General features: G+C 44.2%; 5 protein-coding genes, 2 long non-coding RNA genes and 1 pseudogene across 13 annotated transcripts; 3 read left to right on the top strand and 5 right to left on the bottom strand.

Annotated features, from left to right (window-relative positions):
* The first annotated feature begins 31,175 nt into the window (after nt 1–31,175).
* Nucleotides 31,176–36,631, top strand: LOC133386535 (uncharacterized). Its single transcript, XR_009763187.1, has 3 exons — nt 31,176–31,281; nt 33,156–33,198; nt 35,675–36,631. It is a non-coding gene; the product is annotated as an uncharacterized LOC133386535 (long non-coding RNA).
* Nucleotides 36,632–51,930: 15,299 nt separating this feature from the next.
* On the bottom strand, nt 51,931–89,243 carry LOC133386498 (structural maintenance of chromosomes protein 2-like). The gene is made up of 9 exons (XM_061630155.1): nt 89,229–89,243; nt 86,714–86,825; nt 56,987–57,165; nt 56,730–56,797; nt 54,188–54,245; nt 53,997–54,035; nt 53,784–53,894; nt 53,476–53,520; nt 51,931–52,328 (listed from the first exon to the last, which is right to left on the bottom strand). The coding sequence occupies exons 1-9, from the start codon at nt 89,241–89,243 to the stop codon at nt 52,071–52,073; spliced, it is 885 nt and encodes a 294-aa protein (XP_061486139.1). The 3' UTR covers nt 51,931–52,070.
* On the bottom strand, nt 76,304–78,027 carry LOC133387520 (growth factor receptor-bound protein 2-like; annotated as a pseudogene).
* Nucleotides 89,244–96,576: 7,333 nt separating the features above from the next.
* On the bottom strand, nt 96,577–137,475 carry LOC133386992 (G2/M phase-specific E3 ubiquitin-protein ligase-like). 7 transcript variants are annotated; one of them, XR_009763328.1, is made up of 11 exons: nt 133,080–133,101; nt 130,477–130,574; nt 119,255–119,356; nt 117,995–118,119; nt 116,351–116,513; nt 114,240–114,346; nt 113,109–113,225; nt 111,835–111,962; nt 111,620–111,752; nt 99,191–99,322; nt 96,577–97,628 (listed from the first exon to the last, which is right to left on the bottom strand). XR_009763328.1 is itself a non-coding variant. In XM_061630865.1 (10 exons), exons 1-9 carry the CDS (start codon nt 137,438–137,440, stop codon nt 111,652–111,654), a joined length of 951 nt encoding a protein of 316 aa, XP_061486849.1. In that variant the 5' UTR covers nt 137,441–137,475; the 3' UTR covers nt 102,020–105,590; nt 111,620–111,651. The 7 variants fall into 7 exon arrangements, 6 of the variants coding, with proteins under 6 accessions (XP_061486849.1, XP_061486852.1, XP_061486851.1 ...); XM_061630865.1 differs by lacking the exons at nt 96,577–97,628; nt 99,191–99,322; nt 133,080–133,101 and adding exons at nt 102,020–105,590; nt 137,431–137,475; XM_061630868.1 differs by lacking the exons at nt 96,577–97,628; nt 99,191–99,322; nt 133,080–133,101 and adding exons at nt 102,020–105,590; nt 133,553–133,660.
* A 19,888-nt stretch (nt 137,476–157,363) lies between these two features.
* On the top strand, nt 157,364–176,633 carry LOC133386990 (omwaprin-a-like; the record flags this gene model as incomplete). Its single annotated transcript, XM_061630861.1, has 3 exons — nt 157,364–157,415; nt 160,794–160,928; nt 176,071–176,633. Coding segments are annotated over 3 exons (261 nt in total), but the record flags the coding sequence as incomplete, so codon positions are not given.
* Nucleotides 164,655–171,902, bottom strand: LOC133386989 (omwaprin-a-like). The gene is made up of 3 exons (XM_061630860.1): nt 171,793–171,902; nt 170,009–170,143; nt 164,655–164,788 (listed from the first exon to the last, which is right to left on the bottom strand). The coding sequence occupies exons 1-3, from the start codon at nt 171,869–171,871 to the stop codon at nt 164,775–164,777; spliced, it is 228 nt and encodes a 75-aa protein (XP_061486844.1). The 5' UTR covers nt 171,872–171,902; the 3' UTR covers nt 164,655–164,774.
* On the top strand, nt 169,948–173,150 carry LOC133386991 (uncharacterized). Its single transcript, XR_009763327.1, has 2 exons — nt 169,948–170,257; nt 171,488–173,150. It is a non-coding gene; the product is annotated as an uncharacterized LOC133386991 (long non-coding RNA).
* Nucleotides 176,634–236,492: 59,859 nt separating the features above from the next.
* On the bottom strand, nt 236,493–244,209 carry LOC133386497 (G2/M phase-specific E3 ubiquitin-protein ligase-like). The gene is made up of 5 exons (XM_061630154.1): nt 244,111–244,209; nt 239,112–239,236; nt 238,474–238,477; nt 236,982–237,088; nt 236,493–236,700 (listed from the first exon to the last, which is right to left on the bottom strand). Exons 1-5 carry the CDS (start codon nt 244,207–244,209, stop codon nt 236,493–236,495), a joined length of 543 nt encoding a protein of 180 aa, XP_061486138.1.
* Nucleotides 244,210–258,381: the final 14,172 nt, after the last annotated feature.

Genomic DNA, 258,381 nt, shown 5'->3' with positions numbered 1-258,381 from the left:
CTGGGAGTCGTCTTGCTGCAGGAGAGAGAAGGCACCAGACATCCAGTGGCGTATCTGAGTCGCAAGCTGATGCCGAGGGAGAAAAACTATTCGTCGGTCCAAAAGGAGTGCCTAGCAGTCGTGTGGGGACTGAATAAGTTGCGCCCATACGTGTGGGGATGAAGATTCACGGTAACAACGGATCATCGGGCCTTGTTATGGTTACAGACTATGAAAAACCATAATACTATGCTGCAGAGGTGGTCCTGGGCCCTACAAGACTATCAAGTGGACTTCCAGTTCATCAAAGGCAAGGACAATGTATTGGCCGATGGACTGTCAAGGCAGGTGGCTGGGACTGCAGTGACGTGACCAGACGGAGGAACAAAGAAAGACATTTTCCCCAGAGAGACTTGTTTTATTTGTTAACGCGGCGTATGAATCCTGGAACAGGAATAATACTCTGCCGTTATTTTAAGGGGGGGGGAAATGTGATGTTCATGTATTAGTGTATATATGGTAAGTGCTGTTTGTATAGGAGATACATGGTAAGTGGAATGAAAGAGGAAGGGGGATTGAATGGGCAGTAGAATGCTGGATGATTGGCTGAGTGTTTAGAATCGCTGAGGGTATAAATGGAAGGATGACAGTTAAATCTGGGTGGACGGTGAACGTGAGTGGGTTGTTTTGGTGGGTTTTTGAGAGGAGATTGGGTGGAGAGTTGGTTGATGTGAGGAGAGTGTGGAGTTCGGATTAACCAGTACCTCAGGAATAGATGAAACCATATGCTTAAGTGCCTTTATAAAGTAATCTTGTTATCTCTGTTATTTAATAAAAACTATATTTGGTTTACCGAAGGCCTGATCCTTGGCTGGGGTTATACAGACCAGAAGGGAGGGCAAGGTGCTTACCCAGGCTGAAGGGAAACTGTAACAATTGGTGGCAGCGGTGAAGGGAAGAATATAACACCACAAGTATTCAGAGCAAACCAGGATCGTATGCTTTATATATAAAGATCAAAGGGATTGGGGACAGCTTAAGCACTCAGTCACAGAGGTAACCTGATAGAGAGACTCAGGCAGAGTCTCTGGGAATACTGGTTATAGGATGTGACTGGTGGTGCTGCCTAGCAGGGGGATCTGTTGAGATCTGTGCTAGAGCGGGGAGACAAACCATAAAAAAGGACAGTCCGGACTGGTGGAGTCCCTGCTGGTGCCTAGTGACAGGCAGTAACCACGAGCAGGTAGGAACCTGACAGGGAGAGCCAGGGAAGGGCGTCACAGTCTCCGTCAAAAGGGGGCCATCTCCGGCCTCCGGCCATAGTTTCTTTGAAGACGTTGATCTCCGGTGCACGTTGGCACCAACGACATGGGGAAATGCAGCCGTGAGGTCCTGGAAGCAAAATTTAGTTTGCTAGGTAGGATGCTGAAAGCCAGGACCTCCAAGGTGGCTTTCTCTGAAATGCTACCAGTTCCACGCGCAGGACCAGCCAGACAGGCCCAGCTCGCAGTCTCAATGCGTGGATGAGACGATGGTGTCGAGTGGAAGGGTTCGGATTTGTTAGGCACTGGGGAACATTTTGGGACAAGCCGGGCCTGTACAAAAGGGACGGGCTCCACGTGAACCAGAATGGAACCAGACTGCTGGCACTTAAAATTAAAAAGGTAGCAGAGCAGCTTTTAAACTGACTGAGGGGGGAAACCCGACAGGAGCTGAGAAAGGTCCGGTTCGGAATAAACCTCCCCCCTGGGATAAAAACCAAAGAAATGATGAAATTTTAAAAGGGGTAGGCCTAGAAGTAGGCATTGTGAGAGCAGGGGCACAGGATATAAATTCAGAAGAGCAAAATTACCACAGGCCTAACCACAAGTGCCAAAGACACTTGAAGAGAGACACTGCTTACAAGTGCCTGTACGCTAATGCTAGGAGCCTCCGAACCAAGATGGGAGAACTGGAGTGCTTGGTCTTAGAGAAGAGCATTGATATAGTGAGCATAACGGAGACCTGGTGGAATGGAGAAAACCAGTGGGATACAGTTATCCCTGGATATAAACTATATCGGAAGGACAGGGAAGGACGTATCGGTGGCGGAGTCGCTCTATACGTGAAAGAAGGCATTGAATCCAGCAAGCTCGAAACCCCAAAAGGGGCAGACTCCTCCACAGAATCGTTGTGGGTGGTGATACCGTGCCCCAGGAGGGACTTAATACTGGGAACGATCTATCGTCCCCCTGATCAAAATGCTCAGGGAGACCTTGAGATGAGATATGAAATTGAGGAAGCATCCAAACTAGGAAATGTGGTAGTAATGGGTGACTTCAACTACCCGGACATAGACTGGCTGCATATGTGTTCCAGTCATGACAAAGAAGCAAAGTTTCTAGATATTCTAAATGACTATTCCCTAGATCAGTTGGTCATGGAACCGACCAGAGGGACGGCAACGCTAGACTTAATCCTCAGTGGGGACCGGGACCTGGTGTGAGATGTAAGTGTTGTTGAACCGATTGGGAGCAGTGACCACAGTGCTATTAAATTAAACATACATGTAAATGGCCAATTGCCAAGAAAATCCAACACGGTCACATTTGACTTCAAAAGAGGAAACTTCACAAAAATGAGGGGATTGATAAAAAGAAAGCTGAAAAACAAAGTCCAGAGGGTCACATCACTCGAAAATGCTTGGAAGTTGTTTAAAAACACTATATTAGAAGCTCAACTGGAGTGCATACCACAGATCAGAAAAGGTACCGCCAGGGCCAAGAAGATGCCAGCATGGTTAACGAGCAAAGTCAAGGAAGCTTTTAGAGGCAAAAAGTCTTCCTTCAGAAAATGGAAGTCTTGTCCAAATGAAGAAAATAAAAAAGAACACAAACTCTGGCAAAAGAAATGCAAGAAGACAATAAGGGATGCTAAAAAAGAATTTGAGGAGCACATTGCTAAGAACATAAAAACCAACAACAAAAAATTATATAAATACTTTCTACAGCCCTCCATTGGGAGAACTGTCCGTTGATTCCTACTCTCTGCTTTCTGCTTCTTAACCAATTTCTTATCCTCAAGAGGACCTCTCCTCTTATTCCATGACTGCTAAGCTTCCTCAGAAGCCTTTGGTGAGGTACCTTGTCAAACGCTTTTTGAAAGTCTAAGTACACTATGTCCACTGGATCACCTCTATCTATATGCTTGTTGACACTCTCAAAGAATTCTAATAGGTTACTGAGTCAGGACTTTCCCTTGCAGAAGCCATGCTGGCTCTGCTTCAGCAAGGCTTGTTCTTCTATGTGCTTAGTTAATCTAGCTTTAATAATACTTTCTACCAGTTTTCCAGGGACAGAAGTTAAGCTAACTGGCCTGTAATTTCCTGGATCCCCTTTGGATCCCTTTTTGAAGATTGGCGTTACATTGGCCACTTTCCAGTCCTCAGGCACGGAGGAGGACCCAAGGGACAAGTTACATATTTTAGTTAGCAAATCAGCAATTTCACCTTTGAGTTCTTTGAGAACTCTCGGGTGGATGCCATCCGGGCCCGGTGATTTGCCAGTTTTTATATTGTCCATTAAGCCTAGAACTTCCTCTCTCGTTACCACTATTTGTCTCAGTTCTTCACAATCCGTTCCTGCAAATGTTAGTTCAGGTTCAGGGATCTGCCCTATATCTTCCACTGTGAAGACAGATGCAAAAAAATTCATTTAGCTTCTCTGCAATCTCCTTATCGTTCTTTAGTACACCTTTGACTCCCTTATCATCCAAGGGTCCAATCACCTCCCTAGATGGTCTCCTGCTTTGAATGTATTTATATAATTTTTTGTTGTTGGTTTTTATGTTCTTAGCAATGTGCTCCTCAAATTCTTTTTTAGCATCCCTTATTGTCTTCTTGCATTTCTTTTGCCAGAGTTTGTGTTCTTTTTTATTTTCTTCATTCGGACAAGACTTCCATTTTCTGAAGGAAGACTTTTTGCCTCTAAGAGCTTCCTTGACTTTGCTCGTTAACCTTGCTGGCATCTTCTTGGCCCTGGCGGTACCTTTTCTGATCTGTGGTATGCACTCCAGTTGAGCTTCTAATATAGTGTTTTTAAACAACTTCCAAGCATTTTCAAGTGATGTGACCCTCTGGACTTTGTTTTTCAGCTTTCTTTTTACCAATCCCCTCATTTTTGTGAAGTTTCCTCTTTTGAAGTCAAATGTGACCGTGTTGGATTTTCTTGGCAATTGGCCATTTACATTTGTCATTAATTTTATTCAAATTTTCCAACAAAACAAACAAACAAACAAAAAACAAATTAAACAATAAAATAAAATATTGACTTCCGATTTGTCGCAGATCAGTTATAGGTCTATGATATATAACAAACCTGTCTCTTAATATATTACAAAATCACTTTCCTCCAGTAGTTATCTTAATTAATCATCAAATCTCATTAACATCACTTTATTCTTTCCGCAAAAAGTCAAAGAGAGGTTTCCACTCCTTGAGAAATATATCCATCGATTTTTCTTCAAATAAACATGTCAATTAATCCATCTCATCAAGTCTACTAGGACCAATAATTTCAATAGCCATTTTTCCATTATCAGTGTTAATTCCATCTTCCAACTTCCATCCTTGCACCCATAATAATCTTGCTGTCATAGTCATATAGTAAGAGTCTGATGGGAATTTCCTTCATCACAAATATTTCCTTGCCATCAATTCTGAATGTGTTGCTGAAATATTGTTGTAAAGTCATATCTCTGTTCCTCTTTTTTATGAAATGCACTAGCACATCTCTTGAGAGTTTTTCCATTGTCACATATCTGGAATTAATTCTATAAATTTTCTCTATTTCAAGTTCCATCAAATCATTCCAGTCCAGAAATTCCATCGAAACATTGATAGCTTTATCTCTGATATCTTCATCAATTTCTCCAGGGACAACGCCGAATTCCAAACAGTAATCTTTATCACCAGGATCCACAAACTCCAAATATTTTTCCAGTTCCACACTTGATAAATCTGTTCCAATCTCCAGGACTTGCATCCTCCCTTCAATTTTTGCCATAAAGTCCAAATCTTTTTCCAATTCCACATTTGATATATCTGATCCAATCTCCAGAATTTGCTCCTTCCCTTTAATTTCTTTTTCATATTCTATTGCTTGTCCATCTGCTTCTTTTCTCATATAATCCTTTATTTCTTTCAACTCCTGTTTCACTTTACCAAATTCAGTTGCCATCTCTTGTCTACTCTGTCCCAGTTCTTGTTTCGTTATCTTAATCTCATCCATTATCTTCTGAAACATATCCAGAGGGGAAAACCCTTCCAGGGGTACATCCAGGGCCTCTGCCACTTCTTTTATTGTCATTCTTAAAGCCAAAAAAACCCCCTTCAAATTTCCAATATAGCCACAATTCCCAAGCAAAGAGTAATTTGCTTCTTTTTCCAGCAATAAGGGAGTTAATATTCCAGGCCTGTTGACATCTGGCCAGCACAGTTCTTATCTCCCGCACGTCCAAGAATGCAAAACAAATTTGGTTCACAGCGCCAAACAATTAGTAACATACACGAACAGCAGATTCGTCTAAAGAAAGTAGTCCAAGAAAAAGTAGTCCCAGACATATATCAATCAAATAATCATCTAAATCAGATTTTCTCTTCGGATAAGTTGCCCCTCATCCGTTTTAATCTTTATAGTTTCCAAATTCAGGCCTGCTTTTTGCCATAAAAAATAAGATAAGCTTTTAAAATTTTCGTTCCTCCTCCTTAATTCCTTGTATAAAAGAGAGAAGTATAACTCACCCAGGTATCTTAATTGCTGATTCTTAAACAAATCCCTTTTACTGTAGTAATTTAAGCCAAATGATAAGATTAGACAGAAGAAAGCTCGCCCGTTGTGGATCGTTTAAAAGAAAAAACGTCTCGCTTTTTTTCAGCCGAGCTTGCTGGAAGTCCTAACTCCGTCCTCAGCTACTAGGTATGCCTTCCTTTCCCAGGGAATTCCTGATCAATTCCAGCCACCGACAGCCCAACGAAGTTTCTGTGGATAATCTATTCGGTTCACCCTTGCCTGGGAGAACATTTACACCAGTCAAAGTTCCCTTTTGACTGATTTTAAACTGAAAAAAGCTTCCTCTGAGACAGAGCCCTGCTTGCGGGCTTCCCCCAGGCACCTGGTTGGCCACTGTGAGAACAGGATGCTGGACTAGATGGGCCACTGGCCTGATCCAGCAGGCTCTTCTTATGTTCTTATGTTATGTTCTTAGTGTCTCCCTCAGGCACGCATGTGTGATTGACACACGCATGCGTGACGGCTGTGGCTGGCCACCTTTCCGCCCTTTCTCATTGAGGCAGGGACCACTGGAGAGACAGGAGGTGGACTTGAGGCGCTGCCGTAGTCATTTGAGGAAGGTGTAGCCGCTGCCCCTGCAGCCCCCCGCTGAGTAGCAGCCCCTGCCCGCTCCCGCCGCCTACACAAGTACAGGTGAGGGTGATGAGTGGAGGCGAGCGACGGCAGCCTGCTGGCCCGCGTCTCCTAGCCCGCGTCCGCTATGACGTGGGCCCCTTCGTGGAGTAGTCTCCCCTGGAGGGACTGCCCCCAGCAGCAGCGCCGGGCATCCAGTAGACTGCTCATGCTGTGGGCTGATTGCCCTCCTCTGCAAACGACGACGTGCTTTGGTCGCCACTGGCCAACAGCGGCTGCGATGGGCCCCCCCGAGGCAGAGACGGCTGAGCTGCCGCCGATCGGGGACCAGAGCACGTCATGGCGTAGCTCCAGGCGGGGTGAGAAGGCCTCCGGCTCAGCTCCATCGCAGCGGCCTCTCCTCCCACCCAGAGGCCTTCTCTGACCCCGGAGACAATTCGAAACGACGAGGTGCTGTGGGCACCGATGGGCGGGAGCGGCCGCGATGGGGCTCAGCAGTCTCTGGCTGGGGGGGCCCATCGCGGTCGCTGCTGCCCAGCGGCACCCACAGCATGAGGGGTGAAGCAGCCGGCCGTCCTTTCCGGAGCAGGGGAACTGGCTCCAGAGCTAAGAAGGAGCCGGCCCAGCCTGGCCTCCACTGCCACCGCCTCTTCACGCCTCCTGAAACATCTAAAAGTTTGCCTTATGTTTCCTGTGGCTGTGCGTTACTTTGATGCTGACCTTGGAGTGCAAGAGAAACTGCTGGACTTCTATGAGTTACCATCAGAGACTGCCGTTGCCATCAGCAATAGCCTTCTGAAGACTGTGACTGATCTGGGATTATCTGTTGAAAATATAGTGGCTTACATTGCAGACAATGCTGCTGTCAATTACGGGGTAAGGAACTCTGTATTCCAGTTCCTAAAGCAACAGAACAGTTCCATTGTGAAGGCAAACTGTTTTTGCCATGTTCTACACAATGCTGCCAGAAATGGCTGGTTTAACAGGAAGTACGATGTTGCGTATCTGGTTCATAAGGTATACACGGAGTTCTCCAGGAGCACCCTTAAAAATGAGAAACTGAGGGAATGCTTTGATGAGCTAGGCATGCAGTACCATGCAGTAATTAATCATGGAAACACACGGTGGCTCTCTCTTTTCCCAGCTGTTGAGCGGCTACTCCAATTGTGGCCTGCTATAAAATCCTATTTCCTGGAGCTTGGAGAAGAGCAGACCGATGACATGATATGGAACTTTATTGGAGAACAGGCAGATGAGGCAACTGGTGACACAACTGAAAAGATTTCTGTCCCAGAATGTTACCTCTACTTTGTGCATCACTACATGCAACTGTTTCATGAGACTATTAGTCTTTTGGAAAGAAAGCACTCAGTAAGTCCACACCTCCACACCTTCATGTGCAGCTTGAGGGAGAAGCTGGTAAATCGTGTGGACAACAGATTTTTTGGAGCAAAGGTGCTTTCTGGTCTAAAACACCTCCCTGAATCTCAACGTGCATCTTTCACTACAGATGCTCTCCAGATGTACAATCGGGCAATAGCATACCTAGATAAATGGTATGATTTTGAGAACTCACAATTAAAAGAGTTCACAGCCTTTGATCTGGACAGAGAGTCAGATGAGGGAATGTCTCATTTAGGCAGGTGTTGGCAGGGAGAACAAGTGAGGGATCTCCCTCTCTGAGCATACCGACTTGGTATCTACTGCAGTGGTGGGCATCTGGTATCTGGTGGTGACAGTGGTGGTGAGGACATTGACAATAACGTGGTAACCCACTTCATACAAGAATTCAAGCACAAGCGTGACATTACGGACAACAAACTCGCAGTCCAGAGGCTCCGCACATATTATCATATTATAATGCAGGGTACTAGACAATTAACAGAAGGGGAGAAACTAATATTAAGTATGGAGGGAATGGCAAAGGGGGTGATTTCAAAATTACATAGATTTTTGGTAAATGAGGATATGGGTTCCAACTCAATTTTAAAACCAGTATGGGAATCAGACCTGAAAGGCCAGATTGAAGAAGAGGACTGGAATGATATGTGGACAATATTCCCATATAGATCTCTTTCAACTTCCTATAGAGAAACAGCCCGAAAAGTAATACAAAAATGGTATTTAACCCCCCCCCCCATATTTAGCATGGAGCTCTAAAAATAGCACACAAAATGTCTCATTTCGGCAGGTGCTGGCAGGGGGAACAAGCGAGGGATCTCCCTCTCCGAGCGGAACAGACTCCGTGGCGGGGGCTGCCAGTCTGTGTCGGTGGCCCAGATCAGCCACTTGATTCTGAGTTGCTCTTTCCCTCCAGAGGAGCTGAGTTTTTACATCATGTCGGGGCAAGAGGAGGAAGAGGATCTGGCTGCCAGCAGCATCAAATGGCTGCTGGCATACGCCATGAGGCTGCCCAACCTGACTGTAAGTATGTCATCTTTTTTCATCTATTTTGACTATTTATATCCTCCTTTATGGCCCTGAGAAGCTCTCAGAGCAGTTTAAAAACATGCTGACCAGAAAAAAGACATTCACGGCTTCTGTCAGGAACAGAAATGAATATCCTGGTCTTCCTTTGGGGCCAGGATGACTCAGGCGCCATTTCCTGCCCTCTTCCTTGGGGTTGCCCTTTGCCCTCCGCCTACTAGGCAGCAGAGCCCACAGAGGTCCCTTGAGGCAAGGGAGTGAGCTGAGCAGCCTGACTTTCCTTAGTTCTGAGGCAGCATTCCCTTTCCTCTGCAGGTGGAGTCCATCCAAGATGCCCTCCCTGCTCCTGCTCTGCCCCAAAAAGAGAGAAGGGAAGATCTCTATCCTGGAGCCGCAGAATGAGGTCACTGACCTCAATTCCAAATGAAATCTGTGATCTGTAGCCTGGGGATGGGTCACCTCATCGCTGTACCACACTTGCCTCAGGCCATTCATCGGCCAATTTGGGGTCTGACAGCAACCAAGGGGGTCAGCAGGTAGGGGCAAGGGGGTGTCCCCCCTGGAAGTCTGAATGTAATGGTGGGTTGGATGAGTTGCCAATTAATGACCTGTACTAACAATTCATAGGCCCTACACTCCCTAAAATATTTCTGCGGGCACTTCGGAGCACCCCTTTCCCCCCATTATTTTCACAGCACTGTAATTTTTGGAAACCAAAACATCTTTCCCTGATGAAAATCTTTACTGTTTCTCTTTTAAGCAAGATGCCAGGGATGACTTTTTCAGGTTCTGCCCTGTACGCAGCTGCGATGAAGCCTGGGCCAGGCCAGGACACCCTCCCCTTTTCCAAGGATGCTGCGGCCCGTGCGATTGGGTTGAGTGAGTTTCAGGAGAAGCCCTGTGGGGAAGTGGGAGGGAGGATGGAGCCCTGGGGCTGGGATTTGGGGGAAGTTCTGTGGGTCTGGCAAGGAGGAGGACTCTGCAGGTATCTGGAAAGACCAGTGGCCAGGGAAGTCAAGCCCTGCATCTGTGGCTGGAGCAGCCACCCTGAAGTCTCTGGAGAAATGACTTTGTCCTTTCTGCTCTCTCCTAGGGACATCCTTGACAGATTCCAGAAATTCCTGGACCCCCCCCAATAGTGAAAATGTCCCTGGAGACGATGAACTCAGGTATATTGCAGGGGGGTACATGGGGGCAGATTGTTATTCAACAGTAATTGGGGTTTGCCATTGTGGGGAAGGGGGTGTTTTGGGGGGCCAGGGAAAATCCAAGTCCCCAGCTTCCTCTGGCCAAGTCTCTGAGGGGACCAGGGGCTTTAATGTTTCCAGGCCAGCTGACTCCTCCCAGTCTCCACCCCTTCCTTGTGGAGGGGGAGCCCCTAAAAGGACAGGACTCTGGCTTGGCAGCTACAACTTGATGGGTCCCTGGCTGGCTGGCTGGCATGGGGAGGGGGTCACGTCGTCCTGGGGACATGCGCCAGTCTGGTGGAAATGCCCCACCCCCGGATCTAGGGCTCCCTATACTGGTAGGCAGGCTGGCACTTCACTCACAGGGAAGAAGGGGGCTTGTGCCTCACAAAAAGCCACCCAGCCGGTCACCTCACAGGCCGAGAGCTCACGCGAGAAAACAAAAGGCCTGGGGCCTTGAACTCTCTGGAGAGTTGCTCATAAGCAAGTCCTCTGGCTCAGTTCTGTGGGGATCAATTCCCACCCGCAGAGGGTTGTGGTGGGGGTTGCTTTCCCATCTCTCTCCCCTGCCCATTGGAGGGATTCTCTTCCCGCAATTCTGAGGAAAGGGAAGATTCCCAGGAGACCAGGGGCGCAGGGGCATCACTAGGGCATTGTGGCAGGTGCGGGCCGCACCGGGTGACACCAACCCTAGTGACGCCACTGTACTGGATGTAGGGTTAAGCTCTAACTGCAGGGGTGTTTTGTATGCGATGGCAAAGATAAATTTCAGCATGAACTGTTGCAAATGGGCATACATATTCCAGAAAGTTAAGTAATTCCCAAAATGCTTGTTGCATTTGTAAGACTATATGGTGTACAGATTTACAGTTATGCTGTATACCTCTGTCTTGTCTTCAACGGTTTTGTTTTGAAGTATTTGTATTTGTATTTTATTCCTGGGGAATTTCGTTGGGGTTTTTTTCCCTTGCCCGTCTTTTTTTTTTTTCCCCAGTGCCTCGCCTAACGGCGCCTTAGGGAGACCGCGGCTGCGGTTCCCTTTTCTTCAGGCGGCAGACGCAATTTTAACCAGGAGCTTGCAGCTGCAGCTTCCTGATCTGCTCCGCCGCTTTCCTCCGTGCCGTTTTTCGGCTTGCCGCCTGCCCCAGGAGCCAGCTGCTGCAGCTCCTTTTGGATTCAGTCCCTGTTTTCGTTGGGTTAGCGCCTTCCCGGTATTTGCCACGACATTTTTTCTTCGAGGCGCAGGAGCCTGCAGCTCTCCTTACTTGAGCTGCTCTACCTCCCCTTCTCGACTTGTTCCGCGGTTTCAAAACCTCGCCGCGATGGTCTCTAGGCGGCTGCGGCTTATCCCCATTCCCTGCTATTGACCCAGTGGCTCCGGGGATTTCACTGGCCGTCCTGCCTCCCTGGCAGAGTCTCTCCTACCTGGCTTTTAAAGCCGCGATTGCGTCTCTCAGCCCCGCGGCTGAAGAACGTGTTTGAGTCCGTTCTCTCACAGCCCCATTTCGGCTCACTGCTGCTTCAGTATCCGCCATTGCTCCCTCCTCGTCCCTCCGCCATTTTTGATTAATTTTTTCCCCGCTTTTTTCGTGGGCGCCATTTTGTTTGTCCCGCTTTTCCCACTCTTTCTGTTAACCTATTCAGTATTGACAAGGGGGTTTAGCTTACAAAGGCTGTAGATAGCAGAGCCAACAGCGCGATCTACCCTTTGTGTGTGTGCTGCAAATAGGATCCTATAGTTCCACACAGGTTCCTCTACTAAACCTGCTGCTACTGCTGCCCTTGCAAATGCTGCCTATTGCAACTATTTGAAACTGTAATTCTCATCTGTGACTGAAATGTACATTCTGCCCCATTCGTGGCCGTGTACTAAGGCTGTTGATACTATACAAAGCTGTTTGAACTGTACATTCTGCCCCAACCGTGGCCGTGTACCAAGGCTGTAAATTCTGTACATTCTGCTCCATCTGTGGCCGTGTACCAACCCCGCTGAATTTGTACATTCTGCCCCATCCGTGGCCATGTACTTCGCCATCTGAGCCGGTGCATTCTGCCCCATCCGTGGCCGTGTACTGAGCCTTTAGGGTCTGTACATTCTGCCCCATCCGTGGCCACGTACTGAACCCCTCGGGAATATATGATGGCGGAACAGCCAGTAACAGCTCAGGCAACTAAGCCTAAAGTAACAGCTCAGGCAACTAAGCCTAAACAGTCTAAGGCAACCAAGTACAAGCACGTCAAAGCGGTTGCCAAAACTAAGCATATATCCAGCCACAGCACAACCAAGTGGGCACGCTACATTTCTGTACCAGTTTCTGAGGAGGCTGGCCAGGAACCACTAACAAATCTGTTTAATTCTCCGAATGCATCCTCCGAGGAGGATTTTGCAGGGTTTCCTGACCAGCCAGCAGCCAGCTATCCTCCTCCCATATTACCACCGAGGGCTCATTCCTCCTCAACCTGCTGAACCGTCCACTTCTTTGCCTTTGCAAGCACAACCACCTTCCACACTGGGGCTGCAGCTGTCTCATGAGTTCATATCGCAACTATGAGACATGCTGTCATTCTTCTCTCAAACACAGGCACATGCACAAGTCACTGCTGTGCCTCAACAGGGTGTTTGCAGACAACCCGATGACCTGGGACACTATGTTCATAATGAGGCAGACCAATCATGTTCTCCAAACCCTTTTGACATTGCCAGGGGCAGGTTTGTCGATGACGTTTCTTGTGGGGAGGACCCACCATATGCCATGCAAACCGAAGGTGACGACTGGAGTGACCAGTCGGAGCAGGAGGAAGATACATCCTATCGTTTGTTTGACACCTCCGATTATCAGCCCCTTGCTCGCAGAGTACTGAACACTCTTGGTCTGCAATCTACACAACCTGCAGCTGCCACTCCCGCAATTAAGGGGGCCAGGGTCCTGAAATCCCCCACTCCAGCGGAGCACTACCTTCCAGTGCCAGATCCTATTGCTAAGCTGGCCAAGGACGAATGGTCTCACCCATTACAAACACGCCGTTTCAACGCCCTTGCTGACAAGCTTTACTCTTTGGCTCCGGAGTTCACCAGCAAACTGGCTGTCCCTGGCATAGACGAGCCAATCTCCAGTCTAGTCTCTAGCTTCCTGTTGCCGACGGAAGGAGATTCACATTTAAAGGATGCCACTGAGTGGAGGCTGGACTTTGCATTACGCAAAAACCATGAGGCCACCGCTTTCTCCATGCAAGCTTCTGCATCAGCTTCCATCTTTTCCAGGGCAGCGATGATGTGGTTGGATGACCTTTTAGATGATCCTAATCCCGATCCGGTCTCTATGAGGACGTCACTGGTGAAATTATGCAAAACGGCGGCGTTTGTGGCTGATGCAACCTTGGACGCACATCAGTTGGGAGCAAGAGCTATGGCAGCTCAGGTAGTTGCTAGGCGGACCCTTTGGCTTCGTCACTGGCAAGCGGACTCTAAAGCCAGGGTCAACTTGTCAAGGGCACCTTATTCGGGCTCACTACTCTTTGGCGAGGACGCCCTAAAGGCTGTACTTGTTGACCCCAAGGATGCTCAGAAGCCTGTCTTGGCCACTGTTAGGAACGTTGATCACAGGCCCTTCTGACATTTCACCACATACCGCACGATCCAGCCCTTTCAAGGAACGCGGCCCAGGGGACGAGGCTGCGATTTCAGTAACAATGATTTCCGTCCCCCCAGGGGAGTATGGAACAGACGTTTCTCAGGCAGAGCTCAGTACCAGGGACGCAGAGGTGCCTCAACATCTTCATATCGGGGCAGGTCTCGCCAGCACAGACAGTACTGACGTGATACCGGTCGGGGGCAGACTGCTTCTGTTTGGAGACCATTGGCTGCGTCTGACTCAGGTCACCTGGATCAGAGATCTTTTTTGTTATGGCTATGCACTAGAGTTTTGGACGACCCCTCCCGACAGATTTCACCCCTCTCCTTGGCCCAGGGCACCATCCAGGCACTGCATCATGCAAACAGCCATACAGCACCTCTTGGACACAGCGGCAATAGAGCCAGTCCCTACAACAGAGAGGTCGGAGGGGGTGTACTCCCTCCTATTTGCTGTGCCCAAACGAGATCTGTCATGGAGGGCGGTGCTGGACCTCAAGTTCATCAACCGTTTCGTAAAGTATTGCAGATTCAAAATGGAATCCCTCCACTCCATTACAGAAAGCCTTCACGAAGGAGACTTCCTGGCTTCTATCGACCTAAAGGAAACGTATCTCCATGTGCCTATTTGTATAACCCACAGGAAATTCCTTCGGTTTGCCTTCGGCCCCCAGCATTTCCAATATCGAGCGATGCCGTTCGGCCACTCATCTGCCCCGAGTGTATTTACCAAGGTGCTACTCATACTAGTGGCTTACCTCCGGCTTCAAGGGGTGCACATCTACCCCTACTTGGATGATCTTTTAATACGGGCGAGTTCGCAGGAGCTGGCTCATCGACATCTAAAGCTCACGCTCCATGTCTTGCAGACCTACGGCTGGCTAGTCAATCTCGACAAAAGCCATCTACAGCCAACCCAATGCCTACAACATCTAGGGGCGATGTTAGACACCCGGCAGGCGACGGTGTTTCTGTCCCCAGACCGTATAGCTGCTATCATAGACATCACAAGATCTCTAATGCGCCACGCAACACCAGATGTCATGCTTTTAGCCAGGGCTCTCGGAATGTAGGTATCCACCATCCATATTGTGCCATGGGCTCGTGCTCATTCTCGCCACCTTCAGTGGGCTTTGTTGCCGTTTCAGCAGGACATTGCCAGCTCAAATCATCGAACAATTCCCTTGAGCCCCGTACTGCGTCTCTCATTCCGCTGGTGGACCAGGGTCCAACGCCTCACCCAGGGCACTCCGTTCAGAGAACCCCGCAGGACTGTTATCACCACAGATGCCAGTCTCCTTGGCTGGGGAGCTCACTGCAACTCCCAGTTCGTTCAGGGAGTTTGGACCACAGTAGAAAAGACTCAGACCATCAATTGGCTGGAACTGAAGGCTGTCCACTTAGCTGTGCTCCATTTTCAGTCTCTGTTCCACTTGGACCATGTTCTCATTCGAACGGACAACACGTGTGCCAAATCTCATTTAAACAGACAAGGGGGGACCAGGTACCGTCCTCTGCAGAACCTAGCTTCCCTCATATTCAACTGGGCAGAGCAACATCTGCAATCCTTAAAAGCAGAACATCTCAGAGGAATTTGGAATGTGACAGCAGACTGGCTCAGCAGACAACAGGTCTTTCCTTGTGGAGGGGGAGCCCCTAAAAGGGCAGGACTCTGGCTTGGCAGCTACAACTTGATGGGTCCCTGGCTGGCTGGCTGGCATGGGGAGGGGGTCACATCCTCCAGAATGTTATTCAACAGTAACTGGGTTTTGCCATTGTGGGGAAAGGGGTGTTTTTTGGGGGGGCAGGGAAAATCCAAGTCAGCAGCTTCCTCTGGCCAAGTCTCTGAGGGAACCAGGGGCTTTAATGTTTCCAGGCCAGCTGACTCCTCCCAGTCTTCGCTCCTTCCTTGTGGAGGGGGAGCCCCTAAAAGGGCAGGACTCTGGCTTGGCAGCTACAACTTGATGGGTCCCTGGCTGGCTGGCTGGCATGGGGAGGGGGTCACATCCTCATGTGGACATGGAGGCTTTCAATTGCAGACTCTGGGGGTCCCAACTCAGGGGGTCTTTGCCTCAAGAGGCCATCACATGATGGCCTTACGGTGTGGATCAGGCATGGTCTTCATTATGGGATTGGGCTGGTGTCTCCTAGCTCTGCTTCCAGCACTAGTGGTCTGAGAGCCCAGCTGGCCCCTCTGCATCTCTGCGACTCTGTATGGGGATGTGGGGACTGACCCATCAGGTCTAAGAGGGGCCTGAGAGGAGGTTGGGGCTCCTGCCATCCCTTGCAACTGCCCATGGGAGTTTGGGGAACTCCCTCTCATACTTTCCCCTCCATCCTCACAGCTTCATGAAGCCCCCGTTTGAGGAGAACCAGAGGACCGCCCTGATAAATTTGGCCTTTCCCCAGTCTATCAGCTGACACAACTGTCTGAGGATAACCAGGCACATTCCTTGAGGATTACTTCTTTGGTTGTTATTGTTGGGCTTTGCCTTGCATTCATTCAATACATCTGGTGCAATATCTTTACATTTCTTGCTGTTCTTTCAGGCAGAGAGTAAGCTGAGTTTCCCCCTCAGTAAGCAATCCTTAGTCTCGGCTGAAGCTTCCTCTCTCTCTGCTGCTAGTTTTTCTGCTAGTATCACTTCCTTATATCCATTGATAATAATATGCTACCTTTCCCCCTCTTATTTACAAATCGTATCCTGCCCCGAATCTATGGCTGCACCTGACTGAAAATGGTCTTCACTTTCAGGATCTGGAGGACACCTTTAAATCGATGCTGAGGGGCCTGCTATCAGAGGCCCCAACTACTAGGTGGTGTGGATTTCGATAATCGAATGGTAACCCACATCATACAAGAATTCAAGCATTAATCTACAAAGTGAAACTATAAATGGAAATTGGCTTCTTAAATACAACCCAAACAAACTTGCGCTACTGAACCTTCCTTTTTACAGATTTAAAGAAAAAGCCGCTATTAGGAAACAAAGAGTTTGCTCTGCTCTCCAGTCACTGGGTCTGATGGATTTATGGCCCGACGACATTCTGAAGGTGGAACAACTTTATAACCCCTCATCAAACACGTCCGTTCTCCTTACCTTTAAGACGCCTGTGACAACTGGGTGGTTAATTGACAATAAATCCCTGCTTAGCAGATATGGTATATCGGTCCAGAGACATTTTACAAACCAGGCAAAACCTACTCCCCTGGAAGTAGTGCTGGCTGGTGGTTGTCTCTGAGGGAGCTCTGCCTCAGAGGAAGCCTTTTTCAGGTTAAAAGCCAGCCAAGAGGAATCTTGGACTGGCTTAAATGTTCTCCAAGGTATAGGAGAACCGATCAGATTTTCCACAAGACTTCGTTGAGCTGTCGGCGGCTGGAATTGATCAGGAAATTCCTGAGATAAGAAGGCATGCCGATCGGCTGAAGACGGAGTCAGGATTTCCACGCAAGCTGTACTGGAAAAAAGCGAAGCGTTCTTTTTTCTTCTTAAAAAAAAACGTTCTTAACCAGCGAGCCTACTTCTGTCTAAATCTTATCATTCGGCTTAAATTACTGCAATAAAAGGGATTTGTTTACGAATCAGCAACTGAGAAACCTGGGTGAGTCATACTTTTTCTCTTTTAAATATAATTAAGGAAGAAAGAAAATGTAAACAACTTATATACTTTTTTTACGACAAAAAGCTGGCCTGAATTTGGAGTTTTAAAGTTTAAAAACGGATGAGAGGTAATTATTATATTTTGGACTATTTTTCTCTTTGGACTATTTCTCTTTGGACGAATCTGCTGCTCGTATATGTTACTAATTGTTTGGTGTTGGGAACCAGAATTGTTTTGCATTCTTGGATGTAGATAAGAACTGTGCTGTGCTGGCTGGACTTCAATAACAGGCCTGGAATATTAACTCTTTTGTTGGTGGAGGAAAAAAAAAAGAAATAGACTGCCTCTAGGTTTTGAAACAGTGATTAATATCAGAAATTAAAGGCTTCTCTTGAAAATGACAACTAGAAAAGCAACTAAGGCCCAGGAGCGAAGAGGTTCTACTGATCCACAGGAAGGGGCTATACCCCCAGATATGTTTCAAAAAATAATGGAAGGGATTAATGATATAAAACAGGAAATGAAAACTGAACTGACAGATATAAAAGACTATATTAAAACACAAGTGGATGAGATCAAAGGGACAATTGGGCAAATAAAGGAGGATGCAAAAAACACTAAAGAAAAGGTACAAATCTTGGAGAATAGAACAGATATATTAAATCTGGAATTAGAAAAAAACCTGGATTATATGGCTGTGACTGAAATGAGAAATAAAGAACATTGTTTGAGATTCCGTGCAATTCCTGAGGAAACAGGTGAAGACATCAGAGATAAAATTGTTAATGCTCTAGTAAAATTTCTGGATTTGAATGAAGATCGGATGGAATTTGAAATAGACAAAGTGTATAGAATTAATTCCAGATATGCAACAATGAATAAAATTCCAAGAGATGTGCTTGTTCATTTTATAAAGAAGACGACCAGAGATATGGTATTACAGCAACACTTTAAAAATACCTTTAAAATTGATGGTAAGGAAATACTGGTGATGAAAGAAATTCCTATTAGACTTTTACGTAAGAGAAAAGAATATGCTTTCCTTACAGATAAACTTAAGCAACGCAAAATTCAATTTAGATGGGATGTTCCAGAAGGAGTGATCTTTACATTCAGACAACAGAAATATAGATTGAATACTGTTCAAAAAGCAAGGGACTTCTTGAGAAAAGCTTCAAAAGACATGGATGAAGATAAACTCAAAGATATGGATATAATTCCTGGGAAACAAAGTCAACAAAGATATGCAGAGGAAGGGAAGGAAGATGATGGATTAAAAGGAGCATCAGGCACATTTTAAAATACACGCTTAAAGATGGATTACAAATATCTAACTTGGAATATAAATGGAGCCAATACGGCGCAGAAGAGAAAGAAAGTGTTTCACTATTTGAAAAAATTAAAATTGGATATAATTTGTTTACAAGAAACTCATATTAAGAAGAAAGATTCCAAATATTTGATTTGTAAAAATTTGGGTGAAGAATTTATTTCGGCTGGACCAAAAAAAAAAATGGAGTTGTTCTCTACATTAACCCACAATTGCTTCCTAAATTGGTATTACTGGATGATAGTGGTAGATTTGTGGGGGTTGAAATTACTCTACAGGGTACAAACATTTTGATAGTGGGTATCTATGCCCCCAATGAAGATAAAACAAGGTTTTACACAGGACTTATGGAAAAATTGTCAGAGTTTTCATATGACCATTGGTGTGTTATGGGTGATTGGAATGGGGTAATCTCACCAAAAATTGATAGGCTTTCTGAAAAAAATATCAAAGAGACACAGGGTAAATTACCGAAGATTTGCTTTGAACTGATGGAACATTTAGAATTGGTGGATACCTGGAGATATATAAATGATAATGCAAAGGAATTTACTTATTTCTCAGAAAGACACAAAACATTCTTGAGGATTGATATGATTTGGATGTCTAAAATTTTAGCGAAGGATACTTTTAAAATGGATATATTACCAAAAACTTTTTCGGATCATAACCCTGTGATATTAACTTTAAAAAAGAAAAATCTTGGATTTAGATGGAAACTAAATGAATCTTTATTACAGAATGACAAAGTAGTACAAGAATGTAAGAAGAAATTAAAAGAGTTTTTTGAACATAATTTACATAAAGGAACAAGTGAAAATATCGTTTGGGATACAAGTAAGGCATTTATGAGGGGATATTTTATTAAATGTAACTCTGAATTAAAAAAAAAGAAACAACAGAAAATGCAATTAATTTTGGAAGAAATAAAACAAAAAGAGGAAGAATTGAAAAAGAATCCAACTAAAGTTTCTATTGTAAATCAAATTAAAATGTTACAGAAGCAAGTATCAATGCTGACAGTTAGAGAAATTGAAAGAAAACTAAATTTTGCTAAACAAAGGACTTTTGAATTTGCAAATAAACCTGGGAAATGGTTAGCATATAAATTAAGAAAAGAACATCAAAAAAATATTATTTTAAAGATACAAGAAGGAGATGAGACGTTGACAGATAATGTAAAAATTAAAAAGATTTTTCATCAATATTATTCAACATTGTACAAATGTCAGGAAATTCCATCTGAAAAAATAGAAGAGTATATATCTAAACAGAATTTGCCTAAAATTACAGACTTTCAGAGACAAGCTATTAATGGCCCTATTACGTCAAGAGAGATATCTGAAGCTATAAACAAAATTAAATTAGGAAAGGCACCAGGACCAGATGGGTTATTTGCAATGTATTATAAATGTTTGGAGGAAGAACTCTTACTACCTTTACAGTCTACAATGAATCTTATTCTGCAAGAGGGAAAGATACCGGATAGTTGGAAAAATGCTAATATAACATTAATACCTAAAGAGGAGCAAGATTTAACTAAAACAAAAAATTATCGACCAATATCTCTATTGAATAATGACTATAAAATTTTTACAATGATCTTGGCAGAAAGATTGAAAATAATATTGCAACAATTTATTCAGGAAGATCAATCAGGGTTTTTACCTAAAAGACAATTACGTGACAACGTCAGGAATGTCTTGAATGTTTTGGAATATTTAGAACAACGAAATGATAAACAAGCAGCTTTGATTTTTTTAGATGCTGAAAAAGCATTTGATAATTTGAATTGGAAATTTATGTTTCAGGTTTTGGAGCAAATGGATTTTGGAGACAATTTTATAAAATGGATTAGATCGATTTATACATCTCAGAAGGCTCAGATAATTGTTAACGGAGATTTAACGGATTCATGTGAAATACAAAAGGGTACAAGACAGGGATGTCCTTTATCTCCCCTTTTATTTATTCTGGTCTTAGAAGTGCTGCTTAGAGATATAAGGCAAGATAAAAGAATTTCGGGATTAAAGATAAAAAAAGAAGAATATAAATTGAGAGCATTTGCTGATGATTTGATAATTGTACTAGAAAATCCTTTGGAACGAATTAATGTATTGATGGACAAATTAAAAGAATTTGGACCGTTAGCAGGATTTAAGATTAACAATCAAAAAACAAAGATGTTGGTGAAAAATTTAACTTTAAGGGAACAGAAAGTGTTAATGGACAAGACAGATTTTACAATAGAGAAAAAGTTGAAATATTTAGGTATCATTATGACAAATAAAAATTCAAAGTTGTTTCATAATAATTATGAAAAATTATGGACAGAGATTAAGAAAGACTTGCTAAAATGGGATAAACTACAACTGTCATTAATGGGTAGAATATCTGTGATAAAAATGAATGTATTACCGAGAATGATGTTTTTGTTTCAAACAATACCTGTAATATCCTCTGATTTACCTTTTAAACAATGGCAAAAAGATATCTCTAAATTTGTATGGCAAGGAAAAAAACCAAGAGTTAAATTTAAACTACTACAAGATGCCAAAGAAAGAGGAGGACTGGGATTACCAAATCTGAGACTTTATTTTGCTGCCTGCTGTCTAGTCTGGATAAAGGAATGGATCTTATTGAGGAATAAAAGACTATTGGATTTGGAGGGTCATAATTTGAAGTGGGGATGGCATGGATATCTATGGTATGACAAAGTAAAAGTAAATGTAGACTTTAACAATCATTTTATAAGACGTCCTCTGTTGAAAATATGGAATAGATATAAACCAAGGTTTTATTCGAAAATACCATTATGTGTCTCAAGCCAAGAAGCGTTTTATAGAAGAGAAATGGCTGGAAAAGAGAAATGGTTAACTTATCAAGAACTATTAGAAAATGTACATGGAGAATATATAATGAAAGAGAGAGAACAACTGACAAAGGAAGGATATAGTTTTCAATGGTTCGCCTATTTACAATTGTTAGAAAGATATAAAATGGACAAGAAAATGTATGGGTTTGAAATAAGTAAATCTGATTTTGAAATAGGATTGTGTACAAATGATGAAAATATAATTGCGAAAATGTATAAACTCTTATTGAAAATGGATATGGAGGAAGAACAAGTAAAAGAGTGTATGGTAAAGTGGGCAAAAAATTTTGGTTATAACATACAAATGGATCAATGGGAAAATATGTGGAAAAAAGGTTTGAAATTTACACTATGTTATAATCTTAAAGAAAATTTTTATAAAATGATGTACCGTTGGTACATGACTCCAGAAAAGTTGTCAAAAATGTATAGTAATGTTTCTAATGTTTGTTGGAAATGTAAACAACAAGAAGGATCATTTTATCATATGTGGTGGTTGTGTAAAAAGGCAAAATCATTTTGGGCACAGATAGGTAGGAAGATGCAAAAAATTCTAAAGATAAATATTCAGTCAAAACCAGAATTTTTTTTATTGGGTTTTATGGATAAACAAATAGAAAAGAAATATGGAAGAATAATATTGTATATGATTACGGCAGCAAGATTATTATATGCACAAAAGTGGAAAATGGAATCAACACCAACAATGGAAGAATGGCTATTGAAATTAATGGACTTAGTAGAAATGGATAAATTGACATGTTTACTTAGAGAAAAATCGACAGATACATTTCTTAAGGAATGGAAGCCTCTCTTAGACTTTTTGTTGAAAGATCAAAATGAAATGATGATACTGGGATTTGACGATTAATTAAGACAGCTTATGGAGAAAAGGGATTCTGTATGTATACATTAAGGGACAGGTTTGATGTATATTATATACTTATAGCTGATCTGCAACAAATCGGAAGTCAACTATTTTATTTTTATTTTTTGTTGTTGTATTGTTATGTCTTTTTGACTTTGTTTTGTTTGTTTTTGGGAAAATTTGAATAAAAATTATTAAAAAAAAAAAAAAAGACAATAAATCCCTGCTTAGCAGATATGGTATATCGGTCCAGAGACATTTTACAAACCAGGCAAAACCTACTCCCCTGTTTATCAAGAGATCTCAATCGATGAAACCTAATCCACCTTCTGTGAAAGGGAAGCCGACCCAGAATAGAAGAAATATCACATCAAACACTGGAGGCCTGATGCCACCTCTGGATAGAACTCCCCAAACCAGCCTTCCAAATCTGAATCCTTCTACATCACCAACTGGTCAAATCACTCCGGTAAACAACGTAACCTACCTTTCTTTAGGAAAACAAAACTTGGAAAGTTTAAACACCACCTTTTACGACCTTGTTACTGTAGATGAGTTAAGCCTTTCACCGCCCCTAACCTCTTCTCTAGCCCCGTTGCGGTCACCCCCCCTCTAGGGTTGCCAGGTCTCCGGTTTTCTGCCAGAGTCTCAGGGAAAAGGGGGCCGTCTCTGGCCTCCGGCCACAGTCTCTTTGAAGAGGACTGATCTCCGGCTTTTCAGTGTCTCCCTGAGGACGCATGCGTGATTGACACACGCATGCGTGACGGCTGTGGTTGGCCGCCGCCTTCCCACCCTTTGTGATTGAGGGCGGGACTACTGGAGAGACAGGAGGTGATTGCTGCCGCTCCTGCTGGCCTCCTCGAGCAGCAGGAAGAAGGCCTGTCGGTCGGAGGAGGCGGTGAGAGGCCGGCGCGGCTTGTTGGTAGCTAGGCCTGTGGTTGGTTCCGGGCGAGAGAGAGAGAGAGAGAGAGAGAGAGAGTTCTTAGGGCTTTAGCAAATACCTAGAGGAAAACTATTTTCCATAGGGCTCATTCTTGGCCTTCTCCCTCCACCAATATAAAGAGTAAACCATTCTGCTTTCGCTGTATGTTTTCCCAATCTCAGTAGCTTTCTCTCTTTTCTCTGAAAGACAATGAGAAGCAGGCACCAATACAGGTATTATAAATATATATTGGCTGGAGGGGCAGTGGTCCCCTGCTCACTCCGCTCACTGTTCCTGTTCCACACCCTCCTTGAGTGTTTTGGTCTGGATGGAATGTGTCCTTGAACTGGGATAATGACTTTTACTTGCCTGGATTGACGATGGGGAAGGGTGTGTGTGTGTAGACACTTCTGGATTTTGCATGGCTGGCATATAGCTTACTGGTCAGAGGTACATCTGTTTGCTTTACCCACTTTTGCTTATGGATGTGCCCACAACTGACCCCCTGGAAGATTGCCTTGTGAGGGAATGTGGCCCTTGGGCTAGAAAAGGTGCTCCACCTCTACAAGGAGAGTGTTAAAGCCTTTTTCTCACCAAGAAGTACAAAACTGCAGCCCTTGCTATTTAGCTCTTATGTCCCAACCAAGTCTCAGGATGCCGGGCAATTTTACGAGCGGTCAGGCTTGTTGAACCTCACATCAAGAGAGTGAGAGACTGAGAATCACAGCTGGCCTTTCCTCATAGCGGCACACTGCAGGTGAAGACCTGTTGTAGAGAACAGGTGACCTTTCAGGGAAAGTCCAGTCCATCATGACTATTTTCTCTTGCTCCCTCCTTTGGGAGGAAGGGCAGCATAAATAAACAAACAACTTCCAAAGGAACCCCCAATTTGAGCTTGAGATTTCTGCTTTTGATTCTTGAACTGGAAGGTCTTAATAAAATTATCTCCTTTGCAATTTTATTTCTACAGGACCTACCACAGCAAGCCCACTACCCATTACCTGCATTGGGGCTTATTTATTAAACTCAGAGAGAAAACATGGAGTGAAATAAAAGAGGGCACACCCTGGCTCTGGGGCCTCATTTTCATGTTGCCTTTTGCTATTTTTACTATGCCAGTGGTAAATTTGAATGAATAATATGTTTGATCCCTTGCCATGTCAAAGAAAAACCTTCCAGGTTTCATCATGCAAAGATGCCTGCAAACCAAAACACCACACATTTCTGTGGCAAAGTCGCCTTGTGGAGACTTCATGAACCGAAATATAATGAAATGTAGTATGAGCATTACGCAGTAGGGAGCTCTAGTCTGCTGTAATACTAAACACTTTCACTTTCAAAGATGCTGAGATGCATAAATCTAAAATGACCTTTGAATTAAATATTAAATTCAAACAATAGATTTGGAGCAGTTGACTATTAGCAGACCATAAAGGCCAAAAAAATGTAAAACATTTGGGAAATTGTTGTTGGTATGTGCCTTCAAGTCGATTACGACTTATGGCGACCCTATGAATCAGTGACCTCCAAAAGCATCTGTCATGATCTGTTCAGATCTTGTAAGTTCAGGTCTGTGGATTCCTTTACGGAATCAATCCATCTGTTGTTTGGCCTTCCTCTTTTTCTACTCCCTTCTGTTTTTCCCAGCGTTATTGTCTTCTCTAGTGATTTATTTATTTATTTTTGTCATGTCTTCTCATGATGTGTCTGAAGTATGACAAGTTCAGTTTCATCATTTTAGCTTCTAGTGATAGTTCTGGTTTAATTTGTTCTGACACCCAATTATTTGTCTGTTTTGCCTAGAATGCCCTCCCTTGTCCTTAACATGGCTGCAACCTCAGGGAGAGGGCTGCATAACCTCAGAGAGGGGCTGAAGAACCTCAGGGAGAGGGCTGCATAACCTCAGAAGGGGGGCAGAGAGAGCAATGGGCTGCATAACCTCAGAGAGAGGGGGGGCTGCTGTCGGCTGAACAATTCTCAGCGCTGATGTGCCTGTCCCTCCACCTTTATCTTGCTGTAGATAGCCGGGACGAGGTCCAGAACATCCAAGAAGCACACACAGCAGGATCTTGGTAGGGATGCCTTTATGGAATCATATGGCTTCCTTTATAGAATCAATCCATGTCTTGTTTGGCCTTCCTCTTTTTCAACTCCCTGCTATTTTCCCAAGCATTATTATCTTTTATAAAAGATTATTCTTATTTTGTATAATCTTTTATAAGACGTTTCACCTTGATGCAATTAAAAACCATTCAGTTGCTTCAGCAGGCAAAAAAGTCATTAAGTGGTCTGCCAAGACCCACAGTAATGTTCAAGTAGTGGTGGTGGTGAGTTTGCAAATCCCTGGTCTATCGCCTTGCTGTCTGGTTGTGAGCTTACAGGATGCGTTTGACTGGCCAGGGTTGGATGCTGGGTTTGAAGAACACAAGGACAGCCCTGCTGGATCAGCCAAAGGCCCATTTAGTCCAGCGTCTTGTTTGCACAGTGACCACCTAGATGCCTGTGGGAAGCCCACAAGCAGGACCCGAGTGCAGCAGCGCTGTCCCCACTTGTGATTCCCAGCAAATGGTACACAGAGCCATATAGCTTGTGATATGAAGGGCCTTTACTCTGATCCAACAGGGCTCCTCCAGCAGCATTGTGGCATACCTGTGTGCAGGGCTGGATTACCCACTAGGCCCCTGCATTAGTGCCTATGAAACTCCTACAGGTCTACAAGAAAGTTTGGGATCTACAAAATAAGTTAATTAAATGTTCCCTAAAGGCGTTGAACTGTGACCTGGCAGACCAGGGTTTGAATCCCCACACAGCCATAAAGCTCACTGGGTGACCTTGGGCCAGTCACTGTCTCTCAGAGGAAGGCAATAGTAAACCACCTCTGTCTGAATACTGCTTACCATGAAGACCCTATCTGGGATCAACTTGAAGGCAGTCCATTTCCAGTTTGCATCACCCTAAGCTTGTGAGAAAGAATGACATTGTCACTTCAGATGGACCTAGGAACACCCTGTTTTAGGTAAGATTTCTATTTTAATCTCCAGAGAATTTTTTTTTGAATGGTATGCTCCAAGCAACTGTGGTTGATACAATGTATCATGTTTAATGATGTCACTAGGGCCCGCCCCGTGACATCACTAGGGCCCACCCTGTGATGTCACTAGGGCCTGCCCCCATTTTCTCAGGTTTTTGGATGGTTCCGACCTGGCAACCCTACCCCCCTCCCCGATAAATTCTAAGAAGAAGCAAGAAGCTTCGTTTGATTTTACATGCGAGGGTCTATGACCGTAATAAACAAATTGAATTGAATTGAATTCAAGCACAAGCACAGGCGTGACATCATGGACAACAGCGTAGCAGTCCAGAGGCTCCCCACAGCCATGTCTCATTTCGGCAAGTGCTGGCAGGGAGAACAAGCGAGGGATCTCCCTCTCCGAGCGGGACAGACTCCGTGGCGGGGGCTGAGGTGCTCTTTCCCTCCAGAGGAGCTGAGTTTTTACATCATGTCGGAGAAAGAGGAGGAAGAGGATCTGGCTGCCAGCAGCATCAAATGGCTGCTGGCGTACGCCATGAGGCTGCCCAACCTGACTGTAAGTATGTCACCTTTTTTCATCTATTTTGAGTATTTCTATCCTCTTTTATGGCCCTGAGAAGCTCTCAGAGCAGTTTAAAAACATGCTGACCAGAAAAAAGACATTCACGGCTTCTGTCAGGAACAGAAATGAATATCCTGGTCTTCCTTTGGGGCCAGGAGGACTCAGGCGCCATTTCCTGCCCTCTTCCTTGGGGTTGCCTTTTGCCCTCCGCCTACTAGGCAGCAGAGCCCACAGAGGTCCCTTGAGGCAAAGGAGTGAGCTGAGCAGCCTGACTTTCCTTAGTTCTGAGGCAGCATTCCCTTTCCTCTGCAGGTGGAGTCCATCTGAGATGCCCTCCCTGCTCCTGCTCTGCCCCAAAAAGAGAGAAGGGAAGATCTCTATTCTGGAGCCGCAGAATGAGGCCACTGACCTCACTTTCCAAATGAAATCCATGATCTGTAGCCTGGGGATGGGTCACCTCATTGCTGCACCACACTTGCCTCAGGCCATTCCAATCATGGGGAGCTGGAAGGCAAAAGCAGGAAGAGAGAACTAGGAATTGTGGGGAAATGGGGCTTAGGAGGCAGTGCTTCTGTCTAACAGCTCTGCAAGAGGCAGGCATCCAACCGGTAAAGCCACTCTTATCACTGTTCCAGTCCCAGAGAAAGATTCACCAGGCAGCGGAAAGCACGGGAGGCTTGCTGGGGAATGCCAGCCGTGATGAGGTGGGAGTCCATCTTGAGGTCTGCAGTGAGAGTGGCACGGGACCCCTCCCCAAAAAGGGGCTATAAATGCAGGGATGAAACAAGAGGCAAAGTCCCTCGGGGGAAGGAGGCCAGCCTTGGAGTTGCAGTCCGACCAGAAGGGGATGTGGGTCTGGGTCTGGGACCTGAAGCCCTGTAAAACTGAGGAGCATGGATTGCTGCCCCAAGTTGCAAACGTCTTTTATTTATTTTAAAAAGTATTTAAATGCACCCCTTCCCCAACCCGGCTGCCCTGCCTTACCAGCTGCCATCCTCCTTGAGTGGACAGTTTGGGCTGTACAGAATTTCTTCTGGGGTCTGGTAACCCCCCGCTCCCCATTGGGCATCTGGGTGAAGGGGAGTCTCAGGGCTGCAGGGGAGGGGGCGGAGGAGGGAGCTGGGAGGCTCCTTAAGGGGGGGAGATGCCCCAGATTGCAGTCCCAGACGGTGAAGGGAGTGAAAAGGCTGGAGCAATAGCAAGGGAGACCGTCACTCCTGTGCTGTAATATCTCTTTAAGGTCTTGGAATTGTCAGTTAAGGGCAGTTGGAGTGCAGTTGAGAGGGGTGAAGCCCAGCATAAGCAGATGTAAAGACTGTGCCCTATAGAATGGCGATTAAAGTATACTATTCTTATTGTTAAAGAATCGAGATATGTTTATTGTGAAACATAACACATTATAACCCCGTCAGGAGGTGGCCCGTGTTCAGCTGACCCTGTCAGGATCCTCCATCACAACAGCCACCATCAGGGAGCAGAACTTCCCTTTTCCCTCCTCTTAAAAACCAATCCTACTTTTAGTGAGAAGTGCAAGTAATGGTGGTAGACTGCAGCTGGATGGAGAAGCGGTGTGCTTTCCTCTGGCTGAGGAGTCTGCGTAATAACAGATGGACAAAGCAACTAAAACAGAAGAAAAAAGATAGAGGAGGACTTGGTACAATGAGTGAAATATTGAGGGCAGGGATCATATGGCGTATGGGTGGTGTGAGTGATGGAAGTAGTTTTGGGTGGGAAGTGGAGCTTCCATATACAGAAGCAGTGTACAAGATTCCTGGACAGGAAGGGATTTCTGGGGTCTCAACATCTCATTCTGAAATTTCTCTTTATTATTACATACTGGGCATCTAAAGAAAAACACCCCTGCACTTAGAGCTTGACACTAGATCCAAAATGGGAGAGAAAAAATGAATGGTCAGTAAATCAGTCCATAGGCAATCTTCTGAATGAGGGCATGACAGAATATCCACAGTAGCACACAAATGATTCTTTCTTTAGTGCCTGTTATATCCTGTTGTGAGAAAATAATGTTCATTTCTCGCTCTGGTCAAAACAAGACGCTAACAGCAGTTTAGGATAAAAACTTAAAAAATAGTTTATTAAAAAAGGCAGCACTCACGCTAGCAATTCAGAGTGAGTGCAGTCGACCCAGACTATCTTGTTCCCCCGGCATTTATACCCCTCAGTAAACAACTTACAGGAAGCTTACAGTAGGAACTCCATATTTGGTAACACTACAGTGTGTTACATTGAACTGGTTCCACCAGTGTATTCCCTGAGTCATGCTTCCGGCCATCGTGCATGATCAGCTTATATTACTAAGATGGCGGATACAGGGCATCCATTGTAAGATGGCAGTGCTTAATCAAAACAGTAGATAATTCTCAAGGAGGTGCTTTAGTGTGTCATAGGAATGACAGGAATGTGGACAGAGGCCACAAAATAGGGGGTGGGGTGAGAGGAGTGAATGGCCGGGGCCAAGTGGGAGGGGCCAATGGCCACAGCAGAAGGAGCCAAATGATCTGACAATGGTAGTGATGAAGGGTGATGGACAGCAGGGACTCTTTTTCCATAAAAAACCCAACACAATCCAAAACTCCTTCATTGAGTTCAAGACATGTTTGGTAAAACCTCTTAATTACTCTATTTTAATAATTTTTAATTATTCTATTTTGCACAACCACAGCCATGTCAAGGCCTGTGGTTTATCTTGAGTAACCCCAAAATTGTATTGAGAAAACCAATGTGATCACACCAATGTATGTGGTCAAGGAGCTTATTCTTATGGTTGCCGCTAATACGGCAGCTTTCAGTTAGAGTAAGGCCCCACTCATCCGGCGCTTGTTCTGCTTTTATGGTGTTTTTCAGGCATTGGCTGCCATTTTATTGACGGAGTTCCGCCTTTTGGCGGGTTTCTCTTTTAGGCAAAGGTCTGGAACGTAACCCGCTGTATGAGTGGGGCCCTACTGTATAGAAGGATTAGTGCTAGCACAATGGGATTTTGCTCTCCCTCCTCCACATGCACCCTGCGCCATTCCCAAATCTGCTTCAGATGCTTGGGGGAAACCCAGAACAGATTTGGGGGCACGCAGGGCAGAGGAGGAGAGGGAAAAAACATTCTGATAGAAGAACCACCTTAGTGCTCTGTTGAAGACAACCCAATGACATTCATATAAAGTTGTTCGGAATAGATCAAGCAATACATGATGTAATAATTATTTGGATTTTCTCAGTAGTCTTATCCCGAGCATAATCAAGTATCCTTACTTGATTTTATCTTATTGCATTTCTATGCTTAGACTACAGTTGGACCAACGTAGTGGTTTTCTGAAGATCACCCAGTGAGTTTCATAGTTCAGCATGAACCTGGACCTTTTTGCCTGCAAGCTCTTATATGCCTCATTGATAGTACACATGAGCATAGGAACAGCAAGTATATTGTAGAATTGTAAATCCCATGAAATTAAAAAAGGGGGGTTGTTAAAAGATTTGTGGTTCATGATCTTGCTTAACATAGTGCAAGAGGCCAGAGCACATATTTTTCATGTAGAAGATTCCAGATTCAGTCTTTAGCATCTGTACTTAAAAAGATCTAGGATAGCAGGACTCAGGGCTGACACCAGGCATGACTGGGCCCTTGGGCCCTACACTGCCCCAGGCCACTTCGTCATACTTCCCAACTAGGGTTGCCAGGTCAGAAGCATCCCAAAACCTGAGATTTCAGGGTCGGGCCCTAGTAATGTCACAGGGGTGGGCCCAAGTGATGTCACAGGGGCGGGCCCAAATGATGTCATTAAGCACGATACATTAAGCATCAATCAGTTGCTTGGAGCATACAATTAAAAAATATATCTGATTGGAAATTAAGATAGAAATCTTAGCTAAAAGATGGAGCCTGGGTAGGGAACATTTAATCTAGCCTCCTTGCTTTTGGCAAGAAGGGTTTAAGTGCCTTCAGGCCAGAACTGCCTCTGCCATTGCGCTTTCAATTACAGAACTATTATACCTGCACCAGTGTGGGGTGGACTGAATGAACAGCATACGTTGGCAAACCACGCTGCTGTTCTCAGTACACTATCTCTCAAGACATTGCGATCTGACCAGTGGAAAAACAGGATGTGGTTAACTTTATGGCTGTAAACGATACTGACATCTGTAGTGGTTAAATAACTGCCTGCATATTGCCACGTAGATAATGCTGTTGTACTATGTATGTACGTGATGTTATACAATAGTTAAAGGTCATAGGCTGTTTATGGAGAGAAAATAATCCACGCCTCCAAGCGGAGGTAAAATAAAAGCGGAGACGAGAATTACGAGGGGGGCTCCGAAATTGAACTCTGGTCTCACCGTGTCTCACTGTGTCGTGATATCTACATCTGGTGACCCCGACGTGATTCAGAAAAAACACCCTCGTACCCACTGGCAGGATCAGCCAACGGTGCACCTCAGCGTACAGCTCCCATTCGTGAGTATGGGGGGGGAATTGTCAGCTCAGCAGAAGGTTCATGCACAAGAGCTACAAAAAATTTTAAAACAGGATACCTCAGCTTTTATAAGTCGTTCTCACATTGAATCATTGTTAAAAACAATTCAATGTCAATGTCCATGGTATCCAGAGCAAGGATCACTACGTCAGTCAGATTGGATAAAGATAGGGAGAAAATTACATGAAGAACCAAGAGCACCTATTCACCATCTCTTATTATGGCAAAAGTGTGCTGAGGCCATTAGTCATTTAGGGATAAAAGAGACATCGCTGTTTGCCAATTCTGACCAGAAAACTCCTCTTTATCCCCAACTTTCTTTACCTACACCTGAAAAGGATATTGAGAAATTTGTAAATGCTCCTCCATATAGCCCTCCAGTTCAACAAGAACAGGTTACTGGGAAGGTTAAAGCAGCCATAGCTCAGGCTGCAGCCTCAGGATTATTATCTATGGAAGAAATGGGAGACTGGGAGGGTACAATTTCAGCTTTTCCCGTTACATATCAGCCAGATCCTAATAATGCTAATAATCGCATAGCAACTTGGACAGCTCTTCCGTTTTCTGTTATTAGAGAAATAAATAAGGCAGTAAGAGAATATGGGATTACGGCTAATTATGTACAAGGGATGTTGGAAGGAGTAGCTACTGGATATAACATGATCCCTCAAGATTGGAAGGATCTCTTTAGGATGATTTTGACTCCTTCGCAATATGTAGTTTGGGACCAAGAATTTAGACATGCTGCTATAGCAGCTGGGGATGCTAATATCATTCCCGAGCAAATTTATGGGTCAGGTAATTTTGCTACCATAGCACAACAAGGGGTATTGCCTGAAGCCGCATTTCATCGAACTGCTGAGTGTATACAGAAAGCATTTAAAAAGGTGCCTGCTGGGAAAGAACCCTTACGTTCTTTTACGAATGTACGGCAGCAAGCAACAGAGCCCTATTTTCAGTTTGTTGACCGTTTGAAAGAGGCTCTGACACGGCAGGTTGATAACCCTCAGGCACAAGGGGAATTATTGTTAAAATTAGCTTACGAGAATTCTAACACAGACTGTAAAAAGATTTTGAAAAACATTATTCATAGACCGCAATATGAATTGGGAGACATGATTCAAGCTTGTGCAGAGGTAGGTACACATGTTCATGCCATGACATTGTTAGCTGGGGCATTAAGACAGGGTAACAAACCTACAGGCAATTGTTTTAATTGTCAAAAGCCTGGTCATTTCAGAAGGGAATGTCGGGCTCCTGGCGGAGGAGCATTTAAAGGTGGGGGCACTGTTACAAACCGGCCAAAGAAAATCTGTCCGAAATGTAAAAAGGGTTATCATTGGGCTAATCAGTGTCGTTCAGCTCCCACTACCAATACCAATGTGTCTTCCCGTCCTATTGAGGGAAACTGAACTTGGGGCAGGCTTCCAGCCCCGAATCTCAAGGAAGTGTACCCACCCCTGCTACTCAAGGAAGCGCTGGAATTGATTTAATACATGCAGAGTCAAAAGATGTTCCTTTGCCTGGAGCAGTTCTTTTAATGCCTACCACACTCACTGGCCCTTTACCAGAAGGCACCGTAGGCCTTGTACTACCGCGATCCTCTGCTTCCAAGAATAATATAATGGTGGTACCTGGTGTTATTGATTCTGATTATCAGGGAATTATTTATATTCAGTATTGGAGTCACCTTCCCCTTCAGTTGAAGAAGGGAGATTCTTTTGCGCAACTATTGTTATTGCCATATCGTCTTTTCACATCGAACACTTCCTCCCAAAAACGTACTGGTGGATTCGGATCTACAAGGACGAAATCGCCGAGTGTGAGTATTTCAGGTAATCCTTTCCATCCACAGGTAGCTGCAGTACTGGCAGAAGTGACCAGGGAGAAACCGGTTCGTAAGTATTGTTTAAACAATGTTATTTTTGAAGGTATTATAGATTCTGGGGCAGATGTCACAGTAATTGCTGAACATAACTGGCCATCCTCTTGGCCAGTAGAAGTGGCCCCTTCTGTGTGGGGAGTGGGCGGAGCTCAGGATTCAAAACGGAGTAAGGATTGGATACAAGTTGTTGCTCTTGATGGTGATCGTATAGCCCACATTCGCCCTTGTATTTTGGACATTTCAGTAAATCTGTGGGGAAGGGATTTACTGGAGCAATTCCAGACCACCATTGTTATTAATGATTAGCCAACAAAAGGCAGCTCTTCCTTTACAATGGAAGACAGACATACCCATTTGGGTAGAACAATGGCCCTTACCCAAAGAAAAATTAGAAGCTCTGCACCAACTGGTAAAGGAGCAACTGGAAGCTGATCATATAGCAGAAAGTAATAGCCCTTATAACACCCCAGTGTTTGTGATTAAAAAGAAATCTGGAAAGTGGAGGCTCTTACATGATTTACGAGAAATAAATAAATTAATTGTGCCCATGGGTCCGCTACAATGTGGGACGCCCAATCCAAATTTAATTCCATATGACTATTCCTTAGCTATTATAGACCTGAAAGATTGCTTTTTCACAATACCGTTACAAGCGCAAGACGCACCGAAATTTGCGTTTACTGTTCCCGTATATAATAACTCTGGCCCTGCGCAACGATATCAATGGAAAGTGCTACCTCAGGGCATGTTAAATAGTCCAACCCTATGTCAACAGTTTGTAGACATGGCCCTGCGACCCTTTCGGGCTCAATACCCTACATTATTGGTCTACCATTATATGGATGACATCTTGGTGGCTGGGAGAACCCTCCCATCTATGTGGCAACAACACCTTACTGATCATTTGTCACAGTCAGGGTTGCAGATTGCCCCTGAAAAGGTACAACTCAAAGAACCATTTCTGTATTTAGGACATAAATTAATGCAATCCTACTCCACTCCTGTATTGCCCTGTCTTACTTTGTCAATGAAGCCAACTTATGTAGAACTACAACAATTCTTGGGTTCTATTAATTGGATTCGACCATATTGTAAACTTACCACTCAAGACATGGGGCCTTTATTTGAATGTTTAAAACAAGGACGTCAACCTGCAGATATTATTACTTTAACGAAACAGGCAAGGCAATCCCTAGAATTAGTTTCTACAACGTTAAAAGCTATTTGGGTGGATCGACAAATATTGAATAAACCACTGATTTTATTTGTTTTATTTGATGGAAGCCAACTTTTTGCTGCACTCACTCAGGAGTCAGGCTCCAATGCTACACATATAATAGAGTGGCTTTACTTAGCCCATACACCAAAGTCATCTATCACAACTTTGCCAATGCAAGCAGCAGAAATAATCCAAAAAGCACGATTACGATCAAGGCAATTATTAGGTATCGATCCGGTTGAAATTTCGTTGCCTCTTAAACTTTACACATGGGAAAATGCTGTTGCGCTTTCTGATGACCTTCAATGGGCTTTAGTCTCTTATTTGGGCACAATTTCATGTCGTTCCTCATCAGATCCACGGCTTCAAATTACACAAAAAATTCCTATCCAGTTTCAATCTGTAATCAGTTTACAACCCTTACCTGCGGTCACGGTCTATACTGATGGCAGTCCAACTAGAGGGGTTGTTGCATGGCACGAGCAGGGGGTTTGGAAGACAATTTTCACCTTACCCCAAACTTCCGCTCAGAGATCTGAGTTGGCCGCTGTTAGTATGGCGCTGTTGACTTTTGCAGATCAGGAGGTTAACATTATTACCGATAGTCTTTATGTTAAGAATGTTGTACTTGCATTACCCGGTAGTTATGTCTCTCCCATGCTGGACACTAATCTACTTGCTCTTATGCTTACACTTCAAAAACTCATACATACTCGGTCTTGTCGATTTGCTATATTTCATATTCGCAGTCATCAACCTTTCCCAGGATTGTTAACAGAAGGTAATCAATATGCTGATCAGGCTCTTCGTGCCCTCCTTTGCACACCCATAGAAAGTCATGCCCTTCATCATCAAAATGCTAAAGCACTCCAGAAGCAATTCCATCTTACTGCCCAGGAAGCCTCTGCCATTATTCAACAATGTCCCCAATGCACACAGTTAACTCTATCCCCAGAACCAGGAGTGAACCCACGAGGTCTCATAGTTAACCAGTTGTGGCAAATGGATGTTACACATTTTCCTACTTTCTCCCCATGGAAGTATTTGCATGTTACAGTAGATACATATTCCGGATACATATGGGTAACTCCTCAGAAAGGGGAAAAAACTAAGAATGTTATTAATCATGTCATTCGTTCTATTGCCATCATGGGCCAACCTCAGACGATAAAAACTGATAATGGTCCTGCATATGTTTCACAGCAATTTGCACAGTTTTGCACTAAGTGGTCCATTACACATTTGTTTGGTATTCCTTATAATTCTACAGGTCAAGCTGTCGTCGAACGTACCAATCGTACCCTTAAAGAGCATTTGCTTAAACAAAAACAAAAAGGAGGAGTACCACTGGGATTGGCCACCAAAGAGGAGTGGCTGGCACAAGTGTTGTTTACCATTAATCATTTAAATTTGTCTCAATCTCCCAATACTCATTTTTCCTTTTCTACTCGAGCGCAGCGGCATTTTCAGCAGTCGGAGTCTCTACCTGCCCCGCGGGTGCAGTTTCGGCAACTACCAAATCCAGAGTGGAAAGGCCCAGTTCCGCTTATAACGTGGGGTCGAGGTTACGCGGCTGTGTCTACGCCTGACGGTCCTGTGTGGGTACCTGCTAGGTGTATCCGGCCCTGGAAAGACGATGTCCTGGCACGATAATCTTAAGAATCCCATCCCTAATTTTTCTCTGCAACTTCAGGATACTGGGATGTCTTCCAGGAAGCGTGGTCGGAATGTTCCGCAACCTCCCGTGACTTGGGGCCAAATAAAGAACTTAGCAACACAAGCAGAAAAAGCAATGGAACAAGCCGGGGTGGACAAGACAACTGAGAATACCATTCTTGCTTTAATTGCGTCTTTAAATACAAATTCTATTTTTGTACTTTGCATTTGTTGGATTTTAGGAAGCGCCGGGGCTGACAGGTTGGGGCAGGAGTTGGGGATGCGGTTTCAACACAATATCTGGGTTCAGTTAGCAAGAATGACAAATGTGAGTGACTTTTGCATGACTGAACATGTACAGGAAATGGGTATGTTGGGAACATGTTTAATACCCGTATGCAAAGCACCTGGGGATATTGGGAACATTACAGGACTTGGGCGGTTCATGAATACTTCAGAGATTAAATATCATACTGTTTCGAATTGGGGAACTCCAACCTTCCAGCTGCCTGTTAATGCTTTTCAATTATTTACATCACATGTTGCAAATTCCATTAATAATACGTGTGCTCGGATGGTTAATTGTAGTCGACATAAGGTGCAGAAGGGATGTCTAAAGGTTGGGAGACCCACATGGAATTGTACACAGCACATTAACATATCCAGTATGTACGGACACATTCCTTTACCAGGTGGATGGTTTTGGACATGTGGAGAAACCACTTTTAATTATGTTCCCGCTAATATTTCTGATACCATCTGTTGCCTGAGTCGACTGGTTCCCATTTTCCTTCATAAAAGGGAGTTGCTAGCCCAACGTAGGAAAAGAGAAGCTGTTGCCATGCCGGCTGATTGTAATGACAAGGTGGAATTGCTTAATAAAGCAGAAAGTGTATCACTAGCCATCTCCCTTGTTGGACTTCCTGCATTGGCAGTAAGTAACAGCAATCAATTACATAAATTAGCCTGTAATTATGTTAAGATGATAAATGCCACCTCTCGAGCCATTGCTTTGTTAAATGAAGAGCAGGGTATATTAAGACAAGCTATCTTGGATAATCGTGCAGCTATAGATTACCTGCTATTACAACATCAGTTGGGGTGCGAAACTATAAAGAATATGTGCTGTTTTAATTTAACTGACAACAGTTTTGAAATCAGAACACAGGTAAAAAACTTGAAGGATCTAGCTAATAACATTTTGCAGGACGCCCCTACAACTTGGTGGCAGTGGCTTTGGAGTTGGCTGCCCACTGGATGGCTAAGTCAGATTCTTAGATATGCTATTCTTTTACTCATTTTAAGTATAGGCTTATGCTGTTTTTTACAATACCTTTTCCAGACGTGTACACCTGTTGCTCCGCGACCATTACGTAGTAATTACTTTTTGCTAAAAAATAAAAAAGGGGGAGATGTGGGGTGGACTGAATGAACAGCATACGTTGGCAAACCACGCTGCTGTTCTCAGTACACTATCTCTCAAGACATTGCGATCTGACCAGTGGAAAAACAGGATGTGGTTAACTTTATGGCTGTAAACGATACTGACATCTGTAGTGGTTAAATAACTGCCTGCATATTGCCACGTAGATAATGCTGTTGTACTATGTATGTACGTGATGTTATACAATAGTTAAAGGTCATAGGCTGTTTATGGAGAGAAAATAATCCACGCCTCCAAGCGGAGGTAAAATAAAAGCGGAGACGAGAATTACGAGGGGGGCTCCGAAATTGAACTCTGGTCTCACCGTGTCTCACTGTGTCGTGATATCTACACACCAGCTGTGTGCAACGGTCACACTCGCCCAAGCACAGTCCGAACCTCCAGGAAGCAAGAGGACACCCAATCGCCATCTGAGGTTCCCCGCTTGAAGAGCTCCTCGAGTCTGAATCACAAAACTGCCACAGTTTGGTCCCAAGCACTCTCCCCCCACTGCAGGGCGCGTTACCAGAAGAGTCTGAGCACCCATCCAAACTCTACAGCAGTTACTCTCCAAACAAGGCAATACGGCAGCTGGCACTCATTGTAGGTGGGCAGAGAGTAGATTGTGATCTAGCGGCAGGTATCTGGGTAATCTGCAGTAGATCAGCATAGCTTTCTGGCTCCCAAACAACCGATTTCAGACTTCTTTCTTGCCAATAATTTAACTTGTCCACTATAGATAATTTAATAATGGATGAAAATCTATAGAAGCTAACTATGATCCATGAGGAAAAGGCTGTAATGAATCTTCTCTTATTGGCAATTAAGCCAAACCTCAGGAATCCCACCTACAAAGGCTCACCACCAAAGCAAAAGCCATTGTTGCTGAAGGGAACCAACAGAGAATCAAAAGGGCATTTTAATACAGATGAAAGCAAAGAATTAACTTCAGCTCAGCTGCAGCCTTCTCAGTGAATCTACCAGCCTGCTCTTTACGTAAATGACTGCTAATTAGAATTAGCAAATTATCCTTCTAAAACACTATATCTAAATAATCAGTTTATCAACAGGATCAGTTCTGCTCCCCCCAAAAGTTCCCTTACTTATCAGAACAAGCAGAGCAACGAGTAACAAAAAAATTCACAGGATCAGAGCATATTTTGCCACTAGTATTCTGAATGGGCAAAACACCCTGTATTAAAAGCCTACAGTTTATCTCACGGAGCGCCTTCAACGCCACCAATTATGCCACCCGACAAGATCGGCCACACAGGGCCTTCTCTCAATCCCGCCAACAAAAACAGCCAGATTGGCGGGTACTAGAGAGAGGGCATTCTCAGTGGCAGCCACCACTCTTTGGAACTCCCTCCTACAAGATCTCCGGCACGCCTCTTCCCTAAATGTATTTCGGAAAGCCTTAAAGACCTGGCTCTTTCAACAGGCCTTCGGGGTTTCTGGGGTTAACTGCTATAACTGTAATGCCTCCTGCCCTCTTTTAATACTGTTGTTGCAGATTTATTGATTTTACACTGTTTTATATTGTATCACTGTATTTTATTAATTGTATTTTAATGATTTTGTACGTCGTCTAGAGTGGCCATTGGCCAGATAGGCGACACAGAAATTAAATTTATTTATTATTTATTATTATTTATACAAGGCATAAAGTGAAGGGAGACTCACAGCCATTTCAAAACTGTGATGAGGCATTATTACATTTCATGTACCAGAGACAGTTACTGACATTTTACTGCAGGAAGGAACCCAATTGAACTTGAAGCATTTGTTTTGTTTTTTAAACATTTCACATGATATCACTGTGCCATTTCAAGGTCCCATTTCTTGCCGTGAACCCCATCTTCCTCTTGCAAACACACGGGCATAAATTGAAAATATATCTTGGTTTATTCAGACACCACAACATAACCACTAAATTTAACCTCGAAGGACTAAAATATTTCCATGAGTGCTGCTAATCTCTCCACATTGCATTATGCGCATACACACCAGAAGGAAACGAAGACCTGCAATTGTGCCCTTTGCACGGTTGCAACTCTAAACACACTTATCTAGAGGTAAGATCCGCTGAACACAGTGGGCCTTCCTTCAGACAAACCAGGCATGGAATTGTATTCAGAAATGTTTATATCCCCTTTAAATGCAGGCAAGAGGGAATTGCCCATTCTACACAAAGGGGTGAACAAATGTTCTCCAAAGTTTGCATGAAACAAGATGGTTTTCAAAAGCTACTTTTCAAAATCAAGCCCCATCTTCAGAAGGCAAACAATAGTTGATGGAGACATCATTCAGAAGCAACCTCAGCACAGTGGGGTACAATCAAGCCTAAGATAAGACACCCATTGATCTTAAAGAGGAGTTGGGCCCCACATTGATTAGCACAGGGAGGAGTGCACAGAGAGGGCTGGAGAGTCAATGAACTGACTGACAAGGGTTAAAAAAAGCTTTAAAACTACCAGATTAGACCTCAGGATTAAAAAATGGTACAATCAAATGTCAGAAGTTAAAAGTATTTCAGTTCCACTTATTTCAAAGGAGAGGGATGGGCAGAGCAATTCTACACTCCAGAAACAGCTCACTTCTTTGGCCCAAGGGCTGCATCTATCTTTGACCAACCCTCCAGGAGCATCATGACAATACTGAATGGAGGCACACTCTTGCGTGCACGCACCCCTCAGCTGATCTATACACATCTGCTGAGGAAGAGTAATAATGCATTTGTGTATGTTATTTTCACTAATATTTGCATATGGGTGCACACTTTCCCCCAGTAGATGCATTTTGTAAACCTTGGCTGGTTGGAGAACTGCATCACAAAATGTGGACAAGTGTGAGTTTTGGAGGATGGCTGTGTTTCGGTTCTCATATTGTTTCAAAGTGCAAATTTAATATTTTGGCTTTACATGCAAACTGAATCGGATTTCCATCCCTAAGTAATATTGATGGCACCTCATTTTTAATAAGAAGAACACATCTTGAATTGTTCCCTTTCCTTTCAACAAGGAAGGGAAGATATTGAACATTATTGGTAGGAGATGTTTTCAATTCTCTTAACTTGATTATAAGGAGAGGAGAGAATTTGTTAACCAGGGCATGCAAATACCTCCTGTTTTGATACGGAGGGCTGGTTGTGTTAAAAGTTGTTGGTTTTTTTCTGGCTGAAGACCACCTAGACTTATGGAGCCACCCTCAAGGGGAATCCTGTCCCTGCCTGGGACCATTATGGGCTAGGAACTGTTAATGGTATGGGTGAAAGAGAAAGAAGGGTGTTTGGCAGATTGCCATTAAGTGAGGTCAATTTTGTGTTTGATTTCTCTTGATGGGGTGACTGATGCTTTTGAATTCATGTATATCCAAAAACGTAATAAAGATTTTTTAAAGTGCGATAGGAGACATGGGAAAATGTCATTGTTTTATTTCATGTCTGTTGTTCTGTTGATATGTTGGGCAGATTGGTGCTGGAGAGCTGTTGCCATGTAAAGCCTCCCATGTGTAAATTGTGGTAGTAATAAGATGCTGCACTTGCCCACTTAGGCTGCAATCCAAACCCTACTTACTTGGGAGTAAGCCCTGCTGAATTCAGTATGACTGACGTTGGATGGTTAGGATTGCACTTTTAGTGAACCAGACTCAAACGCTTGGTGGGCAAGCACACCTCCCCTAGGTTTTGCCTTTGCGAAGGCACTCAGTAAATAGTGGTCCTTTTTGTCAAGAATGGCATTCCAAAAGCTAGCCTTGTAATATCTCTTTATCTGTTATTTAAGCTGGGAGGGAAAGCGACTGCAGTAGCACGGAGAGTTAGGACCTTGAGTCTTGCCATTGGAAGTCACTTTGCAGAACCTGAAATGGGAATATCTAACTGGCAACCTTAAAGCAGCAACACTAACAAGCGGCCAAGCTGGATGTTCCTAGGTGATGCCATCTTCATTGGAATGGTATCATAAAAAAGGACAGCCGCAGCAGAATCCTCTGTGTGTTTACTCAGAAGCAAGTAGGGCTGGGCAAATCTAGCCATGCTGGTTCTCCAAGTTTCCCATTTTTCCAGTCTGATATTCTCTTCATTGCATTTCTGCCGTGGTCAGAGGCAGCGTGCTTCTGAATACCACTATGTGGAAACTGCAGAGGGCAGAGGCCTCTTGGTGATGAATGTCCAAAAGATGGAATATTAAATTTAGAAGAAATAAATAGCACCTGCAAGCATTCCTTTCTCTCCACAAGGCTTAAAATTGCAGGAAACATACTGTCCTTTGCATTTGGGCACCTTAGTTTTACAATATATGTTAAAATGGCAAGAACCTTGCTCTCTTTTACATTCCCCCCCCTTATTTTCACAAGCTTTAAAATAGATAAATGTTGATTTACTGCAAGGCACCTTATTAAAATAAAAATGACCTTTACATCCCCCCCATTTTCACACTTAAAAAAAAAATTAAATCAATGTTGATTTAGTATTACAAGTGTTGTGAGAAAATTGAGCTCATGCCTTGCTCTGGTCAGTGAAGAAGCCGGACGACAGCTCAGAAGAAAAAGTAACAAAAGAATTTTATTTAAAAGCTCTCACGCTAGCAGCACCTAGTATGGGTGCGGTCGACCAACAACTGCCTTTGTTCACTTGTATTTATACCCCTAAGTAAACAAGAACTCCATATAAGGCAATACTGTGGTTTTTCACGTTCTGATTGGCTAGAAGCCATCTTACAGCATCTCAGCAGACCCTCAGAGCACATGGCTCGCAAGCTCATCTAAAATGGCTGAACCGGCACTTCCTGTTTCTAATGACACTTCATCGATTAAGGCTATGTATACAAAATACATCTTAACACAAGGCACCCCCTGAAATAAGGCAATTGCAACAGGCCAACGAAATGATAAATAAAAGGGAGGAGGTAATTAAGGCTAACTGGTTTAGGATCTTCTCCCTTTGAGGACCTTAGCAACAAACCTGCCTGGCAACCAGTCATGCCCTTTGACCTGGAAGTACTTGCCCCTAATTCTCCAAGCAGGCATGGCAATTGGCTGATTCAGTCAGGAGTCTGAACTTGGCACTCTGCATGTGCTCAGAGGTACTTCTCCCCCCATCCGTATTATTACTTCAAACTGTTCCCAGGCTGAGCAAAGAGAGAGAGCGCAAAATTAAGACCAGATGAAGCCCAGCAAATCAGGGTGCATTGATTTCAATCACATCTCCCTGTTTTCTCATTGGTGCATTTTGTGAATAAATGGTGTAGTAAGACCTGAAAACCGGGAACTGTATGTGCTTCAAATAGGGATGAGGAAGGTGTGTGTCCCCCCCAGATGTTGCTGCCCAAATCCCACCATCCCTGACCATTGGGCATGCTGGCTGGGGCTGATGGGAGGGGTTTAACAGTCAATCCCTCTTCCTAGAGAACTCTGGGAACTATAGCTCTGTAGGGTGAATAGATGTCTTCTCATAATTCCCTTCACCTTTTACAAACTACAGCTCCCAGGATGCTTTGGGGGAAGCCATGACTTTATAAAGTGGTATCATAATGCTTGAAATGTATAGTGCGGATGTTAAGGCAAGGGCAAGCCTGGCTGGGTGCAACTGTTATTTGGCTCCTGGTCACATCCCACAATTGTCTCAAGTTAGGCTGGTAGGTATGCGGAAGCGGGCCTTCTTTGTGCTGGCCCCTGTTCAGGAACTCCCTCCGTGTGTTTATGATAAAAGCTTAAGAAGAGCCTGGCTGCTGGATCAGGCCAGTGGCCCATCTGGTCCAGCATCCTGTTCTTTAATTGGCCAACCAGATGCCCCAATGGGAAGCCCCCAAGCAGGACCTGAGTGCGAGAGCACTCTCCCCACCAGCAGCTGGTATACAGAGGCATATACTGCCTCTGACTGTGGAGGCAGAGCATAGCCATCATGGCTAGCGGCCATGGAGGGCCTTATCCTCCATGAATTTGTCTGATCCTCTTCCATAGTTTAACTAGGCACTGAATCTGCCAACTTTCAACTTCATTGGATGGTCCTGAGTTCTAGTGTGGGGCAGTGGTTAGAGTGTCAGATGGGACCTGGAAGACCAGAGTTCCTGCTGGTGACCTTGAGCCAGTCACAGTCTCTCAGTCTAACTTACCTCACAGGGTGGTTGTGAGGATAAAATCAGGAGGGTCTGCATCGCACACTGTATTGCTACTGAAACCAGGTAAAAATCCAACTCTTCCAGAATCATACCGTCCAATATCTTCATTAAACACCGATTGCAAAATTTTTGCATCAGTTCTTGCTAATAGATAGAAAGCAGTGATTACCAAATTGGTTCATGCAGATCAATACAGTTTTATACCTGGAAGATACATAGCAGACCCAGTATGCCGTCTATTTAGTATAATAAAAATATGCCGACTCAAGGGGCACTGGATATTTATAAGGCATTTGACAGCGTGAATTAGAAATTCTTATTAAAAGCACTGAAATAATTTCAATTTGGCCCTAAATTCATCTCAGCAATGCAAGCCATCTACACTTTGTCCACCACAAATATACAATATAATGGGATGGAAAAATAAATTTAAGGAGATGGGTGTGTCATGGATTTGCTGGTATCAACTTAGTACTTTTATTAGGAAACATCATATTATAATGCAGGGTACTAGACAATTAACAGAGGGGGAAAAACTAATGTTAAGTAGGGAGGGAATGGCAAAGGGGGTGATTTCAAAATTACATAGATTTTTGGTAAATAAGGATATGGGTTCCAACTCAATTTTAAAACAAGTATGGGAATCAGACCTGAAATAAAGGTGAACCAGAGGAATATATATCCAGTAGCATGCAATGAGTCTGTGGCAGAGAGAATGGATGTTAAATTAGGCCTCCAGATATTCTGGAGGATTGGGTTAAAAAAAAGGACAATGTTTTTGCTAATTGGTTTACTGAGTAGGAAAATGTGCAGGGATTATAGCCTCAGAAATAAATAGGAAGAGCATGTACAAAGTGCACCTGCCTCACCAATGAGGAATCTCTACTTGCATTTAATAAGATAATTCTACAACATCCATGTTCTTCTGCCTGGAGATGGATGGGAGATGGATAGTTTTGGACTGGGATTGGCTGAGCAGTGAACATAAGAACATCAGGGCCTGTGAGATCAGGCTAATGGCTCACCTAGTCCAGCTGACAGCCTGAACCCCACAAATTGGTTCTAATAGTGAGGAGACTGGGGCCAGAGCCAGAAAGAGAAAGGCACAACAAGTCATGAGACAGCTGCCAGGTAGCCTAATATTTTCTGCAGGTTGCGCCTCATGCTGTGCATGACACAGGGGTTTTGTAAAACAGATTTTTCCAGTTGCCCATTGGTCACCCCACAGTGTAAGAAAACAATGGCAAACGAACACACAGCATGCCTTGGACCTTGCTTGCACCCTGTATCAGTGGAGTCAGTAGTTCTTTACTGTACAGAAATGATACACTTGTGAATCTTTCTTAGGTCACTAATGAACAGGACAATCCAATGGCTCTTGCACCAATGTGCAGGGTTTCAGGGCCTGACTGCTGTTTGTTTATAGAATAAACAGGACAACTGACACCATAAAGTTTGGGTATTTGTGGGTTCAGGGATGAGGGGCATGGAAACGGGCAAAAAAGCACAAGAAATCAGAATAGCCGCTCCCACCATTTTGTTCTTGACTGAAAATATCCCTTAGACTAAAAATAATCCAAAATGGGTTGCGGTCACTTATTTAAATATTTAATGGTCATGAAGTAAACTAAACATAACTACTAACAAGAAAACACTCTGATGCCCTTACAAGGCACGTATCTGTTTAAGATCAGTGCTCCTGGAGTAGATAGGCCAGATGTGTTTCCACCTTTTAGTTTTCTTCAGGGGACAAAGAAGGAACATAATCAAGAAACAACATATGAATCACAGTGGATAATACCTCAGATAGCCTCTTAAAATCACAATATATGTGGTTTTAATGGCACTCACAGGGGGTATTCACACGTTACTCTGTACCCAGGTAGAAGCCCCCTGTACCTGGGTACAGCTGCTTTTGAGAAAGAGTCTACACGTGGTGATTTCAAAAATCACCACGTGTACAGGCATCCTGAAAAAAGACATCTTTGGTTCATGTGGTGATTCTCCCTGCATGCTGCCCACGTGCAGCTGATCGTGAGGAATTACTTTTTTTCCCCGGGGATAGCCTGAGCCTTCCTTCTAGCAGCAGCAGCAGCAGCAGCAGCAGCAGCCAATCAGAAATGGGCTCAAGGAAACGTCAGTTGCTGGAGCGGGAAAGAGGAATGAAGCCAAAATGGAGGCAAGGGCAAGAAAGAGGAGACCAGCCTGAAGCAACAAATGAGCTTGAGGGAAGGAAAGAGGCAGAAAACGGGGAGGGGGGGGAGACCTTGGAAGGACTCACTGCAATTTTTAAAAGGTCTACTCAGCAGTAGGTCCCATTGAGTGCAGTGCTTCTGTGTGCTGGCAATGAGTGAGTTTGAGGAAAGGACATTGGGAAAAAATGGAAAGGAGAGAGCTTTGCAGGATGCACATTTGAATTTTAAAAAGGTCTACTCAGTTTGCCTCAGTGTTTGCTCATAAAACAGTCCTAACCAATGTTTGCTCAGAAGTGAGTCCCACTAGCTCAGTGGAACTTACTCCCAGGTAAATGGGGTGGGAATAGGATCGCAGCATCACTTTGAGGAGAATGTAGGAAGAGGTGAAAGAACAACAGGTAATGTAGAGAGAAAAGGTGGGGGGGACCCTAAGACTCTGAAGCAGAACTTGTGTGGCCCCTGTGGGCTCAGGCAAGTGAAAATTGCTATCTTGAGAGAAGGTGGAATGATGTACCAGTAATCTAGTAATGGCGATGGGGAGAAAGACAGGAATCTGAAATTACAGTGCAGTCCTAAACCATGTTGATTCAGAAGTAAGTTCCACTGAGTTTATTGAGGCTTAGTCCTGAAGTGAAAGTGAACATAGAATTACAGCCTTTAACGTCTAAATTCAATCCTTTCCTTGAAATACTAGGCGATTTATCAATACATATAAATATGTCATCATGTGACTCTTATTGTTTCTTGTTATGAGTAGTACACCTACTCTTCAGGATAGTGGCACAAAGATTCCAAAAAGTCTGCTTTAAACTTGCTCCAAACCCTCTGTGGCATGTAATGAATAATAGCTGCAGTCACAACTGCAATAATAAAATAATTTAATGGTTAGGTAACACATGGCTCCGAAATGATAGTTATCAATAAATAAAAGAAACTTTGGGTAATAGCTATCCCTTGTATTTTAACAACATGATCCCAAGCATGTTTATCAAAAGCAACTTTCACAGTTCAATGGAGCTTACTCTCAAGTAATTGTGCACAGGATTGCAGCCTTAATCTTATTTAATGCCTTATTTCCTTTACGTCTCAACTTTCCTGCAAAGAGCTCACTGTGGCATACGTAGTCCTGCACCTCCCCAATATATCCTCAGAATAGCCCTATGAGGTAGTTTAGGCTGACAAGGTGACTAGCCCAGAAGACACCCAGTGAGTTTCATGGCTGAATGAGGGTTTGAATCCAGGTCTCCCAGGTCCTAGCCCAGTCCTCTTATCACTACACCACAGTGGTTTTTGCAGAACCTGTACACTACAATTCCTCTATAAATCCAATATACATTACCCACCACTATACTTCTCTTCCTTGGTCTTTTAAAACCTAGTGAAATCAATGGTAAGGTAAATTCTGTTGTGTGCTTTCTATTTCCGCCTAAAGGTCAAGAAAGAGAAATATAGCCAAGACTGTTCCAATAATTTGATGACACAGGCCAGCAGTGATACATTGGGGGGGGGGAGAGAGAATGGCAGTGGCACAGAGATGGCAAGGTTGGGGGTACTTTGGTGGAATGCAGCACAAGCTGGCAGGTGTGCGCCCATCTGCTGCAGGATGGTGGTGCCACCAGCCCTGACCTTGCAGGCACCTTGTCCCATTCAGTGAGTGGCCATGTTGCCATTACTGAGAGAGCACTGCTATTGCAGAGTCTGGCATCCACCCTGTGTTTTGCTAAAACCTCAAGAACCACCAACTGCAGCCAGCTGCAAAAGACATACGTCTAGTATGAAAGAACATGGCGTCTGAGAAGCTGCTGAGCACAGGGTTATCAGAATTGAGATGAGCTCACAGTCTTTCCACAGATAAATTATTCCTACTTTCCACAAGTATTCTTAATTTCAGTTGTCAAATTTCCAAACTGATGTGTCCTTTTGTTGCTATTGTTAAACAACTGGAAGCCAGACGCGCTTGCCAATTGACTACAAATCTTTCAGGGATCTACCAATAGATTACAGTCTATCTTCTGGCCATTCCTGCACTAAATTTATTTATTTATTAAATTTCTATACCGCCCCATAGCCGAAGCTCTCTGGGCGGTTCACAACAGGCAAGACAGCAAAATACAATTAAAACCATTTATAGAACAATTTAAACATACTAAAATACAAATATACTAGCATACTAAGATGCTAAAAATAAGTTGAGACGTTAAAATGTTAAAATGACAATTATTAAATATTAAATTTATTAAAATGCCTGGGAGAAAAGGAATGTTTTAACCTGGCGTTGAAAAGATAATAGTGTTGGCGCCAGGCGTACCTCCACAGGGAGATCATTCCATAATTTGGGGGCCACCACTAAGAAAGCCCCTTTTCTGGTTACCATCCTCCGCGCTTCCCTCTGAGTAGGCACCCGGAGGAGGGCCTTCAATGTTGAACAAAGTGTACGGGTAGGTTCGTATCGGGAGAGACGTTCCATCAGGTATTGTGGTCCCAGGCCGTGTAAGGCTTTATAGGTTAAAACCAGCACCTTGAATCGGGCCCGGAAACATATAGGCAGCCAGTGCAAGCGGGCCAGAATTGGTGTTATATGTTCGTGTGAGAAATGCATATAATGTGTTGCTTTTTCAGAATATTCTAAATAAAATATGTGATTTTATTGTTAAGAATAAGTGGTTAATAAATTGATAGACTGTTTGTAATAGATATTCTATAGAGGCTGAAGTTAACGTAGATAGAGAAAAGGGGCTTTTTCTTTAAACAGGACATGACCGACCACAAGTTATCAGGCTGTAGCTGCTTTGTTTGCCTTTTAGACAATGTTAATTTTAAAATAGATAAAGGATCCACGCTTGGCTGATTTAGATGAGGTTCTTATTCTTTAATTGCTTTGCTTGATGTAAGGGGAATTAGTTGAATAATAGATTATTTTAAATGACTGTTTTATAGATTGACTTTAGGCAGACGGGGGTTAACGTTGCTAGGCAAAAGGGGTTTTTTCTCCTGTAAAGATAGAATGAGGTAAGTTGACCATCTGGAACACAGACAGTCTAGGCCTGTTTGTGGTCAAAGTCTGTTTTAATATAGAAAGGGGATTTTCGCTTGGCAGAATCATAGGGAAATTTTACTTTGCTTGACGTAATGGGAGTGTTCTGAGAATATTCTGCTTAATTAATATGTACATAACAAATATTGGTGTAGGGCAGCTTAGGTCTAAGTAATAAGAAAAATAAATAGGGGTGGGACTTCATTAAGGCGTTTTTTGGATAAGATTGTAAACCCTGTACTCTGTCCAATGAGGAGGCAGGGGAGGGAACCATAGCGTCGGGCTAGGGGATAAAAGTCTGTACCAATGTCATGTTGCGTGTGTCCGCCTTCTGGTAGACACCCGCTCTTGCAAGAACGAAAATAAAGCTTTGAAACTGCTTCACAATTGTCTCTGTCATGGGTCTTCCACAGGGGACCATTTTGGGGTCTCATAGGGGTTTTTTTCCTTAAGAAAAACCACATTTCTTACATTCGGACTGCCTGGCCCCTGTTAACAATCTGGCCGCTGCATTTTGCACGAGCTGCAGTTTCCGAACCGTCTTCAAAGGCAGCCCCATGTAGAGCGCATTACAGTAATCTAATTTAGAGGTTACCAGAGCATGAACAACTGAGGCGAGATTGTCTCTATCCAGATAGGGACGTAGCTGGGCCACCAACCGAAGTTGGACACAGACCTACCTTGCAGGGTTGTTGTAGCATGGTTCAAAGGAGTGTTTGCAAGAATGCAACTAGAATAGCAGAGGTAAGACTCTTCCAAACATTGCCAAAGGCATTCTCAAAAAAGCAATGCCACCTTTCTACTGTGTATCCAGGTTAAGAAAAAAATGTGGATTTGCTCATCTCTGTGCAGCAGTGTCGTGCATCAAAATTAGACACACCTGATGGTCAAACACATGATAATGGCTGCCTCCATTAGAAACTGCTGTCAGAAGTAGCTGCATCACATGGTTTTATACTAACACAAACCTACCTTGTAGGGTTATAATATTTTATGTATGTATTTATTATTTGATTTGTATCCTGCCCTTCCTCCCAGCAGGAGCCCAGGGTGGCAAATACTCTAGATCAGGATCTAATACTCTAAATCAGGATGGTTAGACTTCAGGTTTTTGGTATTGATTTTTATTATTATTATTACAAAAACCCAAGATCCGTCAACCAGAGCAAGCCACAAAATATATGCACTTAGAGTTAAATAATTCTTAGCCCAGGAATTTGTTTGGAGTTCCAAAATTGAACTGAGCTCACAGTATTTCCACACAAAAATCCACTCCTGATTACCCCCCACTTTCTTCATTTCAGCAGTATAATGGTGGGGTGGTCATTTTCTTGTTTTCATTGTGAAACAGGAGTCTGAAATCCTCACTGATCTTATGCGAGTCATCCTGAGATACACCGATACATTTTGATCTACTTTCTGCCCACCCTGCATTTAAAGTGCTATCCAAAAGCTAAATATTATGACATAGATCAGTGGTTCCCAACCTGGGGTGTGTGAAGTAATCCGGAAGGGGCTGCAAACACTAAAGAAATTAATTATTAATTTTTTGAAAAAAGTCTTCACTCTCTGGACACTGTCTGCTCCCCATTGCCGCTGCAGATGACACCTCCTCCTTGCTCCAAATGAGAGGGGAGGACTTTTGCTGAAGTGCTAGAGCATCTTTCAGGCACACCAAAGGCAGGCATCTGCCTCTAAAATACATGGCAGACACCAAAGGAGGCTGAGGGTGGAGCTACCAGAAAGAAGGGGGAATTACTACCACTGACTGCCGTCTCCTCACACTGCCATTGCTGATGATGCCCTTACTCGGAATGAGAGGGCTTTTTGTGAAGTAAAAAGAAGCAAGGCTGCAAGGAAAGGCTGCTTTCCCCCTTCCTTCCTGGCAGCCAAGCTGCCTTCCTCGAGGGAGGGGGTCACAAAAAGTTTTGAGCTTATAAAGGGGGTCCTGTACTCATAAAGGTTGGGAACCACTGACATAGATCATTAAAAAAAGATACTGATGATCACTTTTTGATACTGAGCTACAAACATTTCTACTGAAAAACCATAAAAACCATATCCCAGAGCTTTCCTGTTTCCCAAATACCAGGAAAGGCTCTCCGGGGGACAGAGTATGTTACAGTGGGAGCAGCAGGCTGGAAAGCCCAACTGATAAATAATTTCCCCAACATTTATATTTTGAGTGTAGTTTTGTGTATTAAAACGCATGATGTCCTCAAGAAAGAATCAGGCGTACCATGTTGGAAGAATTGTTACAGTTCATACTCTTTTAAGCAGCTTGTTTTTGTTGCAGCCCCCTCCTCAAAATATTTTCATATATAAATATTCAATATATTTAGGTCTGAACTTTCACAGATTTATTTATAAGTCCTATTGATCTCTATAGGACTTGGATTGTTCCATGAAAGCCTACATCAAAAACCATTACATATTGTAATAACAGGCAATGAAAAATGCAATATTTTAATAACTATAATTATGATAGTTGCAAGTTGGTATTTTCTTTTAAAAAGTTGGTGTTTTGATTTTAAAAACTTAAGAATATGCATGAAAAATGAAGAGTAAAACTACCCCCTTTCTACCAAAACTTCTTCTATTGAATGTAAGCCTTAACAGGAAACAGTTTCAGGAAGTCTAACAGACCCAGCATGCCTTGCCTTGTTGCCAATAAAAGGGAATTGCTTCAATGACACATTTAATAAGTGTCATTGAAGCCATTTTCTTTCCCTGGCAACAAATGTGTATATAATGGAGACTACACTCGTTGAATGTTGCATGTGAATAACTGTACGAGTGTACAGCCAAGCTACTTGTGTACCCAGGTACACAGACTGTACACTCGTTGACTGTAACGTGTGAACAGGGCCACAGAAAGGCTTTAATGCAGCCATTCTCAACTAGAACATAAATCAGGCTTGTCCAAATACAAGTTTCTATCAATCCTCCACAAAACATACAGAACAATCTTCATTTTGGACGTTCCAGAAAAATCTGTGGGCCTATCAAGAAAACAGAAGTTTACAGCTGGAGGAAGCATAACCAGGAGCATATATTGAAAATCTGTCATCTTCTTCAGAGATTCAGAGGGTAGAAGGGACAGTCCAGGGCAAGGAACAAGCTGGCGCTTTGTCTATTTTGTTGGTGGGTTTTATTTAGTTGGTCACTGAAGAAGCCCAAAAGGCAGAAACGTGTCTGGCCTACCTGCTCCAGGAGCATCAGGGTAGAGCAGGGCTTTGTGATTAGTTTTTGTGTTTATATTTAAAATGAAATGGCCTGCCTTCAAGTTGATCCCAACTTATGCCAAGTTCCTTCACTTTCTTCTCATTCTCAGTCATCTCCTCCTGAAGTTTGGCAATATTGCCTTCCATTTCCTTTAGCACATCAGCAGCGTGTGTCTTGGTTTCTTCAGCTAGCACAAATTGATACGCAACATACAGGCGACTCAGATGTTCTGTCTCTCGCATGACCTTTTGGTATTCCAAATATGAAGATCGCTCCTGCATAGGATAACCGGTAAGATAAGCTATCATTCAGAGCTATGATAAAACAGTGTGCTAAGACTATAATGCATGGGCAACAATGCTTAAACAAAATTAATGAATTTGTACAGCAGTTCAATGAAAATCACTAGACTCCAAGAATATATTCCTCCAGTCTAAGTTGGGTATATCAGAATTCCAGAGGAAAGCGAGAGTAATGAAGCACATAGACAGAAACCATTTCGAACAGGAAGAAACAGAAATGATTCAATGTCTGGGTTAAAAAGATATTTGCAAGCTATTTTTTAAAAATTAATATATATGAATGCCATTATTCATCAAAATTGGTTCTTGTGAGGTTCACACAATTAAAATATCAAAACAATAAAATCACATATTTGCAACTTTCTCTGCATTTTCTTATCACAGCTAGTGTTCACTTCAGAAAGAGGTTTTCCACATCATCTCCTCCTTTCTACACGCCCACGTTCAGTTTTACTCCAATGAATCTGCTGCACTGCCCTGCTCTCTGTACAAAGGCACTCAACACATCCATGCCTATGGCAATTAAAACACATGAACATTTTTTTAACATAACCTGGCTCTTCAAGCAGGCTTTTGGGCTGGGTTAGGTTTTATTATCTTTGTTTGAGATTTTAATATTTCAATGTATTTGTATGTTTTTATTTTGTACGTTGCCCAGAGTGGCTGGATAACCAGCCAGATGGGCAACTAATAAATTTAATAAATAAATAAATAAATAAATAAGGTATTCTTATGCATTCACCTGAACACAGGAACTCTTAAACTGTGGATGGGGACACCAAATGCTCTTAGGTACCATTTGCAGACCTCCATGCTAATTGTGTGAAGATCTAAAGAGAAGCCCACACCCCTGCTCCCATCTATGGTTTAAGACCGTGCATGTTCTGACAAACACCTTAACACACCTAGAGTGAAATTCTCATCCAAATTAACTCGTTAGTTTTCTCAGCAAAGTACTTCAGCTTAACTTCACTTCAAGTTCTGAAATGAAGCAAAAAAGCTTCAGGCTGCAGTCCTAAACACACGTACCTGAGAGTAACTGAACAAAGTGGATCTTACTTTTGAGTAAACATGCCAAGGACTGCAATGTAAAACTTTTTTTCGTGTCAATAGGAAGTACCTCTTTCAGTTTCTGCAACGTGGGTGTGATTTCTTCCTCTACAATCTGTAAACAAAATAAAGAATAAACTTAATTTTGAATTTCCCATATGTGTCTCCATTCTACTTTCAGCAGACGATGTAACTGTGATGAACATTGAGGAAAATTTCAATTAAAAATGGAAGGGTAAATAAAACAAGGAACAAGTCAGTCATGAAGATAAGGGGCGAGGTGGGAAGCACCAGCGCTAAAGTACATTTCATTCCTCTTAATCAACAGCAAAAGTATGCAGAACCAAAGAAAATTGCTTGATTATAACAATCATGTACCCTGCAAATTTCTTTAAGTTTTGCCTCTTTTTTCTCAATGGTTTTCTGGGCAACTATTTTCTTGCATTCATACATCCTAGTGCCATCAGCTTTCTCAATCACAGCCAAAATCTAGAACAAAAAAAATTGCAATCTCAGCCAATATAAAGAAGCAATTCCAAAAAGTATAAAGGATATAACAAACAGGGGGAAAAACACCTCTAGCATATTTACCTCTGGAGGCTTCATATTGAAAATTTTGGAAATTTGTCCCTAAAGAAGAAGCAAAACAAATCATTAATATCTGATGTACTTTTAAATATTTTTATTACTTCTGTAGTACCATCTAAATATACAGCAGACTTTTATAAATTGCACCCAAGTGGTGTCACAGAGCCACTGACTTGAAACTAGCAAACGCTAACGCAGATCTCTAGGGTGTGGGGCGAGAGGATGTGCAAAGATATAGGCAAAAACAGGATTCTGAACCAAGTAGTGTTGTCACCTGTCCTCACTACAGTCAAGATCTCGGTGGGCCGAATATCCCTGGTGGAGGACCTCCATTGATTCATTAATGCACGGGTCACCTATGTAGTTTCTCTGGGTGCATGAAGTCCTTCCTTGGCATCCACAGGTTCACATGCCCTGCTGAAATTAGGCTTAAAAGAAGCTTTCCTTACCTAAGGCTTTCCCCAAGCTTAATTTGCCATGTAGGAATGATTGGGGGGGGATCCAAGTGGTCCCACAAGAGTTTCTTCAGGTTGCAAATACCTGTATGCCCCAAAAGGTTGGGTATTTCTACTAACAGATTAGTGGAGGTGACCTAACTCTCACTGCCTCATGATCTCAAAGAGACCCACTCTTTGTTCTTCTATTTCTTCAGCGGCTTTAAAAGAGGGTCAGAGTGATCTGTTCTGTTTCTTCTAATGCAGAGTTGGGATTAGATCCCCATTCACATATCTTTGAACAAGCATGAATCAACCATGAACAAGAATTACTGCACTACTCATGAAACAGTTGACTGACTGGATCCTGGATGGAATGGGGGCAAAAGCTAGAATGAGTTTAGAATAAGAGGACAAACAGCAAAGAAGCATTTGTATTAAATAAAAGTTAGTCTCAAATCAAATATTAAGGGTTTGAGTTTAGTATCTTTGTTGTCAAAACTTTGCATTCATTTCTGAAATAAACTTGATCTCAAAATTGTCAACCAAACTACATTTGATAGTTTTTCTTATGTTTATCTGGCAATAGACAGAATACCAGCCATCTACAAACAACATGCTTTTCAAATATGTTCTAGTCAATAATGCTCAATTCTCAGCATAAAGCCTAGTTTCAAGAAAACAAGTAGTTTTATGTGCAGTTACACCCACTTTAGTGTCGTAGTAGGTGCACATTCAGAACTACTTATTCAAATAGCTCAGCTTCATGCATATTTATTTGCGAGTCCAGCTAATTCCGATAGCGTTTAATTATCTTAAGATGTGAAGGCCGTGGCTTAAAGAGCAAAGTATTCTTACGGAACAAAGGCTGCTCTTCGACAGCATTCAAAGCTTAGATTCAAATCACTACATTTTTAATAGTAAACCAAAAGGAGAATAGGTACAGTACACAGTTTTAAAAAAGAAAAAGTCCCTGCCTGCAAACATATTGTCTAAAATAACCAATACAATAAGTGGGGGGGGGAAGAGAACATAATGATATATACCTACCTGAATGCAAGTCAAGTAATGCTCAAGATTCTACAACAAAGGCTCCTACCATATATGGAGCGAGAAATGCCAGATGTCCAAGCTGGATTTAGAAAGGGAAGAGGCACCAGAGATCATATCGCAAACATACGTTGGATAATGGAACGGACCAAGGAATTTCAGAAGAAAATCACCCTGTGCTTTATAGATTACAGCAAAGCCTTTGTCTGTGTCAATCATGAAAAACTATGGGATGCTTTAAGAGAAATGGGGGTGCCACAGCATCTGATTGTCCTGATGAGCAACTTATACTCTGGACAAGAGGCTACTGTAAGGACAGAATATGGAGAAACCGATTGGTTCCCAATTGGAAAGGGTGTAAGACAGAGGTGTATTTTATCACCCTATTTGTTTAATCTGTATGCAGAAGATATCATATGGAAGCGGGATTGGACCAAGATGAATGAGGTGTGAAAATTGGAGGGAGAAACATCAATAATTTAAGATATGCAGACAATACCATACTACTAGCAGAAACCAGTAATGATTTGAAACGAATGCTGATGAAAGTTAAAGAGGAAAGCACAAAAGCAGGACTACAGCTGAACATCAAAAAAACTAAAGTAATGACAACAGAAGATTTATGTAACTTTAAAGTTGACAATGAGGACATTGAACTTGTCAAGGATTAATACCTCGGCACAGTCATGAGCCAAAATGGAGACAATAGTCAAGAAATCAGAAGAAGGCTAGGACTGGGGAGGGCAGCTATGAGAGAACTAGAAAAGGTCTTCAAATGCAAAGATGTGTCACTGAACACCAAAGTCAGAATCATTCAGACCATGGTATTCCCGATTTTTATGTATGGATGTGAAAGTTGGACAGTGAAAAAAGCAGATAAGAGAAAAATCAACTCATTTGAAATGTGGTGTTGGAGGAGAGCTTTGTGCATACCATGGACTGCAAGAAAGACCAATAGTTGGGTGTTAGAACAAATTAAACCAGAACTGTCACTAGAAGCTAAAATAACGAAACTGAGACCATCATACTTTGGACACATAATGAGAAGACCTGATTCACTCGGAAAGACCATAATGCTGGGAAAAACAGCAGGGAGTAGAAAAAGAGGAAGGCCAAACAAGAGATGGATTGATTCCATAAAGGAAGCCACAGACCTGAACTTACAAGATCTGAACAGGGTGATGCTTGACAGATGCTCTTGGAGATCACTGATTCATAAGGTCGCCATAAATCGTAGTCGACTTGAAGGCACATAACGACAACAAAATTGTTTGCATTCACACCATTGATTAGATACTTATTCCTGCCTCCAATCACCACCTTGAGAAGGAAGAAACAAGGGCCCATTATATATCATAGCTTTTTTTGTAGTCTGATGTGACAGTACTTAGGCAAGTAAAGTACTTGGCATGTGCCAAAATAAAGGATTTCAGAATATACTGGTCTATTTACAGTTCTGTTAAAAGATATAAAATACTTAGAAACTCATGGAATCCATCAGTAGCTCACCTGCCTTGTGACTGTTACCTCGTCATGCTTCTCAAATCCTAGGGGACTCCGCTTCTTGTCAAAATTATCAAAGGTGATTGATACAGTAGCCTCAGTAATCCCAGCCTGGCCATTTTTATAAACAAGACCTTGCAAGTTGGAAGCTCGCACCTGAAACATATTAAAAGACCAATAAATTCCTGTATTTATGGCAGTGGAAAACGAATGGTCATGCTTGAGCTATAGGGCTGTGTCTAATGGTAACTTTATTAACATGCTATGATTCTACGTACATGTAGGCTTCAATGCAGTACACACTTACCTGGAAGTTAGTCCCATTGAACCCAGTGGAGCTTACTTCTGAGTAGACATGAACTGGATTGCAGCTTTAGTTGGGAGCTGAATGTTTTGCCCATCAGTCACCATGTTTTACAAGCATGATGAGAAAAATACATTTTTAAGAGGTATGTGAGACGGATGACAATAAAAGTTAAATTTTTAAAGGGTCAATCTCAAAATGCAATTTGTGGGAAGCTTTATGTATAACTCAAAAGGACTTTGCTAAAATTGCTTAGCATTGCAAAGTCAATGCAATCACATAATTTCAATAAAAATATTTGTCCTCACTACAATGAGTCAGAATTCCAAAAATTAGATGCAGCAGGAAATTACTTCTTCCTGTGCTGCGACTGTAGTTTTACTAAAGAAAAGAATTCAGCCTATATTTGTACAGTTTTAAGGAAGAGGTCTACAAACAATCTGAAGTGCTACACGTGCAAATTAGAACGGAGTTTTAAGTTCTGTCTCAGCCAGCTCATAGGCAAGCATTCAGGACAAGGTTCAATAGGTGGCGCTGCAGCAGCATATGACCTGCCAGAACAGACTTGTAGCCGTAATTACTATAATTATAACCAGTAAAAAAATCTATTTTTAGTTGTGTTCTGAATGGGATAAAGACAGATTAAGGACCCAACACCCTTATCATTTTGCTCGTCTTTTAACAGACTGCACTGTCAGGGGCCAGGACTGTAGCTTCACGGCAGAGCATCTGCTTTGCATGCAGCAAGTCTCAGGTTCAATCTCCAGCATATCTAGCTAGGGTTGGGAGAGACTCCGTGGTGGAAACCCTAGCAAGGGTTTGTGTTAGTATAAAACCATGTGATGCAGCTACTTCTGACAGCAGTTTCTAATGGAGGCAGCCATTATCATGTGTTTGACCATCAGGTGTGTCTAATTTTGATGCACGACACTACTGCACAGAGATAAGCAAATCCACATTTTTTTTTTAACTTCTGGATACACAGTAGAAAGGTGACATTGCTTTTTTGAGAATGCCTTCTTTGGCAATGTTTGGAAGAGTCTTACCTCTGCTATTGTAGTTGCATTCTTGCAAACACTCCTTTGAACCATGCTACAACAACCCTGCAAGGTAGGTCTGTGTCCAACTTCGGTTGGTGGCCCAGCTACGTCCCTATCTGGATAGAGACAATCTCGCCTCAGTTGTTCATGCTCTGGTAACCTCTAAATTAGATTACTGTAATGTGCTCTACGTGGGGCTGCCTTTGAAGACGGTTCAGAAACTGCAGCTCGTGCAAAATGCAGCGGCCAGATTGTTAACAGAGGCCAGGCGGTACGAACATATAACACCGATTCTGGCCCGCTTGCACTGGCTGCCTATATGTTTCCGGGCCCGATTCAAGGTGCTGGTTTTAACCTATAAAGCCTTACATGGCCTGGGACCACAATACCTGATGGAACGTCTCTCCCAATACGAACCTACCCGTACACTTCGTTCAACATTGAAGGCCCTCCTCCGGGTGCCTACTCAGAGGGAAGCGCGGAGGATGGTAACCAGAAAAAGGGCTTTCTCAGTGGTGGCCCCCAAATTATGGAACGATCTCCCTGTGGAGGTACGCCTGGCGCCAACACTATTATCTTTTCAACGCCAGGTTAAAACATTCCTTTTCTCCCAGGCATTTTAATAAATTTAATATTTAATAATTGTCATTTTAACATTTTAACATCTCAACTTATTTTGAGCATCTTAGTATGCTAGTATATTTGTATTTTAGTATGTTTAAATTGTTCTATAAATGGTTTTAACTGTATTTTGCTGTCTTGCCTGTTGTGAACCGCCCAGAGAGCTTCGGCTATGGGGTGGTATAGAAATTTAATAAATAAATAAATTTAGTGCAGGAATGGCCAGAAGATAGACTGTAATCTATTGGTAGATCCCTGAAAGATTTGTAGTCAATTGGCAAGCGCGTCTGGCTTCCAGTTGTTTAACAATAGCAACAAAAGGACACATCAGTTTGGAAATTTGACAACTGAAATTAAGAATATTTGTGGAAAGTAGGAATAATTTATCTGTGGAAAGACTGTGAGCTCATCTCAGTTCTGATAACCCTGTGCTCAGCAGCTTCTCAGACGCCATGTTCTTTCATACTAGACGTATGTCTTTTGCAGCTGGCTGCAGTTGGTGGTTCTTGAGGTTTTAGCAAAACACAGGGTGGATGCCAGACTCTGCAATAGCAGTGCTCTCTCAGTAATGGCAACATGGCCACTCACTGAATGGGACAAGGTGCCTGCAAGGTCAGGGCTGGTGGCACCACCATCCTGCAGCAGATGGGCGCACACCTGCCAGCTTGTGCTGCATTCCACCAAAGTACCCCCAACCTTGCCATCTCTGTGCCACTGCCATTCTCTCTCCCCCCCCCCAATGTATCACTGCTGGCCTGTGTCATCAAATTATTGGAACAGTCTTGGCTATATTTCTCTTTCTTGACCTTTAGGCGGAAATAGAAAGCACACAACAGAATTTACCTTACCATTGATTTCACTAGGTTTTAAAAGACCAAGGAAGAGAAGTATAGTGGTGGGTAATGTATATTGGATTTATAGAGGAATTGTAGTGTACAGGTTCTGCAAAAACCACTGTGGTGTAGTGATAAGAGGACTGGGCTAGGGCCTGGGAGACCTGGATTCAAACCCTCATTCAGCCATGAAACTCACTGGGTGACTTCTGGGCTAGTCACCTTGTCAGCCTAAACTACCTCATAGGGCTATTCTGAGGATATATTGGGGAGGTGCAGGACTACGTATGCCACAGTGAGCTCTTTGCAGGAAAGTTGAGACGTAAAGGAAATAAGGCATTAAATAAGATTAAGGCTGCAATCCTGTGCACAATTACTTGAGAGTAAACTCCATTGAACTGTGAAAGTTGCTTTTGATAAACATGCTTGGGATCATGTTGTTAAAATACAAGGGATAGCTATTACCCAAAGTTTCTTTTATTTATTGATAACTATCATTTCGGAGCCATGTGTTACCTAACCATTAAATTATTTTATTATTGCAGTTGTGACTGCAGCTATTATTCATTACATGCCACAGAGGGTTTGGAGCAAGTTTAAAGCAGACTTTTTGGAATCTTTGTGCCACTATCCTGAAGAGTAGGTGTACTACTCATAACAAGAAACAATAAGAGTCACATGATGACATATTTATATGTATTGATAAATCGCCTAGTATTTCAAGGAAAGGATTGAATTTAGACGTTAAAGGCTGTAATTCTATTAGAAATTGAACAATCACAATTATACAATTACCTCTAGTATTAAGGTAAAGGCAGAGCTTGGAAGTAACTCGTTATTTTAAATAACGAGTGGGTAATTCCATTACATTTGGCAAGTAAAGGAACGACTAGTAATTTCCCTACTTTTCAGCTGCAACTTTAACGTTTCCACGTTAGGTTGGACGTTACTTGGGGGCGGGAACAAGGGGAAGTCAGCTCCTGGCTGTGATTGGTTAACACAAGACATGTGCCTCACACTGATTGGACCTCTGCGCAGACTGTCTCTTCCCTCGTGATCTGTGTTAGGAGGCACGAGGGAAGAGGTGAATAGGCAGGGCCTGCTGAGAGGAAAAAATGGACGCTGGAGGAAAAAGCCAGGGCAAGGAGGAGAAGGCAGCAGCAGAATGGCGAAGAGCTGTGGAGGTGAGTGATGATGATTTGTGTGTGTGTGTGTGTGTGTGTGTGCCACGGTGTGTGTGTTTTCGGCTGGAGTCTCTGGTTTTGGGGGGGCTCCGGCTCTCTGGCTACCACCCCTTACTCTCCGGACTCTCAGCTTCAATTAAAAAAAAAAGTAAGTTTCTAGGTGGTCTAATTCCCGAGATATACACCAAAACGTCAACCGCCCCCCCGCACAACTTTTTTTTAAACAGATCCATGCTCTAGCTACAACTCCCATCAGCCCAATCCAGTGGCCGTGCTGGCTGGGGCTGATGGGAGTTGTAGTTTAAAAAAGTAACTTTTCAAAGCTCTGGCTGTAACCCGCCCTTTCATGATTGTAGCCAGTGACGCCAGAGTTGTGACTTGTTGATCCAGGCATGCCTAGGCTGAACGTCAGAATATGGTGGCTTTGAGTTTTTTGCAGTTTGCGTAAGTAATATGGCTTAATGTTTTTTTTCCTCTTCTGTCCAAGAGTCAGACCCTGGGCTATGAAATATGAAAGTATTTAATCCAATATCTGCTTTTCTGGGAGTAAAGCCATTTCTGGGAGTAAAGCATGTACCTGGAGTAAACCCCATTGAACTCCATTAGGACTTGCTTTTGAGTAGACATGGTTAGGATTGTGCTGTAAATTAATGGGACTTGTGAGTAAACATAGTGCAGACTTGTGTTTGTGTTGTAAATCTCTCTCCCTCCAACCCTATTTTTAAAGAAATTAGGCAGGGTTTATCACAGTTTTTATTATGTAGGAAACTAATACTCATTTTTTTAAAAAATGAATGAAGTTTATTTATTTATTTATTTTTATTATTTGATTTATATCCCACCCTTCCTCCCAGTAGGAGCCCAGGGCAGCAAACAAAAGCACTAAAAACACTTTAAAAATCATAAAAACAGACTTTAAAATATATTAAAACAAAACATCTTTAAAAACATTTTTAAAAGCTTTAAAAACATTTTTTTTAAGAAAAAGTTTAAAAACATATTAAAAAGCAATTTCAGCACAGACACAGACTGGGATAAGGTCTCAACTTAAAGGACTTGTTAAAAGAACAAGTTCCTTATCACTTGAGGCTGCAGTTTTCCCTGGTTGAGTAAGCCCCATTGAATACATTGGGACTTGCTTCTGAGTAAACAAACATAGGATTGCACTATAAATATCTTTACAGGTTATATAAATAAACATATTTGATAGTCATGCTTATATAAATATTTCATAGAATCATAGAATAGTAGAGTTGGAAGGGGCCTATAAGGCCATCAAGTCCAACCCCCTGCTCAATGCAGGAATCCAAATCAAAGCATTCCCGACAGATGGCTGTCCAGCTGCCTCTTGAATGCCTCCAGTGTCGGAGATCCCACTACCTCTCTAGTAATTAGTTCCATTGTTGTATGGCTCTAACAGTTAGGAAGCTTTTCCTGATGTCCAGTCGAAATCTGGCTTCTTGCAACTTGAGCCCATTATTCTGTGTCCTGCACTCTGGGATCATCGAGAAGAGATCCCGGCCCTCCTCTGTGTGGCAACCTTTCAAGTACTTGAAGAGCGCTATCATATCTCCCCTCAGTCTTCTCTTCTCCAGGTTAAATATGCCCAGTTCCTTCAGTCTCTCCTCATAGGGCGTTGTTTCCAGTCCCCTGATCATCCTTGTTGCCCTCTTTTGAACCTGTTCCAGTTTGTCTGTGTCCTTCTTGAAGTGCAGAGACCAGAACTGGACACAGCACTCAAGATGAGACCTAACCAGTGCTGAATAGAGGGGAACTAATACTTCACATGATTTGGAAACTATACTTCTGTTAATGCAGCCTGATATAGCATTTGCCTTTTTTGCAGCCACATCACACTGTTGGCTCATATTCAACTTGTGATCAGCAACAATTCTAAGATCCTTCTTGCATGTCGTACTGCTGAGCCAAATATCCCCCATCTTATAACTGTGCATTTGGTTTCTTTTTCCTAAGTGTAGAACTTTGCATTTATCCCTGTTGAATTTCATTCTGTTGTTTTCAGCCCAATGCTCCAGCCTATCAAGGTCCCTTTGAATTTTCTTTCTGTCTTCCACGGTATTAGCTATGCTCCCCAATTTTGTATCATCTGCAAATTTGATAAGCATGCTCTGTACCTCCTCATCCAAGTAGTTAATAAAAATGTTGAAGAGCACTGGGCCCAGGACCGAGCCCTGTGGTACCCCACTCATTACTTCCACCCAGTTTTGTCATGCTGTGTCCCTATAAGTATCCAATTGCATACTATGGTTGTACAATACTTCCTTTACATTTTAAGTATGCCTTGGGGTAGTCATGGTTCTCCATTGTTTTCATCCTGAGGGACAGATAGGCTGAGAAATGGTGAGTAGCCCATGGTCACCCACTACACTTTATAGCTTATTTCCATTTTGAAAAATTAATTAAAACAATGTACATGCAGGCAAAATTTATTAAGCGGATTCACATAGTATGTGTAAAGCACATCCAACTCGCATTTAAAGCGCATGACTTCCCCTAAAGAATTCTGGGAAGTGTCATTTCCCCCTCACAGTTATAGTTCTCACCACTCTTAACAAACTGCATTTCCCATGATTCTGTGGTGGGATTCATGTGCTTCAAATGGGTGTTGAATGTGCTTTAAAGGAATGGTGTGGATCTGCCCTAGGTATGATGTTCATTCAAGAGTGAATTGAAAAGAACAATTTTAAAAGATACTTCTTACTCTTACTCATTTCTCAGACCTCTTTCTGAAGTAAAGGCTCAAATCTGTAAAAACATTTGGAGCAGCCACATTAAAAGATAAGGGCAGGGTATTCCAGGCAGGGGGTTGCCAACCCTGCTTGGATATGGATGTCTTTGCAGAAGAACCCTAGTCAAGGTTTACCAACAGCACAGTCCAAACTATATCTACTTAGAAGTCAGTCCTGTTGAGTTCTATGGGGCTTAATCCCTTAGTAAGTGTGTTTAGAATTGCAGCCTTCAGGAGCCTCCATCTTTACTCCCCAAAGCTCCCATCTAACATCTCCACAACACTAGGCTCCTTTGTCTCTGCTGTGGCCTTCTGGTGACTGCCCTAGCCTTAAGGCACTTAACCCTTCTTGCTGAAAGCAAGTAGGCTAGATTAAATGTTCCCTACCCAGGCTCATATATATAAAAGATAAACGGCATTTTGTCAAAAGTATTTTTGTCTACATTTTATACCTCATCCTTGGTTTTCCAAGCTTGGCATGGAATGCTTCTCATACAGAATTAATTTGAAATGCTGCATATTTATTATCATAATCATCATATTCAAAATAAAAAATATATGTACCACCTTCAAGTTGATTCCAACTTATGGTGACCCTATGAATAGGGTTTTCATGAGGCTGAGAGGCAGTGACTGGCCCAAGGTCACTCAGTGAGCTTCATGGCTATGTGGGGATTTGAACCCTAGTCTCATTTTGTTCTCACAACAACCCTGTGAGATAGTAGGTTAGACTGGCCCAGGCAGGGTTATTTAGTGAGCAAAAATGATGCAAATAGGATCTCTTTTAATTGTGCTATCGACCTGCTTACTTCCACTCTGACTGGGGCATCTTGCAGCATGGGGAAGAGATGGGGGCACTGTGGCGCCCTTCCCTGGCTCTCCCTGTCACGTTCCTACCTGCTTGTGACTACTGCCTGTCACTAGGCACCACCAGGGACTCCACCAGTCCGGACTGTCCTTTTTTATGGTTTCTCTCTCCGCTCTAGCATAGACCTCACCAGATCCCCCTGCTAGGCAGCACCACCAGTCACGTCCTATAACCAGTATCCCCAGAGACTCTGCCTGAGTCTCTCTCAATCAGGTTACCTCTGTGACTGCGTGCTTAAGCTGTCCCACTCCCTTTGTATCAATGCAGATAATTCTGGTTTGCTCTGAATACTTGTGGTGTTATATTATCCCCTTCACCGCTGCCACCATTTGTTACCCTTCAGCCTTGGTATTTACCTTACCCTCCCTTCTGGTCTGTGAAACCCCAGCCAAGGATCAGGCCTTTGGTAAACCAAAAGTATTTATTAAATAACAGAGATAACAAGATTACTTTATAAAGGCACATAAGCATATGGTTTCATCTATTACTATGATACTTGTCTTAGTATTAATCCGAACTCCACACTCTCCTCACATCCACCAACTCTCCACACAATCTCCTCTCAAAAACCCACCAAAACAACCCACTAACATCCACCCAGATTTAACTGTCCTCCTTCCATTTATACTCTCCGCCATTCTCAACACTCAGCCAATCATCCAGCATTCTACTGCCCATTCACTCCCCCCTCCTCTTTCATTCCACTTACCATGTATCTCCTATACAAACAGCACTTACCATATATACACTAACACAGGAACATCACAGGCACATCACAGCTGAAGTTCACCCATATAGGAGCATTATCTCTTGTTTATTACAGAGACGCCTGTTGCAGGTTTTGCTGCTGAGAGCAGCAGTCAGTTAGTGCGGCCACTTGAGTCACAGCTTGTTGATCCTGAGGAGGCAAAACTAGAAAGTGAGGTTCAGAAAGGAGGCCCTGTGCACGAGGAGGAGGAGGGCATGAAGCAGTGCCAGTTGCCCACAGCCACATCTGCAGAACAGCAAGTACCATGGTTTGGCTTTGAGAAAGCTTGTACATTTGTGAGCCAGAGTGGGAAAAATGTTGTTGTACGATGCAATTACTGCCTTCCAAGGATCAAAAATCTGAGATCAGCTGTTTCCTCCTCATCCAATGTGAAGAAACATTTTGAGGTAAGCCTTTGTCATGCTGGTCCTCAAAGAGTGTCCATTGTCTATTTATGTTTAAATTGTGAAGTTCCTCTTCCATTTTTTCTTGGATTCATGCTTTGTTCTTCTTCCTCAGAAGGCACACCCTGAGAAGCTGAGAGCAATTGAAGAAGCAATAAAGGCAAGGAGACGTGGCCTTCCTGAACCAATGCATGACACCCCTCCTCCCAAAATGCTGAAGCAGCAGCAGACAACCCTTGAGAGGTGGGGATCTGGCAGGGAGCCTGTCACCCAGAGCAATCTCGACAGGAGAATCATTGATTTCATTGTAGAGGAGACATTACCACTTCAGACTGTGGACAAACCATCATTCATTAATCTGGTTCGCATTGGACTCCCCAAAGATCTCACCATCATATGTGCCAAGACTCTGAGAGACAGAATTGAGAAGAGAGCATGCCACATGAGAGAAACTCTTGCAAACCGAATGGGTGCTGTGGCATATATAGCAACCACTGCACATTGTTGGACCAATGGCAAGAAGAGTTACTTTGGGGTAACAGCCCACTGGATCAACCCAACTACCCTGAAACGTGAGGTCGGGGCCTTGGCTTGTAAGCGTCTGAAGGGGCGCCATACATACAATGTCCTTTCAAAAGCACTGCATGATGTACATGTGCAGTACAGGATCCACAACAAAGTTATGTGCACTACTACAGACAATGGCTCCAACTTTGTGAAAGCGTTCAGGGTTTTCATGGCCAAAGAACCAGTGGAAGCTGCAGGCACCAGTGACGATGATGGTGATAACCAGGAGGAGGAGGAGGCTGAGGTGGAGTTTGTGCCTATCTGTGAGATCCTGGACACAGGACCTGAGGCAGAGGAAGAAGCTGCCGACTCAGGAGAGGATTTTGTTTTACCACCACACCAGAGATGTGCTAGCCACACCCTCAACCTTGTGGCAACACAAGACATAGAGGCCATGCTTTCTGACTCCTCCAAAAGTAGTCTTCTTGGTCCTTTCAAGAAACAGTTTCGTTCCTTGATGGGAAAGTTCAGCAAGTTGTGGTGCAAGCAGAACCAGTCAGCCCAGATTGCTGAGTATATCCGTGCGCAATGTGGTGTGTATCTGAAGGTACCGAATAAGACCAGGTGGAATTCCACCTTTGATGCGTTGAAGCAACTACATGAGCTCCTGTCAACTGTGCCACTAAAAATGCATGCCATAATGGACCGCTGCTTCTTGTCCAGGATCACAGCTGCTGAGATTGAAGTGGTACAGGAATACACAGAGATTATGGAGCCACTAGCCCAGTCCCTAGATATCCTGCAACGAGAGAACGGCATGTTCATGGGGTATTTGCTACCAACGCTCTGCAATCTGGACCGCAAGTTAGAAGGACTGGAAAACAAACCTGAGAGGTACACATACTGTTTTCAGCTGCTGAGAGGTGTGAGCGAAGCCCTAAGAAAGCGGTTTGCAGCTATCTGGGAGGACAAGAGGCTTCTTCTGGCAGCCTGCCTACACCCTCGCTTCAAACTAGATTGGCTGGAATCGTGTCAGGCCACCACCCATACCAACAAGTAAGGACATTAGGGAAGCCCTTTGGGTGGATTACTCCAAGGGAAATGTTGTCTCAAGGGAGGCATCAGAGGGCTTAAGGTGGTAGGCAGGGGCTGGTCCTTTTCTTCCTGGGGCTCCTCATCACAACCTTGGGTTGCTGCAGGTAATCCTTAAGGGTCTACTGTGCTGCCCCATGAGTGTGGTGACTTGGTCACCTTCCTACCTTCCATGTCATCATCCACAGGCTCAGGCTGGACCCTGAACCAGGGGACATGACAAGCATCAGGAAATGAAGAGCAGATGATGGTTTCCTAACATATATGTGTTAACATATCCTCTCTCTTTCTTAGATACACAATGGAAGCCTTGCTGAAAGCTGAAATAAAGATGGGTGTACTTAATGAGGACAGTGATCAGTCTTCAGATCAAGACCAGGAAGGAGATGACTTAGAAGATGACTTCTTTAACTTTCTGCCCCAGGGCAAGAAGTCAGCAGTGGACACTGCTGAGGAGGAACTGGTGAGGTACCTGAGGTCTCCCAGCAGGGAAGTGTCATCACTCCATGGCTTTCCACGTGTGCTGCGGTGTTTTTTGCAGCACAACACAGGCATGCCTTCAAGCGTCGCAGTAGAACGCCTGTTCAGTACTGGTGGCAACGTAATGACTGTAAAAAGACATTCCTTGTCTGACATGCTCTTTGAGCATCTTGTTCTTTTGAGACATAACAGAAACATATTATAAAAGCATTTCAAGTGTAAAATTTGATTTCAAGAGTTGGGGTATCTTCATTGCTTGGGGGGATGTGAGATTCTGTTATGCCATTATGTTAATCTTATGGATGTTTTTTATTCTACTACCCCCTGTGTGTGTGTGTTTATTTTTAATATTGTTTTAGGCTTCTTAGATGTGCAGCAGCCAAGGCCAGCACCTTGTAGGAGTTTTTTAAAAAAAGTAACTGAAATGTAATGGTAGTGATTACTTTTGAGAAAAAGTAAAGTAATCAGTTACTTTCAGAGCAATTGTAATTGTAACGGTAATTACTACTTTTTTGGGCCAAGCAATTGTAACTGTAATTTATTACTTTTTAAAAGTAATCTTCCAAGCTCTGGTCTCCTCTCTGACAGTCTAAGAAGAGGGGAAAGGGCGGAAGGAGGAGGGGCAGATAAGCTTCCCTAAGCGTATCAGTCTAAGACAGAAGGAAGTCAGTCAGAGCATCACAGGTAGTCAAGTCTAGCCATCAGGAGGACCCTAACTCTATTTCCCTTCTGGAACACAAAGGAACAAAACAGGAGTAGCTCTTGCCCCACTTCCAACAATTATCTCCTTCTGGAGCAGCTGTCTCAGTTGAGGGGCAAGAGGCAGCCGACTGCTTGGCTGGTCAGCTTTAGAAGGTGGTGCATGGGATGTATTAGCCTGGCCCTGCGGAGCCTCCAGGGTGGATTGCCATAGAGTTCAGTCTTACCTCCCATGCTGCAAGTATATAAAATCACTAAGTGTGGTCATTCAGAGTTTTGGGGTACATTGCCACATCAGTATGCTGATGACATAAGTTCTGTTTCTCCTTTAGATCGCAAGCAGGTCTGGCGGTAGATGTACTGAACTGGTTCCTGACTTTGTTAATAGACTAGATCAGTTGCTGTTAGGGAAATATGCATGCAGAATGATTCAGTAGTCTGAGCTGCATGTGTGCCAATGTGTGTATTTACCTAAGTGGCAGGCTTTTACCCTGCGTTCAGATCACTGAGACTTTAAGACTTAGTAAAATAAGAAAAGCTACTTGATTTGTAGAGATACATAGCAGATAGGAAAGACATACCTAGTTCTAACTAACTAGCTAAGTTGGAGGCACAACACTCAGGTTTGGGAGTTGCCCTCATGGCTCAGGAGAGAGAACAAAGACAGAGATGTCTCTTCTCTCCTCGGACAGTCGAAGACGAAGGAGGGGCAGGTCAGCTTCCCTGAGCAGCATTTCAGTTTGCAAGGGAAGGAAGTTAGGCAGAGAAGAGCACAGGTAAAGGTAGGCCAGCCTAGCCAGCTGGAGGACCCTCACTCCATCTTCCTTCTGGAATGCAAATGAAAGAACCCAAACAGGAGTTGCTCTTGCCCCACTTCCAACACTCGCTAGGGCTGATGGGAGCTGTAGTCCAAAACAGGGGTTCCCAATTTTTTTTGTATGGTGACCCGCAAGTCCAAATTTACTTGGCACGGTGACCCATTGATTTATTGTCACATGAATTCTGGATCTTAAGACAAGTCTTCTCTGCCAATGGGGAGTGAGACTTGAGCCTTTCCAATGCTTGGTTACAAGTGTCAACCCAGCATTATAATTTGCCACCAAAACAAAATGTTTTATTCATCATGCCAGTTAAGGATTACAAGCAATAATTATTTTGCACAGGTTTCATGACCCACTTCCTGGTCATGACCCACAGGTTGGGAAAAGCTGGCCTAGTCCAGACAAGATAGTGACGCTGTTAGCAGGCAATTCCCCAAATTGGATGGGCGAGTTCTAGATGGCAGTCACACTCCCAGCAAAGGCGCATTTGCACAGTTTGGGAGGTTATTGCTGGATCCATCATTATCATCAGAGGCACAAGTGGTCTCCAGAGCAGAATGTCTTCTACTAACTGTGGCTAGTGACCCAGCGGTGATCTTATCTGGATGTGCCTAGCAACCTGGCTTTGGTGGTCTACACTCTGGTAACTTCTCGGTTAGATCATGGCAATTCGTGAAATGTGAAGCCAGTTCAGAAACTGTAGCTGGTGCAGAACGAGATGGTCTGAACATAACGGCTCCAGTTCTGCTCTGCCAGCATTGGCTGCCAATTTGTTTCTGAGTCCAATTCAAAGTGCTGGTTTGGATCTATGAAGTCTTTCATGGCTCAGGACCCCAATGCCTCAAGGATAGCTGTTCCCCATATGAGGCCTCCTTGACCCTGAGAGGTACATCTGAAACCCTTCTCTTCGTGCCCCTCCAAGAGATGTTCAGAAGGCGGCCATGACAGAACAGGCCTTTTCTGTGATCCCCCCCCCAGTTGTGGAGGCTTGCTCCCTTTCCCCCCCTCTCTCCACATCATCAAAGAGCATTGTGGCACCTTAGAGACAACCAAATTTATTATGGCATAAGCTTTCATGGTCTGCAGTGGCCTTCATCAGATGCATGAAGTGTAATCCTGAAACAGGCAAGTATCAGACTTTCAGGATTACACGCGTCTGATGAGACAGACTGCGGCCCACGAAAGCTTATGCCGGAACAAATTTGTTAGTTTTAATATACCACAAGGCGTTTTGTTGCTTTTGCCACAGCAAACTGACATGGCTACCCTTCTGGAAATTGTTTCCAAATCATGACCCTCCCCACCCCAACTGCTTATCCTGCTCTCTTTTACTATATACTATCTCACCCTCTGCCCGCTTATAACCCCCCCAACTTTAAAATAATTCCTTGCCACTTTTCAAGAAAGGCTGGATCCCCCCCCCAGCCCCTCTAATCTTAGGCTGGACTCCCCACTCTCCAATCAAAACTATCTAATCTTCACTCCTATGTATTACCTTGGAGTAAGTTGCAACAGGATGTACTGCTGCTGAGTAAACATGCCTGACTAGTCAGATAGGCCTTGGTTCACTGAGCTGAATTTATTTATTTATTGGCTGTATCAGTTCTTGATTTTGTTTCCTGCTCTTTTTAATCTGATGTTTAGATTTTATTTATTTTCTCATGTTTATATCTATCCTGCCTTTCTTTCATCAAGGAACTCAAGTGGCTCACAGGAGGTCTCCCATCCAGGCACTGACCAGACCCAGACCTTCAGCAAGGTGGAGAGGGCTTCATGTGCCTTCAGATCAGGCCTTGGGTCCTGATTTGTTTTTTGTTTTTTAGAAGTAATGCAAACTGATAATGATAACAATAATCCGATGCACAAGAGGTGAAATCTTAAATTCAGGCTGCAATCCTGTAATAATAAAGCTGAAACCTTAAACTGGGCCTGCAACCCTGCACCCATTACCCTCAGTGGAGCTTACTTCTGAGTACAGGATTGCCCTGATACCCAACTGGGACGTAAGGCCCGTGGCAGTCCCTGGGGCCTACCAACCGCGGGGGTTCCTCCACGTGGCCCAACGGCTTTATGGCGGAGGAAGGCGGAGGCACCGACCTCCAGCATCCAGAACGCCAGCATCTTCTGCATGTAAGGCTGGATCTCCGTCTGTAGGGTCTGGAAATAGGTGGCCGGGGGGCTGGAGCGCCTTTCCCGGGCCAGCAGATTTTGGAGCACCCGCGGGTCCTGCAGCAGGCTCGGATTGCGCCAGGCCCGCACCGCACGCACCAGATTTGCATGCTTTCTGATAAATATTTGTTTTTTGAGCAGCTGTTTTAAATGCTTCTTTTCACTGAAATGTGTCATTGTATTTTACTTCATATTTACCATATATAATCGGGGGAGTAGCTGGGCTTTGTGTTTTCAAATGGGGATCAGTCCTTACCTCTTCATCCCAAAATCCTAGTATAACCTGACACCTCTAGCACTTAGCATAGATTTATTTAGTCTGCACGCAATCTCCATTTTAAGTCTAAATGCAAATGCACGGCTTCAACATCCAAACTTATTTTGTGTATTTTGTGGGTTTTGCCTTCATCCGCTCCCCTTCTTTCTGTAACCTCTTGCCGGATTTTTGGAGAACTCAAAAGCTTGCTCACTAATTTGTGATATTTTCGTTGGTCTTAATATAGGTATTGCCCAGCTGTGGATTTTGGAGGGTTTTTTTCTCCCTTTATGGACAAACATGGCTGACTTTGTTATTTATGTATTTTAGGTTTATATTTTAAGAGGCTTTGCCCTAAAAGGTGGCCTTGAAAAGCATGATTATCCTTGGAGGATGCATGCATGCATATGTGTGTGTCTGTGTAGAACAAGTATTTACTTATTATATCACATTATCCATTTTCCATTATCAGGAGACATCATGGAGTGCTCCAAGCAACCAAGTCGAATATTTGCATACAAAAAAATGGCAATTGCTTATCTGAAAGCCATGCAATAATCTTAGCACACTGGGTTTGAAAACTGAGCGGTGTGTTTCCAGAGAATTAGAACACACATACACGCTCCAGGAATAAGATTAGGTAAACACTATTGTTGAACAAATGACTCAAGGAGTATAACAGAATTATAGTGTTGGAAGAGGTCTTGTTGCTCATGTAGTCCAGAGACATCCACAGACTAATTACTCAAATGCGTGGTATCTGTAAGTGTGCTTAAATATCAGTCCTTGACAGGATACCTGTCTGCCTTTTCCTCACTGCGTTTTTGCAGAGCAATGCTATGCATGTTTACTCAGAGGTCAGCCACACTCCCACTCTGTTTCATGGGGCTCACTCTTAGGTGAGCGTATATAGGATGGGAGCCTTAATCTGCATTTTTGTTCCGAAGAATGCAGAAGTCTCAGCTGTTACGGGGGTGGTTCTCCTTCACCCTATGGGTTTTGGCTTTGCTTTTGGAGTTTCATGTGTCCCCACTCCCTGGCCCTAGAGAGGAGCACTTGCTTTGCCTCATAAGGCCCCTTAAGTCACCTTTCAAAATGGCACTATCACCGGTGCCATCTTTACTCCTATCGCTCCTACTCTCTTTATGTATCAAATATACAGCACTTCTTCTTGGACTAACTCTCTGTCAGTTGACGTTGAGCACTACAAGCCAAGCTGAACAACACCACACTTCTGGCACATGAGGCCAGCACCCTGCTGAAGCTAAGCAGGGTCAGGTCTGGTCAGTGCCTGGATGGGAGACCACCTGGGAACCATACGTAAGCCGCCTTGGGTTTCTATCATGAAAAGGCGGGGTATAAATGTAATAAATAAATAAATTGGTCCATCTACCGCAGTATTATCTACACTGACAGGCACAGGCTCTTCAGTGTTCGAGACCAGAAACCTTTCCCAGCCCTAACTGGAGACGCTGGGGATTGAATTTGGGACTTTCTGCACGCAAAGCAGGTGCTCTACCACTGAGCTATGGCCCTTCCCCTGCAGTTTCACCTTTCATTACACTGGGCAGTGGGTTGGACTAGATGGCCTTCCAACTCTATCATATTATCTGCCCTAGAGGGCAGCACCAACACCTTAAATTGTGCCTTGAAATAAATAGGCAACTAGTTTAACTGTTGCAGGATAGGTGTTATATGACTCGGCCGCGTAGCTCCTACTCAGTGGTGGCCGCCAGCACCCATTAAGACTGGTAGGGCGGAAGGCAGGAAGTTCAACAGTGGACGGAGCCAGAGCCAATGACTGAAAGAGCCAAGTAATCCTAATTTTGTCCTTCTCTACTGAGAGAGGGCAACATGGAGACTGAGGAGGCAGCAGACAGGCGGTGCTACCCCCTGGACTGGTTGTAAACTGGGGGCAGGGGGCTGGCTGAATGCAGACCTCCCTTGCTTCCTACTGACATCTACATTTTGAGTTATTCCTTATTCCTTATCCTTTGTACCTTCTTTTGCAAAAACATGACAGCCAATGGCGCCCTCTCACTGCTGCCATCTGATGTCACCTAAAGTCACGCAGGGCTCCAGCCTTTTCTCACATTTATTTCTCTCTTTCTGGGTCAGCCGCCTGATGGAGGAAACATGCAATTGCGCTGGCCCCATCTCCAGGTCCTTGCTTGCCCTCTGCTGGATTTACACACTGATTTCCCCCCATATCCCACCTGAAAGCCACCAAGGAAATACAGACATGTATGAAAATGGAACAGACAGACATATATGAAAGTGGACCCCAACTTATGGCGACCCTATGAATAGGGTGTTCATGGTAAGCGGTATTCAGAGGGGGTTGACCATTGCCTCCCTCTGAGGTTAGTCCTCCCCAACTGGCTAGGGCCTGCTCAGCTTGCCACAGCTGCACAAACCAGCCCCTTCCTTGTCCTCAACTGCCAGCTGGGGGGTAACTGGGCTCCTTGGGACTCTGCTGCTTGCCCACGGCTGCACAGGTGGCAGCAGGGGCATCACTACTGGGGTGCAGACCGCACCCGAGTGACACCCTGAGGGGGGGTGACACCCAGAGCCACCCCGTGCCGTTGCCCCACGCCAACTCCTCGGCAGTGGGCGGGCGAGACCAAAAGTAGGCACCCGCTCACTGGCGAAGCCCGGACAGGCCTCCCACTGCCAGCCTGGAGCGCGTGGTGTGTGCTCGTACATGTGTGCAAGACCAGCCACCCCCGTCCATGCACCTGGGAGAGCGCGTGCCGGAGGTCCGCACCCCCCCCCCGCACTCCCGCTAGTGATGCCGCTGGGTGGCAGGGCACATAACCCCTGAGCCACTTACTGGGGGGGTGATCTTTAGCTGGCCCTTGACCCCCAGGAGACATGAGCGGGGATTTGAACTCACAGACTCTGGACTCCCAGCCAGGCTCTCCTTCCCACTGTGCAATACCAGCTGTACAGACATATATACCATACATGTAAAGTACATCCAGAGCACATTTAAAACACCGTGACTTCCCCCAAAGAATCACAGGAACTGTAGTTTGTTAAGGGCATTGGAAATTCGTTGCTATGTGAAGTGAAAGCCATGGTTCCCAGAATTCTTTGGGGGAAGTCACATGCTTTAAATTTGTGTTAGATGTGCTTTAGATGAATGGTATGAATCTGCAGAAAACCCACACTTTCCTGCCTGCCTTAGTATTATGGGCCACTGGTCTTCGTTTGGTTTTCACTACCTAAAGATACCCCAAAATGCTTGTTCAATGTTTTACTTAAGAGGAGAGAGCGGGGAGCAGCCAAATGCAAAGAAAAAGAGATAAATTGTGCCTGCCCAAATCACAGGAATCCAGAGCCATAACTGTTGGAAGTGGGGCAAGAGCAACTCCTGTTTTGTTCTTTTGTTTGTGTTCCAGAAGGGAGATAGGGTGAGGGTCCTCCAGATGGATAGGCTTGACCACCTTTACCTGTGATGCTCTGACTGACTTCTGTCATTAGACTGGTATGCTTAGGGAAGCTCATCTGCCCCCCTTTCCTGATCCATGAGGGCAACTTCCAAACCTGGGTGTTGCGCCTCCAACTTAGCTAGTAAGTTAGAACTAGGTATGCCTTTTTATCTACTATGTATTTCAATAAATAAAGTAGCTTTTCTTATTTTACTAAGTCTTAAGTCTCAGTGATCTCAATGCAGGGTAAAAGCCTGCCACTTAGGTAAACGCACACACTGGCACACACACAGCTCAGACCGTTGACGATCTCTGCTCATTTATACAAATTTACATAACATAACCACCCTGTATATTTAAAACACATTTATACCACTAACAATCATGCGATTTGGGAAGCTGCCTTACCCTGTGTCAGACCGCTGGCCCATCCATCTACACTGACCGGCAGCAACTCTGCATGGTTTCAGGCAGGGAGTCCCTTCCAGCCCTCCCCGGGGATGGCAGATGACGGTCCCAGGCCATGGTCTGAAAGCACATGAGGCCAGCTCCCTGCTGAAGCTAAGCAGGGTCAGGTCTGGTCGGTGCCTGGATGGGAGACTGCCTGGGAACCATATGTAAGTCGCCTTGGGTTGCTATCATGAAAAGAAAGGCGGGGTATAAATGTTAATAAATAATAATAATGGCAGGGACAGGAACTTGGGACCTCCTGCAAGAGAAAGCAGATCTTCCACCATGGAGCTACAGCCCTTCCCTCCTTCCTTCTATATTGATGGTACTAGAGCATGTGGTCACCTTAGAGTTGGGATAGGGAACCTGTGGACCTCCACACATTGCTAGACTACAACTCCCATAGTCTTTGATCACTGGCTAGGTCGCCTGGGGCTGATGGGAGGTGAAGCCCACCAGCACCTAGAGAACGAACCACAGGTTTCCCATCCCAAGTCTGTTGTCAACGTGGCACATTTTCATACGGAGGGGGCATCCTTTCCTCTCAAGCCCCCTGGCTGCCCTCCTCCCCAAGTCTTCACCCTGCCTCTTTTAGAACATTTGATGCCTTTCTGCCCTTGGTAATAAATATCTGACACTTATAAAACGTTTTGTAAAGTGCCATCTGGTCGATGGAGGCCTTTTTATTTAATAATAAAACCTACATCTCTCCCAATCCTCCTCACATGAGATAGTAACATCTGAAAAGAGCTGGACTGCCCTTTTAACTTTTGTTGTTATTAAAAAAAAAAGCTCAATAAAAAAGTAAATACCAGAATATGCACAACCACACACTTAAACGGGGAGGGGGATGAACAGCTGTCCTTGTGGCTATAGTGCAGAACTCCACAAAACAGCCCTGCAACCTGGGAGAGGGGGTGGTGGTAAAAGTCCTTCTCCACCACCACCCCAATCCTTTCAGAACATCTCATTATGGACTTCCATAATGAGGCTGCCATGAAAACTCTTGAGTGCATTTGATGCTTTCTTTAAGCGGCGGAGACACACACACCTCGCCAGATATTGCCAGACTCCAACTCTCATCAACCCTAGGCAGCCTGGCCAATGGTCAGGGATGATGGGAATTGAAGTCCCACATCGTCTGGAAGGCCACAGCCGAGCCCCATCCCGCCTCTAGCCGTTCCACTTCACTGGGGCCACATAATTGTGTGGAAACCTGCCCATCCGCCTGGGGCAGGCTCCTTTCCACCAGTTGGGGTCAGACTCGTCCAGGACCTCGATAATATCTCCACGCAGGAAGCCCAGCTCGTCCGCTTCTCGAGGCTGGAAGTCAAAAAGCACCCAGACGTAGGTGTGCTGCAGAGCCACTGGGGCCACATAATTCTGTGGAAACATGCCCATCCGCCCGCGGCAGGCTCCTTTCCACCAGTTGGGGTCGGACTTGTCCAGGACCTCGATAATATCTCCACGCAGGAAGCCCAGGTCGTCCGCTTCTAGAGGCTGGAAGTCAAAAAGCGCCCGGACGTAGGTGGGCTGCAGAGCCACTGGGGCCACATAATTGTGTGGAAACATGCCCATCCGCCCGCGGCAGGCTCCTTTCCACCAGTTGGGGTCGGACTTGTCCAGGACCTCGATAATATCTCCATGCAGGAAGCCCAGCTCGTCCGCTTCTCAAGGCTGGAAGTCAAAAAGCGCCCGGACGTAGGTGGGCTGCAGAGCCACCTCTTCCATGTCCCAGAGAAGAACCTCTTGGTACCTGGAGACGGAGGCCGACCTGTGGTGCTGCACCAGCTCGTTGAGAGAGTTGAAGGCGACCGTCCAGAGGAAGTATTGCCCGGCCAGGTCTCGGAAGACCCTCAAGTGCTTCACGCGGGGCCCGAACTTGACTGAGGGCGAGAAGCTGCCCGGAGCGCTTTCACTGTGGCGGACCAGGAAGGCGCCGTCGAGGCCCTGCACGCTCAGCACCTGCTCGGCGATCGCTCGCGGGACCTTGCCCCAAAACCAGGGATGGGGCTTCAGGACGATGTAGTTCTGCGGGACGAAGCCCTCGTGGCCCCTGGGCTCCGCCTTGGCCCAGCTGGGCTCGCACTCTTTCTCCAAGACCTTCAGGATGTCACCCCGTCGGAAGCTGAGCTCGTCGGCGTTGCTGGCTTGGAAGTCGTACTGGGCCACGGCTTCCTTGCTGGGGCCGTGCTGTCGCCCCCTCCAAGCGGCTTCCCTTTTCTAATGCAGCCTTGGGGCGGCCCACCGACGCCTTGTTGCAGTCGCAGCGCGCTGCAAAGCCCAGAGGGAACGGATGGAAAAGAATCGCGCGCTAACCTGTGTCCGCTTCACACGTACGGGACGGTGGAAAAGCCGGAGCTGGGTAGTCCGGAATGGCCCCGCCATTATAAAGACAAGTAGTTGCAAAAGGAGGCAAGCCCACTGCGTTCCATGGGGCTTACTCTCAGGTAAGTGTATCCAAGATTGCAGCCTCGGAGGCTGCTGGCCGAGCTCAATTTTTAGGCTGTAATCCTGTGACCCACCTATATGGGAGAAGGCCCTTTTAGACTCAAATAGAGTTTACTCCTGAGTAGACCTGCACAGGATAGTCCTCCAGGACTATCTACTTCTAATTTGTTCCTTTTTTAAGTAACGAGGGCGTAACGTCACTACATTTTGCTAGTAATAGAACGACTAGCAATTTCCCTACTTTTTAGCAGTAACTGTAACGTTTCTGACGTTATATTTGGACGTTACTAGGGGCGAGAGGAAGAGGAAGTCTTCTGCTCATGTGATTGGTGGACAGAAGACATGTGCCTCACACTGGACTCCAGGGGCCATCTCTTCATAGGTTTGAAGACATCGGCTTTTGAGCCTCTCCCTCAGCCACACATGCGTGATTGACACACGCATGCGTGAAGGCTGTGGCTGGCCGCCTTCCCGCCATTTCTGATTGAGGCAGGGACTGGACTGGAGAGACGTGAGGTGCCGCCGTAGTTGCTGCCGCTGCTGTAGGCCCCCCCGAGCAGCAGCCCCTGCCCGCTCCGTCGCTGCCCCTGCAGGCCCCCCCCCCCGCAGTAGCGCCAGGCGTTCGCTTGACAACGAGAGCACCTCGTTGTTTGCAGAGGAGGCGAATCGGCTCCGGGGTAAGAAGGCCTCTTGGTCGCAGGAGGCGGTTAGCGGCCGGGTTGCTGGTAGGCCGTGGCTGGGGCAGCGTCGCACAGACAGAGAGAGAGAGAGAGAGAGAGACCCCTTACCTGCAGTGGGACAGGAAACCAGAGAGAGAGAGAGAGAGAGAGAGAGAGAGACCCCTTACCTGCAGTGGGACAGGAAACCAGAGAGAGAGAGAGACCCCTTACCTGCAGTGGGACAGGAAACCAGAGAGAGAGAGAGAGAGAGACCCCTTACCTGCAGTGGGACAGGAAACCAGAGAGAGAGAGAGAGAGAGACCCCTTACCTGCAGTGGGACAGGAAACCAGAGAGAGAGAGAGAGAGAGACCCCTTACCTGCAGTGGGACAGGAAACCAGAGAGAGAGAGAGAGAGAGACCCCTTACCTGCAGTGGGACAGGAAACCAGAGAGAGAGAGAGAGAGAGAGAGAGACCCCTTACCTGCAGTGGGACAGGAAACCAGAGAGAGAGAGAGAGAGAGAGAGAGACCCCTTACCTGCAGTGGGACAGGAAACCAGAGAGAGAGAGAGAGAGAGACCCCTTACCTGCAGTGGGACAGGAAACCAGAGAGAGAGAGAGACAGACCCCTTACCTGCAGTGGGACAGGAAACCAGAGAGAGAGAGAGAGAGAGACCCCTTACCTGCAGTGGGACAGGAAACCAGAGAGAGAGAGAGAGAGACCCCTTACCTGCAGTGGGACAGGAAACCAGAGAGAGAGAGAGAGAGAGAGAGAGAGACCCCTTACCTGCAGTGGGACAGGAAACCAGAGAGAGAGAGAGAGAGAGAGACCCCTTACCTGCAGTGGGACAGGAAACCAGAGAGAGAGAGAGAGAGAGACCCCTTACCTGCAGTGGGACAGGAAACCAGAGAGAGAGAGAGAGAGAGACCCCTTACCTGCAGTGGGACAGGAAACCAGAGAGAGAGAGAGAGAGAGAGAGACCCCTTACCTGCAGTGGGACAGGAAACCAGAGAGAGAGAGAGAGAGAGACCCCTTACCTGCAGTGGGACAGGAAACCAGAGAGAGAGAGAGACAGACCCCTTACCTGCAGTGGGACAGGAAACCAGAGAGAGAGAGAGACCCCTTACCTGCAGTGGGACAGGAAACCAGAGAGAGAGAGAGAGAGAGAGAGAGACCCCTTACCTGCAGTGGGACAGGAAACCAGAGAGTGAGTGAGTGAGAGAGAGAGAGAGACCCCTTACCTGCAGTGGGACAGGAAACCAGAGAGAGTGAGTGAGAGAGAGAGACCCCTTACCTGCAGTGGGACAGGAAACCAGAGAGAGTGAGTGAGAGAGAGAGACCCCTTACCTGCAGTGGGACAGGAAACCAGAGAGTGAGTGAGTGAGAGAGAGAGACCCCTTACCTGCAGTGGGACAGGAAACCAGAGAGAGAGAGTGAGAGAGAGAGACCCCTTACCTGCAGTGGGACAGGAAACCAGAGAGAGAGAGAGAGAGAGACCCCTTACCTGCAGTGGGACAGGAAACCAGAGAGAGTGAGTGAGAGAGAGAGACCCCTTACCTGCAGTGGGACAGGAAACCAGAGAGAGTGAGTGAGAGAGAGAGACCCCTTACCTGCAGTGGGACAGGAAACCAGAGAGAGAGAGAGAGAGACCCCTTACCTGCAGTGGGACAGGAAACCAGAGAGAGAGAGAGAGAGAGAGAGAGAGACCCCTTACCTGCAGTGGGACAGGAAACCAGAGAGAGAGAGAGAGACCCCTTACCTGCAGTGGGACAGGAAACCAGAGAGAGAGAGAGAGAGAGACCCCTTACCTGCAGTGGGACAGGAAACCAGAGAGAGAGAGACAGACCCCTTACCTGCAGTGGGACAGGAAACCAGAGAGAGAGAGAGAGAGAGACCCCTTACCTGCAGTGGGACAGGAAACCAGAGAGAGAGAGAGAGAGACCCCTTATGTGCAGTGGGACAGGAAACCATTGTCCTTATTTGTACACAGCTCTTAACCAACCCCTGGTGCAGGGGAGGGCTGGGGAACATGAGATCCCTGCATTCTCATAATGAGAAATTCTCCAGTTGCACTTATTGAAGTGTCTTCCACCCCATTAGGGCTAGCTGAGCCTTTAGTGTTTAGTGGCAAATTCAAAAGTGCAGGGTCTCTTCATAATAGTGACGCCATGCCCTCTCACAGCTATGCCCACTTTCCATCTTCTCTCATCTTCCTTGTTCTCCTTGTCATCTCCAAGTCCGCACTTCACTACAATAGATGTCACTTGGAGCTAATAAGGGGGGCTGCATGTTAGCCATTGAGAAGAGTCTTCTCAGGGCCTGGCTCACTTTCTTTCACTCTGTTGGCTCCAATCATCATAAAAGGACAATGACTCGATTCAGTGGCTAATGTGCCCCCCTTTCATGCTGATTGACACATATATAGGAATCTGGCTGGGACCCTGGTCCCAAAAAAGTTAGGTGTCTATGACCCCCCCCCCCCCACAACCCTGGATGACTACATCTCTGGTTAGAAGTAGAAAGAAAATAAAGTGTCTTTTTTTACAACATGCAATCAAGTTAAGGAATTCAGGGCTGGATGGCCACTAATTTGGATGGCTTAAAAAAAAAGATGCATCTATGAAGGATTATGTGTATCAAGCACATGATAGCTAAATGGAATCTACATTCAGAGGCTGTATACTTCTGGTTGGCACATCCTGATTTGCTTATGGGCATTTGAAGTAATTTGTTTGGCTGCTGTTGAAGACAGAGTAGTTATGTTCAGATGTAATGCTAAACCATGGTGGCATATTGTGTGAATGAACAGCTATAGCTCACATACTCTCTTGTCCCATGCAATCAGAAGCAAGGGACACATCTGGGAGCTATTTGGGAGCTATTTGTTGTTGTTATGTGTCTCCAAGTTGACTACGACTTATAGCGACCCTATGAATCAGCGACCTCCAACAGCATCTGTCATGAACTGCCCTGTTCAAATCTTGTAAGTTCAGGTCTGTGGCTTCCTTTATGGAATCAATCCATCTCTTGTTTGGCCTTCCTCTTTTTCTACTCCCTTCTGTTTTTCCCAGCATTATTGTCTTTTCTAGTGAATCATGTCTTCTCATGATGTGTCCAAAGTATGATAACCCCAGTTTCATCATTTTAGCTTCTAGTGATAGTTCTGGTTTAATTTGTTCTGACACCCAATTATTTGTCTGTTTTGCCTAGAATGCCCTCCGTTGTCCTTAACATGGCTGCAACCATATCTACTCAGAGGTAACTCCTATTGAGTTCTATGGGGCTTAGTTCCTTAATAAGCATGTTTACAGTTGCTGCCTTCAGGGGCATCCATCTGTGCTCCCATCTAACATCTCTGCAACACTAAGCTCCTTTCTTCCAATAATGGCCTGGCCTGAGGGCACGTAAACGCTTCTTGCCAGAAGCAAGTAAGCTAGATTAAATGTTCTCTAAAGGTGTTGAACTGTGACCTGGGAGACCAGGGTTCGAATCCCCACACAGCCATGAAGCTGACTGGGTGACCTTGGGCCAGTCACTGCCTCTCAGACTCAGAGGAAGGCAATAGTAAACCACCTCTGTCTGAATACTGCTTACCATGAAGACCCTATCTGGGATCAACTTGAAGGCAGTCCATTTCCATTTTGCATCACCCTAAGCTTGTGAGAAAGAATGACCTTGTCACTTCAGATGGACATAGGAACACCCTATTTTAGGTAAGATTTCTATTTTAATCTCCAGAGAATTTTTTTTGGAATGGTATGCTCCAAGCAACTGTGGTTGATACAATGTATCATGTTTAATGACATGACTAGGGCCCACCCCGTGATGTCACTAGGGCCCGCCCCGTGATGTCACTAGTGACTGGAGGTCTCTGCAGCATCACTCTTCCCTCGTGCTCTGTGTTGGGAGGCACGAGGGAGGAGGTTGTGGAGTGCCGGAGAGAGAAAAAATGGACGGAGAAGGCAGCAGCAGAATGGAGGGGAAGAGAGCTGTGGTGAGTGAGGATGGTGTGTGCGTGTGTGCCCCGTGTGTCCTGCCGCTCCCCCCTGCTCATACCCCCCGCAGCTCCTGCCGTCCCCACCGCGTGTCCTGCTCCCGCCCCTGCCACCGCGCGCCCCTCCGCCGCGCTGCACTTCCTCTTGGAGCCGCCGCCGCCATTCCCCTTCTTTCTCAGGAAGGCTGAGGAGGGCGCCCTGGGGCACCAGCCTTCATGCCGTATCCCCTCGTGGCGCGTGGCAACTACTTTCTGCTGCCGCCGAAACACGCACCTCGAACAACCCAAGCCGGCTGTGCCTTGTCCCGCTGCGGCTCCCAGGCATGTAGAGCTGCGTAATGCTCCTCTGCAGAGTCTCTTTTGCCAGCCGAGCAAACAGCGGCCGACGGCAATGCTTTCCCTCCACTCCCCAGCTCGCCCAGTCAGAGCTCCCCACGGCGGCTTGCCTCACGGCAGCTGTTCCAGAGTGCGCCTTTCTCTCTTCTCGGGCGAGGGAACACACGCAGACAGCCACCACCCCGCGCAGTCTCCGCCACAAGGCAGGTGGTCGGTCTGTGGGTGTGCCAAGGAGTCCACTTCATCCTAGTTCTTGTACACCCCTGTTCACAGATGGATATCTTTTTTTACTGGTGTGGGTGGGTGGCTCTGTGTGTGTGGAAGCGGAATCATATTCTTTTAGTGATACAACTTGACCCAAGTTGACCTTTGTTGATAAGGAAGGCAGACTTTTAATCAGGGTATGTGTGTTTGTATGTTGGATGTTACAAACACGTGTCTGTCTGTGTGTGTCTGTGTGTGAATAGATGTAAGTTCCTTAAGTCCACTGATTTCAATAGGTCTACCTGAGTGTCATCAGCATTGGGTATCATCCATACACACACCCATGAACTGGGCAAATACCTTCTAAAGACACTCAAGTGGCTTCCATTCTTGTTGGCAAATTCCATGACTTGACAAATTGGGGAACATGTAATAAGAGGATTTTCTGCATTTACCTTTTCATGTGTCTGCTTTGAAAGCTAAGATCAAGAGTGTTCCCCCACATTTTCTGGTTCCAACACAACACCCGCATTCATCAGTAAGATCAGCTTGATGATGTTGCGAAGAATTTTGTGCATTTGGCCAGTTAGCTGTTTGAATAGTTACGCTCAGGCTGCAATCCTAAACACACTTACTAGGAAGTAAGACCCACTGGAGAAAACAAGACTGATTTCCAAGGTTTGTGTAGTTAGGCTGAATCTTATATACAGGATTGGACTCAGTGGGATTTATATCTGAGTAGCATGCACAGGATTGTGCTGTCAAAACTCTTGTCACTCCCAAAAGCTAAAAAGACGTTTGTAATGCATGACAAAGCAAGTCTGTGTATGAAGCCAGAATCTCTGTCTGAAGACTCAAGCTATCAACAAACTCCCACCCACTCAACAAAGTCATCTTCAATATGCCCAATAGGTTGTTTCAGTCCCAAACTAGAATTTTGTTCATGGGCATAGCTCCTGGCTCCATCTCCAGAGAGTTTTGGCTGGAACAAAATGGGAAAAGCAAGGGTGCCACTTTAGATAACAGTTCCAGAGGTCTTTAAAATATACAGCAAGCTTATCCTGTAATAACTTTAAAAATATTTTCAGTGATCTCACAAACGATTCCCATTCAGGCAGTGACCAGACCCCAGGCTTACTTTCAGTTCAGGTTGTTGCATCATGTGATCTCAGACCATGCCCTGAGACTGGTCAGAAATACATTTTTAAAGATGTAAGTCATAAGGAAAGAATATAGGGAAAGATCAGTGTGTACATGATGTGTCAATGTTTCCAAAGCAAGTTGTAACTATTTCAAACCTCCCTGAGTTTCTAGTGATTGTCTGTTTTCCCTCTATAAGCTAATGATTAGGTTTCTTAAAACAGTTTTTCAAACTACTTTCCAAATGAGTTATATGCATTGATTTGTAAATCACCAAATCTTGTTCTTGAAAAAATATATTGTTCATTCTTTCACAGTCATCGGAGATTTATACTGTCTTCCACAGATGTTCAAATATAGTTGCTAACAGTTTAGATATTTCCACTGCCTGTGCCTTCAGCACCCTGAGGTGTAAGTCATTAGCACCTGCTGTCTTAAAATCATTAAGATTAGTTCTGCTTTGTTTCTACCCTTACCTGCACCTCTTTCCCTCCAACTACCATGACTAGCATTTTTGCGAAGCTAGAGACAAACCCCCACACTGCTGCCTGGATCTAAGATGCTATTCAGCAAGAGAACTTTGAGCTTAAGTCTATTCTCCGCTAAATAAAATTAGTATTTCATAGGAGAAACTCATTCCACACCCTCCTCATATAGAGGTTTTATTATGGGAAACTGCAGCTGAAGACCTTGTGACAATGTTAATTTGACAATAAGATGTATTGATTTCTCACTTCTGTTCAGACTTGTAGGAATCTATTGACTAAAAAAAATCACTTCAAGTGAATGAGCATCTGTCAAAAGAAAGAAAGCAAGCTTCAGAAAATTCTTTGTGGAACTGTTACTGAAAGATTGGTACAACACACACATTTTGCATACCACGGACTGCAAAAAAGACAAATAATTGGGTGTTTGAATAAATTAAACCAGAACTGTCACTAGAAGCTAAAATGGTGAAACCGAGGTTATCATACTTTGGACACATAATGAGAAGACATGTTTCGCAAAAAAAGACAATAATGCTGGGGAAAACAGAAGGGAGTAGAAAAAGAGGAAGGCCAAACAAGAGATGGATTGATTCCCTAAAGGAAGCCACAGCCCTGAACTTACAAGATCTGAACAGGGTGGTTCATGACAGATGCTCTTAGAGGTCACTGATTCATAGGGTCGCCATAAGTCATAATTGACCTGAAGGCACATAATAACAACAACAAAGCTTGCTTCCAAGAGATAACTTTTCTTGCTCTCCCAACAACCAGCTCTTAGAAGCCATAATTCTTAGATAAAACTCCTGGCTAGGCTTGCCTGCCTTTACCTGTGATGCTCTGCCTGACTTCCTTCCCTTGCAGACTGATATGCTTAGGGAAGCTTATCTGTCCTTCCTCCTTCCACCCTTTCCCCCTCTTCTCTTCTTCGACTGTCTGAGAGAGAGGAGACACCTTTGTCTCTGCTCTCTCCCTCTTTGGGGTAACAGCCCACTGGATCAACCCAACTACCCTGAAATGTGAGGTCAGGGTGGGGGGATGTAAGATTCTGTTATGCCATTCTGTTAATCTTATGGATAATTTTTTTTATTCTACTATCCCCTGTGTGTGTGTGTGTGTGTGTTTATTTTTAATATTGTTTTAGACTACTTAGATGTGCAGCAGCCAAGGCCAGCACTTTATAGTTTTTTTTAAAAAAAGTAACTGAAATGTAACTGTAGTGATTACTTTTGAGAAAAAGTAAAGTAATCAGTTACTTTCAGAGCAATTGTAACTGTAACGGTAATTACTACTTTTTTGGGCCAAGTAATTGTAACTGTAATTTATTACTTTTTAAAAGTAATCTTCCAAGCTCTGAGCAAGCCACTGCCAGTTAGTGTAGACAATACTGAACTAGATGGACCAATGGTCTGACATGGTGTGAATTATCTCCTATGTGGTATGTCAACATATAACATCCTTATTTCAGTCGTTCCCAGACAGCCACAGTAAAATCGGACAATTATCTGTTTAGTTTTGCTGAAAGAAATCTGAAATTAAGTTGCCAAAGGAATCTACAGCAATCCTAGTTTTTTAGCTTTCCTTCTTGGTCCAAACCTCAATACTATCAACGGGACGAATCGCTTTATGCTAATCACATATTAGCGCTGAGAATTCTGTATCTAATCAGAAGAATGACTAAGATATTATAGCATTTGTTTTCGATTTCACTATAGAATGCGTTAGGCTCACCATAAAACAAGACCTGACTACTAACAGAGGGAAGGGCTGCTTATACTACATGTCTGAAGCATATACTCACCTGCCCAATAAGAAACAGATGGAGTCCAGGATGTTTGATTTGCCACTGCCATTTAAGCCAGTAATGGCATTGAATAGTGGATCAAAGTCATTAACTTCTGTCCTTTGAGCATAAGACTTAATTCACTAACAGGCAAAAAAACCTTGCGGTTTAAGAATGTACCTATAGCCCACAGCTATTTCTATCAAACTTTAAAAAGCAGGGAAATTGGGCAGCTATAGTGAATGCACCAGGGGAGCAGGAGACCTGAAATCCTCTCTGAGATATTGTACTGCCCTACAAATTGGTCAAAATGCAAACTCCATTTCGGTTGGTCTTTCACAGTCCAATCCACTTCCTGTGTAGCTTGGAAGAATTTGGTAACATGTGCCTCTGAGCATATGATGAGCCCCTGATAGCCTTATTGTTATATGCCTTCAAGTCGGTAACCCTAAGTCACGACTTATGGTGACCCTATGAATCAGAGACCTCCAAGAGCATCTGTCATGAACCACCCTGTTCAGATCCTGTAAGTTCAGGTCTGTGGCTTCCTTGATGGAATCAATCTATCTTTTGTTTGGCCTTCCTCTTTTTCTACTCCCTCCTGTTTTTCCAAGCATTATTTATTTTCTAGTGACTCCTGTCTTCTCATGATGTGTCCAAAGTATGATAACCTCAGTTGCATCATTTTAGCTTCTAGTGACAGTTCTGGTTTAATTTATTCTATCACCCAATTACTTGTCTTTTTCGCAGTCCATGGTATGCGCAAAGCTCTCCTCCAACACCACATTTCAAAAGAGTTGATTTTTCTCTTATCAGCTTTTTTCACTGTCCAACTTTCACATCCATACATAGAGATCAGGAATACCATGGTCTGAATGATCCTGACTTTAGTGTTCAGTGATACATCTTTGCATTTGAGGACCTTTTCTAGTACTCTCATAGCTGCCCTCCCCAGTCCTAGCCTTCTTCTGATTTCTTGACTATTGTCTCCATTTTGGTTAATGACTGTGCCGAGGTATTGATAATCATCATCCCTGGCCATTGGCCATGCTGGCAAAGCTTATGAGAGCTGGAGTCAGGTATCTTTAGGGCCACCTTTTCCTCACTGCTGCTTTACAGAGAAAAGACATAGCCACAAGCCAATTACATCAGGGTAGCCATTGTTGGGCCCTCCAGATGTTGCTGGGCTACAACTATCATCCCTCATCATTGGCCATACTGGATTGGGCTGATAAGAGTCAAACTAAATTACAATAACAACTGGAAGGCACCACGTTGGCTACCTTTGGCTTAGGCCATCATTAATCTGTTTGTCTTTAAGGTGCCACAAGAGTTCTGCTGCTACAAACTGACACTGACACCCTTCTGGAAATGCCCTACTTATGTATGTTGATATATGCGTCCTTTCTCCCCCCAGAGAGCCGGTTGTTAAACATCTGCAGGCACACCACTGATGACATCTATGTATTTATGATCGAGCAGACTAAAAACCTGTTTCATTTTTTCTCTGAAGCAATTTGCATAGAGTTGGAAGGGGCAAGGAGGAGGAGTTGGAGCAGTGGGCACTCAGGCGGTTCCTAGACAGAAGAAGAGATCTGAGAACCACAGAGGGATTGTTCTTATCAATTCGAGGCCTCCGGTTGTGCCTAACACCACATGTGGGAGAGAACCATGTCCCTAGACACATTGAATGGCATAGCCGCTGAGTGAAGCACCCCCTTACTCCAGCCACTTACGTGCACCCCACACTTTTCAAGGAGTGCAAGATGTCTTCCAAAGCAACAACCGTATCAGCCCAAGTTTTTTTCCCCCTCCATGCTAGACCGCGGGAGAAATTATGTTGCATGGCTTGCAATGTTGCAACATGTCAATAGTTGCACATAAAAAAAAAATGTATGGCAAGAAGGGATGCCTGCATGTGCTGACAAAGTGTTGTTGTGTTGTTTGCGGTTATATTTATTTGGAAATGAACCGTGTTTAAAGTATAACTGTTGCCTTCCTTTCCAAAATGATTATTGGGTACATTGTCTACCGTCACTTTAGAGTTGGATAATTGTTTCCTCATTTTTACTTAATTTTTTTTTTTTTTACAAGTCTTTTTTTCTTTGAGTTACTACTAGCCATCCAGCCATGTTCTCTGTGGAGGGGGGGGGAGGGAGGGAAGAACACATCTACAAGGAAAGACTCTCCTGCCTGACGTGAACTGCAGACAAGAGGAGTAAAGAGACAGGAAAAGAGGGGGACAGAGAAACATTGAAAGCCATTTCAAGAAACAGAGGATGTTCTGTGCTGTGAAAGCAATGGACAAATTAGGTGAACATGCCGTGCTCAGGTGCAATGCTTGATGTTCCCCCTTATAGGCACATCATGTGGTTTGTTTTTGTTTCTGCACTGTCTGAAGCTCAGATAGAGTTTGTGGAATGTTAATTTGGCTCCCCTTGACTGAAACATTTCCTTTCCATCAGTTGGATTCAGCAGAGGAGATTCTTCATAACTGTGGCATGTGTGGACTCTGACACCTTCTCAGTTTGTGTTACGGTTGCCAGGTCCATGGCCTACTACTGACCATGTATCTTTAGCAGAAGAGAAAGTCAGCCAAGCTGTGCAGGGTTTGGTGAGAATTCAGCATTGCAGTTTTTCTCAGTGCAATGCTGCAAGAAGACATGTACTTGCCAGACTTTCTCTTCTCCTAAAGATACAGGATCAGTCTCAGGCCATTTATTTATTTATTCAATTTATATACCGCCCCATAGCCAAAGATCTCTGGGGAGTTTACAAAAGGTAAAAAACATCTGACATACAATTAAAACCTCATATTAAGCAGTTTAAAATAAGTTAAAAATATCAGGAATTAAAACATAATTAAACACATACTAAAATACTAAAATGCATATTAAATACTACTACTAAAATGCTGAAAATGCTGTGAGAAGAGGAAGGTTTTTACCTGATGCCGAAAAGATAATAATGTTGGCGCCAGGCGTATCTCATCAGGAAGAATATTCCATAGTTCGGGGGCCACCACTGAGAAGGCCCTTTTTCTTGTTGTCACCTTCCAGGCTTCTCTCTGAGTAGGCACCTGGAGAAGGGCCTTTGATGTTGAGCGCAGTGTACGGGTAGGTTCATATCGGGAGAGGCGTTCCATCAGGTATTGTGGTCCCATGCCGTACAAGGCTTTATAGGTTAAAACCAGCACCTTGAATCAAGCCCGGAAACATATAGGCAACCAGTGCAAGCGGGCCAGAATCGGTGTTACATGTTTGGACCGCCTGGTACCAGTTATCAGTCTGGCCGCCGCATTTTGCATGAGCTGCAGTTTCCGAACCGTCTTCAAGGGGAGCCCCACGTACAGTGCATTGCAGTAGTCTAATTTAGAGGTTACCAGAGCATGGACAACTGAAGCAAGGTTTTCCCTGTCCAGATAGTGGCATAGCTGGGCCACCAATCAAAGCTGGTAGAAAGCGCTCTGTGCCACCGAGGCTACCTGAGCCTCAAGTGACAGGGATGGATCTAAAAGAACTCCCAGACTACGAACCTGCTCCTTCAGGGGGAGTGCAACCCCATCCAGAACAGGTTGTACATCCACCATCTGGTCAGGGGAACCACCTACTAACAGCATCTCAGTCTTGTCTGGATTGAGCTTCAATTTATTCGCTCTCATCCAGTCCATTATCGCAGCCAGGCATCGGTTCAGCACCTTGACAGCCTCACCTGATGAAGATGAAAAGGAGAAATAGAGCTGCGTGTCATCAGCATACTGGTGACAACGCACTCCAAAACTCCTGATGACAGCACCCAGCGGCTTCATGTAGATGTTAAAGAGCATGGGGGACAGAACTGACCCCTGCGGAACTCCATATTGGAGAGCCCAGGGTGCCAAGCAATGCTCCCCAAGCACTACCTTCTGGAGACGACCTGCCAAGTAGGAGCAGAACCACCGCCAAGCAGTACCTCCAACTCCCAAATTCGCAAGTCTCCCCAGAAGAATACCATGGTCGATGGTATCAAAAGCTGCTGAGAGATCAAGGAGAATCAACAGAGTTACACTCCCCCTGTCTTTCTCCCGGCAAAGGTCATCATACAGGGCGACCAAGGTCGTCTCCATGCCAAAACTGGGCCTGAAACCCGTTTGAAATGGATCCAGATAATCGGTCTCATCCAAGAGTGTCTGGAGCTGGTCCGCAACCACTCTTTCTAGAACCTTGCCCAGGAATGGGACATTTGCTACCATGGACTTTGCAACCCTAGTTTGTGTACACCTGTTGATATAACATGTTCTATGCTTCAGTGAATGCGTCTCTTTCTCTTGTGCTCATTCTACAGCTATGTAAGCAATACCCAAGGATGCATTTCATGTTAGACCAAATGAGAAGACATAAAATACTATACCCTGCATTTTGTATGGTTGGTGAGATATATCCTCAAAGATAATTGCAACCTTGTTTTTGTGTTTGTGCGTGTATTGAAACGTTTTTTTCCTGTGGAGGTTGGTGTTATTAATGAAGGGTTCTTGTACTGTTTCGCTGTGTTTAAAGTTTACATGATGCATTACTTAGCAAAACAACGAATTCTGGTTATGACTGTATTGGCACAAGTCACTTTCTGGAATGATGTTTTTGAATTGCATTTATTTGCAATAGGTGCAGCAAAACATGGGATTGATTTCTGCACATGTTTATTGGTTGTTTGAAGACAATGTCTTAATCTGAATGTAAGAAATAAAGCGGGCTTTCTTTCCAACATTGTTTTAGTCTTAATGCTTAACAAAAATGTGCTACCTCAAATTATTGCAGTAAAGACAGTAGCAGAAACACCGAAAAAAAAGAGATGGACATAGTTAAATTACTCCTTTGGTAGTTAACAGATATACCACCAGACAAAAAAGGAAATGGCCTTCATAGCCCCCACCCCCAATAAAGATATAACAGCGACTTTGGGGCATTATAAGAAAAGTAAGAGTGCTAGTGTCTGTATTTCAGGCATGCAAAAGTTTGGCTGTACATTGAGAGTACATTGGAAAATACTGGTTATCTGCAATGACAACATGTAAACATCAATGCAACAAAACATTATTTTGTGTGAAAAACCATCGAGGAAGCTTTCTGGAAAACCAGGTGCCAGGGGTCGGGGGAGATGGGCTGTGGCCACCCAGTTCCCTGTTGCCAGACATGCTGGCACCAGCAGCCGCACGTAGCAGGCTCTGCTTCGGAACCTTCAGCGGGGTTATGTCACTGTTGCCATTTTGGGGAAATGTGCCCTTTCCCTGGCTGCCAGCTTTGCTCAGCCACGGGCCAAGAGGCTTCTTTTCTGGAAAGGGGGTGATCTTGCTTGACTGCCCAGGTGCCTTGCCCCTCTCCCACTGAGAGAGTGCTCCTGGGCGGCCAAGGGTGCAGGCCCCAGAGGACCCAGTGTTGACCATTGAACCACACTGTCACTGAGTGTTTTTCCATCAAGTCTGAAAGTGTGGAAAGCTGTAGCTAAGAGAAGTTATGTCTTTGCCCAGTCTGGGAACGGATAGTCAAGGCTGTTGTCATGGCAGCATCAAGATAGACTGGGAGAGTTCTAGCAGTTATCTGTGTTGAGCTGAGTCTTCTGTGTGATGTCTTTGAACTGAGAACTTCTCTCCTAGAGGGGGGGATCTTAAAGCCTTAAGCCATAATGTCTTAATAAAAGACTCTTAACCTGATCTAATGCATCTGAGAAGTTTCTTGAGCAACTTAACTCCAACGTAACGTATGCTGTTTCACGCAACAATGCACACACTTCAACAGGGTTATGGGCCCAGATCCACAGCGCATTACACGGGAGTAAGTTGCTGGTCTGAACGGCAGACGGAGTTCCAGAGGGCAGCTTGATTGATTGTACCAGACAGAGGTGAGCAACATGGCTGTAAACCTGTCTGGGGGAGGCTTGCCAATGGAAAGATTGACGGAAAAGAATTTTGCCAGCTGGAAGCCGAGGATGAGGGCTTTGCTGATAAAAGAGGATTTATGGGACATTATAGATGGACCCCCTCCGGCGGTACTGACCGCGGCCTGGACGCGTAGAGATCAGAAGGCGCAAGCTTTTATACTTCTGGCTCTATCTGACTCTCATCTTCTACACGTGAGAGATGTTACAAACGCCAAACAGATGTGGGACGTGTTGGAGGCCCTACATGTGCAACAGATTGCGGGATCTAGATTGTGTTTGGCACGGAAGCTTTACCAGATGCGCTTCACGGGTGAGTGCGAAATGAGTGAGCATCTCACGGAATTCAGATGTTTGTTTGCTGAGCTGACGGACCGAGGCGTCGAACACTCTGAACTTCAGAAGACCTATTTGATCCTGGCTTCACTCGATGGGACTTGGAATAATATGGTCATGGCTTTCGAAGCCATGCCTGACGGAGGTCTGAACGTTGCGTTTATTGAGGAAAAGCTGACCCAGGAATGGCAGCGGAGACAAGAGGCGAAAAGTGCTGAGGAAAAGCAAAGAGCCAAGCTGAAAGAAGAAAGCAGCAGCAGACAGGAAAACAAGCAAGAACAGCAACGGCTGAAGGCTTGTTATGCCTGTGGGGCTCGTGGGCATCTCCAGAAAGACTGTGCAGTCAAGCGAAACTCCAGGGACGGAGGCTTGAAGCAGGGAAATGTGAACTTTGTTTGTAAACAGAAGTCTCAAGATTTAGCACCTGTTAACTGGATTGTTGACAGCGGGGCAAGCCATATATTAATTAAAGACAGGAGTTTGTTTTACACGTCTACAAATGAGCAGGACTTTGTTTTACTTGCGGATGGATTGCAAAAGAGCGTGGAAGCCCGAGGACTGGTGAGATTTGATAAACTGGGAATACTTTCAGAATGTTTGTTTGTTCCAGAATTAGCTCATAACATTTTGTCAGTCAGAAAACTGGTGAGTTGTGATTTTTCTGTATTGTTCCACAAAGACAAATGTTATGTAATGAGGGGAGATCAAGTGTGTTTGCAGGGAAGCCTTAATGATTCACAGTTTGTAATAAAGAGCAGTCAAGCAGGGTGTGCTGTGTTAAATGCTGAGGCACAGGTACATCAGGGCTGCGTCCATGAATGGCATCAAAGGCTGGGGCATGCAAACCTTGACACGATTAAGAAAACCCCAATGCATAGTGAAGACATGCGTTTAAGAGATTGTGGACAGTTAATGGATTGTGATTCTTGTCATAAAGCTAAAATGACTATTGCACCAATTAACCGGGAGGCTGAAAGAACCACAACAGCTCCCTACCAGCTAGTTCATGTTGATTTATCAGGGCCAATAAATGCTTCACGCGGGGGTGCGAAATTCTTTACGGTACTGGTAGATGATTTCTCTAGATACACGAATCTTTATTTGTTCAAGCATAAAAGTGAAGCTGAGCAAAAGCTGAAACTGTTCATTAAGAGAATCGAAACTCAACATGGCATCACGGTGGGGGCTATACACTCAGGCCAGGGAGAAGAATTCATGGGTAAAGCATTGCATGAAGTGCTGGCAAGTAAGAAAATAGCACTTAAACCTTCCACCGGGGTTGCAGAGAACAAAAACAGGGTGCTTCAGGAAGCAATGAGAGCCATGCTGATGGATTGCAGTTTAGGGAATTCCTTCTGGGCAGAAGCAATTTTTTATGCGAATTACATTCACAATAGGGTATTACACAGTGCTCTTGGAATATCTCCTTATGAGAAAATCACTGGCAGAAAACCAAAAATACAACACATTCAAAAATTCGGGGCAAGATGCTGGATCTACATTCCACAGGGGAAAAGGAGGGGCAAGCTTGCGCCCAGAGCACTGCAAGGTTTTGTTTTGGGATTTCAGAATGCATATTTCAGAGTTTGGTGTCCAGAAACACAGCAATTAATTCTGAGCAGAAGCATTAAAGTCTCAGAAAAACCTTGGGATCAAAGGGAAACAGTCATTCTTACAAGGTCAGATGACACACAATCACAAACATTTAAGCCAAATCCAGACATAAAGGTGGAGGGCACACATATTCCTCTCAGAGATGCATTAAATGAGCTCATTTGTGGGAAACGAAGATCAAAGAAACGTAAGGCTGAGGAAATGGAATCTTCTGCGCAGGCTGTGCCAAGCACAAGCACAGATGGGGGGGCAGAGAGAGCAGAAGCCCTAGTGCCATTAAGACGTTCTACAAGAGTAAACATAGGGAAACCTCCAGAAAGATATACTGTGGGGGTAATTACCAGTCCTGGAATGCATAAACTGGTGGACATGGATCCTGACACTTTGTATTTGACATGTGTACAGCCAAAGTTTGATTGAATAAAGTTTTAGCTAAATGTGCAGAGATGTTCTGAACTGTACTGAAATGTAAGCTGTATTGCAAGATGTATTGTAGGAATGTATTATTGTAATTGTTGTAATGAATTACAGACATGATGGGGAAAAGGGGTGATTGTTGACCATTGAACCACACTGTCACTGAGTGTTTTTCCATCAAGTCTGAAAGTGTGGAAATCTGTAGCTAAGAGAAGTTATGTCTTTGCCCAGTCTGGGAACAGATAGCCAAGGCTGTTGTCATGGCAGCATCAAGATAGACTGGGAGAGTTCTAGCAGTTATCTGTGTTGAGCTGAGTCTTCTGTGTAATGTCTTTGAACTGAGAACTTCTCTCCTAGAGGGGGGGATCTTAAAGCCTTAAGCCATAATGTCTTAATAAAAGACTCTTAACCTGATCTAATGCATCTGAGAAGTTTCTTGAGCAACTTAACTCCAACGTAACGTATGCTGTTTCACGCAACAACGCACACACTTCAACACCCAGCCAGGGGTGTAGTTGCCCAGGGTGTCAGGGGGTATTAGACTGCTTACTTTTTTTAGAGCAGGGTCCGTGTGTCTCCATAGTTCTACAAGGCAATCTGCATGAGGCATTGAGATGAACCTCTGACATGGTTTCTTGTCCTTTCCTGCTGATTGAAGCCAATCAAGAGTGAAAGGTGGTAAGATAGCCACTGAGAAGACTCTTCTCAGTAGCTAACACATTCTCCTTTCATGTGGATTGTTCTTGCCAGCATCCCTGTACGTGCCCAAAAAAGGAATTATACCATCTGTGTACTTTCTTCACATGCAGCTTGCAGCCTTCCGGAGCGGTCTGGCATTCAGAGATGCATTCGTATGAAGCGGAGGCACCAGGTGTTGCCTTTTTATGCAGCCTGCTGATATGGGGTGGATGGAATAACAAGGGGCAACAGCCAAGGCAGCTTCCTCTTTCAACAAGCCTTTTAAGTTGAGACCTTATCCCACTCTACTTCTGTGTTGGAATTGCTTTTTAATATATTGTTAAACCTTTCCGTTTTGTAAATCGTCCTTAAACCTTTTTTTAAAAGATGTTTTTAAAGCTTTTTTTAGAGGAAGGCAATGGTAAACTACCTCTGAGTAATGCTTACCATGAAAACCCTATTCACAGGGTTGCCATAAATCGGAATCGACTTCAAGGCAGTCCATATCCATTTTAAAACTTTTTAAAAATGTTTTTAAAGATGTTTTGTTTTAATGTATTTGAAAGTCTGTTTTTATAATGCTTTAAAGTGTTGTTGGTGCTATTTTTGGCCACCCTGGGCTCCTGCTGGGGGGAAGGGCAGGATATAAATCAAATAGTAAATAAATAGATAAAATATGACAATAAAGAAATAAACAAACAAACCTCTCCACTTGGGCACCCTTAGGAGCAAATTGAGGGGGGGAAGTTATATATGACTATAAGCAAAGACACTTGTAGGCTCCCTGGACTGTGAAACTTATTCTGGGCAATGCAGAGCTTGGAAAAGTTACTTTTTTGAACTACAACTCCCATCAGCCCCAGCCAGCATGGCCACTGGATTGGGCTGATGGGAGTTGTAGTTCAAAAAAGTAACTTTTCCAAGCTCTGATATGAAGCTACTTTCGAAAAACATCTCTGCTAAGAGCTGTATATGGTGGCTCTTTTGCCTGCGCACTGCCCTGTTGGACACTTTGGGCCTTTTGTGAGAGTGAGATGAGGTCCCATCCTGGCACCCTCAGAAAAGGGTCTGGGGCAGAAGGAGCTGTGAGAGTTAGCAGCTAGGCCAAGCAGAGGTTGCAGGCACTTTTCATCCCGCCAGGCAGGCGAGCTCCCCCTTCTTGCTGCTAGGAATTTGTTGGCCTTTTTTTCTCAACGTGAGCATCTGGCCCAGGCCGGATGCTGTTGTCCCATGCTGGGATAGCTTGATAAAGGCTGAGGGCCACTGACACGGTGCCGCAGAGCCGCCGCCGAGGGAGTTGTGATCCCGGACTTCATCCTCTCCCCAACAGACTCCAGAGGCTGGGCCTTTTGTCTTCGTGGTTGCACAGGGCTGGCAGTACGCTGGAGCTTCAAATGGGCAGTTGAGTGTAGCAAGAGGATGCACAGAATAAAAATGTTAAAATGCAGAACTGTTTACCATGACATCACATGACAATGCATCACCTCCAATGCCAGGCCCCCTCATTATGCCAAAAAAAGTTGAAAGACCGGCTGTGTGTAATTGAGCAAAATAGCTGGAATTCAAGCAAACATAAGTAGAGGAATTATTGGCATAGAAGTGCTTTGCATTTTCCTTGTATCAGAGGGAGAGATGTAAACCGTGGCGGGTATACAGGAAAGGGGAATGTGTTTACTACTGAGAAGAGTCTTCTCAGAGGCTGCCTGGCCTCCTTGCACTACACCGAGATGCAATCAGCAAGAAAGGGGAAGCATGCTAGAAGACTCTTCCCAGTGGCTAAGACGTTTTCCTATCATTCTTACACCCTTTTTTTGACTATAGCATCTTCACGCATGTTCCTTCAGCTGCTGCCCTCCACTTTTCTTGTCACCTAGCAGTAATAGGAGACTGTTTTCATGCATGGTTTTTGTGGTAGGGTGCAAAGGAGTATATGTCATATGTTCCGGACAATTTGCTGATAGTGGGTGTGGTCTCTGGCAGATCTGGGAAAACCAAAAGAAATCACATTATTACTGTTGTCTTTCGGCATTATTGCAACAATACAATACTTTAATATACTGTAGGGATAGCCCACGACAACTAAGGCTGGGAAGGGGGCTTATCCCTCTACACTTTCAGGTTATCTTCATTGTTCTCTCACATGGTGATCAGAACAGACATCCCTGGGAGGCAATCGTCATGAAAGTGGAGTGTGTTTTCCACTGACAAGAGTCTTCTCAGTGGCTGACTGGCCACCTTGCACTACAATGAGATCCAATCAGCAAGAAAGGGGAAGCATGGTTGAAGACTCTTCACAGTGGCTAAGACATTTTCCTATCATTCTTTCATCCTTAGCCTCTTAAAACATGTCTCTGAACCCCAAAATCTGTTCTGGCCCAGGACAAATCATACACCCCAGGAAAGGGGAGGGTGTCCTCTTGGAGATGCCAGTGCGTCCAACCTGGCCCAGAGCTTCTGCTGGGCACCGGGCACGGAGGAGTGCATCTATGGAAAACCAAAGCAGAGAAAAATGTGCAGGAAAACATAAGGAACTGGGGGTGCCCACCCCCAAATCTGCTCTGGGCCAGGCCAAATCATACACCCCAGGAAAGGGCAGGGTGTCCTCTACGAGATGCCACTGCATCCCACCTGGGCCAGAGCTTCTGCTCGACGCAGGGCACGGAGGAGGGCATCTACGCAAAACCAAAGCAGAGAAAAGCTTACAGGAAAAAATAAGTATCTTGGGGTACCCACCCCAGAATCTGCTCTGTACCCGGACAAATCATACAGCCAAGGAAAGGGCAGGGTGTCCTCTTTGACATGCCACTGCGTCCCGCCTGGCCAGAGCTCCTGTTGGGTGCAGGGCATGGATGAGGGCATCTATGCAAAACCAAAGCAGAGAAAAACATGCAGGGGAAAATAAGTAACTGCGGATCCCAAACCCCAACATCTTCTCTGGGCCAGGACAAATCATATACCCCAGAAAAGGGGAGGGTGTCCGCTATGAGAAGCCTGTGCAGTCCTGGCCCAGAGCAGATTTTGGGCTGTGCACCCAAACTTATTATTTTCTGGTTGTTTTTGTCTATGTTGCATAGATGCTCCCTTGGGTGCCCTGTGCCCAGCAGAAGCTCTGGGCCAGCTGGAACACAATGGCATCTCGTAGAGCAAACCTTCCCCTATCCTGGAGTATATGATCTGTCCTGGCCCAGAGAAGATTTTGGGATGGGCACCCCCAGTTAGTTATTTTTTATGATTTTATGACATCATTATGTATTTATGATAATATCAGAAGCCTGATGATTTTGATTGCATAAATGTATTGTTATTCTTGACAGGAGAGTCCTCCGATCACAGTGATATACAGGGAAGCCCAACATATATTTGGGGGTCCAGACACATGTTCAGTTTTGCTTGAAGTTGCTGTAGCTGTCAACTTTTCTTCTTTTTTAGTGTTTTGAACTTTACAGCAAATAAGGAACTGGGAACTAGGAACCAACTTCAGTGTCGTAACTCAAAGGTGGTGCTGAGGCTAAATTTCAACCCGCCAAAGCAGTGGATTGCTCACCTCAGTTCCCCGGGTGGGAGTGCGAGCTGAGGGGGTTCCAATTGACTGTTTGGATTTCGGCCAGACACCAAGTAAAGACACATACAACTTCTTGATCAAAAAGTGGCCTCAATCTCACACGGGCACGACAGCCTGGCAAGAATGAGAGCCCCGTTTATTTTCTGCCGTGTCAATATATAGGTTTTGTAAGCAAAACATCAACAAACAGAATGTAACATAACATCAGAGACAAGTAACAGACATAAGCTACATATCACTTGCTACATATCAAAGTCAGGATGTTCTTCCTTTGAAAATCAGAACCATGAGCAATTCATCTTACGATAAGGGTAGGGAAGGGGGGATGGATTGACACTTTTGGGGATCATAAACATGGGAACATATACACAAGAAAATACATATGGCCCTGAGAAGGTCACTTATCAGTAAAACTACGAAATTCTATTACTAAGCTTCTAAGGGAGTATTCAGAGAGAATTCAGAGAGCCTTACAAGCCTTCATTTATTTACAGGAAAGATACATGGGTGTGAAGAAAACACAAAGTACTGGAAGAATAAAACAGTCAAGGACGGCTGAGTGATTATCTTCTCAAAACATTGTTGCCGCCTCACAGGCACCTCTGAGGCTGCGTTCCCGTGAGAGAGGAAACGAAACTTAAGAGCGTTTGTGTTCCCCAGCCCACCTGAGTCCCGTCGTGCTTTGCAAGATTGGTTCATTGACACCCTCTATGCTTTCTGGGACTTTTCCTAGGCCCAGAGTTCAGTTTTTCCCAACAATTCCCCCCTTTCAGCGCTATTAGACGTCCAGCGGCTAATAGATAGCTGCCTCATCCTCTACTGGCCATTGCGCCTCATATATTAGACGCAAAGTCATGTCCATGTAAAGCCAATTCTGTTACCGTGAGGGGCTTTTTAAGTCAGGCTGAGGCACATTGTGCACAACAAGCGGAGAATGTGGGTAAAAGGTTGGGTAAACATTGGATGCAACAACAGCAGACAACCAGGGCACATAACCCAAACATGACGTAAGTCACTATCTTGTGCCAGCTGGGCCAGCTGTCAAACCACTCAGCAATGTTGGGGAACAAGGAGGACTGCTTGATTTTCTCAACATCATTATACACTTTTCCCAGGTGGTTTAAGTGCTGCAAGACATCTGCTTTTGAGTCGGTAATAGAGGTGCAGCATTCGCTTCCAATTAACACGCATATGCCACCTGAACTTGCTAAGAGGTAATCTATGGCTAGCCTGTTCTGTAAGGCAACCGTCCTATCTGCCCCTGCTCGTTGGTTAAAGCTCGCAAGGAAACTGTGGTGTCATTCAGAAAATCCTCAAAGGAATTAGATAACTTTACCAAATCCATGTAATTTTGCCCTGCTCCATATTGTGGGAAGAGGCCCCTGAGTATTGCTTCCCCTGTCTTTGTTCGGTTCCTGTGTCGTGCTACAGTCTATTACGCGGAGCCCAGGGATCACCCTCCCCAAGGTGCACGTCCAGCTGTTTCCTATCGGCAGGTGTCGCTGTGCCTGGTGGCCACACAGCCACCAGAGGCCTTTCGGAGTGGGCTTGGACCGTAAATGGAAAAGGAAGGGAAACAGGTCTGGGTCAGGAGAATCTTGTGGCAGGAAATAATACCAAGCCTGTAACCAAGTGGAGTTTCTATTGAGCAAGTGGGTGTCATTGAAAGTACCCCATACATTAGTCTGAAGCTGACTTATGATGAAGCGACAATGCATGGCAGAATATGCCCTAGGTTTGCTACTCACACAGATTTCCCCTTCTAGTGGGCCACTGGTTTCCAAGGGGCCATCCAGTTCTTTTGCGGGCTGCCGTTTTAGAAAACTAGGGATCTCCTCGAGAGAGAGGGGTGCCTATCAAAGGGACCCCGGCCACTCCATGTGGGTGTGTGTGTGCGCAAACATAACAGGTGCCAATCTTAGGGGCTATGGCTTCCAAGAGGGAGAGGAATACATTAGCTTTCCAGCTGTCCCCTTGATAGACCAGGGGTGGTGGCGAGAGTCTGTTTACTGGGATGGGTGTACCGGAGGGCGGTCGGTATCTTGCTGTCAGACCCTTCTCTCTTAATTCCCTCAGTGTGGTGTGTTCGAGCCCGATGCAATACTTTGGGCTCGGGGCTCCCTTTTCCCTATAGATAAACATGGAATATTCTTGTGTGAGAGAGAACGTATCCATGTTATGTTTATGTTACAGGCATCTCTCAGCCATGGAGTTGTGTTCTTTTGCAGAGAAGCCTGGGAGATGCCCCCCAGAACGTCCAGGTCATATCGGAGCCTGCGTAGTGAGGTGTTCCGGTGACTGGTCATGCCCTGGAAATTCAAAGTGCTGTGGTAGTTGCCCCAAAATCTGTAAATCTCCTGTCTAAGGTGAGAGCATTTATTCAGTGGTTGGGGGTGGGGTGGGGCAGGGTAGACCTCTCCTCCACTGCAAGAGCAAAAATGATTGTGGCTTCTGTTTTGGAATCTCCGACCTCAAGAAATCCAGTAGCTTCCCTTCTGTTCCTAATTAAGAATATAAGAAGAACCTGCTGGATCACGCCATCTAGTCCAGCATCCTGTTCTCACAGTGGCCAGCCGGTTGCCTCTTATGAAAAGCCTACAAGTGGGACCTATGTGCAAAGAGCTCTCTCCCCTCCTGCGGTTTCCAGTGTTGCTGTGTGTAGTTGTGTTGCTTAATTTCGTTTAAAAGCAGCACCACAGCAGCAGAGAGTAACAGCGGATGTTGAAATGTGAGTGTGCCAACGTGTGCGTGTGTTTGCCTAAGAAAGCAGGCTTTTACCCTGCATCAGCATCACTGAGACTGGAGACTTAGTAAAATAAGGAGAGCTACTTTATTTATAGAAATACATAGTAGATAGAAAAGGCATACCTAGTTCTAACTAACTAGCTAAGTTGGAGGCATAACGCCCAGGTGTAGGAGATAGCCCCATGCTAGAGAGACAGCAGATACAAAGGGATGTCTCCTCTCTCCTTAACAGTCGGAGAAGGAAAGGAGTGGAAAGGGCGGAAGGAGGAGGGGCAGGTAAGCTTCCCTAAAGGCGTCACAGTCTAGCGACAGAAGGAAGTCAGTCAGAGCATCACAGGTAAAAGGTAAACAAGCCTATCCATCTGGAGGACCCTAGCTCTCTCTCCCTTCTGGAGCACAAACAAAAGAACAAAACAGGAGTTGCTCTTGCCCCACTTCCATCATCCAGCAACTGGTATTCAGAGACACTTACTGCCTCCAACTATGGAGGCAGAGTGTAGCCATCATGGCTAGTAGGCATTGATAGCCTTCTCCTCCATGAATCTGTCTCATCCTCTCTTAAAGCCATCCACGTTGGTGGTCGTCACTGCCTCTTGTGGGAATGAATTCCATAGTTCCACTACGTGCTGCCTGAAGAAGTCCTTCCTTTTGTCTGTCCTGAATCTTCCAACATTCAGCTTCACGAGTTCTAATGTTATGAGGGAGGGAGAAAAACTTTTCTCTATCCACTTTTTCCATGCCATGCATAATTTCTTAAACTTCCCTCATGTTGCTTCTGACTCGCCTTTCCTCCAAACTAACCCCCCCCCAAATGCTGCAACCTTTCCTCATAGGGGAGTTGCTCCACTCCCCTGATCATTCTGGTTGCCCTTTTCTGAACCTTTTCCAACTCGACAATAACCTCTTTGAGATGAGGCGACCAGAACTGTACACAGTATTCCATGTGGCCACGCCATAGATTTGTGTAACAGCATTATGGTATCAACAGTTTTATTTTTAATACCTTTCCTAATGATCCTAGCATGGAATTTGCCTTTTACACAGCTACCACACACTGAGTCGACATCTTCATGGAGCTACTCACTACATCCCCCAGGCCTCGTTTCTGGTCAGTCACCGCCAGTTCAGACCCCATGAGCGCATATGTGAATGCTTGTTGACACTCTCAAAGAACTCTAATAGTGAAACAGGAGTTACCCTTGAGGAAGCCATGCCGGTTCTGCTTCACTCAGGATCACTCTTCTATATAATTGGTTATTTTATCTTTAACAATGTTTTTTACCAGATGTCAAGATAATTGGCCTGTTGTTTCTGGGATTCCCCCTGGATCCCTTTCTAAAGACGGGTGTTACATTGGCCACTTTCCAGGCCCCAGTGTTGGAAGCGAATCTGAGGGACAAGTCATGTATTTTTGTTAGAAGATCAGCAGTCTCACATTTGAGTTCTTTGAGAACTCTTGGGTGGGTGCCATCCAGACCTGGCGATTTGTTAGTTTTTATTTTGTCTATTAAGCCCAGAACTTCATGTCTCACTATTTGCCTCAGTTCCTCAGACTCTGATTCTGCATAAGTTAGTTCAGGTACAGGGATCTGCCCTATATCCTCCGCTGTGAAGACTGATGCAAAGTCATTCAGCTTCTCTGCATTCTCCTTATCCTGCTTTAGCTCACCTTTGACTCTCTTGTCATCCAGGGGCCCAATTGCCCCCCTAGATGGTCTCCTGCTTTGAATGTACTTAAAGAATGTTTTGTTCTCGGTTTTTATGTTTTTAGCAATATGCTCCTTTTAAGCATCTCTTAGCCTTCTTGCATTTCTTTTGCCAGAGTTTGTGTTCCTTTTTATTCTCCTAATACGGACAAGACTTCCATTTTTTTGAAGGAAGCCTTCTCTAATAGCTTCTTTGACTCTGGCATCCTCTTGGCCCTGGTGGTACCTTTCCTTATCTGCAATATACACCCCAGTTGAGCTTCTAATATTGTGCTTTTAAACAACTCTCAAACATTTTGGAGTGACTTGGGTCTCTGAACTTTGCCTTCAAACTTTCTTTTTACTAATCCACTCAGTTGGGGGAAGTTTCCTCTGTTGAAGTGAAAAGTGACTGTATTAAATTTTCCTGGCAATTGGCTATTTACATGTATGTTTATATGTTGAACATTAGTTCACCCATGCTCACAAGTTTCCAACAGCAGGTATTTGCAGTAGGCAGATTATAGTTGGAGAACCCTCCTGTTGAGCCCAGGCCCTTTCAGGAGGAGCGGGGAGGGGAAAGGCATGCGTTTCAGGTGCCACAGCAGTTAGAAAGCATGGACGCTCCAGTTGTTGTTGAGTCTAGTCCCGACCTTGAGCAGGAGAGCGAGCTTGCCGCCCCGTCAGGTCCCACGGATAGCCCTGCCCTTCGAGGGGATAGCCCTCAGCCTCCAAGCACACCCTCGGGACCATTAAGGGATGCCCCTGAGAAAGCAGGAACTCTTCCTTCAACAAGCAGGGTCCTAGAGACGCCCGACGCTTTCCCGCCTGCTGCTCCCCAGCCTGCCGATAAGGAACCTGTTCTGTCTGATGAGGCTTTGGATGTTTGCCCCCCTTCACCGCGTGCACGCCTGGAGAAGCAGACGGGGCAGAGGCCGTGTGTGTGCAGGAGTGCAAGGTTACGCTCGAAGACCTTCCCTATTTAAGTCTGCCACGTTCAGAATTGGGTGCTGAATCACCTCCTTCCATATGTTGCAGAGCATGTCTAAAGTGTAGTTAGGGAATTGTAGTGAGTTAGCATAGGGTTTCCTATGAGGTGCACTGCCTTTGATGTATCGATTACTCTAATAAAACAAGAATTGATTGCACCCTCATCTCAGCCTCGTGAATCCCGCTCTGAACTGGACAACTTATCCTTCTCCTCCTCCTCCCTAGACACCCACAAAATAGGGTCTAGAGGTCCCCCACCCCCCTGGCACAGATTTTTGAGGGAGAATGGGAGCTGCAAGGGGAGGAGAGGAAGGTGAAGCCCTGTTGCAAACAGCTACCAATCTCTAGCCTTAAAGCATTTGGCAGGATACAAAGAATCATAAAAATAGTTCCACAAGCCTAATAGACGATGGCCAGTTGTGATGTTCTGCTGGTGGAATGGAATTATCTTCGTGCAAGTGCAACTTTCCTGTTCTTTCCTCCTCCCTTCAGCACAAAAAATCTCCTCTGGAGACCATCCGCACCTGATTTTGGCACTGCACAGGAGGCTGCTATGGGGGGGTGGAGAGAGGAAGGGAAAGTCCCATTGTGTCTGCTGATGTGATGTTGGCTCTCACCCAGAGTTGTTTCATACTTTGTGTCCTGCCCACAGCAGTCCCCAGCATTGCTAACCAAACTGCTTTGGGAGTGGGTGAGTGTTCAAATGCAGTGTGAAATGGAATATAGGGGGAAAGGCAAGATTTCCACTGGCTACTAGCACAAGGCCACCCCCCAAACTCAATAATCCATTATAAAATGCAAACATTGGCCAAGTACTACTTAACATTTTCTTATTTTTTCTTATTGACAGATTCCTCACTGAAGGACTGATCAAGGGGGAAGGAGATATCAGTCTATTATTAGGAGAGGGAAGATCCAGTTGTGAACACTGAGTAAAGCCATTGGGGCATATCTTTGGAGACCTAGAGAAAAAACAACATTAGTTTCAAAAAGCGGGACAGGAGAAAAATCAATTCATTTGAAATGTGGTGTTGGAGAAGAGCTTTGCAGATACCACGGACTGTCAAAAAGACAAATAAGTGGGTGTTAGAACAAATTAAACCAGAACTATCACTAGAAGCTAAAATGATGAAGCTGAGGTTATCATACTTTGGACACATAATGAGAAGACCTGATTCACTAGAAAAGACAATAATGCTGGGGAAAACAGAAGGGAGTAGAAAAAGAGGAAGGCCAAACAAGAGATGGATTGATTCCATAAAGGAAGCCACAGACCTGAACTTACAAGATCTGAACAGGGTGGTTCACGACAGATGCTGTTGGAGGTCGCTGATTCATAGGGTCGCCATAAGTCGTAGTCGACTTGAAGGCACACAAGAACAACAACAACGAAGTGTCCAAAAGGGACTACTTCTGTGAGTCAACAACTGCAAACATAAGCACACATACCTGCATGCAAATATGTATGTACAATTTCATATATCCACACACAAAATTTCTTTCCTAAAAATCTACTTTTAATTAGCCCCATCCTGACTGAAATGTTTCTATCTGCAGCCTACAATGCTGCACAGATCAAGTGTATAGTTAGTAACTGACTTTTTTTGTAAATGAGTAGTAGAACTTGCTGTGTTAAGAACTGGGAACAAGAATGTAATTAAAGTTCATTGAAATCAATAGGATTTGCACCACGACCATAAACAAATTAAGTGCAAGTGTACTTTTTGCTAGTGGCTTGTATTTTATTAGGCCACATTTTAAAGGTATAGTGCAAGGGCTTGCTTTGGTTCCTTCCCATCAAATACACTGTTGGCTGCTTCTGAAGTTCCTGAGTTTTGGAGTAGCCTGTGGGATGGAACTAGGGTTGCCAGGTCCATGGCCTGATCCTGAATGTTTAGAAGAAGAGGTCAGCCAAGTGCAGGTGTTCTTGCAACTCTGTAATGGGAAAAACCACAAGGTCCTCCACGTCTTGGAGGATGGGCCTGGCAACCAAGAGGTCTTCCGTATCGTTAAAGTTGGGGAGGGGGGAGGGAGAATTCCACCTTGTGGTTTTTCCCATTACAGACTTGCAAGAACACCTGCACTTGACTGACATTCTCTTCTCCTAAAGATACAGGATCAGTCTCAGGCCAAGAACCTGGCAACCCTAGATAGAACAAAGAGATGCTTCAAGATGATTGTGAAATGTGATGGATTCACTATTTAGCCCTTAGATCAAAGTTACTATTTTCAGGATTCAGCTATGTTCACGCGCTAAATCATGGTTTTCCATGACATGTATAGGACCAAACTCCAGCACGCCTTCTCTTATGCAGGTAAGAAGCCAGCAGGGGTGTGGGGGCTTTCCAGTGTTTTGCACCGCCTGCAGCATGTACAACTATCTGCCTGTTGGACAGAAGTCGTGGGTGTGCTCTTGGTGCAATGAGCTCCTGGCTCTCCGGGAACGACTTCATTTCCTTGAGGCCAAGGTGGCTGACCTGGAAAAGCTGAGAGAGGCAGAGAGGTGTGTGGCCTCCAGGGATGTTATAGCTGTGTCCCACTCCAAGGATGATAGCTCTTCTGCTATCATGGAGAACGATGGTCTCAGGGAAGGAGAGCATCCAGCTGAGGAAGAGGGAAACGATCCCTTAGAAGGGACCCATTCCTTGGGGGATGAGCAGCTATCCTCTCGTGCCGAGGATATATCTCCAGGGGGTGGAAGGATCCTTGTAGTGGGTGATTCGATCATTAGGAACATAGACAGTGGGGTGTGTGATGGGCGTGTAGACCGCAAGGTGTTTTGCCTGCCTGGTGCGAAGGTTGCGGATATCGCCCGTCGTATAGATAGTTTGGTAGACAGTGCTGGGAAGGAGTCAGTGGTCGTGGTGCACGTTGGCACCAACGACATGGGGAAATGCAGCCGTGAGGTCCTGGAAGCAAAATTTAGGTTGCTAGGCAGGATGCTGAAAGCCAGGACCTCCAAGGTGACTTTCTCTGAAATGCTACCGGTTCCACGCGCAGGACCAGCCAGACAGGCACAGCTTAGCAGTCTCAATGCGTGGATGAGACGATGGTGTCGGGTGGAAGGGTTTGGATTTGTTAGGCACTGGGGAACATTTTGGGACAAGCCAGGCCTGTACAAAAGGGACGGGCTCCACTTGAACCAGAATGGAACCAGACTGCTGGCACTTAAAATTAAAAAGGTGGCAGAGCAGCTTTTAAACTGACTGAGGGGGGAAACCCGACAGGAGCTGAGAAAGGTCCGGTTCGGAATAAACCTCCCCCCAGGATAAAGACCAAAGAAATGATGACATTGTAAAAGGGGTAGGCCTAGAAGTAGGCATTGTGAGAGCAGGGGCACAGGATATAAATTCAGAAGGGCAAAATTACCACAGGCCAAACCACAAGTGCCAAAGACACTTGAAGAGAGACACTGCTTACAAGTGCCTCTACGCCAATGCTAGGAGCCTCCGAACCAAGATGGGAGAACTGGAGTGCTTGGGCTTAGAGGAGAGCATATCAGAGCTTGGAAAAGTTACTTTTTTGAACTACAAATCCCATCAGCCCAATCCAGTGGCCATGCTGGCTGGGGCTGATGGGAGTTGTAGTTCAAAAAAGTAACTTCTCCAAGCTCTGAGAGCATTGATATAATGAGCATAACGGAGACCTGGTGGAATGGAGAAAACCAGTGGGATCCGGTTATCCCTGGATATAAACTATATCGGAAGGACAGGGAAGGACGTATTGGTGGCGGAGTCGCTCTATACGTGAAAGAAGGCATTGAATCCAGCAAGCTGGAAACCCCAAAAGAGGCGGACTCCTCCACAGAATCGTTGTGGGTGGTGATACCATGCCCCAGGAGGGACTTAATACTGGGAACGATCTATCGTCCCTCTGATCAAAATGCTCAGGGAGACCTTGAGATGAGATATGAAATTGAGGAAGCATCCAAACTAGGAAATGTGGTAGTAATGGGTGCCTTCAACTACCCAGACATAGACTGGCCGCATATGTGTTCCAGTCATGACAAAGAAGCAAAGTTTCTAGATATTCTAAATGACTATTCCCTAGACCAGTTGGTCATGGAACCGACCAGAGGGACGGCAACCCTGGACTTAATCCTCAGTGGGGACCGGGACCTGGTGCGAGATGTAAGTGTTGTTGAACTGATTGGGAGCAGTGACCATTGTGCTATTAAATTAAACATACATGTAAATGGACAATTGCCAAGAAAATCCAACACGGTCACATTTGACTTCAAAAGAGGAAACTTCACAAAATGAGGGGATTGGTAAAAAGAAAGCTGAAAAACAAACTCCAGAGGGTCACATCACTCGAAAATGCTTGGAAGTTGTTTAAAAACACTATATTAGAAGCTCAACTGGAGTGCATACCGCAGATCAGAAAAGGTACCGCCAGGGCCAAGAAGATGCCAGCATGGTTAACGAGCAAAGTCAAGGAAGCTCTTAGAGGCAAAAAGTCATCCTTCAGAAAATGGAAGTCTTGTCCGAATGAAGAAAATAAAAAAGAACACAAACTCTGGCAAAAGAAATGCAAGAAGACAATAAGGGATGCTAAAAAAGAATTTGAGGAGCACATTGCTAAGAACATAAAAACCAACAACAAAAATTTCTATAAATACATTCAAAGCAGGAGACTCTAGGGAGGCGATTGGACCCTTGGATGATAAGGGAGTCAAAGGTGTACTAAAGAACGATAAAGAGATTGCAGAGAAGCTAAATGAATTCTTTGCATCTGTCTTCACAATGGAAGATATAGGGCAGATCCCTGAACTTGAACTAACATTTGCAGGAAGGGATTCTGAAGAACTGAGACAAATAGTGGTAACGAGAGAGGAAGTTCTAAGCTTAATGGACAATATAAAAACTGACAAATCACCAGGCCCGGATGGCATCCACCCAAGAGTTCTCAAAGAACTCAAATGTGAAATTGCTGATCTGCTAACTAAAATATGTAACTTGTCCCTCGGGTCCTCCTCTGTGCCTGAGGACTGGAAAGTGGCAAATGTAACGCCAATCTTCAAAAAGGGATCCAGAGGGGATCCCGGAAATTACAGGCCAGTTAGCTTAACTTCTGTCCCTGGAAAACTGGTAGAAAGTATTATTAAAGCTAGATTAACTAAGCACATAGAAGAACAAGCCTTGCTGAAGCAGAGCCAGCATGGCTTCTGCAAGGGAAAGTCCTGTCTCAGTAACCTACTAGAATTCTTTGAGAGTGTCAACAAGCATATAGATAGAGGTGATCCAGTGGACATAGTGTACTTAGACTTTCAAAAAGCGTTTGACAAGGTACCTCACCAAAGACTTCTGAGGAAGCTTAGCAGTCATGGAATAAGAGGAGAGGTCCTCTTGTGGATAAGGAATTGGTTAAGAAGCAGAAAGCAGAGAGTAGGAATAAATGGACAGTTCTCCCAATGGAGGGCTGTAGAAAGTGGAGTCCCTCAAGGATCGGTATTGGGACCTGTACTTTTCAACTTGTTCATTAATGATCTAGAATTAGGAGTGAGCAGTGAAGTGGCCAAGTTTGCTGACGACACTAAATTGTTCAGGGTTGTTAAAACAAAAAGGGATTGCGAAGAGCTCCAAAAAGCCCTCTCCAAACTGAGTGAATGGGCGGAAAAATGGCAAATGCAATTCAATATAAACAAGTGTAAAATTATGCATATTGGAGCAAAAAATCTGAATTTCACATATACGCTCATGGGGTCTGAACTGGCGGTGACCGACCAGGAGAGAGACCTCGGGGTTGTAGTGGACAGCACGATGAAAATGTCGACCCAGTGTGCGGCAGCTGTGAAAAAGGCAAATTCCATGCTAGCGATAATTAGGAAAGGTATTGAAAATAAAACAGCCGATATCATAATGCCGTTGTATAAATGTATGGTGCGGCCGCATTTGGAATACTGTGTACAGTTCTGGTCGCCTCATCTCAAAAAGGATATTATAGAGTTGGAAAAGGTTCAGAAGAGGGCAACCAGAATGATCAAGGGGATGGAGCGACTCCGTTACGAGGAAAGGTTGCAGCATTTGGGGCTTTTTAGTTTAGAGAAAAGGCGGGTCAGAGGAGACATGATAGAAGTGTATAAAATTATGCATGGCATTGAGAAAGTGGATAGAGAAAAGTTCTTCTCCCTCTCTCATAATACAAGAACTCGGGGACATTCAAAGAAGCTGAATGTTGGAAGATTCAGGACAGACAAAAGAAAGTACTTCTTTACTCAGCGCATAGTTAAACTATGGAATTTGCTCCCACAAGATGCAGTAATGGCCGCCAGCTTGGATGGCTTTAAAAGAAGATTAGACAAATTCATGGAGGATGGGGCTATCAATGGCTACTAGCCATGATGGCTGTGCTCTGCCACCCTAGTCAGAGGCAGCATGCTTCTGAAAACCAGTTGCCGGAAGCCTCAGGAGGGGAGAGTGTTCTTGCACTCGGGTCCTGCTTGCGGGCTTCCCCGAGGCACCTGGTTGGCCACTGTGAGAACAGGATGCTGGACTAGATGGGCCACTGGCCTGATCCAGCAGGCTCTTCTTTTGTTCTTATGTTCTCCTCTCTCCCCTCCTCCCTCCCCTCTCTCCTCCCTTCCCCTCTCCACCCATCCTCCCTCACACACACACACACACACTGGTGAAGCCAGTAAGAGGAATTCAGGAGCAAAAGCTTTTGCTTTCCTGCAGTTTGCTGTGTCCTCTGGAGCTGTGGTTAGTTTTGACAGCATCAGTAACCATGGTATGAAATTGGGTTCACACTAACTATTAGTCTCAAGGAAGCCAGTTTGTCACTCTGGATTACACAACAAATTAAAAGAAAAGAAAAAGTGAAAGTTCTCAAACTCACTCCTACATGCATATGGAAAGAAGAGAGTGCACAGACCTGAGTTTCCCTGCAGCTCATTTCTGGTCTACACATTGTGCTAAACTGTGGTTTAGCATGATGTGTAAACACTACCTGTATGTTTCCAAGCAGTTGCAAGCAAAAGAAAATTACATACCTGGCAAGAAAGCCAAGATGGGATCCAGGAGGCTACCTGGGACATTTGGGTGATGGCTCTCCCAGCAAGCTGTCTCCAATATCTTTTTTTTCTGGCATGCTCCAAGAACGCTTTTGCCATTTCTGACCATACCCTGAATAATGAAATTCACATCATTTCTCTTGCAAATCTTTAACAAGTTTAAATTAGTTCCATAATAAGCAGGAGTTGCATACCAGTTGCTTTGGCCAGGATAGTTTTACATTCTACACATTCCCAAGTTTGCTCCGAACTTGTAAGTGAGGAACATGCCAAATGAGTCCCACTTGATCCACAATATTGACAGCGTTTTATTTCCCATTTGCTAAAAGAAAACAAAAATGTATTTTAAAAATTAAGGCAGTTGCAACTTAAATCTTTTAAACTCAATATAATTAAAGGTAAAGGTAAAGGTGTCCCCGCACTTGTAGTGCAAGTCGTTTCCGACTCTTAGGGTGACGTCTTGCGACGTTTACTAGGCCGTATGGGGTGGGATTGCCAGTTCCTCCCCCAGTCTTTCTTTACCCCCCAGCGTATGCCGGGTACTCATTTTACCGACCACGGATGGATAGAAGGCTGAGTGGACCTCAACCCCTTTTACCGGAGATTCGACTTCCTCCTTCTGTTGGAATCGAACTCCGGCCGTGAGCAGAGCTTTCGGCTGTGTTACCGCCGCTTACCACTCTGCGCCACAGAGGGTCTTCAATATAATTAGTTATACCATTATATTTGGCATCAGTGTATTTCCCAAGGAGAAACAAAACTATTCAGTTGCAACGCATTAAGATAAAGTGGGCAGAAGGAGTGGAAGATTATCAATATTTTATATTATATTTAATATATTTCCCCTTGCTTTCTGTTAGAAAGGATATCCAAAGTGGCTATTAATAATAAAAAACATAATAGAATACATACACTTTATAAAAGAATCAAATAAAAGCCAGAAAAACGCACATCAGCAAAAATGTATTGGGTTGGACCCAAAGATTCTGTTCTGCTTGCAGAAGGGGCCCTTTCAGCCCAACCTATTGATAACCCACCTCGATGGATGATAAATCTATAAAGCCTTCTAGATATGCCATCTTTTCACCATTTGATGGAAGGCAAGTAATGATGAACCCTTACCATGCAAGGCTGAGGTACCATCACTATGCAAGGCAGGGTGAATTTTGGAACCCAAGAGGACATGGAACAGGGCCTCTAACGTCAATACATGTTTCGGATTTCTAAAGACAAAGTACTCATGACTGGCACCATAAAAGTCAATATGCCACCATCTTATTACAAATAAAAACCCCACCAAGACTATTTAAGTTAAGGGCTACTAATTTCTTTGGTTTAGTATAATTCCATATGTGGCCATCACCAACTGACTTAAACAAATTGTGGATGGAAGCAGTACTAGGTAACATTCCTAAAAACTACAAGCATATTAGACATTTTTATGTCCAAGGACTACGTATATTAATACCTATCAGGCTCATTGTAGCTTCTTCCATTTTTGCAGAGGCATATTTTGATGTCACATTGTTGGTAACACTGAAGAAGGTCCTGGTATGCATCCAATTCCAGTTCCCAGGAGGCATCTCTGGAAACATTCAAACTTATTAGAACAGCTTAGTTGTACACTGCAGCTTTTCTTAGAAAAATAATAATTTGACCAACTAACAAAGTGAGAAAAAGGAATCTAAAGGAAGTCAGTAGCTCTTTAAAGGCCAGTCAGTTCTTTTGCAATTCAGATCTCCCATCTATCTGAGCAGGCTGATTAACCCAGGCTTGTCTACAAACCAGCATTTGCAAGAACTGGAAAACCTTTTTTGAAACGTCCAATTCTGGTGTTAACCATGGCTTTGCATTATGCATACACTGACCAAAAAGGACAGTACTGTTTCATTTTCCTACCTACCTGCTCTTAGCTTTTCATCAGCAACCTGTAAAAAGGAAATTCTTGTCCTAATTTTGAAGGGATTTCATTGGCCTTCATTTGTCCCCTAGATTTAGCAATCCTATGAATCATGCTTTTGTTTTGTGGGCTAGGATCAGTCATGGATTCATGCTTGTCTTCATACTTGAAAAACCAAGCGGTTAAAATATTTCCTCTACAGTAGTTAGCATATTCAATTCTTTCCATTTTGCATCTTATTTTCAACTTTTGATATTAAAACCAATGGGAACCCAGTAGTGCAGATGATCCTGGCAGGCTTGCTCACTGCCAATTAGCCGATTAGTGGTGACATTAAGCATCCCTTGACAATGAACAACTGGAAGCACATTTTGAGGCTCCCAATTGTGCATTGGCAACCTTATCTCTACCTGCCCCACACCTGACATCACATATGTTTTGTAGTTTGGGGAAGAAGGCCTTGCTGGCCTTAATTAGTCCCACAGGCTGGAGATTCCCAATACCCTATATAAACCAATAAAGAAATCATAGCTTAACAGTAAAACGATACCAGGCAACACTCGAAATTTCAGAACATAAAAATTAACAATTTATATCCTGCTTTTCTAGTAAATGTACCTGCAGTGGTATACAGCATAACTGTAAATCTGTACACCATACAGTCTTACAAATGCAAGAAACATTTTGGGAATTACTTACCTTTCTGGAATATGTATGCCCAGTCTCAACATTTCATTCTGAAATGTCTCTTTATTGTTGCATACTGGGCATCTGAAGAAAAACACCCCTGCACTTAGAGCTTGACGCTAGATCCAAAATGGGAGAGAGAGAAATGAATGGTCAGTAAATCAATCCATAGGCAATCTTCTGAATGCCTCCCAAGATGAGGGCACGACAGAATATCCACAGAATATCCGACAGAATATCCACAGTAGCACACAAATGATTATTTCTTTAGTGCCTGTTATATCCCAACACTTTTGCAAATTCTTACTAGTTCTGAGCTTGTAAGGCTTTTAATGCAAACACCACAGTTCCTCACGTTTATCAACAGTCACGGCTAAAGAGAGAATACTAAAGTGGTACTGCAATAATTAATGAATAAAATGAAATTGAAAGCAATGCTCATATCCAGAATGCAGGTCTAGATGTGGCCTACAAATACAGCTAACTTTGAACATTCAAAGATGTTGACTTTGACTATTCAGTAGAATAATCTGATAAGATCACAGAAATGTGCAAGAACTACTTTGTGATTTGATTTTTAATAGATATCTGGTGCAAGATGGCAGTTCTATTCTGGTTTCTAACAGAAAACTGAATTTTCCAAGCACATGTTACCGTATTTACTCATATTAATCACTTTTATCCTCATCTCTTCCATCTTAATGATGAAATTTAGATTGTAAACTTTTTGAAGGAGGGATCTGGGAATATGTTTGTGCATGTGTGGTTATGGTACTGTAGAGATCACCACGGATGCAGTATAAAAATAGTGTGCTCCTTTGCCAATTATTGTAGACTGTGTGCCGAGTTAATATTCTAATAAGCTTTTAATGTATGCTATTTTTAAATGCTGAATATTTTTTGGTAGTTTTTAGTTTTATACAGCTGTCTACAAACTGATTTGTTGCTTTTAATCCTTTTATTCAGGTCTCTTTTCTTATTGTATTGCAAGCTGCTTCAAATTACCTTAACAGAAAAGTAGTGAATAAATTATCCGAATGTGTGCTCCTTTGCCAATTATTGTAGACTGTGTGCCAAGTTAATATTCTAATAAGCTTTTAATGTATGATCCTCTATCTTTAAATTTGAATGTTATTTGGTAGTTTTTAGTTTTATATCACTGAACACTAAAGTCAGGATCATTCAGACCATGGTATTTCCGATCTCTATGTATGGATGTGAAAGTTGGACAGTGAAAAAAGGGGGTAAGAGAAAAATCAACGCATTTGAAATGTGATGTTGGAGAAGAGCTTTGCGGATACCATGGACTGCAAAAAAGACAAATAATTGGGTGTTAGAACAAATTAAACCAGAACTATCACTGGAAGCTAAAATGATGAAACTGAGGTTATCATGCTTTGGACACATCATGAGAAGACATGATTCACTAGAAAAGATAATAATGCTTGGAAAAAGAGAAGGAAGTAGAAAAAGAGGAAGGCCAAACAAGAGATGGATTGATTCCATAAAGGAAGCCACAGACATGAATTTACAAGATCTGAACAGGGTGGTTCATGACAGATGCTGTTGGAGGTCACTGATTCATAGGGTCGCCATAAGTCATAGTCAACTTGGAGGCACATAACAACAACAGCTATCTAAATTGATTTGTTGCTTTTAATCGTTTTATTCAGGTCTCTTTTCTTATTGTATTGTAAGCTGCTTCAAATTACCTTAACAGAAAAGTAGGGTACAAATCCCTGTACTAATAGTGAATAAATTATCCGAATGTGGATTCTTACATAACCAAAAGGGCACCACCAGTACAAAAGAGAGGTATCAACAGGCTCAGGAACCCCAAGGTTTGCAGAAGTAAAAAAAAAAGTTGGAAAAATCAGGGGGAATGCCAAGAATAGCCCAGTAATAACTGAGCATTCTCATTATCTCACTGTCTGAAGAGGGGTGGGGAGAGAATGTAATGACGTATCCTGGAAGAAGGAAAGGTAGGCTGGCTGGCTCCCTGAACATTAAATTCAGTAGCATCTTCTTGTAGTGTATTCAGCTACACTAGTCCATTTCATCATTTTGCAGGATGTTTGTTTTTACTGTTAGGAAGTACTAATCTTTTGGCATTCCAGACATACCTGCAAACAGTCTCTATGAAACCAAGCATTTTTACAGCATGGACTTGCCAAAATGTTGTATGATGGTGCATGTTCAACCAACTCCAGACATATGGTACACTGTGACGACCCTTTAGAGTCAGAGGAATGTTTTTGCGTTGGTCGGTGTTTCCAACAGTATGACCTGAAAAATATAGAATCAAAATCTAAACAATCACACCTCTTTAAAATCACACTACTCAGCTAAAAGCTAATACTTTAATAAAAAGCAGCACTTCCAATTATTGGATTAATATTTGGTTTAGAACAGAATCATTTAGGACAATTTCAAAATCTACTGATAACGACACTGTAAGGTTATTTATCTGCTTTAGAAGCTTATAGACTTTCAAGGTACCAAAGAAACTGAGAACATCTTAAGCTTAAATTTCTATTGGCATAAGCTTTAGTTGGCCAGAATCCACTTCATCAGATGTATGAAGTGGTCACCTAAGTGAGTAGGTATATACATTATAAACCGTGCATACAGAAAAGAAGGGTGTTGTGGTTTAAAAACAAACAAGCCAGAAGAGCAAGCAATGAATGAGATAGCAGAAGATGGGTTGCATTAATACGCAAAACACAAATGATCAAACCAAGTATTTCTGTACGATGAGAACTATCCTCTAGAATGTATAGCTTCCAAAGCTTTAGTAGATAAAGCATGAGAAAACGCAAATATTTTATTTTTATTTATTCAGTCAATTTGCATCCTGCCACTCATTCACAAATCTCAGGGCAAGTAACAAAAGTTCATAAAACTAAACTCTTAAAATACAACAACACAACAGTACAATAGAAACATCAGAGGTATTATTGCCCACAGGTGAGAACTGATGCACCAGTTGGAGCTGAGCAAAGCACTCTGCGCTATTGGTTATATCTGTGTCTTCAGTGAAAGATTCATACCCAGGAATACCCCAAGATTTATATACCTGCTCTTTCAAGGGAAGCATAATCCCCACAAGAACAGGCTGGTCTCCTGATTTCTAGGAGCCACCAAGCCATAGCATCTCTGTCTTATTATTAAACTTCACGTTTTTGGTCTTCAGACAGTCCATTACAGAGGCCAGTCAGCAGTCTAGAACCTGCATGACCTCACCTGACTCTGAGAACAATAAGAAATAGATGGGCAAGGGGTCAAGACTACAGGTAATAGATTGGGTGAGATTGAATTCACTCCATAGAACATCTACCTGTCCAAGGTAAGGTAGAACTAAAATGTTTATGCGCTTATTCAGCAAGAGAACAAGCATATCTTCCAGCAAATAAAGCAAAAACGAATTCATCTTCATGTTGGCCAAAGTTAATGGGCGAAATACAACACTGCACAGGCAGACACAACATGGCTTCCCCTTCTGCAGCTCCACCTTCCAATCTGCTTCAGAGGGTCCCTCTGGATGGGGGGGGAATGCTGAGGGGGTTGCAGGGAAGAGGAGAGGAAGTACAATTCCTATTTGTATGTGTAGAAGTCCGCTGAGCAAGAGGGAAGCCACAACTAGGTATCATTCTATTTAAGTATTGTAATTAAATGACTCCACATTAAAAGGAACTTTGGGACTTTTAATTTTTTGAATTAAAGAACTCCACTTAACTTTATTGAAAGAGTTAATGGAAACAACTTACGGAAAGTTTTCCCTGAACTGGAAAATGCATCCTCTCTCTACCCCACAAGGAAAGTGGTAGCTTTGTTTGCATCTGGAAGCCACACAACGAACTGAAGCACCTTTTTTCTTGCAGATGGTACATTTCTGAAAAGAAGCAATGAAATACACTAAAGCAACCCAACTTAATTCAAGAGACTTCAAAAACAAATACCATCATTTGATCTATTTTTTTGTTTTAATGGTCTGTTCCAACATTCTAACAGTCTTTTACTTTAAGCTCTGCGCTCTTAAGATTGAGAAACAAGGTAAGATGCAATCCGTTATTTTACATTAAAATTTGTATTAAGTATTATTTGTATTAATACAAATTTGTATTTTAATACAAAATTTGTGTTAATAATTTACCACCAGTCAAGACTCAACTGGGCCTTTTCTCAAATATCCATGATTTAGGCTGCAATCCAATATACTCTTACGTGGGAGGAAGTCCCACTAAACCCAGTGGAGCTTACTTCTGACTAGATATGTATTGGATTGCAGCCTTACTGTAGCTTGTTTTGTCTAAATTGTAAATGAAAATGTAATTAGCTTTTCCCCCCTTTTCTTACTTGGTTAATTGCAAAATCAAACAATAATCCCATAGTTTGCATAACCATTAATTCAGAATTGTCTGTTGTCTCCAATATTTTGTATACAGAACTCTAACTACTGTGATCAAATAAAATACTTGTTATCAATCTTTAAAATGTACAAATCATTTTGTATAACAACATAGCAATATTAAAGATTCAGTCTTAAAAAGGTACCCAGGTATCTTACTCATGATTCCTACTCTACATCTTCAGTGCTTCTGTTATCTGTGGTTGCAGTTTCCACTTGCTTGGAGGTTTCCAACATGCTTTGGACATTTCAAGCATTTTTAGTTTACAGCTTTGATTAATTTATCTTTTTTTACAGTTAATTCAATAGACAACTAAGAAGTGGTTTTGCTTTCCCTTCTTCAAGAAAAAAAACATGATTTAGTACAACTATTATATTTAATCCTCTGGGGTTCGCTACTACCCAAAATGTTAAATAGAAATGACTGCTAAATGATACATGGATTTCTTAATCCAAACAATTGCATCAATACCTGCCTATTATGCCGGAGCAATATTGTAGCCTTCCTGAATCTCAGCTATAACATATTTTAACATATTGTAATGGCATACGTGGTGCTATATCCTTCTCACCAGACAAGCCCTTTGAAACAGGTTCAAGATTCAAGATATATCCTTACCAGTCTTGCAGCTCTATTAATTTCTCTTTGGATATCCTCAGGTAAAAACCCATAAAAGCCTTCTTCATCTTCACCTCTCTGACAAATCCCACTTGACATTAACTGCAATGAATGAGTGGCTTACTGACAAGCAATACAGACATACATTTGCATCACTTTTCATTTGAGAAAAAAAGATTACAGTAGGACCCCGCTTCTTGGCACCCCGCTTTTCAGCATTCAATTAATACGGCGCCAGCGGGGCAATCAGCTGGAGGGGGGCTGGAGCTCCCCGCACTCCAGCTGATCGCACCAGAAGAGGGGAAGATCAGCTGCAGCTCGCTACAGCCTATCTCCTCCTCTTCTGGCGCGATCAGACTCCCGCTCGAGCTGATCGAGCCTGAGGAGGGGAAGATCTGATCTTCTCCTCCTCTGGTGCAATCAGTGGGTTAGGTTCCAGTCCCCCATGCTACAGCTGATCCACTTTCCGGCAGTTTTCGCTTTCCGGCAGCGGTCTGGAACCTAACCTGCCGTATGAGTGGGGCACTGCTGTACTCAATTATTACAAAGGCCTGTGTGCACTGTAATCAATTACATTTTTGTGAACTATTTGTTAACATATAATGTTCTTGTATCTGTTCTGTTGAACTTTTGCATTGGAACCACATCCTGTGCCCACCTAGAAATGCAAAGACCCACAAACAAAAACAAAGGAATGGCTTTCCTCCTCCCCAATAAATAATACACTTGACTTATGCTAGTATTTTCAAGGATATATTAGTTAATAGCTACTGGGGATGGAATGGAATATAAGCAAACAGGAGTTTAGGTTATTAGTACTCTCTACAGTTACGGCGACACTTGCAGCCTGTTCCTCTGCATATATCCTCAGAAGAAGCAAATTCCACTATGTTCAATGGGACTCGCTCCCAATTAAGCGAGCATAGGACTACAGCCTTATATATATGACAACATAACAACATCAATTGCCACTCTATTTACATTATGAGATTTCTTTTAGTTTTCTCCCCTAAAACCTAAAAGTTTTTTCAACATTTGTATTGTATTATACAGCCACAAGAGTGGCTGTATACTACAGCCAGCATGGATTTTTCACATTCTGCAATGTTAAATTGAAAATACCCCGCATGCCATTCTGATGCTTCCCATAAGCTCATTTCAAACCTTACAAAACTTATAGTCCTGAACTCAGAAATGCTTGCTAAACAACCCTCTCAATTTTCATGGCAATAAACAAAACAAGTCAGAAAGAATCAAGAGTTCAAAGAGAGGGAGGAAATCCCAGGCCCCTTTTGGACTTTTTTCTCTCAGACTTCTCATAATCTTTTGAAATTCATTAAAAATCAGCCATGTTCACAGAGCACCTGTAATCCTGTTACTGACCTTGCCTCTGCCCTTCATCTTATGCAGTTTAAAAGTTCAAAAAATGCCTGGCTAATTCTTAATTAATTTAATAAATTTTGCATTGAACTGAATGATGTCAGATATGCTCAGTAAGAACCAACTGTCAGTGTTCTAAAAGCCAGACTCACAGCTGCTGGGCTTGCCTAATCAGGGGGCCACACCCATACCAGACTTTGATTTCAGGTGAGACAGTCATGGCTTCCCTCAGAGAATCCTGGGAAGTGTAGTTTGTGAAGGGTGCTGAGAGGAGACTCCTATTCCCCTGAGAGAGCTCCAGTGGCCAGGGTGGTTTAACAGCTGTTCTGATTGAAGCTCTGTGAGGGAAACAGGGTGTCGCCTAGCAACTCTCAGCACCCTGCACTAACTACACTTCCCAGGATTCTTTGAGAGAAGCCCTGACTGTCCAAAATAAAGGTCTGGTGTGGAAGTGGCCAGTGACAGCTTTGGTTTAAATTTGAGCGGGAGGCTACATGTGCCTGCTTAGAGTAAAAAGGTGGGGGAAACCCTGAAAAGCAATGATACTGTTCACAGTGTTTTCCTTTTGGAAAGAAAAGGGGCTTGCTCTCTGCCCAAAGCCCACCCACACAATCCCCTTCCTCCTACCCTCCCTGCCCCTCCCCCAGATCAATGTTGGACTGTGACCTGGGAGACCAGGATTCGAATCTCCACATAGCCATGAAGCTCACTGGGTGACCTTGGGCCAGTCACTGCCTCTCAGCCTCTGAGGAAGTCAATGGTAAATCCCTTCTGAATACCACTTACCATGAAAACCCTATTCATAGGGTCACCATAAGTCAGGATTGACTTGAAGGCAGTCCATTTCCATTTTCATACATGATTGCACAGAAATAAATCCCATTGAACTCAAATAGTATGCAATTGATCAAACCCACCCTCCCTTCTCCTCTTCCTCCTCCCCTCCCCATGGTCAGTTTTACCTATCTTGAGCATGATTGCACGGGAGTAAATACCATTGAACTCAATAAGAACACAAATAATCAAACCTGCCCTCCCCTGCCCCTTCCTTTGCCCCTCCTCCAATCCCCTCCTTCTCCTTCTCCTTCCCTCTCCCCTCCCTTTCTCCTTCCCTCTCCTCTCCCCTCCCCCATTGTCAGTTTTACCTATCCTAACCATGATTACATAGGAGTAAATCCCATTGAACTCAATAAGCATGCAAATGATCAGACCTGGCTTTTCTCTCCTTCCCCTCTCCTCTCCCTTCCTCCTCCCCTCCCTTCTTCCTCTTTCGCTGCCCATCCCTCCAGCCATCCCTCCCTTCCCCTGCAGTCAGTTTTACCAATCCTAAGCATGATTGCAAGGGAGTAAATCCCACTGAACTCAAACATGCAAATGATCAAACCTGTCCTTCTCTTTCCCTCTTTACTGCTCCCATCCCCCTCCTCCCCTCCTCATCCCCTGTGGTCAGTTTTACCTATCCTAAGCATGATTGCAGGGGAGTAAATCCCAGTGACCTCAATAAGCATGCAAATGATCAAACTTTCTAGCAAACTTGCACAGGATCCCATTTCTTACCTCCCAGATTAAAAAGCAGAGAAATTCACTAACAGGCAAAAAAACTTGTGGTTTAACAATGTACTTATAGCCCACAGATATTTCTAACAAACTTTAAAAAGCAGGGAAATTGGGCAGCTATAGTGAATGCATCAGGGGAGCAGGAGACCTGAACTCCTCTCTGAGATATTGGACTGCCCTACAAAGTTGTCAAAAGGCAAATACAATTTGGATTGGTCTTTCACACTCCCATCCGCTTCCTGTGTAGCTTGGAAGAATTTGGTAACATGTGCCTCTAAGCATATGGTGAATGGTGAGTGGTGGCAACACCTGCCCAAATAACAGAAACAAGACATGTACTGTGCTGATGTTGTTTTTTTAGCAGGGAGAAAGCAACATGATTAAGACAGTTGACATCGTTCAGATAGTCTCTTTAAATATGTCTGGTTTACTTTGCAATTTTAGTGAAGTTTCCTATAGGAAATCATTTTCTTTTGCTTCTATTTCCATGAATATGTGAAGTACAGCAACACTTTGCAAAATTTATACTAAAAAAACTCCAAAAATAATTGTGGAATAATGGCACTGACTATTCTGCAGAACAGTCTCCAGTGGACATGAGGAGTGTCTCAGTTTGCACAAGATAAAACAGTGGGAGGGGAAATATATTCTAGCAAAATTCTAGGTATGCTCTCTGTTTTTAATTGACCATGCCCACCTTGCCTTAAATGAAGTGGTTTAAACATAGCAGGCTGAAAACATGCATCTTGGGCAGACTACGTGTGTGTTTTCAAGCAGCTAGAGTCATTCCTGAAGTAGCAACATATAATCAGTCTGATTTTACATCAAACTGCAGTTTCAGATTCAACTGTTAGGGCATCCAAAATAGAAATAGAACATAACCTCCAATTTGAAACACAAAAGGCTGTCTTCACCATCATATGACATTGACCAGTAAAAAAACCTTGAAATTAATAAAAATAAAATTGACACAGGTTTCTAGGATGAATAATGAGAGAAATAAAATTTTCTAGATTAGATTCTCTGTAGAAAGAATAGTAACATAGGAATGAAGCAAAGTAAGAATACCGACAAACCTACAAAAATGTGATTCTCCATTTTTGCAGATGGCAGGTGTTGTCACCACTCACCATATGCTTAGAGGCACGTTACCAAATTCTTCCAAGCTACACAGCAAGTGGATTGGACTGTGAAAGACCAACCCAAATTGTGTCTGTAGTTTGACAAATTTGTAGGGCAGTACATTATCTCAGAGAGGAGGTCAGGTCTCCTGCACCCCTGGTGCATTCACTATAGCTGTCCAATTTCCCAGCTTTTTAAAGTTTGATAGAAATATCTGTAGGCTATAGGTACGTTCTTAAACCGCAATGTTTTTTGCCTATTAGTGAATTTCATACAAATTCGATCCATTTCAGTCGGGGTTTAGGCTTGGTTTTGCCTCAGAAACTGCCTTGATCACCCTGCATGATGACTTTTGTCAGGAGAGAGATATGGGGAATATGTCCTTATTAATCCTCCTTGACGTCTCAGCAACTTTGGATACGATCCACCATGGTATTCTTCTGGAATGACTGTCCAAGTTGGGGGTGAGTGGCACTGCGTTGCTGTAGTTTCTGTCCTACTTGTATGGTCTTTTTCAGAGGGTGGTCCTTGGGAATTTTTACCTGGGCCTGTGGAGCCTTCAGTGTGGGGTCCCACATGGTTCAGTTCTATCCCCTATGCTATTTAGCCTCTACATGAAACCGCTGAGTGGAGTCATCCAGAGTTTTGGAGCGCGTTGTCAGCAATATGCTGATACACAGATCTATTTCTCCTTTACGTCTGCAGGTCAGTGGATATGTTATATCGGTGTCTCGCGTTGGTAATGGACCGGCTGAGACTTAACAAACTGAAATTTAACCCAGATGAGACTGAGACACTAGGGGTATTCACACGTTACTCTGTACCCAGGTAGAAGCCCCCTGTACCTGGGTACAGCTGCTCTTGAGAAAGAGTCTACACGTGATGATTTCAAAAATGTACAGGCATCCTGAAAAAAGACATCTTTGGTTCATGTGGTGATTCTCCCTGCATGCTGCCCACGTGCAGCTGATCGTGAGGAATTACTTTTTTTCCCCGGGGACAGCCTGAGCCTTCCTTCTAGCAGCAGCAGCAGCAGCAGCAGCAGCCAATCAGAAATGGGCTCAAGGAAACGTCAGTTGCTGGAGCGGGAAAGAGGAATGAAGCCAAAATGGAGGCAAGGGCAAGAAAGAGGAGACCAGCCTGAAGCAACAAATGAGCTTGAGGGAAGGAAAGAGGCAGAAAACGGGGAGGGGGGGGAGACCTTGGAAGGACTCACTGCAACTTTTAAAAGGTCTACTCAGCAGTAAGTCCCATTGAGTGCAGTGCTTCTGTGTGCTGGCAATGAGTGAGTTTGAGGAAAGGACAGAGGGACAAAATGGAGAGGAGAGAGCTTTGCAGGATTCACATTTGAATTTTAAAAAGGTCTACTCAGAAGTAAATCCCACTGAGTTCAGTGGGGCTTCCTTTAAATGGAGTGACTAAAAATGTGAGAGAGACTTGTCAGGAAGCTAGAGCTAGGTTTACAAAGTAAGTTTGTTTTACAAACTTAAATGGAGTTTAAGCCTCTTGTGGGCTCAGACAAGTGGAAACTGCTATTTTGAGAGGAGGGCAGAAGGAGGGGGCAATCAGAAAGCGGGAGAAGAGAGAGAAGGGCAGAGATTCTGAGGGCTCGCACTGTAATTCTAAAAATGTCTACTCAGAAGTAAGTCTCACTTAGTTCAATGGGGCTTACTCACAGGTAAGTGGAGTTAGGATTGCCTAAAAAAAAGCAAGTTCTGTCAGAGAGGCTAGGACTGTCTGCATTGTTAAAGTACAATCCTAACCCCATGCCTACTCTAAAGTAAATCCCATTCAGTTTGGTGGGACTTACTCCCAGGTAAGAAGCATTAGGATTCCAGCCCCTTAAGAGAAACAGTGGGGGGGCAGAGAAAGGGAGGGGAGTTTGCCTCTGTGTCTGCTCACAGTCCAGTCCAGGCCTAGCCATGTTTACCCAGAAGTGAGTCCCACTGAGTTTAATGGGACTTACTCCTGAAGTGAATGTGAATACAGAATTACAGCCTTTAACTTCTAAATTCAACCCTTTCCTTTAAATACTAGGTGATTTATCAATAAATATTATAAAATTTATAATGTCTGTTAAATGTTCAATGTGTCATCATGTGACTCTTATTGTTGCTTGTTACAAGTAGCACACCTACTTTTCAGGATAGTGCCACAAATAGATTCCAAAACTTGCTCCAACTCCCCTGTTCAGTTAATGAATAATAGCTGCTATCACAACTGCAATAATAAAATAACTTAATGGCTAGGTAACACATTGCTCAGAAATTATATATATAATTTCTCAAGTAATTGTGCAAAGGATTGTAGCCTTAATCTTATTTAATGCTTTATTTCCTTTACGTCTCAACTTTCCTGCAAAGAGCTCACTGTGGCATACGTAGTCCTGCACCTCCCCAATATATCCTCAGAATAGCCCTATGAGGTAGTTTAGGCTGACAAGGTGACTAGCCCAGAAGTCCCACAGTGAGTTTCATGGCTGAATGAGGGTTTGAATCCAGGTCTCCCAGGCCCTAGCCCAGTACTCTTAGCCCAGTACACCACACTGGCTTTTGCAGAACTTGTACACTACAGTACCTCTATAAATCCAATATAAATTACCCACTATACTTCTCTTCCTTGGTCTTTTAAAACCTATTGAAATCAATGGTAAGGTAAATTATGTTGTGTGCTTTCTATTTCCTCCTAAAGGTCAAGAAAGAGAAATGTAGCCAAGACTCTTCCAATAATTTGATGACACAGGCCAGCAGTGATACATGGGGGGGGGAGAATGGCAGTGGCACAGAGATGGCAAGGTTGGGGGTACTTTGGTGGAATGCAGCACAAGCTGGCAGGTGTGCGCCCATCTGCTGCAGAATGGTGGTGCCACCAGCCCTGAACTTGCAGGCACCTTGCCCCATTCAGTGAGTGGCAATGCTGCCATTACTGAGAGAGCACTGCTATTGCAGAGTCTGGCATCCACCCTGTGTTTTGCTAAAACCTCAAGAACCACCAACTGCAGCCAGCTGCAAAAGACATACGTCTAGTATGAAAGAACATGATGTCTGAGAAGCTGCTGAGCACAGGGTTATCAGAACAGATGAGCTCACAGTCTTTCCACACACAGATCTATTCCTACTTTCCACAAGTATTCTTAATTTCAGTTGTCAAATTTCCAAATGGATGTGTGTCCTTTTGTTGCTATTGTTAAAAAACTGGAAGCCAGAAGCGCTTGCCAATTAACTACAAATCTCCCAGGGATCTACCAATAGATTACAGTCTATCTTGTGGCCATCCCTGCACTAAATCATTTGTATGGGCACAGACCTACCTTGCAGGGTTGTTGTAGCATGGTTCAAAGGAGTGCTTGCAAGAATGAAACTACAATAGCAGAGGTAAGACTCTTCAAAACATTGCCAAAGAAGGCATTCTCAAAAAAGGAATGTCACCTTTCTACTGTGTATCCAGAAATTGAGAAGAAAAAAAATGTGGATTTGCTCATCTCTCTGCAGCTCTTTTTTATGTCAAGTGTCGTGCATCAAAATTAGACACACCTGATGGTCAAACACATGATAATGGCTGCCTCCATTAGAAACTGCTGTCAGGCGTAGCTGCATCACATGGTTTTATGGTAACACAAACCTGCCTTGTAGGGTTGTGATGTTTTGTTTATTTATTTATTTGATTTATATCCTGCCCTTCCAAGTAGGAGCCCAGGGTGGCAAATACTCTCTGGTTTGGATGGTTAGACTTCATGGTTAGACTAGATCAGGATCTAATACTCTAGATCAGGATGGTTAGACTTCCGGTTTTTGGTATTGATTTTTATTATTATTATTACAAAAACCCAAGATCCACCAACCAGAGCAAGCCACAAAATATATGCACTTAAGAGTTAAATAATTCTTAGCCCAGGAATTTGTTTGGAGTTCCAAAATTGAACTGAGCTCACAGTATTTCCACACAAAAATCCACTCCTGATTACCCCCCACTTTCTTCATTTCAGCAGTATAATGGTGGGGTGGTCATTTTCTTGTTTTCATTGTGAAACAGGAGTCTGAAATCCTCACTGATCTTCTGCGAGTCATCCTGAGATACACCGATACATTTTGATCTACTTTCTGCCCACCCTGCATTTAAAGTGCTATCCAAAAGCTAAATATTATGACATAGATCAGTGGTTCCCAACCTGGGTGTATGAAGTAATCCGGAAGGGGCTGCAAACACTAAAGAAATTAATTATTAATTTTTTGAAAAAAGTCTTCACTCTCTGGACACTGTCTGCTCCCCATTGCCGCTGCAGATGACACCTCCTCCTTGCTCCAAATGAGAGGGGAGGACTTTTGCTGAAGTGCTAGAGCATCTTTCAGGCGCACCAAAGGCAGGCATCTGCCTCTAAAATACATGGCAGACACCAAAGGAGGCTGAGGGTGGAGCTACCAGAAAGAAGGGGGAATTACTACCACTGACTGCCGTCTCCTCACACTGCCATTGCTGATGATGCCCTTACTCGGAATGAGAGGGCTTTTTGTGAAGCAAAAAGAAGCAAGGCTGCAAGGAAAGGCTGCTTTCCCCCTTCCTTCCTGGCAGCCAAGCTGCCTTTCTGGAGGGAGGGGGGTCACAAAAAGTTTTGAGCTTATAAAGGGGGTCCTGTACTCATAAAGGTTGGGAACCACTGACATAGATCATTAAAAAAAGATATTGATGATCGCTTTTTGATACTGAGCTACAAACATTTCTACTGAAAAACCACAGCCCAGAGCTTTCCTGTTTCCCAAATACCAGGAAAGGCTTTCCAGGGGACAGAGTATGTTGCAGTGGGAGCAGTAGGCTGGAAAGCCCAACTGATAAATAATTTCCCCAACATTTATATTTTGAGTGTAGTTTTGTGTATTAAAACACATGATATCCTCAAGAAAGAATCAGGTGTACCATGTTGGAAGAATAGTTTCAGTTCATAATCTTTTAAGCAGCTTGTTTTTGTTGCAGCCCCCTCAAAATATTTTCATATATAAATATTCAATATATTTAGGTATGCACTTTCACACATTTATCTATGAGTAAGTCCTGTTGATCTCTATAGGACGGTATAGACATGTATAGGATTGTTCCATGAAAGCCTACATCAAAAACCATACATACTCTAATAACAGGCAATGAAAAATGCAATATTTTAATAACTATAATTATGATAGTTACAGGTTAGTATTTTCTTTTTAAAAGTTGGTGTTTTGATTTTAAAAACTTAAGGATCTGCAGGAAAAATGAAAAGAGTAAAACTACATTCCTGTTTCTGCCAACACTCTTTCTATTGAATGCACCCCTTGACAGGAAACAGTTTCAGGAAGTATAACAAACCCAGCATGCCTTGCCTTGTTGCCAGTAAAAGGGAATTGCTTCAATGGTGCATTTAATAAGTGTCATTGAAGCCATTTTCTTTCCCTGGCAGCAAATGTGTATATAATAGACTGTACACTCGTTGACAATTACATGTGAATAACTGTACGAGTGTACAGCCCGACTACTTCTGTACCCAGGTACACAGACTGTACACTCATTGACTGTAACGTGTGAACAGGGCCACTGTTAGTGGATGATTCCATAGACCGCATAGGTGGGGCATGGCTTGGTCTGTATAAGGTTACACTCCCTCTGAAGGAATGGGTGTGTCCCTTGGGGGTACTTCTGGATCCACTACTATCACCTGAGGCCCAGACGGCTTTGGTGGCGTAAAGTGCTTTCCATCAGCTTCAGCTAGTGTCCCAAATATGTCGCTGTTCTGTTGTCTATGCTCTGGTAACCTCTAGGTTAGATTACTAAACTGTGTTATATGTGGGGCTGCCTTTGAACATAGTTTAGGAACTGCAGCTGGTGCAGAATACTGCGGCTAGACTGCTGGCCGGGGCAAGACAGTTAGAACACATAGCATTAATTCTGGCACGGCTGCACTGGCTATCAATTAGTTTCCGAGCCAAGTTCAAAGTGCTGGTTTTGACCTATAAGGCCTTATGCAGCTCAGGACCCCAATACCTCAAGGACTGCCTCTCCCCACATGAACCAACCCTGTGTTTGTCATCTGAGGCATTTTTCTGTGTGCCGCCTCCAAGGGAGGTGTGGAGGGTGGCAATTTGAGCCACTTCCCAGCAGTGGCTCCCCATTTGTGGAATGCTCTACTCAGGGGCGTACACCTGGTACCATCACTGTCTGTCTTTAGATGCCAGTTAGAAACATTTTCATTCACTCAGACCTTGGGAGTTAAATTTTCTGTTTGTTTTTAGTCAGGTGGGGAGAAGTTGGATTTTGTTTTTATGTAGTTTATTGTAGGATGTTTTATTCTTGTTTTTATATCTGTTTTTAATGTTGTAAGTTGCTTTTGAGTTTTCAATTTGAAAAATGTGACTGATATAGATATATAATAAATATTATTATTATTAGTGGATTGAGAGCATATGTTCATCTCCATTTTGTCCCTACACTCCCATTTTGTTTCTCAGTCTTCATCTTGTCTAGCAAGAGCTAGCTATCACCTGTGGGTGCTTGCAGGAGCAGTTGCCGCCCTCGCTGACATGGAAAAGAAACTATGCTAACCGATGCCTCAAGTTGTGAAATTCATGGGCACCAAGAGAGAAGGAGCATAAGCTAGTATAGGGTGGTATTCAACTAATATGCCCCATGAGCTCAAGGATTTCCATTTGTGCAATAGGACTTACCACCTGTATCCTCCAAAAATTTGCTCTGGGGGTTGGGGTAACCCCTAGAACAGATTTAGTGGGCGTGCAAGGGGGGGAGTCCCATTACACAAATGGAAATCCTTGCGGTGATGGACTGTGACTTATGGGATCTTTGATTACAACCCAGAGTTCATTAATAAGTCATGAACATAGATCAGTTTCATCCTGACTCATTTCAACAAACCATAGGCTACCACATTTCCCCCCAGACATAATAATAAATGGTTAGTGTCATAAAAGAAATAGATGCTTCCAATCTCCTTGCAACTTGCAGGCCAGAAGCTTGTTTCTGCTTTTTTACAAAGCTCTGTTTTTTGTTCCAAAGTATCTGTAGGTGTAGAAAAGGCACATATACTATTCTACAAGAATATAATGGGAACTATTTCCAAGTTTCTTATAATTAAGTTTCTGAAAGGCATCTAAAATTTTGCCGTTTTGAAAGTAAGTACTTACTACACAGTAATAATGAACAGTGAGATTGTAGTCCTCGTAAGTCCTCTTTTCCCCATATTTTTCAGGACAGTCATCAGCCAGTTGACAGAATTCACAGGCTGAAATATTAAGCAACAACTTTAGACAATGTATTAGCACAATAAATACAGCTTTTTAAAGATGTTTAGCAGCTTGCAAGTTGTAAAATATATCCTCTGATACCAGGCAACAATATCTGGACACACTGGGTTGGATTCAGTATCCCTTCCGTGAGCACAAGAGCTCCTTCTGTTCATGGAGGGGATAAAGATCTAGCAGATGCTCCTGCTGGAGGAAAGCAGGGAGGAACTGTTCAGCATAAATTGCATGAGCAGGAACTAACTGCGCTGAATGCCCCTCCCCTCACACAGCCGGGAGGAGGAGTTTGGAACCATGGCTTGAGGGGAGAGCGTGACCCTATAGCTCCTTGTGGCATATTCTTGCTCATTATGCTAAACTGTTTTGGCACAGGTCATCAACCTTCTGGGGGCAGTGGCACATCACAACCAAAGACTTATGCACTCTCCCATTCCACCCTGCCAGCAATTAGGCTTGAAAAAAGTTTTAGCTTTTTCCAGCCTCTCTGTGTGTGTCTGATTTACCTGGGGAGAGCAGAGTTGATCTGTTCTGCCCACCTTCAGTCTCTGTGAAAATCATCCCTCACCCCACCCCAAGCAACAATTAGGCTTGAAACAAAGCATTCTTTTGGAGCTAATTCCCAAACCAAATGGCAGCAAGTGAAGGGAAATGCAGCTAAAAGAAGGCTTGTCCAAGCCTAAGTGTGGTGTTTTCCCTCCAGAAGTGGCGTGTCACAATTGTGAAAGGGAGTTAACCCTTCCCTCCCCAGATGCAACCCTCTTACCAATGCCACCTGTCCTGCAAGCCTAATTACAATGGAGTGGAGGAGTCACTGCTGTGGGTGTCAGGGAAGGCTCTGGCTGGCACATGTGAACCCATGGGCAGCACACTGGCAGCCACTAGTTTAATATGATGTACAAACCAGGGGTTGTATTCAACAAGGCTCTATGGCGACCATTTTGTCAGTGCAAGGATTTCTCATACAATGGAACATTCTCCTCCTTTCCTCAACCCCGTGTGTCCCCCACATCTGTTCTAGGTTTCCCCCCAACCCTATGGAGCAGATCTGGGGACAATGCAGGGCGTACAAGAAAGGAGGGAGGGGAAAGTCCTGTTGTGCAAGCAGAAATCCTTGTGCTCACAGAATTATTTAGTTGGATACTGCCCAGGCCACTCTAAACATAAGGTTAACTACTTAGATAAAACTATAGCTATTTCCACCATCATAGGAGCAGCACCTGCCAGCTGCAATCTCAGAATTGTTGCTAGGCTGTATCTATACACAGCCCATTTCTCTATATGGCCATCGACACATCTTTGCTTCAGAACAATATATGATTATTTGCTCAGAGAACACACCTGTGTACACTTGGCTTTTATTAAAACCTTTTGTTAAACAGTATGACAAGACATGGCTTCCCTTTGTAGCCCATAAACATAATTTGGATGCACCAGTATGGAAATTTAACATGATTAAGCACTGCATCCAGTTAATGAATTCAATCAGAAGAATCTAAACTAAAACAAAAATATTACTAAAATGTGGAAGCACATCCAACATGGTGATCAGTTATTGTTCCAGCACTCATAACAAAGCAAACTGTACTTAATGGAAGATGTAAAGATGCCAAAGAACTGACACAGAGGATCAAGCATTCCCTACCTGAAATATCACATTTTGCAACCACTGCCACAAATTCTGATTAGATCTTAAAATGTAACAACATGCTTCAATCCCATTTTCCAGTTATTTTAATAGGGTTCAGTTCAACAAAATATTCAGAAGCTACTAATAAGGAATTTTTTTAACTACTTTAGAATGATGAGTGACACATTATTTTTTTTTCAATTTTAGCCCTTCAGTGCCGCCCTGGGCTCCTGCTGGGAGGAAGAGTGGGATATAAATCAAATCATAAATAAATAAATTTCCTCAGCGCCAATAGAAAACTGTTTTTATTCATCTATGATAGCACTCAACATTCATGAGCAGTTAAATTTATTTTTCTTTGTACATCTACCTTGTATCCACATGAAAAAAAACCCAGGAAGTTAGTTTAACTGAAACCAATTCTGATTGCTAATAATATCTACTGCAGTGCTTGCTTGCAGAGAGTCAGTATGGTGTAGTGGTTAGACCAGAGCCTGGAAGACTTTAACCCTAATCTCCACTCAGCCACAAAGCTCACTGACTGACCTCAGTCATCATTTCTCAGCCTAATTACGACAAAGGCCTTTTGTGAGGATAAAATGGTGAGGAGAATGAATAGTGATGTCTGCCACCTTGAACTCCTCGGTACAACCAGGGTTTTTAAGTTTTGGCCAAAATGATGAGACTAGAGGATAGTTAATGATATATTCTTTGAAGATACTGTAACATGAATTTGAAGTGGCACACTGCTGAAGCTTTTTTTTTTTTTTTAAGGGAGTTCTGTGCGCAGATCCATGATTGGCATTTAGCTTAACTGCTGCATTTTGAACTGAAGCAAACTTAAACCAAAACTTCTTACGCAGGTTCTGAAGGCAGCCAATAACGTTATCACTCATCCTAGCGTTCTCCTTCCAACTGTTAAATACAGGGGAAAAAATCAATTGCAGCATACCTGTATTTGTCTTGTTAGCCTGGTACTGTACTTAATCTTCTCTGTTTCAGATTAAACACAAAGTACAGAAAACAGAATTACAGAGCGACCCAACTTGCCAGAAGCCAGTGGCAGTGGAAGTGGCGGAGACGGAGCTGGTGGAAGAGGCCATCGCATCCAGCTGCCGCTTGGAGGCACACTGGAGGGGACGACCCTGGCTGCGCTGGCAGAATGCGGCAGAAGGCAACAAAATACATGTTTCCTTCCGCTACCCCTTTTTCCGGCGTACCGGCTCCTGCAACAGAGAGCCATGGGAGGAAGCCGAACAAGACCTGGATATCACACAAGTCCCCCCCCCAGCCGCTCCTCCAACACACCCATGGGAAGCCCCTTTTGCAGACCTTCTTCTGCCGGCTTCCGTCATCCAGTTGAGCCACCTGGGTCACAGTTCGATGAGGTACTTATGCCGGCATAGCCTGGCTGAGCCAGGACCCCAGCTGGAGGTCCACCATATCTAACTTACTCCCGCCGGGTGTAAATACGAATTGGACTGCACCCTTGCTGTATTTACTATTCACAATACAGTTTCTGCTGCCATGTCAAATCTGGCCTCAGATTTTGTTTTGCTTTAATCAGTAGTTTATTGAAACTTCTCATTTTTTTAGCATCAACTACAAAACAAATATTTTTAGAACAAACTTGAAATTCAGAAAAGTAAATACATTATCTCTTTTGGTGGTACAAAATTATCGGAAGAAAATAAGTTCCGAGCGTTCTTGTTGTTAAGCTATTTTGTCTCTGCAAATTAGCTGAGAGTCCTGCCTTCAGTCTTCATCCAGATAAATAAGATGATAAGAAAAAAAATAAAGGGAAGGGGGTGTAGGGAAGGGGATGAGAGGGGAGTTGAGTTTTTGTGTCAACTGAAGAGGTAAGCAGTCAGATGAGATAAATAGGTCATAGAGGCTATTACGCTGGGGCAATTAGGTCATAAAGACTGTTGCTCATGTGCTAGTAAGCTTATATAAAATATACTTCTTTGATATAAGTGTTGCTTGCTCCCATGGTAAGCCAATTCCAGAAGATGACTACCCAACAATAAATGTCAGGTGGGGTGTTGGGATTTCTAAGCCGGTAAAATCAGATATTTAACAGCTGGTATAGCACAGTGGGGAGGAGAGCCTAGCTGGGCGTCCAGAGTCTGTGAGTTCAAATCCCCGCTCATGCCTCCTGGGTGTCAAGGGCCAGCTAAGGATCACCCCACAGTGAGTGGCTCAGGGGTGGCATGCCCTGCCACCTGTGCAGCTGTGAGCAAGTGGCATAGTCCCAAGGAGCCCAGTTGCCCCCAGATGGGGGGTCTAGGAAGGTGCATAATATATTCCAAGTTTATTAATTAATTTATTAAATTTATATCCCCCCCTTACTCCCAGAAGGTGCCCAGGGTGGCAAACAACAACACTAAAAGCACTCAAACCTATTAAAACAAAACATCTTTAAAAGCAATTCCAACACAGACGCAGACTGGGGTAAGGTCTCTACTTGTTGAAAGAGGAAGATCTTAGGCACGCACCGAAAAGATAACAGAGATGGTGCCTGTCTAATATTTAAGGGGAGGGAATTCCAAAGGGAAGGTGCCACAACACGGGTCCCCTTCCTATGTTGTGTGGAACGGACCTCCTGATAAGATGATATCTACAGGAGGCCCTCACCTGCAGAGCGCAGTGACCGACTGGGTATATAAGGGGTGAGACAATCTTCCCATAATAGCTCTATAGAATCCTGGTTATGAGCCCCATGTAGGATTGTCCATTTTGGAGACAATGAGCTGGGATCCAGGGTATCCCTTCCATTAATGAAAGGACTGCAAACTGTTCAGGTTCCTAGTGGAAGGAGGTGTTCTTACGTACATTCTCCCTGCAGCCTTCCATACTGCTCAGGACCATTCTCCCAACTCTCTAGAGCAGCTTTTCAGGGGTAGAGGGGGAGGCAGAAGGATTTGGTGAAAATCCACTGGAGGAGTGGGAGTGAGTAGTATTTCTGGTCACTAAAACTCTGGATTTTGCACTGCCTTCAGCATGTACAACTATCTGCCTGTTGGACAGAAGTCGTGGGTGTGCTCTTGGTGCAATGAGCTCCTGGCTCTCCAGGAATGACTTCATTTCCTTGAAGCCAAGGTGGCTGACCTGGAAAAGCTGAGGTGTGTGGACAAGGCCTACAGGGACATTATAGCTGTGTCCCACTCCAAGGATGATAGCTGTCCTGCTATCATACAGAACGATGGTTTCGGGAAAGGAGAGCATCCAGCCGAGGAAGAGGGAAACGATCCCTTAGAAGGGACCCATTCCTTGGGAGATGAGCAGCTATCCTCTCGTGCCTGGTGCCCTCAACCCCGTAATGGCAAGGGGAAATAATCAAGAGAAGAGAATTGCTGCTGTTTTGCTCTAAGGCCCTGGATCCTGAGTCAATCAAGAGAAAGGCTGGCGGATGCGATGCCAGCTAATAATTCCTCCGGGGCCGCAGCTGCCCTGACTGTAAAGACCCCTAACAGGCCAGGCTTAAAAGCAAATCCATGTACCCCCATAATTTTGACACAAAGGTTTATATCATGTCACACTCGCTTTTCCTCTCCAAATCAGCAGCAGCCAGACAGAGCTTTTTGCAGGTATTCCGGCCATATGTGTAGGGCAGTTTAAGAAGGGATAATAATTATGTGTCCGGTCACCTCCAGCTATCAATCCTTTTTAGGATGTCAATTAGCAAGAGCAGCATGCAACCTGGGTTTTTCTGCAGCGGCCACCTCGTTGCTCTGCCTTGGACTGAATTAAACAGCAATGAAAAACTTGCCAAAGGAGCTTATCTGTGTGGCTGGCATCACATTAAAATCAGGTGCTGATTCCAACATGGGGTGCACTAGTGACATGGATTTCTGTTGTGCTAATGCTGTGTATGTACACACACACACACAGAGAGAGAGAGAGAGAGAGAGAGAGATGAATAAAACCCAGCTGGGTGGCTTTCTGCTCCAGCGTCTTGATCCCATCACAAGGCAAAACAGCTACCATTCAAAGATACACAGTGTCTGAACATGGAGGTTCTTTTGGGCTAGATCATTTTTAAACAAAACATCCATGTAAAACTCCTCACAGGCATACATCTCTTGCATGGCCTGGATCACATAAGAAGCAGGCAATCAAAATCAACTAAGAGTATTTATCTATTTAGTTCATTCATTTAGATACCACTTCATATTTCTTTTTTAATTGGTTTTTTAAAAAATTACAGTTACGGGGGGGAGGGAAAGGAAAAAGAAAAGGGAAAGAAAGAATCCTGTCAGCTCACATTGACAGGACATTTAAACATCTGTACATCCATTTTAATTTAATAGATCAATATATGCCGTCCAAATAGGTATCCGGATGAAGTTGGCGTTTATAGAATTTTTGTTTGCCATCCTAGGCTCCTTCCTGGGAGGAAGGGTGAGATATAAATTGAATAAATAAATAAATGGTGTGGATGTGACCCTGGTCAGATTGCACTGCAAGAACCACAAAAGTGTCTCTGGGCTGGTGTTATGCTCTAGGAGACCTGCTGTCATGGCTTGTGTCATGATCCTTAGGCATTGCTGTGGGCCCCCACCTCAGCAGGTGGTCCCCTGACAAGAGCATCCTTGACCTGTTGCAGTGAGGAGGTAGACTCAATGTGTTGGGGGGGAAGGAGGGTGTCTTCCCCAAGGGCCCTCTAAAACATGGAGCCAACACTTTCTGCTGTGGCCCAGAGAGTCACAGATGGGACATCAGAGGACTGGCTAAATCATTGTAGCACCATCACACCACTTGTGCCAACAGGCCTGTGTGACAATTTTTTGGTTTTTTTGAGTAGCCAGTCATTTAACAATGGTTTTCTTATGTATTGCTTTTACATTATTATTATTATTATTATTATAGAGCCACGAGAGTATACTATAGCCAGTGGGGATTTTTCACATTCCGCAATGTTAAATTGAAAATACCCCCATGCTATTCTGATGCTTCCCATAAGCTCATTGCAAAACAAAACCTTACAAAACATATAGTCCTGAACTCAGGAACGCTTGCTTAACAACCCTGTCAATATTCATGGCGATACACAAAACAGTCAGAGAGAATAGAGAGTTCAAAGTCTAAAAAGAGAGGGGGGAAACCCAGAGCCCTTTTGGACTTTTTTATCTGAGAGTTCTGATAATCTGTTAAAATTCATTAAAAATCAGCCATGTACATAGAGTACCTGTAATCCTAATACTGACCTTGTCCCATACTCTGACCTTCATCTTCTGCAGTTTAAAAGTTTTTAAAATGCCTGATCAAACCCCTCCTCCCCTGCTCTTCTCCTCCCTCCTATCCCCTCCCTCTTACCCATTCCCTCCCCCTTCCTTTGCCCCTCCCTCCCCTCCCCTTCCAATCCCCTCCTTCCCTTTCCCCCTCCCCCTGCTACCCCTCCCCTTCCTCCTCCCCATGGTCAGTTTTACCTCTCTTAAGCATGGTTGCATGGAAGTAAATACCATTGAACTCTATAAACATGCAAATGATCAAACCTGCCCTCCCCTCCCCCTTCCTTTGCCCCCCTCCAATATGCTTCTTCTCTTTCCCACTCCCCCCCATGGGCAGTTTTTCCTATCCTCACCAAGATTGCATAGGAGTAGATCCCATTGAACTCAATCAGCATGCAAATGATCAGACCTGCTTTTCCCCTCTCCTCTCCCTTTGTCTTCCCCTCCCCTCTTCCTTCTCCCCTGCCCACTTCAGCACTCCTTCCCTCCACCCCGGTCAGTTTTACCTATCCTAAGCATGATTGCACAGGAGTAAAAGGCACTGAATACAATAAACATGCAAATGATCAAACCTGTCCTTCTCCACCCCTCCCCCTCCTGCCTGCTCCCCTCCCAGTCCTCCCCTCTGCGTTTCCTCCCCTCCTTCCTCCTCCTCCTCCCCCTCCCCTCCCCTCCCCATCCTCTGTGGTCAGTTTCACCTATCCTAAGCGTGATTGCAGGGGAGTAAATCCCATTGAACTCAATAAGCATGGAAATGATCAATCCATTCTCAGCAACCTTGGACAGGATCCCATTTCTTCCCTCTCGGATTAAAAAGCAGGGAAATTCACCAATAGGCCAAAAACCTTGCAGTTTAAGAGCGTACCTATAGCCAGTGGTGTGCTGGAGCCGGCTCGAGAATTTTGAAAGCCGTTTGTTAACAGAGGGAGCAGGGGAAGTCTTCTGCTCCTCTGATTGGTGGATGAAAGACATGTGCCAGAAGCCTGGGCTTCTGGGCAGAGCTTGGAAAAGTTACTTCTTTGAAGTGCAACTCCCATCAGCGCAATCCAGTGGCTGCGCTGGCTGGGGCTGATGGGAGTTGTAGTTAGGGTAGCCATATTGCCTGGTTAGCCGGATTTTACCCAGATTCTTTACATGCCACCCAGTCCCCATTTAGCCCCTTAGGTGGCCCGGATCCTCAGCTTTAATTTAGAAAACAAATTAAGTTTCTAGGTGGTCTGGTTCTCGAGATATACATAAAAACGTCAGGCCTCCCCCGACTGTTAAATCTTTTTTTAAAAACAAATCTTTAATTTATAGCACTTTGTAGCTCAGTCTAACCCCGCCCATTCAGGATTGCAGCCAATCAGTGTGAAGCCAGTTTGGTTGACCTGGGCAATTTCTAGAAAACCTCACTGCAATGCCAGAAAATGGTGGTCCCCCCCCCCGCCTGTTTATCTGAAAATCTCATAAATTGGGTAAGTATATACATTTCAGGTTTTTTTTCTCTTGTGTGCAGGAGTCAGATCCTGGGCAGTGTTTTCAAAACCTTCCCAATACTTGCTTTTGTAGGGATAAAAGCATGCTAATCCCATATGCCCAGAGTAAATCCCATTGAATTCAATACGACTTACTTTTGAGTAGACATGGTTATGAATGTGCTGTAAATCAATGGGACTTTTGAGTGAATGTAAAAAAGAATTGTGTTTGTGTTCTAACTTTTTCTGGCTCTCTCCAGTCCTATTTTAAAGCAAGTAGGCAGGTATTACAGTTTTTATTCTGTAGGAAACTAATACTGATTTTTTTAAAACTAATACTGATTTTTCTGCAATGACCGACTGATTTAAGTTGTATTTATACATCTGCAGTGTGTGTGTGTGTGTGTGTGTGTGTGTGTGTGTGTGTGTGTGTATGTGTGTGTGTGTGTGTGTGTGTGTGTGTGTGTGTGTGTGTGTGTGTGTGGAGTCTTTCCAACAACCCTGTGAGGTAGGGTTGGGAAACCAAGGCAACTCACAATAAGAAATAAATCCCTTTAAAACCCAATAACCATAAAGCAAGAATAAACAGTTGGAAAACAGCCTAAAGAGGCATGATTCTGAATTTTGGGTTGGGTGAATTAAGTTTATTTATTTATTATTTGATTTATATCTCACCCTTCCTCCCAGTAGGAGCCCAGGGCAGCGAACAAAAGCACTAAAAGCACTTTAAAACATCATAAGAAACAGATTTTAAGATATATTAAAACATCTTTGACAATATTTTTAAAAAGCTTTAAAAAAATCTTTAAAAAAGAAAAGGCTTAAAAACATATAAAAAACAAATCCAACACAGACTCAGACTAGGATAAGGTCTCAACTTAAAAGAACAAGTTGAAAGAACAAGTTCCTTATCACTTGAGGCTGTAGTTCTCTGCACACTTCCCAGTTTGAGTAAGCCCCATTGAATACATTGGGGCTTGCTTCTGAGTAAACAAACATCGGATTGCACTATAAATATATTTACAGATTGTGTAATTCATAAACATATTTGATAGTCATGTTTATATAAATATTTCTTCATACTGTGTCCCAATAAGTATTTGATCTCACGCTATGGTTGTAGATGCTTTTTTCCTCTACATTTTAAGTGTGCCCTTCTTCCTGGGGGTGGTCATGGTTCTCTGTTGTTTTCATCCTGAGAGGAGGATAGGCTGAGAGATGGTGAGTAGCACATTTAAGGTCTCTTCACCTCCCCCCTTTTTTATTTGTATTTATTTTATATTTCTCCAATATCTTCCCCTGGCTGTTTTTATGTATTTTAAATATTTTTAGATTAAATAAATAGGAAATCATAATTGTGAACCTCCCTAAAAGCAATTTAACTATCCTTATGTTTTGGCAAAGTGATGGTGAGAAATTTGATTCAGATTGCATTTCAAGCCAAATCTATCAAATCTGCAGTTTCTGAAACAATATGAGACCCGAAACCTGGCTGTCCTTCAAAGTTCGCAATTACTCGCATTTGGCAATGCAGTTCGCTAACCAATGTTTACAAAAATGCATATTGAAGAGCAAAGTGTGCATATAAATGAATATATGAGTGAAAATAACATACAAAATGCATTATATGATGAGAAATGGCTTGGGAAAAATGTATGCATTAGTCAAAACTGTCTACAGAAATGTGTTTATGAGGCAAAATCTGCACTAAAATGTTACAAAATTTTCATAAGGACTTTTTTAAAAAATTGCAAATTGCTGCAGAAATGTGGAGGACTGAATTTAAGATTTAAGATAGATATATATACACACGACCAGGATGTCATATCCAATACGTAGGAAAGACCACAACTGACCAAGGCACGTGCTTCAGGAACCACAAGTCGGCAATCTTGACAAAAAAAGTGGAGCAACCAGTTGCAAAGCATTTTAACACTGAGGGTCACAGCCTGTTGGACTTTTCCATTACAGCGATAGAGATGCCAGCAGATCCAGCAGCATTGACCCAAAGGGAGAACTTTTGGATATACTCTCTGGACACATTGGCACCACGTGGCCTGAACCTGGAGGACAGTACCACCACTACTTAGCTTCTGCAAATGAAGCCCCTCTGAGCATTTCATCCTCAACGCTCTATACCTGCCACCTTGGTAACATATATACACACACATTGCTTTTCCAAGGGAACTGGGTAAAAGCTGAATCCAGTAGAATTAACCTGAGCCTTGAAAAGCACATACTACTGAAAGAATCGAAGAGAGAAAGAGTGTCACTCTTCCATCTTCTCGTTCAGCTCTATGCACTTTTCAAGGAAGAAAAAAGTAACCAGCCTCAGCACCTCATGATCAAGGCTCCACAGGCACAAGGGGAAGACCTCGAAGATACAATGGCTCCCACACCGACGAGCCCTGCACTACAGAGTGGCAGTTCAAGCTTCGAAAATCTAGCAGGAAACAGATTTGTCCTATCATAGTCACTCTTGTGTTCTTGTTATTATGCTTTAAATATATTGCAAGCTGCCTCAAGAACTTTAGTTAGTAGGTGACATATAAATATTCCAAATAAATAAAAATCATACAATCCCATCTGTGGTCTGATGTGGTTTAGGTCAGACACAGCTTGATTGCCCTCCAAGGAAATAGGCCTTTATGGCTGCATTCAGACATGAGGTTTATTGTGTTAGTTTTACAGATTATAATGATCGCACTTCTGTCCTGGTTTCTAACATTCCTTTCCCACTGCAGTATCTGTTCCCTTATGGAACGGTGGCTTTTTGACTGAGATACCACCATGCCGTGCTAAACTTCATTCACACGCTTCATTGTTGTGTAACACAACAATGAACAGGACTGGACATGTTGCTACTCCCCCCACCCTTTCTAAACATGCACACGTCTGTTACCTCCATGATTCCCCATGAAAATGGCAGGAAAGGACTGTATGTTGGTATGCCACCCCAAATTTCATCACTTTCCTACAGCAATTTTCTGGGTTAACTGATTGCAAACTGGGTGTTGTGTTTTTTTCTGGAAGCAATTCACACAGAAATGAACTAGGATTGCCAGGTCAGAAGCATTCCAAAACCTGAGATTTGAGGGGCAGTCCCGAATGATGTCACGGGGCAGGCCCCAGCGATGTCATTAAGCATGATACATTAAGCATCAATCAGAGTTGCTTGGAGCATACAATTAAAAAAAAATCTGATTGGAAATTAAGATAGAAATCTTAGCTAAAAGATGGAGCCTGGGTAGGGAACATTTAATCTAGCCTACTTGCTTTCAGCAAGAAGGGTTAAGTGCCTTCAGGCCAGGGCAGTCACCAGAAGGCCACTGCAGAGACAAAGGAGCCTAGTGTTGTGGAGATGTTAGATGGGCTACTCACCATCTCTCAGCCTATCTGCCCCTCAGGATGAAAACAATGGAGAACCATGACTACCCCAAGGCATACTTAAAATGTAAAGGAAGTATTGTACAACCATAGTATGAAATCGGATAGTTATAGGGACACAGCATGACAAAACTGGGTGGAAGTAATGAGTGGGGTACCACAGGGCTCGGTCCTGGGCCCAGCGCTCTTCAACATTTTTATTAACTACTTGGATGAGGAGGTACAGAGCATGCTTATCAAATGTGCAGATGGTACAAAATTGGGGGGCATAGCTAATACTGTGGAAGACAGAAAGAAAATTCATAGGGACCTTGATAGGCTGGAGCATTGGGCTGAAAACAACAGAATGAAATTCAACCGGGATAAATGCAAAGTTCTGCACTTAGGAAAAAGAAACCAAATGCACAGTTATAAGATGGGAGATACTTGGCTCAGCAGTAGGACATGTGAGAAGGATCTTGGAATTGTCATTGATCACAAGCTGAATATGAGCCAACAGTGTGATGTGGCAGCAAAAAAGGCAAATGCTATATTAGGCTGCATTAACAGAAGTATAGTTTCCAAATCGTGTGAAGTATTAGTTCCCCTCTATTCAGCACTGGTTAGGCCTCATCTTGAGTGCTACGTCCAGTTATTTTTATTATTATTTTTATTTATTAAATTTATACCTGGCCTTATGGCCAAAAGGCCCTCAAGGCGGCTTACAAAAAAAAATGAATATAACAGTACATCAATAGAACATAATACATCAATAAAATAATATAATTCTCAATTAAACCACCTCCAAACATTGAGAAACTTGATATCAATGGCGAACCGCTTGGCATTCTCCAGGTTGCCAAAGATCTTGTCTGGTGGGAGGGTAATCCAGGCTGCTGCTAACAACACCAACGCCGCCACTGCCGCCACCGCTGTTCCGACCACCGCCTCGCCTGCCCCACTCCGCCATTTTTTCCACCTCTGATATAGGATGCACTTCTGGTCTCTGCACTTCAAGAAGGATGCAGACAAACTGGAACAGGTTCAGAGGAGGGCAACAAGGATGACCAGGGGACTGGAAACAAAGCCAAATGAGGAGAGACTGAAAGAACTGGGCATGTTTAGCCTGGAGAAGAGAAAACCAAGGGGAGATATGATAGCACTCTTCAAGTACTTGAAAGGTTGTCACATAGAGGAGGGCGGAGATCTCTTCTCGATCGTCCCAGAGTGCAGGACACGGAATAATGGGCTCAAGTTGCAGGAAGCCAGATTTCAACAGGACATCAGGAAAAACTTCCTAACTGTTAGAGCCATACGACAATGGAACCAATTAGGTAGCGAGGTAGTGGGCTCTCCAACACTGGAGGCATTCAAGAGGCAGCTAGGCAGCCATCTGTCGGGAATGCTTTGATTTGGATTCCTGCATTGAGCAGGGGGTTGGACTTGATGGCCTTATAGGCCCCTTCCAACTCTACTATCCTATGATTCTATGAAAATATATAAGCATGACTATCAAATATGTTTATTATTTATAAAACCTGTAAAGATATTTATAGTGCAATCCAGTTTGTTTACTCAGAAGCAAGTCCCAATGTATTCAATTGGGCTTATTCAACCAGGGGAAACTGTACCCTGAAGTGATAAGGAACTTGTTCTTTTAACAAGTCTTTTAAGTTGAGACCTTATCCCAGTCTGCGTCTGTGTTGGAATTGCTTTTTAATATGTTTTAAACCTTTCCTTAAAAAAATTTTTTCAAGCTTTTAAAAATGTTTTTAAAGATGTTTTGTTTTAATGTATTTTAAAGTCTGTTTTTATGATTTTTAAAGTGTTTTTAGTGCTTTTGTTTGCCGCGCTGGGCTCCTACTGGTAGGAAGGGTGGGATATAAATCAAATAATAAATAAACAAATAAAAATAAATAAATAAACTTCATTCTTTTTTAAAAAAATCAGTATTAGTTTCCTACATAATAAAAACTGTGATAAACCCTGCCTAATTTCTTTAAAAATAGGGTTGGAGGGGGAGAGAAAGATTTACAACACAAACACAAGTCTGGATTAAATACTTTCATATTTCATAGCCCAGGGTCTGACTCTTGGACAGAAGAGGGGAAAAAACGTTAAGCCATATTACTTACGCAAACTGTAAAAATCTTAAAGCCACCATTTTCTGATGCTGAAATTAAACCTAGGCATGCCTGGATCAAAAAGTCACAATCCTGGCTTCATTGGCTACAATCCTGAAAGGGCGGGGTTACAGCCAGAGCTTTGAGAAGTTACTTTTTTAAACTACAACTCCCATAGGCCCCAGCCAGCATGGCCACTGGATTGGGCTGATGGGAGTTGTCGCTAGAGCAAGGAATTGTTCTAAAGATCCGTAAAAAACAGTCGTGGGGGCAGTTGACATTTTGGTGTATATCTCGGGAACCAGACCACCTAGAATCTTACTTTTTTAAAAAATTGAAGCTGAGAGTCTGGAGATTAAGGGGTGCTAGCCGGAAAGCCAGATGGGCCCCCCAAAAACAGGAGACTCCAGCCGAAAACTGGAGATTAAACAACATGGGGGCAATTCTGGCCAGTGGTGAGAAAAGCAAGGGTGGGGCCAGAGTCTCCGGCCATTTGCCGGAGATCTGGCATCGCTAAAATGAACGCTAAACTTCCACTATTTTCTGCTAGATTTCTGGAAGTGGCTTTTATGTATTATGAAAGATCAAATAAAATGCAGGAATTTTCAGGTAAGGAAATGCTAGGAAATGGTATCCAAATGCAGCCTAAATTTGCACGTGGAAGAGAGACTATCCACTACAAGGATATTGTTTTCAGCAGGGAAGCGACAGAACAAGCCTGAGAGTTGCCATCATTTTTCACTCCAACAGGGCCAACTGTAGCTGGGTGGGGGTGCAATGTTCACCCAGGATGATGGTACAAGGGGAATCTGTTTGACGGTCTGTTACTCAAGCCTTGCCGTTTGTGCCTGAGTTGGACTTCACCAGAGCTGCATTTACCCTTTTTTTTAAAAAAAAAAATGGAAATCTAATCTAATCGCTGATCAGATATTTTATTTATTTATTTAATTTAATTTATATACCGCCCTAAGCCCGAAGGCTCTCTGGGCGGTGTACAAAAAGATAAAAAACAAGCAATATATAAATACAATAAATACAATAAATCAAGAAAACAAAACAAACAAACAATAAAAGAACCAAACAACATCCAAAAATACAAATAATGATGAAAATACCATTAAAACACACTTTAAAATGCCTGGGAGTATAAAAAGGTTTTCACCTGGCGCCGAAAAGATAGTAGCGTCGGCGCCAGGCGCACCTCATCGGGGAGGCTGTTCCACAGTTCGGGGGCCACCACGGAAAAGGCCCTGGTTCTAGTCACCACCCTCCGAGCTTCTCGATGGGATGGCACTCGGAGGAGGGCCTTAGATGTTGAGCGCAGTGTCCGGGTAGGTTCATATTGGGAGAGGCGGTCCACCAGGTATTGCGGTCCCATGCCGTGTAGGGCTTTATAGGTCAAAACCAGCACTTTGAATCTACCCCGGAAACAAACAGGAAGCCAGTGCAGACGGGCCAGAACAGGTGTTATATGAGCGGACCTTCTGGTCCGCGTCAGCAATCTGGCCGCTGCATTCTGGACTAGTTGTAGTTTCCGAACAGTCTTCAAGGGCAGCCCAACGTAGAGCACATTGCAGTAGTCCAGTCTAGAAGTTACCAGAGCATGAACAACTGAGGCGAGGTCGTCACTGTCCAGATAGGGACGTAGCTGGGCTACCAGGCGAAGATGGTAGAAAGCATTCCGTGCCACCGAGACCACCTGGGCCTCAAGTGACAAGGAAGGATCAAAAAGAACCCCCAAGCTACGCACCTGTTCCTTCAAGGGGAGTGTAACCCCATCAAGAACAGGATGAACATCCTCCATCTGGGCAGAGAAGGCACTCACCAACAGCGTCTCGGTCTTGTCTGGATTGAGCTTCAGTCTGTTAGCTCCCATCCAGTCCATTATCGCGGCCAGGCAGCGGTTTAGCACGTTAACAGCCTCACCTGAAGAGGATGAAAAGGAGAAATAGAGCTGCGTGTCATCAGCGTACTGATGGCAACGGACCCCAAAACTCCTGATGACCGCACCCAGCGGCTTCATGTAGATGTTGAAAAGCATGGGGGACAGTACCAATCCCTGCGGGACTCCACAATGGAGAGTCCAGGGCATCGAGCAATGTTCCCCAAGCACTACCTTCTGGTGGCGACCCACCAAGTAGGAGCGGAGCCACTGCCAAGCAGTACCCCCAACTCCCAACTCCGTGAGTCTTCCCAGAAGGATACCATGGTCGATGGTATCAAAAGCAGCTGAGAGATCAAGGAGAATCAACAGAGTCACACTCCCCCTGTCCCTCTCCCGACAAAGGTCATCATACAGGGCGACCAAGGCTGTTTCGGTGCCAAAACCGGGCCTGAAACCGGATTGAAATGGATCAAGATAATCAGTGTCATCCAAGAGCCCCTGGAGCTGGCCGGCAACCACCCGTTCTAGCACCTTGCCCAGGAACGGAACATTCGCCACGGGTCTACAATTGTTCAGGTTATCTGGGTCCAAAGAGGGTTTCTTCAGGAGCGGTCTCACAACCGCCTCTTTTAGGCAGTCAGGGACCACTCCCTCTCTCAGAGAGGTGTTTATTATCTCCTTGGCCCAGCCAGCGGTTCCGGTCCTGCCAGCTTTCACCAGCCAAGAGGGGCAAGGGTCCAGCACAAATGTGGTCGCCCGCACCAGTCCAAGGATCTTGTCAACATCCTCAAGCTGTACAGACTGAAACTCATCCAATAAACAAGGACAAGACCGTGTTCTGGATGCTTCATTAGATCCCACTGCCATAATATTGGAGTCTAAGTCCCGGCGAATGCATGCGATCTTATCCTGGAAGTGCCTCGCGAACTCATCACAGCGGGCTACAGATGAATCTATGATGTCCCGAGGGCTAGTTTGTCCATTAAAAATTGAGCAGTGACGCTTTCCCTGGCTTGGAGACTTCCAGGACCGATAGTACTGCCCCTAGGCATCTAGAAGCGGGGCAGTTGCCCCCAGTCCCACGCTTTGGGGGGGCCCGTGCTAGGCGATCTGCCGGCCCCCTCCAGTCTGCCACCCCAACACCTCTCTCTCGGAGGCGGGAGGGTCTGCTCGGGAGGGAGCAGCACTTCTCCTCTTCTTCCCCTGGCCACGTGAGAAGGCAGCATGTTCAAAGCAGGAGCCAGGAGGGGTTCCTCCGCTGGTGCCCTGTTGCACCTCAGCCTGCGGTGCGCTGGTGCCCTGCGGCGTCTGGGGCCAGTCAGGAGCGGCTATGCAGCAGCAGGGAGACTCACCGGAGACGACCGTGATGGCAGCAGCAGCGACCTGCCTTTCGCAGCTTCATTGCTGCCTCCGGCCTGTGGAGTAGGTAGAAATAGTTGCAAACAGCAAAAACACGCTCCGGTTTCCTCCCAGCGCCCAGGAGCTGCCTTGTAAAGGCTGAGAAGAAACAGCGCTCCTTTCCTGCCCCAACGAAGGGATGCTCTGTCGTGTGGGTGGATCTTCTCTTTGCCCGCCTGGAGAGGGACAGATATCCCAGGCACTTTGGGCTGCAATCCGGTACATGTCTAGTCAGAAGTAAGGGCCATTGGGTTCAGTGGAACTTTTTCCTAGGTAAGAGTGTACTGGATTGCAGCCTTGGTCTCTGTGCGTGCAGCCTGTCTGCGTATCTGTTTGGGCAAAGCCGCCTAGCCTCGCCAGGTCCTAAAACCCCTCGGGTTCTGCCTCCACTCTCCCTTTTACCCATTTATCTCGGGTTTTCTAGATAAAGCCCGGGCTGTAGCTGCTTTGAGCAGCTGCCAAAAGGTTCAAAGGAAGGGGGCCGTTTCACTCCGCTCCGACATGCCCATTTCCCATGGGTATCTGATTAGCCACTGTCAAAATGGGATTCTGGACAAGATGGAACTGGGCATGTTTAGCCTGGAGAAGAGGAGACTGAGGGGAGATGTGATAGCACTCTTCAAGGACATGAAAGGTTGTCACACATAGGAGGGCAGGGATCTCTTCTCAATCATCCCAGAGTGCAGGACACGGGATAATGGGCTCAAGTTGCAGGAAGCCAGATTTCGGCTGAACGTCAGGAAAAACTTCCTAACTGTTAGACCCATATGACAATGGAACCAATTAGCTAGAGAGGTAGTGGGCTCTCCAACACTGGAGGCATTCAAGAAGGCAGCTGGACAGGGACCTGTCAGGGATGCATTAATCTGGATTCCTGCATTGAGCAGGGGGTTGGACTCGATGGCCTTATAAGGCCCTCCCAACTGTCTACCATCCTATGATTCTATGAAAGTTACACCTTGGAAAGGGGACAGTTCCAAAAACATCCATTTCGTAAACCAAAGTCACAGCTCATGTGCTAGAAGTAAGTGATTTCTGACATACACTTTCATCCATTTTGGAAATACAGGCTGTTTCCTGCAACAGAACAGGGGAGGTCTGTGGTTCTCCAGAAGTTGCCAGCAGCGGCGTCACTACGGGGGTGCGAGGTGTGTGCACCGCACCCAGGTGACACCATGAGGGGGGTGACACCCAGAGCCGCCCCGTCGCGGGGCAGGGCGCTGTTGTCCAGCAAAGGAGCCGAGAAGCGCTCTGGGTCAGCATCGGAGAGCAGCCAACTCCTCCTCCTCCTCAGAGGCAGGCAGGCAGGTGGGCGGGCGAGACCGGGAGCAGCGTCGGTGGGGCAAGGGAGGTGCGCCGGCATTCCTTGGCCTGCTTCTCCGGCTGTGTGCCCCTCCAGTACGCGCCCTCCCCGGAGCATGGACCCCCAACTCCCATCAGCCCCAGCCAGCATGGCCAATGGTCAGAGAGGGCCCGAATCCATCCCGAATATCCATATTGAGATATTTCCATTGTTTCTCAACAGTTGCAAATAAGAGCAGGCCAGGTAGCTTTTTTAGTTAGTTATCAATCCTGGCTAAGGTTGAGGATTAGTTCTGCATTCTAGTGTTTCTCAAACTACTGCTCGTCTCTGGAAAGCCATACCTGAAATGCTCTTCTGATTTACAATATATGTCAGTCAAGAGATTTAGCAAGCTAGTCTTAATCATCATTTTTTGAAACGTTTTTACAGAGAGGAATAAAACAACAACAGGCAATTGGCAACTTATTTGCCACTGGATGATAGAATCTGGAACAATGTCCAAGTAATTAATTACATGTGGGAAAATGAAATAAATGGGGAGGGGAGGTGAATCTAAAACCTGTGGAATTGTTGCAACAAGAGCTGTTAAACAGAATGTAAATAGTCCTTCATCAAATTAAAATCATAAAGTGGCAATCATAGGGCTGTTAAAAAAATTAGATGTTACAGAAAAAGATTTACTTCATCTGTCTTTTCAAATTTCAAGTTTATTATAAATTGCAGGGCCGTAGGCCAACACAATGTTAAAAGGGTACAGCAATTTTTACTATAGTTACTATACAGTTTAAAACATAATATCAGTTATAAAACACCTATTTCATTTAGCACTCTAGAACATAATTAACTTGTAATTTCCTAGCTGCTATCACAAACAAAGATACCTTGTGGGTCACCTCTGGATTTAAATCAGACATTAGGAAGAGTATTTTGTCATCTTCCGTAAACAACCCATGATCATCAAACCACTTCTTAAAAAATCTAGTTCTCGGGGTCTGGTATATTGGGCAATGTAGTAATATATGAGGAAGATCCTCTGTTTGGGCTCCACAGACGCATTTTCTTAGATCCTTCGGGATGCCAGCAATCCGTCCCTCTCTATCAGCGTTAGGCAAAGATAGAAAGCGTATTGCTGTAAATGCATGTCTGAAGTTAATTGGAAAAGGCTGCATAAGGTATGGGGCGCAGTGATGGTCAGTTTTAAACCTCCCATACCATGGGGCTACTCTAGAATTATTTAAAGTTAAATTGTCTAGATATTCGCAGTGTTGAAAAATGGCTTCACATAGTTTTTTGTTTGTTGATAGGGAGATATAATCCTGTGTAGTAAGATGGTAACTATGCAATATTTTGTCTAATTTACTATCCCATAAATTAGAAGCAAATGGATGTTCAAGGCAGAGTTTTAATATTTCCTTGCCCTGGAGTGTATTGACTGATCTCCTGAACTTCAAAAGAGTCAGGTGGATATGCGCACTCAGTGGGGGGAGGCCAGTTTCAGCTCATATCATAGCTGCTGAGGTTCCTGGGGGAAGGGACAATAGACGTCTAAGAAAATTATTTTGTATTGTCTCTAAGGACGAAGAAATTTCCTTATCCCAGCCCCAGACAGAAGCACCGTACAGAACCTGAGGTATTACTTTAGTTTGAAATTTTTTTAAAGCTGGTGAAATCAGATTGCCACCAGCCGTATGGTAAAACTTCAGGATTGCTCCCACCATTTTTGCCACTGTTAATTTTGTAATTTGCAAGTGCTTTTTCCAAGAAAGAGTGTCCGAGAAACATATTCCCAAGTATTTATACTCACAGCATTGTTCCAACTGGTGGCCAGCTAGTGACCATCGATGCTCTTCATACCTTTTCCCGAAGACTAAGACTTTCATTTTCCCATAATTTATCTTTAACCCTTCATTTATGCAGAGGACCTGAAGTCTCCTCAGCAACCTTTTTAGACCAATGGGCACCAATGAAAGAAGGGCCATATTGTCAGCATAACAGAGGATAGACACCTTCTTATGTCCTATAGAAGGTGGAAAGTATTGAGGACCAGATAGGTCAGAGATGATGTTGTTTAGAAACAAATTGAAAAGTAAGGGAGCTAAAAGGCAGCCTTGTTTGACACCCCTCTCTACCGCTATCGGATTTGTTAATTCCCCATTTTGGCTTACTCTTACCAGGGCATTTGTATTAGTGTATAAAGCCCTCATAAGATGTAACAAACGGCGGTCTATATTCAGATTGTATAATTTAGACCAGAGAGCATTCCTATCCACTGAGTCAAAGGCTGCGGCCAGATCGACAAATGTGACATACAGGTGTCTTGTAGGACCGATCATATTTTGTTTTACCAAAAAAGAAAGAGTTAGGCAGTGGTCAATCAGAGAGCAGCCTTTTCTAAAACCTACCTGTTCAGGGTGGATAAGCTGATATGTATCTACCCATTGTTCTAACTTTTGGAGGAGATATTTGCTATAAAGTTTAGAAGCTATATTTAGTAAGCTTATTGGGCGGTAGTTAGAGGGGTCAGAGGGGTCACTTTTTTTGTATATTGGGACAATGATATTACGTTTCCACCCTTCAGGTACAATACCTGAGTCATTAATTCTGGAAAATAGGCAGGCCAAAAGGGGGGCCCACCAATCTGGGAATTGCTTAAAAATTTCAGGGGAAGAAAATCTTCGCCTGGAGATTTATCATTTTTCAGGGATTGAATGAGTGATCTCACTTCATCAACAGTGACTGGAGGCCAAACTGGCACATTTAAGATATCATAGTCCGGTAAATTACCTTGTGAGACTATTACTGAGGAATAGAGCCTATGAAAATGGGTATACCAAGTTGCAGACGAAATTCATTTCACGTTTAGAGATTTAAACAAATTCATCCCAGAGTTAACTATATTCCAAAATTGGCACTCTTGTCTTTCGGAAACCGCACTGGCTAGCCGCTGCCAACGGAGTTCTGCAAAATCAGCTTTTTTTGTCTTAAAAGATTTCTATAGGAAGCCTTCATTAATTTCAGAAGGCTGTGAGATTGTTCAGATGGATGCTTAAGGATCGAACAAAGGAAGGACTTAATATTTCTTTTTGCTATTCTGCATTCTTGGTCAAACCAAGAATGTGGAGGGTGTATCCTAGAACTGCCGTAGCTCTTTTGGGTCAGGCATGGTCTGAGCAGGGAAATAATTGTTTCGAAGGCCAGAATAGGGTCCAGGTTATCATCTAAAATACCTTGACGAAGTGATTGACATGTATTACTCCCCAGCTGGAAAGCCAGGGAAGCTCTCAGCTTCCCCGACCAGTGGACTTTTCCCTCTATGCCTGCTTGTCTCATTGGTGAGGTATTAAGAGTGTTATTCTTGGAGAGTTTAAATCTTAATTGGAGAGGGAAATGATCGCTCTCTATCCTGGGTTTAACCTGAAAATCAATAATATCCGAAAGTAGTGCTTGGGAAACTAGTATATAATCAATTAAACTTAATTCAGAGGATGACCAATACGTAAAGGAGCCCTGAGAGGAGTCCAATATGGTCCCGTTTAAAATTTCGAGTGAATGCACTAGGGCTAATTCCAACAAAAGAGGGCCCCTTTTGTTTGTCTTTTTGTCTTGCAAAATCCTGTACTGCTTACCATCCTGATGTAAAGGTTCCCAATTAGAAGATTCAGTATTATCTGACCAGAGATGGCCTATTCTGGCGTTAAAATCTCCACTTAATAGAAATCTATCGTTTGGAAATTGTGTCTCAAATTGAGTGAGAGTTTCTTCTAACTTATCGCAGACGTTAGTATTAGCAGAAGTAGTATTACAGGTGGGAGGAAGGTAAACATTTATACAAATAAGGGCCTCAGCCCATAAACCTCTAATTCTGAGCACCAGGATAGATTGAGGAAGGGATGTTGGGAGGTAATCGACTGACAGGAAGCAAGTATTCGAAATAAAAGTGGCAAGGCCCCCACTAGGTCGACCCTTCATTGAATACTTTACCGCAGGGCTAAAAAAGGAGTGATATCCTGACAGAGTTAAACTGTCCAAAGAGGTAGCCCAGGTTTCCTGAAGACATATGATCTTAAAAGTGCTTAAGTAATCTAGAAAATCAGCATCCTGTCGTTTGTTACCCCATCCATTTATATTCCAAGATAGTATTGTTAACTGTCATATGTCGCTAATTTCATTGATAGATTCTGAAAAGACAATACATCCATTTAGAGGTTGTAATGACAGTGCAAACTGTACAGGCTTAGCTGCTGAGGTTGATGATTTAATAATCTTAGAGGGAATTTTCTGAGTAAGGAATGAGCATTGAGTCACTCTAAGTACAGGAAGGGGTGTCGGAGACCCCATCTCAGCAGCATCCAAGTATCGCATTCTTCCCCAGAACTCAGGTGAATCGATTTTCGCACATTTGGCGAGCTCATAACAAGGTGAGATTTCCGATGAATTTCGTTCTTGGGGAGAAAGGGGTGGATCCTTCACCGAGGTCCTATTGTCTGTCTCCCGATGGCAGGCACTTTAAGATGTTGGGCCCAATTGTGGTCCTATAAATCCGCAGTTCTTGGGAGATTGAGTTGTGTTTAAGATTTTTATAATTGGCTCCATAATAGGGGTAGATTTTATCGTTCCCGTGTGATATTGTATTGCACTTCGATTCATAAGGACACTTAAGTGAGCTTTTAAACAATCCAGTCTGAGTAAGATCTCATTTTGATTAGCCACCGGTAGAGAACTGAATGTATCAATAAGTAAAAGTTCCTCAGAGGTAAAACAGTTGCTTTTGTCCTGTGTCTGTACATCTGGGTCGTATCTCAGGGTTACCTTAGGGCGCAATTCCTGGCTAGGCAATTCATTAGTGAAATCAATAAGCGAATCACGTGGCAATAAAGGGCTAGCCTGAGGCTTATATAAATGTCTGGGGAGCAAAGGTTCTGCCACCGCTCTATTTTCAAAGAATCTGAGTGTAGCTATTCCCAAACTCGCTAGAAAAGCTCTGGCAGATAGCATCCTTTGGACAACAGATCTAGAGGAAAATGTAACCAGAGCACGGGCTTTAAGTCCATTAAAATATAGATATAGTATCTGAAAGATATCTGAGGTAGCCAGTGTCACCCTTGGTTTTAGGAGATTGCAGAAATAAAAAATTCGATCGCGTTGGGGTTGTGAACCTGGCGGTTTCGGAAAGTTTTCAAAAACTAACTGCAACGGATCCAAAACTAAACTCCATTGATTCCTCCTAGGCATAGATGGTGAAGAGTGCCTTAAAAGCACGTCAGTCCAAGGATCTTGGGGTTGATCAGAGTATGCTTGAGCACAGTTCTGGAAAGTAGAGGAGATATTAAAGGTATCTGGGGTTGGTAGTTGGTCCTTATTCTGGGAGTGGAGCTGTTTATCTTGTGAAGCGTTCAATCCTTCAGTTGTCTTGGTAAGGAAGTTCTGTTCTTCACTTATTTTACAAATAGGTGAAGTAATGGGTTTGGTTGATTTAGAATGTTTGTTTGGTGTTAAGGTTTGGTCCAGAATTACAAATAGCTTCTTGAAATTCATTTTTTTCCCATATGAATGTTTGTGATTTTTCATGTTGCTAGATTTTTTTACTTTATATCTCTGTGCTGTATTGTACTTATGTTTGCGTTTTTTCCCACGTGCATTTGTTATCCCTGATTTATTGATTGCTCTACCCGCTTCTATATGGAGAGGTGGTAAAGCAGAAGTCGAAAGCTGACTAACTGCGGGGTTGTCCTCTGTGTTTTTAAGTATATTTACAATCGCTGATAGTAGCTGGTTATTTTCGAGCAAAGATGTCTTCATAGTATCAAGATCAAGGGCGAGCATAAGTAGCCATCCCGTTACTGTGGGGCTGATTTCTTCCGCTATCTGAATTAGATTTGCCTGTTTACCGGAACTGTCTTTTATCGAATCCGAGATAGGCACCCCATCAGTCATACTACCAGAACAGTTTAGTTTCTCAGAAATATGCGGAACCACTGGCAACCTGTGTGATTTAAACCCGTTGGGTGAAACACCCAACGCCTCTGGAAGAAATTGTAACTTGTGCTCAGCAACATTGTTACATATTTCAACTGCTGTTTTAGTTGGCTGAGTTGTTTGAAGCGCTTGAACTGAGGTTTTCATAGTAGAATCCTCACAATAAAGAAGGTGTTCATTTGTAGCCAAGTCCGCGTTAGCTATTTCCTCAGCCAAGTTTAGGGCATGATTGGGGTTATCCACACTAAGGTCTTTAAAGAAAGCATGTGAAATAGACCAATCTTGAATCATAGAGGAGTTATAGAGAGGATTCTCCAGAGAATTTTCTTTCTTAGATGAAACTAAAAACTGAGTTATTTGTTGTTGGCCCTTTAAATCTGTGGTCTGTTGGCTGGCTCGCTGTAGAGTTGGAGTCGGTTGTTCTTGTTGCAGCTGGTTCTTATATTTAACTTTTCTTTTCTTTTTCTTTTTGTTTTGTCTTCGGAGGCCAATATTGGAGAGAAATCCCCATAGCCTTCCTTACGCTTCTCGTTAGGGCCATTTGATAGTCAGCAAATTAAATTAAAAGAAAATACCCTGCTGCTCCAGAAATTCAGCCTTGAAAGATAAAAAGTCAGGCTCTCCCAGCTGCCGCTTTTCCGAGGGAATAGAGCTCAGTTCAACTCAAGTCAACACGGTCCGAATCAAATTCATTATTAGACTTCGTCAATTAAAAATCCCTGGGTAAGTTACAGACAAACAGTAACTAATAATTAGTGTTTAGTATTAAACATTCCAGGGAGAGAGTGTAATGCTTACTCATCAGGACGCCATCTTCATTCATCATCTGTCTTTTCCTGAACCCCTTTCCAAATTCTTCTGCCACCAACTTACATTGTTGTTGCTCAGTCATCGCACATGGAAATGCACTTCAGCAGAGTGAGATGTTGTTTTATTAAGCAGTCTGAGCTCATGTGTATTAAAATCAATGTTGCTTCCAGCGTAGACAGAAGGACTCTAGTTTTATTCCGCAAGTGGAGAAGAATGTAGGGATGGCCAAATATGTCATTGTTGGTTTCACTCAGTTTTTCATTTTTCCAATCTTAAATTCAGTTCTCCCCATTTTCACATCAGCATTAAAAACAAAAAAGCCCTCGTGAAAATTGATTCCCATTTTAGTGCAAATTTCTTCTAATACACACATTTTTGCAAACCTATTTCCCTTAATATAATGTGTTTTTGTATGTTATTTTCATTAAATCATGCACTTTATGCACCCTTTACCATATGCATTATACTGTCAGTTCAGCAGGTGGGGAGAGCACTGTTGCGTGTCTGTGCTTTATTTCGGTGGTAGGCTGCAATCCCGTTCGACGCCCAGGACTTACCGGGTGAAGGGGGGAGTTTGCGGCCAACTTCTGTGGGTTTGATGCCACTGGCGAGCTCCCAAATCTCCTGCTGAGCACGCGTGCGCTACTACCTTGAGTAGTCATCTATAAGCCCAGCACAGCTCTTCAGAATTGTCCGGGGACTATTACACTCTGACCCCAGGGACATGGTAGAACCGTCTGAGGCCCACTGTAATGAATTTGCTAGGCACTTCCAGGATAAAATCTTTAGCATCTGCCAGGACTTAGACTCCAGTGTTATAGCAGATGAATCAAGCGAGGTATCCAGAGCACAGCCTTGTCCCGATTTCGTGGATGAGTTTCAGTTGGTGCAGCTTGAGGACGTTGACAAGGTGCTTGGACAGGTCCGTGCAACCACTTCTGTGCTGGATCCTTGCCCTTCTTGGCTAATAAAAGCTAGCAAGGATGGAACAGCCGGCTGGGCCAGGGAAGTGATTAATGCCTCTCTGCGAAAGGGGGTGGTCCCTTGCTGCCTGAAAGAGGCGGTAATGAGACCACTCCTGAAGAGGCCCTCCCTGGACCCAGAAAATCTTAATAACTATAGGCCGGTAGCAATTGTTCCATTCCTGGGCAAGGTCCTTGAATGTGTAGTTGCTGGCCAGCTCCAGACACTCTTAGATGAGACCGATTATCTGGATCCATTTCAGTCGGGTTTCAGGCCTGGTTCTGGCACAGAAACAGCCTTGGTCGCCCCGTATTATGACCTTTGTTGGGAGAGAGACAGGGGGAGTGTGTCTCTGTTGATTCTCCTTGATCTGTCAGTGGCTTTCGATACCATCAACCATGGTATCCTTCTGGGGAGACTGGCTGAGTTGGGAGTGGGAGGTACTGTATTGCAGTGGTTCCGATCCTACTTGGCAGGTCGCCTCCAGAAAGTGGTGCTTGGGGACCATTGCTCGACGCCCTGGACTCTCCAGTATGGGGTTCCACAGGGGTCAGTTCTGTCCCCCATGCTGTTCAACATCTACATGAAACCGTTGGGTGCGGTCATCCAGAGCTTTGGAGTGCATTGCCATCAGTATGCTGATGACACGCAGCTCTATTTCTCCTTTTCATCTTCTTCAGGTGAGGCTGTCAATGTGCTGAACCGGTGCTTGGCTGCAACAATGGACTGGATGAGGGCTAATAAACTGAGGCTCAATCCAGACAAGACTGAGATGCTGCTAGTGGGTGGTTCTTCTGACCGGATGGTGGATGTCCAGCCTGTCCTGTATGGGGTTGCACTCCCCCTGAAGGTGTTGGCGTGTGCGTATAGAGATCATACAAGGAAGAAATCCAAGTGTCGCATAGAACAGGAATAAGCCAGGCCAGGCAAGTTTCTTGTAAGAGTCTTTACTTAGCAAAGGACATTAGACACAGTTATTTCCACAAACGACTTTTCCCCCACACTGAGCTTTTGCCAGAGTCCCTCCTTATCTGCTTGCCAGCCAGCTGCTGACCTTGGCAACCTGGCGCTCTGTTCTTCCAGCTTAACCCTTCTGCTTCAGGTTTCACTCTCTCTGCTAAAAACCCTGTCTGTGAGTCTCACAGCATGCCTCACTGACCAACAGCCCCCACCTGAGACTCACAGATTACAAAACTTCATTGTTCATCATTACATTTCTACAATATTAACTTTTTCATTACAATACACATCAGTACATGGTTTGTTTCCTTACAGTTTCTATTTACATTTTCAGTTCAGGTTTTGTTTCTTTATTTCTTTATTCACACAAGTTTCTCTTCTGCTTCACTTTTCTTTTTCAATAAGAATACATGTGTAAATCTGGAGAAATCATCCACAATCACTAAATAAAACCTTGCTCCACCTTTTGAGCACTGGAAAGGTCCAGCCAAATCCACATGTATGAGCTGATAGGGTTTAGTGGTCGTGCTTTCACAGCTCTTATTTACAGGAGTCACAGTCATTTTTGTTTTATAGCATACCTCACATTCATCCACATGCTCACAATGTGTTAATTCCAAATCTTGACTATGCTTTGGGGTGTTTTTCACCTTTTCATAATGTGCGTGTGCCAATCTTCTGTGCCATTCATGTAAACAATTTTCATGTTTATTTTTATTAACTCCTATCCAGGCACACGTGGGTTTATCAAGCTTGCACTCAACCATAAACATTTGGTTCTGTAATTTCCCTTGCATACAGATTTCACCATCCTTTCTCACAAAACATCTATCCCCTTCAAATGTAATTTTACAACCTATTTGAGCCAATTTTCTTACTGATAGAATGTTATATTTTAAACCAGAAACTAATAACACATCTGTTAATATAGTTCCCAAAGTACTCAACCTGAGCGTGCCTTTTGCAATTGCGTCCTGAGTCGATCCGTCAGCCAGATAAATCTTCTCCTGCACCGGCTTTGAAGTGTAAAATAAACTAGAGTCTGTGATTAGGCAATTAGACGCTCCGCTGTCGAGAAGCCACTTAGAGTTAATTAGTTTATTGTCCTCCTTAGTAACAAAGTTCACGCTTGTTCTCTGACTTCCAAAGTCCCTGTTATTTCTCTTCTTACTTAAACAATGTCTCTGTATATGTCCACGGGACCCACAAAAATAACATATTTTATTCTCTTGCCTGTTTCTTTGATATTGTTGTTGTTGTACAGCCACAGTCTCTTTTAACTCTGTTTTCTTATTCTCTTGTCTCCTATTCCATTCTTGTTGAAGTTTCTGTTCTACAAAGTCCAAATTTAGATTTCCGTCTGGTAAACTTTCCAGACTCGAGACCATGACGTCCCATTTTTGATCAAATGAAGATAACAATATATAGACCATCTGAATGTCACTATGATGCACTCCTCTATCTTGCAGCTCAGCATTTAATCTACGAAATTCAGCCAGATGCTCTGTCATAGTCACTTCATCTGTAAAACGCATCTGATAAAGTTTCCGTGCTAAACACAGCCTGCTCCCTGCAGTTTGCTGCACATGAGCGGCTCTTAGCTTCTCCCACATCTGATTAGCTGTCGGCTCATTACTCACCAGCAACAGTTGAGAATCAGACAGCCCCAGAGTAATAAAAGCCTTCGCTTTCTCATCTTTCTTCAACCACGCTGCTGAAGGAGCTGCCGGAGGGGGGTTTTCTACGACATCATTCAAATCTTCTTTAATCAGAACTGCTCTCATTCTCCATTTCCAGCTGGAGTAGTTTACAGCATTCAGTCTCTCCATCGGCATCCCGGATGACAGGTTTACAGCCATGTTGTCCACTCTTACTTGCCTCTTTCTTGCACTTTCATTTCTCTCTGCAACAACGTCACGTCAACGACTCTCGAACCCGTTACCTTGTATGATAAGCTGGGCCCATAACCCCTGTTGGCGTGTGCGTATAGAGATCATACAAGGAAGAAATCCAAGTGTCGCATAGAACAGGAATAAGCCAGGCCAGGCAAGTTTCTTGTAAGAGTCTTTACTTAGCAAAAGACATTAGACACAGTTCTTTCCACAAACGACTTTTCCCCCACACTGAGCTTTTGCCAGAGTCCTTATCTGCTTGCCAGCCAGCTGCTGACCTTGGCAACCTGGCGCTCTGTTCTTCCAGCTTAACCCTTCTGCTTCAGGTTTCACTCTCTCTGCTAAAAACCCTGTCTGTGAGTCTCACAGCATGCCTCACTGACCAACAGAAGGAGCAGGTTCGTAGCTTGGGGGTTCTCTTAGAACCATCTCTGTCACTTGGCTCAGGTAGCCTTGGTGGCACGGAGTGCCTTCTACCAGCTTCGGTTGGCGGCCCAACTACGTCCCTATCTGGACAGGGATAACCTGGCTTCAGTTGTCCATGCTCTGGTAACCTCTAAATTAGATTACTGCAACGCACTCTACGTGGGGCTGCCTTTGAAGACGGTTCGGAAACTGCAGCTTGTGCAAAATGCAGCAGCCAGATTGGTAACAGGGACCAGACGGTCCGAACATATAAAACCAATTCTGGCCCACTTGCATTGGCTGCCTGTATGTTTCCGAGCTCAATTCAAGGTGTTGGTTTTGACCTATAAAGCCTTACACGGCTTGGGACCGCAATACCTGATGGAACGTCTCTCTCGATACGAACCCACTCGTACACTACGTTCAAGATCAAAGGCCCTCCTCTGGGTGCCTACTCCAAGGGAAGCTCAGAGGGTGGCAACAAGGGAGAGGGCCTTCTCAGTGGTGGCCCCCAAATTATGGAGCGATCTCCCTGATGAGGTGGTGTTATTTTTTTGGCACCAGGTCAAGACTTTCCTCTTCTCCCAGGCATTTTAGCATGTGTTTTATATTGTTTTAGATTTTTAAATTGTGTTTTAAATGGTTTTTTAAAAAGATGTATTTTAAATTGTATTTGTTTTTACTTACTGTAGACCGCCCAGAGAGCTTCGGCTATGGGGCGGTATACAAGTATAATAAATAATAATAATAAATAATATAGTGCAAATGAGGCCTAAGCTATAACATTGCTCTGTGTTGCAGATAAGCCTGGAAGGTGCCCTCCCTCTCCTGCAGTGATTAAACCGCCTTGCCAAAAACGCTGTAAAGGTGATAATACTTGCCCTGGTGCCAAGAAGTGCTGTAACATGATGTGCTCACTGGTCTGCGTGGATCCAGGTAAGAGGCAGAGACTCCTGTGGAAGAGTTCAGCAGAATCGTGATGATGACTGATGCAGAGGATGCCTTGTCTGAGAGGACCCCAAATCCTGTTCCTGGGTTTATATTTTAAACCAGGCACTTGAGCTGTCATTGCTCTAGTCATCATAGCCAGAGCTTGGAAGTAACTATCTACAAATAACTAGTTACTTGTAATTTATTACTTTTTTGAGTAACGAGTGGGTAACTTCATTACATTTTGCTGGTAATAGAACGAATAGTAACTTCATTACTTTTGAGCTGTAGCTGTAACGTTTCCAGAGTTATTTTTGGGCATTACTTGGGGGGGGGGAGCAGGGGAAGTCTTCTGCTCCTCTGATTTGTGGATAAAAATACTGTGCTTCAAATTTGGCTTCTGTGCAGCGTTGCTCTTCCCTCGTGCTGTATGGGCACTTAAGAGGCGACGAGGGAGGAGGTGGAGAGCGAGATGGGGTGGAGTGGAGAAAACAATTGTTTTAAAAAATGGATGGTGGTGGTGAAGAATGGAGTGGAGGGAGAAAGGAGCCAGTGGGCAAGAACATGAATAAAGGAAGGCTTAAGAAGAGCCTTCTAGATCCAACCAGTGGCCCATGTAGCATAGCATCCTGTTCTCACAGTGGCCAATCAGATGCGCTAAAGGGAAGCCCATAAGCAGGACCTGAGTGCACGAGCAGCACTCTCCTCACTTGTATTCCCAGCAACTGGTATTCAGAAGCGTACTGTCTCTGACAGTGGAAGTAGAACATAGCCATCATTGCTAGGTGCCGCTGATAGCTTTATCCTCCATGAATTTGTCTAATCCTCTTTTAAAGCCATCCAAGTTGGTGCCCATCACTGCTTCTTGTGGTAACAAATTCCATAGTTTCACTATATGCTGGGCAAGACCACATTTTTAATTGCAGAAGAAGGGATAACGTTTGTGCTGGTGGATTACTTTTGATATGTGCATTTTCTGTTTACCTACGTTATGTCTCTTAAGTTCTGCTTCTGACAGTTCAATTGTGCATACATGTCTACCCAGTGAGTTCAATGGGACTTACTTCCTGGTAAGTATGTACAGGATTAAGTTACCTCTAAGCTATACTGTTGACAAAAAAAAATTACAAAGGCAACTAGTAAAGTACAGGTACTAAAGTTTGCATTTTTCTTTGATGATAGGGGATTGCCATATTGATCAAAATGTGTTTTAGTTGAAAGGGGTGCTGCGTTGTTTTTTACAGCACAACACAGGCATGCCTTCAAGCGCCACTGTAGAACGCCTGTTCAGTACTGATGGCAACATAAAGACATCCCTTGTCTGACGTGCTCTTTGAGCATCCTGTTCTTTTGAGACATAACAGAAATGTATTGTAAAAGCAGCATTTCAAATGTAAAATTTGATTTCAAGTGAATTATATGTGTGTTGGGGTATCATCATTGCTGGGGGTGGGATGGAGGGATGTGAGATTCTATTATGCCATTCTGTTAGTCTTCCAGATAATTTTTTTTATTCTACTACCCTCTATGTGTGTGTTCTTATGTTTAATGTTATTTTAGGCTACCTATATGTGCAGCAGCCAAGGCCAGCACTTTGTAGGCAATTTTTTTTAAAAGTAACTAAAATGTAATTGTAGTGATTATTTTTGAGTAAAAGTAAAGTAATCAGTTACTTTCAGAGCAATTGTAATTGTAACGGTAATTATTGCTTTTTTGGACCATGTAACTGTAACTTATTACTTTTTAAAAGTAATCTTCCAAGCTCTGAAAACAACAGAATGAAATTCAGCAGGGATAAATGCAAAGTTCTGCACCTAGGAAAAAGAAACCAAATGCACAGTTATAAGATGGGGGATACTTGGCTCAGCACAGATCTTGGAAAAGTTACTTTTTTGAACTACAACTCCCATCAGCCCAATCCAGTGGCCATGCTGGCTGGGGCTGATGGGAGTTGTAGTTTTAAAAAGTAACTTTTCCAAGCTCTGGCTCAGCAATATGACATGTGAGAAGGATCTTGGAATTGTCGTTGATCACAAGCTGAATATGAGCCAACAGTGTGATGTGGCCGCAAAAAAGGCAAATGCTATTTTAGGCAGCATTAACAGAAGTATAGTTTCCAAATCACGTGAAGTACTAGTTCCCCTCTATTCAGCACTGGTTAGGTCTCATCTTGAATATTGCATCCATTTCTGGTCTCCGCATTTCATGCAGACAAACTGGAATAGGTTCAGAGGAGGGCAACAAGGATGATCAGGGGACTGGAAACAAAGTCCTATGAGGAGAGACTGAAAGAACTGGGCACGTTTAGCCTGGAGACGAGAAGACTGAGGGGAGATATGATAGCACTCTTCAAGTACTTGAAAGGTTGTCACATAGAGGAGGGTGGGGATCTCTTCTCGATCGTGCCAGAGTGCAGGACACGGAATAGGCTCAAGTTGCAGGAAGCCAGATTTCGACTGGACATCAGGAAAAACTTCCTAACTGTTAGAGCCGTACGACAATGGAACCAATGACCTAGAGAAGTGGTGGGCTCTCCGACACTGGAGGCATTCAAGAGGCAGCTGGACAGCCATCTGTCAGGAATGCTTTGATTTGGATTCCTGCATTGAGCAGGGGGTTGGACTTGACAGCCTTATAGGACCCTTCCAACTCTACTATTCTATGATTCTCAGAGTTCGACATGCCTCACTGTTCCACAGCTTGACAAGGGCTTCAATGGGGTAACCTGGGAACTCCCCCAGGGCATTCAGGAATCCTGTGGATTCCATTAGTCTCTGGGGGTGGACCATCTTAATATGTCCATCACTCCATTGCATCACTTTTTCTTACCCAGAAAGAGGCCTTTTGATGGCACCTGGCTAATCTTTCGGAATCTATTGGGTTTTGAAAGCAGCATCCAAGCAAATAGAATCCAGGCATGAGGGGCCAGGCGCAGAGTGTTTAGGATTCCCCTTTTTCACACTGCTTCAAATTGCTCCTCAAGGGACACACGATGCCACTTCGGAGTCTGTATGGAACTGGGATCAGCTCTTGACACCCCACTAAGCAGAGCCCGAGTCCCTCACCAGGCTCTGAGGTGGGGCTCTGAGAGGAGGGGGCAGCTCAACATCACCTGCCATCACCCAAACACCTGGGAAAGCCAGAAACCCCAGGAGTTCTGGACACCCTCTCTGTCCGTCACTCCAGGGTGGCCTTGCAGCCCCAGCTGGTGCCGTCTCCTGCCGTGTTCCTTTCAGCAAGGAAAGGTGGTTAAGAGATCAGGCAGGGCATCCACTGAAGGAGCGAGACCACAGAGCACCTGGTTCCCAGGGGCAGCTCATGCAATACCAACCACAGCACTTTGCTAGACTAGAGAGACAACAAAACCCTTGTTCAGTGAGAAGCCCTGATATTTGGGAACTAGGATCATGATGGAACTCAAGAAGGGGGTTGGAGTAGATGATCTCTGAGATCCCTTCCAAGGTCTCAGACACCCTCCTGCCTGCCACAAATCCATGGCTTAATTCTCCTCCTTCTGCCCGCCTCTGACATCAATCCTGTTTCCTGCTTCCACTGCATTTTTTCTACTATTTCTGTCCCAACCTCAAGGCCAGTCTCCCCTTCCTGTATGTGTTCTCCGCGGGATTTCCACAGCCTGCAACCAGAAACTCTTTCTCCCGTCCATCTCACAACACCATTTTGGGGAAATAAAGGTGCATAAGGCTCAAGACTCAATAAAAAGCCACTCTAGTGTGCAGATTCACAGATCATTTTATTGCAGAGAGGGAAGGAGCTGGGCCCATCACAGCCTTTCCACGCTGGATCCTGGGTCTCATCTCAGAAACCACGACTGTGGGGATTTCAGACTCTGCATCACACTGAAAAGTCTGTTGGGAGAGGAGAAGACGGTTAGGGCATGCATGGAAAACAGAACCAGAGAAGCCCAGGAGACTGGCACTCCCTGCCCTGGTGCTTATCAACGTTGCTTGGAGAGGCTCCATCTCTGTTGGAGATTTTTCAGCTGTGCCCTTTTCTGTCAGGGGCCGGGAGCTGTACCAAGCAATGGATTTGGGGACTTTTGTTATTCTTCTAGTGGAGCTGGCTGGCCTGAGATGACCAGGAGGGAGATACTGACGCAAAAACAAGACAAAATAGGCAAGAAGGAGAAACCAGTTCTGAAAAGTGCCAACTGTTATTATTGTTTATTAAAGCACAAGGATTTCAGAACGGAAGTTATTCTTATCATTATTTATTCCATTTATACCCCGCCCCATAGCCAAAGCTCTCTGGGCGGTTTACAACAATATGAAGTTCCTTCTGCCGGAGCGATAAAGAGGTAATTAAAAATACAAACGCCAGCTACTGGCCTATAAACAAAATAGTATACACGGTATTGACAACTGGCACTTTTGGAAACCAGTTTCTTCCTCTTGCATGTTTCTCAAATGAAACTCTGCACAAATACAGGAATTTGAGAAAAGCTGGATTTTGAATATGACCATGAAGGATCCTTTTCAAAAACAAATTTAATATGTGAACAATGGAATTTTCAGGCAATTATAAGAAGTACCAATTTGCAGAAAGAGGAAGGAAGGAAGGAAGGAAGGAAGGAAGGAAGGAAGGAAGGAAGGAAGGAAGGTTCCACCTGAACCTCTAGTGGTTGGGAGTTCCACAGGGCAAGGCCTGCCACAATGAAGGCTTGGTCCTTGGTGAAGGCCAACCAAACCTCAGGGGCCATGTGGGGAACCATGAAAATGCCCCATCAGATCTCAGTGAGTGAGATGGGAGTAGGCAGTCCTTAAGGTAACTTTGGGCCCAAGTTGTTTAGGGCTTTGCAAATGAACACAAATACCTTGAACCTCGCCCAGTAGCAAATTGGCAACCAGTGTAGCTCTCTTAGCAGTGGAGTGACATGTTGCCAGTAATCTGCACCTGTGAGCAGTCTGACCGCTGCATTCTGTACTAGATGCAGCTTCCAGACCACACATAAGGGCAGCCCCACTAAAAGGACATTACAGTAATCAAGTCTTAAGGTTACTGATGCATGGACCACTGTGGTCAGGCTACCACGATCCAGGAATGGTCGCGGTTGGCATACTAGTTCAAATTGGCAGAAAGCTCACTGGAGCCTCTGGTGACAGAGATGGATTGAGCAGAACTCCCAAACTGCGTGCCTGATCCTTCAGATGGATTGCAGCCCCATGCAAAACAGGTAATGAACCTATCTCTGAGACATGGGAACCATCCACCCACAAGGCCTCCATCTTTCCAGGGTTCCAGCTCAGTTCATAAACCCTATTCCAGTCCAGCACTGCATCCAGGTGCCAGTCCAAGACTTGCACAGCCCCTCTTGACTCAGATGTAATGGAGAAACAGAGCTGGGTATCATCAGCATACTAACGGAACCTTGCTCCAAAACTCCTGATGACCACTCCCAAAGGTTTCGTAGATGTTTAAAAGTACTGCAGACAAGATAGTACCCTGTGGCACTCCATAGTGTGAACACCAGGGGGCCAAGGCACACACTCCCATACAGGGATCCACCCTATTCCTTCGAGTGTAATTTATTTTAATTGATTTTAATTATACAGCCACAGGAGTGGCTGCATACTATAGCCAGCATGGATTTTTTGCATTCCGCAATGTTAAATTGAAAATACTGCCCATGCCATTCTGCTGCTTCCCATAAAGTCATTTCAAAACAAAACCTTACAAAACATATAATCCTGAACTCAGAAACGCTTGCTTAACAACCCTCTAAATTTTCATGGCGATCCACAAAACAGTCAGACAGAATGGAGAGTTCAAAGTGTAAAACAAGAGCAGTGGTCTCATAGCTTGTAAAAATTAATGGAAAATCAGCCATGTTCACAGAACGCCTGTAATCCTATTACTGACCTTGCCCCATACTCTGACTTTCATCTTCTGCAGTTTAAAAGTTTTAAAAAATTGTCTGGGTGATTTTTAATTAATTGAAGAAATTTAACACTGAAATCTATTATAGAGTTGGGCATGCTCAGTAAGAACCAACTGTCAGTGTTCAAAAAATCAGATTCACAGCTGTTTGGTATAGCTAAACAGGGGGACACACCCATGCCAGAACTTTATTTCAATGTAGATAGTCATGACTTCCCCCAAAGAATTGTGAAGGGTGCTGAGAGTTGTGAGCAGAAGCCAGAGTGATTTAATGGTCAGCCCCACTTCTGGGGATTGCAGCTCTGTGATGGGAACAGGGCATCTCCTAGCAACTCTCTGCACCCTTTGCAAACTACACTTCCCATGATTCTTTGAGGGAATCCATGACTGTCTAATGTAAAATAAAGGTCTGGTGTGGATGTGGCCAGGGACAGCTTTGGTTTAAATTGGGGTGGGAGGCTACATGTGTCTGCTGTAGAGTAAAAAGGTGTGGGAAACCCTGAAAAAGAATGATACTGTTCACAATGTTTTCCTTTTTGAAAGAAAAGGGGCTTGCTCTCTGCCCAGTGCCCACCCACTCAATCTCCTCCCCACCCTTCCCTTCACCTCTCCCTTCCCCCCTCCTGCCCCCTCCCTGCCCCTGCCCCAGGTCAGTTTCACCTGTTCTAAGCATGATTGCATGGGAGTAAATCTCATTGAACTCAGTAAGCATACAGATGACCAAACCTGCCTTTTCCCTCCCAACCCCCTCTCCCCTCCCCTCCTGCTCCCCTTCCCTCCACACTCCAGCCCTCCCTCCACCTTTTCCTCCTCCCCCATGGTCAGTTTCACCTATCCTAAGCAAAACTGCAGAGGAGTAACTCCCATTGAACTCAGTAAGCATGCAAATGATCGATCCATTCTCAGCAAAGTTACATGGGATCCCATTTCTTACCTCCTGGATTAAAAAGCAGAGAAATTCACTAATATGCAACAGAAACTTTGTGGTTTCAGAATGTACCTGTAGCCAACAGATATTTCTATCAAACTTCAAGAAACAGGGAAATTGGGTAGCTATTGTGAATGCACCAGGGGAGCAGGAGCCCTGACCTCCTCTCTGAGATATTGTACTGCCCCACAAATTTGTAAAAATGCAAACACAATTTAGGTTGGTCTTTCATAGTCCAATCTACTTCCTGTGTAGCTTGGAAGTATTTGCTGATATGTGCCTCTGAATATATGGGGAATGGTGGCAACACCTGCAATCAGGAGTGCATCTCTAAAGATGGAGAATTATATTTTTGTATGTTTGTTGGTGTTCTTCTTACTTGGCTTCTTTCCTGTGTTACTAATGTTTCTACAAAGAATCTAACCTAGAAAATTATATTTCACTCATTATTCATCCTAGAAATCTGTGTCAAATTATTTTTATTAATTTCAAACTTTTTATTAGTCAGTGTCATCTGATGGTGAAGGCAGCCTTTTGTGTTTCAAACTGGAGGTTATTTTCTATTTCCATTTTGGGTGCATTAACAGTTGAATCTGAAACTGCAGCTTTGATGGAAAATTTGACTATTCTAATATGTTGCTACTTAAGCAATGACTCTAAAGATAAAGGTGTCCCCGCACTTATAGTGAGAGTCGTTTCCGACTCTTAGGGTGACAACTTGCGACATTTACTAGGCACACCGTATATATGGGGTGGAATTGCCAGTTCCTTCCCCAGCCTTTCTTTACCCCCCAGCATATGCCGGGTACTCATTTTACCCACCACGGATGGATGGAAGGCTGAGTAGACCTCGACCCCTTTTACTGGAGATTCGACTTCCTCCTTCCGTTGGAATCGAACTCTGGCTGTGAGCAGAGCTTCAGCTGCGTTACCGCCGCTTACCACTCTGCGCCACGAAGTCATAGCAATGACTCTAGGTGTTGGAAAAAACAAACTTGGCCTGCCCAAGATGCATGTTTTCAGCCTGCTATGCTTAAACCACTCTACGTAAGGAAGGGTGGGCATGGTCAATTAAAAACATAGAGCACACCTAGAATTTTGCTAGAATATATTTCACCTCCCAGTGTTTTGTTTAGTGCACAGTGAGACACTCCTCATGTCCAGAATAGTCTGCAGAATAGTCAGTGCCATTATTCCACAATTGTTTTTGGCAAAAGAAAGCAACAGAAAATAGTTTACCATAGAAAACTTCACTAAAATTGCAAAGTATGTCAAACATCTTTAAAGTGACTATCTGAACTATATCAACTATCTTAATATTATTGTTCCTCCATGATAAAACAAGATCAGCACAGCACATGTCTTGTCTCTGTTATTTAGGTTGATTGCAGGTATTGCCACCAGTCACCATATGCTCAGAGGCACATGTCACAAAATACTTCCAAGCTACACAGGAAGTGGATCGGACTGTGAAAGACCAACCCAAATTGTGTTTGCATTTTGACAAATTTGTAGAGCAGTACAATACCACAGCGATGAAGTCAGGTCCTCACCAGCTGCATTCACTATAGCTGCCCAATATTCCTGCATTTTAAAGTTCGATACAAATATCTGTTAACTGTAGGTATGTTTTTATACTTTTTTTTTTTTTGCATATTAGTGAACACTGCATTTTTACATTGTTATCACCTGCCCTGGGACTTCAGGGGAAGGGAAGAAATCCAATAAATAAATCCTCCTCCTCAATATTGATATACCACTTAATATGCAAAATCCCTAAGAGGTTTATATAAAACACACACACACACACATTGTAGGCGCCTTGGGCCCCTAACTGGGAGAAAGGGTGGGATATAAATCTAACAAATAAATAAAATATATAAATAAAATAGCCAAAAATACAAAGAAATGCATTAGTAAAAATAGAGAATCCATCAATAAAACGTTTAAAATATCAATAAACAATAAAACAGCACTGTGATTAATTTTTGGAGCCAGGCAAAGCTTGCCTAAATAGATGGGCTTTCGGATGTTTAAAACTTGCCATTGTTTCTGCCTCACAAAGAGTGCATGGTAGAGTAATCGAGAGAGTGAGTGGAACTCTGACCATTGGCTATGATGACTAGAGCAATGACAGCTCAAGTGCCTGGTTTAAAATATAAACCCAGGAACAGGATTTGGGGTCCTCTCAGACAAGGCATCCTCTGCATCAGTCATCATCACGATTCTGCTGAACTCTTCCACAGGAGTCTCTGCCTCTTACCTGGATCCACGCAGACCATTGAGCACATCATGTTACAGCACTTCTTGGCACCAGGGCAAGTATTATCACCTTTACAGAGTTTTTGGCAAGGCGGTTTAATCACTGCAGGAGAGGGAGGGCACCTTCCAGGCTTATCTGCAACACAGAGCAATGTTATAGCTTAGGCCTCATTTGCACTATATTATTTATTATTATTATTTATTATACTTGTATACCGCCCCATAGCCGAAGCTCTCTGGGCGGTCTACAGTAAGTAAAAACAAATACAATTTAAAATACATCTTTTTAAAAAACCATTTAAAACACAATTTAAAAATTTAAAACAATATAAAACACATGCTAAAATGCCTGGGAGAAGAGGAAAGTCTTGACCTGGTGCCAAAAAAATAACGCCACCTCATCAGGGAGATCGCTCCATAATTTGGGGGCCACCACTGAGAAGGCCCTCTCCGTTGTTGCCATCCTCTGAGCTTCCCTTGGAGTAGGCACCCAGAGAAGGGCCTTTGATGTTGAGCGTAGTGTACGGGTGGGTTCGTATCGGGAGAGGCGTTCCATCAGGTATTGTGGTCCCAAGCCGTGTAAGGCTTTATAGGTCAAAACCAGCACCTTGAATTGAGCTCGGAAACATACAGGCAGCCAGTGCAAGCGGGCCAGAATCGGTTTTATATGTTCGGACCCTCTGGTCCCTGTTACCAATCTGGCTGCTGCATTATAGCTTAGACCTCATTTGCACTATACATTTAGAGACTATTGCACCATTTTAAACAGTTGTGTCTCTCCCCCTGAAAAAAAAAAATCCTGGGAACTGTAGTTTGTAAAGGGTGCTGAGAGTTGTTAGGAGACACCCCCATCCCTCTCATGGTTATAATTTCCAGAGTTCTCTGGGAACAGGGATTGACCGTTAAAGCACTCTGAGAATTGTAGCTCTGTGAGGGGAACAGGAGCCTCTTAACGTCTCATTGCACGCTTAACAAACTACAGTTCCCAGGATTGTTTGGGCGAAGCCATGACTGTTTACAGCGGTATAAATCTGCTGTAAATGTGTTGTGCAGATGGGAGCATAGAGACATATTTTCAAAAGAAGGTGACTGTTGAGCAGAATGGACTGCGGCTCTTGTGCATCTCAGCAGCCAAAGAATCCTGCCAGCATCGCTGGATGACCCAGCTGGTCTGAACAGGAAGCTGGCTTTCTCCTCCCTCCCTCCCTCCCTCCCTGCCAGCAGAACTTTCAGGCAAGGGATGCAGATTGGCAGGGGGAGCTGGGTGTGTACTAGCTGGGCCTGGCCAACTCCTCCCACAATGGCCCCACCCTTCTCTTCATGCCGGCTCTCTTCCAGTCCTTTTCGTGTCTGCATCGACAGAGGCTTCCTTCCTGAGGCTGCTCTCCTCTTGGGCTGCAGCCGTGAGGGGCTGGGGAGGCATCTCTATCTTCCCACACCCCCAACTACCATCTCTCTTCTCCTCTTTTCTCCCATCCAGTTAGAGCTCCCTGGTTTGCTGGGGAAGATGGCAACACCAAGAAGAGCCAGGAAGCAGGGGGTCCAGTCTGGAGCCCCGAAAACATTCCCAGGCAGGCCAACCCTCCACCACACAGAGACGTCTGTGTTCCTCTGAAGAGGCTGAACGCCACATCCAGAAGGATTTGGGGTGTGGGATGAAAGGCAGCCCAGTTGGAGCTGCACACAAAGCAGCAGCAGCAGAACAGACACACCCAGAGAGTCCTGCCTATGCAGGGAGGGAGGAAGGATCCATCTTTGAGGCAGGGTGCAAGAGGGATGACGTACCTTTGGCAGAGACAGAGGGCACTATGGCAGAGAGAGCGAGGAGCCCCACGAGGAGGAAGACCAGACCAGCAGACTTCATGGTTAGGCAGGATGGAAGTGCTCTCCAGACTCTAGCCGGGTGCTTTATAGTACTCCATCCGGGCAGGAGCCCCACCCAGACTAAAGATGAAAACAATAGGAAAAGGAGGGGTTGGCAAGATGTCCCTGCAGTGCGTAAGAAACTATGAGGAACATGTGAAGGTGTAGGCTCCTTTGCAAGGCATAATCAAAGTGGCCATTTCACAATACGTTCCCAGTTTCCAAATCAACACAAGGAAGCATCTCAGCGGTCAGTGCTCCTTTGGAAAAACAAGAGGCACCACCCCTGCAGGGGAAGACACTGAGGGAATGGGAAAGTGCTGTTGTGTCCTGCATGTGAGCTTCCCTGAGGCAATGTGGACGAGAAGGGCCTTTGGCCTGACCCAGCAGGGAGCTCTTGTTATGCTCTCTTCTTGGTGGAATTAGGTAGACAGGGGGGAGAAAGGTTGCATAAAAATGAATATGTCAGTGGAAATAACAGACAAAATGCATTATATTAGGGGAAATTGCTTGCAAAAATGTGTACATTAGTCAGAACTGTATAAAGATTGTGTTTTATTAGGAGAAATTCGCGTTAAAATGCTGAAGAATTTTCATGAGGATTTTTTTTTTTAAAGTCGCAAATTGCTGCAGAAATAGGGAGAATCAGATTTAAGATTGGAACAATGAGAAATTGAGAGAACTGAAATGGACAGATCCTTCCATCCCAACAGCAGGCCACTTCACGGTGCAGTCTCCCACCACCTGCCATGCTCAACGCCTTCTGCATGCTGGCACGAGGTGTTCCCCAAAGGACTCTTAACTAGGTGAACTGGGGGATTAACAAAGTCCTTCGGAGACCATCCTTCAGAAGCACCAGAGCACTGCCACTTCAAGACTTCTTCACCAGGTGGGATTGTGATGCTGTGACCACCACCCCAATTTCTTCTCAACCCCATTGAGGGTCTCTGTTTTGGTTAATGACTGTGCAAGGTATTGATAATCAGGGCCGGCCCCAGACATGCCGGGGCCCTTGGGCACCAGCTTGCCCTGGACCCTGGCATGCATGTGCGCATGCACACATACATGTGTGCGCGTGCCCAGGGCCAGCCCCAGACATGCTGGAGCCCTTGGGCAAAAGTCTGCCCCAGACCCCAGTGCTCCCCTTCCGCGACTCATGCACAGAGAGAGCTTTCTGCAAAAGTGGCTGCCTTTTCCTAGGGAAGGAGAAAAAGAAAAATACCATAAAGTTCTCTGTTATAAATAAATAAATGCCATGTGGCACCCCCATTTCTTTTAAAGCATTCCATAGTTTTTCATGATCTACACAATTAAAGGCTTTGCTGTAATCTATAAAGCACAGGGTGATTTCCTTCTGAAATTCCTTGGTCCATTCCTATTCCAACATATGTTTGCAATATGATCTCTGGTATCTCTTCCCTTTCTAAATTCAGCTTGGACATCTGGCATTTCTCGCTCCATATATGGTAAGAGCCTTTGTTTTACAGTCATGGCTTCCCTCAAAGAATCCCGGTAACTGTAGTTTGTTCAGGGTGCTGAAAGTTGTTAGGAGGCCTCCTATCCTCCCCCCCCCCATAGCTACAGTTTCCAGAGTGGTTTAACAATTGAGCCCTCTTCCTAGGGAACTCTGGGAACTGTCACTTTGTGAGGGGAATAGAGGGTCTCCTAACAAACCTGTGAAAGTAAGATTTTTTTTGCCCTGACTTGAATCACCTTACACTTGTTTACACTCACTCCAATTTCGTTTGTAACACCAGCTACAAGATGCTGTCCTTATACTGAAATATAGGGCACCCAATACTTTGACAGAAACTAGAAAAATCCAATGCAGTCTTTACAGACACATTCATGTATTCCAGGAAAATCCAACATTTTTGCTTCATTGCATAAATGAATCACATCTGGGATTTGTCTCCCATAATGCCAGAGTCTCTAACCTATCTGGCCTCCAGTTTAACTGCTGCTGTTCCCAAGCATGATTACAATAACACTATGGTTAAGTATTAAGTACAAGTGATTCACATATCTAGTAAAATGTGTGTGGAGCCTGATTGCCATACATGAGAGCTGGAGTGAGGAATTCCCCTTCCCCTGATGCATGGCGTGTGTGTGTGTTGGACTGCCTTCAAGTCGATCCCGACTTATGGCAACCCTATGAATAGGGTTTTCATGCTAAGCGGTATTCAGAGGTGGTTTACCACTGCCTTCCTCTGAGGCTGAGAGGCAGTGACTGGCCCAAGGTCACCCGGTGAGCTTCATGGCTGTGTGGGGATTCGAATCCTGGTCTCCCAGGTCGTAGTCCAACACCTTAACCATGACACCACACTGGCACCAGATCTTTAATATCAGCTCTAACATACAGTCAGCAGCGCCAACAGAAACTGAAGCCTGGAATCACTCCCAAGAGTTGTTGCACTTACTGACAAGGGCTTCTGGAGGGACAATCATCTTCCAGTTCAGTTCCCACAGGAAACGTGGTTCTTCCACAAATCTAGTGTACCGGCTGACACACTAATTTAGACAGCAGAGGTTATCTGTATTTTTTGATCCTGGAAAGAGTTACAACAGTGCATGGAACACTAAGGCTGCCCACTCTTTCCATGAGCAACTGGTTGGCCACTGAGAGAACAGGATGCTGGACTAGATGGGCCACTGACCTGATCCAGCAGGCTCTCCTTCATCTTCTTATGTTCTTAACCTTTCAAGTACTTGAACAATGCTATCATATCTCCCCTTAGTCTTTTCTCCAGGCTGAACATGCCCAGTACTTTCAGTCTCTCCTCATAGGGCTTTGTTTCAGGTTCCCTGGTCATCCTCGTAGCTCTCCTCTGAACCTGTTCCAGTTTGTCTGCATCCTTCTTGAAGTGTGGTGTCCAGAACTGGACGTAGCACTCAAGATGAGGCCTAACCAGTGCTGAATAGATGGCAATGAGCACTTCAGATAATTTGGAAACTATAAATGATCAGAATTTAGGAGTAAGCAATGCAGTGGCTAAGTTTGCAAATGACACCAAATTATTGAGAATAGCAATGACCCAAGTGAACTGCAAAGCACTCCGAAAGGATCTCTCAGAATTGAGTGACTAGACAACAAAATGAAGGATGCAGTTCAATGTAAGCATCAAGTTATGCACAAAGAGGCAATGTACGTGCATCACATTGCCAAACTGATGATAACTAGCCACAGCCTTGATTGTGAGAGATTACACAGTTAAGCATCAAGTCAGTATGAGCCAAACTAATTATGGTAATGACTGGGAAGCAATTAATGTGAAGCAATATGTAAATAATGTTCTTTGCCCTGAAATAGTTGCTGCAGCACAACCTGTTCAGGGTAGGACATTGGCATGAAGGAAGGAAAGGTGAACCCTTTGCCCTGCTGAAGTTCTAATGCCAACAACACCATCACCCACCTCCAAAGCTGCTATTTACCAGAAAGTTTCTGTTGAACATGGCCTCGGCATAAGTGCTTCTCTGGCCTGTGGAGGTTCCGTTATCATCTTCTGACTCTAGGGACTCCCAACTCACAGGCCACAGCAGAACCACAGTGTTGTCTGCACCACTGGAGTCCAAGACTCCCTAAATCTGCCAGTCCCGTTTAAGAGTAGAGCCTCTACTCATGAGGGGTTCTCAAAAGCACTAGAACTGGTGGACAGCCAATGAAGCTGAATATTGGAAGATTCAGAACAGACCAAACAAGGACTTCTTCACACACCACAGATTATGGAATTTGCTCCCGCAAGGGGCAGTTTTGGCCACCAACTTGGGTTGCTTCAAAAGAGGATTAGATGCATTCATGGAAGATAAGGCTATCAATGGCTACTAGCCAGGCTAAAGTCAGTCTCCACAGTTGGAGGCAGTCTACCTCTGAATACCAGTTGCTGGGAACCACAGGAGGGGAGAGTGCTCTTGCACTCAAGTCCTGCTTGCAGGCTTCCCATAATGGGCATCTGGTTGGTCCCTGTGAGAACAGGAGGCTGGGCCAGATGGGCCCCCTTTGGCCTGACCCAGCAGGCTCTTCTTATCTTCTTATGGACAGGGCAGGCTGCTCACAGGAATCTGCTGTCCTACTGAAAGCTCACTCTGAGCTAACTGGGGCAGCATTCAAGCCTGCCTCACCGGACTTCCAGCCTAGACACCACTTAACAGCTACCCAACTTTGCTTTTCTGACCTTGTTTAACTGGATTTGCCCTCTGCAGTGTTTGACCTTGCCCTGCTGGAATGTGACCTGACTCCGCTTCTTGGATTTCGAACTGGTGCCAGTGGTATATGACCTGAGGTCCCTGGACTTTTTGCCTAACACAAACCGCCACGTGGCTAGAACTGTGTGTTCTAGCTGGGACAACAACACCACCCCAGGAAGAAATCAGTGAAGATGGTCCCTCCCCCCCCCAGTTCCTGTGCCCACAAATAAAGCAGAGAATCCCAAGAGGCCAGTTGTGCACAGCTCTACCTGATACAGAAATTGCTGTGCCACCCTTCCAGTACACCAAGGCCAAGGGCTGCTTAAAACACCTAAAATCACAATACACTATAACACAATCTTTTCAAGGAAAGTGCAAGCGAGGCAGGTACGCAAATAAACCACCGTCATAGAGACTGCTCTTCGGGGAGCCTGGACCCAAGCTGTTGAGGGCTTTAAGAGTAATCACCAATACTTTCAATTGTGCCCAGAAGCAGCTGGCAACCTGAGCAGACATTGCAGGGGTGTTCTGACACGCTCTCGTTGGCAAACCGCCACTGGCATCCTTGCTGTCACATCTTGCCACAACTGCAGCTTCCAGAGACTCTTCACGAGGTTGATCCACGTAGAGTGAGTTGGTTATTGCAAGGGGCTGGGTGCCTCTTTTCAGCCGGGGACCACATTCCCTTCTGGGCAACCTTCCAGAGGCCGCATGCCATTGGTGGGTGGGACCAAAGGCAATCATGGGCACAGCTATGAATGCAGATTTTTACCTTTGGAAAGGAGGGCAGTTTCTACACACACTCACACTCCCCTCTCTAATCTCCACCCAGACAAGCAAGAAGCCCCACAGGAGTCCAAGGACACATTTCCAGCCAGGCAAAGTACTCAAGGAAGGTGCAAATGCGAGGTGGGTCCAGAGAGGGGTGTGACTGAGGGGTGTGTGGTGTCGGAAGGCTCCGAAGGACCAGCTAGAGAGGCTTTGAGGGCTGCACTTGGGACCCCTCCCTGAGGCTCCCCAGAGCTACAATATAGGCAACCTGGATGCAGCGAAGGCGTGTCCTGTGTGACATGGGGGCCTGTTCTGAGGCACTGCCCTGGGAAACTGGGAAGAGCAGTGAGGCATGCTGGGAGCCACACACAACCTTACACATTGACATGAGTCTTGAGGGCAGACTGCCTGGCTCTCCTCACTGGTGTTAACAATAACGCCTCAATATTTGAATATTGAAAGGCTAAGGCTCGCCCCCAGATCACAAGGTCCCAATAAACCTGGAGACGACGAAACAAGTAAGTAAAAACTATGCCAAAGTTTATTAGTACACTTGCAAGTGGAGAAGCAGCCAAACTGATTCTACCTTAGCTGGACGCAGCCAGCCTTTTTATTTACAGGAAGGTTACGTATAGAAAGTATAGCATAAGCACATGCCCATTTCCCCGAAATCAGCCCATTTACAGGAAATCCCTTACGTGTGGTTTCGTTCTCCCCTCATGGTAGACCCCTGTTCAGTTTCTATTTTCCTTATATGGTGTTGTTTTTCTCCTTCAGGTTAGGGCGTTGCTGGGAGTATATGGGCCATTCCTTTACATAGATACACTACTCAAGTAAATTAAACATTGACCTTTACTACATGAACTTTGTCACACATCTTCCCTGATGCTACTTCAAGGAATTTCTCCCAGGGTGATGTGGGTGTCTATTTCTTTCCATATCCTAACAAACAACTTATAGCAAAATTAAAATCATTTTCCACACTGGCATGTCACAACAATGCAGGAATGCACAGGGTTGGCAAAATGAAGGTGGACCTCATCAAAGCCCCTCAGCAGATACTCCAGTCACCTCCGGAAGCAGACTCACACTTGCCAAAGGCAGAATTCAGCTGTGATGCAAGGCAAGGCTTGGATTAGGACATACCTGGGCAAACAGGACCATACGTTCTACACCATACTTCCTGAGAAACCAGGAACCAGCATAGAAGACCCCGCCTGAGGCACGATCGCCAACTCAAGCCCACCCTAAAAAGGAATTTTTAGTGGGGAGAAAACCCCACCCCACTTCCACACACAACCACAGCTGCCAATTTATAGGTGCAAAAACCTCTGGGCCCACCGGAGAGGTAACCCTTAAATCTCTGCTCTGTCTTCTGAGTCTCATGCCAAATTGATGTGCTCCTACCATTCCTCCCCCACTTCTTTAGCATGGCACTCTCATCCCATCTGAGCATTTATTCTCCTCTTTAGGGTTGTGCATGTAGTTGGATGTTAGGTGAACGTATGTTTATTTACTCTACCCAGTTGTCTCATGTGTACCTGAACTTCCCTTCCCATTTCACTGTAACAAACAGATGCTCCGGCATTCAACCTGCCTTCTTGGTGTGGCTGTAAATTTCTGGATTCTGAACATATTCCCAGGATGGGATGCAATCAACCCACATAAAGCATTCCCCTCTTTTGCAAGTGTTTCTAAGTTATGTGTGAAGTACAGATATACACGGGTCCCCAGAGATACATGCAGCCATTTTTGTAGATTTTGTTGAACGTCACCCTGGTATTTGGTATGAAGGGTGGTCAACAAATCTTTTAAATAAATAAATTGTGTTACTGTGATGAGGCCTGTCTTTCTCAGGAAGGGGCGCAACTGGCGCACCAGCTTAGCTGGTCAAAGGCCTTCCGGGCCTCCACTGCTACCTGGTCATCCAGATGCAAGGCCACAGCCAGAGACACCCCCAAACGGTAAGCCTGCTTCTTCAAGGACAATGCTACCTCATCCAAAATAGGCTACCTATTAAAAAGTCCCTCTTGATCAAGAGCACCTCTGCCTTTTCTGGACTAAGCCACAGTCCATTAGCCCTGATCCAGCCCATTAATGTGGCCAAACAAGATGCCCAGACAATATCTGAGCGGTTGCATTTTGCACCAATCTAACTTTACGGACATACTTCAGCCCCAAAATAACGCATTTCCAGAATCTAATCTGCGTTTGACTGAGGCATGCACAAGAGAGGCCAATTTGCCTATTCCAGGAACAGGTTGTGTAATGTGAGTAGGAACTCAAGTTAATTAGAAGTAATTGTATGGGGAAATCAGTTGCGGGTGGGACCAGTAGGAAAACGAAAGTAGAGTTTTTGGTTATGCAGCAACACACTGTGAAGTAAAGTTTGTTCCTTCTAACCAGCATTTGTGGTTCATTTCAAATCTTGCAAATATTACATGGTGTCAGAAGACTACCTAAACACATAAGGCAGTGAAAAATGGACCAGCTAAAGCCTCCAGGAACGTTGGTGTTTGAAGGAAATGCAGAAGAGAACTGGAGAAGATGGAAGCAAGGGTTTGAATTGTACTGCATTGCAAGTGGAGCAGATAAGAAAGACGAGAGACTCCAGTCAGCATTATTTCTGCATGTGGCAGGTGAAGAAGCAAGAGAGGTATTTAATACTTTCCAGTTTGATGATGATGCAGATAAAAATAAAATTCAAGTTTTGATGAATAAATTTGAAGCAAATTGTGTGCCCAGAAGAAATGTTACTTATGAAAGGCACAGGTTCTTCACTAGAATACAGAGTGAAGGAGAACGTATAGACCAATATGTGACTGATTTGAAGCTTTTGGCTCAGACCTGTGAATTTGGGGAGCTGTGTGATTCTCTCATTAAGGATTGCATAGTGTGTGGCATTCAGACACACATATTGAGAGCCAAGTTACTGAGAGAGTGTGATTTAATCCTCGAGTGTGCAGTGAATATATGCAGGGCAGAAGAAGTGGCTGCAAAATAGATGAAAGATTTTGGGGCAACAGAAAAACAAATGGATGCCTTACAGGGCAAAAGTACCTTTGAAAAGCCAAAAGTAAGCCAGCCTCAGAGCAAATGGAGCCCTGGCACTACTACCAGCCCCCAAGAAAAGGAAATGCCACAGAGGCCTATAGAAGCAGCAAAGGCCTGCTACAAGTGTGGTATCAGTCATCATGACATAAATCCTTGTCCTGGATATGGGAAGGAATCAGAGCTTGGAAAAGTTACTTTTTTGAACTACAACTCCCATCAGCCCCAGCCAGCATGGCCACCGGATTGGGCTGATGGGAGTTGTAGTTCAAAAAAGTAACTTTTCCAAGCTCTGGAAGGAATGCAGAAGATGTGGCAAACTTAATCATTTTGCTAAAATGTGTAAAACTAGAGATAGAAAACTTTAACGCAGACAAATGTTCTCAGTAGCAGATACAACCAAAAATGCTCATGATTTCTTCATTGGCACATTGAATTCTACAGCTCTGGAAGATGAATGGTGTGTGGATCTTCTCATAAATGATCACAAGTATGTGACCTTTAAGATTGACACAGGAGCACAGGCTAATGCAATATCTTTAAGAACATACAAAGCCTTGCAAGCTGAACCACTTCAGCATTCAAATACCAGATTAATAACCTACTCTGGAGAAAGACTACATGTGTCTAGTAAATGTAACCTGGATTGCAAATATAAAGATCAAAGAGCTGTTGGAATTTCACATAGTAGACTTTGATGCACAAGCTGTACTTGGTCTCCGGGCTGTGACTAATTTAAATTTGGTGCAAAGAGTTAATTTAATGAAAAGAGCTCCAGTAGATCAATGGGATGTTGCGGTTGAATACAAAGATGTATTTGAAGGCTTAGGTTGCTTACCAGAGAAATACGCCATCAAAATCAACCCACAGGTTCCACCTGTAATTCATGCATCTCGGAAGGTTCCAGTGGCACTAAGGGATAAAGTCCAAAAGGAACTGACTCATATGGAGTAATTAAAAGTCATAGTTAAGGTAAAAGAACCTACAGAGTGGGTGAATTCAATTGTGGTTGTAGACAAGCCTGGCCAGGACCAGATAAGAATATGTTTAGATCCAAGAGATATGAACAGAGCAATTTTAAGAGAACATTTTCAATTGCCTACTGTAGAAGAAATTACCAGTAAGCTAGCAGAAGCAGAATTGTTTACGGTTCTTGATGCCAGTAGTGGATTCTGGCAAATTCAGCTAGATGACAACAGTTCCAGGCTATGCACATTTAGTACACCTTTTGGCAGGTACCGATTTACAAGAATGCCATTTGGTATCTCTTCAGCTCCTGAGGTCTATCAGAGGATGATCCAACAGACATTTGAGGGTATTGATGGGGTCACATGCTACATAGATGATATCCTGGTTTGGGGGAAGACCAAACAGGAACATGATGAGAGACTGAAGAGTGTTCTGGACAGGTGCCGAGAGAGGAATCTGAAACTGAAGAAAGTGAAATACAAATTTGCCATGACTGTAATAAAATATCTAGGACACATCTTAACCAAAGAAGAACTAAAACCTGATTCATCTAAAATAGAGGCCATCACTGATATGCCCAGTCCAAGCAACAAAGCTGATCTTCAAAGATTTCTAGGAATGGTGACTTACCTAGCAAAGTTTATCTCAAATTTGTCAACAGTAACAACCCCTTTAAGACAGCTGTTGGCCCAAGATGTTGAATTTTGCTGGATGTCAGTTCATGAAACAGCATTCACACAGTTGAAAGAACTATTAACAAAAACTCCTGTTTTGAAATATTATCATGTGAAAGAACCTGTAACTCTGTCAGTGGACGCTAGTTCTACAGGCTTAGGTGCTGTACTGTTGCAAAGAGGTGCACCTGTTGCATATGCTTCTAAAGCAATGACTGTGGCCCAACAGAACTATGCTCAAATAGAAAAGGAAATGTTGGCAATAGTGTTTGGATGCACAACATTCCATCAATTTCTCTATGGCAAAAAAGTGACTGTGGAAACGGACCACAAACCATTGGAGGCAATTTTCAGAAAACCTTTGCATAATGCACCTCCAAGAATCCAAAGATGACAGTTAACAATGCAGAAATATCAATTACAAGTGCACTATAGACCAAGCAAAGAATTAATCCTTGCTGATACCTTGTCCAGGGCATATCTTGAACAGGGTGAAGGAATAAGTTCTGAAGAAGCTGAGGTTGCTGTTAACCTCATGTTATCTTATTTACCAATCTCTGGATCAAAACTGAAAGAATTTCAGGTGGCTACTGAAAATGATAGCATTTTGCAAATCCTGCAGGGGTGGCCCGATAGAAGAGTAGAAGTTCCAGAGTGTATACGTGTTTATTGGAATTACAGACAGGAATTAAGTGTACATGATGGACTCATTTTTAAAAGTGACAGAATCGTAGTACCACAAGATTTGAGGAAAGATATATCGAATATTATACATGAGAGTCATCTGGGTGTTGAATTATGTAAAAAGCGGGCACGAGAAGCTGTATATTGGCCAGGTATGTGTGCCCAAATTGAAGAATTGGTACTGTCATGTACCACATGTCACACTTTCAGAAATAAATACCAAAAAGAACCAATGTTACCTCATGAAATTCCAAGAAGACCTTGGCAGAAGCTAGGAATGGACTTGTTTGAATTTGAAAGAAAGGACTATCTACTTTTGGTTGATTATTCAAAATATGTGGAAATATGTTTGCTTGAAGACACTACAGGTAGATCAGTAATGTTACACTGCAAATCTATATTTGCAAGACATGGTATACCTGAAGAGGTTGTCAGTGATAATAGCCCTCAGTTTTGCTCTAGAGACTTTAAAATGTTTGCCAAAGATTGGGACTTTGTTCACACAACATCCAGTCCACTATTTCCTCAATCAAATGGAATAGCAGAAAGAGCGATCCAAACAGTAAAGAGGATTCTTAAGAAATCTAGTCTGAATAACACAGATCCTTATCTTAGTTTATTGGATTACAGAAATACGCCTACAGTAGATACAGCCTAACCAGCACAACTTTTAATGGGGAGACGTTTAAGAACCAGGTTGCCTACCTCAGCACCGTTGCTACTACCTCAGCAGGTAAAAGGTGACATACAGACACATCTGAAGAGAAGACAAGAAAAACAGAAGCTTTACTTTGACAAAGGTTCAAAGCCTTTACCACCTTTGCAGATTGGTGATTCTGTTAATGTTCAGCAAGATGGAGTGTGGAAACCAGCGACAGTGACTGGACAAAACATGACTCCAAGATCATATTTGGTTCAGACTGATGATTTAGCTGTCTACAGACGGAACAGAAGAGATCTTCAAAGCACTCCAAGCTGTGAACCAAAAATGGATGAGACTACTGAGACTGTAACCGCACCTCCATCAGAGGTAGACCTATCAGAGTCTCAAGACAACAAAAGTGGAACAGCTGTAGCACGTAGTGCCAGTGATATACCGGAAAAGATTTTGGACTCTGAGTTGCCTGTTACCAATTCGATATAGAAAGTACTTTCTATCTTTTTCTTTTTTTAAAAAAAGGGAGATGTAATGTGAGTAGGAACTCAAGTGAATTAGAAGTAATTGTATGGGGGAATCAGTTGCAGGTGGGACCAGTAGGAAAATGAAAGTAGAGTTTTTGGTTATGCAGCAACACACTGTGAAGAAAAGTTTGTTCCTTCTAACCAGCATTTGTGGTTCATTTCAAATCTTGCAAATATTACAGGTTGTAGCTGGCACAGCAACTGATTATAGTGCTAATCTCTGCAGGACATCTTGATGTACAACCAAGGAGGTTTAATAGAGCATGCCCATTTCCCCTGTCCCATAATTCTTGCCCCAAACCGATTTATTGGGGTGCTTATTGCTTGCATACTGTCATTATTACATAGTATTGAAGTCTGGAAAGCTCAAACCATAGGCTTTCTGACATGGTTTATAAGAAGCTGAGAAAGACGTTTTTCACTCTGTCTATGTTCAAAAGCAGGACTTGGGAAAAGTTGTTCAAGTAACCAAAACAATGAGCTTGTCTCACACTCCTGCTTGCCCCTGTGGGCTTGTTTATGGCTTTCCCAAGCTGAGAAGGGACAGTGAGCCTAACTGGTTTGTAAATGTTCTCATGGAATCATAGAATAGTAGAGTTGGAAGGAGCCTACATCGAGTCCAACCCCCTGCTCAATGCAGGAATCCAAATCAAAGCATTCCCAACTAGGTTTGCCAGGTCAGAAGTATCCCAAAACCCGAGATTTGAGGGGCGGGCCCTACTGATATCATGGGGCAGGCCCTAGTGATGTCACGGGGCGGGCCCCAGCAATGTCATTAAGCATGATACATCAAGCATCAATCAGAGTTGCTTGGAGCATACAATTAAAAAAAATCTGATTGGAAATTAAGATAGAAATCTTAGCTAAAAGATGGAGCCTGGGTAGGGAACATTTAATCTAGCCTACTTGCTTTCAGCAAGAAGGGTTAAGTGCCTTCAGGCCAGGGCAGTCACCAGAAGGCCACTGCAGAGACAAAGGAGCCTAGTGTTGTGGAGATGTTAGATGGGAGCATTGGGGAGTAAAGATGGAGGCTCCTGAAGGCTGCAATTCTAAACACACTTACTAAGGGATTAAGCCCCATAGAACTCAACAGGACTGACTTCTAAGTAGATATAGTTTGGATTGTGCTGTTGGTAAACCTTGACTAGGGTTCTTCTGCAAAGACATCCATATCCAAGCAAGGTTGGCAACCCCCTGCCTGGAATACCCTGCCCTTTTAACGTGGCTGCTCCAAACTTTTTTACAGATTTGACTCTTTACTTCAGAAAGAGGTCTGAGAAATGAGTAAGAGTAAGAAGTATCTTTTAAAATTGTTCTTTTCAATTCACTCTTGAATGCACATCATACCTAGGGCAGATCCACACCATTCCTTTAAAGCACATTCAACACCCATTTGAAGCACATGAATCCCACCACAGAATCATGGGAAATGCAGTTTGTTAAGAGTGGTGAGAACTATAACTGTGAGGGGGAAATGGCACTTCCCAGAATTCTTTAGGGGAAGTCATGCGCTTTAAATGCGAGTTGGATGTGCTTTACATGTATTGTGTGAATCCACTTAATAAATCTTGCCTGCATGTAAATTGTTTTAATTAATTTTTCAAAATGGAAATGAGGTATAAACTGTAGTGGGTGACCATGGGCTACTCACCATGTCTCAGCCTATCTGCCCCTCAGGATGAAAACAATGGAGAACCATGACTACCCCAAGGCATACTTAAAATGTAAAGGAAGTATTGTACAACCATAGTATGAAATCGGATAGTTATAGGGACACAGCATGACAAAACTGGGTGGAAGTAACGAGTGGGGTACCACAGGGCTCGGTCCTGGGCCCAGTGCTCTTCAACATTTTTATTAACTACTTGGATGAGGAGGTACAGAGCATGCTTATCAAATTTGCAGATGATACAAAATTGGGGGGCATAGCTAATACCGTGGAAGACAGAAAGAAAATTCAAAGGGACCTTGATAGGCTGGAGCATTGGGCTGAAAACAACAGAATGAAATTCAACAGGGATAGATGCAAAGTTCTACACTTAGGAAAAAGAAACCAAATGCACAGTTATAAGATGGGGGATACTTGGCTCAGCAGTACGACATGTGAGAAGGATCTTGGAATTGTCGTTGATCACAAGCTGAATATGAGCCAACAGTGTGATGTGGCTGCAAAAAAGGCAAACGCTATATCAGGCTGCATTAACAGAAGTATAGTTTCCAAATCATGTGAAGTATTAGTTCCCCTCTATTCAGCACTGGTTAGGTCTCATCTTGAGTGCTGCGTCAAGTTCTGGTCTCTGCACTTCAAGAAGGACGCAGACAAACTGGGACAGGTTCAGAGGAGGGCAACAAGGATGATCAGGGAACTGGATATGAGGAGAGACTGAAAGAACTAGGCATGTTTAGCCTGGAGAAGAGAAGACTGAGGGGAGATATGATAGCACTCTTCAAGTACTTGAAAGGTTGCCACACACAGGAGGGCTGGGATCTCTTCTCGATTGTCCCAGAGTGCAGGACACAGAATAATGGGCTCAAGTTGCAAGCCAGATTTCGACTGGACATCAGGAAAAACTTCCTAACTGTTAGCATACGACAATGGAACCAATTACTAGAGAGGTAGTGGGCTCTCCAAAGCAAAATCAGCTTTTAAAGAGGGGAGGAAAGCCGCTGCATTAGCGGAACGCTAGGAAGCGGAGCGCCGGGAAGCGGGGCCCTACTGTATACTTTATAGACAAAGATACAAGGGGTGTTGTGGACAGCAAGGGCACCCAGACACATAGTAACAAGAAGCCAGAAGGAGACTAAAGGCGAAGTCACAGGCAGTATTGTTTACAGGAAGTGGCTGGTGGTTCTGCCTAGCAGTGGGATCTTGTGAGATCTGAGCTAGGGCGAGCTAGAGAAAAATAAAAAAATGCGATTCTGACTGCTAGTAGCCACGGGTAGTGAGATCGTCACAGGTGGTGCCAGGGGTGGGATCTCCACAGTCTCCACCCCCCTTCTGCAGTACACCTGTTGCACCTCCACAAGAGCAGATGGTTGAGCTTTGAGGCTGGGGCCAAAGCACTCGGCTGCTTGTAAGGTCATGATGAGAGGGCTGCAAACGCAAGGCATAGCTTTTTGCCATTTAACAAGTGACTCAGCAGCCAACTTTTTTGCCAACAAGTTCCAAATACTGTGGAAAATTTAGGGGGCCCATGCCCCAGATTCTCCAGATTTTCCTGAGGGTGTCCACCCCACACTATCAGCAAGAGAGCCATGCTCCGCCTGCCACCCCTGGGCTGTATGGGGTAATGCCCAGCCCTCCCTCTCACACTCCCTCATCTTTCTTATTGACCCTCAGAATTCTGCAAGTTCCCTCTTTGTCTCCAAGCCTCTAGCTCTTGGAAAGGAAAGTGCCCATGCACACAACCACCACAAAATATCCTGAGCGGCACAGTCCCCTGTTCTGCCCTGGGCTTCGGCATGTGCCGGGGGTCACCCAAGGAGAGACCCAAGAATGCGTATCGGCACCAGAGCCAAGAAGGTGAAGGGATGTGCCTCTGGGCGCATGGAGAGTGCCAGCAAGCGCATGTCCTCCTCCACAGCTGCACATGCATGCAATGCGAAGGCACAGGCTTACAGGGCATGTGGCATGGGGGGCAGGGAGGACCCTCTCGCCTCTGTTGGAAGGCAGGGCTGGGGTCCCAATCCCGGGGAGCTGGATCCCGGAGAGTTGGGAGAAGAGTATTCGGATGGATGGCAGAGGGAAGGGGGAGGAACTTCCCCCCTTTGGAGCGAAGACGAAACAGAGGGACTGCCAGTGATAAGGTCGCTTAGCAACGGGGAGCCTGAGCCCTCCCTGGACATTCTCACGCCTCCCCCTCTTTCAGGCTCAGAGCAAGAGGGGAAAGAGGGAGGGCTGCTCACAGCTGAAAAGCAGGGAGGCAGTTTACCATCAGCCCCTCCCCTATCCCCCATCCTGGAATCGGAAACTTCAGAAGAGGAGGGGTGATGCTTCCCCCCTCACCGCGCACACGCAGACAGCTGAAAAGACAGGAGAGAAGGGGGGGAAGGCGGGCAGTACCTGAGGGGCAGTTAAGGAGGAGCGAAAGATTGCGCGCCCGTTTGGCCCCTTCTTAAAGAACAGGCGGGAAGAAGTCCCTTGCTCTGTCAACTTTCTCCCAATGCCGCAGGACCTGTATCCCTGTATTGCTTCATGAGAAAACGCAGTCTTTGTTTGGACATTACCCTAATAAAACACGAATTAACTACAGCCGTTGGTCTGGTTCCTGAGTCACATCCTGGGCCTGACAGCTTGACAGAGCCACCTAAATCACCCTCAACGCTCTCTTCACTTGACTGGGACAAGATGTCAAAGGGAGCAGCGGGGGGGACGAACCCCACTTCTGAGACGGAAGAAGTGGAACTCTTGAGGACTAAGGTAGCTGATTTGCAGACGGATGTTCAAGCCCTGCTAGCAGCAGTCAAGGCGCTGAAGACGGATAATCAAACCTTGAAGGCCACGATAGACCAGATGCGAACAGCCCCTCCAGCTGCCGTAGTAAAGGTTCCCATTGGATTGCCCCCAAAATACGCGGGACAAAGTGATCAGTTGGCAACCTTCGTGGCTCAATGTGAGTTATATCTGGATGTCAGGCACACGGAATTTCCAGACGATGGGGCTAAAGTAGCTTTTGTGATTAGCCTCCTGGAGTGAGAAGCTGCAAAATGGGTGACTCCGTATCTCGTGAGAAAGGATACTGTCTTAGGAAGGTACAGAGGATTTATTCAGGAGATGACCGAGATGTTTCAAGACCCGCAAAGGGCTGAAACAGTAGCGCGGCAACTAGGTGCTCTGAAGCAAGCTAAAGGGACTGTTTCCGAGTACACTAACGCTTTTAAAATTCTGTCCCAGGAAACTGGTTACAATGACACCGCCCTGATGTTTATGTACCGGAGTGGATTAAATGCTGAAATCCTGGATGAGTTGGCCAGGACCTCCCCCCCCCGCTGACCTACCAGGGCTCATCCGGCTATGCCTACAGATAGATCACCGGATGGAAGGAAGGCGCCTGGAAAGGAAGCAGGAGGTCCCAAGATACTCAGCCTCGGCATCCCGCAACAAGACCCTTCCCACTGCAGGGATGGCAGGTAATGCAACTGAGGGACAGGGAGGGGCTAGGCCAAGACTGTCGGAAGAAGAAAAGGAAAGACGACGCCGGGAACGTTTATGCTTTTATTGTTCAAAGCCGGGCCATGTGGCCAGAGACTGTGGACTGAAAGGGGGGAAAGCCGAGCCGTCGGGAAACTAGAACACCCAGTCCACGTGCAGGCCGGTGGACTGGGGGCAGCGTTGTATAAAGGCCCCCCAACGATCCAACCTCCCTCAAAGGGGGTGTTGGTCTTGCCTATTCGGATTACAACTTCCAGAGGAGTGGTGTTTAATTCCACTGCCTTAATTGACAGTGGAGCCTCCACAAATTTTATTGATGCAAAGTTAGTCAAGCGTCATGGAATTTCCCGGTGGAAACTGGACGCTCCCCTAGCTGTGGAGACTATCGATGGGAGACCCCTGAAGTCAGGAGGGATGACACAAGCCACGGAGGAAGTGAAACTTCAAATCCCTGGGCACGAAGAGTTCATTTCGCTATACGTGTCAGATCTCTCGAACTTTGAGGTGATTCTGGGAATGCCCTGGCTAGCAAAGCATGAACCCAAAATAAGTTGGAAGGAGGCGGTGGTGTGGTTCACCTCACAGTATTGCCAGGAGAACTGTCAACCTGAAGGAATCAAGAACACCCTAGCGGGGGCAGTGCAAGAGATCGAGCAAGTGACCCTGCCGCCAAAGTATGAAGAATTCAAAGATGTGTTTGATGAAAAAGAGGCAGAGACTTTATCCCCCCACCGCCCTTACGACTGTGCGATTGACCTAGTGCCAGGAGCCAGCATCCCATCAGGGAGAATCTACTCTCTCACAGAGAATGAGAGGGAGGCGCTGAAGGAATTCCTGGATAAAAACCTGAGGCGAGGATTCATATGCCCCTCACAATCTCCTGCTGGAGCGCCACTATTGTTTGTGAAAAAGAAGGGGGGGAACTCAGACCCTGTAACGACTATCGCGCATTGAACCAGATCACCATCCCCAACAGCTACCCGCTGCCCCTGATCTCAGAGTTGCTGGACCGACTGCGCTCTGCAAAAATCTTCACGAAGTTGGATTTGAGAGGAGCGTACAATCTGATCAGAATGAAGGAGGGAGATGAATGGAAAACAGGATTCTTGACCGCTTACGGACAGTATGAATACCTGGTCATGCCGTTCGGGCTTTGTGGAAGTCTAGGAATTTTTCAAAAATTCATGAACGACGTGTTTAGAGACTTGTTGGACACGTATGTAATCTGTTACTTAGATGATATCCTGGTGTTCTCAAAGAACCAGGAAGACCACGGCCAGCATGTGAAGACGGTGTTGAAGAGACTGAGAGAAAATCACGTGTATGCTAAATTAGAGAAATGTGGATTTGACCTCAAGTCTCTAGACTTCCTTGGATATCGAATCTCAGCGGGAGGCGTGGAGATGGACCCAGGGAAAGTAAGCTGCATATTGGACTGGGGCCAACCTGTCACCAAAAAGGATGTACAACGGTTTTTGGGGTTTGCCAATTATTACAGAAAGTTCATTCCAGGGTTTTCCAAATTAACAGCTCCTCTGACTGACTGTTTAAGGGGGAAGAAGAAGTTTCAATGGACAGAGAACGCCACCGAGGCCTTTGAGGAGCTGAAGAGAAGGTTTGCTACTGAGCCCATTCTGCGCTTTGCTGATCCGAACCGCCCTTTCGTAGTGGAAGCAGATGCTTCAGATTTTGCCATCGGGGGGGTCCTGCTACAATTAGACCAAGAAGGGAAGGAGCTGCACCCCTGTGCGTACTTCTCTCGGAAGTTAAAGCCTGCAGAGAAGAACTACACAGTTTGGGAGAAGGAGCTGCTGGCCATCAAGGACTCTTTTGAAAACTGGAGACAATACCTAGAGGGGACCTCTCATCGAATTGAAGTGCGGTCCGACCACAAGAATCTTGAAAGCCTCCAAACCGCCAGAAAGCTGAACCAGAGACAGATAAGATGGTCCCAGTTCTTCACTAGGTTTAACTTCCAGATTACTTACCATGCCCAAGCCAAAAACCAGAGAGCGGATGCCTTATCCAGACAGCCACAATACAAAGAAAGTGAATCCGAGGACCAGCCTCAGTACGTAATCCCGCCAGAGAAATTAACGTTGGGAGTATGCCAGCCTTCATGGGAAGAGGAACTCAAAAAGGCACAACAAGAAGATGCAGACATGCTAAAATATCAGCAGGAGACGGGACAAGGTCAAGACTCAGAAGTAACCTTTCACTGGAGAAATGGACTGTTATGGTTCAAAACCACCAGATATGTGCCAGAAGGGGAATTAAGGCTCAGAATCCTACGCCAGTGTCATGATTCCATCACAGCGGGACACTTTGGGATTTACAAGACCATTCAGAACGTGGCCAAGGACTTCTGGTGGCCTAAAATGCGTCGGGATATTGAGAGTTATGTAAAGTCCTGCTCTGTCTGTCTGTGGACAAAAACACAAACAGGGACACCAGCAGGACTGTTACAACCGTTGCCTGTCCCACACGAACCCTGGAAGGACCTCTCCATGGATTTTATAACTGATCTACCCAAGTTCCAAGGAATGACAGCCATCTTAGTAGTGGTGGATCTACTTACCAAAATGGCACACTTTCTTCCTTGTGCAGGGGCCTTAGAGGCTAAAGAAACGGCCAAGTTATTCATAAAAGAAGTCTACCGGCTGCATGGATTGCCAAACAGCGTAGTCTCAGACCGAGGAACTCAGTTCACAGCCAAATTTTGGAGAGCAATGTGGAAACAGTTGCAGACGGAATTAAAACTCTCCTCCGCCCATCACCCCCAGACAGATGGGCAGACGGAACGCTTGAACGCCGTTTTGGAAAGATATTTACGAAGTTATGTGTCCTATCAACAGACTGACTGGGTATCATATTTGCATTTTGCAGAGTTCCCCTACAACAATTCTCTGCACTCCAGCACTCAACAAACCCCGTTCTTCGCTAATTATGGATTCCATCCTAAAGTCTTTCCAAGTAGCTCAGAAGGAATGCTGGTACCGGCAGCTGAGAACTTCCTTAAGGAATTGCAAGCGGCGCAACAGACACTGAAACAGCAGTTAAACGAAGCCAAAACGGAGTACAAGCGAGTTGCTGACCTGCACAGGAAGGAGGGCCCCCCCCTTCAACCGGGAGACCAGGTATGGCTGTCCACCCGCTTCCTCCAGATGCCGGGCAAATGTAGAAAATTACAAGACAAGAGGGTGGGTCCTTTCGAAATAGAAACTCAAATCAATCCCGTGGCGTACCGACTGAAGCTGCCTGACACGTTTAAAATACATCCTGTGTTCCATCGATCCCTCTTAACGAAAGCCGCCCCTCCCAGTGAGTTACGGCCGGAGGAACCTCCCGGAGCTCCACTCCTAGTAAATGAGCAGCTTGAGTTTGAAGTTGAGGAGATCTTAGATTCCAGGATCAGACGCCACAAGCTGCAGTACTTGATTCACTGGAAAGGCTATGGGGTGGCTGACAGATCATGGGAAGATGCAGCTGATGTGCATGCTCCAGAATTGGTAAAACTTTTCCATCAACGTTTTCCCCACCGTCCCAAGCCAGACAAGGGGAGGGGGGCACAGCCTGCGAGGGGGGATGGTGTTGGAAGGCAGAGCTGGGGTCCCAATCCCGGGGAGCTGGATCCCGGAGAGTTGGGAGAAGAGTATTCGGATGGATGGCAGAGGGAAGGGGGAGGAACTTCCCCCCTTTGGAGCGAAGACGAAACAGAGGAACTGCCAGTGATAAGGTCGCTTAGCAACGGGGAGCCTGAGCCCTCCCTGGACATTCTCATGCCTCCCCCTCTTTCAGGCTCAGAGCAAGAGGGGAAAGAGGGAGGGCTGCTCACAGCCGAAAAGCAGGCAGGCAGTTTACCATCAGCCCCTCCCCTATCCCCCATCCTGGAATCGGAAACTTCAGAAGAGGAGGGGGTGATGCTTCCCCCCTCACCGCGCACACGCAGACAGCTGAAAAGACAGGAGAGAAGGGGGGAAGGCGGGCAGTACCTGAGGGGCAGTTAAGGAGGAGCGAAAGATTGCGCGCCCGTTTGGCCCCTTCTTAAAGAACAGGCGGGAAGAAGTCCCTTGCTCTGTCAACTTTCTCCCAATGCTGCAGGACCTGTATCCCTGTATTGCTTCATGAGAAAACGCAGTCTTTGTTTGGACATTACCCTAATAAAACACGAATTAACTACAGCCGTTGGTCTGGTTCCTGAGTCACATCCTGGGCCTGACAGCCTCCCACTTCCTAGCAGCACTTCCTAGCAGCTCCTCACAAGAGTGCTTCCTGCCTCCCGATTCTCTCCTTTGCCTCCCACAACTGCAGTTGCACTGAGAGAGCCTCTCCATCCCCCTCGGAGACGCAGTTAAATCCAGCTTCTGAGCTGCTGCTGCAGAATTAAGAGGGGGGAGCAGACAGAGAGGAAAGCCAAGGGCACAAAGGGAGAGCCATGGGGCTGCTGTGGGGCTCACAGGCGAGACGCTGAGCGGAGCAGAGACACAACACATGGCCCTGAGGAGGGGGGAGGGCAGGCCCTGCTTTCCTGCCCCAGGTCAGGGGGGCAGAGTGGAAGTGGGGGTGAGGGGAGAGCATCCCGCAGGACAACACGCCAAAGCAATACCACAGAAAGCAGTCAGGGAGCAGACCGGGCAGCGGAGTAGCTCCAGGGTGCCACAGGGGACAGCCAGGACTGGGTGGGCCTCACTCTGCATCTCCTGCACTCACAGCCTCTTCTGCTGCTGTTTTTCCCCAGTAAAGCCTGGCGAATGCCCCAAGTTCAAAATCCCTCCTGGGCTGCCTTGTAAACTGCACTGCTTCCAGGACAGTGACTGCCAAGGGACCGATAAATGCTGCCCGATGGGCTACAGCAAGATTTGCGCCCCTGCAGGTAAGACCAGGTGGAGGCAGGTCATCGTGACCTTTGCACGGCCTCTCTCCCGAGTGCCTCTTCTTTCAGGGTACAATTGCACCTAATGCCTGCTGGAGCCCATTGTGGCTGTGGCCAAATTAAACCAGCCAGCTTCTTCTTTCTGAATAGTGCCTGGTTCATTAGGAAACAAGCCTCATTCCCAAATATCTTTCCTGCATGCACTGGGTGGAGGGGGCAGGTTTGCTCAAATTGGCCCGACTAGATGCAACTCCTTTGACCTTCCAAGGATATCCCTCATCTTGCCCAATGGCAGTGGTGTCACTAGCGGGAGTGCGGGGGGGGGGTGCGGAGCCCCGGCACGTGCCCTCCCAGGTGCATGGATGGGGGTGGCTGACCTTGCGTCCAGGCTGACAGTGGAAGGCCCATCCCGGCTTCACTGCCAGTGAGCGGGCGCCTGCTTTCGGTCTCGCCCGTCTGCCTCCAAGGAGGAGTTGGCTGCTCCAATGCCGACCCGGATCACTTCTCGGCTCCTTTGCCAGGCAACGGCGCGGGGTGGGGCAGCTCTGGGTGTCACCCCCCTCATGGTATCACCCGGGTGCGGTCCACACCCTCCGCACCCCAGTAGTGACGCCCCTGCCCAATGGTCCAGAGCTTTGCATAATTCGTCGCTCCATTTCACTGGATCACTATGGCCTTGTCTGAGTCCATTTCCCAGGTCTTTCATTTACATGTTTGTCTTTATAAAAACTGAATTGAGGAGTTGCATGTCCTCGGCTTGATCTGATCCCTTAATTCAAAGGCCAGGGGTTGAACAGGCGTTGCTCAACAGTGGTAAGGCCCTGCCTTGCATGGAGGTTTCATGTTCAGTCCCCGACTAAAAGGATCTGAGATAAAAGACTGGTATTAGAATCCTAGAATCGTAGTGTTGGAAGGGGCCTGAAACGCCATCGACTCCAACCCCCTGCTCAGTGCAGGAATCCAGCTCAGAGCATCCCTAGGTCACTGGCTCCATTGTCATACCACTCTTAACAGTTATGAAGTTTTTTCCTGATGTCCAGTTGAAATTTGGTTTCCTGCAATTTGAGCCCATTATTCCATGTCCTGCTCTCTGGGATGATCGAGAAGAGATCCTGGCCCTCCTGAGTACGACAGGCTTTTAAGTACTTGAAGATTCCCTCCCTACCTGAGTCTAGAGAGGCAGTGGTGTCACTAGGGTTGGTGTCACCTGGTCCGGTAACTCATGGTGTCACCCCCATGGACCTCCTCCCGTACAAGGTATGATAGCATTCTTCAAGTACTTGAAAGGTGGGCTGGGATCTCTTATCGATCGTCCCAGAGTGCAGGACACAGAATAATGGGCCCAAGTTGCAGGAAGCCAGATTCCGACTGGAGATCAGGAAAAACTTCCTAACTGTTAGAGCCATATGACAATGGAACCAATTAGCTAGAGATGTAGTGGGGTCTCCAACACTGGAGGCATTCAAGAGGGCAGCTGGACAGGGACCTGTCAGGGATGCTTTAATCCAGATCCCTGCATTGAGCAGGGGGTTGGACTCGATGGCCTTATAAGGCCCTGCCAACTGTCTACCATCCTATGATTCTATGAAATGTACACCTTGGAAAGGGGACAGTTCCAAAAACATCCATTTCGTAAACCAAAGTCACAACTCGTGCTATAAGTAAACGATTTCTGACATACACTTTCATCCATTTTGGAAATACAGGCTGTTCCCTGCAACAGGAGAGGGGAGGTCTGTGGTTCTCCGGATGTTGTCAGACCCCCAACTCCCATCAGCCCCAGCCAGCATGGCCAATGGTCAGAGAGGGCCCGAATCCATCCCTGCCCAACAGCAAAGCGCCTCGGGCCCCCTTGGAAATTTATGCTGAAAGGCGCTCCTTTGTCCCTGCAGATATTCCTGGACTCCAACCCCTATTAGCCTCAGCAAGCACAACCCATGGCCAGGGATGATGGGAGGTTCCCCATAGCAGTCCCAATGTTTAGATGCAGTCAGTTTCCTTGCAATTTCCACCCATTGCCTCTGCTACTGTCCTCTTTTTTTTTTTCAATTAATTTTTATTCCAATTTTCAAAACCAAAACAATACAAAAGAAAACAACACAAATCAATAACTAGTACAATACAAAAAGAAAGAAATATATATATATATATAAAAAAGAAAGAATATTGACTTCCGATTTGTCATAGTTCAGCTATAAATCTATAATATATAACAAACCTATCTCTTAATAGATTATAAAATCACCTTCCTCCAACGGTTATCTTAGTTGGTTTCAAATCTCATTAACATCATATCATTTTAATCTTCCACAAAAAGTCAAAGAGAAGTTTCCAATCCTTGAGATATATGTCAATCAATTTTTTTTCTAAATAAACATGCCAATTAATCCAACTCATCAAATCTACTAAGTCCAGTAATTTTAAATCGCTCTTCTGTCATTATCCATATTAGGTCCATCTTCCATCTTCCATCTTTACACACCCAAAAATCTTGCTGTCATAGTCATATAATAAAAGTCTGATAGGAATTTCCTCCATCACAGATGTTTTCTTACCATCAAATCCAAACGTATCACTGAAGTGTTGTTGCAAAGCCGCATCTCTGTTCCTCTTTTCCACATGATACACTAGTACATCTCTTGAAGGTTTTTCCATTGACACAAAACAGGGATTAATTCTGTTAACTTTCTCCATTTCAAGTTCCATCAAATCCTTCCAGTCCAAGAATTTTCTTGAACCGATAATATCTTTATCTCCAATCTCTTCAATTCCTTCAAGGACAGCGCTGAATTCCAAACTATAATATTTGTCTCCAGGATCCATCACAGCCAGAAAATCCAAATCTTTTTTCATGTCCATAATTAAGCCAATCTCCATAGTTTGAACCTTGCCTTTAATTTCTCTTCCATCCTTTTTTTGTTTTCCAGATCTATCTTTATTCTCCTTTCTCATAGAATCCTGAGTTTCTTTCAGCTCCTGTCTCATTTCGTGAAATTCAATTCTCCACGCTTGTCTATTATTTCTCAGTTCTTGTTTTATTGAGTTAATCCCATTCATTATTTTCTGAAACATGTCTAGAGATAAAGTCCCTTCTTGTACATCCATGATCTTCTTAATTGTCATTCTTAAAACCAAAGGAACAAAACTCCTTCAATTTTCAATGTCCCAAACAGAGAGCAGCTTATTTCTTTAACCAGTTACAAAGGAGTTAATCTTTCCAGCAAACTAACGTCACACGCTAGACAGCCCTTATCTCTTATCTGCCCAGAAGTGTAAGAACGGCTTTAGTTCACAGCGTCGAAATAGCTAGTAGCAGAGAGAATGAGCAGATTCGTCAAAAAGGAAAAAAAAAAGTAGATCAAGAAAAATAGTCCCAGTCTTATCTCTTTCAATCAGAAATCTCTCATCCGTTTAATCTTTAGAATGCTATTTTCCATGTCAGCTTTTTGCAATAAAAAAAAAGATACGCTATTTATATTTTCTTCCCCCTTAGTTCCGTGAATAAAAAAAGGAAAGTCTTACCTCACCTAGGTTATCTCAATTGCTGTTACTTTGACAAATCTCTTTAGCTGTATAGATAAGAAAATGATGAATGTAGACAGGAGGATGTTTGCCTGTTAATCCGTATAAAAAAACGGGTCACTTATCCAGCTGAGCTAGCATAAAAATCCTTGCTCTGTCTGAGCTGCTGGAAGACAGACAATTCTGACGAATTCCAGACTCCAACAATCAAAACAAAGCTATGTAGGAAATCTCACGTTTCTTCTTTAACCGGAAGAAATTATTCCCAGTCAGAAAAGAGCCTTCTGACTGAATTTAAACTGGAAAAGTTTCATCCAAGACGAGAGCTCGTCTCAGAGGCTGCACAGGCGTAGGGATCCTCCTGGGAAGTCGCCTCTGCTACTGTCCTCTTGAGTGACAGAGAACAAACATGCTCTATCTTCTACATCACAGCCCTTGAAGACAACTGTTACATCTCCCTTTAACAGTTTCTTCTCCAGGCTAAACATATTGAGATATTTCCATTGTTTCTCAACAGTTGCAAATAAGAGCAGGCCAGGTAGCTTTTTTAGTTAGTTATCAATCCTGGCTAAGGTTGAGGATTAGTTCTGCATTCTAGTGTTTCTCAAACTACTGCTCGTCTCTGGAAAGCCATACCTGAAATGCTCTTCTGATTTACAATATATGTCAGTCAAGAGATTTAGCAAGCTAGTCTTCATCATCATTTTCTGAAACGTTTTTACAGAGAGGAATAAAACAACAACAGGCAATTGGCAACTTCTTTGCCACTGGATGATAGAATCTGGAACAATGTCCAAGTAATTAATTACATGTGGGAAAATGAAATAAATGGGGAGGGGAGATGAATCTAAAACCTGTGGAACTGTTGCAACAAGAGCTGTTAAACAGAATGTAAATAGTCCTTCATCAAATTAAAGTCATAAACTGGCAATCATAGTCCTTTATTAAATTAAAATCATAAACTGGCAATCATAGGGCTGTTAAAAATTAGATGTTACAGAAAAAGGTTTACTTCATCTGTCTTTTCTTGAACCCCTTTCCAAATTCTTCTGCCACCAACTTACATTGTTGTTGCTCAGTCATCGCACATGGAAATGCACTTCAGAAGAGTGAGATGTTGTTTTATTAAGCAGTCTGAGCTCATGTGTATTAAAATCAATGTTGCTTCCAGCATAGACAGAAGGACTCTAGTTTTATTCCGCAAGTGGAGAAGAATGTAGGGATGGCCAAATATGTCATTGTTGGATTCACTCAGTTTTTCATTTTTCCAATCTTAAATTCAGTTCTCCCCATTTTCACATCAGCATTAAAAACAAAAAAGCCCTCATGAAAATTGATTCCCATTTTAGTGCAAATTTCTTCTAATACACACATTTTTGCAAACCTATTTCCCTTAATATAATGTGTTTTTGTATGTTATTTTCATTAAATTATGCACTTTATGCACCCTTTACCATATGCATTATACTGTCAGTTCAGCAGGTGGGGAGAGCACTGTTGCGTGTCTGTGCTTTATTTCGGTGGTAGGCCGCAACCCAATTCGATGCCCGGGACTTACCGGGCGAAGGGGGGAGTTTGCGGCCACAGCCGAAGCTGGGCCGCCATCTTCTGGGGGTTTGATGCCACTGGCGAGCCCCCACATCTCCTGCTGAGCGTGCGTGTGCGCGTGAGGCCAGCCAGCTCCATCTGTGCCCTGGGGAGGGCGTGCGCCGGAGGGGCACCCAGCTGGAGAAGCAGGCCTGGGAACACCAGCGTGCCTCCCTCGCCCCACAGATGCTGCTCCCGGTCTCGCCCGCCAGCCAGCCCACCCGCCTGCCTCCGAGGAGTAGGAGTTGGCTGCTCTCCGATGCTGACCCGGAGCGCTTCTCGGCTCCTTTGCCGGACAATGGCGCCCTGCCCCGCAACAGGGCAGCTCTGGGTGTCACCCTCCTCATGGTGTCACCCGGGTGCAGTGTGCCCCCCCCGTGCCCCCATAGTGATGCCGCTGTAGAGCGGGCTGCTGCCAGTCAGAGTAGACCATACTGAGTTGGATGGACAAACACTCCAATTTGGAATACGTCAGATTTCCCAGGTGGCTATTCAGGCTAGTTGTGATGCTGTCTGCTGACGGGGACCGCCAAAATTAGCAACAGACACTAAGGCACAAAAGGGCCAATGCAGGTGGCAGGTCTCTCTCACAGCCAAATACCTCTCTAATCCTTCCCAGGGTACCTTGTCTTTATAACAAAGCCTGAATTGGACAGAAGGTGATGCCTCCAGCAAGGATAAGCACCACGACAGTAGTGGGGAACTGTGTCCCGTGGGCCGTGTTCTGTCGTGGGTGACCTTCTGGCAGCCTCATCCAAGGCCAAAAAAGGCCAAAAAAAAGAAGCAGGTGCACAAGGAGACATTTCAGCCAATCTCTCCATCCTCCATCAAGGCAAGCAAACAGCTTTATCCCAATTCAAGGCCAACATCCATTCAGACAAAACCACTTGAGGAATGTCGGCTGTGTGTAATTGTGTTGCTAAACTTCGTTTAAAAGCAGCACCACAGCAAGCAGAGAGTAACAGCGGATGTTGAAATGCGAGTGTGCCAGCGTGTGCGTGTGTTTGCCTAAGAAAGCAGGCTTTTACCCTGCATCAGCATCACTGAGACTGGAGACTTAGTATTATTTATTTATTTATTATACTTGTATACCGCCCCATAGCCGAAGCTCTCTGGGCGGTTTACAGCAACTAAAAACAAATACAATTTAAAATACATCTTTTTAAAACACAATTTAAAAATTTAAAGCAATAGAAAATAAGTAAAATAGTAAAATAAGAAAAGCTACTTTGTAGAAATACATGGTAGATAGAAATGGAAACCTAGTCAGTCAGAGCATCCCAGGTAAAGGTAAACAAGCCTGTCCACCTGGAGGACCCTAGCTCTCTCTCCCTTCTGGAACATAAAAAAAAGAACAAAACAGGAGTTGCTCTTGCCCCACTTCCAACAAGGAAGGCCTGGAGAAGGGCCAGCGAGAGGCATGACCTGGGAGAGTCTGGAGGGCCAGGTGGAGAGGTCTGGAGGGCCACATTCAGCCCCTGGCGCGAGACTCCCAACCCCTGCATTTCACGCCTCCATCTTCTCTCACTCCTTTCTCTTCTGCCCTCCACCAGGTTTGCCGCCTCCTCCCAACTCTCAGGCCTAGACTCCCAGAGGGTGCAGCCACCTGGAGGAGTCCTACTGAAGGACACAACTTCACCACTAGCCAAAGGTGGTTCGCCATCGCTGATGGAGCACTTCTTAGGCACAACTCTTAGGCACCAGTACCTCTCCCTTTGTCTTCCAGGCACCCTTGCTTCTTCAACGCTTGGAAAGAACTCCTTTAGCCTTCTGTAAGTCTCTTGAGCGAGAGGACAGTTGCTTTTTTCAGTAAACGCACACTGAACAAACATTCAGAAGTCTGGCCGAGACATGTTTCTTCCCCTTTACAATTGTACGCTGCTTCTCGTGTTTGGAGTTCAGGGAAAAACTCGCCCAGGTCTACTCATGAGAGAGTGATGTGGCTACTGGGGGATTTGCCCATATCCAAGCCCATTGTGATGTTCCTCTATTAGTGTATATATGGTAAGTGCTGTTTGTATAGGAGATACATGGTAAGTGGAATGAAAGTGGAAGGGGGAGTGAATGGGCAGTAGAATGCTGGATGATTGGCTGAGTGTTTAGAATGGCTGAGAGTATAAATGGAAGGATGACAGTTAAATCTGGGTGGACGTGAGGTGGACATTGGTGGACTTGAGAGGGTTGTTTTGGTGGGTTTTGAGAGGAGATTGGGTGGAGAGTTGGTGGATGTGAGGAGAGGGTGGAGTTTGGATTAATACTAAGACCAGTACCTCAGGAATAGATGAAACCATATGCTTAAGTGCCTTTATAAAGAAATCTTGTTATCTCTGTTATTTAATAAATACTTTTGGTTTACCAAAGGCCTGATCCTTGGCTGGGGTTTCACAGACCAGAAGGGAGGGTGAGGTAAATACCAAGGCTGAAGAGTGACAAATGGTGGCAGCGGGGAAGGGAAATATAACACCACAAGTATTCAGAGCAAACCAGGATTATCTGCATTGATACAAAGGGATTGGGACAGCTTAAGCACGCAGTCACAGAGGTAACCTGATAGAGAGACTCAGGCAGAGTCTCTGGGAATACGGGTTATAGGACGTGACTGGTGGTGCTGCCTAGCAGGGAGATCTGGTGAGGTCTATGCTAGAGCGGGGAGAGAAACCATAAAAAAGGACAGTCCGGACTGGTGGAGCCCCTGGTGGTGCCTAGTGACAGGCAGTAACCATGAGCAGGTAGGAACCTGACAGGGAGAGCCAGGGAAGGACCGTCACATGTGGTAGCACAGCGGTGGGATACGAACAACAGAGAATCCAGATACGAATACTAGAGAATCCCTAACAGTGGTGTGGCAAACAGAAATAACAAAACAAGATTACTTGTGAGAGTGACTGGCAAAGAGTGTGTGGCAAAGAGGGAGTGAACTCAAACACCATGGCTGAATATATAAAAATGAAAAGACAGGAGCTGGTGGAGAAGTGCATAACATTCAATTTACCTCATGAGGGTAAAGGGGTAGATGAATTGAGGGTAGCACTTATAGGATTTGCAACTGCCCAGCAAAAACAACCTGTCAGCGAAGAGACCCCAGAAGGATACTCAAGCAATCCCGCTTATATAGAGTACTTGAGAGAGAAGTTAAGATGGGAGCATGAGTTGGAAACTGAGAGATTGAGGATGGAAGGTGCAGAGAAGGAAAAACAGAGGGAGTTGGAAACTGAGAGATTGAGGAGGGAGGCTGAGGAAAAAGACAAGCAGAGGGTCTTTGAAATGGAAGAGAAGGAAAAACAGAGGGAGTTGGAAACTGAGAGATTGAGGATGGAAGGTGCAGAGAAGGAAAAACAGAGGGAGTTGGAATTTGAAAGAATGAGAGTGGATGCTGAATTACAGGTGGAAAAGTTAATGTTTGAAAGGGAGAGGTTTCATTCTGATGAAACAAGAAAGGACAGAAATGAAACAAAAATAAAAGTTACACCAAAAGACTTTGCAGTGTTTGAGCCTGGACAAGATCCACAGATTTACCTCAGCACTTTTGAAAAAGCAGCTCAATTGTGGGGGCTACCAGAGGATAAATATATGCAATATTTATCAAACCTGATCAAAGGGGAATTGGCTGAGGTATACCAATATTTCCCCTCAGACAAGCCCGTCACCTATGCTGAGTTTAAAGAGGCAGTATACAAAAGGTTCAGACTGGGACCTGACTGTTTTAGAAAGTTATTCCGAAACTGTCAGATCCAAGCAGGGAGGTCTTTTGTTGAACTGGGAGCAAAGTTGATGGATATATTTGGAAAGTGGATGAGTAGTGCCAAAGCTCAGTCAGTGGAAGAGGTGAAAAGCCTCATGATACTGGATCAATTATTCCATCAGTTACCACCAGAAATAAGGCTCCTTGTCAAAGACTGTTCCCCTACATCGGTACAGGAGGCCGCAGAGATGGCGGGTCACTTTGCCTCCAACAGAACTGGCTGGGTGGGGAAAACATCAAGAGAGTTTAAACCCAGACCATATAATGGTGGCAGAAAGGATGTGGTGCCACAGCGAGTGAGTCCTCCAGTAAAATCTGAAGGGCACAGGACACCCCAGAGTGGATCTGTGTATCCTAAAACAGAGGAGAAATTATGCTATAAATGTGGTAGACCGGGGCACCTACGTTTTCAATGTGAGGTTGCCAACCCCATTAGTAATCCTGCTCAGGCAAGGGCAGTAAAAATAGAATCAAAAGATTTAACCACAAAAAAGGTTCAGTTCTGCCAGATAAACTGGACAGAAGTAACAGACCTTGATTCAAGTCTGAGAGAGGAAGTGAGTGTACAAGGGGCAAATTATTGGGCATTGCTTGACACTGGTGCCGCTCAGACGTTACTGAGGCCAGATTTAATAAAAGCTGAAGAAATATTACCTCAGGAAACGGTGAATATCCAAGGAGTGAGGGGTCAACCAGAAAGCTTGCCTGTGGCCCTAGTGAAAATGGCGTGGAGAGGCCGAGAGGGCAAATATAAAGTAGGCATTAATGCCCAACAACAAGAACCAGTGATACTGGGAAGAGATGTTATGGGGGCACAAGGGAAAATATATGTGGTGACCAGACAGCAACTTGGCAGAGAAACAGAAGCCATGTTAAGGGGGGCTGAAGGAAACAGGGTGGAATCTGTTTACGAGCCTCAGGTCCCCATAGCAACCCTTGGCAGGCCTGCTGAAGGAGACAAACTGTATCAACTGGTCTCTGGGGAAGAGACAGAGCATTTCAGAGAAGAACTGAATAAGGATGCAAGCTTGAATCAAATAAAGGAGCAAGCCCTGACCCAACAGATTCTTTTCACTGACAAACTGAGGAATCAAGTTGTGTGTGAGAATGGGATTTTATATAGACTGTGGATGCCTGCTGAGAGAAAGGATGAATGTGAACCAGTGAAGCAATTGATAGTACCTAGCAAATACAGAACCAGATTGCTAGAGGTAGCCCACGATGTCCCATGTGCAGGACATCTGGGAATAAAAAAGACCAAGAGGAGATTGGCAGCACACTATTATTGGCCAAACATCTCCAAAGATGTAAAACAACATTGTCTATCTTGTGGTATATGCCAAAAGGTGGGGAAAAGTGGAGTAAAGACTAAGGCACCCTTAAAGCCCCTTCCTATAATTGGACAACCCTTTTATAGAGTGGGAATAGATTTGGTGGGCCCTTTTTCCAAACCCACAAGGCATGGCAAGAAATATCTAGTGGTGGTGGTGGATTTTGCCACCAGGTACCCAGACGCAGAAGCACTAAGATCTGTAGAAGCCCCTGTAGTGGCAGAGGCTTTATTAAAAATCTTTATGAGGCTGGGTTTCCCTCATGAAGTGCTGACGGATCAAGGCAGTGTATTCATGGGAGAAGTGATGCAATGTATGTGGAAATGTTGTGGTCTAAAACATCTAAAGACCACTACTTACCATCCCGCCACTAATGGGCTGAGAGATTTAATGGAGTTTTGAAGGGCATGATAAGAAGCTATGTACAAGATCACCCACAAGACTGGGATGAACGTTTGGGATGCTTCTTATTTGCATACAGAGAAGTCCCTCAGGAGTCAACAGGCTTCTCACCCTTTGAACTCATGTTCACTAGAAAAGTGAGGGGACCTTTGGAACTGTTAAAAAATTCATGGGAAGGAACCCTGGGAGAGTACAAATCATCTGTAGTAGATTTTGTATTGGAATTCCGCAATAAATTAACATCAATGATGGAAGTAGTGAAAAAGAATTTGAGTCAAGCACAGCAGAAGCAAAGTTACTGGTATGACAGAACAGCCAGGGAACGTGTGTATGATGTGGGAGATATGGTTATGGCGTTCATACCCAGGAAACATGACAAATTACAGGCTAACTGGGAAGGACCATATACCATCAGAGAAAGGCTTGACACAGTGACGTATGTAATCACCACAGACCAATTAAACAAAAGCAAAGTGGTTCATGTAAATATGTTAAAGCCTTACCATACCAGGGATGCAAAGGTGTTGCAAGTTACCTTATTCCCTGAGGGAAGTGGGCCTGAACTTCCAGATTTGGTACAGGAAAGCAAAGACAAAGGAGGGGTAGATCAATTGGAATGGTCAGAAGAGATTCTGAGAGTTTTGAAAAACTATGGGAATCTCTTTGGCAATAAACCTGGCCGAACCAGTATAGCCAGACATTCCATTGATACTGGAGAGCATGCCCCAGTCAGATCTGTACCGTGCTGTGTGAATGGGAAAGTTGTGAGTGAAGTAATATGTGTAGGACATGGGGTGGGGAGTGGGAAAGTCACCCCCTTATGGAGCAGGGTAGAGGCAGTGCAATCGTGGCCTATCCCCTTGCATGAATTGACAAAGAAAAAGTGTTCTGAGCGTGTGGTATGGACGGATGAATGTCAGAAGGTTTTTGATCTGCTGAAGCAAGCCTTGTGCCAAGGACCCATATTAATAGCACCAGACTATGAGCAACCATTCATCGTGGCTACAGATGCGTCAGACCTCACGCTGGGAGTCGTCTTGCTGCAGGAGAGAGAAGGCACCAGACATCCAGTGGCATATCTGAGTCGCAAGCTGACGCCGAGGGAGAAAAACTATTCGTCGGTCCAAAAGGAGTGCCTAGCGGTCGTGTGGGGACTGAACAAGTTGCACCCATACGTGTGGGGACGAAGATTCACGGTAACAACGGATCATCGGGCCTTGTTATGGTTACAGACTATGAAAAACCATAACACTATGCTGCAGAGGTGGTCCTGGGCCCTACAAGACTATCAAGTGGACTTCCAGTTCATAAAAGGCAAGAACAATGTACTGGCCGATGGACTGTCAAGGCAGGTGGCTGGGACTGCCGTGACATGACCAGACGGAGGAACAAAGAAATACATATTCCCCAGAGAGACTTATTTTATTTGTTAACGCGACGTATAAATCCTGGAACAGGAATAATACTCTGCCGTTGTTTTAAGGGGGGGGAAATGTGATGTTCCTCTATTAGTGTATATATGGTAAGTGCTGTTTGTATAGGAGATACATGGTAAGTGGAATGAAAGAGAAGGGGGAGTGAATGGGCAGTAGAATGCTGGATGATTGGCTGAATGTTTAAAATGGCTGACAGTATAAATGGAAGGATGTCAGGTAAATCTGGGTGGACGTGAGGTGGACATTGGTGGACTTGAGAGGGTTGTTTTGGTGGGTTTTGAGAGGAGATTGGGTGGAGAGTTGGTGGATGTGAGGAGAGGGTGGAGTTTGGATTAATACTAAGACCAGTACCTCAGGAATAGATGAAACCATATGCTTAAGTGCCTTTATAAAGAAATCTTGTTATCTCTGTTATTTAATAAATACTTTTGGTTTACCAAAGGCCTGATCCTTGGCTGGGGTTTCACAGACCAGAAGGGAGGGTGAGGTAAATACCAAGGCTGAAGAGTGACAAATGGTGGCAGCGGGGAAGGGAAATATAACACCACAAGTATCCAGAGCAAACCAGGATTATCTGCATTGATACAAAGGGAGTGGGACAGCTTAAGCACGCAGTCACAGAGGTAACCTGATAGAGAGACTCAGGCAGAGTCTCTGGGAATACGGGTTATAGGACGTGACTGGTGGTGCTGCCTAGCAGGGGGATCTGGTGAGGTCTATGCTAGAGCGGGGAGAGAAACCATAAAAAAGGACAGTCCGGACTGGTGGAGTCCCTGGTGGTGCCTAGTGACAGGCAGTAACCATGAGCAGGTAGGAACCTGACAGGGAGAGCCAGGGAAGGACCGTCACACCCATCCCTTCAGTGCAGCCACTGTGTGCTGCGCATCTCACACCAGTCGCCTCGAGTGGGAAGGGTTGTGCACGCGGTTGGAGGTCATTTTTAGAAACAAAAAGCAGAGCAGCCGAGAAGTAAACAAGGCTTGTCATGGCAAGAAGTCAGGTCAGGCATTTCTGGTGTGCAGCAGGCCCCTCCATCGCGGCTCAGGGCAGCCTCTGCCAACCTGGTGCCCTCCTAGATGTTTCGGACTACAACTCCCATGGGCCCCAGCCAGCATGGGAGTTGTACTCCAAAACATCTGGAGTGCACCAGATTGGTGAAGGCTGCTCAGTGGCAAGGCACAGGCTTTGCATGCAGCCAAACCTGGGGTTAATCCCTGGCATCTCCAGATTAAACATTTAAAAAGAACCAACAAGCAGGTGCTAGGAAAGATATATATATATATATATATCGCTGCCGGAGACCCTGGAAAGCCTCTTCCAATCAGAGCCATAATGCTGAGTTAGGCAAATAGTCTGAGCTGGTATCAGGCAGCTTTCTGTATGCAACATCGCTGCCCCTTGCCATTTATGTTGGCGTGTGTGTGTGCATGTGCATAATCTTGGCATTAGGCCAGACTCCTCCTCCCTGTGCAAGATTGCAAGAATGTGCTTTAGCCTCCATGCAACGCATTTGTTTCTTTTTCGCCTTCTCTCAAAGGGCCGAGGGAGGGTACATGCAACATCCCTTGCCCTCATTTGATTTCTCACAAGTAGTAAGGAGCGAGTCTTGAGGAGGCTTGGTTATTTATAAAGTTTCTTACCCACCCTTCACCACAGGGTCCCGCGGCGGGTGGCAACTGAACAAATGCAATCATAAAAACAATGACACTTACAGACTGTTCCAAACAGTAGGGATTTGAATCCGAGACCTGTGCGAGCGCAAGGCTCTTTTCATCTGCTGCATTCCAGAGCTGAAAATTGATGCATTCAGCGGTGCCCGCTAAGAGACTGGGACGCAAGCAAGCAAAGGCCTGGCTTCCCAGTGTTCTGCCAAGTGCTACCAGCTCCTGGAGGGCACCCAAAGAATGTCCTCAGCGCTTTGCTGGTGCTGGAGCCATGCTTCCAGACAGGGAGCCCTTACTGGGGCTGGGCAGCTGCAAGGGGGCGAACTAATGTATATTGTTATGAGCATGGGGGGGGGCTGGAATGGATGATTTCTGTGGGTCACCTTTCCAGCCTCTGATTTGGAATCCTATGCCTGGGAGGCTGACTCTGCTAGCCAGATGAATCTCCTTTGTTAATCAAATAGAGTGGCCAGGTAGTTAATGGTCCTATTTAGTTGCCCCGGCAACTGGTGAAAGGGGCTAGGAAGATCCTTTTTGTCATTTTAAACTCTACTGGAGGAGAGTCTCCCCCCCACTCCTGGGCGGGGAGAAGTGTGTTTGGAACTGGAAGTGGGTGTACTGGAGAACTAGGGCGGCAGGCATGCGGAGAGGCTGGCTCCCTGCATCGTGGCGATAGGATGCCCCTGCACCTAGATGGAAAAGCTGGATATTAGACTGCTGATGCCTTGAACCCCTCCATCCTAAGCTCGGGTTGGAATGTGTGTACATGAATAAACCATATTTCATAAAGACACCGCAGTCTCCGCTGACCTTCTTCCCAAAGGAAACCAAACCCTGGATGGGCGCAGGGACCCCCCTGAAATCTCACCGCTCGGAGATTGGGGGAGGCGCGCAACACTATTATTCTCCGCACCATCATCTCCAGCAAAGGACGGCATTGGCTACTGCTTTAATGGCTGAAATACACAGAAGAAATAGACCAGCTGAGCAAGCTAGTTAAAATGTTTATAGAATGCCCTTCAGCAACACTGATTCCAGGTCACTTTGCAACACTCTTTTATTTATTTATTTATTTTAAAAGTTTATATCCCGCTTCAGTTCCAAGGAATTCTAAGCGGCAAACAATAGCATAATAAAACAACATAGTACAGTATAACATACCAAACAAGTTATAAAACATTATAAGAAATATACCGTATATCACACATTACAATTCAAAAGCTAACCGAAATAAAAAGGTCTTAACATGGCGACGGAAGCTAAACAGAGAAGGGGAAGAACGAATTTCCTGGGGAAGAGCATTCCAAAGAGTTGGTGCCCCCACTGAGAACAGTTTATTCCTAATGCCCGTCTGGTGAATTTGGGAAAAGGAGGGACTATTAAGACCAGGGCCTAAAGAAGATCTTAAAGGACGGGCCGGTTCATAAAATGACAAACGATTTGATAGATAACTAGGACCTGAGCCCGATAAAGCTTTAAAGATTAAAACCAGGATTTTAAACTGAACTCGATAGGAGATTGGAAGCCAGTGTAGTTGTTTTAAAAGCGGAGTAGTGTGAGCTCGGACGTCCGCCCCAGTTAGCATCCTAACAGCTGCTCTCTGAACCAATTTCAATTGGCGGAGTATTCTAAGGGGAAGACCTAAATAAAGTGAGTTACAATAATCTAGTTTAGACGTGACCAAGGCATGGGTAACCATGGTCAAGTCAGAAAGCTCCAAAAAAGGACGCAATTGGCGAACTAGCTTCAGGCGGGTGAAAGCGCTTCTAGAGATTGCAAGAACATGAGCCTCTAGAGTCAAGGCCGAGTCTAGGAGAACATCGAGACTACGGACTTGAGTCTTTAAAGGGAGTACAACTCCGTCTAATATCGGAACATTCCCTGTTTCCAACTTAGTTCGATGTCCAACCACCAGCACCTCTGTTTTATCTGGGTTTAGTTTAAGTTTATTCTGCGTCATCCAGGTCATTACTGCTGTTAGACAATTGTTTAATGGGAGGATGGCATCTTTCGTATCCGGAGGAAAGGAAAAATAAAGCTGGGTATCATCAGCATATTGGTGAAATCGAATTCCATACCTCCGGATGATCTCTCCTAGCGGTTTCATGTAAATGTTGAATAGCATAGGTGAAAGCACCGAGCCTTGTGGAACTCCACATGATAACGGCCAGGTAAGGGCAACTCAAATGACAAGAGAAACCCAAAGAACTTGCAGAGTGGGGCGCAAGCGCTCCTCCTCCTCCTCTCTGCAATCACCCCCCCCAAAAAACCTTAAATGGTATTGCATGGTAGATTTTAATTATAAGTCACCTTTGCTGCAGGGAATAAATATAGCCAGCAACCAGTAAAAAGCTTTCCTTGGCCTGGTGCCCTCGCAAGTGCGTCAACTGAGAGAAAGCGGCGAGGAATGCTGTTGCTGGAGCGCAAGGAAAGCTTTTGACGCGGTTTGGCCGGTTTCGCTGCTTCTCTGCCTGGCCTTCGTTTTAAAACTCTGCGTCAAGCAGCAAGGCAACTGTCACCCTTGCCAAGGTAAAACACAATTACTTCACGCGCCCGCCCGGCCAGGGGGCAGCATCAGTGACACGCTGTTGAGCAGGAAAGGCGCGTTCTAAGGAGTCCCCTGAGCTGCTCTGTATGAGTGGGCGGGCAGGGTGTGTGTGTGGGGGGGTGCAAGCCTGGACAAATGAGCACCATCTTGGGGCACCTTGGAGGCGAACACATACATCCCACATAAGCTGCTAGTCCTCTAGGAACCTTCAGAAAGGAGGGGCCTTCACAACCAAGGCCAGGGGAAAGGGCTGCGAGTGGTTCCGAAGAGCCAAACGGCCCCCGCTCGCTGGGCATCCCTCGCTCACCCGCCTGGGGACTGTGCTCAGAGAAACTGCCGGATCTCTTTGGGGTGCAGAGGGAGGAACAGAAGGGCGGGTGGGCGAAGGTGTTGCCCCACCTGCTGCTGCTGCTGCGCCGTCCTAGCGCCCAGTCCCCGCCAGGCGCCAAGAGGATTCCGGAGCCCCTTCTCGAGGGCTGCACGGCACTGCATCCCTTCCCTCCCACCCCGTTCACTAGAAAGAAGCGAATCTACGCCAGGAAGGAGCAACTGTGCGAGTGCCGCGCCCGTGCCTTGTGCAGCCCAGTCCTCTGCACCAGCCCAGCGGCCCTCACGGGAAATTCTCGGCTGGCCGGCGCCCAGCATCGCCGGGCCTGAAAGGGCCACGGAGTCCTGCAAAACTGATGGCACGTCGCCCTCTAGCGGCCCACCGGGGGAATTACAGCTCACGCGAAGGCGGGGGTGGAGGAGAGAGAGAAGAGGCCTCCACATGGCAGCCGCGCTCTTGAGTTTGTTGCGGTTGTGCAATGCCGGGTTCGTGTGTGTGTGCGTGTGCGTGTGCGTGGAGGGGGTGCTCCTGAGGCGCCTCCTTCTCCCTCCACACGCACACCCCAAGGACGCAGCCGCGTAATATTTATACCACAAAAATAATGTGTTTATACCATCAACAGATAACTTTGCTGCAGCTGGGTAAATTCTCCTGCAGAGTCAGCTTTCTTCACATTTAGCAGAAAAATCTGATGTTGGTTGCAGATTGTCTGGAATACTGAAATGGGTATTAGCATGCTAAAAGTGTTTCTACATATCATGTGGACAATCATAAACATCAAGTGGCTCCTTTTGAGACACACTCCCACTTTCTCCACCAAACACTGTCCTTTGCCCTGTCCCTGTGCTTAGATTGCCTGCCCCCTGAATTGGAACCATGGCAGGGGTCTGTGCTCGATGGAGCCTCTGATGCTGCTAAGCAGATTTTTTTTTTAACAATATTCTGTTTTTAGGTTACAAAAATGTTTGTTCTTGCCTCTTTTCTGCCTTCCCCTTTTATTGGGATATTAGTAAAATGTCTGTCACTATGGTGGATGAGGGTGGGAGGAAGACCCCTTGCATGGGCCACTAGGGACTGTACACATCCTGCACTTCCTCCTCAGGTTTACATCTGTAGAGGCTCGATCACCCAATGGATTGAGGCTGGGTGGGCAGGTTTTGCCTGCCCTGTAATGACTTCCTCAGATTTTTCCCCATTGGAGCAAATATAGCAGCTGTTCACTATTATGAGAGAAAGTAGAAAGGGAGCAGTTGGGAACATTACCAGGTCCGGGCTAATCCTGCCCCTTATAAGCCCAATATCTGCTGTAGCCGGCAGATTCCTTGCCATTCAGCTTTGCCTCACATTATCTCCTGTTTCCTTTGTCCTATTCTCAGTTGGATTCATCAAGAGCAGAGTCTGCATAGCAGCGCCCTGCATTCAGTATCTTGGTCACGCTAACATGTGACAGGCAGAACCGAGGAACAGGCTTTTATTTATTATTTATTCAAACAGCATGTTCCGTGTAAGTATAGTCCAGATGAGGAGCGTTCTCTGTTTATATTACAATCAGTGTTTCCGTGACTGCATTGTGATATCCACGCAGAACTGAGCTGGATGAAGGGGTCTGGCACGGCTTTAGCTGCTAGGCTGTTTCCCAGTCACTTTTGATGCACAACTTGTCTGCTAAGCTGGGATCTGTTGCTTGCCCCATCCTTTTAGGCACCAGTTTGTGATGGACTGTCAGGGGCTCCAGTTTCCTTAAGAGCTTCTCCCAACTGCTATATGCCTTCCCTGAGTTGAGGAGAATGGCTTGAGCCTTCCTGATTTGTAGCTAAAAGTGGTGAGTGACAAGTCCTAACGCTGTCAGTCAACTCCAGTCAGGAAACAAGCACTTTCGAATGCAGTGGTTTTGGTCCCAGTGGTTGATTTGGTTTTTGCCACCCTAGCCCAGCAAATATACCAGCAAAATCTAGTTTGGTGGTAATGAAAATGGGAGAAGAGTGTGTGTTTCTTCTCTCCTAGGGACTTGCTGCACTTGTCTAGGGAGATCTGTGCAACACTTCAAGGAACCCTGGATATATAGTTCTCTATTCTTTTCACACCTTTAAGGAACTGCATTCAACAATTCTTTGTTCCCCTCTGCGCATTTATTCTAGGGAAGGAACCTTATTCCTGCAAACAGTTTCCTGCCTGGCTTTGATTGGAAGTTACTGCAAAAACAAAATCGTCTTAGGGTAACAGAAGTCTAAAATATGTGGACATGGGTGTCTCTTTTTAGCTTGTTAAAACATGTTAAACATTCAAGCCTGCACCAGTGACCCAACAAGAACAGGAGACGGAGACTCAGCTGGGTGTAAAACAGGCCACAGTTTTATTGAACTGAGGCTTCTGAACGTTGGTGTAAAGTAGATAAGGATAATGCCGACAGGATGAACTGCCCAGGCCAGTTCCTGTGTAGCCTCAGGAGGAATGACTGGATTGTGACTGCAGGTTATGTGGGCTGGTCCTGTAATTCTGTTCTTTCCCATCCCCCTCAAAAAAATAAAGGGGGGGCCGAGCTAACCATTTCTGCAGTGGAATTGGTTGTTACCCAACCCCCCAAGTCCCTTGATTGGGAGAATTGCGAGGAACCCACCCCTGGGCCACCATGGCACTGTCAGCCCTTTGCCAAAGCACCACAGAAGGTGATCAGCCCCTTCAACTTGCCTGGTACAGTTTTCGGCAGCTGTACAAGGATGAAGTGGGTGGCGCCACCTTCCAGGGTGCACACAATGCTGCATATTGCCATGATCACGGGAGCCTTCCGCACACCGCAAAGCACTTGCTCCACACCATTTCGAGTGATTCCAGCCAGCTGAACTTAACACCTGGGAATTACTGCATGAACTCCAAGGCCTCACATGCTGCACAGATTGGGTCAGGGCTCTTCTATGTGAGCTGGTCACCCTTGCAGAGCTGGCCAATGCTGACTTCCTGAGGGCTTCTCAGGCATGTCTCAAGTAGCAGATTCCCTTCATGTTCCTTGCCACTGTCATAGCTCATGTCTAGGCTCCATTACCAATGTCAACAAAATCTAATGGGGTTTTTGTATGCTTGCTTTGAATGGTATTGGTAAAAAAAACTAAAAAACATATGCCATGTTAACATGGCATGCTGTATAAAGCACATAAAAGCAGTTTTTCCAAAAGTGATTTGAAGGGATGGGTGGTGAATTCAGGGAAATAAAAGTTATATAATAAAAGTTATATAATAAAAGTTATATAATAACTATATATATATATATATATATATATATATATATGAATTTCTCCTTGTTGGGCCATTCAAGTGGGCTAAATATTCCTTATCTTGCTATGTGCTAAAATCACCAAAAATGGTATGTGCATTTCAAAGTGATGAAACACATGACCCTATTTCAGTGTAACTGGCTTGTTTTCAGTAGTGCTGAACTTATGAAAGAGTTTGTGGCAGTATCAATAGCACTGGCTCCTTTTTTTAATTAGGAAAACGTTCATCTGTTCTCAGTGGAAATACGATATTCTGCCACCTATTGAAATGATTATGATTATAAACAAGTTGTCACTTGTTTTCCATTTAGCAACCCTTGTCTTTATCCAGAGTCTCCAACATACTCTGTTGAATACTTTTTTATAGCGTGCCCTGACAACCAAGCTGGACAGTAATAAATAAATACTTTAACTTCTCAGAACAGGCGTGTGTGTGTGTGTGTGTGTTTAAGAACATAAGAAGAGCCTGCTGGATCAGGCCAGTGGCCCATCTAGTCCAGCATCCTGTTCTCACAGTGGCCAACCAGGTGCCTGGGGGAAGCCCGTAAGCAGGACCCGAGTGCAGGAACACTCTCCCCTCCTGAGGCTTCCGGCAACTGGTTTTCAGAAGCATGCTGCCTCTGACTAGGGTGGCAGAGCACAGCCATCATGGCTAGTAGCCATTGATAGCCCTGTCCTCCATGAATTTGTCTAATCTTCTTTTAAAGCCGTCCAAGCTGGTGGCCATTACTGCATCTTGTGGGAGCAAATTCCATAGTTTAACTATGCGCTGAGTAAAGAAGTACTTCCTTTTGTCTGTCCTGAATCTTCCAACATTCAGCTTCTTTGAATGTCCACGAGTTCTAGTATTATGAGAGAGGGAGAAGAACTTTTCTCTATCCACTTTCTCAATGCCATGCATAATTTTATACACTTCTATCATGTCTCCTCTGACCCTCCTTTTCTCTAAACTAAAAAGCCCCAAATGCTGCAACCTTTCCTCGTAAGGGAGTCGCTCCATCCCCTTGATCATTCTAGTTGCCCTCTTCTGAACCTTTTCCAACTCTATAATATCCTTTTTGAGATGAGGCGACCAGAACTGTACACAGTATTCCAAATGCGGCCGCACCATAGATTTATACAATGGCATTATGATATCGTCTGTTTTATTTTCAATACCTTTCCTAATTATCTTGGATTAGGGAGTGGAGAAAAAGCCTTCTGGAACATGTCTAAAACTTCTGCAATCACTTCTCTGGAAAACATTAAATGTTCTAATCTCTTTCCAGAAGACATGGCTTTTGCAAAGCTGTGTGCTCATATACATGTGTGCACCACAAGGAAAATTGATCAAAACTTTATTTCTAAAATGTTTCTCAAACATGTGACAACCCCCCTGTGATGATCCTGTATTAGTGTAAGTAGGGTAAGTGCTGTTTGAATAGAAGATACATGGTAAGTGGAGTGAAAGAGGAGGGGGAGTGAATGGGCAGTAGAATGCTGGATGATTGGCTGAGTGTTTAAAATGGCTGAGCGTATAAAAGGAAGTGTGACAGTGGAATCTGGGTGGATGTGATGTGATGAAAGTGAGTGGGTTGTTTTGGTGGGTTTTAGAGAGTTGTTTGCCAGGAGAGCGTGGAGAAGGAGGGGTGTGGAGTTCGTATTAGTATTAGATAAAACCATATGCTTATGTGCCTTATGAAGAAATCTTGTTATCTTTGTTATATTTAATAAATACTTAATTTGGTTTACCAAAGGCCTGATCCTTGGCTGGGGTTTCACAGACCAGAAGGGAGGGTAAGGTAATGACCAAGGCTGAAGGGAAACTGTAACAAATGGTGGCAGCGGTGAAGAGAATAACAATACAAGTATTCAGAGTCTCTGGGAATACTGGTATTAGGACGTGACTGGTGGTGCTGCCTAGCAGGGGGATCTGTTGAGATCTGTGCTAGAGCGGGGAGACAAACCATAAAAAAGGACAGTCCGGACTGGTGGAGTCCCTGGTGGTGCCTAGTGACAGGCAGTAACCACGAGCAGGTAGGAACCTGACAGGGAGAGCCAGGGAAGGGCGTCACACACACCCCTTCTCTTTCCCAACTAAAGGTGTATTAAATCATTGGTGAAGGCACTTCTGAAGGTTCATTTCAGCTTAATCTCATTAGGTCCATTCTGTGCCTTGAAGGTGAAGTAATTCTGCCTTTTTATTCTCCAAGATGGGTACTTCTTGCATCTCATCCTTATTTTGTAGTTATGTTTTCAGAGTCTGTCTCCTGATTCTTTTAACAGTAAGGGGTCTGTGTTCCCTTTGTATATCTTGCTCTCCATTATTATGGAGAACCGTTTGCTTGTGTCCTCTAGATAATTATAGTCATGCAGAGCTTTCCTGAAGTGCATGTTCTAGGTAGGGTAAAAAAGACTTTTAATAAAGAACTTTTGTAAGGCTGACTGCACTGCTTTCTCATGAAGGATGTATTTCTCTTGAAAGCTTAAATTGAACCTTTTTTTTAGGGTGAATGGTGGTCAAAGACAGAAAACTGGATTAGCAATTCAGTATTCCAGGGTATGGTTTTATGATTTCAGGTTGACACATTTTTAACCTCGGGTAACACAGTCATGTTTATCTCCATATTGTCCCTGTTTGGTAGGTTGCCATTAACTCCAGGGAGTGGCTTGCCTACTTAGCGCAAGTCCACTGCCCATTCTGAACCTAAATTCTTAATGGGAAGTATCTCAGAGTTCTATACAATTTACTTTTTGGTAAATATGTTTAGGTAGGATTGAGCTCTTAATCCAACACGTGTCTCAGATCATTATGAATTTTGCTGTTTTTCTCAAGCAACTCTTCTTTGGGGCTACTCGGATGCTAGTTCCACTTTATCCCTCCATGCACTTAAGAAGCCTGCATTTCAAACTTCCCGGCCAGGTATAAGAAGTGAATATGCAAGTTAGAGGAGAGTTCACCTTTATTTATTTATTTATGTATTTATATCTCATCCTTCCTCCCAACAGGAGCCCAGGGCAGCAAACAAAAGCACTAAAAACACATCAAAGCATCATAAAAACAAACCTTAAAATGCATCAAAACAACTTTAAAAACATCTTTTGAAAAGGGTTAAAAAAATACTGGGTTTTTAAAAAAAAAAAATATTAAAAAGCAATTCCAACACAGATGCAGACTGGGTTAGGTCTTAACTTAAAAGGCTTGTTGAAAGAGGAAAGTCTTCAAAAGGCGCCGAAAAGATAACAGAGATGGTGCCTGCCTAGTATTTAAGGGGAGGGAATTCCACAGGGTAGGTGCCACCACACTAAAGGTCCATTTCCTATGTTGTGCGGAATGGACCTCCTGATAAGATGGTATCTGCAGGAGGCCTCACCTGCAGAGCGCAGTGATCGACTGGGTATATAAGGGGTAAGACGGTCTTTCAGGTATCCTGGTCCCGAGCCATATAGAGCTTTGTACACCAAAACCAGAACCTTGAACTTGGCCCGGTAGCAAATGGGCAGCCAGTGCAATTCTTTCAGCAGCAGGTGACATGTTGGCGATACCCTGCCCCAGTGAGCAGTGTCGCCACTGTGTTTTGCACCAGCTGCAACTTCCGGACCAACCTCAAGGGAAGCCCCACATAGAGCGCATTACAGTAATCCAGCCTGGAGGTTACCAGTGCATGCACAACAGTGGTCAGGCTACTTGAATGCAGGATCTCCCTCGATCATGAGTCTTGCCTTGGCCTGGAAACCAGCCATTATTTGTCATCTCCACTGACTTTTCCCTAAGTCTTCTGTGCATCCCAGTTGACTTGGGAGAGACTCTGTGTGTGTGTGTCATGTCATGTCGCACTTTGGAGCAGGCAGAAGCAGTATAGGTCTCTTCTGCTTCAGCCTGTTCCAAAGCTCAGTATCACGGAGTGGCTGCCTCTGCTCCTCTGTGTAGGAAAGGAGAGGGGGAGGTCTCATGAACTTTGGAGCACGCAGAAACGGTGCCTTCCCCAAAGCTCAGTGTGACATGAGAATTTCCTTTTGTTTTCTGCTATTCCTGGAGGAGGGGGATCTGTGTCCTATTCAGCGTGAGGAGCGTTTGTCCTCACATGTGGTGCTATGGAGAATCCGCACAAGGACCCTTGACCCCGAGTGCTCAACAGTCAAACTCCCCCCGTGGTGTCCTTTGGTTGCGTTTGTCTTACAGGCCTGTTGTGATAACTTGGGGCATTGTTGTGTGTCATAGAATCCATTGCAGCTGGCTTTGAAGACAGCAGATATGTCTGCATTATGTGTTCCTGTTGCCATAAAACAGGTGTCTTAAGTGACAGCAGCGAACAAACTTTTAGGACAGGAGGAACTTCTCCAGGGAGCCTACCTATATTGTACATCCCTTTCATCACTGGAAAGCAGAGAATGTATTATAATTGTGATTTGTGATACCTGTTCTTTTGTTGTTGCTGACTTCTGGTTTTTATGGTACTGCCCTGTCGTAAAACTTAACCAAATGGAAATGTTTATTTTTAGTAGTGGTGTGAAAAGAGCAGATTTTATTCTGACTTAATTTGCTTCCAGAGTTGTGCAGAAGTGGGTTTCAAGCTGCCTTCTTTTGGGGAAGATCTTCCCCTTCAGGTTTTTTTTTGGGGGGGGGTGAGGGAATTTCAATGCATTGTAACTGATTATGGGAAAGTTCTAGGATGGTAGTTTCCAAACTATTGAAAATTGCTGAGGGTGTTGGTGGGCAGCTTGATAATTTTTGTGTAGTGGCAATTGTAATGTGCTGTGCTAGATGCTGTGTGATTTTTAATTGCACTCTTATTGCTTCTTCAATGTATTTTACTGTATTACCATTTGAATTCTATAGAATAAATAAAGAAATATGAAGTAAAAGAAACAATAAGAATACAATTAAAAATCAATATGAACATTTAATGTGATGGATATGTCATCTCCCATCTTCATCTACAAATTCACAGATATGTTGGGGACCACCTGAATGAAGCTCACAGACCACAGTTTGGGAGCCCTTGTTGTGGAACACATTCACATGGAGCAGAGGCTAGTCCTCATGAGCCTCACTGTCACCCAGTATGAATGAGGTGAATCCTATAATGCACCCTGAACTTGGTGCTGCATTTCAAAGAATGTGCACAGTGCAGCCTTTGTCAACCTAGTGCCATCCAGAAGCTTTGGACTACAACTTTCATCAGCTCCAGCCAACATGGCTGCTGGCTGGGGCTGATGGGAGCAGTAGTCCAAAACTTATGGAAAGATCAGGTTAGCAAATGCTGTCACCGTGTAGGGAAGCTTGTCTGTCACTTCTGATCTTCTCACTGAAGAACCATCATGCTCCCTGGAACACAGTTTGAAAAACACAGAAAATAGATGGTCTTCACCTTTGAAACAGTGTAGACTGTTGCGTAGCTGAAGTCCAGTGTGGTTAGCAATTATGTTGTCTCTTTGCATGTACAGATATTCAATGGCGCTCTTCAATTTTTCATATTTTTGGTTAAGACAGGCCAATCTGCTTGGCTCAAATGGTGAGTGCTGTCAGTTTTATAAAAGTCAAATTGCTTCAGTGCTGTTGTGCCTAGCTGCTCTTTTTGAAATGGGTTTCTTCCTTGAAATGATTTCTTTCTTGGCTCACTGCATTTTTCCAGTTCTTGAAAGGGTAAAGCTCACTGACCCTTGACATTTTCACATTTGCCTTGTTAACTTTAATGTGTGAGTTAAGAGCTGCTTCTAATGCTACGTTTTATGACTTGGGTTTTGGAAAAAACAAGCAAGTTGATTGGGACTTGAAATGGCTGATGGCATGTCCGAATCATGATCATGAGAATATGTGACCGTTGCAGCAGCAAAGGTGCTGGGGCATAGTCTGTTGGCTTGCATGCCTTGTATACCCATTTGAGCATTAGTGATGTTGCACTGACACACCCCTCTAGCTATTTTAATGGTCACTTCCTACAAGTACTTAAAATATGGGTACGGACACAGACATGTCAGGAGTAGCCCTGTTTATAAAAGCGGACTATAGGGGCAAGTGGCTAGGCTGTACAACCTGCTCTGAAAGTTCTGTGCCAGGAAAAGTGGGATCTTACATAAGAGGAGCCGTGCTGGTCAGACCAATAATCTCTTGGGTGGGGAACCTTTTTCAGCCCAAGGGCTGCAGGGCCAGAGGCAAAAGTAAGTGGAGCAATGGACTCTTACCTTTTGTGCAATAGGCTACATTCCAGCCACAGATAAATAAATGGTTTCTACACACGCACACACACCTGGAAGGAGAATGGATGTGCAAGGAACAGGCCTTATAAGTCAAGAACACATTCCAACCAAGCAAAAGTACAAGGGCTAGTAACTTGTTTTTAAACAAGCAAACAAAAAAGTAGTGGGATTCTCAAAAAGGCTATTATTATTAATCAGATATTACTTGCTTGTTACCTAAAGGTCTCTAGGCAACTTCCAACACATTTAAAAACATAAAGATAGATTATACCTTTAAAATATATTTTAAAAACACCTACAATTCATTAAAATGTATACTCTGTGCATGTGCATGGACACACAAACAAAACAGTTTCCCCATAACAGCACCATGAAGCTGCCCAAATACTACATTCTCTGCACCTTCAGAATTGCGGTACTGTATCTACGCAGACCTGGATATGACACATTAGGGTTTGATAGTGAACAACCCATTAGAAAATTGATGGACATAAGTGTGAGCTTGTGTTTTAGATATTCATATGATGATCCGTGCTCCCTTAATGACTTCACATGAAATCACGTCTCGCAGAGCTTGGAAAAGTTACTTTTTTGAACTACAACTCCCATCAGCCCAATCCAACGGCCATGCTGGCTGGGGCTGATGGAGGTTGTAGTTCAAAAAAGTAACTTTTCCAAGCTCTGCGTCTATGTGTATCTGATAGGCTTCGTTCTTGAGTTGTGGTAGTACTTGCCAGTGTGGCCAAGTTCAGTCTGCTCCTAAGATGTCTTGGTAGATATAACAGTTGACCACCATGGGCTAGAAAAATTCAAAGCTTTGGTATATTTTCTAAAGAAACACAAGAACTTTGAGGTGAGGGTTTGGAGACTGATTAATTGTCTTTATTATCTATCTAATATTGAGGCAATGAAATGAGTTTTGTGCTCAGAAAAAAGATTTAACCGAGCATATGCATTTTAAAGCTGCTGTTTATAAGTTTGTGTAATAGATAGTGTACTCAAAATTCTTCAGATGCAAGCCAGCCACCTTCCTAAAGTGGTTACGACTATTAATGTGGTACATATTCTTGCCTGGGAAAAGGAACAAGACATTTAACTTCTCTATCACTGCAATTGACTGAAAGAAGTGTCTATCTGATGTGCACAATAAACACACAATATGGAAATTTCTGTCAGGTTAAACATTTTTTTTTTTGCCTGGGAAATACATCAGATTGGTTCAAAATGGATATTATGGGTTCTTTGAAAATGCAGGGGTTTACTGATGCTTATAGCTCTCTAGAATATCTATAAAGTCTGTGTCATTTGCTCCTAAATGTAGACCTTGACACCTGTCACTTGTGCTCATGGAGTCCTTAGGATAAACTCTTCTTCCCTGTTTCCGGAGGGGACAAATCTAAACATTACAGAGATTTCAGCTAATGTCATTGCCTGTTCTTGGCAAAACTTGAGCTTTTGTGGGGGTGTATTGGGACGAATTGATTATATAATTGGTAGCAGAAGATGGAGAAGTTCCATACTTTGTGCAAAAACAAGACCAGGAGCAGACTGCGGTACAGATCATGAACTGGTCGTATCGAACATCAGAGTAAAGCTAAAGAAGAACAACAAAGCAATCATAATGCCAAAATACAACTTAAATAACATCCCAGAAGCATATAAAGATCAAATAAGGAACAGGTTTGAGGCTTTAAACTTAGTTGACAGAGAACCAGAAGAACTATGGAATGAAGTCAGAGGCGTTATCAGAGAAGGATGCAAAAAGACAATACCTCTAGTTAAAAAGAGAGAAAGACCCCAAGGGATGACTGAAGAAACTCTTCAAATGGTTAAAGAGAGAAGGAAAGCAAAAGCAAAAGGAGATAGAAACACCGTCAGAACCCTAAATGCAACAATACAGCGACTAGTACGTAGGGACAAAGAGAACTATTACAATATTTACTGTATAGAAATAGAAGACAACAAAAAGGGTAGAACAAGAGCCCTATTCCAAAAGATTAGAGAAATGAAAGGGAAATTTAAACCAAGAGTAGGGATGTTGAATAATCAACAGGGGAACACACTGACAGACCGAGATGAAATAAAAGGAAGATGGAAGCAATACACTGAAGAACTCTATAAAAAAGATACCAGGATGACACATTCATTCACGGAGGAACCATATGATGAAGAACCAGAAATTTTAGAATGCGAGGTGAAAGCTGCTCTTAAAATACTTGGAAGAAACAAATCACCAGGCATAGATGGCATACCAATAGAGTTGCTACAAGCTACTGAGACTGAATCAGTCCAAATTTTGACTAAAATCTGTCAAGAAATATGGGAATCTAAACAATGGCCCACGGACTGGAAGCGTTCCATATACATCCCAATTCCAAAGAAAGGGGATCCCAGGGAATGCAGTAATTATCGAACTATTGCCTTAATATCCCATGCAAGTAAAGTAATGCTCAAGATTCTACAACAAAGGCTCTTGCCATATATGGAGCGAGAAATGCCAGACGTCCAAGCTGGATGTAGAAAGGGAAGAGGCACCAGAGATCATATCGCCAACATACGTTGGATAATGGAACAGACCAAGGAATTTCAGAAGAAAATCACCCTGTGCTTTATAGATTACAGCAAAGCCTTTGACTGTGTAGATCATGAAAAACGATGGAATGCTTTAAAAGAAATGGGGGTGTCACAGCATCTGATTGTCCTGGTGCACAACCTATACTCTGCACAAGAGGCTACTGTAAGAACAGAATATGGAGAAACCGATTGGTTCCCCATCAGAAAGGGTGTGAGACAGGGGTGTATTTTATCACCCTATTTATTTAATCTATATGCAGAACATATCATACGGAAAGCGGGATTGGACCAAGATGAAGGAGGTGTGAAAACTGGAGGGAGAAACATCAATAATTTAAGATATGTAGATGATACCATACTACTAGCAGAAACCAGTAATGATTTGAAACAAATGCTGATGAAAGTTAAAGAGGAAAGCACAAAAGCAGGACTACAGCTGAACGTCAAAAAGGCTAAAGTAATGACAACAGAAGATTTATGCAACTTTACAGTTGACAATGAGAACATTGAACTTGTCAAGGATTATGAATACCTTGGCACAATCATTAACCAAAATGGAGACAATAGTCAAGAAATGAGAAGAAGGCTAGGACTGGGGAGGGCAGCTGTGAGAGAACTAGAAAAGGTCTTCAAATGCAAAGATGTATCACTGAACACTAAAGTCAGGATCATTCAGACCATGGTATTTCTGATCTCTATGTATGGATGTGAAAGTTGGACAGTGAAAAAAGCTGATAAGAGAAAAAATCAACGCATTAGAAATGTGGTGTTGGAGGAGAGCTTTGCGGATACCATGGACTGCAAAAAAGACAAATAATTGGGTGTTAGAACAAATTAAACCAGAACTGTCACTAGAAGCTAAAATGATGAAACTGAGGTTATCATACTTTGGACACATAATGAGAAGACATGATTCACTAGAAAAGATAATAATGCTTGGAAAAACAGAAGGGAGTAGAAAAAGAGGAAGGCCAAACAAGAGATGGATTGATTCCATAAAGGAAGCCACAGATCTGAACTTACAAGATCTGAACAGGGTGGTTCATGACAGATGCTCTTGGAGGTCACTGATTCATAGGGTCGCCAGAAGTCGTAGTTGACTTGGAGGCACATAACAACAACAACAATTGGGATTAGTCAAACAAGATTAAACAAACCAACTCAAAACCTCTAGTATTTTGATGACCATCTTGTGTGTGTTCTTGAGTGAAGCAAAGATTCATGATGCTTCTATGTCATTCCCTCTATAATCCCTATAATTCCCTCTATTGATCCCAGTCAATGGGGATTGAGTCTCTCGTTGTTGACTTACCTCAATGCTATTCCCAACTACTGTACGTTTATTCACACAAGTGTATTGCAACCATTCACTCCTGTGGGGGAAAGGGAAAGGGATGGTGCAGGAGCGCTACTCCACACTGAACTGGTATGGCAGGCACGTTTTGTCCCCATCAGGCTATATCCCTGATTGTTTGTCTTGGTGATTCTGGTGGAATAGGGTGATTGACAGTAGGAGAGTCCAATAGAATATGAGAGTGAGTGACAAGTGTAGAACTTCTATTGGAAATGACAGCTGAAGAGAAAATGGTTGAAGGGATGGAGAGAAAGAGGGAATGAGATGGGAAGGATAAAGAAAGCATATATTAAAAAGTTAGCATAGTTATAGAGTTAGTTATGTTGGGATATTTAGAGCTCTTGAGTATTCTGTATAAAATAGTTGTTCTTGATACATATTTTAATTGAATGTTTATGTTTTTAACTGTATTCCACTCTGGGTGGATTCTAAGGCTAATATATGTTCCCCCCCCCAAAAAAAAAACAAAAGTCTTACGTGGATATTTTTAACTAAGAAAATAAAGATAATGTCTTGCCACTCTCTCCTAAGTCAGTAGACAGTGGCAGCAGAGACTGTAAGGGAACAGACTACTTGGCAGAGTAGCTGAGAGACTGACCCAGTGACAACTCCAGGGACAGTCCCTGGACCTTGTGAACATCCGCAGGGACCTTGTGAACATCACAGTTTGGCAAAGTGTGTTGGGATTTGAAGTCACAGAAAGTTAATTTACATTTTACGGGATTTGAACTACAGGAGGTAGGAATTTGGGCAATTCCAATATACAGGATACACATTTGTAGGAATTGGAAATAGTGGGTTAAAGTTATTAAAATTATTGAAACCTTGAATCGCCCAGAATTTTGGTGACCAGAACATTAAAGGAAAAGGACTCAGAGCAAATGCAGTCAGATGTTTTGTTCATTTGTTTATTTTGGTATTAAGAGAGACGAGGCAGAGTAGAGAATGTCTTATAAGAAAGCACACAACTCGGAGGGAGCTGACAAAGACACAAGTATGAATCCTAAGAGAGTTGTGGGAAGAGAAAGGAAAGGTTGGAGATGGCCCATCTGGAAGAAGAAAGTAGTGCAACAGAAGCGTGAATTAAAGATGCTCTGAAAGGAAATAAGGAAGAAATGAATAAGCCCGGGTGGGAGTTGTAGCTAGAAGTCAGAGTTCAGTTGAGGTCTGCACTTTGCCCACTAGCAGGAAGGATGAATACGTCTTGGAATGGGCTGAGGTGGCCAAGTTGTCCAAAGCTGTGTGGGGGAAGCCAGAGGTCTTCAAGGCCCGTCAGCAGAGTATAGTGCAACTGATAGGTTTGAGCACTACAGGGTGTACCGTGAGCAATGATACTTTGAAATAGCCAGTAGTTTTGCTCAAAATCAGGAGAGGCTTGTGAATGAGATGCAGGAATGTCAGTGTCTCTGACAGGAGCTCAACAGACTTAGTGAACGGTTCAGGTTGCTAACTGAGAAAAACAAAGCTGGAAGCTGAGAAGAGAGTTTTCATCCAAACTTTAATAATAATAAAAGAGCTCAAGAGTTGGAGTGCTTAATATGAGGGTATTAAACATCTGCAGAACTTAACAGGAGTGAACAGTGCAAAGGTAGACCTACAGTTAAAGCTTCTTGAGCTTCAGACATCAATGAAGTGAACAAAGCGGGGAGCAAGAACAGGAATTGTTATAGAATTGGAACACTTGGTTGAGCACAGAACTGAAGGCAAAACAGATGAACTCTTGGTTCTTGCTCAGGAAAAAAGGAAGTGAAATCTTGGAGCTTAAGTATGACCTGGAGAACAAGAAAGCGGCTTCCAGAATGGAAGAACAAGTCAGTGGACTAAAAGAATCAATTAAGTTTATAGAAGCAGGTAGCACATTTTTAAGTAGGACTGAAGAGCAGAAAACTAGTTTAGACAAGAGATTCCACTGTGAACGAAATGCCCATCTCAAGTTCCTAATTTATACAAGTGCAGTTGCTTATAAATTGAAGGCACAAAGAAAGGAGTTGTCTCAAGCTGTCAAGGGGCTGCACAAACCTCTGGAAGAGGCAGGTGAAGCTAATAAAGGAGCACCTGATCATTCGGTTGAGATGGAGCAGTCAAAGGTTCCAATGAGAAAAGAGCTGAAGGAAAAGATTTGCAAGCTGGTAAAAGAGTTGGACAATGTGTATCTTGAGTTTTGGCCACCAAGGGTAAATTGACCAAAGGGGGAGGCTGTGTTTTTTTTTCATTCCTTCAGGAGTCTGCAGACATCTTTTATTCAGAGACTCTGGGTAGCGACCTTGTTATAAAGCTGAGAAAGGCCTTTGCCACCAAGAACTCTGCACCTATCATAGTTGAGAGGAACTTAAGCCCTGGGGAAACAGCTGTAAACTCAGATTGTGTTACATAGCAACATAGGAAGCTGCCTTATTCTGAGTCAGACCATTGACCCATCTAGTTCAGTATTGTCTGCACTGATGGGCAGCAGCTCTCCAGGGTTGCGGGTAAGAGACTCTTAGCCCTACCTGGAGGTCCCAGGGATTGAACTTGGGACCTTCTGCATGCAAGTGGTGGTGATTTTATCCTCATTGTTTTTAGACTTTTAATATCTATGTATTGTATGCCTATTTTGTACGTTGCCCAGGGTGGCTGGACAGCCAGCTAGATGGGCGACTAATAAATTCAATAAATAAAAATAAAATAAAATAAAAGTCTGAATAATTTCAAAACCAGCAAAAGGGACTGTGAAATTCTGGTTTCTAGTTGTGACAAAGAACTTTGTATTACTTGTAAAGTTTGCAACTTGCTAAGGTGTAGGGAACAGAGAATCCAGCGAACGAATGGACATGCAAACAGACTATTGGGATTGTACATAATACAGGCATACCCCGCTTAAAGTCGCTTCACTTAAAGTCGCCTCGCTATAAAGTACATGCTCCATACTCCACCATACCCCATTTTAACATATGCACTTTGCAATAACAGACACTTAATGGCATGACGCCACTGCCATCTAGTGGCGATTGCAGTGCAGTACACTTTAAGTACATTGCTTCACTTTAAGTACATTTTCACTTAACATACACGCTTCGGTCCCATTGCATACGTTAAAGTGGGGTATGCCTGTACCTACTATCCAGGTGAATGTGTAATCAACATTTCAGCAGGGCAGGAGACTGCAAATCGTGCTTAAAACTTTGAACTTTGGATTAAATGAGCGCCTCAGTCCTGTTTCTGAAGAAACAGCTACTTGGAAGGAGAGTTGCGACTTGGAAGGCCTTGTGGAGAAATTGCCAGCTGTGTTCATGCAACTGATTGACAAGGGGACACAAAGAAGATTGCCCCTGGATGTCTTTAAAAGGAACTTGTGCTGAGGCTGTGATTCAGATTGTGTATACTGACTTTATTAAGTCTGAAGATCCCATTTGATCTAGATGGGGTTGTTCAAAATGTGCCCTGTAAATCGAATAAGGGGTTGTATTTGTCTAACTTATACTCAGAGTAGGCCTATTGAAATTAATGGACTTAAGGAAGTAATGTCCATCAATTTCAGTGGGCTACTCGTGAGTATGATTAATGTTTGGTACAACCTATGGATTGTGGAATTCTCTACTATTGTTCCAATGATTGAATGTATTTAATTTTTTTGGTCTTATTATGTTCTGTTAATGAAACACGTATGTTTCCTGGTGTCATAATCACAATTTTCTGTTTGCTGTCAACCAAAATTGGGGTGATAATTTGAAAAGGGGGGTATGATTGGCAGTAGAGTGAGTAGAAAAACAATTGACAGTGGAGTGGAATAGAATGTTGGGTGGGATGAGAGTGAGTGACAGGTAGAGAGGGTCAGTTGGAAATGACAGTTGAAGGAGAGTGGCTGAAGAGACGGAGAGAAGACTTTCCTCTTCTCCCAGGCATTTTAGCATGTGTTTTTAAATCGTTCTTAAATTGTTAAAATTTTGTTTTTAAATTGTTTTTTGTATTTTAAAAATTTGTATATTTGTTTTTAATGTTTTTAATTGCTGTAAACCTCCCAGAGAGCTTCGGCTATCAGGCGGTATATAAATGTAATAAATAAATAAAGGGGGAATGAGGTGAGAGGGGTAATGAAAGCCTATGAGAAAGGTAGCATAGTTAAGGAGAACAGTGAGTTATGTGAGGATAGCATACTGGAACTCCTAAGTATTCTGTGTAAAATGACTATTTGTTTTGCATGCAATATATATTCCTTAATTATATATGGTTATGTTTTAATTGTTTGTGTTCTGATCTGGGTAGATTCTAAGATTTAATATACTTCTGCATACCTGCTGTCTGTATGTACTCTAGTAAGAATATATGGAGAGCGTCGTACTGCTGTGTGTAAGCAGGTGGCAACAGCAGCAGCAAGTATTTTAAGGGATGTTTGGACTCGGCGGGAGTAGCTGAGGGACTCAGTGGCTCTGGCATGACAGGGCCCAATTGTTTTTTACAGCAGTATTCAATTAACACATCTAGCCTGAGCAAGGCCATCTCCTTCCACCGTGTGCTTTCCCCAAATCTACTCCAGAGGGTTGGGGGAACCCCTAGAAGAAATTTGGGGGGCATGTGGGTAGAGGAGAGGACAGAACAGTCCGTTGCACAAGCAAAAATCCTTGTGCTGGTGGAATGTTCACATAGCACTGCGCTGGACACTTCTAAGGTTCCCAACTGATGTTGATGGGAGAGTTGAGTGCATTCTGTTAAAACCAGAGTGCTCATCTTCAGCTATATAGTGCCTATAATAAAAAAAGGCTGATCCCTGTTTCAAGGGTCTTGCATACTAAAATTTGGCAACTAGGGAGACCATGGAGTGTCTTGGTAGTTCAGTGGCAGAGCAAATGACTGGCATGCAGAAGAGCTCAGGTCAGTCCCTGGCATCTTTGTTTAAATGGAAGACCTTTAAAGGGCAGAAGAAACCTCTGTCTGAGCCCTTGGGGAGCTGTTCCTAATTGGGTGGTCTGTACTGGGATTGATGGGCCATTTTCTATATTACTGTAAGACTGCTCTGATATATTTCTGTTCAAGAAGCCTTCTAATGTATGGCTCTTCAGTGAGCACTAATGTTTGTTGCTGTTATTATTGATGGCATTCTTTTTCCTTACACTTCCAATGAAAGCTTTGGGGTTTTTTCCTCTTCATCTTTGCAGATGAGGAAGATGGTTTATGGGAGAATGGGCTTTCCTATGAATGTCGTACTCTGCTTTTCAAAGCCATTCACAACCTGGTGGAAAGATGTCTAATGCACCGGAACTGTGTGCGCATTGGGAAATGGTTCGCACAGCCTTACGAGAAAGATGAGAAGCCTATAAATAAAAGGTAGGATACCTTCTGCATTCTCCTTTCCCCTATGTTCCTGGTTTGTAGCTTTGGGATAATGGTTATTTGTTTTGTACTACAAACAGAATGGTGAACTGGTTCTTCATGCAAGTGCAGATCTCATGTGGTGATGGAATTGACTTCCATATGTTTGTAATTTCCTAAAAGAGAATCTGCCTCTGCAGCTGTTCTTGTCCTTGTATAGTTTCATTTTTTATTTGCTTGTTTAGATACTAGTGGAGACAGGATTTTACTTCTGCAGCCAGCAGTAGAAGTGTACAAGGTATAATCCCATGGTGTTGCACTGTGTGTAGTTGTGTTGCTTAATTTTGTTTAAAAGCAGCACCACAGCAACAGAGAGTAACAGATGTTGAAATGCGAGTGTGCCAGCGTGTGCGTGCGTTTGCCTAAGAAAGCAGGCTTTTACCCTGCATCAGCATCACTGAGACTGGAGACTTAGTAAAATAAGAAAACCTACTTTATTTAGAAAAATACATAGTAGATAGAAAAAGGCATCCCTAGTTCTAACTAACTAGCTAAGTTGGAGGCATAACTCCCAGGTGTAGGAGTCAGCCCCATGCTTGGAGAGAGAGAGACAAAGGGAGTCTTCTCTCTCTGGGACAGCTGGAGGATAAAGGAAAGGAAAGGGCAGAAGGAGGAGGGGCAGGTTGTTGTTGTTGTTATGTGCCTCCAAGTCGACTACGACTTATGGCGACCCTATGAATCAGTGACCTCCAAGAGCATCTGTCATGAACCACCCTGTTCAGATCTTGTAAGTTCAGGTCTGTGGCTTCCTTTATGGAATCAATCCATCTCTGGTTTGGCCTTCCTCTTTTTCTACTCCCTTGTTTTTCCCAGCATTATTGTCTTTTCTAGTGAATCATGTCTTCTCATGATGTGTCCAAAGTATGATAACCTTAGTTTCATAATCTTGGCTTCTAGTGACAGTTCTGGTTTAATTTGTTCTAACATTCAATTTGTCTTTTTCACTGTCCGTAGTATGTGCAAAGATCCTCAATTGGGGCGGGGGGGGGGAAGGATAATTGAATAACCAGTGATTTTGTATGCTAGAGAGCCAGTATCTTTAAAAGTTGTGCAAGGGGAAGGGAGAATTCTACCTTGTGGTTTTTCTTTTTACAGGCTTGCCAGAACACCTGCACTTGGCTGCCTTTCTCTTCTCCTAAAAATACAGGATCAGTCTAAGGGAATGAACCTGGCAACCTCATAGGGAGACTAAGGCTGCAAGCCAATGCATGCCTACTCAGAAGTAAGCTCCACTGGGTTCAATGGGACTGACTCCCAGGTAAGTGTGTATTGGATTATTATTTATTTATTTATTTAATTTAATTTATATACCGCCCTAAGCCCGAAGGCTCTCTGGGCGGTGTACATAAAAGGTAAAAGCAAGCACAATATATAAATACAATAAATACAATAACTCAAGAAACAAAAACACACAAACAATACGAAAACCAAACAACATCCAGAATATAACATAGTAATAAAATATTGTAAAAATACACTTTAAAATGCCTGGGAGTATAAAAAGGTTTTTACCTGGCGCCGAAAAGATAGCGTCGGCACCAGGCGCACCTCATCGGGGAGACCATTCCACAGTTCGGGAGCCACAACCGAAAAGGCCCTATTTCTAGTCACCATCCTCCAAGCTTCTTGATGGGATGGTACTCGGAGGATTGCAGCCTTACCTGGGAGTAAGTCCAATTTGAACACAATGGAGCTTACTTCTGAGTAGACATGTATTGGATTGCGGCCTAAGAGTGGGATAGCCTTTGCAGATGGTGGGTGTGTAGGTTCAGGGGACATACAATTTCATCTTACACACGGTTAACCTCTGGAACGCACTGCCACAAGAAATTGTTGGGGCCACTAACGTTGATGGCTTTAAATAAACCCTGGACAGGTCTGTCAATGTATACAGGTGATAGTTCAATGGAACCTTTTTGATAATCTTTTGTTGATAATTAGAAAGGTGTAACAGGGTGATTATTGTTGGGACCACAGTGTAGGTGGACCACTTTGGCAGTCCTGATTCCAGCCCCATGGTTAGTCCCAGAAAAACAGCTCCCACAGCATCGTGTGTCATTTTTATCAGGACTGTGGAGGAGGCTAAATCTCCTGGCATGCAGTAGTTGCAATGAAAATTGCACAGCCACCCGCCCGAATTCCATGCCCGGCATTAATTAAGAACAGCAACAATTGAAGGGCTTCTTGAGGGCATGTTTTTGTGTTGTGGCAAAAAGCAGTTTCATCTCTTCTTTGCAGATGGGAAAAGGCTCCTTTAAATATGCCTGGGTGCTGGACAAGCTGAGAGGGAGAGGGGGATCACCACTGACATCTCCCTGTGGAAGTTCAAGACCAGCAAGTACTACATGACCATCATCAGTGCCCCGGGCCACAGGGCCTTCATCAAGAACATGATCACTGGGACCTCTCAGGTATGCTTGCTGTCTTCCATCCTTAGGTGGGCAGAAGGTATGCCATTAGTTATGGCTTCTTCTCTTTTCTTTGCAAACAGTAGAAACTACCCAGCCGTTTAAAATGTGAGTTGTCTTTTCACAAGGGTTGTTGGAGTAGTTTGCGGAATCATTCAGTGATGAAGATCCTCACTTTTCAGTTCAGCCTTAGATTTGGCTGCGTCTGTGCTAGGCTTCCACTTTACTACAGATTCATGTATAACTGACAAAACTGAAGTTTTCAGAGGGGCGGAGGAACGTGGGAACGTGGCTGGGGACAGCAAGAACGACCTCCCCCATAGAGACGGGCAACTTTGTTGCCCAGGTGAGTGAAGAAGAGGGGTCTTAGGAACATCGGACCCTGTATTCATACTGTGTCATACTTTTTGGTTGATCTAGCTTTGTATGGCCTACACCAGTGGTTCATCAGCCTTGGGTTCCCAGATGTTGATGGACTACGGCTCCATTCATCCCTGACCAATGACCATGCTGTCTGCAGATGATGGAAGTTGTACTCCAACAACAATATTGGGGGACCCAAGGCTGAAGATCAGCCATCTACACTGGCTGGCAGCAGCTCTCCAGGGTTTCAGATAGGATTCTCTCCCAGCCCTGCCTGGAGATGCCACCAGGGGATTGAACGGGGAACCCTCTGCATGCAAAGCAGGTGCTCTACCGCAGAGCTACAGCACTTTGTATACTGTTCAGCTGCACATTTTTTGTAGAAATCCACATCCTTGTAAATTCATAAAGTGGGGGTTTATGGCAGCAGCTGGGTGTGGGTGCAGTGAAAGCCTAATGCTTCCTCGCTGCCCGAAAGTGAAAGGATACTGTTACATGGACAGGTGGCGGCTTTCAGTGAGCATGGGGCGGGAATGTGTGCCTGTAGTGCAGGGATGTGGGTTTTGCCTGGATTAAACTAACAGCAGAAAATAGGAGAATAGCACCCCCCAGCGTCCGGAGACTTTACCTGCAGGAAACAAGGAAACACTGCCCCTTCAGTTAACATTTTAATATGGGGGCGCGGCAAGAAAAAAAACTAAATGCAGTTAACGCGAGCGCATGTGAACACCGGAAAAAAAAAAAGCTGCAAAAAGAAGCATTTATAATGTGGGTCCTGGGCCTCATGTAAACAGGGGCCAAACTGCTTTGGGAGTGGGTGAGTGTTCAAATGCAGTCTGAAATGGAATATAGGGGGAAAGGCAAAATTTCCACTGGCTACTAGCACAAGGCCACCCCCCAAACTCAATAATCCATTATAAAATGCAAACATTGGCCAAGTACTACTTAACATTTACTTATTTTTTCTTATTGACAGATTCCTCACTGAAGGACTGATCAAGGGGGAAGAAGATATCAGTCTATTATTAGGAGAAGGAAGATCCAGTTGTGAACACTGAGTAAAGCCATTGGGGCATATCTTTGGAGACCTAGAGAAAAAACAACATTAGTTTCAAAAAGTGGGATAGGAGAAAAATCAACTCATTTGAAATGTGGTGTTGGAGGAGAGCTTTGCAGATACCACGGACTGTGAAAAAGACAAATAATTGGGTGTTAGAACAAATTAAACCAGAACTGTCACTAGAAGCTAAAATGATGAAACTGAGGTCATCCATCCTTTGGACACATAATGAGAAGAAATGATTCACTGGAAAAACAGAAGGGAGTAGAAAAAGAGGAAGGCCAAACCAGAGATGGATTGATTCCAAAAAGTAAGCCACAGACCTGAACTTACAAGATCTGAACAGGGCAGTTCATGACAGATGCTGTTGGAGGGCGCCGATTCAAAGGGTCGCCATAGGTCATAGTCAACGTGAAGGCACATAAGAACAACAACGAAGTGTCCAAAAGGGACTACCTCTGTGAGTCAACAACTGCAAACATAAGCACACATACCTGTATGCAAATATGTATGTGCAATTTTATATATCCACACACAAAATTTCTTTCCTAAAAATTATTTTTAATTAGCCCCATCCTGACTGAAATGCTTCTATCTGCAGCCTACAGTACTGCACAGATCAAGTGTATAGTGTTGCAGGAGCCCACCTGTGCTAGCCCCTGCTAAGCTCAATGCTGGGAGGCCCTATCCACCAACACTCTCAAGACACAGAATTGATGCTTTGATTAGATAGCTTTATTTCAAGCAATTGCTTGGGAGGTTGCCCAGAGATGAGATCTCAGTGCCAGCCCCCCAACATGCTGCACACTTCATCTTATATACTTTTTCAAGATTACATGATTACACAATTATCACATGATGATAGATAACAGTATGTCACGCAGTCCCATAACTTGGCATGAGCTTTTCCTTACTTGGCATAAACAAGTAACTACATTTCTACGAAATACGCAATGTCAAGATAACTTTTCACTCCCTTTTACATACAGATTACTCCATTTCCCCCCTCCTTATTTCCTTTATATCTCCCTTGACAATATGCGGCAATGCAAGCAAGCATTTTGATACTTTATAACCATTAACTTTTGCCTTACTTCCTTTCTTAGCCTTATAAGAGCATTTTCAGCAATTTATTTATTTATTATTATTTTATTCAATTTTTATACCGCCCAAAGCCAAAGGCTCTCTGGGCGGTGCACAGCGTAAAGTAAATACAATACAATAAAATAACGCATATGCATAACAATGTTGAGGCCTAGCCATTTTGGAGAGCTCACAAAAGCCTGAACCAATGTGTAAATTCTACAACAAATCCCTCCTTTGAGCCAAACAAAATGGCTCACCAATGTCTTCTTTCTATTAACCTTACAGCATTTGACATTACCTGTCTATTTTGTGCATCTCTCATTTCTTTATCCAGGCACTGGGTTATACAAAAACAACATTTAAAACCAACATAGATTCCCAACATCAATGCTCAAAACACCAATACTGTGACTATTTTCTGTATTAAGGCTGAAAACCATGAACCTAATCCAAAGGACCAGTCTCCCAGCCAGTTCGCTCCATCTTGAGTTACTGCATGGAACACCTTAATAGAAGTTTTCAATTTTGTTACATCCTTTTCAATCTGCCCACTTTGGTTAATAAAGAAACAACACGACGTATTTATGAGGGTACAGACACCCCCGTTCTGCACGGTTATTATACTTAGGGCCATTCGATTTTGCACGACCATTTGGGACAGGGAATCCACTTCACTTTGTAAGTTTTGAATGGCATCTGTTACCAGATTCAAGCTGACCTCCATTTGTGCAGAAATATTTACTAGAGCCATTTCTAGGTGAGCTACTCCCAATCCAGGCAATAAGGCTCTGACAAAACTGTGGTATTTAGTGTTATACCTAATCAAGGGGTTCCATGTTTCTGCTTCCCTCTTTAATCTGTGCAAGAAATTTCCCCAATTTTGGACATGAGCACTATCCAGACTCTGGTGTATTGCAACATCTGGCACGACACAAGTCAAAGCACAACGTCCATTCCCATCAGTTAGTAACTGACTTTTTTTCTAAATGAGTAGTAGAACTTGCTGTGTTAAGAACTGGGAACAAGAATGTAATTAAAGTTCATTGAAATCAATAGGATTTGCACCACGACCTTAAACAAATTAAGTGCAAGTGTACTTTTTGCTAGTGGCTTGTATTTTATTAGGCATAGTGCAAGGACTTGCTTTGGCTCCTCCCCATCACTGTTGGCTTCTTCTTCTTAGGTTTTGGCGTAGCCTGCGAGATGGAACAAAGAGATCCTTCAAGATGATTCTGAAATGTGATGGATTCACTGTTTAGCCCAGGGGTGGCCAAACCGCGTATCCCTAAATGCACATCCCGCCCCTCCTCCCAAAGGCAGCCCAGGTTACCAGAGTGTCCCGGCTGATCTCCCTTCCCCATTTTCAACAAGCTCTGCCCCATCAGCCTCCAGCCCAGCCGGCAGCCTCCCTCACTGTTTTCCAAGGCCTTCTGCACCGGCGCCCCTGGTCTAAGCATAGAAGTTGTGTATTCCTCTGTTGTCAGCTTCAAAGAGACCCAGGGGTCTTTGAATTTTTTTCCTGTTTCTTTTCTATTCTGGGGGTTCAGGTCTGGCTGCCTCTTGGCAGCCTTGATCTGTTTTTGGGAGGCAGTTTGATGTAGACCAGGGGTGGCCAAGCTGCGGCTCGCGAGCCAAACCGCCATCCTTGACGAAACAAGCCCAGGGCCGGCGACGGCGGAGATGCTGCTCCATTTTTGCAGAGGCATATTTCGATGTCACAGGGTTTGAAGAACCAAGCGGTTAAAATATTTCCTCTACAGTAATTAGCATATTCAGTTCTTTCCATTTTGCATCTTATTTTCAACTTTTGATATTAAAACCAATGGGAACCCAGTAGTGCAGATGATCCTGGCAGGCTTGCTCACTGCCAATTAGCCGATTAGTGGTGACATTAAGCATCCCTTGACAATGAACAACTGGAAGCACATTTTGAGGCTCCCAATTGTGCATTGGCAACCTTATCTCTACCTGCCCCACACCTGACATCACATATGTTTTGTAGTTTGGGGAAGAAGGCCTTATGGCCCAAACTGGGACTATGCTGGCCTTAATTAGTCCCACAGGCTGGAGATTCCCAATACCCTATATAAACCAATAAAAAAACCACAGCTTAACAGTAAAACGATGCCAGGCAACACTCGAAATTTCAGAACATAAAAATTAACAATTTATATCCTGCTTTTCTAGTAAATGTACCTGCAGTGGTGTACAGCATGACTGTAAATCTGTACACCATATAGTCTTAAAAATGCAACAAACATTTTGAGAATTACTTACCTTTCTGGAATATGTATGCCCAGTCGCAACACTTCATGCTGAAATTTATCTTTGTCATTGCCTACTGGGCATCTAAAGAAAGACACCCCTGCACTTAGCGTTTGGCCCTCTGTATACCATATAGTCTTAAAAATTATTTATTTATTTATTTAATTTCATTTATATACCGCCCTAAGTCTAACGGCTCTCTGGGCGGTGTACATAAGAGAAAACAGCACAGTATATAACTACAATAAATATAACAAAGTCAAAAGCCAAAAACAAACTAACAACAACAAAAACCAAACAGCATCATAATACAACACTAGTAAAATACAATTAGAGTACACTTTAAAGAGTACCTTTTGTTATTTAGGGTGTAATAAGGTACAAAATGGATTTTCTACCTCAGGTCTGTCAAGTCCCATTTCTTTTCTTTCATATCCAACTCAGTCAACACAACCTTTGTGTGCCCTCTCTCTCCCCCTCTCCTATGATGAATCTCCTAGCTTAGCATGGACACTGACACCCACCCGTGCCCCAAACACCTTGTAGGTTTTCTATCCATCTTGGGTGTTGGTATCCAGAGTGAGGCTTGTCACATGGCTAATGGCTTTTCAATTAACTAACATGTGTAGCTTGGCATAGCCATTGGGAGAACCAGGCAAATGGGAAAGCACAGAGGGATAGGCTCTTCGTTTTTTAATGAAGCCATGTTCTCCATTCCAGTTGGGTAATGAGAGGCAAGTAGTTCCAGGCAGCACTTATGAAGATGATCACAAACAGAGTGGTTAGGGCACGCCAGCAAGTGCGCTGTAGAGGAAGGGCACGGGCTGAAACAGTGGAGACAAACACCAAGAGAATAATGGCAACGGTCAGCAGCAGGTTCATGAGCTGCCCATAGAGTTTATATACACTGGCCTGGGGCAACAAACATTTTGAGAATTACTTACCTTTCTGGAATATGTATGCCCAGTCGCAACACTTCATGCTGAAATTTATCTTTGTCATTGCCTACTGGGCATCTAAAGAAAGACACCCCTGCACTTAGCGCTTGGCCCTCTGTTCACCATATAGTCTTAAAAATGCAACAAACATTTTGAGAATTACTTACCTTTCTGGAATATGTATGCCCAATCGCAACATTTCATGCTGAAATTTATCTTTGTAATTGCCTACTGGGCATCTAAAGAAAGACACCCCTGCACTTAGCGCTTGGCCCTAGATCCAAAATGGGAGAGAGAGAAATTAATGGTCAGTAAATCAGTCCATAGGCAATCTTCTGAATGCCTCCCAAGATGAGGGCACGACAGAATATCCACAGTAGCACACAAATGATTATTTCTTTAGTGCCTGTCATATCCCAACACTTTTGCAAATTCTTACTATTTCTGACCTTGTAAGGCTTTTAATGCAAACACCACAGTTCCTCACATTTATCAACAGTCATGGTTAACGAGAGAATACTAAAGTAGTACTGTAATAATTAATGAATAAAATGAAATTGAAAGCAATGCTCATATCCAGAATGCAGATCTAGATGTGGCCCACAAATACAGCTAACTTTGAACATTCAAAGATGTTGACTTTGACTATTCAGTAGAATAATCTGATAAGATCACAGAAATGTGCAAGAACTATGTGATGTCCTTACATGTTAAAACCTGTAAATATGGTAAGTGCGGGTTTATTAGGGGATATATGGTAAGTGAATTGAATGAGAGGGGGGAGAGGATGGGTTGGAAGGCTGGAGAATGTTGGATGATGATTGGCTGAGTGTTTGAATGGCTGAAGGTATAAATGGGAGGATGACAGATGAGAGGAGGTCAGTTGGTGAGAGTTGTTGGAGAGTTGTTAATGGAGAGTTATTTGGATGGGTTGGTTGGCAGAGTTCTGACGAAGGGTTGGATTATATTTGGCTGATATTTAGACAGTATATATATGAACAGAAACATAAAGAGTGACACTATATGAAACCATAAGCTTGTTAAACATTCCTAAAGTAATCTTGTTATTAATCTTGTTAAGCCAGAAGAGCAAGCAATGAATGAGATAGCAGAAGATGGGTTGCATTAATACGCAAAACACAAATGATCAAACCAAGTATTTCTGTACGATGAGAACTATCCTCTAGAATGTATAGCTTCCAAAGCTTTAGTAGATAAAGCATGAGAAAACGCAAATATTTTATTTTTATTTATTCAGTCAATTTGTATCCTGCCACTCATTCACAAATCTCAGGGCAAGTAACAAAAGTTCATAAAACTAAACTCTTAAAATACAACAACACAACAGTACAATAGAAACATCAGAGGTATTATTGCCCACAGGTGAGAACTGATGCACCAGTTGGAGCTGAGCAAAGCACTCTGCGCTATTGGTTATATCTGTGTCTTCAGTGAAAGATTCATACCCAGGAATACCCCAAGATTTATATACCTGCTCTTTCAAGGGAAGCATAATCCCCACAAGAACAGGCTGGTCTCCTGATTTCTAGGAGCCACCAAGCCATAGCATCTCTGTCTTATTATTAAACTTCACGTTTTTGGTCTTCAGACAGTCCATTACAGAGGCCAGTCAGCAGTCTAGAACCTGCATGACCTCACCTGACTCTGAGAACAATAAGAAATAGATGGGCAAGGGGTCAAGACTACAGGTAATAGATTGGGTGAGATTGAATTCACTCCATAGAACATCTACCTGTCCAAGGTAAGGTAGAACTAAAATGTTTATGTGCTTATTCAGCAAGAGAACAAGCATATCTTCCAGCAAATAAAGCAAAAATGAATTCATCTTCATGTTGGCCAAAGTTAATGGGCGAAATACAACACTGCACAGGCAGACACAACATGGCTTCCCCTTCTGCAGCTCCACCTTCCAATCTGCTTCAGAGGGTCCCTCTGGATGGGGGGGGGGAATGCTGAGGGGGTTGCAGGGAAGAGGAGAGGAAGTACAATGTGTAGAAGTCCGCTGAGCAAGAGGGAAGCCACAAACCAGAGCTTGGAAAAGTTACTTTTTTGAACTACAACTCCCATTAGCCCCAGCCAGAATGGCCACTGGATTGAGCTGATGGGAGTTGTAGTTCAAAAAAGTAACTTTTCCAAGCTCTGGCACAACTAGGTATCATTCTATTTAAGTATTGTAATTAAATGACTCCACATTAAAAGGAACTTAGGGACTTTTAATTTTTTGAATTAAAGAACTCCACTTAACTTTATTGAAAGAGTTAATGGAAACAACTTACGGAAAGTTTTCCCTGAACTGGAAAATGCATCCTCTCTCTACCCCACAAGGAAAGTGGTAGCTTTGTTTGCATCTGGAAGCCACACAACCAACTGAAGCACCTTTTTTCTTGCAGACGGTACATTTCTGAAAAGAAGCAATGAAATACACTAAAGCAACCCAACTTAATTCAAGAGACTTCAAAAACAAATACCATCATTTGATCTATTTTTTTGTTTTAATGGTCTATTCCAACATTCTAACAGTCTTTTACTTTAAGCTCTGCACTCTTAAGATTGAGAAACAAGATAAGATGCAATCCGTTATTTTACATTAAAATTTGTATTAAGTATTATTTGTATTAATACAAATTAGTATTTTAATACAAAATTTGTGTTAATAATTTACCACCAGTCAAGACTCAACTGGGCCTTTTCTCAAATATCCATGATTTAGGCTGCAATCCAATATACTCTTACGTGGGAGGAAGTCCCACTAAACCCAGTGGAGCTTACTTCTGACTAGATATGTATTGGATTGCAGCCTTACTGTAGCTTGTTTTGTCTAAATTGTAAATGAAAATGTAATTAGCTTTCCCCCCCTTTTCTTACTTGGTTAATTGCAAAATCAAACAATAATCCCATAGTTTGCATAACCATTAATTCAGAATTGTCTGTTGTCTCCAATATTTTGTATACAGAACTGTAGCTACTGTGATCAAATAAAATACTTGTTATCAATCTTTAAAATGTACAAATCATTTTGTGTAACAACATAGCAACATTAAAGATTCAGTCTTAAAAAGGTACCCAGGTATCTTACTCATGATTCCTACTCTACATCTTCAGTGCTTCTGTTATCTGTGGTTGCAGTTTCCACTTGCTTGGAGGTTTCCAACATGCTTTGGACATTTCAAGCATTTTTAGTTTACAGCTTTGATTAATTTATCTTTTTTTACAGTTAATTCAATAGACAACTAAGAAGTGGTTTTGCTTTCCCTTCTTCAAGAAAAAAAACATGATTTAGTACAACTATTATATTTAATCCTCTGGGGTTCGCTACTACCCAAAGTGTTAAATAGAAATGACTGCTAAATGATACATGGATTTCTTAATCCAAACAATTGCATCAATACCTGCCTATTATGCCGGAGCAAGATTGTAGCCTTCCTGAATCTCAGGTATAACATATTTTAACATATTGTAATGGCATACGTGGTGCTATATCCTTCTCACCAGACAAGCCCTTTGAAACAGGTTCAAGATTCAAGATATATCCTTACCTAGGGTTGCCATATTCCAGTTCCACAAATCCGGGCATGCTAATTTGCATATTATGCAAATATTTGCATATTAATATTTGGATTGTCCAGTTGTTTTGTTTTTGTGCCTAGGAATTACCACCAAAAGCTGGGGAAAGATGTGAGAAATCTTTTTTTAAAAAGCAACATTTTCAGCCTTAAATGCCTAGACTAGTTTCCAACACTATGGAGTATTGATTAATTGATTAAGAGGATTTATATCCTGCCCTTCTGCTGTTAAAAACAGAGCTCAGCACAGCTTACAAATATAATAAAAACAATAAAAATACACAATCATATAAAAACATAATAAAAACACAAAATAGCAACAAACATAAAGTAAGTCAGGGCAGCAGTACGGTTAACCATATACGATATATTTCAAAGATGTGGTGGGTGGAGAAAAACAAGAAGCCAAAATGTTAGGAAAAGGAGTCTTTCACACCACATGCTCAGTTCTAAATACTGTTGCAGCAAGTTTTACAAGTTCCTCCAGTATTCCACTGGTGCAGGCACTCAGACATTCAAAGTATCTGTATGTTTCTTAGGTTTTATAAAAGCAGAGCTTTGCTTAACTCAAAATTTCTTCTCCCTTTGATCAACCACATCTACACAGGTTCCACCTCCATACTCAAAATGAAACTGGGCCTGGAAGTGTGCAACAACCCCACACATACCTTGCTAATTGCAGAGCTTGGAAAATTACTTTAAAAAAGTAGTAAGTTACAGTTACAGTTACATGGCCCCCCCAAAAGTAGTAGTTACCGTTACGATTACAATTGCTCTGAAAGTAACTGATTCCTTTACTTTTACTCAAAAGTAATTGCTACAATTACATTTTAGTTACTTTTTTAAAAAACAAATTGCGTACAAGGTGCTGGCCTTGGCTGCTGCACATCTAAGTAGCCTAAAACAACATTAAAAATAAGCACACACACAGAGAGGGTAGCAGAATAATATTTTTTATCCATAAGATTAACAGAATGGCATAACAGAATCTCACATCCCCTCACCCCACCCCAGCAATGATGATACCCCAACATACATATTTTTGTATATATATATATATTGCCTCCAGCTCTTTTCTCCTTCCACTCCTGTCAATTTTTAAACAACTGTTTTCTCCACCCCGTCTCGCTCTCCACCTCCTCCCTTGTCGCCTCCTAAGCACCCATAGAGCATGAAGGAAGACACAGAAACCCAATTTGAAGCACATGATTTTTATTCACAAATCAGTGGAGCAGAAGACTTCCCCTGCTCCCCCCCCCAGTAATGCACAAAAGTAATGCTGGAAACATTACAATTACTCCTCAAAAGTAATGAAGTTACTACTTGTTCTATTACCAACAAAATGTAATGAAGTTACCCACTCGTTACTCAAAAAAGTAATAAATTACAAGTAATTCGTTACTTGTAACTAGTTATTTCCAAGCTCTGGCTAATTGGATTACCAATGCCAAGATGTCTGTCTTATCGACTACTCTCCTGCTCCGCCCCCCTCCCACCGGGCATCATGAAAGACCCAGTCCTGGGCTCAGAAAGAAAATAAATATCTGGTCCTCTTCAAAGTACTGATAGTCTTTTGTTTTAATTAAAATAATAATTATAAATTCTTGCTCTTATCACTAATGGGAGTTAATTATCTTGCATACGCTGCTGTTGCTTCTATGGCTGTAACGGAGTGAGGTTAAAGATAAGTTAAATGTAAATAGGAAAACAACAACACAAAAGGCAGTATCACTTTCCTAAATGTAATACCATACCAACCACAACAAGATTCCTATGAGTAAGGCAGAAAACTCAGCATCCCACAACCAGTCAGGATTCATAAGCAAAAACCCAAACTAAAAAAATCCTAGCAGACAGTCAGTCAAGGTCACAGAAATCCCCATGCAGCACAACCTGACCTGGGAACTGCAGTTAATGCAGAATGCTGCAGCACAATTGCTGACATGAGTGAGATCCTATCAGCACATAATACCTCTTGCTCTGAAATCGGCATTGGTTGCTGATTTGCTACCAGGCCAAGTTCAAGCTGTGCTTTCCATGTTATAAGTGCCACATAGTACTTGTTCTGCTCTTGTAAGAAATAAGTCCTGTTAAGTGGCAGCACCTACACTTTGGAACTCCTTGCCTATTGACATTAGGCAGACGCCTCTTTTCAGCACCTGCTAAAATTAGTTTTCTTGAGGCAAGCCTCTCCAGGCATGTGGAAGCTATTGTGTTTTTAAATCTGTTTTTAACTCATTGTTCATTTTATTATTTTGAATGTTTTTAAGTATTTGTCCTTAGCGCTTTTGCCAATAATTTTATTGTTTTAATTCTTTCCGTAAACCACTTTGAGATTTTTTACAGTAAAGCGGTATATCAATGTTGTAAATAAAAATAAATAAATGTTGGAGTCACTGTGGCCCTTGACTCTCTTCCCACTTTTAGGAACCAAGGAATCTGCCTTATAGTGATTCAGGCCATTTCGTACCATGATTTCTTAAATGCAATACCATACCAACCACAACAAGATTCCTATGAGTAAGGCAGAAAACTAAGCATCTCACAACCAGTCAGGATTCCTAACCAAAAACCAAAAATAGGATAAATGAAGAAATATTTATATAAGCATGACTATCAAATATATTTATTATTTACACAAACTGTAAAGATATTTATAGTGCAATCCTAGGTTTATTTATTCAGAAGCAAGTCCCAGTATATTCAGTGGGGCTTACTCAAACAGGGACAGACATGCAACCTCAAGTGATAAGCAACTTCATTCACACAACCCAAAATTCCGAATCATGCCACTTTATGCTGTTTTGCAACTGTTTATACTTGTTTTTATGGTTATTGGATTTTAAATGGCTTTATTTCTTGTTGTGAGCTGCCTTGGTTTCCAACCCTACCTCACAGGGGTGTTGGAAAGACTCCATACACGCACACGCACACACTGCAGATGTATAAATACATATAGCCCATATAATAGTTTATTGTCAAACCAGTTGGTCATTGAAGAAAAATCAGTATTAGTTTTTAAAAAATCAGTATTACTTTCCTACAGAATAAAAACTGTAATACCTAAGTAAGCCCTGCCTACTTGCTTTAAAATAGAACTGGGGGGGGGGGAACAGAAAGAGAACACAAACACAATTCTTTTTTACATTCACTCCAAAGTCCCATTGATTTTCAGCACATTCATAACCATGTCTACTCAAAAGTAAATTCTATTGAATTCAATGGGATTTACTCTGGGCATATGGGATTAGCATTGCTTTTACAAAAAGCAAGTATTGGGAAGGTTTTCAAAACACTGCCCAAGCTCTGACTCCTGCACACAAGAGGAAAAGAAATTGAAATGTATATACTTACCCAATTTATGAGATTTTCAGATAAACGGGGGAGGGGGACCACCATTTTGTTTTCTAGACACTGCCTCAGGTCAATAAAACTGAAACAATCCTGGCTTCACTGATTGGCTGCAATCCTGAACGGGTGGGATTAAAGCTATGAAGTGCTATAGTACTACTGTTTAAAGAGAGATTTAACAGTCGGGGGGGCGGCTGACGTTTTTATGTATATCTCAAGAACCGGACCACCTAGAAACTTTTTTTTTTTAAATTAAAGCTGAGAATCCGGGCCACCTAAGGGGCTAGCTGGGCACCAGGTGGCATGCAAAGAATCCAGGTAAAATCCGGTTAACCGGGCAATATGGCAACCCTATCCTTACCAGTCTTGCAGCTCTATTAATTTCTTTTTGGATATCCTCAGGTAAAAACCCATAAAAGCCTTCTTCATCTTCACCTCTCTGCCAAATCCCACTTGACATTAACTGCAATGAATGAGTGGCTTACTGACAAGCAATACAGACATACATTTGCATCACTTTTCATTTGAAAAAAAGATTACAGTAGGACCCCACTTCTTGGTGCCCAGCTTTTCGGCGTTCCATTAATCCGGCGCCAGCGGGGCAATCAGCTGGAGGGGGGCTGGAGCTCCCCGCACTCCAGCTGATCGAGCCTGAGGAGGGGAAGATCTGATCTTCTCCTCCTCTGGTGTGATCAGCGGGTTAGGTTCCAGTCCCCCATGCTACAGCTGATCTGCTTTCTGGCAGTTTTCGCTTTCTGTCAGCGGTCTGGCCCTTAAACATTAATATTAGAGAACGAAATTCATTCCTGATGGATTGACGGGCACATTTTCTTAAGGCCAAGCCGTAATGAACACAGCAACTTTCTCTTCCTCCCTTCTGTCTCACTCTTCCCTCCCCTTGCCCTGACAGAGATTGGATACTGCTAGCCTGTACACAGAACCATCTATTACTAGGCAGTGAGAAGCTACTCGGGGCCTGGTGCCCTCAACCCCGTAATGGCAAGGGGAAATCAAGAGAAGAGAAATGCTGCTGTTTTGCTCTAAGGCCCTGGATCCTGAGTCAATCAAGAGAAAGGCTGGCGGATGCGATGCCAGCTAATAATTTCTCCGGGGCCACAGCTGCCCTGACTGTAAAGACCCCTAACAGGCCAGGCTTAAAAGCAAATCCATGTACCCCCATACTTTTGACACAAAGGTTTATATCATGTCACACTCGCTTTTCCTCTCCAAATCAGCAGCAGCCAGACAGAGCTTTTTGCAGGTATTCCGGCCATATGCGTAGGGCAGTTTAAGAAGGGATAATAATTAAGTGTCCGGTCTCCTCCAGCTATCAATCCTTTTTAGGATGTCAATTAGCAAGAGCAGCATGCAACCTGGGTTTTTCTGCAGCGGCCACCTCGTTGCTCTGCCTTGGACTGAATTAAACAGCAATGAAAAACTTGCCAAAGGAGCTTATCTGTGTGGCTGGCATCACATTAAAATCAGGTGCTGATTCCAACATGGGGTGCACTAGTGACATGGATTTCTGTTGTGCTAATGCTGTGTATGTACACACACAGAGAGAGAGAGAGAGAGAGATGAATAAAACCCAGCTGGGTGGCTTTCTGCTCCAGCATCTTGATCCCATCACAAGGCAAAACAGCTACCATTCAAAGATACACAGTGTCTGAACATGGAGGTTCTTTTGGGCTAGCTCATTTTTAAACAAAACATCCATGTAAAACTCCTCACAGGCAAACTTCTCTTGCATGGCCTGGGTCACATAAGAAGCAGGCAATCAAAATCAACTAAGAGTATCTATTTAGTTCATTCATTTAGATACCACTTCATATTTCTTTTTAAATTATTTTTTTTTAAATTACAGTTACTTGGGGGGGAGAGAAAGGAAAAAGAAAAGGGAAAGAAAGAATCCTGTCAGCTCACATTGACAGGACATTTAAACATCTGTACATCCATTTTAATTTAATAGATCAATATATGCCGTCCAAATAGGTATCCGGATGAAGTTGGCGTTTATAGAATTTTTGTTTGCCATCCTAGGCTCCTTCCTGGGAGGAAGGGTGAGATATAAATTGAATAAATAAATAAATGGTGTGGATGTGACCCTGGTCAGATTGCACTGCAAGAACCACAAAAGTGTGTCTGGGCTGGTGTTATGCTCTAGGAGACCTGCTGTCATGGCTTGTGTCATGATCCTTAGGCATTGCTGTGGGCCCCCACCTCAGCAGGTGGTCCCCTGACAAGAGCATCCTTGACCTGTTGCAGTGAGGAGGTAGACTCAATGTGTTGGGGGGGAAGGAGGGTGTCTTCCCCAAGGGCCCTCTAAAACATGGAGCCAACACTTTCTGCTGTGGCCCAGAGAGTCACAGATGGGACATCAGAGGACTGGCTAAATCATTGTAGCACCATCACACCACTTGTGCCAACAGGCCTGTGTGACAATTTTTTGGTTTTTTTGAGTAGCCAGTCATTTAACAATGGTTTTCTTATGTATTGCTTTTACATTATTATTATTATTATTATTATAGAGCCACGAGAGTATACTATAGCCAGTGGGGATTTTTCACATTCCGCAATGTTAAATTGAAAATACCCCTCATTTATTTATTTATTTAAAATATTTATACCCCGCCCTTTTTCCGAGGAACTCAGGGCGGCTTACATTAAAACATTAAAACATTAAAACAGCAATAATTAATAAACATGATATTCAGTTTAAGCAATTTAAAATGGAATTAAATAAACATAGGTTAAAACTAACTACATTGGTTAAAAGCCCGTCTAAATAGAACAGTCTTCACCTGTGCACGAAAATTCGATAATGAGGAAGCCAACCGGACCTCAATAGGGAGAGAGTTCCACAGTCTAGGGGCGGCCACCGAAAAAGCCCTATTCTGTGTCTCTGCAAGATGAACTTGCAGGAAGGAAGGGGTAACAAGTAGAGTCTCGCTGGAGGATCTTAAAGTCCGAGCAGGTTCATAGAGGGAGAGGCGCTCTGACAGATAGCCTGGACCTAAGCCGTATAAGGCTTTATAGGTCAAAACCAGCACCTTGAATTGTGCCCGGAAACAAATGGGCAACCAGTGGAGCTGATACAACAGCGGGGTTGTATGTTCTCTATATCCCGCCCCAGTTAACATCCTGGCTGCAGCTCTTTGTACCAATTTCAATTTCCGAGCAGTCTTCAGGGGCAGCCCCACGTAGAGCGCGTTACAGTAGTCTAATCGGGATGTAACTAAGGCATGTGTCACCGTGGTCAAGTCTGACTGGTCAAGGAACGGGCGTAGTTGGCGCACCAATCTTAATTGAGCGAAAGCACTCCTAGCCACAGCCGAGACCTGTGCCTCCAGAGTCAGAGCCGAGTCCAGGAGCACTCCCAAACTGCGAACCTGTGATTTCAGGGGGAGTGTAACCCCATCCAGCACAAGTTGAATCCCTATTCCCTGCTCCGCCTTCCGACTGACAAGGAGCACCTCTGTCTTGTCAGGATTTAATTTCAGCTTGTTTGCTCCCATCCAGTCCATCACTGATACCAGGCATCGGTTGAGAACCTGGACGGCTTCCTTGGTTTCATCAGGTGGAAAGGAGAGATAGAGTTGGGTGTCATCTGCATATTGGTGGCACCGAACCCCAAAACTCTGGATAACCTCTCCCAGCGGTTTCATGTAGATATTAAATAACATGGGGGACAAAACTAAACCCTGTGGGACACCATAGGTCAATGGCCAGGTGGTCGAACAGGAGTCCCCCATAACCACCTTCTGGGTTCGTTCCTCCAGGAAGGACCGGAGCCACCGTATTACCGTGCCTCCAAGTCCCATCCCAGCGAGGCGGCCCAGAAGGATACCATGGTCGATGGTATCGAAAGCAGCTGAGAGATCCAGTAAAACCAACAGGGACACACTCCCCCTGTCCAGCTCTCTGCGAAGGTCATCCACCAAGGCGACCAAGGCCGTCTCAGTTCCACAACCTGGCCTGAAACCAGACTGAGCTGGATCTAAATAGTCCGTCTCATCCAAAAATCCCTGGAGCTGAGCAGTCACCACCCGCTCTATTATCTTGCCAAGAAAAGGAATATTAGATACTGGGCGGTAATTACCTAATAATAGGGGGTCCAAGGAAGGTTTTTTCAGTAAAGGTCTTATTATTACTCATGCCATTCTGATGCTTCCCATAAGCTCATTGCAAAACAAAACCTTACATAACTTATAGTCCTGAACTCAGGAACGCTTGCTTAACAACCCTGTCAATTTTCATGGCGATACACAAAACAGTCAGAGAGAATAGAGAGTTCAAAGTCTAAAAAGAGAGGGGGGAAACCCAGAGCCCTTTTGGACTTTTTTCTCTGAGAGTTCTGATAATCTGTTAAAATTCATTAAAATGTACACAGAGTACCTGTAATCCTAACACTGACCTTACCCCATACTCTGACCTTCATCTTCTACAGTTGAAAAGTTTAAAAAATGCCTGGCTGATTTTTAATTAATTTAAGAAACTTTGGCTGGAAGCCAATGATAGCACGGGGCATGCTCAGTAGGAACCAACTGTCAGTGTTCTAAAAGCCAGACTCACAGCCGCTGGGCTTGCCTAATCAGGGGGCCACACCCACACCAGACTTGATTTCACTTGAGACAGTCATGGCTTCCCTCAGAGAAGCCTGGGAAGTGTAGTTTGTGAAGGGTGCTGAGAGGAGATTCCTGTTCCCCTGAGAGCTCCAGCGGCCAGACTGGTTTATCAGTCAGGCACTCTGATTGAAGTCTGTGAGGGAAACAGGGCTTCTCCTAGCAACTCTCAGCACCCTTCACTAACTACACTTCCCAGGATTCTTTGAGAGAAGCCCTGACTGTCCAAAGTGAAATAAAGGCCTGGTGTGTATTTCGCCAGGGGCAGCTTTGGTTTAAATGTTGGTGGGAGGCTACATGTGCCTGCTTAGAATAAAAAGGTGGGGGAAACCCTGAAAAAGAATGATACTGTTCACAATGTTTTCCTTTTGGAAAGAAAAGGGGCTTTCCCTCTGCCCAAAGCCCACCCACACAATCTCCTCCCTGCCCCTTCTCTGGGTCAGTGTTGGACTACAACCTGGGAGAGCAGGGTTCGAATCCCCACACAGACATGAAGCTGAATAGGTGACCTGGGGCCAGTCACTGCCTCTCAGCCTCAGAGGAAGGCAATGGTGAAACCACCTCCATTTCTTCCCTCCAGGATTAAAAAGCAGGGAAATTCACTAATAGGCCAAAAACCTTGCAGTTTAAGAACGTACCTATAGCCAGTGGTGTGCTGGAGCCGGCTCGAGAATTTTGAAAGCCGTTTGTTATCAGAGGGAGCAGGGGAAGTCTTCTGCTCCTCTGATTGGTGGACAAAAGACATGTGCCAGAAGCCTGGGCTTCTGGGCAGAGCTTAGAAAAATTACTTGTTTGAAGTGCAACTCCCGTCAGCCCAATCCAGTGGCCATGCTGGCTGGGGCTGATGGGAGTTGTAGTTAGGGTTGCCATATTGCCTGGTTAGCCGGGTTTTACCCGGATTCTTTACATGCCACCCAGTGCCCATTTAGCCCCTTAGGTGGCCCGGATTCTCAGCTTTAATTTAGAAAAAAAATAAGTTTCTAGGTGGTCCGGTTCTCGAGATATACATAAAAATGTCAGCCACCCCCCCGACTGTTAAATCTTCTTTTAAAACAAATCTTTTATAGCACTTTGTAGCTTAGTCTAACCCCGCCCGTTCAGGATTGCAGCCAATCAGTGTGAAGCCAGTTTGGTTGACCTGGGCAGTTTCTAGAAAACCTCACCGCAATGCCAGAAAATGGTGGTTCCCCCCCCCGCCTGTTTATCTGAATATCTCATAAATTGGGTAAGTATATACATTTCGTGTTTTTTTTTGCAGGAGTCAGATCCTGGGTAGTGTTTTCAAAACCTTCCCAATACTTGCTTTTGTGGGGGTAAAAGCATGCTAATCCCATATGCCCAGAGTAAATCCCATTAAATTCAATAGGAATTGCATTCAATAGGAGCCTCCGAACCAAGATGGGAGAACTGGAGTGCTTGGTCTTAGAGGAGAGCATTGATATAGTGAGCATAACGGAGACCTGGTGGAATGGAGAAAACCAGTGGGATACGGTTATCCCTGGATATAAAATATATCGGAAGGACAGGGAAGGACGTATTGGTGGCGAAGTCGCTCTATACGTGAAAGAAGGCATTGAATCTAGCAAGCTGGAAACCCCAAAAGAGGTGGACTTAATACTGGGAACGATCTATCGTCCCCCTGATCAAAATGCTCAGGGAGACCTTGAGATGAGATATGAAATTGAGGAAGCATCCAGACTAGGAAATCTGGTAGTAATGGGTGACTTCAACTACCCGGACATAGACTGGCTGCATATGTGTTCCAGTCATGACAAAGAAGCAAAATTTCTAGATATTCTAAATGACTATTCCCTAGACCAGTTGGTCATGGAACTGACCAGAGGGACGGCAACCCTGGACTTAATCCTCAGTGGGGACCGGGACCTGGTGCGAGATGTAAGTGTTGTTGAACCGATTGGGAGCAGTGACCACAGTGCTATTAAATTAAACATACATGTAACTGGCCAATTGCCAAGAAAATCCAACACGGTCACATTTGACTTCAAAAGAGGAAACTTCACAAAAATGAGGGGATTGGTAAAAAGAAAGCTGAAAAACAAAGTCCAGAGGGTCACATCACTCGAAAATGCTTGGAAGTTGTTTAAAAACACTATATTAGAAGCTCACCTGGAGTGCATACCGCAGATCAGAAAAGGTACCACCAGGGCCAAGAAGATGCCAGCATGGTTAACGAGCAAAGTCAAGGAAGCTCTTAGAGGCAAAAAGTCTTCCTTCAGAAAATGGAAGTCTTGTCCGAATGAAGAAAATAAAAAAGAACACAAACTCTGGCAAAAGAAATGCAAGAAGACAATAAGGGATGCTAAAAAAGAATTTGAGGAGCACATTGCTAAGAACATAAAAACCAACAACAAAAAATCCTATAAATACATTCAAAGCAGGAGACCATCTAGGGAGGCGATTGGACCCTTGGATGATAAGGGAGTCAAAGGTGTACTAAAGAACGATAAGGAGATTGCAGAGAAGCTAAATGAATTCTTTGCATCTGTCTTCACAGTGGAAGATATAGGGCAGATCCCTGAACCTGAACTAACATTTGCAGGAAGGGATTCTGAGGAACTGAGACAAATAGTGGTAACGAGAGAGGAAGTTCTAGGCTTAATGGACAATATAAAAACTGACAAACCACCGGGCCTGGATGGCATCCACCCGTGAGTTCTCAAAGAACTCAAATGTGAAATTGCTGATCTGCTAACTAAAATATGTAACTTGTCCCTCGGGTCCTCCTCCGTGCCTGAGGACTGGAAAGTGGCAAATGTAACACCAATCTTCAAAAAGGGATCCAGAGGGGATCCCGGAAATTACAGGCCAGTTAGCTTAACTTCTGTCCCTGGAAAACTGGTAGAAAGTATTATTAAAGCTAGATTAACTAAGCACATAGAAGAACAAGCCTTGCTGAAGCAGAGCCAGCATGGCTTCTGCAAGGGTAAGTCCTGTCTCAGTAACCTACTAGAATTCTTTGAGAGTGTCAACAAGCATATAGATAGAGGTGATCCAGTGGACATAGTGTACTTAGACTTTCAAAAAGCGTTTGACAAGGTACCTCACCAAAGGCTTCTGAGGAAGCTTAGCAGTCATGGAATAAGAGGAGAGGTCCTCTTGTGGATAAGGAATTGGTTAAGAAGCAGAAAGCAGAGAGTAGGAATCAACGGACAGTTCTCCCAATGGAGGGCTGTAGAAATTGGAGTCCCTCAAGGATCGGTATTGGGACCTGTACTTTTCAACTTGTTCATTAATGACCTAGAATTAGGAGTGAGCAGTGAAGTGGCCAAGTTTGCTGACGACACTAAATTGTTCAGGGTTGTTAAAACAAAAAGGGATTGCGAAGAGCTCCAAAAAGACTTCTCCAAACTGAGTGAATGGGCGGAAAAATGGCAAACGCAATTCAATATAAACAAGTGTAAAATTATGCATATTGGAGCAAAAAATCTTAATTTCACATATACGCTCATGGGGTCTGAACTGGCGGTGACCGACCAGGAGAGAGACCTCGGGGTTGTAGTGGACAGCAGGATGAAAATGTCGACCCAGTGTGCGGCAGCTGTGGAAAAGGCAAATTCCATGCTAGCGATCATTAGGAAAGGTATTGAAAATAAAACAGCCGATATCATAATGCCGTTATATAAATCTATGGTGCGGCCGCATTTGGAATACTGTGTACAGTTCTGGTCGCCTCATCTCAAAAAGGATATTATAGAGTTGGAAAAGGTTCAGAAGAGGGCAACCAGAATGATCAAGGGGATGGAGCGACTCCCTTACGAGGAAAGGTTGCAGCATTTGGGGCTTTTTAGTTTAGAGAAAAGGCGGGTCAGAGGAGACATGCTAGAAGTGTATAAAATTATGCATGGCATTGAGAAAGTGGATAGAGAAAAGTTCTTCTCCCTCTAGAACTCGTGGACATTCAAAGAAGCTGAATGTTGGAAGATTCAGGACAGACAAAAGGAAGTACTTCTTTACTCAGCGCATAGTTAAACTATGGAATTTGCTCCCACAAGATGCAGTAATGGCCACCAGCTTGGATGGCTTTAAAAGAAGATTAGACAAATTCATGGAGGACAGGGCTATCAATGGCTACTAGCCATGATAGCTGTGCTCTGCCACCCTAGTCAGAGGCAGCATGCTTCTGAAAACCAGTTGCCGGAAGCCTCAGGAGGGGAGAGTGTTCTTGCACTCGGGTCCTGTTTGTGGGCTTCCGCAGGCACCTGGTTGGCCAGTGTGAGAACAGGATGCTGGACTAGATGGGCCACTGGCCTGATCCAACAGGCTCTTCTTATGTTCTTATGACTTAACCTTGCAGAAGCCATGCCGGTTCTACTTCAGCAGTGCTTGTTCTTCTATATGCTTGGCTATTTTATATTTAACAATATTTTCTACTAGTTTTCCTGGGATAGACATTAAGCTAACTGGCCTGCAATTTCCAGGATCCCCCCTTTCAAAAATTGGTGTTGCATTGGCTGCTTTCCAGGCTGATCTTAGGGACGAGTTAAATATTTTTGTTGGGAGAGTACTAATTTCACATCTGAGTTCTTCAAGACCTCTCACTTAAATATAATTACAAGAACAGGAGAGTGCTGGAAGCCATGAAGCATCCAAATGACAAAATTATTATGTCCCTGACATCAGACTTCTAAAGATCAGTATTTTTCAAGTGCTGTCCAAGGTTTACATTCTCTTTTGTTTTAAAGCAGCTGGCTGCATTAATTTCGGATTAAGACAGCATAAAGACAGTGAAAGAGCAAAGCAGGAAAGCTCCACTGATGCTTGCTTGGCCTTTCCAATGGACTTGAGGGGGGATCTTTATACCCATGGCCAAACCAGAACTAGCATCCCACAGCTTTGCCTACGCAATAATTTGGAGGAGCATCATTAGATTACTGCAATGCAGAGCTTGGAAAAGTTACTTTTTTAAACTACAACTCCCATCAGCCCCAGCCAACATGGCCACTGGATTGGGCTGATGGGAGTTGTAGTTCAAAAAAGTAACTTTTCCAAGCTCTGCTCTACGTGGAAGACGGTTCGGAAACTGCAGCTTGTGCAAAATGCAGCGGCCAGATTGGTAACAGGGACCAGACGGTCCAAACATATAAAACCGATTCTGGCCTGCTTGCATTGGCTGCCTGTATGTTTCCCAGCTCAATTCGAGGTGCTGGTTTTGACCTATAAAGCCTTACATGGCTTGGGACCACAATACCTGATGGAATGCCTCTCCCGATACAAACCCACCCGTACACTACATTCAAGATCAAAGGCCCTCCTCCGGGTGCCTACTCCAAGGGAAGCTCAGAGGGTGGCAACAAGGGAGAGGGCCTCTAAGTGGTGGCCCCCAAATTATGGAATGATCTCCCTGACAAGGTGCACCTGGCGTCAACACTGTTATCTTTTCGGCGCCAGGTCAAGACTTTCCTCTTCTTTTTATATTGTTTTAAATTTTAAAATTGTGTTTTCAATTGTTTTTAAATATGTGTTTTAAATTGTATATTTGTTTTAATGGTTTTGATTGCTGTAAACCGCCCAGAGAGCTTCGGCTATGGGGCGTTATACAAGTGCAATAAATAAATAATAAATAAAATAAATAAATCATGATAGTTCAAAGCATGCTCTAAAGAAAGAGGCTGAGCTTTTAGGAATCCAAAATCTGTGTCTGTTTCCGTGGCTGCACAAACAAGCTGTTCCACTTTCCACAAGAAAGTTGTGTGCTCAGTGCTTTGTGGAGCGGGCGAGTGTTGGCCCATTTATAGAATACGTATAAAATCAGTCTGTAATAGCAGGGCCTTAGTTTCATTCTCTTCCTGCTCTCCTTCCTGCATTTTTTAAAAAATAGGCTTTTATTTGAATTTATAAATATGTGCATGCCACATTGACCAGCGTTTTCATTCCTCTTGATGTACTCCCCATATAATCCCACAGTACTGGGTGAAGCCACCTTTTTGAAATGCAGGGCACTTCCAGACAAGCTGTGTATTGTGCAATCGCCCTGGTTTGTTTGCAGGGAGATTAGGCAACGTTGGAGATTTAATAATCATTCACTTGCGTTTGTTTGTGAGGTGGTGGGACAAAGTTGCATCAAAGCACGTGTTACCCCATCACTTTCCGTATCGTTCTGTCTTTGGGGAATCAGCTGTGCTGTTCAAGAGCTCCAAATCAGCTTTAATAGTGCAACCTTTTTTGTGCAAAATCGGTTTGTATTTACTACTTTGCATTACTGTAACATTTGTTGTTTGTTTCAATTTTCTGCAAAACTCTTAGAGATTTTTTATATATTAAGTGGTATAGAAATGTCTAAATAAATAATATAAATAAATAAACCTGAATTTGCCAGCATGCAGTCAAACACCATCCCAGAACAGTGACAGTCTGGAAGCCCTAAAAGCCAAACCCTTTCTCTGCCTCAATGCGCCAGCACCACCCTTTGGCAGAAACAGGGAACTGCAAGCCCTCATTACAATATGTACCTATTTTATCAACCATTTTGATCTGCAGAACTTGCACTTTTACCACGTGCCACATAATGTTTGTTCCACAGCACCTGCATTTTGGATCTCCCAGCCTATTAATGTTAGGCAGGCACCAGCTAAAAATATTTTTATTTCAGCAAGCCTCCCTAGACACAATTCATTTGTGTGTACTTGTTTTTTTAAAAAATATTGTTAAATCTTTCTGTATTCATATCACTGTTCTATGTTCACCCCTTAGATTTTTTTTTTATTATGTGGTTCATAAAATTTCTTAAATAAATGCTGGTGGAGATGCTTAGTAATTCTCCACATGTTGGAGCCATATCACTTTCTTCAGGCCTGCTACCTGGAGAAGAGCCCGTTTGCAGCTGAATAAGGTCAAAGGGGGGCATCTCGCCAGCATCCTATCCTGTCCTATCCATGTATCCATCTATCTCCTGCCCTTCCTCCCGTAGGAGCTGGGAGTTTGTTTATTTATGATTTATTATTTGATTTATATCCCACCCTTCCTCCCAGCAGGAGCCCAGGGCGGCAAACAAAACCACTAAAAACACTTTAAAACATCATAAACACAGACATTACAATACATTAAAACACAACTTTAAAAACATTTTGATAACATTTTTCTTTTAAAAAGGCTAAAATTTTGAAAAAGCATATTAAAAAGCAATTCCAACACAGCAGTAGACTGGGATAAGGTCTCAACTTAAAAGGCTTGTTGAAAGAGGAAAGTCTTCAATAGGAGCCAAAAAGATAACAGAGATGATGCCTGTCTAATATTTAAGGGGAGGTGCCACCACACTAAAGGTCCGTTTCCTAACTTGTGCAGAACGGACCTCCTGATAAGATGGTATCTGCAGGAGGCCCTCACCTGCAGAGTGCAGTGATCGACTAGGTATATAAGGGGGTAAGACGGTCTTTCAGGTATCCTGATCCCAAGCTGTATAGGGCTTTGTACATCAGAACTAGAACCTTGAATTTGGCCCGTAGCTAATAGATAGTCAGTGCAATTCATTCAGCAGCGGGGTGACATGTTGGCAATACCCTCCCCAGTGAGCAGTCTCGCTGTTGCATTTTGCACCAGCTGCAGCTTCCGGACCAACCTCAAGGGCAGCCCCACATAGAGTTCTCAAAGTGGCCAACCAGGTGACCGTTATGGGAAGTCCCCAAGCAAAACCCCGGAGCACAAGAGCACTCAGCAGGGAGGGGGGAGGGAGGCCCCTCCCCCGACAAGGAGCTTGCCCCCACCTAGTATATTTCGCCCTCCTAAAAAATACTTTGCTCCTTCTGTGCCCACCCAGACTTTCTTTGCTGGTGTCATAGCTGGCACTCAGCCCACTTGGGCCTCAGACAGATGTCTTTAGTGTTTTGCCTCGTTTGCCACCCTGGACTGCTTTTGGGAGGGAGGGAGGGACAGCAAATTAATAAAGAAACTAACCAAGCGCTGTGTGAAGAAGAACTTGCTTTCTTGTGTCTTAAGCAGGGATGGAGAGACGTGTCCGTTTCGGTTCTCTCAGTTTCTCACTTTTCCAGTCTGAAATTCAGTTCTCCACATTTCTGCAGCAATTTGCAATTTAAAAAAATCCTCATGGAAATTCCCCAGCATTTTAGTGCAAATTTCTTCTAACAAACACATTTTTGTAGGCAGCTGTACCCGTTTTTGCAAGCCGTTTTTCATAATGTAATGCATTTTTGCAATTTGTTCTCACTCATATATTCATTTTATTATGCACACTTTCCCCTAATATATGCATTTTTGTATACATTGGCTGGAGAACTGCGTAGCAAAATTCAAATGAATTTTGAACCATGGCTGTCCAAACTGCAGGTAGTGGGGAGGGGTGTTTCACATTACGGAAAGCTCATTATAGCTATTTGCTATGGGCGGTTTAAAAATGAAATAAATGAAAATGAAATGAAATTACAGGTGGAAAAAATTTTCCCCATGTAGAAAATGAGCATATCAAGGAGGGCAGGCTAGGATCCTTCATACGGTCATTCTAGTTGTCTATGTGGAGGGATTTTTTCCTGCAGGGAAGAGCATGCCATCAGATGCCTCCCAACTGTAGTCTGAAACAATATAACCTAGATACGAGTTCACCTTCCCAGCAAGAATGTTGTCCCCTCTCTCTGCCCAACCCCCCTCACCAGATTGGTAGAATAAATAGTGTGTTGCGAAAACAGGGAGAGCTAATACATCCTGCCCTGAATTGTTTGGAGGACATGCTGAATGTAAACAGATAAATGTAATGCACCTACTGGCCACCGTTACTTGCTTTTAAAACATGCATAAGTAAGCCATGCTGTAAAATATTATAGTTGAAATGGGGGGGCGGAGGCAGGCTGCCTGTTAACGTAATGTCAGTACTTTCTCTTATTATTCTCTAGCTGCCATTTTGACAATTCAGTTGCAAAAGAGGTTTTACTAGGACTACCTGGCGAGCTTAGGGCAAGAGTGGGGAGTCTTTGGCCCTCCAGCTGCCACCAAACTACAACTCCCATCACCCTTGTCATTGGCGTGGTTGCTGGGGCTGATGTGAGCTGTAGTACACCAGCAGCTAGCTGGCCAAAAGTTCCCCATACCTGGTTTAGGGCAATGGTGAGCTGGGAACTTCCTTGCTCAAAGTCCCAGGCACTCCAGTCCACAAGTCGAATAGTTCCCAAACTATTTTTTCCCACGGACCATTTGAAAATTGCCGAGGGTCTCGGCAGACCACTTAATGAGTTTTCTGCTTGTTCTAGCAATTGTACTGTGCTCTGCCGGATGCTGCGTGATTTTTAATTGCACTTTTCTTGCTGCTTTTATTTCTTTTCTTTTCTTGCATTCCAATTTGCATTCCACAGAGTTCAGTTTGTAATACAATCAAATACGATGTAAGAGATAAGCAATCAAAATACAGTTAAACGTCAATATATTTAATGTGAACACACCACAGACCACCTGAATGAAGCTTGGGGACTACTGGTGGTCCATGGACCAGTTTGGGAACTGCTGCACTAGTCCTCATTGTGATGACCACCAGAGCTGACCAACCAGAGTAGAGTCAGCTCCTGGCATTTCTTCCATCTCTACACAGCCTCCGCTGCCAACTTCTACACCACCTTTTGCCGTGGTCAGGGAGGTGGGGGTTGGGGCACACTGTGCTTCAGTGGCTCCACTCATACCTGCAGGGCAGCTCCCAAAAAGTAGCTATGGGAGGCTACTGTTTGGCACCCATGGGAGATGTCCTGTGGTGTTCCACAGGGTTTCACCATGCCCCCCATGCTATTTAAAATCTATATGAACCCACTGGGAGCTGTCATCAGGAAATTTAGAGTGAGGTGCCATCAATATGCAGATGCCCAACGCTCTCTCTTTTCTAGCAGTTGAGGTGCTAGACTTTGATGCAATGATGGGCTGGATGTGGGCCAATAAATTAAGGCTAAATCCTGAAAAGGCACAGGTGTTAGGTGTCTAGAGTTCTCGTGTCCAGATGGCCTGTTCTGCACAGGGTTGCACTCCCCTGGAGGTCCGCAGCTTGGGGGTACTCCTGGATC

Source organism: Rhineura floridana, chromosome 6, assembly GCF_030035675.1.
Source record: "Rhineura floridana isolate rRhiFlo1 chromosome 6, rRhiFlo1.hap2, whole genome shotgun sequence".
In the NCBI taxonomy this organism is placed as follows: domain Eukaryota; kingdom Metazoa; phylum Chordata; class Lepidosauria; order Squamata; family Rhineuridae; genus Rhineura; species Rhineura floridana.
The sequence above is the reverse complement of the archived record's forward strand: the minus strand, read 5'-3'. Positions and strand labels throughout refer to the sequence as shown.

Bases quoted from the DNA above. Each gene is read 5' to 3' on its own strand.
- LOC133386498 (XM_061630155.1), bottom strand. The intron at 54,246-56,729 runs GTGCCTTCAAGT...TACTTGGTTCAG, and splicing joins AACAATTTTGTTGTCGTTAT to AATCCTGTTTTTGCCTATAT. The intron at 54,036-54,187 runs GTTAGCGTTTGC...CTTCTTCTTTAG, and splicing joins CCCACACCCTAGAGATCTGC to GGACAAATTTCCAAAATTTT.
- LOC133386989 (XM_061630860.1), bottom strand. From the start codon at position 171,871: ATGAAGTCTGCTGGTCTGGTCTTCCTCCTCGTGGGGCTCCTCGCTCTC. The intron at 170,144-171,792 runs GTACGTCATCCC...TCTGTGTTGCAG, and splicing joins GCCCTCTGTCTCTGCCAAAG to ATAAGCCTGGAAGGTGCCCT.
- LOC133386497 (XM_061630154.1), bottom strand. From the start codon at position 244,209: ATGTCAAGTGGGATTTGGCAGAGAGGTGAAGATGAAGAAGGCTTTTAT. The intron at 239,237-244,110 runs GTAAGGATAGGG...GCTTCTTTTCAG, and splicing joins TTAATAGAGCTGCAAGACTG to AAATGTACCGTCTGCAAGAA. The intron at 236,701-236,981 runs GTAAGTAATTCT...CCACTGTTTCAG, and splicing joins GGCATACATATTCCAGAAAG to CCCGTGCCCTTCCTCTACAG.
- LOC133386992 (XM_061630865.1), bottom strand. The intron at 116,514-117,994 runs GTAAGTTGTTTC...TATATTTTTCAG, and splicing joins CAGTTCAGGGAAAACTTTCC to GTCATACTGTTGGAAACACC. The intron at 111,753-111,834 runs GTATGCAACTCC...TTCATTATTCAG, and splicing joins TATCCTGGCCAAAGCAACTG to GGTATGGTCAGAAATGGCAA.